This window comes from Zalophus californianus, chromosome 1 (assembly GCF_009762305.2).
Source record: "Zalophus californianus isolate mZalCal1 chromosome 1, mZalCal1.pri.v2, whole genome shotgun sequence".
Classification (NCBI taxonomy): domain Eukaryota; kingdom Metazoa; phylum Chordata; class Mammalia; order Carnivora; family Otariidae; genus Zalophus; species Zalophus californianus.
Genome location: NC_045595.1, coordinates 6,096,517 through 6,378,204, shown reverse-complemented (window position 1 = coordinate 6,378,204; position 281,688 = coordinate 6,096,517). Strand labels below are relative to the sequence as shown.

At 51.5% G+C, this 281,688-nt stretch overlaps 8 protein-coding genes, 1 long non-coding RNA gene and 1 other non-coding gene across 32 annotated transcripts in view; 5 read left to right on the top strand and 5 right to left on the bottom strand.

Annotated features, from left to right (window-relative positions):
• INSR (insulin receptor) overlaps nt 1–82,362 on the bottom strand; it is a 124,224-nt gene extending 41,862 nt beyond the window's left edge. For 2 of the 4 annotated variants that reach the window (XM_027582997.2, XM_027583000.2), the window contains exons 1-3: nt 82,243–82,362; nt 64,078–64,629; nt 3,835–4,156 (exon numbers count right to left, since the gene is read on the bottom strand). In XM_027582997.2, coding sequence (XP_027438798.1) covers nt 3,835–4,156; nt 64,078–64,629; nt 82,243–82,342 — 974 coding nt within the window. In that variant the 5' untranslated portion in view covers nt 82,343–82,362. The remainder of the gene's footprint in view (nt 1–3,834; nt 4,157–64,077; nt 64,630–82,242) is intronic. The other 2 variants (XM_027582996.2, XM_027582998.2) reach the window with 1 other exon arrangement.
• On the bottom strand, nt 16,230–17,351 carry LOC118356727 (heterogeneous nuclear ribonucleoprotein A1-like). Its single transcript, XM_035726233.1, is given in 1 exon segment — nt 16,230–17,351. A coding segment is annotated over 1 exon segment (1,122 nt).
• A 40,565-nt stretch (nt 82,363–122,927) lies between the features above and the next one.
• ARHGEF18 (Rho/Rac guanine nucleotide exchange factor 18) lies at nt 122,928–208,925 on the top strand. Of its 3 annotated transcripts, XM_027582993.2 has the most exons (30): nt 134,128–134,218; nt 140,849–140,970; nt 146,649–146,908; nt 147,217–147,367; nt 147,964–148,078; nt 149,006–149,063; nt 149,373–149,417; nt 149,843–149,920; nt 151,268–151,370; nt 151,506–151,647; nt 189,534–189,672; nt 190,501–190,613; nt 190,771–190,911; nt 192,434–192,684; nt 193,619–193,744; nt 195,025–195,142; nt 195,821–196,069; nt 197,840–197,916; nt 198,450–198,628; nt 199,390–199,481; nt 201,433–201,615; nt 202,757–202,894; nt 203,267–203,388; nt 204,077–204,133; nt 204,227–204,274; nt 204,398–204,868; nt 205,156–205,489; nt 206,309–206,434; nt 206,528–206,693; nt 208,051–208,925. In XM_027582993.2, the coding sequence occupies exons 1-29, from the start codon at nt 134,143–134,145 to the stop codon at nt 206,674–206,676; spliced, it is 4,263 nt and encodes a 1,420-aa protein (XP_027438794.1). In that variant the 5' UTR covers nt 134,128–134,142; the 3' UTR covers nt 206,677–206,693; nt 208,051–208,925. The 3 variants fall into 3 exon arrangements, with proteins under 3 accessions (XP_027438795.1, XP_027438794.1, XP_027438796.1); XM_027582994.2 differs by lacking the exons at nt 134,128–134,218; nt 208,051–208,925 and adding an exon at nt 122,928–123,199 and having other exon boundaries at nt 206,528–206,792; XM_027582995.2 differs by lacking the exons at nt 134,128–134,218; nt 140,849–140,970; nt 146,649–146,908; ... (6 more) ...; nt 151,506–151,647; nt 208,051–208,925 and adding an exon at nt 155,521–155,617 and having other exon boundaries at nt 206,528–206,792.
• LOC113916546 (ATP synthase F(0) complex subunit C2, mitochondrial-like) lies at nt 170,914–171,526 on the top strand. Its single transcript, XM_035726282.1, has one exon. The coding sequence runs from the start codon at nt 170,938–170,940 to the stop codon at nt 171,373–171,375; it is 438 nt and encodes a 145-aa protein (XP_035582175.1). The 5' UTR covers nt 170,914–170,937; the 3' UTR covers nt 171,376–171,526.
• A 1,828-nt stretch (nt 208,926–210,753) lies between the features above and the next one.
• PEX11G (peroxisomal biogenesis factor 11 gamma) lies at nt 210,754–217,325 on the bottom strand. 2 transcript variants are annotated; one of them, XM_027583024.2, is made up of 5 exons: nt 217,244–217,325; nt 215,733–215,921; nt 213,507–213,685; nt 211,449–211,511; nt 210,754–211,009 (listed from the first exon to the last, which is right to left on the bottom strand). In XM_027583024.2, the coding sequence occupies exons 1-5, from the start codon at nt 217,301–217,303 to the stop codon at nt 210,787–210,789; spliced, it is 714 nt and encodes a 237-aa protein (XP_027438825.1). In that variant the 5' UTR covers nt 217,304–217,325; the 3' UTR covers nt 210,754–210,786. The 2 variants fall into 2 exon arrangements, with proteins under 2 accessions (XP_027438825.1, XP_027438824.2); XM_027583023.2 differs by having other exon boundaries at nt 210,870–211,511.
• A 6,375-nt stretch (nt 217,326–223,700) lies between these two features.
• ZNF358 (zinc finger protein 358) lies at nt 223,701–240,807 on the top strand. 8 transcript variants are annotated; one of them, XM_027583001.1, is made up of 10 exons: nt 223,701–223,822; nt 225,021–225,600; nt 226,979–227,085; nt 227,172–227,272; nt 227,501–227,613; nt 227,718–227,827; nt 228,170–228,374; nt 228,907–228,992; nt 238,614–238,719; nt 238,979–240,807. In XM_027583001.1, exons 1-10 carry the CDS (start codon nt 223,808–223,810, stop codon nt 240,727–240,729), a joined length of 3,174 nt encoding a protein of 1,057 aa, XP_027438802.1. In that variant the 5' UTR covers nt 223,701–223,807; the 3' UTR covers nt 240,730–240,807. The 8 variants fall into 8 exon arrangements, with proteins under 8 accessions (XP_027438802.1, XP_027438809.1, XP_027438803.1 ...); XM_027583008.1 differs by lacking the exons at nt 238,614–238,719; nt 238,979–240,807 and adding an exon at nt 229,486–229,723; XM_027583002.2 differs by lacking the exon at nt 225,021–225,600 and having other exon boundaries at nt 223,717–223,822.
• Nucleotides 225,835–228,630, bottom strand: LOC113916547. 2 transcript variants are annotated; one of them, XR_003517967.1, is made up of 3 exons: nt 228,524–228,630; nt 228,212–228,343; nt 225,835–225,893 (listed from the first exon to the last, which is right to left on the bottom strand). It is a non-coding gene; the product is annotated as an uncharacterized LOC113916547 (long non-coding RNA). The 2 variants fall into 2 exon arrangements; XR_003517966.1 differs by having other exon boundaries at nt 228,212–228,355; nt 228,524–228,578.
• Nucleotides 240,808–241,620: 813 nt separating the features above from the next.
• Nucleotides 241,621–241,722, bottom strand: LOC113919127. The gene has a single exon (XR_003518854.1). It is a non-coding gene; the product is annotated as a small nucleolar RNA U13 (small nucleolar RNA).
• A 1,293-nt stretch (nt 241,723–243,015) lies between these two features.
• MCOLN1 (mucolipin 1) lies at nt 243,016–252,228 on the top strand. Of its 2 annotated transcripts, none has more exons than XM_027583012.2 (14): nt 243,016–243,169; nt 245,709–245,905; nt 246,592–246,759; nt 246,854–247,019; nt 247,629–247,737; nt 247,975–248,071; nt 248,285–248,384; nt 248,612–248,718; nt 248,846–248,995; nt 249,142–249,243; nt 249,614–249,736; nt 250,160–250,226; nt 251,769–251,899; nt 252,001–252,228. In XM_027583012.2, exons 1-14 carry the CDS (start codon nt 243,139–243,141, stop codon nt 252,103–252,105), a joined length of 1,653 nt encoding a protein of 550 aa, XP_027438813.1. In that variant the 5' UTR covers nt 243,016–243,138; the 3' UTR covers nt 252,106–252,228. The 2 variants fall into 2 exon arrangements, with proteins under 2 accessions (XP_027438813.1, XP_027438812.1); XM_027583011.2 differs by having other exon boundaries at nt 250,011–250,226; nt 252,001–252,184.
• Nucleotides 252,229–252,349: 121 nt separating this feature from the next.
• PNPLA6 (patatin like phospholipase domain containing 6) lies at nt 252,350–273,262 on the top strand. Of its 8 annotated transcripts, none has more exons than XM_027585737.1 (34): nt 252,350–252,438; nt 253,473–253,678; nt 254,004–254,091; nt 254,264–254,346; nt 254,516–254,613; nt 256,537–256,677; nt 256,770–256,929; nt 257,266–257,346; nt 257,563–257,691; nt 258,046–258,126; nt 258,225–258,387; nt 258,616–258,699; nt 258,990–259,099; nt 259,225–259,392; nt 259,480–259,557; nt 262,984–263,189; nt 263,418–263,549; nt 263,631–263,754; nt 264,163–264,276; nt 264,535–264,610; nt 266,373–266,516; nt 266,691–266,754; nt 267,010–267,178; nt 267,375–267,557; nt 267,745–267,863; nt 268,025–268,181; nt 268,467–268,583; nt 268,671–268,740; nt 269,179–269,295; nt 271,082–271,383; nt 272,190–272,306; nt 272,532–272,628; nt 272,746–272,855; nt 272,971–273,262. In XM_027585737.1, the coding sequence occupies exons 2-34, from the start codon at nt 253,652–253,654 to the stop codon at nt 273,043–273,045; spliced, it is 3,984 nt and encodes a 1,327-aa protein (XP_027441538.1). In that variant the 5' UTR covers nt 252,350–252,438; nt 253,473–253,651; the 3' UTR covers nt 273,046–273,262. The 8 variants fall into 8 exon arrangements, with proteins under 8 accessions (XP_027441538.1, XP_027441537.1, XP_027441536.1 ...); XM_027585736.1 differs by lacking the exon at nt 252,350–252,438 and adding an exon at nt 252,449–252,648; XM_027585735.1 differs by lacking the exon at nt 252,350–252,438 and having other exon boundaries at nt 253,324–253,678.
• The last annotated feature ends 8,426 nt before the right edge of the window (nt 273,263–281,688 follow it).

Below are 281,688 nucleotides of genomic sequence, written 5' to 3'. Positions count from 1 at the left end.
CGAGTGACCCCACTTCTCCCTCCCCACCCCAATTCCTCTTCTTATGCTTTAAATTCACCAGTGAAGGGGCACCTGGGGGGCTCAGTCGGTGAAGCATCTCCCTTCGGCTCAGGTCGTGGTCCCAGGGTCCTGGGATCGAGCCCCACATCGGGCTCCCTGCTCAGAGGGGGGGAGTCTGCTTCTGCCTCTGCCTCTGCCTCTCCCCCACCCCGCTCCTGCTCTCTCTCAAATAAATAAATAAAATCTTTAAAAAAATAAATTCACCAGTAAAGAGTGAACCCACGAAACCCTGGACACCCCACCATCGGACCCTAACGAAGGCAGAGCCCCAGGTCCACACTGTCTCTCTCTCTCTCTCTTTGCCAGTGATCTCGCTGTGTGGCCCGCGAGGGTGCCGTGTGCCCTCTTGTGAGGACTTGTGAGTCATCACCCTCATTCCTCAAAGTTCCCAAATAGTCTTTGCTGAAGTGCGTCCAGCGATCCTAAGAACCACAAGGGCCGGCCCAGCCATAAATAGGGGCCCTGACGGGGAAACGTCTGGACTGGCCACAGCTGACATGTGCCTCTCGGGTGAGCCCTGCCGGAGTCCCTAACCAAGGGCGCTACCATTAACAGGCTCGGGACTAATGGAACAGTATGGCTTTTTTTTTTTTAGTACTGTGACCTGTTCTAGCAAATTATTGAACCTAAAATGGATACGTGAGAACCCCTACATGCATATCCAACCGATGAGAAGTATGGGTGGCCTGGGTACCCCAAAGCGTGGCTGGCACCTGGAGTGAGGGCAGCGTGGTGGAGGACAGAGTCCGATGCTCACTCCAGGTGGCTAGGGTCAGAACTGCCCCACGGACACGGGTTGGTATCAGAACAGCTGGGGTGGAAATGGAATAGGGACCAAATGTTTGGGTTCTTTTGTTGATTCTGCAAATACTCCCAGAGCACCTATTATGTGACAGGTGATACTCTAAGCCAGGGGCCAGCCAACGACGGCCCGCGGGCCAGATCCAGCTGACCACCTGTCTCTGTAAATAACATTAGGCTGCAGCGCGGCCGCACCCGCTGGTTCACGTATCATCTATGGTGCTGTTCTTGTGCTATAGGGGCTGAGTTGCGTAGCTGCCAACAGAGGCCATATGGCCCGCAGAGCTGAAAATATTTACAATCTGGCCCTTTGCCATCGCCCGTTCTAAGCTGCAGGCACACATGAGTGAACGAAAGAGGCAATCTACTTTCCCCGTGGGAGATTACAAAGGCCCCAAGTTGTTTGCCGCCCATCCCACCAAGAAGTGCCCTGTAGGTCCCCATTCAGAGAATCTGGGCTTGGCCACGTGACTTGCTTTGGCCAATGGGACGGTAACAGATGTAATGCAAACACAGGCTTGAGAAGTACTTGCACATGGGAGCAGGTGCTTCCTGGCTACGGGGCTAAGTAACCACATGGAGAGAGGCCTCGGCTGCCCGTCCAAGACATGAGAGGCTACCCTATAGTATGCAGTCGTGGCTGGCTCAGCCCAGGCTGGACAAACCACCCGTCAACCCATGAAATCATTATAAATCATAAATGAGTGTTGTTCCAAGTCACTAAGTGTTGGCTGGTTTGTTACCCAGAAAGAGCTCACCAATACACTTGTGAAACATATGGTCAGGTTGGGCAAAATTAACAAACTGACAATTAAAATATCAACTGGAGGTAAATGCCATGAAAAAAGTGAAAACTGGGGGCGCCTGGGTGGCTCACTTGGTTAAGCGGCTGCCTTGAGCTCAGGTCATGATCCCAGGGTCCTGGGATCCAGCCCTGCGTCGGGCTCCCTGCTCAGCAGGGAGCCTGCTTCTCCTTCCCTCTGCCTGCCTCTCTGCCTACTTGTGCTCTCTATCTCTCTGTCAAATAAATAAATAAAATCTTAAAAAATAAAAAATGAAAACTGTGCTATGTGCCAAGGAGTGGCTGGATGCTAATTCAGCCAGGGCGGTCCAATAGGGAAGGGTTCTCAGAGGAAGTGACTTTTCAGCTGGGAGCTGGCTGACAAGAAGCCAGCCAGGCAAAGATCATTCTAGAGCGAAGGACAGGGATGCCCCATGCCCACGACACTCTTGACATTCACCCCAAATATCAAGCCCTCCTCGTCCCAGGAAAGAGCACCCCAGGACTCCCACCAGGAACCTCAAAGTGACCAAAGATAGTGAGGCTTTTTAATGAATCATGTGGGTTCCCAGACCTCTGTTCTGAAACTATCAGAAACCATTCCCATATAAACCACCAGAATGGAAGAAAACCTATCTGGTCCCATTTGATATTAAACCACATTAGAAAATGGCAGCACTATAGTCTTTCATCAAATAAAAGCTTCAGAAGGAAAGCTAGTATTTTTTTTAAACCAACAAAGTAAAATATTGCTCTGACAAGTTATAATTGGCATCCCTCACTTTGCCTTTCTTCCCTCAGTAAAGGTCCCAGACTTCACAGAACATGCTGCCAATTTCCCAGGGTTTGGGTCCTAGGGGCTGTTGCACCATCAGCAAGCACATCAAAGAAATCTCTCCATCTCAGGTCTCAGTTACAGTCAGGAAAAAAAAAATACCTTTTATTTAAAGCCAGTGTCTTTTAAATAAACATTTCGCCAGAAGACGTTAATATCCATGCTTTATTTCAAATGTGGAAAAAAAAACAAAAAACAGAAATGAATCAAAAGGAATATGGTCATTTTCCCAACCTGAGTGATAAACTGGCCAGGAAAAAAAAAAAGAAAAAAAAAAAGCTCTGTCTGGCATGCAAAGGTGATTTATAGAAGCCTATTTTTGGTCAACAAAGCCACTTGATAGGTTTTATCAAAAACAAGTAAAACAAAACATGTTGTACTTGCAGGTTTCACAAACACTCAAAGAGAGGCTCATAAGACCTGAAATAAAGATTGTTTTCCTTCCCACCCACTCCACCCGGGGAAATAAAATTTCCCACCAGAACACGCTCGCTTGGCTAATTCTCAAGTCTGAAGAGGAAGATTTTTTACGTAAGCAGATCAGCTCAAGGCCCCTTGACGTGCGTCTGTTTCTGATTTGTTTTTTGTTGTTTTGTGGGGGTTTTTTTTTTTTCAAACCCTCAACACAAAAACCAGGAAACAGATTTTTTAAACTTGGTTACAGCCCTGAGACACCGAAATAGCTCATCTAAGAAGCTAACAACATGAACAAAAAGTCTGCGATGTGCGTAGGAAATCTGACTCACCACCAAAGAGAGAAAACCGTATTCCTCACCCGAACATTAGGGAACATTAGGTTTGATGGCCCTGTCCTTCAAAATGCAGCAAAGTCCTGAGAATAGTCTAGAATGGATTCTCTTCCTCCTTGTGCTCCTGGCTAATCTCAGCACGCTGTCTGGCTCCAGCAGGGAGAAAACATAAAAACCTCAGCTCTGCTCTGGGCTGTAACATTTGGGCAGCCGCATCCCTGGGGACAGTCCCGTCCCTGAGAAGGATGCTAGTGGAAACCAAGGACTCCTGTCTTTCTGCCTTCTGTTCACCAAGCTAAGCACAGAAAAACTAAAAAACGGTGCATACAACGGGAAAATATTTACTCTCTCGTCCTTTATGGAAAGTTTGTCGAGTCCAGCTCCAAAGGCCAGGACCAAAACAGGAGGCAACAACGGCATCCGAGAGACCGAGGAATATCACCACGCGGCAGCACCCCCTCACTCGTTGCCAGTTAACTCTAGTTTTTCACACAGTTTTAGCAGATGCCACCCCCCACCACCACCACCACCACCATCAGCCCTGCATTGCTTCCCGTCTTTGCTGCACCACCACCTCCCCACCCCCAGAAGCCACACCCTGGACTCACTTGCTGGAATTCATCGTGTAGCCAGAGGGGCACTCAGGGATACACTTGCTATTGTGAATGGCATACTGGTGGCAGCCCTGTCTCCGGGAGTTCTTGCATCTGTTGTGCAGGTCCTGGCAGAAGCTGAAGTTCACGCAGCGCCAGTCTTGGAAGTGGTAGTACGGGGGCGGGCAGGTCTCCACGCACCTGCCATCCAGGTAGAAGTTGCGACAGGCCACGCACTTGGTGGGGTCGTCGGGCTCGGAGCAATTGCCTAAACACTGGCTGTGGCAGCAGAGACCCTCGGCGGTACAGCCGTGTGACTTGCAGATGGTGGGACAAACTGGGGAGAGAGAGAAAACAGCCGGTCAGCAGCTTTGCTGTCTGCACAGACTGCAAGCCTGGATGAGGGAGGGCAAAAGCCACACAAAATCATAACAGTAACGGTCTCCCTTCTTGACTATTAATTCATATCAGCAGAGAGGCTCTGACTTGCAGCATTTGCAAATCGCCCCAGTGTAAATACCCCTACCTCGGTCCATCTGAAGCTACCAACAAAATGCTGCTGAACATGGAGCAGATGAGAGAGACACACAGTAGCCCAGCCTTATAACAGCATCTCACTATATAGCTATAATAGTAGCGAATAACCTCAAAAGCGTAAGCAATTGAAAAATGTAGTGAGATAATAGGAAGTGGGGAGCTCTGAGTATTTATTACCTTTGTTTTTAACATGATTTGTGTTTTTTTTAAAGATTTTATTTATTTATTTGAGAGAGAGAGAGAAAGCATATGAGAGGGGGGAGGGTCAGAGGGAGAAGCAGACTCCCCGCCGAGCAGGGAGCCCGATGCGGGACTGGATCCAGGGACTCCAGGATCATGACCTGAGCCGAAGGCAGTCGCTTAACCAACTGAGCCCCCCAGGCGCCCTAACGTGATTTGTTAATTGTAAGTCTGTCTCATGTACCTTTTCATAACAGCTTCTTTAATTAGCTAGTTCACAAATTTCCTGAAACCCTGACCGTCGGTTCTAGCAAGCTGCCTCTAGCACGCTTCTGCAATATTGGTATAAACAGATACATTACTATAGGGCCGTTTCCTCCGTGTTACAAATGGGGAAACCAAGGTACAAGAAGGTGAAGCAAGTTACCCAAAGGTCATTTATCACTTCAACCGACATCTGATTGCCCTGATCTAGATGTTGCAACCAAGGAACAAGGAACAAGGTGCAGGAACAACAAGGCGGCCACAGCCCCTCCTTCCGGAGCACGGGGTCCGACGGAGGAGGCAGGTGCTTACTTAAACTCCAGGCTTAGGATGCGCAATCGCATAAGCCAGAAGCATGGGGCTGGAGGGAAGGGGAAGGGGACACGTCTGTTGCAACCTGAAGGAGATAATGAACAGGAAGAAAAAAAGAAGGCCCTGCCGATGGGGAGGCCAGAGGCTTGCCTCTGATTTCATGGCCGGGGGAGTTTCTGGTCCCCTGTAACGGAACTTGTCCACCAAAGGCTGGACTCTGCGCCGGGTTCCTGCAGCAGCTTGTCACCCACCCCCTCTCTCCCCAGGTCTCACTACTCATCACTTCCTAATTACCCCCTTGATTTCAGTGCCTCGGCATCTGGCCTGGTCCTTAATGACCAGACCTCCCTGCCCAGGCTGTTGGCATATCTATCCGTGGACATATGGCTTCCCTGAGGCTGGACAGACCTCGACTGTGGCCTGGCCTGTTCTTGGAGTCGCTTTCTTCACTCAGTCACTCTGCATGGCTTGAAACACAGTCTGGAGGCTGGGGAGTGTTCCTGACCCCAAGCCCTCAGGCTCTTTGTTGCAGCCACTTTAAGGCCCCAGTGGACCCCAAAACCAGCCCCAGGAAACAGAAGGGGTCCCTGAAGCCACATTCACATAGGAGCAGCACTGTCTGATGTAACTTTCTGCGAGGACAGGAATGTTCTCGAGCTGCACTGTCGAACACGGTAGCCGCTCCTCCCCTGTGGCTCTTGTGTGTGGTTAGTGCAATTTTTTTTTTTTTATCGCGGCAAAATACACATAGCATAAAATTGACCATCTTAACCATTTTTAAGGGCACAGCGCAGTGGCACAAAGTATACTCACACTGTCATTAACCATTCCCACCATCCATCTCCAGAACTTTCTCATCTTCCCAGACTGAAACTCTGTCTCTCTTAAAACACCAACTCCCCGTGCCCCTGCCCATCCCCTGGCTCCTACCATCTACTCTCTGTCTCTGTGGATGGGACTCCTCTAGGGACCTCCAGGGAGGAGAATCATATACTACTTGTCTTTTTGTGACTGGCTTGTTTCACGGAGCATAAAGTCTTCAAGATTCATCCATGTTGTAGCAGGTGTCAGAATTTCTTTCCTTTTCAAGCCTGAATAGCATTCCACTGTGTGTACATACACCCTGTTTTATTTATTCATTCATCCATCAATTGGCATTTGGGTTGTTTCCACTGTGAATAATGCTGTTAAGATCATGGATACACAAGTATCTCTTCAAGACTCAGCTTTCAATTCTTCTGCGTATACACCCAGAAGCAGAATTGTTGAATCATATGGTAATTCTATTTTTAATTTTTTGAGGAACCACCATACTGTTTTCCACAGCGGCTGCGCCATTTTGCATTCTCGCCAAGAGTACACAAGGGTTCCGATTTCTCCTGAGGAAGTAAACTTTTCATTGTATTTCATTGTATTTCAGTTTTAATTTTACCAGCCACAGGCAGCTATTGGCTCTTGCACTGGACAGCAGAGGCCTTGAGAATGAAAATAAATTCCTTGCTAAGGCCTACAAGTCTCTTGTGGTCTAGCCTGCTGGCCTCTTGGAGTCCTTCTCCCGGCCCCAGATGGCAGCCATGTGGGTCTCCTTTCTGCTTCCCCCGCCCCCGCCTGCCCCCCCCAACACACACTCCTACCTAAGGACCTTTACATCTGCTGTTCCAGCTAGCTGAAGCACCCTCCCCCATTATCCTCCCACGACCCCACGACTGGCTCATTCTTGTTCTTCAGGTCCCAGCACTTCAGGAAGACCTTCCCTGACCTCCCCACTGGAAGTCACTCCCCTCCACCACCCCCCCCGCCCCCGCTTCTCAACCATGTCCTAACACACGATCTGATTACATTTTTCTTCTAGTATTTATCGCTCTCAAAAACTACACTAGGTGTTTGTTGACCGTCTGTCTAGAGGGAAGGCTGGAGGACAAGCTGTGTCTGCTGCGTTCACAGCACCAGCTCCTAGGATACACACTCCTAAGACGGGGCTTGCACCAACAGGCCTTTAGTAGGCACAGCTCCAATCAGACAGAGAGGCAAAAGGAATGACTTTGGAGCAGTTCCAAGTACCCAATTTTTAGCCACTGGCTCAAGAATGCATCCATGATCCACCCCCCAGTTGCAGGTGCTCCACAAATACCATGAAAATCTACAGGCAAATGCAAGATGTGGAGCATCTACGCATGGTGCATATTCTGACTTTTTACGCCATGGGCCCAGAAAGAAGGAAGAAGCTGTAATAGGAGCAAGGTGGGTGATGGGAGAAGGTCCATGTAGGTTTTTTAGGGATTACATACCACCCATTCGCCCATTTGCTTCTCACTTAATTCTAACAAAGACTCCAGAGGGAGAGGGGTAAGTACGCATCTCCATTTCACAGAAGCAAGACCACAGGCCCTTCTGAGAAGCAGCAAGGCCAAAGCTAAGCTCTTGATCTTTTGGCTCTGAATCTGATATTCCTGGGTCTAAAGAAAGGGTCCACCCAGTCAAGGAAAAAGTGACCTGCATTCAGCTTTGGCAACAGGGCGCCCACCACCCCACAAGCACACCATAAAGATTTCCTTAAAGAAGCAACAGCCTCGGTTTTCTTGTCTGTAAAATGGGGAAAACAGTCCCTTAACTTCTCACAACTAGACAAGATGATGTGGATAAAACACTGGATTCTTTGGCGGGGGTTTTGTTTGTTCTGCTTTTTTATTAAGCAGCCTCCACGGCCAGCATGGAGCCCAACGTGGGGCTCGAACTCACGACCCTGAGATCAAGACCTGAGCTGAGATCAAGAGTCAGATGCTTAACGGACCGAGCCACCCAGGCGCCCCAGCGCTGGATTCTTTGATCAACATGTAGGTTTGATACAAGTTAGCTACCACGGGTCCTATTATTATGACCATCATCATTATTAATGATCTGTCTGCAGGGACCCAAGGGCTGGAGGCCCAATGGCAGGAAGCAATATTTAAGGCAGACCCACAAAGACCCCACCCTCTGGGAAGGCACATGTGAGAACAGGAAGGGCTCTATTTCCTGGGCTGGAGCTGTGTCTGAGGGTCAGCCCTTGAGTTCAAATGCAGCATTAGCAAAGACCCAACAAAAACTTCCCAAACACATAAGCCTTCCGGCCTAGACAATGCCAAGAAAAAATACTCAACACTTGCACACAAGGCCGGAAGCTGACAGCAGGAGTTTCCAATTTTATGCTGGAGCCCACCTGAGAATCATCTATCTCATTCCCCAGCACAGCAGCTGCCGAGCTTTTTCTGCAAAGGGCCACAAAGCACCCGTAGGGAAGGCGCGCGCGTGCACGCGCACACACGGGCATGCTTGTGCCCAATAAAACTTTAACAGAAGCAGGCAAGGGGCTGGATGGTTGGCCAGCCCCCGCTCGGGGAAATATACCTGGGATTGAGCTACTATTCCTACCAGGGTCTGGACTCCAGGGAGTCAGATGTCATCTCACAGATGGATATTCTGCAAATGATTTTTATCCACCAGAAGACACAACCTCCCAGAGATGAGAGCCTTGTGGCCGCGGAGACATTAAACAGCCCTGTATCTAACTTCGCAATCCTATTTCAGTGACGACAAACCCTTTGGCTTTGCCATCCTGCGGGTCCCCTCACCAAAGAGTTAAAAGAAATGTGTTGATGGGTGTTCTTTTGCTTTTTTTTTTTCTTTTTACATAAAAGTTGTGTTTTTAACTTTTGAACACTATGCTTCGATGATGATAAGCCACCTCCGGGTGTCTCCCATTCTGTTTCCAAGTACTTGATCTTATTTAATAGAAATGCCACTGGGCCAGCTGCTGCCCCCACCCCAGGCGGAATTATGAAAACCACAGGTTGTGCAAGATGAAAAACAACCAGATGGAGGACTTTCTTCTCCCCGTGCTCCTCCACCGGCCCCCTCACATAGACACCGACAAAGCCCCAGCCCCAGCCGCAGTCCCAGCAGCTCAGGCTCAGAGGGCCACCGCCCAGGCTGTTTCTGCCAAAAACAATGGCGGCCTCTTTGACAAAATGCCAAGCAGTCCAGGGGCTGCCCACTTTCCCAGGACAGGTGCACGCTATGTGTGTAGGAAACATCCACCCAGACCTTCCAGGGACAGCAAGCACCAGTCCTCCCTCCTCCAAACACACAAGTCCCCTGTCCATCCATCTCCCTCTCCCACATAAGCTGCCCTCCCACTCCTCCCTAAAGGTTCCCCATGCCCCTGGCCTCCAGTTACACTAGCTGAAGCCTTCAAAACTTGACCTCAAGTGGCTCTTCCATGATGCCCTGTTGAGAAGATTGATAACTGAACTCTAAATAAATCCATGGAGTGAGGAGGTAGCTGTGCCAATCCTCTGGTTGGACCCTCTGAAGTATGTGCAATGCTCCCCACCAAATGATGCCTACCCTAGAAGGAGATCTGCAGAAAATTCAACTTATTTAAGAAGAAGTGATTCAAAGCAAAGGAGGCAAGTGCAGTTTGACCCGATATTTCTCCTGCTAGGAATTATCCTGCAGAGGAGAGAGAATCTGTGTACACAGACATTTGGACAAGGGTCGTCTTCACCCTAGAGGACATTACCAGTTGGGTTTATAACAGCAAAAGACTGGAAACAACCTAAAGGTCCATAGCAGGAGACCACGTGAATAAGTTACTGTGGATCAAGGCGTGGAATAGTATGCAGCTGTAAAAAAGAAGGCAGCTCTATGAATCCTGATGTTGGAGTCACTTCCAAGGTAGCAATAAGTGAAACAAGCAAGATGCAGAGCAGTGTCTAAAGAACATAGCTCCTTTGTAGAGAAAGGAAAGAAACAAACATAGCAGGAATACAAAACAGGACAGCTAGTTTAGAAAACAGTTCGGTAGTTTCTTACAAAGTTAAACGTACTCTTCTTATCCTTACCACACAACCTAGGGGTTTACTCAGGTGAAATGGAAAACAAACAAATGGCCCATGTTCACACAAAGACCTGTATTCAAATGTTTATAGTGGCTACATTCGTCATCACCCCAAACCGGAAACAACCCAAATGTCCCTGGACTGGGGAACAGTTAAGTATTATACCTCCATACAACGAACACTACTGAGCAATCTACTAAGAATGATGTGCTAACACCCACAACAATGTGGATGAATTTCAAACACATTTTATCGAGTGCAAGAAGCCAGCCAGTCTTAACGCTATATGCTATATGATTCCATTTACATATCCTGGAAAAGCCACAGTAGGGGACAGTGGTCACATCAGTGGACTGGAACTGAAGAGGAGCTGAAAAAGGGTCCAGGGGAATCTGGTGTGGGGGTGATGGAACCATTCCATATCTTGACTGAGGTGGTGGTTATGTGAATGTATGTTATCAGTCAAAACTCACAGGACTTTACACCAAAAGAGGGCGGATTCTGCTGTATATAAATTATATCTTTAAGTGGGAACGGGGGTAGGGGGAGAGAAGAGGACAAATGAGACGTACGTCCCTATGCAAGGGACACAAGCAATGTGCCCCAAAACCGTGGGGTGGGGAATGAGCTTGGAGTTGGCAGGAGGTAGGACATCCTTACATATCAGCAAATTCGGTGGGGTTTTTTTGCTCTGTATGTGTACTACCCTTTTAAAACTGACATCTATTTGAAAATACATTTTTTAAAAGCCTCTGGTAGACAATTAATAAATACTATTGATCAACCATACAATTCTACCCCCCCAAATACCCCAGTACAACTATGTGAGAATAGCTGCCTGGCATCACTGGGAGCTTATACAAAGGTTCTCTTAAGACCATTTTTGCCTTATTACAAAACCAACAGTCAAAGTAGCTAAATAAGAAGTGTGGTCTTAGATCCAAAAGAGGGCCAGGAAAAAATAGTATTGATGAGGACAACACTGGCAGGAGGGATGAGATTTATACACGAGCTTGTGGATTAAAATACTGCATCAGTGTTAACTTTCTGATTCTGCTCATTGCACTGCAGCTGTGCAAGATAATTTTCTTGTCCTTAGAAAACCATTAAGAATTACGAGTAAAGGGCCCAGTACGCCTGCAACTGACTCTCAAAAGGCTCAGGAAAAAAAAACCAAATATATGTATATAACACATGTACATAAATGCTTTAGAGATAAAACAAATAGAGTAAGATGTAAACAACACTGAATCTGGATACAATTCTTGCAACTCTTCTGTAAACCTGAAAACTACATCAAAATAAAAAGGTTAAAATAAATCCAAAGGAAGGTTTAAAGGCTGCAAGAGTGGGAAAGACTAGCACAGCGCCGCGCTGTAAACGACATGCTTAGAAAAAGCCACCTTTTTTTCTCTTTGCCTTTTTTTTTAAGTTCAAATCGGTTTAGTGTTCCTTAAGCTGTATGGTTAAAAAGCAAAACAAAGCCAAAGGAAAAAAGCCACTATGTTTCCATAGCACGACATATGTTAATAACATTTTGTTACATTTCTTTCCAAAGCCTGTAGTTCGGGAAAAACAAAACAAAACAAAACAAAAAAACTCAAGATTTATTATTCTCAAAATTACTGCTTTCCAGAAATTTCCAAACGGAACAGTTGCGTCATGGGCCTGCAGACACATTCCCCGCAGGGCCCCGTGGCTCTCCCCGAAAGTGTGAATTTTATAAACTCTGTAGAGTCATTTACTCGGTTTCCATTCACAGACCCTCTTCCCCACACCCGCCCGATAACGGGCGGCGGAGGTTCGAGCCCCCGAGCCCGGACCGCGGGCAGCACAGCCTCGGGGAAATTCCTCCCCTTGGTGATTTAACGGTGGGGTGGGGGCCAGGGGCGAACTTCTGACAGCTGGGTGGTCAACAGACGCCCTTTCCAGTCTGCGATCCACGAGAAGCGACGACCGCAAGGACGCGTGTCCTTGAAACAGGGAAGCTCCCCCTTTGCTTCCCTCACAATGCCGCCCCCACGCGCGCAAACCGATCGAGTTGCGTAGCTCTTAGGAGACATACGGCGCGCGCAGGCCAGGAAGGGGGCGGGTCCGGGGGAGAGGGCGCTCCCCGTTAAAGCAGCCTCAGGATTGGTCGGTGGTAGACATCTGCGTGTGTATAGTTCCTAACGGGCGGGCCGAGGGCGGGCGAGGCCCCGCCCCCTCGAGCCAGCAGCGTCCGCGCGCCGCACAAAGCCCGAGGCGCGGTCCGCTCCGTGGAATCCGGGCCGGGCAGTGGCGGTGGCCGCAGCGCCGCCCTCGCGCTCAGCCAATAGACAGGCGTGTTGCCGGAGCTCTGGCCCCGCCCCCAGGCGCGCGGGGCTCGGTCGGCCCGACTGGTGTTCGGGCGGTGACCACCGCCAGGCGGTCCGCGCTGGAGGAGGGGTGGGGGGGCGCCCCGGGAGGGCCTCCTGAGGATGCAGACCCTGCAGGACGGGCCTGCAAAGAATGGAACTTTGGGAAAAGTTAAAAGATGAAACCGAGTGTGCAGGCCACCCCAAGCAGCCACCGCGCGACTTGGGCCGCTCGCGAGCTGGGCGTGTGCCCGGGAGGAGATCGGGTCACCGCGTGGCAGCGCCTGGGATGGCCGAGGGGCGCCCCGGCCCCAGGCCTCACTCGCTAGAGGCCCAGAGAGGGGCAGCGGCTCTCCAGGGTCACACAGCAAAATCCCCCAAATTGGAGGCCAGGGGGGAGTGGCAAGGGAAGAATCCGCACAACGGGGACAGCGCTCTCTCGGACCCTACCCCCAGTATTTCCACCCATCACTCACCCAGAAAACCAAGGACCATACTCATAAATTACACTTTTAAGAAAATCTACAGGCTATTTTTGGGGTGCCCTCCAGCCAATGTTCCCTGCAGATTTGAAGACGTCAAACCTGTGTGCTCCGTGTGTATTTGCAATTCCAGTAAACTGAGGCAGCCAATGGGCATTATCTCTAACCAGCTCCCACCAAGAATACAGTTTAAAATGTGTATTCTGTTTGCAGAATACAACGTTCAACCCACATCGGTTAGTAACGTACTAATCCTATTACTCAAACAACCATTTCCTTCTGAGGCACAGAAGGGCTGCTTTGCTGATGCCAACTCAGCTAGCAAGCAGCAGGGCTAAAACTCGAACCCACGTCCCCCAAGGAGAACGGGGCTGGGTGTGGTATCATGGAGTTCTGTGGGTTTTATTCACCTGTTCCCCACCCTGGCCCACCGGCATCTGGCCCCTTCCAGGCACTGATAGGCAGAAATGAATGGAGACACTGTCCTTTCTCTCCCAATAAGCCCTGTGAAAGGGAGGACCTCGCCTGTCATACTGGGTCCCAGAGCAATGCACACAGTAGGTACACAATAAAGCTCATAGGAAAAAAAAGAAAAAGGTGGGGGATCAGGTGACTGGCTTTATCCCATGCGGGAGGGACAGTGCGTGCAAATGCATGAATCATCAGGGCTGCCTTTAGGCAACTATAAACAGTTCAGAGTTGGTGAAGGGCAAAGTACAGGGGTAGAGGCATGGGACAACAGGGCACACAGGGAAGTCAGGGAGCCGAGGGGCTTGGACTTTGCACCTCCGGAGGAACCAAAGAAGGGCTTCAACCAGAAAAGACACCATCAGATCCACGTGTGGGGCAATTTTCTAGCTCTCTGGTGGACGGCTGAGGAAGGCAAGGGCAGAAGGGACAGGAAAGAAGAAGCTGGCTTCTGAAACCACCGGGGAGGTGGAGCCTTCAGGACTTATCTCCCACATGGCTCCCAAGTTTCCACCTTGGATGGCTGGACACGATTCATAAGACAAATGACAGACAAGGAAGCAGGGTGCTCAGACTTCCCTGACCTGGGTTTACCGTGTGGAGTCCGGAACATCCGCTAAGTCACTCCTCAATCCCACCCCAGCCTGATCCTAAAAACCACTCTTGCAAGGTGCAAGGACCCCCGTTTGTTGTGGACATTTTAAAAGTTTTCTTCAATTTTGTATGTAATACGTACACGTGTTTGACAGTGACCCTAAGAGTCGCTTTTTAAAAGCTGCTTCCACCTACTCAGGTTTTTGGCTTCTTGAGCCAAGGTAAACTTTAAAGGCTATTTGGAATTTAACAATGACACAGCTTATGAGATTCAGGCATAGCCGCTCTTGGGGGCAAAATCACAGCCTAAATTTCTTCTGTAAGGTACTGATCAATCTAATAAAATAAGCACTTAAAACACTAAGTGAAGTTATTTCAATAATACTCCCAAAAGTGGGGCCCAAAAGTCATTACTTGTCTGCCTTCGGCTCAGGTCATGATCTCAGGGTCCTGCGATCGAGCCCTACATCGGGAAGCCTGCTTCTCCCTCTCCCACTCCCCCTGCTTGTGCTCCTGCTCTCGCTGTCTCTCTCTCTCTCTCTCTCTCTCTCTCTGTCAAATAAATAAAATCTTTAAAAAAAATAACATAATAGGGCGCCTGGGTGGCTCAGTTGGTTAAGCGACTGCCTTCAGCTGAGGTCATGATCCTGGAGTCCCGGGATCGAGTCCCGCATCGGGCTCCCTGCTCAGCAGGGAGTCTGCTTCTCCCTCTGACCCTCTTCCCTCTCGTGCTCTCTATCTCTCATTCTCTCTCTCTCAAATAAATAAATAAAATCTTTAAAAAAATAACAATAATAATAATACTCCCAAAAGTATTACCAGAGCTGTCTAAAATTTTTTACTGGGTTTTAAATTACATTTCTCTTTTCACTCTTAATTTTATGGTATTTGTCCTTCCCCCCTCTTTTTTTTTTCCTTAGTCACATTACTTCATAAATTCTTTGGAAAACAGCACTGCCCTATAAACTTTCTGCATTGATAGAAAAGTTCTGTATCTGTGCTGTCCAAATTCACTAGCCACCTGTAGCCACTGAGAGCTGAAAATCTGGCTAATGTGCCGGCAAAACAATTAATTTTCATATGGCCAGTGGCTACCTTATTAGGCACTGCAGCTCTGAAAGACCCAGCTCTTGAATTTGTCAGTTCTATTTGTTTTCTAAATCAGTTAGTCCCTGTGAATTTATTATTTCCTTCTTCCTGGGAAGATTTGTTCTAAGGTGATCGCTTACGGCCCTGCATTTGTCTCTGCATCCACTCCACTGCTTTCTAAAGAGTCTATCCTTACAGTATTGAGCTCCTCCCTAACCAAAGTTAAGAGTTGTGTTTTGTTTTTCATTATCACATGGTAGGAGTTTGTCTTGCATGCTTGTTCAGTTAAGTTCTTAAAAATTAATTTCCACTTAACGTTTACTTGCAGCAAGAGATTAGGGCCAGTGCAATGTCTGTTTTTTGGACTCTGCTGGGGCTCCTTTTTTTTTTTTTTTGAGATTTAACGGATGATTAATTTTTCTAAATATTCCAAGAGCACTTTAAGATGTTTATCATTTGTAGAGTATGAAGTTCAGTCTATATCTGTTACCACGATCTTATTAACCGTATTACCCAAACTCCTTGTTGCCTCATTGAGGTTTTTTTTTTCCAAGAGAATATTAAATCGTTTATTGATTACACATGATAATGGATGATACACAAGCTTTAATCCCATCTATAATTTTATCTGATACCATAATTCAATTTAGATATATTGCATAGGATGTGCCAACAATCATATTAATAACCAAATAAACTCCAGGACTTTGCTTGGGTGACCCTTTTAATGGTGAGCTCCAGGTCACAACACATTAACTGTCAGTTCAACTACAGCAAGGTTTGTGGAGACAATGGCTTCTGTGCCCAAGCAGGTTGCAAATCAATTTCGAATGGAACCTGGCATCACCCTGAAGGAATTCTAACTTCACACAGTTGGGGTAGTATACCAAGATGGCTTCAGAGTAGACTAACTTTACACAGCACGTTTTAAAAAAGACACATTTATTCAGCGTCATGATCAGACTATTACATTTAGCAATCAACAGCATGGGTGCAAAAAAAAAAATCTACGTTAAAACCCTTTGTTGGAATGCTTTACACTTTCCACAGAACAGAAACTAAAATAACCTGTTATACAATTAGTCACAAATACAGTCCTCGAGTTTTTTGCCCATACACATGAGTGTTGTCTAAAACATGTCTTCTTTGTAGCAGCTAGGCCCTGCCACCCCTGTGCTTGGCCGAGTTCACAAATCTGTTGTAACCTGTAGCTTCCCTGTCCCTTCTCTGGCTCTCCTCTCCTGCTTAGCTTTGTTTCCTGGCCGTAATTAAAACCTTCTGCCACTGCCGTAGCTACTGCTGCTGCTGGAACCACCACAGCCACCTTGGTTTCGTGGTTTGGCAAAGTATTGGCCTCCACCACCCTAGGGGCCAGAGCTTCTGCCTCCAAAATTTCCTCCTTCCATGGGTCCAGAATTTGAGGGTTGATTGTTGTAACTGCCAAAATCATTAGAGCTTCCGCCACCTCCAAAGTTGCTTCCACTACCACCGCCACAGCCGCCTCCGCCTCCTCCGTTGTTATAGCTGTCACAGCTGCCACTCCCGCCGCAGCCACTGCCCTGGTTTCCATAACCCTGTCCACCACTTCCGTAGCCTCTGCTTCCTCCAGAGTAACCAGCGCCGCCTCCTCCATAACCACCATCATTACCAAATCCGTTATGGCCATCCCCACTGGCACCAAATCCACCACCACCTCAACCGCCACCAAAGCCACCTCGACCACGGAAGTTCCCTCCACGACCAGAGTTGTCATTCCCACCAAAACCACCTCCACGACCACCCCCAAAGTTTCCAGAACCACTTCGACCTCTTTGGCTGGATGAAGCACTAGCCATCTCTTGCTTAGATAGGGCTTCCCTTACTTCACAGTTGTGGCCATTCACAGTATGGTATTTTTGAATGACAATCTTGTCTACAGAGTCATGGTCATCAAATGTTACAAAAGCAAAACCTCTCTTTTTGCCACTGCCTCGGTCAGTCATGATCTCGATCACTTCAATTTTCCCATACTGTTCAAAATAATCTCTTAGGTGATGTTCTTCAGTGTCTTCCTTAATGCCACCAACAAAAATCTTTTTCACAGTCAAGTGGGCACCAGGTCTTTGAGAATCTTCTCTTGAGACAGCCCTCTTTGGTTCCACAGCTCTTCCATCCACCTTGTGTGGCCTTGCGTTCATGGCTGCATCCACCTCCTCCACAGTGGCATACGTGACAAACCCAAAGCCTCTGGAGCGCTTGGTGTTTGGATCTCTCATTACCACACAGTCCGTAAGCGTTCCCCATTGCTCAGAATGGCTCCTCAGACTCTCATCGGTTGTTTCAAAGCTCAAACCTCCGATGAAGAGCTTCCGCAGCTGTTCAGGCTCTTTGGGAGACTCTGACTTAGACATGACGTTGGTGGGAGGGGAGACTTTAACGATGCTTACTCTGCGGCGTCCATGGGCAGAAAACCTAATTGAGGTTTATCTACATGATCAAGACTGTGTTTGAGGATCCCCAAAGGTTTCTCAATTCTTCTTGTACTTCCTTCAATTTCCTCTCTGAAGTTTGATACTGTGCTAGTGGACCCTCATTAAGGATTTTCCCTTCACACAATGCAAAACCTCTCCTTTACTCCCTAAAAATGCCTTTTGCCTCGAGTTCTTTGCATATTTTTCTCTGTTGCTATTTACACACATGGTCAAGTGTTCTGTATCATTTTGGGAATTAGGTATAACCATTTTCTAGTGGTGGGGCTGGGGAGACAGAACTGCAGCCTCCATGGGAACAAGGAAGTAGAAATGGGGAATGTCAGAGTTTGAAATCTGTCACTGGAAGGTCTGAATTGCAAGGAGGGTTTCCCTGGGGACAATCTCAACCATAAAAAGGTCTGCTCGCTCACATGACTGATGGCTTTTCAATAACAAAGTACACGGTGGTCTTAAAAGTACACAGGTCAACAGAAGCCAGTCTCCTGGGAGCTGCTACACACATGAGCTAGCAGGGTTTAGACACAGTGACACAGAATGGAGAAAATCTCCTCAACTTCTCAAGGACAAAAGTAAACAGCAGAATGTACTGCATTTGTGCACAGACACACCATGAAGTAGGATCGAGTTTACTTTAAAAAAAGAAAAGACACCTATTTCAAATTCCATTGTGACCAAAGGGAGAAAACTTTTGGCTTATTTCCTTATTGAGTTGGTTCCTAAAGCCAGTCTTGGCTGCTTTAATTTCTGTCTAGAAAAGACCAGAAGCTCTGTCTGTCATCTACATGCCGAGAGCCCCATGGCTGTTCTTGGGATACTAAAGCGTGTATACCTCAGACCCTGCTATTCTATTATTTTAAAAAATGGAGTTCTCTGATTTGGGGGAAAACCCATTTCCTCTCCATGTTTATTTCAGCCAGAGAAAAGAACAAGTTTGCCCCTTTGCCACTGGATCCTCAGACCTCACTAACTCTTCAGATCCACCTTGTAACCCTCCGTCTACCTGAGCAAACAGCTCATGCACCTGCCACTTCCCGGCTCCACCTCTGTTTACGCTGCCAAGTCCGGGCACACACTTAGGGAAAGTGCATGAAGGAAAACAGGGCTCTAGAAATGCTTTCCCATCAGGTCTGGACGCCAGGGATCATCTAAAAAAGATGAGTAATTTATCAACACCCAAACGAAGTCACCTTCTCTCGATGGAGAGAAAGCTTATCGGGGCTCCTTTACCCGCACGCTATGACCACGGAGGAATTGCGCTTCCCTCCCCCTCAACAACGTCCATGCCCTCGCTCTACGGCCCGTATTTATTCACGGGTGGATTGTTTTCTGCACCATGGAGATGCCCTGGAAACCCCTTCGACCTTTACAGATGGGCTGCCTGACTGAACTCTTAGTTTCTTAATTAAAAAGTTCCCTAAGTAGCAAAACACATCCCACTGCCCGTACCCCCCACCATCTTCCTTTCGGTCCCCTTCGTCCACAGATCTGAGCTCCTACTGAGCCACAGGCACCATCCGAGGCTCTGGACGCAAGCTGGTGAACAGACACAGTTCCACACATCTCTCGGGGAGACAGACAGAATGGCTCAGGAGCAAGGGAACATTTAGTTACATATCGAGAACATTTAGTTACCCATGGTGCTGATACTCCAGGCAGTTCACAGGGGCCTGTTAATTTCCTCAGATGGTTATTCTGTGAAAGCTCAAGTGTTTCCTTCTTGCATGCAACAGCCAGAGAGCTAAATGCCATCTTCTGGCTGAACCCTCTGCCTTGCCTTAGTCCCCACAGCTTCCCTGTCTTCACCATGCAGTCAAGCTGCTGTACAGAGTCACCCACGCATCCCAGTCCCTCGGCCGCCAGGACTGGAATGGGGGCCGTATAATGAACGGGCTGGGGGAAATTCTGCGTTGTCCAAATCTGCTCTCTGGAGGCTTCCTCGTCAGACCTGGGATCCACAGCTTCAAAGCACCCCAGCGTGCAACACGAAGAATTATGACTTCAGGCAGACCTGGGTTTTTGAGTGGATGCGTGCTACTTCCTGGTCACGTGACTCAGCTTTCCGTGCCTCAGTTTCCCCGTGCGTATACACGGGGATAGTAACAACAGCTTGGGCTAGCTTGAGGATCAGATGGGATGATGCATGAAACGTGCTCTGCACAGCATCCGCCCCTTGCAGAGCCCAAGAAAGGGGTTTCAGGGGCGTCCTTAGCAGCACCAGCAACAGTGTCAGGCATCTCATCTGTCAGCCTTGATTCCTCCACAAAATAGTGGACCTCCTACAACCCACTGGCAGGGAGGCACTGGATGGATTAAATGACCAAATCTAAAATATGCCCCCAAGAAACATTCATTTCCCTCCCCCAACGTATTCTTGGAGAAAGTGTGTTCATCCGCACTTTTGTATGTTAGTTCTCAATCTGCTAAGTATGCGGCGGGGGGGGGGGGGGGGGGGGGGGGTGAGGGGAGGCAGACTGACCCTGGACTGATGGCTGACCCTGGAAACCCAGCCTGTCACTGCACTCCATTCGGTTCCCTAAACACAAATATTTCCGTGGTCTGTGCTAGGCAGCCCGAGGCCAGGCAGCCACCTGAGGCAGAAAGCACTGGGGCTATCCATGCTCCCCAGGAACCCCACTGTCCAGCAGGTTCCTGCCAGACACTTCTACGTGTCCATTCGGATCCAAATCCAGTCTCCCCACGTTCCCGTGAACCCCACACTCACCTCTTCCCCCCAAGGAAACAGCCAACATTATTGTCCAGGGATCTCAATAAAACACACGGCATGCTCTTTCTATAGCCCAACAACGTCGTAAAATAACCACACCTCCCGATGGTACCTAAACGGCCTTTGAAACCACTTGGAAGTTTCTAGAAGAGCTCACCCACAGTAGCAGAACACTGGAGACTGAAAGGGAAAACACAGAATGCCCAATTTTCCTCTCAGAAATCAAGATTTAATAGCCTCCTAAGGAAACCATAATTGGAGGGCTTTGGGACACATTCCACCCCGAGCCCTGTGATTATGGAATTCTGGGAAAGGTTGGGAATTTGGGCCTTGAGTGACTTTGGGCTCGAACTTGAAATGAGTAAGACCCAAAGCAAGAGGTACAACTGTGTCCCTTCACACACACACAGAGACTGAAAGAAAGGTTGGGAAGAAGGAAATCCTGCAGAGAAACAAACCTGCAGTCTCAATGGAGACAGAGCTCCACTTCGTTAGGTCTCCCTGGCCTGGCTGAGATGGGGCGGGGGGGGAGGTGCACAGAAAGGATGACTTGCAAGGGGATTTATGGTGAAGACCTGCCCTTCGCACCCCCAGGAAAACACCTCATATTTGGCTCACAGACCTCCACTTCTTGGAACTGCTCTCAGGCAATGAGAGTCACCCCTCTGAGATGTCACTGAACCCCCCGTGCAGCCACCAGCCAGACCTGCGTGCGGGCTTGGCCTTCCTGGGCACGCCCCTCGCCCTCACTCCCAGCTCACCTGGAGTTTCCCTCCGTGGCATCTGAAGATCAAAGGTGCACCTTGGTTTGCAAACAGACATCCCCCCCACCACCCGCCGAATTTCCTTCCTAATCTGTTCCTTGGCAGCCCTCACCCCCGGCTGCCCATTATTCACAAAAAATTCCACAGGATGCAAAGATAAAAATTAATGCACTTTTCCTTAGCAACCGAAAAAAAAAACCCACCTTGGAAAATTAAACAGCAGGTACCCAAATAGAAACTTTGCATTAGAAAAACGGGGTCTCACACACACACACACACACACACACACACACACCATAACCTTGAGTAGCTTCATAGAACAATCGTCACATGTGTGAGAAACCAACAGCCAGAGCTCCTGGGAAACAGGGTTGGAAGTGGCCAAGATAAGCACCAGCAGACCCCTCCTGGGAGACTTGGGAGAGGCAGCTACTGAGCTGGCGGAGGTGGTCTCATGGAGGGATGGGAGGCGGGGCTGTCCTTACACCCCACAGGGTAATCGATTCAGGGTAGGCCTGCCAGTGGCTAGAAGCTCAGGGCAGAGAACTGGGTCCAAGGTGGAATCTGCCACTGCCTGATTCTGGGCTCCCAGGCAAGGGTCTTGGCCTCTCTGAGCCCATTTCCCCTTTTGTAAAATGTAAGATCATCTGACCACCTGCTTTGCAGAGTTGCTCTGAGGTTCATTCTGTGCCCCGGTTGTGGCACTGAAGGACCAGGCAATAAAAATCGATTCCTAAAAAAAAAAAAACAAAAACAAAACAAAAACAGGCCACCCCAGGGCCTTTGCACATGCAAGTTCCATCCCCCTAGAGGCCACTCTGCTCCCCAGTGCCTCCCATAGCAGCTTCCCCTCATGACCTCTCTACCTCATGGAGCCCCCACTCACCCTGGCCTCTCTAGTCCCCGACATCATTCTTTCCTAGGACTTATCAGCAACCTGAAATTAGCTTGTCCACCTGTTTGTGGACGTGTTTCCTGAACATCAGGCCCACTGAGTATGGGCTGCATGAGAGCAGGGCCCTGTGTTTTTTACCCACTTCCCACATCAGCACCCAGCAAAGAGTAAGAGCTATAAAACAGTGACTCCTGCTTTTAAGAACATCCTCATGTCTGCCCAGCCATAGTGAGTTTGGGGCCGGCCCTAAGCCTGGTGGTGACAAGACTGAGACCTCGCAGGTGACTGGCTGGGCAGAAACAGGACTGCGCCGAAGCAAACATAACACGTGCATCCAGCTCACATGGTTCTACTGTTCGCCACCACATCTTTGTTGGAATCTGCCATAGAGCATGAGAGCAAGGCTGAGAGTACAACCTCAGGGACAGGTGAGACCAGGCGGAGCGCTGCGGGTAATGGCCCGCATATCCACCCGAGCCTGGACGTCACCTTAATAATTAAGACTTAGTTCTCCCAAGTACACTGGGCAGGGAACAATGAATATATAACTCACATCTCACCCCCAACAGCCTGAATAAACCAGACATTTATTTGAAACCTCTAGCTTCTGCTCTTCAATGTATGCAAATGTCAAGATCAACTCTGTAAAAGTTGTGTATTTTACCCCATAAAAGATCCATGTGGGTTTGAGGATAAAAATAACGTGTGAACAAGCTGAAATACAGAATGTTCTGCATCGCCCCATCTTTGAATACCACTTCACCCACCCTACTCCAATTCAAGAGCAAGGGCTAGGATGCTCTAGGCACTCAGGACGGCACCTCCTCAAGACAAATTCTGTGCTGGGCGCCTGGGTGGCTCAGATGGTTAAGCGTCTGCCTTCGGCTCAGGTCATGATCCCAGGGTCCTGGGATCGAGTCCCGCATTGGGCTCCCTGCTCCCTGGGAGCCTGCTTCTCCCTCTGCCTCTCATGAATAAATAAATAAAATCTTTAAAAAAAAAAAAAGAAAAATTCTGTGCATTTCAAGTACAAGGACAGCCAACCATAAACAGCTTCACTGTTTATAATAACAAAGGGCTGGAAACGTCCATTGATTGCCGACTGGACAAGTCCATTACAAATGACGAGGCCACAAAAGAAAAAGATGCAGATGACTTCCAAGAAATGTTGTTAAGGGAGAAAGCCAAGGCACAGAGCAGTGAGGAGAGTGTATTTGTGCAAAAACGGGGGCAGGCAGATGTGAGTGGCATCCACACACATGTGTGCATACAATTCCTCTTTGGGGTGAATAAGAAACTCAGAGGAGTGATTGCTTCTGGGGAGAGGGCAGACGCGGAAGGACCTTACTTTTCCCGGTACGCCTCTTTAAGGTGGTTGACCATTGCATGTATAATACTCTTTTTTAAAAAATTCGTTGAATAGATAAACAAAATGTGACTAGACAGATATAAATATAAATGAATAGGTAGACACACACAAAACATACACACACTGGAACATCATTCAACCTTAAAAAGGAAGGACATTCTGACACCTGGACGAATCTTAGGGACATTATGCTTAGTGACAGAAGCCAGACCCAGAAGGACACATCCCACATGAACCCACTCCCAGGAGGTCCCCAGGGGAGTCCCATCCACAGAGGCAGAAGGTAGGTGGTAGGAGCCAGGGGTGGGCGAGGGGGTGGGGAGTCAGTGCTTCATGGGGTCAGCATCTCAGTTTGGGGAGATGGAAAGTTCTGGAGACAGAGGGTGGGGGTGGCTGCAGGACAATGCGAGTGTGCTTCACGCCACTGAGCTGTGCACTTAACAATGGTTAAGATGGAAAATTTAGGTTATATACATTTCACCATGATAAAAAATTTTTAAGTAAAAAAAAAAAAAAAGACACAGGTAGAAATCTGATGGTTTGAGCACATAAGTGACAAGGTTCTGCATAATCCATGTTGCCATGATTTAATTCAAGGTAAAAGCCAAAAAGAAACGGGTGTCTCCTCCCTGTAAACAAGCAAAGAGAAACTCTGGCCTCCCGAAACACACAAAGTTAAGAAGTCAACAAGAAGGTAAAAGCCAGAGAAGTTTGGATTCTGGAGTCCGACTGCTCAGGCTCAAGTCCCTGCCCCATGTTGCTGGCCGTGACCCCAGGACAGAAACCCAGCCTCCGTGGGCCTCAGTTTCCCCATCTGTAGAATGATCTGAGAAAACGACCCAGACTCCCAGGGCTGGGACTGGGGCAGGGCGAATGAGGCACTCACCTCAGGCACAAATGGAAGGGGGTGCCAAAGCACACAGTCATCAGGACAAACAATATTTTTAAGAATCAAACTTAAGGCCAAAAACTCCATGGTGCACCCAAAATCAAAATTTTCATTAAAACCAGGATTCAACAGGACCAAGACTAGGGTAAGGTAAGTAGGGTCAGATCCCATTTTTATTTAAAATTTTGAAATTTGGGGGCACCTGGGTGGCTCAGTCAGTTAAGCATTGGACTCTTGATGTCGGCTCAGGTTGTGATCTCAGGGTCATGAGATCAAGCCCCACATCGAGCCTGCTTCGGATTCTCTCTCTCTCTCTCTCCCTCTCCCTCTGCCCCTCCCCCCCCAGCTCATGCACATGTGTGCACACACTCCCTAAAAAAAAAAAAAAAATTTAAATTTTGAAATTTTATTCATCGTAAATATATTGTCCTTAAATTTGATATTTTTTAAATACAGCATTAAAGTACTGAATATTTTTGGTGCCACCTTAAATTTTGTGCCCTCATCCAGAAACCTCAGTCTGTCCTTGATACAACCAGGTAATTCTAGAAAAACTGACCCCCTGGGATCCAGTGGTTGGTTAGTCAGCAAGAAGGTAAATTCAGTTCTCAGGAAATGTTCCAGGGGACAATTTTACTCCACCCTCTGCTTTTTCCGAAGCCAGCCTTTGAAAAGGACGTGCATGCCACCAAGCTTTCTCAATGACCCAGGGCTTCAGGGCCAGGTAAGTTCCGGATTTTATTATTAGTAACAAATTAAATTGACTAACAACAAAAGGAAAGCACACAATCCAGTGACCCTCTGAGCCAAAGCATACACAAGCACATTACGAGCCGAGACCTGAGCTGGGCAGCTACCTCCTCTCCCACCGACAGAGTGCTACGGGGCCAGTCAGTAGCCAGAGAGGAGGAAGCTGCCCCCCCATCCGCGCAATCCAGAACAATCCACAAAGCTTATCAAGAGAGACACCATGGGCAAGGGGCAACAAACACATCTTCTGCCAAACAGAGCTTTGCAGGGAGCACTGGTTTGTCTGAGGCAGGACAGAACCACCTGCCAGCTTCACCTTCCTTGCCAAATGCACACCTGGGAACTCTGGGGCGCTTTCCCAAGTCACAGATCTGGGAGCTCTGGGACCAATCTGGGACTGAGAATTCCACCATCACTGTTGTCTTGGACCAGGGTTTCTCGACCTCAGCACAGTGGACATCGGGAGCCGGATCATTCTCTGTCGTGGGCCGGGGGGGGGGGGGGGGGGGTGTCCCGTGCGAGGGAGGATGTTGAGCCACACCCCTGGCCTCCACCCTCTAGATGCCAGTAGCACCCGCCCTCCTCCAATCATGACAACCACAAATGTCCCCAGATATCGCTAGAGTCGCCCTCCAGTGCGAACCACTGCCTTAGAGCGTGACCCGTGGCAAAGACAGAAGGAAATCACAAAAGTGAATGGGGCTGAGATCGTGAAGATTGTCTGTCTGTCCGTCCAGCCCTGAGGTACAGCTGCAGAGGCTCCAGCCCCCCACGCTACCCCCATCACACCTCAGTTTCCAGAGTCCCCACAACCCACGGCTCGTATCTCCAGCTCAGCTCTCAAGCCGCACACGCCATCCACTGTAGCACCCTCCCGTACGAGTTTTGCCGAGGATCTGCCATGAGGCCATGTCCTGTTGCCACTGCCCTCACCACCCTACCAGCCTGTGGGCAGGCAGAGCCAGAGAGAAGCTTCCATTTGCTTCATGCCCCTCTCTGCCAGCCCCCACCAGCCCTGGTCCCTCCAAGAATTCCTGAAGCACAGGGGCGCCCCAGGCCAGCAGTGCGGCTCCTTTCCCAGCTCCATTTAAAATGTGAAGTTTGGAATGACGCTGAGGATTCCTTAAACCACTACAGGGCACTGCAAGAACCCACCCTCCGTGAATCGTGCAAAAAGGTAGTATTAAACGTCCGTTTGCCTTTTTGCTTCTCTCACCAGGGAATGCTCAGGGTCAGTCCTCCTTTATGGGGTCTTAATGTATCAATCAAGACAAGAGAAAATGGATTTTCTCATTTCTCATAGACACACTTGACTGAAGACACGCACAGCCCGGAGATGGAAAACCAGGCTTTCTACGGTACATGCGTGTGATGGGAAACTATTCACTGTCCATGACCTGGGCACACATGTGCAAGATGTCAGTGTGAGGGTGGCTTTTAAGACCCAGGATCTGGGGCGCCTGGGGGGCTCTCAGTTGAGCATCCGACTCTTGGTTACAGCTCAGGTCGTGACCTCAGGGTCAGGGGATGGAGCCCTCTGTCCGACTCCACACTCCTCGAGGGGTCTGCTTGAGATTCTCTCCCCCTCTCTGCCCCTCCCACTTGTGCTCTCTCTATTTTAATAAATAAATAAATCTTAAAAAAAAAAAAAGGAAAGAAAGAAAAAAAACCCAAGACTCACCATTGATGGATGAATGGATAAACAGAATGCCGTCCATCCACACACTGGAATATTATTCAGCCTTAAAAAGGAAGGCAATCTGACACCTACTACAACGTGGAGGGACCCTGAGGACACTGCTCAAAGGAGCTGGACCCAGAAGGACACATCCCGCAGGACCCCATTCCCAGGAGGTCCCCAGAGGAGTCCCGTCCACAGTCACAGAGAGGAGAGGGTGGGAGCCGGGGCTGGGGCAGGGGCTGGGGAGTCCATGCTTCACAAGGCGACAGAGTCTCAGTTTGGGGAGATGGAAAGTTCTGGAAACGGATGGTGGGGGTGATTGCAGGACCCTGCTGCATCCTCTGGCCAACCACATCAGGTCCAAAACTATCCTTATTTTGTAAAGAAGGAAAACAGAAGTTTCAGTAATTTGCTCAGGGCATGGTGGATGGAGCCTGGATTTGAACCCAGGCAGTCTGGCTCCAGAGTCGGACCTTTTAATGCTCGCGTTGTAGAGTCTTCAAATTCAGGATTCCTAATTCTGACTTTCTGCCAATACCCCCTGCCTTCCAGTAAATTCCTTCTACTTCCCTGAGTGAATCTGCAAATGCTGCCTTTCTGCTCATGATCACCAAGACGACAGGTGGGAACTGTGATGATCACAAGACCCCCAGCCAAGCCACACACACTCTGGTTGGCCTTGGGCTGAACCCTGGGGACACAAGGGAGCTCACGCATCTCCCAACCCATGGGGAGCAGGACAGAACGGATATCAACTAGAGCTCAGAGCTCAGACTGTGAGGTCGGACAGACCCAAGGTCAATGACCAACTCTGCCCTTATGTAAAATCAGGCAAGTGAGCCAACATCCTTGGGCCTCAGTTTCCCCATCTGTAAACAGGGGTTAATGAGTAACAATCCCTACATAACAGCTGGTTAGAAAATTAAACATGCTGACGCACACAAAGTGACTAACACTGGTCCTAGAAAATCAGAAGCCCTCGAAAAACAGAAGATGCTACTGTCATGTATCCTATTACAAAAGTTAAAGTCTCCAACAGTCTTAGTTACAGGAGAAACCTATGAGCTAAAATGGGACCAAAACAGAGACAGAATTCTGTAAGCCTGTGAAGTCATTCTCGGAGAGGAGCCTGTGAATGTGGGTTTTTTAAGGAACAATGGCTGATACATAGGACGTAGGCTCTTGAACTTTCTAGAACCCAGGCTGGTCAGCTAGTAACAGCCTGGCCAAACATTATATAAATCAGCTCTTTCAAGGATATCAACACGATGAAGGTGTTTTCTCTTTGCAATCAAACTAAGTATGCATCCAAAGGGGGGAAATTCAGTGTAAGAAGCAAACCAGGTAGGAGAGGAAACACTCCCCCACCCCTGAGAAGGGAGGCAGGCAGTGACCTCCTTCCCTCTGCTGGCCCTGAACCCCTTTCTTCCAACGACCTTTCATTTAAGTCCACTGCAGCACCTGAGACAACAGGGTCTGGGTCATGTTTCGCCTGTGCCCGCCCTCCATGAACGTTCAGCGAACAAATGAACCAATGGGTTGGAGGCAATGGAAACCTCAAGATGCCTGGGCCACCAGCTGCCCGACCGGAGGGAACTAGTCTTCAGCACTCAAGTTAAAAAAGTTAAAAGCCTCCCCAAGGTCACGGAACCAGGTGTCTCTAACCTGGCTAGAGGTCTTCGTTCCTCGCTACCGAGCCTACCCACGATAAAAAAAAAAAAAAAATGACCTTCTCTACAGATGGGCCAAAGTTTGGGGGTTTTCAACCCACCACTACTAGAGCCCAAGTTGAAATAACAGAGGTCAGCTCCATGTCAGGCCCTTGTGTTAGGGGATCTGTGGACACTGTCCTGTGTAATCCACTCAACAACCGATCATTTCCCCCAATTTTATAGAAGACAAAACAGAGATGTTAAGTAAATCCCAAGGTCACACAGCAAGGAAGTAAGAGAACCAGAATTCGAACCCACGACTACGGGCTCCAGGCCATGCATGTTAATGTGAACACCAGGGAGCTCAGGCATGCCCAGGCCTCTCAGGCAGTGTCAGATGCTTCCAACGAGGACACGGGGAAGGTCATGGCTCCTCGTATTTGTCCTCTGTGTCACTGTCTAAATCTGGGGGAAAGAATCACAACCGAAACACCACAATAATCTCCCAGATTCTCGATCCAGGCAGAGCAGACAGCTGTCACCACCACCCACATCTGCTCGCACAATCCCCCTTTCTCCATTCCACTTCGTCAGGACTCCAAAGACTCACAGCCTTGGTGAGTCCCAGAAAATACCGAGCCTCCTTTCCCGACAACGTTCCCCATTTCTGCTTCCCTGTCTTCCTTCTAGGACGTGTTCAGACCACAAGGCCCAGCCTGGTTGGGAATTTGGACGAAAACAGGTACAGGTTCCTGCAGCCCATGGCCGCGTTTTAAGGGAAAGTGGCGGAGGATGCTTAGCCCTGGACTGGCACATCCTCAGCGCCCCATGAATATTCATGGCTATCATTTTTCTGCAGAAGGCCTGGTCGGAAAGGCCGCATCAGAGTCCAGGGTGGGCTGGTGTCTGGGCCGGTGTCCTCAACAGATGAGCAGGGGTGGGGCGTCTGGGTGGCTCAGTCGACTGAGAGTCTGACTCTTGATTTCGGTTCAGGTCGTGATCTCAGGGTCGTGAGATCGGGGCCCCGCGTCAGGTTCCGCGCTCAGTGGGGAGTCTGCTTGAGATTCGCTCTCTCCTGCTGCCCCTCCCCCCGCTCCCACTCTCCCTCTAAAATAAATAAATAAAATCTTTAAAAATAAGTAAATAAAAATAAACGAGCAGGGGTGACCGGAGCTCAGCGGACAGCAGCAGGATAACAGAAAGATGGTAGCAGCCGTTGGAAGGAGAAGGGGCTCGACTAACATCTGGCCCAGCCTGGCCTCTGATGACCTTCAGTTGCCTTGGCCCTGAATCCTAACCCTGAACCTGTTTCCTACTTACTCCGCTAAGACCTGATACTCGACACTTCCACGCTGCCCCAGACCTCGGCACGCATGTGGCTCCCCTAACTGATGGGCACTATGCCCACCCCTGGCTCTTGGGGGAAAACAGCCATGTCCTTGGGGCGGGGGGGAGGCTGGAGTGATCATGTTCCCTCAGAAGAGGGTACAAGGAAGCCCGCTGGCTTCAGGGACAGGAGTGCCCACTCCAATGCAGACAAAGAGAGCAAAGAGAACTAACACTGCAACAGTTCAAACCAAAGGGGCTCCCGTGTGCCCGGGACTTTGCTTAGCGCATCGCAAGCATTAATAACCTCATTTCATTCTCACCCAAACTAAGAAATGGAAGGGTCGAGGGAAAGAACCTCAGCAGGAAGAAATAAGGGAGCATTCTGAGAGATGAGCATTGTTGGGGATGTGTCAAAGGGAATTCAGTGGGTCTCCAGGCTCTGGTGTAAAATTCTGCTGCTGGGTGAAACCTAGGGAGACCAACAGTTCTGGTTTGCCTGGGACTGGTGGGTTTCCCAGGAAGCAGGGCTTCCTAAAGCTAAGAAAGTCCTGGGAAAGTCAGGGCAAGTTGGTCACCCTAGTCACCTAATTATGGCCTCCAAGGTACTCGCCTCTGGCCAATTCTAGGAGGAACAGGAGGCCAAAGTCAGTACAGAATGTTTCTTCTTCATTGAACTCCTATTCAACCTTCAAAGCCCAGTACAAAAGGTCCCTTCCTCTGTAAGGCAGAGTAGGGCAACAAAGGCTGGGTTTCTGGAGCCAGACTTTTAGGCTCAAATCCTGCCTCTTTTGACGGTTAGAATGATCATGTAGTCAGTGGATGGTGCCTAATAAATAATGGCTTGTGGGTGTTCCCAAGTGCTCCAGAGCCCTTAATCTGCTCTGTTATCTGTCCTTGTCCCTCCTTAGACCCAGAGTTCCCTATTTCCCTTCTCTAAACCACCAGAACAGACTGACACACAATTAAAAAAAAAAAAAAAAAAGATAAAATCTTGAAACATGTGCAAACCAGTTCATGCAAATCTCCATTTCGGTCTCTCTCCATCACGCTCAAGCCCTGACACCAAGCAGGGCTGTTTTCCACTTGGCTTTTCCTCTCCCGATGATTTCACAAGAGCCCACAGAGAGGCGTGCAGTGAAGTAAACAAGAGAAGCTCTAAAACCCATTCATGGGCAGCTCAAAGGTGCCGGGCAGCCAGGGTGTGCAGCCAAGTCTTCTGCCGTGGGGACAAGGAGCCTCCGTGAAGCCGAGGAGACTTGCCGACGGCCCCACTCCAGGCGATCAAGCCACATCTCGACCAGAGGAGCAAGAATGCACAAAGAAAGACCCTGTGGCCACCGGAGGACCAAGGTCTCAGCCAGTAGCCTGCAAGGGGCAAGGAAGCCGAAAGAGGGAAGCACACCATGGTTAAATATAGCGGAGGGTGTCTGGATGAGGCTCATGTCTGAAAGTGGCAATGGTCCTGGTTAACCAGCCGCAGGTGGGCTTTTGCACAAATACATCCAGGGCACACAGATGCACAGGGGCTACACAGAAAGAAGACTCCAGACTCCGTTAAATAGCCAGGTTGCCCTTGTCTCTAAGATGGCCGGCTGACAAAGAGAAGGCGAAGCCGCAGGGGTCGGGGGTGGTGTGGGGAGGTCACAGCTGACGTGGGGAGAGGCGAGTGCCCCACCAACGTAGCAGGGGAAAGGAGAATCTGTCCCCACATGCTGCCTAACGCCTAGACGGGGCTTTCTTGCACGCCAAGCACCTTTCCATCGATCAATCAGCTACTCCTCCCAACAACCTTAGGCAGTACTGTTATCCCTATTTCACAGATGAGAAAACCAAGGCACAGAGAGGTCAAGCAACCTGCCTATGGTAACACAGCGAGCGAGTGGCCAAGCCACAGCGAGACAATGTTGCTGTGGGCCAGTCGCCATCATAGGCATAAGATGATTCCTTTCTATTCTGCCCCACTGTGTGTGACGAAGCATCCGGGGGGTAGACGCTGAACATCCCTTTCCCTGGCTCTTCTTCCAGATTAGTTTGGGGCTACCCGAGTCACTGCTGGACCCCACCCCAAACCAAACAAACTTGCATTGCACCCTGTGCTTTTCTAGTCTACGATGTCACTAATCAGGCGTTTAACAGATGGCATCCAAGAGGGTGGTCACCTGTCTGTGTTGCTCCCTATTGCCTGGTCCTCTCCTCCTAAGCACGGCACCTGGGAAATCCATAAACCCACCCGCCGTGGACTGTAATCACACTTCCTCGGATTCTTTGGTCCCCCTGGGGTGGAGATGTGGTTTTTGTCAGCAGGCAGCTCTGCGATGCCAAACCACTGATTCTACACACACGTGGCTGACAGCTGCTGGCTCCCAGTTTCCATTTTGCCATGAAAAGGAGAAAACTCTGGAGTGCCCTTCTTCCGCTGGATTCCACGGTCCCGGTCCAGTGGTTCTCAAACAGGGGATGGTTCTGCCCGTCCCCCCGCTTCCGTCCCCCGGGGGGACACTGGCCGTGTCTGGAGACATCTGTGGTTGTCACAACTCTGGGGAGGGACAGTGGAGGCCAGGGATGCAGCTCAGCACCCCACAGGGTGCGGTACAGGCCGCCACCACACAGAGCATGGGCAGGCCTTGAATGCCCGAAGTGCCGGGACAGAGAAACTCTGTCCCAGCGTGAGAAGATCCCCCTCTCAACTGCATCAAAGCCAAGATCAAAACGTCTCTAACTTTAACACAAAGTCAGGGGGAAAGTCTTGCCGGGCAATGACATTTAAAAAAATAAATAAATAAATACAATTTTTAAAAAACAAAACAAAACAATTTTGGGGCACCTGGGTGGCTCAGTCGGTTAAGCGGCTGCCTTCGGCTCGGGTCATGATCCCGGGGTCCTGGAATCAAGCCCGGCATCGGGCTCTTTGCTCGGCGGGGAGTCTGCTTCTCCCTCTCCCACTCCCCCTGCTTATGTTCCTTCCCTAGCTGTCTCTCTCTCTGTGTCAAATAAATAAATAAAATCTTTAAAACTTAAAAAGAAAAAAAAAATAATTTTAAATGCCCAAAGAAGAGATAAATCTTAGAAACCAGCCCAGTTCCCCACCCCCATACACCCACATTCCAAACAGGTTTCCATATTGCAAAAACGTGGATAAAAACCCCTCAGGCTGGTGTGACGCATGTCCCCCCCCCCCCCTTCTGCTACTCTTGAGCAACATCTCAGCAGCTCCACTTGGACACTGGAAATATATGCCAGAGGAGACTTATTTCACTAATTTCCTTCAGTAAACAGTTCAAGTCTTACCTTGGAAGCCAATGAAACAAGGAGAGCTATCCACACGGCCCCATGAATCCTTTCCTCTCAACACCAGCCATCAGGCGTTCTGTGACCTTGACACTTGAAGGGGTTAACATGCGTGCCATGAGAATGGCTTGGGTTTTCCAGCGTATACGTTTCCCATTTATGTTCAGCAGGCTTGGGGTGAAAGATCAGATGGCCAGGGAACAAGAAGCAACAGAGAAGATCGGAAAATCAAAGAACGCACAGCCCGTCTGGGACCAAGGGAGCGGCGCTGTGAAGGGGCTGAGTTGTCATCGGGCGAGCACTTGCGTGTTTGCCTAAAGCTGACGTGCGTTTCTCCAAAGTATGTTAGAGTTCTGTATCGATTCTAGCTGGCTCAGAACCTAATTCGGGATGTCGAGCTCCCCGTGCACCAAGAGGACCCTCAGTTACCGCACATGCTCTGGCCAGTTACACAACAGTGTCTGCACTGAGCCCCACATGGTCGCGGACTGGAAGGGTAGCCCACCTCCACGAAGACCCCAGCAGCCATTCAATCATTTCAGTTGGGGTTTTGAGTTTTCTTCCTGAAAACCGACATGTGCCGCCAAGTGTTAACACTGTGTTCTGGAATATGTTTTTATCTGTTTCTTATCGTACCTGGAACAAGGTAGTCTGAGACCCACACCTTCACTCACCCACAGGAATGTGGGTGGCATCACCTGGAAAAAAAACTCTGGCAAACCTGGACCAGACTGTCCCAAACCTGGAGCCTCTCTTGTGGGTTCCCCAGTGGGTCCTGCTCATAAAGTCAGCCTCTCTCTGGTTACCATGATATGCGGCAGTTCTGAGACCTACCCTAACCCCAGTGAAGGCACAAGGGACCCAAGAGTTCTCAGGTCTGAAGCCCACTGTGGGCACGAAGACCCTCCAGGGAAAAGCTGCTCCAGAATGAAGGTGGCCATCTGGCAGGAGGTGACAAACCGACACTCCACCCTACTTGAAAACTGGGTCGGGGGCTTCAGGACGATTTTAATAGCTTAACGGCTTAACACACTGAATCTGCCGTCCTTATGAACAGACAAAATGCCAGCTGTATCTCTTGGATATATGAGACAGTCAAGAGTTCATGATCACACCCCATTTACTAAAGGAGGCTAAAAACAGGAAGGTCAAGAGTCTTAACAATTATATAATTATTCTCTGCAGTAAAACAATTGAAGCATTCCAGTCCAATGAGGAGTGAGCCCGGCTCACCACGTTCAACTCTGTCATTTAACGCTATTCTGAAAGTTCCTGCCGTAACAAGGTTAACAGCAATAACTGGCATAATTGTTGGTAAAGGGCAGCAAATCATCATTATCTGCAGGTGCTATGATTATAGAGTTGGAAAATTGAAGGAAGTCAACTCCATGGCTTTTAGAATTAGTATACATTTAGTGACATTTAGTGAAGGAGCAGAGAACAAAGAAAACACAATCCCTGTCCTGTATTCTGGAAAATTACCTCATTTCATGCTTTCCAGAAATCTCTCCCACATTAGACAGAAGGTTCATAGATAAATAGGTGGATGAAAAGGTATGTAGATGGATGGGTAGATGAGACAGGCAGATAGATGGATGCGTGAATGGATGGACAGATAAATAGGTAGATGGAGGGACAGATGGACAGTTAGATGGATGATTAATGGAGAGATGGAGGGACAGACAGAAAGCCAGTCAACCTAAGAACAGTGCTCACAAGACTCATGCTGTCTGAAGAAAAATCGTTAAGACACGTCTAAGAATACAAAGGAACCCTTGGAAAAGTAGAAGGGTTCAAGGAAATATTATCAAGATTCCACTTTTCTCCAAAGCAGTTTATAGACTCATCATCCCACAATAAAACCCACACAGAGCTTCCAAGTCTTTTTTTTTTTTTCTTTCTCTTCCCCTCCTTTTTCTTTCCTGAAACTTTGTTACATTGTCTACATTATAAGAAGAACAAACAAAGCTGGGGTGCTTTCAAAAGCTAGGAAGGAAGAATTACGTGGAAGATACTTTATGACCATTTTACAATCATTTTAGTTGGGACATGAAGGCAAGAAGAAATGCAAAGATTGATGGTTTAGAATAAGGGGTTCTAACATCAGACCCCCTGGAGACCGAGGAAATACATACGACCTCCCGTCCATGACATGGACCATTCAACACCCGATGCGCTGACAAATTTGATTACTTGTCATAATCTCACCTCTCAGCAAAGGTAAACCCCAGATGTATGTGAAAAGCATAGAACTATTTAAAAAAACACAAAAACACACAACAACTACCATATGGATAGCTGTTTCCCACATATGGGAGGAGAAAAACTTTCCAGAATAAGGCAATAAGGGAATCACAAATTGGAGGGTGGGTGGGAGCACAAATCCAAATTTAAAAGCCTGAAGGGCTCTGAGTATAAACCCCAAACCCCCCTCACGTCAACCTTTCTGAGGCTTTCCATCCGCTTCTGTCCAGAGATGGGCCTCGTACCGGGGTCCTGGGGCTGCTGTAACAAAGGACCACACACCACCTGGCGACGACATCAGAAATGTCTCCCGGTTCTGGAAGCCGGAAGTCCAAAATCAAGGTATCCGCAGAGCCGGCTCCTGTGGGCTGGAGGGAAGGGTCTGTTCCAGGCATGTCCCCTTCGCTGATGGCTGATCATCTTCCCTCCCGTAGGTACTTGTCTCTGTGTCCGACTTTCCTCTTCTTTTAAGGACACCACTCATTCAAATTAGGGCCCACCCTAATGACCTCATTTTGACTTGATGACCTCCCTAAACAATCCATTTCCAAATAAGGTCACACTCTGAGGTCCTGGGGGTTATGACTCCAGCATCCCTTTTTTTGGGGGCGGGGGGGACACAGAATCTAACCCAGAACAGAGCCCACTGGGGCCACAGTGGCAGGTAGGGTCCCAGAATGTGGCAGACGCCACCTCTGGGCCACAGCAAGCCCACGGGTGCTGGGACACAAGAACCCACCTCCCTTCTCCACTTCCCTGACAGCGGGCTCCCTTGCCCTGAGTACGCTCACCAGCACCCACCTCTTTCCCCCAACAGACCCAAACTTCTCACTCTTTCATGCACTGAATGTCACTGCGGCCTGCCACGTTGCAGCCACCAAGCAGCTACTGAAGACACAAAAGATGAAAAAGCCACATAGCTCTCCAAGTGGGACAAGACACTTCCCAGCCTGAAAAAAAAAAAAAAAAAAGACACTTCCCAGCCTGCCAAGGACTTTACAACACACTGGAATGAAACCCCTATGTCGAACCACAACTCATCTTCTTGTCTTCTCTTTTTCTTTTTTAAATTGTGATAAAATATATATAACATTTACCATTTTAGTCATTTTTAAGGACAGGTCAGGGACATTAAGCACATTCACTGCGGTGCAACCACCCCTACCATCCGTCTCCAGAACTTTCTCATCTTCCCAAAATGAACCTCTGTCCCCAAGAAGCACTGACCCCCACCCCCACCCCCTGTCCCCAGCCCCTGGGCTCCCGCCGTCTCCTCTCTGTCTCTGTGGACGGAACTCCTCTGGGGACTTCCTGGGAGTGAGATAATACAGTGTTTGTCCTTTTGTGTCTGGCTTCTTTCACTGAGCACAGTGTCCTCAAGGGTCATCCATGTTGGAGCAGGTGTCAGTATGTCCTTCCTTTTCAAGGCTGAATCACAGTCCATTGTAGGGATATATTCCACATCTTGTTTACCCATTCAGCTGTTGACGGACATTTAGGTGGCTTCCATCTTTCGGCCACTGTGGATAATGCTGCTGTGCACGTGGCTATGTAAACATCTCTCCGAGCCTCTGCTTTCAATTCTTTGGAGTATGTACTCAGAAGCGGTGTTTCTTTGTTTCGTCTTTTGAGGAACCGCCATACTGTTTTCCACAGCGGCCGCGCCATTTTACGTTCCCACCAACAGCGCCCAAGGGTTCTGATCTCCCCACATCCTCACCAGCACTGGGGTTTGGTTTTTTTTGTTTTTTTTTTTTTTTTTCCGGTAGTACTTTTTTGATAGTAGTCGTCCTGGTGGATGGGAGGTGGTATCCCAGCGGCCTCCAACTTATTACTGGGATCTGTCCTTTCCCTGAAGGAATGTCAGCCTCCCAAGGTCAGGAACTCATCTCTACTGTCCTGGGCCACGTCCTCAGAGTCTAGAACAGTACACGGCACTTAGCAGGGGGACTGGGAAGCAAAAGCCAACTGATGAGCAGCTTGGACAGGGAAGAGGGACTTGAGGCCATTTAAGGGGTTCGAGCGACAGCCCTCAAAACTGCGTGGAGAGATGAGGGGAGAAAGGGCCCCGCTCCAGGCCCCGTCAGGCTGTGAGCAGGGGTAAAGCTGCAAGCCAACTTGGCAGGAGCTGGGTCCCCTTGGGTGTGGTACCAATTTCTGTCCAAGCCTCAATTTCTTCCTCCGTGAGATGGAAGTGATAATGGTGTCCACCTCCTGAAGTCACCGAGGCATCGGGAAGAGAATTCACAAGGCACGCCAGGTCCCACAAATGTCAGCTTACGGCCTCCCCGAGGAGAGACTCAATCAGGTTGCTCTTCACCCAGCAAGGCCCTCCAGCATGCCCAAGAGCCCCAGAGGTCTGTGCAGAAGAGAAACTATCTAGGGAATGTGTTTTCAACAAAGTGAAAGCCAAAGGAACACGTGTCTACAGCCGGAGCTATGGCCTTTAAAAGCCTCCAGCTTCCCCGCCTGGCTCGGGACGCGGGAAGCTCACTGCCTTGGCTGGCCCGAGACCTTGGGCGGCCTCTGCAGCGAGAGCCAGGAGCCGAGAGCCGCACCGGCCTGCTGAATCCCAGACACTCGGAATTGTTCACAGAATCTGCGCAGCCTGGAAAGCAAGGGAAGAATGGGGGGAAAGTTCCTGATCCTGAAACTTGCTTCTGCGAATGCTGTTTTGGTTAAAAGGCTCCACGCTGTCTTGATAAAGTTCCAAGTCAGCGGGTGTCTGGGGTGTATTTCTGCCACCGCGCGCGATCGACCACACATCCCTCTCCTGCCTCCACCCAGTTCTTGGTCGTTGAATCCTAACAGCTCATGGCAGTGGATCTCACCTACCACAACCTGCCTACACCTCTTAAACTTCTCCAAACTTTTCTTAGGCCTCGTCTGGGGCTCGGTCTTGCACTTCTGCATGAAAGGCCTGACAAGCCCAGAGTGACAAGTTCTCGCTGGGCCGCCCCCACCCTTCTCCCAGCGCCCCCTCCCCACCGTTCTCGAATTTCTTTCTCCACTCTCCTCTCTCTCCTCCAAAGAAAAAAACGAACGACAGCAATCAGTGATGCTGGTGATGGTCGTAATAAAACAGCAACACCCAGAGACGGGAGGAACTCATCGGGAAGGGGCACAGAGGACTTCTGGGGGTGATGGAGGTGGGCTCCACCTTGGTTTTGGCGGCAGTCGCACAAGCTGCACATTTTTCGAGATCCACTGGACCGACCACTTAAGCTCTGTGCATGTGGCAGCACGGTCAGTGTGAACACATTCGTAACTATGATATAGCACCAAAAACAGCAGCAGTGTGACTGATTATAGTGTCTACCATTCCTGCCTTAACCTTATTTCAGCTTTACAACTTTATGGTATGTTTCTATTCCCATTTTACAGATGAGGAAACTGAGGGAGTCTGGAGAATTCCAGTAACTTGCCCGGCCTCCCATAAGTAGGAAGCGGCAGGGCCAGGTTACAGATCCCAGGAGCTCCCTGTGTGCCCCAGGGATGTGTTTTACTTGATCACAGCTTTTCAACAAACTTCCATACACTCAGGCTGTCCACTGAACCAACCTGCCACCTGGACCTCCAACACTTTCAAACCAACGATAGCAAGTCCCTGCAACTTTGAACAGCTCGGGAAAGTGAAACATCTTTTTTTTTCTCTTCTCCTAACTACTGAAAGATCTATTTATTCTGGCTCTTAACAAAGTTCTTTAGTAACCCAAAGCTAGAGAGTATACGTATGTGTGTGTGATTTTTTATTCTTAACCAAACAAATATAGACAACTGGGGTTTTTTTTTTCCACATGCTTGACGTTCGACTGCCTCCCCCTCAGTCCAAACTGTGATGTCCTAGCTCTAAATGACTTCCTACTCCGTGCTCGATGTTTTAGGTGCATTATCTCTCGAGGACTCCATGAAGAAGCTCAGACTGTATTTTACCTTTTACAGGTGAGGCTTTTTTTTTGTTTAATCCCAAAAGAATAAACCACCTGTCCAGAGCTGTTGTCAGTTAACCGCGGGTTTAGATTTCAACTCGTCTGAGCCCTTAATCACAGTGACAAAGTGTTTCCTCAAACATGACTTCCAAGCTGTTTGGCTTTGAATCTTTTATTTTGATAATTTGGTATCTGTGGACACAACCCTGTTGATGGAAACTCCTGAACAACCTTTACAAAATAGAGCCTTGTATTCTCACCAGCTCCTATCAGGGATTCCTACTTTACACCTTTGCTCAGCATGTCCCTGGGCCCCAGAACAGTGTACCTTTCTGATACATACACACGTTCTGTGTTTGAAATGTGACTGACGTCACTGTTAATGTGGGACCCTCGTAGAGATCCAGGACCTGGTATACAAAAAGAACAAACAGGAAAATCCACCTGCAAACTTTTGTATAGGGAGTAAAATGCTGTTGATCCATTTAAATGTATGCAGCGCTGTGTTGGCTCAACATTTAGTTAAAAATACAGTCTTGGCAGTCATTAAAAAAGAAAAGTTACCTCTGGAATGAGGAAGGCAGTTATGATTGGAAAAGGACATGGGGAACATGCAGGGAGCCTGGGCTGTTCCGCTACTCGACCTCAGTCCGACTCCCTTTATAATGACTTGCTAAACTGTGCAGATTCTATTTTCCCGGGGCAGGGTCCGTGGTACAATATAGTCAGGAGGAAAAGATACTGAGAAAATTGACAATTCAGAGTATCAGGACCTAAGGATAAGATTTCAAAATATGGGTGGTGCCTGGGTGGCTCAGTCGTTGAACGTCTGCCTTCGGCTCAGGTCCTGGTCCCAGGGTCCTGGGATCGAGCCCCGCATCGGGCTCCCTGCCCCGCGGGAAGCCTGCTTCTCCCTCTCCCACTCCCCCTGCTTGTGTTCCCTCTCTCATTATGTCTCTGTCAAATAAATAAACAAAATATTAAAAAAAAAAGATTTCAAAATATGTTTTCATATGTTCAAATCATGGAAATGAGGGTTTGTTGGGGGTGGGAGAGGAAGGAGGGTTCTCCTCCCCTCTTTAAAATATTTCTGGAAATAAGATTTTTCACAAATGGTCCTGAGAGCAAATGCCAGAATCAGATCATCACTCCTGACCAGTCAGCCCTAACTTGGGCTGCAGCCCTCCGTTGCCGAACTTTAAACCTGGTCCACAGTCTAAAAACAAGGCAAGGTTCAACCTCCAGCTTTTCTCCCCTTGGAAGATCCTGAGAAGGTCATTAGACCACGATTATGCTTCCCCTTCTCCGAAGAGAGTCTTTAACTTCTTAAATTCTGACTCCTTGTACTTACAGATGGAAAACCATCCTAACATCTTTGCTCCAAACTCACATGAAACAGAAGTTCTCGTAGCCTCTAGAATAATGTTCCGGGAAGGAGGGAGGGAGGGATGAACATGGGGCACGGGGAACATACAGGGAATGAAACCACTGTGTTTGACATTGTAATGGCAGACACATGCCATTATACATTATGTCACAACCCAGAGGATGTCACACAACATGTGAACTTGAACGTAAACCGGGGACTTTGGTTAATAATTCTGTATCAATATTGGCTCATCAATTACAACAAATGTACAGTAGTCCCCCCCACACACACACAGCTAACCACGGTTTCAGTTACCCACGGTCAACCACATGGTCAACCACATAACTTTTATTACGTTATATTGTTATAATTGTTCTATTTTGTTGTTAATCTCCTACGGTGCTTGATTTATAGATTACACTTTCCCAAAGGTATGTGTGTACGGGAAAAACCATAGTAGAGCCGGGGTTCGGTACTACGCGCAGTTTCAGGCAGCTGCTGGGGTCTTGGAACAAATCCCCCGTGGATAAAGAGGGGGTACTGCTCTACCACCTTAATGCAAGATGTGAATAATAGGGAAAGCTGTGTTGGGGAGGGTGAGGGACTCCATGAGAATTTTTTATTTTTTACTTTCTGCTCAATTTTTCTGCAAGCCTCAAACTGGCCTTAAAAATAAATGCTATTCATAAACAAACAAACAAACAAAAGAATAAAATTCTGCAGGGGCACCTGGGTGGCTCAGTCGTTAAGCGTCTGCCTTCGGCTCAGGTCATGATCCTGGGATCCTGGGATCGAGCCCCGTATTGGGGTCCCTCCTCTGCAGGAAGCTTGCTTCTCCCTCTCCCACTCCCCCTGCTGTGTTCCCTCTCTCGCTGTGTCTCTCTCTGTCAAATAAATAAATAAAATCTTTAAAAAAAAATAAAAATAATGTAACCATTGAATTGTACAGATGGGTGAATGTTATGGGTTGCAAATTATATCTCAACGAAGCTGTTCTGGGAGATGTCATCAGTGACTGACAGCTTGTGCTACTGGGCAGAGCTGGGTAAAGCTGCCAGAGCGGGGTGCGGCTACTGGAGGCTGGCCTTGAATGATCGCGAGGAGTGGAGTGCAGAATTACGTGTTGGCGCCAAAACTTCTGGAAGGAGAACCAACAGATAGACCCTCCTGGAGATAGCCCGAGGCAGGAGTGGGAAGGGGGCTGAAACTTGACCATTTGCTACTTTTGTCTCAGGGCTTGGTGGCCACACACAAAAGGTTAATACTTAGAAATGTAATTAAAATGAATATAGTCTATGCTTTTCAGTACAGGCCCTGGGTTTATGGCAGCCCCTCCTAGGAGCCAGGAGGTCCTTGGCAGTGACCTTGAAGAGCACAGATTTAGGGGGATGGCGGATCCCACCCATGTTGAACCCAAGATATTTTTTTCCCTAGAAACAGAATGAAAAACGCCACTGTGCTGGAATGCTGCAAAGATCAGGGGGGAAAAAACCACCATAAAACAAAAGAAAGACACTGGGGCGCCTGGGTGGCTCAGTGGGTCAAGCATGTGCCTTGGGCTCAGGTCATGATCTCAAGGTCCCGCTCGGGGGGGGGGGGGGGCTGCTCTCCCTCTCCCTCCCCCACCCCACTCATGCTCTCTCCCTTTCTCTCTCTCTCTCTCGCAAGTAAATAAGTAAAATCTTAAAAAAGAAAGAAAGAAAGAAGGAAAAAAAACGAAACCAAAACCAAACACAAAATCCCAGAGTAAAAGGGTGAGGGGTAACTGCAGGGGGAGACAGAACTCCTTCCCAAAGGACAGGACAGAGAGAGTCCAAGGTCAGGAACCCTGAAGGGCTCTGGGGTGTCGCTGGAGGCCAGGGCTCTAGAGTCCAAGGTCAGGAAGCCTGAAGGGCTCTGGGGTGTCGCTGGAGGCCAGGGCTCTGGGGGCTCTCCGCCTGTGCTCGGGCACCTAAATCGGAGCTTCCCACGCCCCACTCCACCTTGGGCCCACCTGGACCCAGAAAGACCCCAGGAGGGCAGGCACGAGGCCTTGACCAGGGGGCACCCACTGCATTGTGGGAGGGGGGAAATTTGCCCCAAGAGGCCTTACCTGGGGAGGGGCGGCGTGCAGGGGGTAGCCAGCAGTTGACTGGAAGTTTAGGACCAAGGCACGTGTTTCTCAGGTGTGGATTAGACCATACCATTGGACCTGTCGCTACTGCGCGGCTCAGCCCAACCCCCACACCCGCCATCAGGTGACCCAGGTGTCCACTCCCAGGACCTAAGCCATCACCAAAAAAAATCTACCTGTGGGGGGGCGCCTGGGTGGCTCAGTCATTAAGCATCTGCTTTCTGCTCAGGTCATGATCCCAACGTCCTGGGATCAAGCCCCGCATCGGGCTCCCTGCTCTGCAGGAAGCTTGCTTCTCCCTCTCCCACTCCCTCTGCTTGTGTTCCCTCTCTCGCTGTGTCTCTCTCTATCAAATAAATAAATAAAATCTTTAAAAAAAATTCTGCTAATGTCCTATATCTGGGGCTAGAGTTTCAGGAACATTCTCAAAGCCACAACCTGGAGCTAATTAAATTAATAACATCACCCTGTTAAAAACTGGCTGCTCTTCAAAAGACACTGTTTAAAAAAAAAATGAAAGGGTTAAGGCAGTAAATGGGAGAAAATATTCACAACACCTCTCTCTGACATCATTCTTGATTGCAAACTGTATAAATAATGAAACAAACCACCCCCCCAAGGGAAAGAAAGGGGGGGGCAAAGGATTTTAACAATCATTCCACAAAGCATATACAGATGCCCAATAGGTCTGTGAAAAGATGTGCAACACCATCGGTCATCAGACAAACGCAATGAGATGTCAGTGCACATGCACTAATATTAAAGAGACTGACAGTACCCAGTTCTGGTGAGGACACAAGAGCCACTGGAAACTCTCTCTTGCATCTCTGATGGAATCATAATGTGGCACAAGCAGTTAGGAAAACAGTCTGGCAGTTTCTCAAAGTTACCCAGATCAATGCATGCCTGCCACTCCCAGGTATGAATCCAGGAGAAAGGAAAGCATATATTCACACAAAGGCTCATGCACAAATGTTTGCGGCAGGCTTACGCATAATAGCCAAAAATGGAAAACAACCCAAATGTTCTTGAACAGGTGGATGTCCCAAACAATGGAATACTCCTCCACGATCTTAAAAAGGGATACGCTGTTGATAAATGCAAGAACATGCGGGAATGTCAAAACACGGGCTCTCTGTCCAGAGCACACCCCAAGGAAAGGCCAGGCAAGACATAGTGAGAAGGCAGCCCATGTACAAGCCACGAAGCAGGCAGGCTCTCGCCACAAACAGAATCCACTGGTGCCTTGATCTGGAACTTACCAGCCTCCAGAGCTGGAAGAAATAAATGTTTACTGTTTAAGCCACCCAACCTATGGTGTTTTGTTATAGCAGCCCGAGCTGATGGAGACACCTACCCAAGGCAGTATTTGTTCTGTCCACGTGGGCAATCCTGACTTGCCTTACCCAAAATGCCAGGGTCAAATGCCAGGGAATGCCACAATTCCAGCCGCCCACCCAAGGGCAGTGCTGCTGCCCCCCTCCTGGCTCTGTCCGCCTTGAATTTTCTCAACAGGGACCCCAGGGCATGGGGAGAGCAAGGCAGGCACGTGCTGGCTCACCGTGCCCAGCTGAGAACTCAGAAGAATCCATCTGAGAGAGCCCCAGGAGTCGGTAACTAGAGTAAGAGGTCCACGCCTTCCTGCGACATCCCAAACCGGAGTGACGAAGGCACCTGCGGATCAGAGACCTGCCCGGTCCACCCCTTTGCAGCGCACACACACCTAACATGCCACAGGGCACGCTTGGTCTCCCGCAGAGATCCAGAGGCCTTGAGACCCACTCTCAGATCCTATCACCTCTGCCTCAGAGAGGAGTTACGCAAACCGTACTTTGTTCTATTAAAAAGAAAAACAATATAAAGTGAGGGGACAAGAGCCTGCTGGGTTTCAGCTCGCTTTTGTACAGGATGGCATCGAGCTGACAAACCAGCTCCGTGCTCCACATCCCGACCGATTCCAGTGTCGGCGCTGTTAAGTCGGGCAGGGACTCAGCCGGCAGTGGGGGGCCATCCACGTGGGAACACCAGGGGAAGGGCTCACTGGAACTCAAGGTGGGCCAAGGCTGCCACCAGGCACGGCTCGTGATCGCTCCACACCGCACTGCGCAGAGTGGGTCCAGAAGCTGCCACGTTGGTCAGGCCACCCTCTGATGCCTCAGTTTCCCCTTCTGTAAAATGCTAAATTGAAAACAACCTTAAAACGTCCACCAATACAGGAATTAAAAGTCTGATATAGATTCATATTTACAAAGAATTAAAAGTATGATACAGATTCATATTTACACAGAGAGTATTAATAGATCCAAGAGGGGAAAAAAAGCAGATCGCAACAAAGGCATCGGATGGCATCATATAACCTCATTTTCTCGAACACACTAATAGGATTTCAATCGACACACATATGCTTGCAGAGGCAATTATGAAAGATTTCTCATCAAAATTAAGAAGCCACGCTTGGGGGTAGGGGCGGATTTCAGAGTGACATGATACTTCTCCTTTTACCTATATTTCTCAAAAATAAGCACGGATAACTTAAGAAATAAAAAATATACATTTCTTGAAAAGACCTACTAAATGCTTTTTTTTTTTTAACATGGGCAAGATTAAACCGCAGAATCCAGGGATTTGCAATGCAATTGACAGCGGCCCCCCCTCTTACCCATGGGGGATACATTCCGAGATCCCCGCAGGATGAAGGCACGGATTGTACCAAACCCGACATATTTTATGTTTCTCCTATATGCACGTATTAAATCGGGCACAGCAAGAGATGAATAACAGCCAATAATGAAGTAGAACATTACAATAGCAGACCGTAATAAAAGTCACATGAATGTGCCCCCTCGCTCTTTCAAAATATCTAACTGTGCCGTCTTCATCCTTCTCGTTCCTGTGATGGGATGAGATGATAAAATGCCTACGTGATAGGACGCAGGCGACTCGTGACCCTCTGACATTCACCAGGAGGATCATCTGCTTGCTGCCAACAGCTAACCACAGGTAACTAAAACCACAGGAAGCGAAACCGTAGATAAGGGGGGGGACTACTGTATACAGCAACACAAGGGAGTGATTAATCCAGATCAGGAGGGTGGGGGCCGGGTATGAAAGAGACTGGGTCCCTCGGCCCATCAAGGGGCTTAAGTAGGAACCGGCAAGGTGCTGTTTCTTGAGCTGAACGAAGGTAACGAGCGTACTCATACCAGAGCGCTAGTTCTCGGCCGGGGAGCATGGGACAGCAATGTCTGCAGACGATTCTGGTTGTCACGACCCAGGACAATGCTGCTGGCACCCCACCACGCACAGGATGACCCCCACAACACAAAATTATTCGGTGCAAAATGTCAGCAGGGTTCAGACTGAGAAACGCCCGCCTAAACCCCTAGCGTTTAAAAGAGAAAAAATAGAAGAGACAAGCATTCGTGATCAAGAGACATATTAAGAGAGGACCAACTTTATAAGTGATCCAGAAAAATGCATGTTAAGACCCCAGTGATATACCCTCCCACGCCCTCCACCTGACCCCAAACGAAAAAGGCTGACATTATTAATTTGGGGAAAAGATGTGGGGGAAAAAACAGTGATTTTTATTCCCTATCAATGTGAGTAAAAATTTAAAATGTTTTCGGGGCACCTGTGTGGCTCAGTCGATTAAGCACCCAACTTTTTTTTTTAAGATTTATTTATTTATTGGGGGGGAGGGGCAGAGGGAGAGGGAGAATCTCCAACAGACTCCCTGCCCAGCTGGGAGCCAGATGCAGGACTCGATCTTAGGACCGAGATCATGACCTGAGCCGAAATCAAGGGTCCAACGCTTAAGAGACTGAGCCACCCAGGCGCCCCAAGTGTCTGACTCTTGATCTCAGCTCAGATCTCAATCTCAGGGTTGTGAGCCCAAACCTGAGGTTGGGCTCCGTGCTGGGCATGGAGCCTACTTAAAAAAAAAAAAAAAAAAAAAAATTTAATGTTTTCATTGTTAATTGCTTTAGAAAACAAATAGCCCTTATCCTTTGTGTTCAATAAGTAATTTAAAAATTTTTTTAAACCTGTTGATGATGCTATGTTAAATAAAATTGATGATGTAAAATTGTGACACTAAAAGTATTTTCATGTTACGTATCTAACAAGCTATTAAAAATAAAAGGTTTCGGTCAAAAAAGAAAAAAAAGAAAAGAAAAGAACTCCTCCAAAGAAGGACTCTTTAGGGTCAGCACTTGGCTCTCAGCCTCCGCCTGCAACCAAGACAGAGAAAATGAGGTTTTGGATGATGGACCCGATCCTCCCATGGGATGTGAGCCACCATCGCCAGCGCCCCCCCCCCGCCACCACCACCACCAACCCCAACACCACTCTTAGTCATGAACCATAAAAAAAAGTGTAAGGAACACAGACTCCAGATGGCCGATTAAAACCTTTATTAGATTTCAAACGAAAACTCCTACTGTAATACTTCTAACATGATACAGCCCCGTAAAAATAAAGATGAATCACAGACCGTTTTTAAAGGAAAGGTTTGACCACGTGACGTCACAACAAGTCACACTGATTGGTAGCATCCTCACGCTGAGAGCAAGACCCAGAAATAGGAACCAGGGCCAAACAGCAGGGCAGCCCACAGGTCAAGTTCAGCGCTGGCCCAGCCCGCGCTCCTCCAGGCCAGCATCACAAAACCATAAGCACATGATGAGGGAAGGAGAAAGTGCCTTTGCAAAAACTAGTTCCAGCTGTCTCAGGAGGCTGGAATAACAAGAGCGAGCAAGGAAGAAGAAGGCTTCCCAGCTCTGGTAGGGCAGAGATATTTTGCCATCGAGGTGAAGCCTTTATTTCCACACCCCCACGTGCACGTCTGTCCCAGGGGGGTACGTTTTTCTGGTGGAACAGCAGATGGTGAGCTCTGACTCTAAATTTGCCTACTCCGGCAGCTTCCAAGCAGCCTTTGTAGAAGCCCATCGAACAGTCACTTGGCTACCAAGAGACCGCACGCAGTTATAAAAATGCAGAAACTCGACGGGTCATGACAAGTTAAATTTTTAATCCCGTCAACTGGAGATTGAGACAACCCATTAAAGTGAACGGTTAATTTTTTTTTTAATCCCTAGCAACCAGCGGTTAAAACTCACTCAACTGGAGAAGCCCGGTAGCAGAGTCACAAAGGCGCGTGGTTTAGAATCAAAACAGACCGTGGGCTAGATGCCAGTCCTGGCCCCGCCCCCATCCCATCACCCGTGCGACCTTGGGCAAGTCACTTTCCCTCCCGTGGCGCTCAGTTTCATGGGCTGTTAAACTAGGCTGTAAAGCAAGGATAATTCCTAGGGTGCCTATGAAGATTAAGTCAGAGCATTCATATAAAGTGACTACTGAAAGCGAGTCAGCCCTCAGGAGCAGCTTTCCCGACACTGATTATCAAAAATAACAAATCAAAATTATATTCACAAACTCTTTCGAAAACAAGAATGCTAGATAGCCAAAACTTTGGAGGGCAGCCAAAGCCAAATTTAGGGGCTGAATTCATGGCCTTAAAAGCTTTAATTGTATTCAGATGACATTATCAAATTCTTCATTCATTCATTCATTCCTTCATTCCTTCATTCATTCCCCAGTTTATTCCAAAAAGGATTTCAGTGTCTGGTGAGTCATCCAAACATTGAACACCAGCGGGGGAGGGACGAAGGCAAAGGCATGGCTCAGAATAATCTAAAAATGAAAAAAATTAAGATTCCTCTAAGTAATAAATTGCAGAGAAAGAATTGATAAATAAATCCAACAACAGCTTTCCTGGGGGGAAAAAAAACTGGCAAATCCAAATGGATATAAGGAGAATATACAAACAAGATTATAGCAAGCATAACAGCATGCTATTAAATCCAAAAATCTCAATAAAATGATAACTAAGAAAATACAGATCACAAAAGCTGACTCAAAAAGATCTTACCAGAGGTTAAAAAAAAAATTTAAGCTGAATTCTCTAACAACCTAGTATGAAATTTTTCAAAGGTTATCGAAGAATTACTTCCCCAGAAGGTTATATACCACCATATGATTTTTCCAACAAATAATTGGTTCTTCAAGTAAGTGTTAGTCCTGATGCCATAATTCCAAGATATTTAAAATGGAAACTTGCCTAGTTCATATTATGTGGCTAGAATATCAGATAATAAAACCTAATGAAGAGATTACAAAATCAAACAGACCAAAAACATAGCACAATTTCACTCATGAACACAGATGGCAAAAATCCCCCCAAAATAATAAAAACCAACCAGAACAAAGCAAACCTAGCAAATCAAATTCAACACTATGCTAAGAGAATAATTCATCACAACCAAGTAAGGTTTACCACAGGAAAGCAAAGATGATTTTATCTGAGGATATCTGTTAATCATGTATGTCAGGTAAAACCACTGTTAAATATTTAATATTAGTCGTGAAGCCCAAGTCAATAGAAGAAGATTTAAAACTGAAGTGAGAGGTACAAAATTTAAGACAAGATTAAAAAAAAATGACCAAGGGGCGCCTCGGTGGCTCAGTCGTTAAGCGTCTGCCTTCGGCTCAGGTCATGATGCCAGGGTCCTGGGATTGAGCCCCGCATCGGGCTCCCTGCTCAGCGGGAAGCCTGCTTCTCCCTCTCCCACTCCCCCTGCTTGTGTTCCCTCTCTCGCTGTGTCGCTCTCTGTCAAATGAATAAAATCTTTAAAACAAAAAAAATGACCAAAATTTGTAGAGGATAAAACTGCACACAATGAACAAAAAAATTTACAACTGACTCATCAATGCCACTAAAGGATCTGGATTCGGGATAAATATGCCCATTCACAGTAGCAACAATGAACAACAAAAACTCTACACACAGGGGTGCCTGGATCATGCAGTTGGTTAAGCATCCGAGTCTTGATTTTGGTTCAGGTCGTGATCTCACTGTTTTGAGATCAAGCCCCACGTGGGTTTCCTGCTTAGCAACGAATCTACAGAGATTCTCTCCTTCTCCCCCTTCCCCTCCCCCCAGCTTGCACTCTCTTTCTCGAATAAATAAATGAATCTTTAAAAAAAAAAAAACAACTCAGGGCACCTGGGTGGCTCAGTTAGGCGTCTGCCTTCAGCTCGGGTCATGATCCCAGGGTGCTGGGATCGAGTCCCGCATAAGGCTCCCTGCTCAGCAGGAAGCCTGCTTCTCCCTCTGCCTCCCGCTCCCCCTGCTTGTGCTCTCTCTCTCTCTTTCTGCTAAATAAATAAATAAATAAATAAATAAATAAATAAATAAATAACTCTATGTCACAGGAATCATCATAGCAAGAAATATACAGAATAAGTATTTTTAAGAGAACAACATAAAAAGATTTGAACAAATGGAGCAACTGATTACATACCTGCATGGGAAGGAAACTTACTAAAATATTAAGGTGTATCTTCTCAAATTAATTTACAGATTTAATACAATTTTTTAATCAAAATTTCAATGGGTTTTATGTGTGCTGGAGGAGGTAGATTTTGAGATTCTTAGGTTCAACCAGAAAAAATAAACACTTTGAAAAAGTGCAAAAGGAAATGCTAGATTTGCCATTAATAAAACATGTTCGAAATCTATGGAAATTAAATCAGTATGGTACTGTGTCCGTAAGAATAGACACAAATGAATGAGACAGACCTGGCATCCCAGAAGCCGGCCATGGTGTTTGGTTGAATTTAATAAATGATAAAGAAAACATCAAGAGTCCTTTTGGGAAAGGAACTTATTATTCAATCATTGGAATTCAGGAAATTAAATAACTGCTCAGGAAAATCATTTTAAGTTCTCAGTTACACCACACACAGTCTTGGGTGTTTGATCAAGCTCTAAGTCCCGGCTAAAATGTCTCAAGAGTGCCCCAGCATTTCCCGCCCTGGGGTTCTGTGGTAGATGGCAAAAACCACCACAAATTCCTCCCCTCCGATCAAGAGGTGGAGTCTATCTTCCCTCCAGCTTCCCGCATCCCTTAGCCATGTGACTTGCTTTGACCAATAGGAAATCAGCACACATGAAGCAAAGAGAGACTTGGAAAACAGTTGTGGCTCTAGGGATTAATCTCTTGCTACTTTTGGAACCTCCAGACCATCTTGTGATCCAAGTATAAGCTAGCCTACTGCGGGATGAGCAGCCACAGGGCGGAAAACCAGAGCATCCCAGTTGATAGCCCAGTACCCACTGCCAGCCATGTGACTGAGGCCATGCCGGATCACCCAGCCACCAGCCATCCCACCAGCTGATCCCGGACTCAGGAGAGAGCCAAGACTGTGTCTGTGGTCAGCTGATGGATCCAGCCCAGAAAACCCGACCCCCTGCTAACCCACAGAATCGTGAGCAAAATAAATGACAGCCGTGTAAAGCCATTTTGTTTCAGGGCGGTCTGTTACACAGTGAAAGCTAGCTGATGTAAGTTCCAAGAGAAGGCCTTACGTCCTCCCAAAAAACCACAACCCCAATGCAGTTTAGGTTGGTCTGAGTCGATTCCCATCACTAACAATCACGAGTTGACTGAGACGCTCAATGCTGCCTCAGGAAGACAAAATCAGACTGGGGTTCCCTCCCTCAGTCCCTTCCCCATCTGGAGGCTACTTCCTCTCTGCTACCCCCTTCTATTCGGCTTACACTGAAAAGGAGTCTGTTCCCTCTTCCCCCGAGAGAGAAGAGAAGCCGGGAAGGAGTTGACATATTCCTCATTCTTGATGACACTCTCATGCCCCACTCAACACACCTACCCCTTCCTTGTTCCTCTTCTCGCTCACATGTACCTAGAATAGCCTCTTTGTTGTGTGTGTGTGCAACTTTCCCACGGTCTCTCCTTCCTCTATTCTACGGATTCTCAAGGAGGTACAAAGGTTGAAAAACAATTCAATGTTTTATTTCAGAGTTAAGAGGGGGAAAAATCAAGATCAAAAAAGAGCAGAGGAATGAGATTTTTATTTTTATCAAAAGAGGGGAATATCAGGTAAAACTTGGGGAAAAATGATGAGATGGGGTCATTTACCATTTTCTCATTTCAGATGAAGAAACTGAGGCTCAGAAGAGCCAGACAACTTGTCTAAGGTCACATGACAGACACAGGTCTCAAATCCAGGTCTGTCTGACCCTAGAGCTATCTTTAACCATGGAATGAAATGCTCCAGAATGATGAAGATGCTCTAGAGCAACGCTGCCTGACAGAACTTTCCGGAATGATGAAAATGCTCTACATCTGCATGGTCTGAATGTGGTGAGTGTAACTGAGGAACAAGTGTTTCATTCCGTTTACTTTTAATCCACTTAAACTTTGCCACCTGTGACCAGTAGGGGTACCTTAGGGAGAGCCCAGCTCTGGAGTTTGCCATGTTGGTTCTCCACTGCCTTCAAAGGTGGGATCCTCAACATCCTTACCCTCGCTGAAGCCCACCCACCCATCCAGGAGGAGCGGCAACTGAACAACGTAAGCCATTCAGGGGAGAACAGTGTGAGCGAAACGGGGTTACCACCTAACTAACCTAGCCTTCTAGAATACTCTAATGTCCTCTAAAATAAAACAGACAGCCCGTGCCACTTTATACTCACTGAGCAAGAACAGACCCTGAAGAACGGATTCCCACTGACCATTCCTGGCTGGCTAGAACCTTTTCAAGACCTCCTTCACCAAGTTGGGGAAAAACAGAAACGTGTTTGCCTCTGTGTAGGCAATATTCGCACTGTGGGTCAAGGGGGAATCAATGTCATTCTCTGACTTCTTTGATTCAGAATTTGTAACTTTTATAACCTGGGTCCACCTTAGCTTCCTTCATCCCTCCTCCCAAGACCTCAAGGCCAATGTGCCACTGTGTCCTTCACTCTCTCGCGTCCCCAACTCCTGTTTTTCATCCTACAGATGCCCACTGCTGTTATCTGCCATCCCCAACACGAGACATTTGTAAACTCCCAATGGCCAGAAGTCCCAAAATCAAGTCAAGCAGTGCACCAGGCTTGTGGCTGTCTTTCAAAGGCATCCTTTCAAAACTGTGAAAAAGTCTCTGAAGAATTATGCCCTCCTCTGAACCACATGGGCATCTTTTTTCTTTTTTAGAGAGAGAGAGAGAGGGAGAGAGAGAAAGCATGCAGGAATGTGGGGAGGGGAGGGACAGAGGGAGAAAGAATTTTTTTAAAGATTTTATTTATTTATTTACTTGAGAGAGAGAGAGCACAAGCAGGGGGAGAGATAGGCAGAGGGAAGGAGAAGCCGGCTCCCCACTGAGCAGGGCGCCTGATGCGGGGCTCGATCCCAGGACCCCGGGATCATGACCTGAGCTGAAGGCAGACGCTTAACCGACTGAACAACCCAGGCGCCCTGAGAATTTTTTTTTTAAGATTCATTTGTTCATTTGAGAGAGAGAACACGCACAAGCCGGGGGCGGGGGGGGCGGGGGAGGACAGAGGGAGGAGCAGGGTCCCTAATGAGCAGGGAGTCCAACGCAGTGATCAATCCCAGAACCCTGGGATCATAACCCGAGCCAAAGGCAGATGCTCAACTGACCAAGCCTCCCAGGCGCCCCGGGAGAGAGAGAATCTTGAGGAGGCTCGATCCCACTACCCTGAGATCATGACCTATGCCAAAATCAAGAGTCAAACGCTTAACTGAGCCACCCAGGTGCACCCATGCGGGCATCTTTAAGACAACTCTCCAACTTTTTTTCTTCAAATTCATCCACATTTGGAACATCTCTCCTTTCTTGGATTCATCTGTTGTTTTCCCTCTGGAACGTGTCTCAAGGTCTTGTCCACTCTGTCTTCTGCAGAACCGCAAGCCCTAAGATCAACTTCTTGGGTGGTTGTTGTTTTTTTTTTTTCCTTGCCCTTGTAAAAGTCCTTTAAATAACCCTCATACCTCGCTGACTTATAAAAATAATTTTCTTAGCAAAAGTTGCCTTCATAAAGAACACAAAGTTTCGTTACGAAGTTCAGTCTGTGCCTTGTTTATTATACACTAAAAACAGGGAGACCAATGAGTACCATTATACTACATGACAGAATTTTCAAATTTTAAAAAAGAAATAATAATCAAAGAGCCACAGCCTTGCCCGTATGGAAGGAGCAGCCATTGGGCTACACATTCATTTTGTGTGGTTTTCCGAATCTGTATCTTCTTTGAAAATACAATAATTTTTTTAAAAAATAAGACCAAAGGCAAAAAACAAAGAAGAAGAAGAAGAAGAAAAGAACAAGATAGGAGGAAATCTCGACTCAATTTATTAAACAGAATTACTAAATGATCCAGCAATCCCACTCCCAGATGTATCCCCTGAGATAATGGAAACTAAGTATTCAAACAAAAGCTTGTACAGGAATGTTTTAGCAGCATCACTCACAAGAGCCAACAGGTGGAAACAACTCAAATGTTCATCTACTGGGAAATGGATCCACAAGACTGATATATCCATACGATGGAATATTATTCAGCAAGAGAGAGGAATAGGGTCCTGATATATGCTACAACATGGGTGAACCATGAAACCATGTCTGGGGAAAGAAGTAAGACATAAAAAGCCACATATCACATGATTCCATTTATACTGAAACATCCAGAATAGGTAAACCAACAGAGCAGAAAGCAGACGAGTGGGGGCCAGGGCGGGGGGGCGGGTGTTGCGGGGAGGAAGGGCGGGGGACGGGGAGTGAATGCCAATGGGCACGGCTCCTTCGTGCAATGATGAAAAGTATATAGTGGTGATGGTCACACAGCACTGTGAATGTACCTAATGTCACTAAGAGTAAATCTTACGTGCATCTTACCACAATAAAAAACACTGGGGTTTTTTGGTGTTTTTTGCTTTATTTTGTTTATTTATTTTTTTAGCTTTTTTTTTTTATTATGCTCAGTTAGCCACTGTATAGTACATCATTAGTTTTTGATGTAGTGTTCAATGATTCATTCCCAGTTTGTTTTTTTTTTAAGATTTTATTTATTTATTTGACAGAGAGAGACAGCGAGAGAGGGAACACAAGCACGGAGAGTGGGAGAGGGAGAAGCAGGCTTCCCACGGAGTGGGGAGCCCAATGCGGGGCTCGATCCCAGGACCCTGGGATCATGACCTGAGCCAACGACTGAGCCACCCAGGCGCCCCTCATTCCCAGTTTTAAAGAAGAGAAATCTCGAATGCTTCCGATGAAGCCTGTCTTGCTTTTGCATACCTCCTGCTGTGATAGCCCGCAGTTTCTTTGCAAAGGTGAAAACCTTTAGCTCCCACACCACTAAGAAGATAGCCTATGGCAGCAATAGCCAAACTGTGGAAAGAGCCAAGATGTCCATCGACAGATGAATGGATAAAGAAGAAGTGGTATATATACACAATGGAACATTATGCAGCCATCAAAAGGAATGAGATCTTGCCATTTGCAACGACGTGGATGGAACTGGAGGGTGTTATGCTGAGTGAAATAAGTCAATCAGAGAAAGACATGTATCATATGACCTCACTGATATGAGGAATTCTTAATCTCAGGAAACAAACTGAGGGTTGCTGGAGTGGTGGGGGGTGGGAGGGATGGGGTGGCTGGGTGACAGACATTGGGGAGGGTATGTGCTATGGTGAGCGCTGTGAATTGTGCAAGACTGTTGAATCACAGATCTGTACCTCTGAAACAAATAATGCAATATATGTTAAGAAAAAAAAAAAAGAAGAAGATAGCAGGAGGGGAAGAATGAAGGGGAGTAAGTCGGAGGGGGAGACGAACCATGAGAGATGATGGACTCTGAAAAACAAACTGAAGGTTCTAGAGGGGAGGAGGGTGGGGGGATGGGTTAGCCTGGTGATGGGTATTAAAGAGGGCACATTCTGCGTGGAGCACTGGGTGTTATGCACAAACAATGAATCATGGAACACTACATCAAAAACTAATGATGTAATATATGGTGATTAACATAACACTAAAAAAATTTTTTTTAAAAAGATAGCCTGTGACAGGAATCCCATCTGCCCATGGATCACGGCTGCAGGTGGTCGATCAGCAACACTGGTGCCATGCACACTCATGCCCGTGTGACTAGATGTCGGCACTTGAAACCCTGTCCTTATCAGATCTTCCAAAGAGAACAGCTTCTCCTAGGCAAAGCACTTGGAAACACTCTAGAAAAAGCCCATCAAGGAACCTCCCTCTCTAGACAGCAGCCAGCAAGCCTGGGGTCATTAAAGACCCAAGACCCTCCTTGATGAAACAAAAAAAGCAAAGAAACTTCTATAATGAAAAGGTCAAAGGACCCTCTACCCAAAACCCTCCAGGCACTAGACGATTGTGGGCTTTTATCTACCAGATGCCCCCCAGCACCGACTGATCCATGCTCCATCCCGTGCCTCTGTGTCCCGTGGCTTGAGGCTGGGTTGGGAGATCTTGGGTCACTTCCCAAACCTAGAATTGGAGGAAATTAGCCCAATTGCTGCTACCCATATGGCCCCACCCATGACAGACAATGGGGCCCCAGAGGAAAGCAATGGGTTTTTCTTTTTTTTGTATCCTATTTAACATTATTTATCTCTAAGCCTGAGCTAGCACAGACGCCCTCCAAGCCTGAGAGACAGACAGACGGGAAGAACAGGGAGCAGGAGAAGAGAGAAGATACAATTTTGAAACTCTTCGCTGGGAAAGGGAACATTCTATCGGGCACAGGTGTGTGTAGAGAGGAGGACAACCACACGGTGCCGGCTTCCAAGCCCAAAAGGACCTGAGGTCCCTGGGACCTCCCCGGGGCATTTCAGGTGTTCAGTCACAAAGAACAGATTTTAATTCTGACAAAAGGTCTGGTGACACGGTGGGAAATAACTGGTCAATGAACTTCGTCAAGGAGGAGGGAATAAAAGAAAAACTTGTCAGACCAGTTACCAAGTTACCAGACAGCCACCTCTCCATAATTAAGTATTTAACTCTACACCACCTTCTTCCAAAGAATTGGGCCAATTTACTTCTCTAGGCGAAAAAATAGTTAATTGGAATCCCTTAAGCCCTCTCCAGGAAGCCGGGCACTTGTCCAAACTTAAGTCTGAATCTTCACTACTGAAGATTTGAACAGTACCGTCCCCAAGATGCCAGGGAACCATGCGGTCAACTGGTCTACCTTCTTCCCTCAGCATCCTGGAGCCTACCCCAACACTTTCTGCCTACCTAGTTTATAACCCTGGAGTGAATGTCTTTCACTTTTTCTCCAACTCAGCAAGGACTTTGGGGTCCCAGCCACATGCCTAGCTCGGCACAGCTGTTCACTCATTATCAGTGCAACGGGCCACCCGGAATACAGCCCCAAAGTAACCTTTATGACCTCTCCCTTGGGCCACAGGAAAACATCTGGCAGCCAAAGCACATGATGATCTGAGGCTCTGCACAGCATGAGGCAGCCCTCCTTACTCTTGCCCACAAAAGGCATCTATGTTTTTCATCATTGCCATCCCACCCATCTGGAACACCCTTCCTTCTTCCCCTCTTTCTAAGCGTCATTGGCCAGCCGAACCAAACCACTCCAGTCTGGAACCACCACTCTCCTTCCACAAATGCCAATGGCAACTTGTCATCCATCAAGCCTGGGGAGGACCGGGAGCACCTGCTCTTTCCTGCTACACAACATCCAGTCATCTCCAACACCAGAGGTTCCTTTTAAAAAACTCCAATCATCTCCATGATAAGGAAATTACCATGACCCTGGACTGTTGCTTCCCCCTCCCCTCCAGTTTGGTGCTTTTAGTCCTCTCCTTGATTTTTTTTAAAAGATTGTTGGCAAAGGGGCGCCTGGGTGGCTCCGTTGGTTGGGCGACTGCCTTCGGCTCAGGTCATGATCTCAGGGTTCTGGGATCGAGCCCCACATCGGGCTCCCTGCTCGGCGGGAAGCCTGCTTCTCCCTTTCCCACTCCCCCTGCTTGTGTTCCCTCTCTCGCTGTCTCTCTCGCTGTCAAATAAATAAATAAAATCTTTAAAAAAAAAAAAAGATCGTTGGCAAAAACAAAAAGGAATATGGGTGACAAAATCAAATGGCCCATCGTGCTACATGATCCACCATCTTTTATTATTATTATTCAATACCCGTGTGCATGTGTTAGACTTCCCTGCTTTCTGCAGGGACCATAGTGACCCAGCCACAAAGGAATTTAATTTATCAATATTCTGCAGCGATATTATCTAGAGAACATCATGATTTCCAGGTGCTCTGGCTCACAGACATGTCTAGAACCACCAATCTGATGACTCACTTGGAGGGGAACAGGAAAGGGGGGGCGCCTACCTGCCTTGTGACATCTCCTGCCAGCTGGGCTGCCCTGAATGGTTAATTCACTCCTGCCTTTTGACTCCCCAACCAAACAAGAGCTCCTGATGTAAGGTAAGGTAAGGATGGCACGACATATCTTGCAGTGCCCCTCGGTGCCAGCAAGGGGCAAGGTGACCACATTGGCCGGATGCTAGGATGCTCCCGGTTTCCAACGAAACCAGCCTTCACCCCCCAACACGCCCCCTCATCTTTATAAGGTGCATAGCCAAGACCAAAGTTCGGCACAGTTTTTTCTGCGAAGAGCCATACAGTCTCTGTTGCAACTATTCACGGCACCAACGACAGCCACGGGCGTTATGGAAATGCACATATGAGCGCGCTTGGCTGTGTTCCAAGGAAACTTTATTTTGGGACACTGAAATGTTAATTTCATAGCATTTTCACCTCTCATAAAATATTATCCTTTAGATTTACACACACACACACACCCAACTTTTTTAAAATATAAAATGCATTCTCAGCTCTTGGGCCACACAAAAATGACCTGATGGGTCGGATTTGCCCCACGGGTCAGTTTGCTGACCTCTGGTCAAGGGCACGAAACAAGCCTGAGGTCAAGCCATTTCCCAGCAAGGTCTCCAAGAGTAAGTTTCTGAATTACTCCTCTGGCCTCAGCGTTTCCCCTTCTGTAAAATGGGAATTGTATCCTTCCCTGGGCTGTCACTGTCAAATGCTTAACACTTAGTAGGTGATCAATAAACACTGGCTAGGCCTGAGTGGTCAAAGACGCCATTGCTTTTCTACGTGACAGGTACGGGCGCCACAGCAATAAATACCACAGTCCCTGTCTTCAAGAAATCCCAGCCTGATGGAGGAGGCAGCTACTGTAAGAGGGAACGAAAAGAGCCTTAAGAAAAGGCAGCCAGAATGTTGGCAAGGCTAGAATTCCAGGGATTTCCCCCTCCCCTCCATTTTTTTTGTCTTCCGTACTTCCCCAGCTCTCCACCTGGAGTGCAGGAGAGCACAATGCTTAATAGCTCAAATTCTGGGCTCCGACACCTGGGTCCGCAGCTGGAATCTCATCTCCAATGTTCGCTCTAGCCGTGTGATCCGGGGCAAGTGGCTTACTCTCTGGGTGGGCCTCCGTGGCCTCGTCCGTGAGAAGGAATTGCGGAGGGGCTCAACGCAGCATCATCAGCCAAGCGCTTAGAACAGTGCACGGGCTACCAAGAAGGTTCTGATCATTAAAATGCCAAAGGCAGAATTAAATAGTTAATATTTAATCTACAGAGAGCACCCCAACGTTGAAAGGACCTGAAACAAAGATGGAAGGAAGTCCAAACCCGGGGAGGAGAGACCGGCCTCCCTCGGCCTCCTGCACCTACTTTCTCGCCGATGTCCTATGTGGCGTTGCAGTCAGTTTCCTGGCACCCTGTGTGCCCCGGCCTCACCCACCCCTCTGACTGGCAGCAAGCAGCTGGGGTGGCCGCCCAGAAAAAAAAAATGCCAGTGGGTTTGGCTAGAGCAGCTGGTCAAGCAAGCTCCGTGGTTTCCAATGCCCCCAAAAAGCCCAGAGCTGGGGGTCTCCAGAGCATCTCAAGGCCCCAGGTGAGCAGAATGGTCTTCCCTCCGGTGCTGTGGGTCCGACACCCTGCCCCCCTCATCAGCGGGTCGGGCAGTGGGCTCTCCTCTGCCTGCCCCAAGCCCAAAATCAGAGCCAGAGCCAAACCCTGGCAGGCATTCACCTAGCAGCGGGTCTGCTCAGAAGCAGAGTGCAGCCATGGTGCTCCCAGGAAGCTTCCAGAACACTCACGGAGTGCCAGGCACAGCGCTAAATGCACCCCCTACACCACCTCACCTCCTCCCAACCTGCAACTCTGACAAGCAGGTCCCATCATTGTCCCCATCTTTTGGATCAGGAGACAGAGGCTTGATCCAGCTCATGACCAGTGCAGAGCAAAACAGGACTCCAAGCAGTTCTTGTAACCACCTGGGAAAGGGTCAGTGAGGCTGACCTTCGGGGTCTTAGTGACACACCGGTTTGGGGGAGGGGAGATATCCTCGGACCCTGAAGGCAAGTTTGGGGCTTCGACCCGTGCTCCCACCCACAGAGCCCTCTCCTGTAACTCTCCCAGCAGGAGTGTGTCTTCACATATTCAAGGTCAGTATTTGCCACCAGAAGGTCCTCTCCTCTCCGAGGAGGCCGGGGCTGGTCCCCACCCTGCGGCCCCAAGGACCCCAATGCCTGGCACATACTAGGCTCTCAATAAAGGTGATTCGTGACCCAGCTTGCATAGACTCCAACTCCACTCTGCCCATCCAAGGCCCCCTCGCATTTGGCCTCTCCTGGTATTTGCACCCCAAATCCATGGGCAGGCTGACAGAGGAATCACCTCCAGCCACACACCACAGTGATTTTTTTTTCCTTTTAATTACCTTGACCTTCCTTTAACCTTCCTTTGCTTTCTCTGCTTAAAACATCATTGTTTTGAGAACAGGCAGAAGAGGGCACACTGTAGAGAATGCATAAACTGGGTCCAGGGAACAATCCAACACTTTCATCCCAAACGCTGGCCAGACCCCAAAAGCTTCCAGAGCCTGACAATCATGCAAGAAAAAGACAATGGCTCTGGCCCCTCCAGGAAGTGTTTGGGAAGATTCTAGAGAACTAAACGAGTTGACAGACAGTTTTTCACAGGCCAGTGTCCGTCACCTAAAACAGGGGAGCATCCCCTATAAAGGTTCATTTGTGTCTGTTTTTGTGTTCGAGTCTCACAGCACATTAAATAAGCCTTCAAAAGCCAGGGTAACAAGGTAACATAAGCATTTAAAAAGCCACGTCCACAGCAGCTTTATTCACAGTAGCTAAAGTGTGGTAGGAACCCACATGCTCATCCATGGATGATGATAAATATATGTGGTCCGTCCACACAATGGAATACCAGTCAGCCTGAAGAAGGGAGAGTTCTAACACACACAACACAGATGAACCTTGAAGACATCAGACTCAGCGAAATAAGCCAGTGACAGAAGTCCAAATACTGTAGGATTCTACTTCTACGAGGAGAGTCCCATCCACAGACAGGAGGTAGATGGTGGGAGGCAGGGGGCAGGGAGTCCGTGCTTCATGGGGACAGAGTCTCAGTTTGGGGAGATGGAAAGTTCTGGAGACGGAGGATGGGGGTGGCTGCAGGACAGTGAGTGTGCTTCATGCCGCTGAGCTGTGTACTTAAATATATCTAAGATGGCGGGGCACCTGGCTGGCTGACATGGTAGAGCATGCATGTGACTCTTGATCTCGGGGTCGTGAGCTGGAGCCCCGTGCTGGGCATCAAACTTACTTTTAAAAATAATAATAAGTAAAAATATCAAATCTTTAAAAAAAAAAAAAAACTTACGATGGTAAGTTTTATATTATGTGTATTTTCCCACAATAAAAGAAACTGAGGGGAAAAGAAAAGGCCAGAGCAGAGGGGTACTCAGCAGACAGGGGCGCTGCTTCAAAGAACAATCACTTCACCAGCTACTCCTAGGACAGGGCAATGCTTCTCCTAGGGGACCTCGGCACTGATCACACACCAGGAGCAGGTGACGTCCAAGCCAGATGCCAGGAATCAGGTACCTCAGCAGGTGTCGGTCACAGCAATATGTACAGAGGCACACCTTCCCCTCTGACAAAACCCCCCAGCGCTGAAAAAACAAGTCTGTTCTCAAAAGCAAAAGATTAGGGAAAAAAAACAAAAAACAAACAAACAAACAAAACACAAAAAACTGCTCACACCAGGGACATTCCTGCAGATAATACCGTTCTGGATATTTTGACTAAAATGTGTACAGAAATAAATCCACAGAGGAATGTCTTAAATTATATCACAAGACACAAGAGCCCGGAGCATTTCCAACAAGCACCTAAATTTGGAGACCTCGGCACAGGAATAATAAAAGCATGTTCCCTGTTTCCCTGGTGCCCCAACTACAAGTGGCTTAACCGTTCCTAAACAGAGGGGACAACCCCCCCAAAAAAAATATGCCTTTTGTGTGTCTCAGACTTGGCACGAACCCCAGCTGTCTTTCATTAGCTGTGTGGCCTTAGGTAAGTTAAGTAACTTCTCTGGTCCCCAACATGAGAATGACAGTGCTCCCTCTGTAGCCGTGTGGCCTCTAACATCGATCCTAGACATCCTCTTCTGGCCTCGCCACCGTGGATGCCAACCTCCCCTCAAAGTCACTGCTCCCAGCTTATTCACCCTTACTTGCTGCCCACCCCCACCTCAGAAACTTCCCTGTTCTCCAAAATTCCAAAACCACAGGCAGTCGTTCTACTTCTGCTGAGACTTTGCCCAACTTTGTGATTTAGCTTCTCTCTCTGTCCCTGACCTGCCGACATCCCCAAGATTGCTCCACAATATAATAATCATCATACCCTCCCCCATTCTCAAACAACGAGGCTCTTTCCCCCCTTCACTGCCCAACCTCTCAGAAGACGTGTGGCCTCCACTCTCACCTTCTGCTATGCTACAACCCGACACCTGTGCCTCGGAAGGGCCCCTCCCCAGGGCTCCGATGGCTTCTCTAGGACAATTCCATGGATTCTACTCAGGACTCACCTTGTGTGGCTTCCCGACAGCTTTGGGCTCAGGCGAGAAGACCCTCCTTTCTCCCTTCCCTTGTATCTTTTGTGATACAACCATTAAGCAACCCGCCCCCACCTCCACTCACTTTCTCCCACCTCGATCTCATGCTCACTAACTTCTCCCAGGGAATTTCACGGTGTATGAAAGAGTCGAAACAATAAAGTAATGGATGTGCGTTTGGAACATGCCTTCCTGGTTACGAAAACATTATAAAACTATAGTGATTAGAACAGTAGCAGGCCTGGTACAAGAACATATTGATGGCTATTCAGAAACAGACCCCAAATCAAAGCCAAAGGAGGAAATTTCTGCAATAAACAGCAGTGAGACCCCAGCGAGTTACTAGGGGGCGGGGGAGGGACACCCCTTTGAATCACGCACACCGATAGATCCCAAATGTCCCGGATGAATCTTTTTTAATGATAATTAAAATAGGGAATTTGGGGAAAAAATCATTTTATGGATGGAAAAGGACTTTCTAAACATAAAGTAACAACATGAGAGGCATGCAAAGATCCCACTCTGGACTCCATAAACATCTGAAGCTTCTCTGGCAACAGCCGGCGATCCAGAGCATTTTCACCACTGAACAAAAAGGTCTGAAAACCCATTTGGCAGGGATGCCTGGGTGGCTCAGTCGTTAAGCGTCTGCCTTCGGCTCAGGTCATGATCTCAGGGCCCTGGGATGAGCCCCGCATCGGGCTCCCTGCTCAGCCGGAAGCCTGCTTCTCCCTCTCCCACTCCCCCTGCTTGTGTTCCCTCTCTCGCTGTCTCTCTCTCTGTCGAATAAATAAATAAAATCTTTAAAAAAAACGAAAACAAAAACATTTGGCCAAAGGGTCAATAGCCTTCATCTATGAAAACCTCACGTAGACTAGTATTTCGAAAACCACTAAAGTACTAAAAGATAAATGGACAGAGGATATGAACAGGAAGAGAAAACCCAAATGATAAATAAACATGTTCTAAAAGGCTCAACCCCCATAGCAATCAAAGAAATGCAAATACAGTTACAACACCTCGGCTCCTCCCTGCAGTAAATTATGAACAATGTTTCGAGCAACACTCAAAGCTGGCCAAGGTGTTCCCTCTCAGCCAGTGCTAGGAGGAGTGCCCATCAGTACAACATTTCCAGAAAGTCATCTGGCAACCGGTATCAAGAGCCTTTGGCCCAGAAATTTCACTTCTGGAAAAGCAAGGCCCAAAGAAACAGATGCTTGATAAAGCTCTGACCCCAAAATGTTCATCCTTCTCTTTAGAATAACTGGAAATCACCTAAGTGCTCAAAGACAGGGAAAGGTAAGTAAATAAAGATACAACAGAACCATGATTAGGAAGTACTCCCACTAACTGTGGGATAAGGGCTGCTGTTGTGTTTCCTTCATCCATTTCTTTCCCCCAAACGTCTACCCTGAGCAATCTTACTTCTATAATCAGACGAGATAAACTTTTTTTTTCCCCCACAATGAAGTCCACACTCATCCGCCTCTACCCCGTCCCAAGCAAGAGGAACATTCAACTGTATAGCACAGGAGTTGGCAAAACCCGGCCCACAACTTGTCTTGTCAATAAAGTTTTATTGAAACACAGCCATGCCCATGTGTTGGATGTGTTGCCATGGCCACGCTGCAGGGCTGTAACAGGAGACCACACAAACTGCAAAGTTGAAAGTATTTACTACCAGAGCCTCTGCAGAAAAAATGTGCCACCCCCTGGTCTAGGGAAGGCCTCCAGCTTCTCACCAACGAACGAGGCGTGAGAAGCAGCCGAAAGCCCTGCGTACCCCAGCATACCTTTCTGGCAGTGGCTGTGTGTCCAACACCGCTCGACAAACTGCCCGTTGATGACAGTGGCGGGGCAGCTGGTCTTGCCCTTTGCAGTGCCTGGACAAATGTCCCCACACTCCTCGTTGTCGTCTTTGTTCAGCACAATGTAATTATCCTCCACAGAATCCAGGATGCGCGACCAGTCAATGGTGGCCAGGTAGCAGAGCTCATTGTTCTTCTCAATGCGGACGGAGCCCCGGGTAATGTTCATCAAGCTGTAGAGGCCAAGCTCCTTCAGGTGAACCATCTCGAAGATGACCAGCGCATAGTTGAAGAACAGACGCGAGCCCCGGATGACCGTGAGGTTGGGGAACAGGTCCTTCAGGCTCTCCAGCCCATAGACCCGGAAGAGCAGCAAGTAATCAGTGATCATGATGAGTTTGGGGAAACTGAGGTCCCGGAAATCCTCGGGCCTCGTTTTGAACATCAACAGTATTTGCAAATGTCCTTCAATGACCGAGCAGTTGGCCAGCTCATGCAACCTCGTGAGGTTGTTCCGGATATCCATGCCAGGGCACACTAGAAGTGAAAACAAGCAGAAAGCAAGACAGGTGAGCAAACATGCCATGGATGGGTTGTAAGAATTAGTGGCAGGCCCAGCTTCGCAGGTGTGCAACCCGAGTCGTGGGACTCATTCAGGAGGGCCCAACCCTTGGCTCAATGCTCTTCCATCCATCTTGAAATCCTTAATCATTTTTGAGCAAGGGGCCCCACGTTTTCACTCTGCCTGGGTCCCTGCAAATTAGCGAGCCCTGATGATGAGTGGTGTTCTCTACAGTGTCTGTGCCTAAGTCATCACTTCCAGAAGGCAAAGAACATAACTCCTTTGGTGGGACCTGTGAGCAGCCTGAGAACCATCGCATCGATTATCATGCAGTGGAGACCTCGGGACTACACGGGATTGAGTAAGGCGGCAGGTGCAGAAGGGAAAGGGGAGCTGTGCCTGGTGAGTCAACACTGGAGACTTGGCTTTAGGAGGATAAAGGTGCCCGCATCAAAATGGGGCAGGGAGAGCTGAATTTGTTTTGTCGATTCTCCTACCTCGAGGTCTCTCCTTCCCAACCTGCCTTCCTTGTTCCCTGTTACCTGATCTCCCCCGCACAAACAGTCTGCATGCCCATCTCCCAAAGGTGGTCCTTCCCGGGCTCCAGCACCCTCCCTGGCTCCCCATGACCCTGCACTTCTCCCTCCCAGCCCTCAGGGCTCCCCCCTCGCTCACTCCCCTGCACCATGCTGAAGAGGCTGCCCACCACTCACACACCTCCAAGGCTCGGTGTCCTCCCCTTGTAACATGACCTATGGGAAGCAGTGAGTGGGCTAACAGGCATGCAAGCAGTGCCCAGCACACAGTAGGTGCTCAATTAACGCCAGCTATCTTGCTGTGGTTTATTTCTCCTGAACATATCACAATCATCCCGGGGCTCTGTGCCTTCACTTCCCTAGCTCAGACAGTAAATATGTTCGGCTTCGTGGTCAGACGGTCTGGGTAGAAACTACTCCACTCTGCCATCGTGGCTCCAAAGCAGGCGGAGACAGTATGTGAATGAGTGGATGTGGCTGTGTTCCAATAAAACTTTATTTACAAAAACTGGTGGTGGCCTGGAGTTTCATTCCTGGGGCTGCGGTGTGGTAACCCTTGTCTTCGTCCAATGCTGTCCAACAGAACTTTCAGCACTGATACCAATGTTCTATATCTGCTCTGAGTTTCAATAAAAGCAAAAACGGGTCATTTAAACTGAACACAGAGTGGGCGCCTGGGTGGCTCAGTTGGTTAAGCGTCTGCTTTCAGCTCAGGTCATGATCCCGGGGTCCTGGGATCGAGCCCCGCATCGGGCTCCCTGCTTCTCCCTCTCCCGCTCCCCCTGCTTGTGTTCCCTCTCTCGCTGTGTCTCTCTCTGTCAAATAAATAAATAAAATCTTAAAAAAAAAAAAAGACTGAGGAACTGAATTTTTAATTTTACTTTAGTTAATTTAAGTGAAAATGGACACGTGCAGCCAGGTGCTACTGTACTGGACGGGCAGCCCTAGCTCTGTTGGCTCTCAAAGCCCCTTTATGCCTTAGCTCCCTGTTTCTAAATCCAGCCCATCACCCTTCAAGATCCAGCTCAAACATCACCTCTTCCAGGCAGCCTTCTCTGATTTCCTTTCTCCCATATATCTATTAGAAGCTTTTCCTTCTCCTTGTGCCCCTTAAACTCGAGTTAACATTCACCAGAATCAAACTCTTGAGACAGCTTCTCCTTGCCAACACACACACACACACACACACACACACACACACACACACACACACACACACCTCAACACCTGGAATATAAGGCTCGGTATACAATCTCTACTTACTATATTCTAAGACACTAACCCGTCCCCCAGTATCTTTGAGGCAAACAGATTATCCTAAAGAATAGTAGAAAATCCTCTTAAAAATCTACCCGGAGAACAACTCGCAAAAGCAGCACAAATCAGGAAGAAAGAAACACACACACACACACACACACACACACACACACACACACACATACACACCCCAAAGCAAAGCAAACAATTGGGGGAGTAAAGTTGCAATGTTCCTTAGTCAAGTTCTGTGCAGATTAGGCTAAATCAAGGGAAAATACACGCACACATTCATCTACTCACTAGGAAGTTGGGACGAAGACACCTGTTCGAGCTCCACACACAGCCCCCAGCTGCAGTCACATCCAAACATCCACATACAGAGGTCGCCCCAGGTACGGCGCCACTGACGTCTCCCACAAGCCCTGTCCCCCCCCCCCCCGACCAGCAGCAGGCAAGAGTGCCAGATCTGATGAATAAAAATGCAGGATGCCCAGTTTAATTTCAATTTCAGATAAGCAACAAGTATTTCCTTAGGATAACTACATCCCCTGCAATGTTTGGAGCATACTTATCCTTAAAAACTGTTGTTTATAGGAAATTCAAATTTAGCCGGGTGTTCTGCCTTTTCTCTGGCAACTTATGGTGTAGGTTTGGCCACAGTTCTGGGCTCCTCAAACCTGAACCTCATCCGGTGTTTTACATGCACGCCCTAAAATTTTACGGTGCAGGAGCAAAAAACACCTGCCCGCCATCCTCCCCAGGCTGTGGCAGGACCAAAACCAGGGATGAACGTTCATTCAACTGTTGAACACCAGGGAAATGCAAATCCAAGCCACAATGAGACACCACTTCACTCCCACGAGGATGGCTAAAATCAGAAATGGACAATAACAAGTGTTGTCAAGGATGCAGAGCAATTGGAACCCTCGTACTTCACCGGTAGGAACATAAAATGATGCAGCTGCTGTGGAAAAGTCTGGCGATTCTTCAAACCATTAAGCAAAGAGTTACCACGTGACCCAGCAATTCCACTCCTAGGTAGATACCCAAGAGAAATGAAAACACAACCACAGAGAAACTTGTACAGGCACACCTGGGAGATGCTGCGGGTTCGGTTCCAGACCACCGCAATAAAGCAAATATCTCAAAAAAATGCATCAAATGAATTTCTTGGTTTCCCCAGTGCATAAAAAAGTTATATTTGGGGGCGCCTGGGTGGCTCAGTCGTCAAGCCTCTGCCTTTGGCTCAGGTCATGATCCCAGGGTCCTGGGATCGAGCCCCTCGTCGGGCTCCCTGCTCAGTGCAGAGCCTGCTTCTCCCTCTCCCCGCTCCCCCTGTTTGTGTTCCCTCTCTCGCTGTCTTGCTGTCAAATAAATAAATAAAATCTTTAAAAAAAAAGTTATATTTGGGGAAGCTGGGTGACTCGGTCGGTTAAGCATCCAACTCTTGATTTCGGCTGGGGTCATGACTCAGGCTCATAAGATCGAGTCCCATGTCAGGCTCATGCTGGGCATGGAGGCTGCTTAAGATTCTCTTTCTCCCGTGGGGCGCCTGGGTGGTTCAGTTAGTTGAGCGTCTGCCTTCAGCTCAAGTCATGATCCCAGGATGCTGGGACTGAGTCCCACGTCAGGCACCCTCCTCGTTGGGGAGCCTGCTTCTCCCTCTCCCTCTGCCTGGTGCTCCCCCTGCTTGTGTGTGCTCGCTTGCTCGCTCGCTCTCTCAAATAAATAAAACCTTTAAAAAATAAAATAAACTCATCTGATTTTGGAACTTGACCAAAAAAAAAGATTCTCTCTCACTCTCCCTCTGCCCCTCCCTCCCCCTCTAAAAAAAAAAAAAAGTTATATACCCATTACACTATAGTCTACAAAGTGTGCAATAGCATTATGACTAAAAAAAAGTATGCCCCTTAATTAAAAAATAATTCACTGCTAAAAAATGCTAATGATCATCTGAGCTTTTGGTGAGTCATAATCACCGATCACCGATCACCAAACCAATATAATGAAAAAGGCTGAAATATTGTGAGAATTACCAAAAATGACACGGACACACGAAGTGAGCAAATGCTTTGGAAAAATGGGGCAGATAGACTTGCTCGATGCAGGCTTGCCACAAACCTTCAACTTGTAAAAAGCGCAGTACCTGCAAAGCACGATCAAGTGGAGTGCAATAAAACAACATATGCGTGTATACAAATGTCCCCGGGAGCACTATTCATAATAGCCAAGAAGTGGAGACAGCCCAATGTCCAACAGCCAATGAATGGATAAACAAGATGTGGCATATCCATACAATGAAATACGATTCAGCCATAAGAAGGGATGAAGCCCTGATATGAGCAACAACACGGATGTAGCCTGAAAACCTGATGCTCAGTGAAAGAAGCCAGTCACAAAAGACCACATGTGCTATGATTCCATTTGCACGGAATGTCCAGAAGAGGCCAACCTATAGAGACAGAAAGTAGATTAGTGGTTCCCAGGGGCTGGGGAGGAAGGAATGAGGAGGGACAGCTAACGAGGATGGGGTTTCTCTTTGGAGCACCAAAAATGTTCTAAAATGGACTGTAGTGATGGTTGCACAACTCGGTGAATGAAGTAAGAGCCACTGAATTGTAAACTTTAAATAGGTGAATTGCACGGTATTGAATCATAGCTCAATAAAGTTGTTATAAAAAATTAAATAACTATAATAGTAGGGAACAATAAAGAACTGCTTTTTTAAAGTCTCCAACGAATCTCACTCAACTCATTAAAGCTGTGTGTGTACCTATTAGTCCAAACAATAGAGCAATTTACTGTTGGGACAGAAAATATCCCGAGGATGTTCGAAATGGTGCCAGAAATAAATGTAGGGCCTTCTGCTGGCTTTTAATACCTCTGGGTGGGTACCGAAGAACGCTTCAGGTTCTTAATAAGTGGTACGTGGCTAGCCAGCCCTCTACACACGGGGAGAGCTGGGAGAGAAGAGCAATGAGGAGCAGGGGCATTGGGGGATCCAGCGACTGCTAATATAGTAGCCCCCTGTTATCCGTAGGTTCGGTTACCCATGGTCAACTGCAGTCAGAAAACATTAAATGGAAAATTCCTGAAATAAACAATTCGTAAGTTTCGAATTGCGGACGATTCTGAGGAGCATGATGAAATCTCACGCCATCCTGTTTCGCCCCGTATGTGAATCATCCCTTTGTCCAGCCCATCCAAGCTGCGTGCGCTACACACCCGTTAGTCACCTAACATAGGTATGTGGGTATAGAAAATAAACATAGCATCTGTGGGGCTCGGGACTATCATGGTTTCACGCATCCACTGAGGGTCTTGGAACACATCCCCGGCAGATAAGGGGGGGGCTACTGTGTTTTCTGAGCACTTACTATATAAAGTACCTGGGCCACTCTCTGGCTCACTGAATTCTAAAAATAATCCCCAGAGGAGGTGCATTTTCACGCCCATTTGTGTGACAAGCAAATCGAGACTCACCCAGGCTTGAGTTTTAAGTGGTGGCACAAAGTTTGCAACCTTGCAATTACATGCAAAGTCTATGCTGTAACTCTGTTACAGTTTTACCAACTTTGTTCCTTCAAAAACATGCCTAATGAAGAAGCGGCTAGATGTGACAAATATCAGGAAACAGTGAAACAGTTTTGCTGCTGTGACAACCCAGGGAAATCTTGTTAAAGATCATTTCCTTTGTTCACTCCTTCAGCAAATATTTGAGGAGGACCTGCTCCATGCCCAACATTGTTCCAAGGATGGAAGTGCCACAGGGATTAGGACCTGATCTGGATCTCTCAGACTAGTTAGTCGCTATCAACTACCTAAGTCAACTTAAAATATAACCAAGAGGATGCCTTCAAGGAGAGCTTCAGGGGCCAGAAGAGATCACAGAAACGAGCTATTTGACTTGGTCTGGGACAATGAAGGAAGGCTTCCTGAAGGAGGTGGCCCTAGGACCAACACCTACACAAATGGTGCATTAAGAATTATTTAGTTCTGCCTACTTCACTGGAAGGTCAAGGGCAATGGCAAGCTACAGCTCATTGCCATGGGTGGCCAGGCTGTATAGCATCTAGAGCACTACCATCCAACAGAAATATGATATGAGCCACATATGGCATTTTAAATTTTCTCTAAAAAGGTAAAAAGAAACAGATGAAATGAGGGTCACCTGGGTAGCTCAGTCGGTTAAGGTTCTGCCTTCAGCTCAGGTCATGATCTCAGGGTCTTGGGATCGAGCCCCGCATCGGGCTCCCTGCTCGGCGGGAAGCCTGCTTTTCCCTCTCCCACTCCCCCTGCTTGTGTTCCCTCTCTTGCTTTGTCTCTCTCTGTCAAATAAATAAATAAAATCTTTAAAAAAAAAAAACAGATGAAATTAAATACATTTTAATTAATGCAATGTATTCAAAAATTTCACTTCAACATGTAAGCTATACTTAAAAAATTATTAATGAGATACTCCACAGGATTTTTTTTTCACAGTAAGCCTTCAAAATGCCATACAGCAGGTCTCAATTCAGATGCTAACTCTGCAGCAGAAATACTAGATCTGTATATGTAGATTTCATACAACGTAGCATTGAAAATATAGGCGCATTTCCCCAGCTTGTCCCAAACGTCCCAGAGGGTTTTCCAGCAACAGAATCCAACATTGACTTTTTTAATATTTAAATGAACTAAAGTAAAATAAAAGTAAAGATTCGGTCAGCCTGGCCACAGCTTCGAGAGCCCCATGTGGACAATGGCCACCATATTGAACAGCCCACACACGGAACATCTCCCTCAGAGCAACACGTTCTTTTGGACGGCCCTGGTCTAGAACTTCCTGCCCAGCCGGAGGGATCTGAGGATTTTCCAAGCAAGAAGACTTAACACGAGAGCCATCTTGGAAAGTGTCCCTTCTCCCTGATTGTCTCTCCACCATGAAAGCAGGCAAGAGGTGTGCAGGGGCCGGGAAGGGGGTATCTAGAAGGTTCTGAGAGTGCTTTCCAATGCTGAGAGTTTCAGACATTCTGCGTTCGATCATGAATGTACTCCACATTCTTCAAATGCTCCCTGGTGACCTAGTCTGGGGCCACGTGTTCTCTGCATTCCTACCAGTCTTAACACCCCGAAATTCAGGAGTCCTGTGCCAACGAGCCTTGGGTTTAGGTGTCCGGCCACCACCCATGCCAGTTCCGGGCCACACTAGAAACCCAGCAGATCTGGCTTCCTACCGCAGCACCTGCCAGTTATGGTCATCCTGAGCCACCTCCTCCATCTCTGCCTCCGTTTCCTCGCTGTGAACAATGGCAGCAGCGTGATAAAGAAGCTATGAAGAACCGATGAGAACTGGAATGTGGCCATGCACCCATGTCAGTGCCCTGCGCTGAGCTCACGGAACCAATTCCTAGATGTATTATCACATTCGGAAAGGAGAACTGGGGGCACACTGCGGTATCAGACATCCTGAAGATTCTCCGCCTGCCCGAAAAACTAGCTCTTAAAACTGGCTTCCTCCAAGAAGGAGAAATGGGGGAGCTGGGGCACGTGGCAGGGAGAATCAAGACCCCAGGATTCTAATGTGGGTTCCAGGACCAGCAAGTCAGCCACATGGGAATCACTCCTTTATTCATTCATCCAACGTCTGCTGAGCATCCCGGTGAGCCGGGCATCATGCCGGGCACAGGGACTATCAAGATGGGTAAGGTGGAAGGCTTCCAGCTCGTAGACACCAAACTAACTGCAATAAGCTGCCGTCAGAATGCGCTAAAGCAACGCGTCCAACAGACCAGAGGCCTGATGGCCCCAGGTGCGAATCTCAGCTTTGCCGACCAGCAGCTGTGTGACCTCAGGTGAGTAATTTAACCTCTCTAGGCTTCCATTTTCCTGGCCCCACGGGGAGTGGGGTGGGAGCAGGTGCACAGAGGCAGAGAGGCAGAGGAGGCTGGAGTTAACAGGGAACCAAATAAATATCCCAGAGAAGCCAGCTCAGACAAGATCTAAGGGACCTCAAGAGGCCTGGGGGACCTATCCTGACCACGTGGGCTTGAAGGGGTAGTGATGAAACCACCACGGCTCAGGGGCAATTTTATAAACACAGATGCCTCTGGACCCAGAGATTCTTGTTCTGGAAGTCTGCTGCAGATAGGTTCATACGTGCAACTCAGGGAGGTTTATGGGTGGACCAGAGGTGGGGGGGACTAAGGCATTGTAGTATTTTCCTGCAAATTCCTGGTGAAAATCCCAGTGAGAGAAGCAGCAGCCCAGAGAGGAGACCTGAGGAAGGCAGTTTTGGGTTTTTTTTTTTTTAAGATTTTATTTATTTATTTGACAGAGACGGGGGTGGCTGGAGGGAGAGAGAGCGTGCACAAGCAGCGGGAGCGGCAGGCAGAGGGAGAGGAAGAAGCAGGCTCCTCGTGGAACAGGGAGCCCAACATGGGGCTCGATCCCAGGACCCTGAGATCATGACCTGAGCCAAAGGCAGACACTTAACTGACTGAGCCACCCAGGCGCCCCAGGAAGGTGGTTCTTGAGCGCAGCTAGAAGGAGGAGTAGACGGGAGGGCCCCTCTGCCTCCACAGTGGCCAGCCACAGGGGTCAGGGGCCCCGAGGTGGGTGCTTGGGGGCTCGGATACTCGGGAACAGAAGATGCAGGTAACAACAGTGGCCCATCATCAAACATGCAGGATAGAGAAGAACATTGTGTAAGCAGAGGACCAGAGGGGAAACGGGGCCCTGATGGGACATTTGCCATCCAGACCACCATCCTTCTAGAAACTTCTCACAGTCTTGGAGGATTCACCAAGGAGATCTCCTGAACAAGCCAAGAGCCAGTGAGGGGCTGTGGGAGATGTGGAAGTCGAAGAAAGCCCCAGGAAAGATAGAACTGAAATCCCTACAGGTTCTCCCTCCCCGGGAGAAGGCAGATGCCTGACCTGTGATGTCCACAAGGCAGGGACATCAAAAGGCCGGGGAGAGACCTGTGAATTCCTCAGACCGGGGAAGATAAGCTCTCAAAAACAGGCTTTCCGAGGGTGACTACAGAAAGCCACATCAGCCATGAGCACGTGAGTCGGGCTCCACCGGAAATTGCTGGACACAGAGGGGTGGCAAACGCCCTGAGGGGTGGGTGTGCGCAAGGCTGGGACACAGACAAAACACTGCGCACGTGCTGCCCAGACAGATTTTCTAGAAAAGGAATGTGACGGAAGCTCAGAGAGGACTGTATCCTCCTCAAGGCCACACAGCAAAGATGAGAGAGCCAGGACCTGAGCCCCGTATACTAGTTTGCTCGGGCTGCCATAACGCAGACCCGCCGGCCAGGAGGCTTACCCACCACACATTAATTTCTCACGGTCCTGGCATCCAGGAGTCCAAGCGCAAGGTGTCAGCAGGGCTGGTTTCTTCTGAGGCCTCTCTTCGTCTTATAAACAACCAGCTTCTCCCTATGTCTTCACAAGGTAGACCCTCTGTTCGCGCACAGGTCTGTGTCCTGACCTCCTCTTCTCATGAGGACACCAGGCATACTGGATTAGCACCCACTGTGAGGCCCTCATCCTAAACCTTGATCACCTCTTTCAAGACCCGATCTCCAAATACAGTCACACTCTGCGGAGCTGCGGGGGTAGGGCCTCAACCCATGAATTTGGGGGAGAGGGACATAATCCAGCCCATCGTGCACAGGTGCCTAGGACACCAGTACCAGTACCTGTGCCCTTACCCATCACAGAGGGTTCCCCACAGCGTGCTCTGTGCAAGGCCAGCACTGGAATCACGGACGGGGAGAAGGCAGATTCCCAGGCCCGGCTCTAGACCAAATAAATCAATATGTCCAGGAGCCAGACCCAAGAATCTGCATTTTACACAAGGTTCCCCAAGGGATGTGGTGGGGACTCAAGTCGGACAGACATACCATCTACCCACCCTGGCCCCCACCTCTCCAGCCGGGGACCCCCCACCTGTCTGTCTCCTTTCTGCTGTCCCACCTGCTCCACTGAGCACTTCGCCCCAGGATCAATACCATCAGACGTGTTCTCTGGAGACTGTTGATTGTTGCTAGAGAGAACCCCGTAAACATGGTGGGCCGCCCCTCCCCGCCAGCAATTTCAAAGAAAGCTGGATCCACACCCATTTTATCTGCCAGTGTCCCTCTCGGCTAGGTTTCAGAGCCGATTCTGATCCCGGTTCTCACCTTAGTCAGCTAGGGCTGCCCTAAGAAAATACCACCGTATTTTGGGCAACGTAAGCCACAGAAACTTATTTCTCACAGTTCTGGAGGCTGGGAGTCTGAGATCAAGGTAGCCAGCTCGGTCCCTTGGTGGGGAGGGCTCTCTTCCTAGCCTGCACACTCTGCCTTCTCCCTGTCCGCACGTGGTCTTTCCTTGGGGCGCCCAAGCAGGAAGAAAGGGACCTCTCTCCTCCTGTCCTGAGAAGGCCACCAACCCTATCAAATTAGGGCTCTACTCTTCTGACCTCATTTAACCTTAATGACCTCCCCCAAAAGCTCTATCTCCCACGTGGCTCCCACGTATGAACTGGCAGGGGTGGGGGCTACGGGACGTTGCTTCTTGCTTTGGACAAACACGTATCAAGCCCTTCTCCAGCCTACACTGAGAGCATGATCTCATGTGCCAGGGGAAGGGGTCTGGCTGGCAGCTGTGGAAGGACCCAAGTAGGAAGTAGAAAAATCCCTATGGCAGCAGAGGAGAGAAAGTACTGAACAGGGCACACACTGGCTAAGAAGAAAGGGGGCCTATTGTGGGAGCGGGGACAAGGAGAGAGGTGAGGCCACAGAGACACTAGGGAATTACCATCAATGGGACGTGGGACCCAGGGAGGTGGAGAAGGGGAGGGAGAAGTGAGGGGCAGTCACTAATGAACATGGAGAGGACCAAAGGTCCATGCCCATCCTGATTACCACCTTCTACAAGCCTGAAGGCTCCAGAGCATCTAGGCTAATTCCTCCACTCATAGCTGTGCAATCCTATGGGCATCATACATCAAACCACAGGATCATAAGAAGCTTTCATGCCCCTTGGGGATTCTACCTCCTCACTTTTCTAGATGCGGACGGATAGTGCCACAGAAGACACAGGAAAGAAAACCAAAAGAAGTCTTACAAAACCAAAGGCACTTTGTTTAAAAAATAATAATAATAATAATAAAGTAGCAGGTGGCTTTGATACAATGCAACCACATGTAATTAGAAAGGAACATCTCAGAACTCCTCCCCTTTCTGATCTTCTGCAAGGAAACAGGATACATCTTTGGAAACAGATTGGCAACAAGAAATCATAGAAGGGCTGCAGGAAAACAGGGGTAGCTCTACTCTCTCTATCCCTCTGTGTCCAAGCACTGCCTTTTTGCGCATGGTTAGCAAACACAGTTTTTGGAAAGTACCTATGTTTTCCACATTCCCACAAAGGCACAGGAGAGAAGCGAGAATCTCCCACTAACGGGCCGCTGTTCCTGAACACACAACAGAAGCTACCATACAGACCCGAAGTGACACCATACCCTTCTGGAATTGGAAGAAAAACCCAGATGGGAACTCAAATTTTAATCCTCATGAGTCTGCCTTGAACTCCAACTGGAAGGCATATCCAGTCTGCATTTGGCAACACGGCACAGCAAATCTTGCTGTGCTGGAAACACAGTCTCTTTCTAAAACCCCCAAGGCCACTGGAGCACCCCCCTACACCAGGATCAACAGAACACAGGAGACCCCTCCTTGAAACAAGGGCCAGCGGCCTCGTGCCATCTCATGAACTTTCCAAGACGTAACCAAGGCTTCCTGCACAGATAAAAACAGGACCAGAGGGGCAGATGTGTTCCACAAGATTCAACACAGGCCCTGGTAACCCCAAATGCACAAACTATAAAGCACAGTGACAGGACACCACGTCCAGCCCATTCTCATTAGTTTGACCGTCTGTGGACTCCCCTTGGAACGCAGGGTTAGCAAACACTGCGCCGTTGTCCCTAGGGAAATACAAGGTTAGGTTCCTGCAAGCCTCTGGCCACAATGTTTTTGTCAACTGATTAATCCATAACCTTGTTTTATGTGCATTTCTGTTTAAATACACCTTATTTAATAGACAGTGTTGATTCATTAACTTTGAATCACAGCCAACAGCACCAGACACTAGAGCTCGGGCCTGAGCAAAGCTTATCCCCCCACGTATTCTGTGAGGCACATCACAACTCTCCTGCATTTATTCTTTCCACTTACACGAACAGCCCATCAACACGATGGGCGAGGCCTTTTCAAGCAGCAAAATCACCAGCGAAAAGCACGAAAATGTGGGAAACGCAGCACTACGTACATCATCGAAGGAGACACTTGTTTTCATCTTTGGGGCTTGCGTGAATCCACCGTCCCAGAGATAAAACACAGAACTCCGCCACGCCTGACCTCAGCTGGGAACGGGCCGATTCGGCGACCCAGATGGTCTGATGCTCTAAGCAGGTCCGGAAGAACCACCAAAGTGCACTGAATACTGGTTTTAGAAGTACAAATTAATTTTAGCCACGAGGCAAATTCACAAATAGGAAATCCCTGAGCAAATCTTATGAGGGCTTAAATTTAAAATGTCAAATGTTAAGAATATTAATTCAATTGGGACACCTGGGTGGCTCAGTCAGTTAAGCGATTGACTTCAGCTCAGGTCATGATCTCAGCCCCGCCTTGGGCTCTATGCTCAGTGGGGAACCTGCTTCTCCCTCTCCCTCTGCCCTTCCCCCCACTCACGCTTTCTCTCTCTCTCCCTCAAATAAATAAAATCTTTTTAAAAAAGAATATTAATTCAATTATAAGATAAGTTTTAAAGTCTACAGAGAAAACAATGAAGAATAGATCAGTGTTGCTAGGGTTGGGGATGGAGAGAGCATAACCATAAAGGGATGCCTGGAGGGAACTGGGGTGATGGCACTGTTCCGCATCCCAGTTATGGGGACAGTCACACAACTCTATGCATGGGTTAAAATTCATATAACTGCGCACGCACCCACATACAATTAAGATGCAAACTGATAGCACAGTCACCTCCCAGGATAGAAATGGGATGATTTTAGGGATAGAGTGTAGCAAGGGGACTTCTGTTTTTCCTCTCCAGGGTTTTGCAAATTTTTTGCAATGAGCGTGCATTACTTGTTATTTCAATTAAAAAAACATAAATAGGGTCCTGTTGTAAAACATAAGCCAATGTATGTATTCTTTTTTTTTAGAAGATTTATTTATTTTAGAGACAGAAAGCAGGTGCGCACATGTGGCGGGGAAGGGGCTGAAGGAGAAGGAAAGGCTCTCAAGAAGACTCCAGGCTGAGCGGGGAGCCCCAACCAGGGCTCGATCTCACGACCCTGAGATCATGACCTGAGCCCAAATCAAGAGTCTGCCGCTCAACTGACTGAGCCACCCAGGCGCCCCTAATGTGTATATTCTTTTAAAGATCTTTTTTAAAAGATTTTATTTATTTATTTGAGAGAGAGCGAGAATGAGAGATAGAAAGCACAAGAGGGAAGAGGGTCAGAGGGAGAAGCAGACTCCCTGCTGAGCAGGAAGCCCGACGTGGGACTTGATCCCGGGACTCCAGGATCATGACCTGAGCCGAAGGCAGTCACTTAACCAACTGAGCCACCCAGGCGCCCTAATGTGTGTATTCTTAATAAAAATTAACACAAGGGGGGGCACCTGGGTGGCTCAGTCGTTAAGCATCTGCCTCTAGCTCAGGTCATGATCCCAGGGTCCTGGGATCAAGCCCCACATCGGGCTCCCTGCTGGGCGGAAAGCCTGCTTCTCCCTCTCCCACTCCCCCTGCTTGTGTTCTCTCTCTCGCTGTCTCTGTCAAATAAATAAATAAAATCTTTAAAAAAATAAAAATTAACACAAGGGATCTTGAAAGAAAATCTCGTAGCAGACACCACTTTCGAGTTCCAGACACAAAGCCGACAGCGAGGAATCCTCATTCAACACCACGATGACTGTTCAAATAAATAAATCTTGCGACCATGCACACAGCTACTGAGGGGACATCATGGTATTTTTCTACCATTGGAACCCATATATTCAGGGGGCATAAATTTCTTTAATACAGCTTTCTCTGTAAAGGGGAAAATGCAGCATCCCGGAACATTCGTGATGCCTTCGTGTTGTACCGGGGACCACACAAGCAATCAGACAGGTCATCATGATCCTCAAGGGCTCTGTTGTAAATTAGGAGTCCGCAAACTCTCTCTGTGAAGGGCCAAAGTATAAATATTTTTGTGGGCCATGCAATTCCAACTATTCAACTCTGTCTTTAGGACACAAAAGCAACCATAGAGGAGGCCAATAAAACTTTATTTATAAAACCTGCACGGGCAGGCAGGAGTCGGCCTATGGGCTATAGTTTGCTGGCCCCTCTTCTAGATGAAGGAGTTTGACTATGTAAATTCAAAACTGGGCTGAGAGTGGATGGCAGTAGGGATTGGCCCTCGATGAAGAGAGAGCTAACATCTGAGCCCAGGAAGGGAGCAGAGAAGGTGGAGAGGGAACAAGGTGCAGGTGAAAACTCTGCAAGAGACTGTGCGTTCCTGCTTCCCCGGAGCGGGGGGCCGGGGGGGAAGACAGTAGCAGACCCAGAGAGGTCAGCTAGGGTGAGGGGACAGGAGACGCACCCAGGAGGTGAAGGATTACCTTCACAAGAGCCATCGGCAAAGCAAAGCAATGGAGACACGAGCCAGATGCTGTGGGAAGTGCAGTGGGTGTGAGGGGAGAAGGAGGGTGGTTAGGGTCCACCGGGGAGGCTGGGCAGGGGAAGGCTGGAGATGGGTGGTGGGCAATGGGGTTCAGGGAGTACTGAATGTTTGTAGGCTGGAAAGGGAAAGGCTCCGGGGCAGATGGAGACCCGAGTACAGAGAAGAGAGCAGGAAGACCCAGGTGGGGAAGTGCCCCAGACGAGGGAAAGGTTTTCTCCCTCAATGCAGTTGTTCTCAACTAGGGACAGCTAGCAATGTCCAGAGACATTTTGATTGTCATGACTTGGAGAGAGGCGGTGCTACAGCACGTTGTTGGGGGGAGAGACCGGGGATGCGGCTCAACTTCTCACAATACACAGGATAGCCCCCCCCAACCAAGACCTATCTAACCCCAAATATTAAGAGCACTGAAGTTGAGAGGTTCTACTCTAACGAGGTTAAGAATGGAAGTCAATGATGGAGTGGGGTGCAGTGGGGACCCCCAGGAGCTCACCCCCATGACCTCTATGAGTGAGTGGGGCAGGGATGACAGGCAGGGCTCAAGGAGAGAAGCAAAGGTTAAGAATAACCTCAGGGAGGTTACAGAGCAGGCAGAAGTCCTGCTCTGGGGGCCCCAAAGCACACAAGATAACCCACAAGAGAAATATCTGGGGCCGCCCTTGAGAAATGAGGGGCACCTGAGAAACAAGGGGGCTCTGGAAGCAAGCCTCTCACGCCTCAATTGGCCGACTGCTGGACTCCCCCAAAGCCCTGTGGGTTTTTATTTTAATTAATCCCACATTGCCTTCATTCTTTGACTTTGCAATGCCCCCGAGTAATCTCAGGCCCCAGCCAGCCAGTCGGAGGAGAAATGGAGGGGGAGAGCCACTGCCCAGTTGAGCGGAGCAGCAGGGACTCCACGGGAGAGTGAGCATCTCCAAGGAAGTCCTGCATTTCGGAAAAAAAATCACACCACCACCCCCTCCCAACCCCCAGCCAAAATGCCCTACCGGTTGACATTAGAGATTAATGATCTGTAAAGTTTCTCGAAGTTTCCAAACCTCCGAGGGGCATCACATCTCATTTAGTTGATAGGATTTTGTTAACCATTACCACGGGCCAGGGGTAGGGAAGCTCAAGCCCAAGAGAGCAACCTTCTATTAAGAAACCAGGGCTCTGCAGCTTAGTCAAATCGCCTCACCTGCGAAAAGGGAAAATAAACCCTACGTCATAGGGCCGTAGTGAGGATTAACTGAGAATTATATATTCAAAGCATATGGAGCAGCACCCGCCAAGAGTTTGCTCTTATTAGTACGTGTTAGTTAGGCATTATCTGAAGAATAAAAGAGTCACGGCTTGGAGTACTGGTGAGAACCCGAAGAATATGAACTGACTCAAGAACAAATATCTTAACCAAACACCTTCTATGCGCCAGGCACTGTTCTAGGCTCTGGAAACGTAGCTGTGAACTAAAGAAGCATAAGCCTCTGCTCTTGTGGGAACTGTAAATATGTAAAGAAGTGGTAAACCCATCTACTGGCCCCTGGAAGCCCAGGCACAAATCCACAATTAATTACCAAAGCTACAAGGAACAGAAGAGCAGGGAACCACACACACACACACACACACACACGCACACGCACACGCACACGTACATACATACACTCCTAATGAGAACCCAAGCCAACTGCCACCTTTATTGTGCCCACTGTACACCGAGCACTCGGGCCTTGGACCCACTGTGTAACACAGAGGAGCTCAGCAAAAGTGGGGTGTCAACTTTAGAGCCCGTGTGGGCTTTCTCATGGACCTTATTCACCATCAGGGAGCTCAGGAGCTGCAGCTCCTTCCCTCCCCGACCCCTTCCTCACCATGACTGATTTCCTTTTATGGAGAATTCTGAAAAAGTAACCCAACGGATATTTTTAAAAGCAGGGCCTCAGACACCAGTGGGAAACTCCAGCCATGTTCTCGTAACGGGTTCTTCATTTCTTGCCCCACAACCAGAAAGGCCTGCTACCAAGCCCAAGGAGGATGCTGGAGTTGCAGTTTGCCTCCATCTGCTGCCAGCACAGGGAGGCCCAGGAGGGAAGTCCGTGGGGTTAGGGGGTATGAGAGGCTCACCTGAGGTTGGAGACCTCCCTGAGCTGACAGGTAAAGAGCCCTTCATGAAGGGCAGAGCTGGAGAGGGGCTGTGGGGGTTATGGGGGGACATGGGACATCCAGCAGCAACAGTCCAGAGCCCCCCAAGGGCACCACACAGAAAGGTTCAAGTTCTTACTCCCTCTGGCACTGACTTTAGAGCAAGTCGAATTGTCTCCTACCAGAGCCTCAGTTTACTCCTCTATGAAATGGGCAAACAGTATCAACGGGGGGGGGGGGGGGGGGCGCCACGGTGAAGGTGCAAAGAGATAAGCCCGTGGCATTTGGTGACACTATAATAATCATGATAAAGACACCACTGCTTCTGCTACAACAAAAGCCCTGTTGCCAAGGCGCTAGAGTTTGCCTCCGGACATCTGGAAACAGAACCCAAAAGTGTAAACATGGTTATGAAGTCCGCGTAGCCACGGGCCTAGATTCAGGGAGGGGGGCAGGATTCTACCATTCTCCCCCTGGAGCACCTATCAGCAGGGACCCCAAGGGACCCTCAGTCCAGTCACCCTCGACTCTCGCTCCAAAACCCGTGCGCCCCCGGCATTTAACTGTCCAAGGCCGCCTGGACCCAGGGACCCCACTTCACAGGGGATCTGGAGAGGACGCGTGTCGCGTCCCCGGAGCGAGCTGGGCTCGGAGAGGGCTAGGCACGGGTCCGAGGCGCGCTTGGGAGACGCACCCGCGGCGGGGCGGGCACTGGGGCAAGGTTCCTCCGGCCCGGGGCCCGCACACGGGGCGCGGAACCGCGAGCCCAGGCGGGCAAAGGCCAAGGTCAGCGGCTTCCCGCCCCGCGCGGGGCCGAGGCTACCGTCCCGGCCACCCGCATCCCCACACGCACCGATGAGGGCTCTGGGTCCACGGCGGTGGGCTCCATCTTGGCAAGGAGTCCTCCCCCCCCGCCACCGCGCTGCTCCCCGCCCACTCCCGGACCCCCAGACTCACCTTCTCCGGGGTACAGGTGGCCCGTGGCACCCAGCAGCAGCGCGGCCACCGCCAGCAGCAGCGGCGCGGACGCCGCCCCCCGCCCAGCCCCGGCGCCCATGGCTGCTGGAGCGCGGGGTCCCGGCGGATCAGAGCGCGCGGCGCCGGCCCGCGGGGGTCATGCTCTGAGGCGGCCGCCCGAGCGGCGCTGGGGGACGCGCGTCCTTCTCTTCCACGCCGGCGGCCCGCGGGCCGCAGCCCCCGCCCGGGAGGGCCCTTGAGACAGCCCCAGGAAGGGGCGCGGGGCCTCGGCCGCTACAAATCCCGCGGCCCGGCGGCGGAGGCGGCCCCGACCCCGGACCACTGCGGCCCGGGCCCCGTCCCGCGATCTTCCGGCCCGGAGCCCCTCGCTGAGCCCCGGCCGCCCGGCTCTCGGCCCGGAGCGCTCTGGGCCACGATCTGCGAACGCTGAGATAGACGGACGCGCGGACAGACAGACGCGCGGACGGCCGGGCGGGCACCTGGGCAGGCGAGTGGCGGGCGGGCGGGCGGGCGGGCGGCGGGAGCGAGGGCTGCTCGGCCCGTAAACAACGCGGCCCGTCAGCTGGGCCCCGTGCGGGTCGCGGGAAAAGGCGGCGCGGATCGAGACTCGGAAGGGACTCGGCGCCCAGGAGAGGCCCCGGGAGGGGTGGAGGGAGGACCGCGAGAGGGAGGCGCCGCCCCGCCCCGCCCGCCAGCCTCCCTACCCTGGGCCCGGTGCTGGAGGCCCCCGGCGCGCCCTGGCCGAGGGGGCGCCCCCGACACCCCGCGACTCGCGTCTCAGAGTTTGGGGGCGCCCCAGATGCCCGACCTATCGAGACGGATCCCTTCCTTAACGTTTTTGCTATTTCGTTCCCTTGGACTCTGGCAGGCTCATTTTGATTTTCTTAAAAATATTTCATTAAAATACTATTTCTCTTGGTCACTGGGTTTTTTGGTACTCCCTTAAATGTTGCGCTCGCGTCACCCTCGTCCCAGTACTGCCAGCGCGTCTCGTAGTAGACGCGCGGGCGCCCCCGCCCAGCGCCAGGGCCCCGGGGACAGCCACGTGCACGCGCGCCCAGTGCGCTCAGTGTGCTCCGTGGCAGGGCTACCGGAGGGAGGGTGCCTTAGGCGCGGCCTGTGGTTCAAGTTGGAGAAAAGACACCTGGGAGAATGTGCAGAACCTCGCAGAAGAGCAAACCAGGCCCCAGAGAGCCCGGTTACCGCACAGGTAGACACACCCGATTTCCAATACACAGACCCAGAGTCCGTGTGTGTCTGAGTGTCTAGCAAATGGCATTCACGAATAGGGCACGATAGCGGCCAACCCACCTTGGGCGGTGGTTGGGGGTGGGGGGGGGGAAGGAGCCTTTTAAGTCTAGAAAGCCACGACCGAGTGGAATCTGGCTTCCCCTCCCCTCACTTCCTGTGTGGCCTTGGACGTGGGACTTTCTCTCTCTCTGTGTGTGTCTCTGGGTTGGCCTCAGCTCTGTAATGGATGTAACAATACCAGCAGGTCAGATCTGAGGAGGTGCAAGAGCAATAAAGCATGAGAAAGCACCTAGCACAATTCTAGGCCGAGGGCGCTCATTCTTCCTCTGGTCTATTAAACAAATATTAGTTTGCCAGGAGCTGAGCCCACGGTTTCTCTAACCCACCAGACCTACTCCGGCCTCTGGCTGTTCCCTGGGCCTGTCCGTCCAGTGGCTGGCTCCACCTGAGTGCTCCAGTGAGCCTTCCCCGACCACATTTTGCAAATCCACACCCCCAATCCCTTTGTTCCCTTACCTGTTATTTACATCATTCCAGTACCTCCTGAAATTCTTTGGGTTTCCTGTGTGTCTTCTCCCTTCTCCGGGAAGCAGAAAGTGTGTCAATCTTCTTCACTATTTTACACCCGGTGCCTGATCTATCCGTTGCTTAACAAATATTTGTTGAACGGAAGAATCAATATGCAATAAGTAATGAGGATTTACAATGAGCAAAATAAACACACTCCATTTCCTTGTAGACCTCGCAGTCTGGCGGGGCAGAAGGCCATTAATTAAATAATCCTGGGGGCATAAAGTGGGGTGGGGGTAGGGGGAATAGGAAAGGAAGACCTTTTGGGCTGAAATCTGAAGGTGAGGAGGAGTCAGCAAAGGAAAGCATGGAAGTGTTCTAGGTGGGGAGACCAGCATGAGCAGGGGCCCAGAGGAAGTCAGGCAGGTGTTCTCCCAACGGACCTAGGCACAGAGAGAGGAGAAGGGAAGGTGGACTCAAAGTCAGGGCTAGAAGGGGAAGAGCCTTGGATATACCACGTTAAGTCCCCTCCCAAACCATCTTTATCCTAAAAGCAATGGGGAGCCACTAGAGGGTTTACACAAAAGGGCTGACATAATCTGATTTTCTTTCCAATAATCTCTCACCATGTGCCATGGGGCAAGCATGGACCCAGGGAGAACAAAGAGAAGGTAGCTGCAGTCCCAGGATATCAAGAATTGTAGGTTCGATAAATGTCCCCCTTCTTCCTTGTGCAAACCTGTCCAGAGCTGTGGGCTTCCCTCGGATCCACGGGAGCCCCAAAAGCCACCACAGTTCCAAGTAGGAAGTATGTGCTGAAATACACGTGGAAGGAAACACGCTGTCCTCTGGAAATCCTTCAGGACACAGGACTTGTGTGTTGGATATAAGTCGAAAGAATCATTTCAGTTTTGACTTGGAAATGAAGACCCACCACTTCCTGAAACTGCTCACTGTTTCTTTCATAAAAAACCCCCAGCACCACCCCCCCCAAAAAAACAAGCTTCTAAAAATTGAAAGTCAACCTCTGCCTTTTAAAAATCATTGGGACAGAAGCAGAAAAACCACCCTTTGGCAATCTCCAAATAATTGATTAGGGCAATAACCATCTGGGAATGCCAAAACTAATGGTTGGAGTTTTGAGAAGTAAAGGAGTATTTCCATGGTCTCCAAGTATCTCTCTGCAAGATACTTGTCAATGATAAAGGAAAGGAAAAACAGTAACTTCATAGAGGAGAAAGCTGGCAGACTTAATCACCTTAATTAAGTGATCAAAATTGCTTCTGGATTTTCTGTTGTCATTTGAGACATTACCAGGACAATTGGGGAAGACTAAAAAAGGTCCATCAATTATATAATAGTATTGAATCAATATTAATTTGATCGTTGTATGGAGGCGATGTGAGAGAATGTCTTTGGTTTTAGGAAATACATACTGAGGGGTACCTGGGTGGCTCAGTCAGTTAAGTGTCTGCCTTCATTTGTCTCATGATCCCAGGGTCCTGGGATCAAGCCCCATATTGGGCTTCCTGCTCAGCGGGGAGCCTGCTTCTCCCTCCCCTGCTCCCCCTTCTTGTGCTCGAGCTCTCTCTTTCTCTCTAATAAATAAATTAAAAATCTTTAAAAAAAAAGGAAATACATACTGAATGAAGTATGTAGGGATAAAAGGGCAGACTGTCTGCAACCAACTTTCAAATCATTTCAAAAAAAAAACAGAAAAGAGAGAACAAAGCAGAAGTGATAAAGTGTGACAAAATTTGTAAATCTGGTGAAGAGGGTGGACATAGAGATTTGCTGTACTATTCAAACAGCTTTGCATGGAGTCTAGCGTCATATCAAAATCAAAAGTTTTAAATTTTGAAAAACTATTTGGGGTGGGACGCCTGGCTGGTTTAGTTGGTAGAGCCTGTGACTCTTGATCTCAGGGTTGAGAATTCAAGCCCCACATTGGGTCTGGAACCTACTTTTAAAAAAAAGAAAACTATTTGGGGCTTTTTTTTTTTTTTTTAAAGATTTTATTTATTTATTTGAGACAGAGAGAATGAGAGAGAGAGAGCACATGAGAGGGGGGAGGGTCAGAGGGAGAAGCAGACTCCCCGCTGAGCGGGGAGCCCGATGCGGGACTCGATCCAGGGACTCCAGGACCATGACCTGAGCCGAAGGCAGTCGCTTAACCAACTGAGCCACCCAGGCGCCCTATTTGGGGCTTTTTATTTCACTTTGTTTTTGTTAGACTGGCTTTGGTTTGACATTTAAACACATTGTACTCGGAACGCATGATCTAAAGAGAAAGCAAGCTTGGTTCATAGTTCATGAATATAGGCAATAAACACTTTTGTTGCCCATCACAGAGGGCTTGGGGAGACCCTCACCATCAACCTGCTGGGGGCCTTCTCTTAGCAGGTCCCTCCAGTGCAATCATCCTCAATCTAGCTGTTTTCCATTTCACTGAAGCAGGAAACCAAATGTAAATCCAGACTCCCACGCTGTCATGGAAACCTGCTTTAATACATTACACTTAGGAGTCAGGAGGCAAAAAAAAAAAGTAGAGACTGAGTTCACTTGTGAATAACAGTGCAAAAACCCCACATGGAGAATTTACTAAAAGAATCAGGCAAATTAAACACACACACAGCACCAACACCAATAGCAGAATAACTAGAACCAGGAGGGCAAGGATGGTTCAATGCTAGGAAGTCTAGCCATCAAGATCATTGTTTTAATAGATCCAAGGAGGGAAGGCTCATGAGCCCCTATCATGAAACTACAAATGTATTTGATGAAATCCGCAGCCATTCAAAAATGAAACCGTAAGATGCTACAGTGTGGAAATATTGTTTCATAATTTCAAAGTAGGGAATATTTCGTTAAGCAAGGCACAAGTCCCAAATCCAAAATCCAAAAATAACAAATTTGGCAACGTAAAAACAGATTATATGAATTGCAAAAAAAAAATTCATACATAAAGTCAAAAATCAGATTTTTAAAAGTGAGAAAAAATTTTAAGTGAGAAAAGATTAAATGACAGATAAAGGTCATGCATTCTACTATATTATAAAATATACAAAACATAGTACTTTTTTTTCAGTGAGATAAAACCCCAAACTCTTGTTTGCCAAAATTTAAATGGCAAAGGACATGAATAGGCAGCTCACAGAAACAGACTGCTAAAAAGAAAAAAAGAAAAATACAAAAGGGATTTCTACATATAAGAGGATGTTCAGCTTTCTTCATAGTTAGAGATATGCCCACATCATTTTCACTGAATTTGCCAACAACCAGAAAAACGGGCAACACAATATGAACATCTGTGAGAAAGCAGACACTCTCGTAATCACTGGTATAAATCAGGTCAATCAATGGGAGGTGATTTGGCAATGACTTTCAACAAGTAAATTGCACTGCCCCTTTCTACCTCTCATCTCATTTCCAGGAATTTATATGCTGCACAGGTATACTCCTGTGAGTGTAGTATATATATATATATATATATATATATATATAGTGTAATATATATATATATATACTCACAAGGATATATATATATATATATATTCACAAGGATATTCACTGTAACAAAACCTAGAATCAACTTAAATAACTCTTTCCCCCAAGAAACAGAGAGACCTATACATTCTCCTCAAAATACTAATCAATTCAAATATTTAAAATTTTTCTTGTTCTCTTTCTTTTTCATCTCTTAAACCATTCACATAGGGTTTGCATCAACAAGTTATGGTAATTTCCAATCTTCTCATGGGTTTTCATTTTTCTTTCTTTTTTTTTTTTAGTTTTGAGGTTATAAAGGCAGGATGTGACATTGGTAGAAGAAAACAATCATCTTGGGGGCACCTGGGTAGCACAGTCATTAAGCGTCTGCCTTTGGCTCAGGTCATGCTCCCAGGGTCCTGGGATCGAGCCCCGCATCGGGCTCCCTGCTCCGCGGGAAGCCTGCCTCTCCCTCTCCCACTCCTCCTGCTTGTGTTCCCTCTCTCGTTGTACCTCTCTCTGTCAAATAAATAAAATCTTTTAAAATAAATAAAATAAAAATCTAAAAAGGAAAAAAAGAGAGAACGGACATGCTCAGGCAGCTTGATGTCTGTCAGTCATGCTCCCCTCAGGGGTACGTTCTCCACTTGCATGGAGCTCTGTGATTATTACCTCCATTTCTGACCCGCATTCAAATACACTCGGTTCCTGTTTTGGTTACTTTTTTTTCTTTTTATGGTGGCAAAGTGCACATAACTTAGAATTTACCATTTTAACCATTTTAACATGTATAATTCAGGAATATTTAGTAGATTCATAATATTGTGCAACCATCACACTAGCTCCAAATTTTTTTTCAGTGCCCCAAATGGAAACCCCATACCCATTAAGCAACCACTTCTCGTTTCCCCTCCCCTCAGCCCCTGGCAACCACTAATCTACTTTCTGTCTCTTTGGATTTGCCTATTCTAGACATTCCATATAAATGGGATCATGTAACACATGACCTTTTGTGACTGGCTACTTTCACTACTTAGATAATGCTTTCAAGTTGCATCCATATTGTAGCCTGGATTAGCCCTTCATTCCTTTTTATGGCTGAATGATATTCCATCATCCATTGGATTTTGAATCGTCAGACCCACCCCCACGCTCCCATCTTGAACCTACCCTTGAACCCACACTTTCTGAAGTCTGCAGCCCCCCGGTTGGATTTCTGAGTAAAGGGCTCCTCCCGGCTTCTGAGGCTTCTGACGGCACAGCTGTTGTCAAGATTTTGGCTTCGTTTCGTTTCAGAGAATTTCGATAGCAACTGGGCTGAACAAATAAAATGCTTAGAAGATGGGAAAGCTTCTATGGGGAACTATTTGTATCTGAGTAAGACCAGAAAAAAATATTAAGGGAGCGCTGCCAACTTATTTGTAAGTATGGGCACAGAAGTGTTTGCTTCTCCTGCCTACTTGCCTCTTTCCAGTGCGGTTTTCAAGAAAGAGAAAAGGCATGATGGAGTGCACATGGAATATTTCTATTTCTCAAAAGCATTTCTTTTCATGCTGCAATGTACAGGACTGTTTCCTACTGGCTGAGAGTGAGTTACCTGACCCTGGGTAGAAACATGGTACATAAAACATTATAATTCAAAGAAAACTTTCTTTTTTTTTTTAATTTTTATTTATTTGACACACACACACACAGAGAGAGAGAGAGAGAGAGAGAGAAAGGGAACATGAGCAGGGGGAATGGGAGAGGGAGAAGCAGGCTTCCCGGGGAGCAGGGAGCCCAATGGGGGGGCTCGATCCCAGGATCCTGGGATCATGAGCTGAGCCTAAGGCAGATGCTTAACGACTGAGCCACCCAGGCGCCCCTCAAAGAAAACTTTCTAACCTAAACAAATAACAGGAAAATAGCCAGCAGGACACCAGGACCTTTTTAACAAAAGGATGAGTTAATCTACATGTACTAAGATGAGGAAATCTGCAAGATATATACTATTTTTATACAAAAAGTTAAATGAAGAATAACGTAAGGGAGGGTGGGTGATTGGGTTAGCCTGGTGATGGGTATTAAAGAGGGCACATTCTGCATGGAGCACTGGGTGTTATACGCAAACAATGAATCATGGAACACTACATCAAAAACTAATGATGTAATGTATGGTGATTAACATAACATAATAATAAAAATAAATAAATAAATAAATTTTTAAAAAAAGAATAACGTAAGAGAAATACAACCATTTGTGTTTTAAAAGACAGCGTGAGCTTCAGCAGCATGAGTTAACATATACCTACCCCCAGATATTTCTAGATGCATGAAATTTCTCTCAAAGAATACACAGGAAACTGGTTAACCTTTTTTATCTGCTTGGATTGTTTAAACGGTGTATGTTAATTCCCTTTTCAAAAATCAGCATAAGACAGAGACATTTTTTCAGAATAGCATCACCATATCTACCACATGAAATAAAATAAATACAGAGGAAAAATTTTAACAGTCTCTGACCCATTGAAAGAAAACTATAGTACTTTATGGGGGACATAAAATAGAACTTAAAAAACAAATGTACAGGGGCACTCCCCCGTCCCCCAAAATATATATAAATCCAATTCAATATCAAAATTTATATCTAAAAGAGGGACTCCTGGGTGGCTTAATCGTTGGGCATCTGCCTTTGGCTCAGGTCATTATCCCAGGGTCCTGGGATCGAGCCCCGCATCGGGCTCCCTGCTCAGTGGGAAGCCTGCTTCTCCCTCCCCCACTCCCCCTGCTTGTGTTCCCTCTCTCGCTGTGTCTCCGTCAAATAAATAAATTAAATCTTTAAAAAAAATTTATATCTAAAAGAATATATGAAAATTATTCTGAAGTTCATCTAGGGGAGGGTTTCTCAACCTTGGGACGATGGACATGTAGAGCCAGATAATTCTTTGTCGTGGGGGCTGTCCTACACACTGTAGGGTGTTTAGCGGCATCCCTGGTCTCTATGAGAGCAGACAGCCCCAGGTATGACAACCAAAATTACCTGCAGACATTGCCAAGTATGCCCTGGACCACAAACTCCTGGCTGGGAACCACTGATTGAAAAAATAATTAACTCAGCACCGAGAAGAAGATCTGGAAAAGAAGGGTAATCAGGATGGCAATAACACTTTTGGATATTAAAATATTAAAAAGCTGAAATAAATTCAAATGGGCACAAGTATACGCAGGCAGTTGAATCAATATATCAGAAGGACTAACCTGGAAATACACCCCATTTTTAAATAATTTATCTTAAAGGTGCCTCCCAAGCAGTTGGAGTTGGAAAGAGAAAAATTTTCTCCAATACCATCATTCAATAAATGGGGCTGAGATAATTGTTTGGTAATTTGAGAAAGAAATCTATAAAGTCTTTTTTTTTAAAGATTTTATTTATTTATTCGTGAGAGAGAGAGAGAGGCAGAGGGAGAAGCAGGCTCCCAAGGAGCAGGGAGCCCGATGCGGGACTCGATCCCAGGACTCTGGGATCATGACCTGAGCCGAAGGCAGACGCTTAACCATCTGAGCCACCCAGGCACCTGAAATCTATATGTAAAGTCTTTAATGAGTGTAAAGGCTAGATCTAGGGGCACCTGGGTGGCTCAGTCGGTTGAGTATCCAATTCTTGATTTTTGGCTTAGGTCATGAGCTCAGGGTCCTGGGATCAAGACCGTCATGGGGCTCTGTGCTCAGCAGTGAGTGGGCTTGAGGATTCTCTCCCTCCCTCTCTTTCTGCCCCTCCCCTCTTTCGTGTGCACTCTCTTTCAGATAAATAAATCTTTTTAAAAAATAATAAATAAAAGCTAGATCTAAAAAAGAGTTTAAATCTAATGTGCCACCCTAAAAATTTGCTAAACTTCAGATCGTTCTATCCTTTAGAACAAACTAGATGAATGTAGAATTGGGTGTGTATCAGTCTTCCAAGAGAAAGCACTTGTTAAGCATAATATCACGAAAAACATAACAACATCAAGATTTCACTTCATGAAAATAAAAATGTCTACATATCCAAAAAGAAATGACCGTAATGAAAATATAAGCAACAGAATGGGGAGATATATTCCACAAGCAAGATACAAAAGAGGTCCATATCTATATATGGACCCTATACATATAAAGGGTGTTCTCAAGTTGATAAGGGTTCCACCTTCCAGATAAAAAGCAAATGGTATTAAGAGACTGTTTCCAAGAGAAAACAAAACTGCCAAGGAACCAAATGTTGTACTATATGTTGGCTAATTGAACATAATAAAAAAAAAATATTCAGTTTTACTTCGAACCAAAGAAACATGAGTGAAAATAACAGGTCGTTGCCATTGTCCACCTAGTAAATTTACCAGTTTAAATATAGGATACAAAAAGATATGAAGATTACTGTATGATTCAGTAATCCCATTCTAAGATGTCCACCCAAAAAGAATTGAAAGCAAGAACTCGAACAGATGGTTTTAACCAATGTTCACAGCAGCATTATTCACAGTAGCCAAAAGGTGGAAGTAACCCAGTGTCCACTAATGGATGAATGGATAAGACACAGTGGCCCATCCATAAGTGTAGTATTATTCGGCCTTAGAAAGGAATGCGGGCGCCTGGGTGGCTCAGTCAGGTAAGCGTCTGCCTTCGGCTCAGGTCATGGTCCTGGGCTCCTGGGATCGAGCCCTGCGTCAGGCTCCCTGCTGAGCAGGGAGCCTGCTTCTCCCTCTGCCGCTGCCTCTCTCTCTCTTTCTCTCTCTCTCTGTGTCTCTCATGAATAAATAAATAAAATCTTAAAAAAAAAAAAAGGAATGGCATTCTGGCACCTGCTACAACCCGGATGAACCTTGAATATATTATGTCGAATGAAATAAGCCAGGCACAAAAGGACAAATAGTGTATGATTCCACTTGTACAAAGTATCTACAGTAGTCAAATTAACGGACAGGAAGTATATTAAAAGTTACCAGGGGCTGAAGGCAGAAGGGGGATAATGGGTAGTTGTTAAAGAGTTTCAGTTTGGGATGATTAAAAAAAAAAAAAGTTCTGGGCTTTTGCTAAAAGAGTAACATGGAAGCTTTCTCACCACCAAAAAACAGAACAAAACAAAAAAATGTAACTATGTGAGGTGATGGCCGCGTTAATTAACCGGGTTGTGGCAATCATTTCACAAAGTATACATATGTCAAATCATCACATTGTATACTTTAAATGTATATAATTTTACTTGTCAGTTATACATCAGTAAAGCTGGGGGGAAAAAGTTCTGGAAATGGATGGTGGTGATGGTTGCACAAATATTGTGATGTATTTAGTGCCATTGAACTGTACGTTTAAAATTGGTTAAAATGACAAGTTTTATATTTTACCATGATTTTTTATTTTTTATTTTTTTACCATGATTTTTTAAAGCAAAAAACAAAACAAACAAAAACCCTAAAAGGAGGGACCTTAAATGCATATTTCTAAGTGAAAAAAAAAACATTCTGCAAAAGCTACATGCTGTATAATCCCAACTGTATGACATTCTGAAAAAAAAATGAAATTACGGAGAGAGTAAAAAGATCAGTGGTTGCGGAGGGCTCAGGGCAAGGGAGAATGGAATAAACAGGTGGACAGGGGCTTGGGGGACAGTGAAACTAGTCTGTATAACACTGTAATGGTAAATTCATGTCTTTACACAGTTGTCAAAACCCAAAGAAGAGGGGTGCCTGGGTGGCTCAGTTGGTTAAGCCTCTGCCTTTGGCTCAGGTCCTGGGATTGAGCCCCGCATTGGGCTCCCTGCTCAGCGGGGAGTCTGCTTCTCTCTCTGCCCCTCCCCCCGCAGGCTGCTTCTCCCTCTCCCTCTGCCCGCCTCCCCCCCCCCCCCCCCCCCCGCTCGTGTGTGTGTGTGTGTGTGTGTGTGTGTGTGTGTGTGTGCTCTCTCTCAAATAAATAAATAAAATCTTAAAAAAAAAAACAAAGAAGATACAACATCAAGAGTGAACCTAACATAAACTATGGACTTTTTAAAATAATAATGCATCAGTGTTGGCTCATTCGTTGTGACGAAGGTACCACCCTAAAGCAAGATGTTCATAATATGGGAAATTGAGGGGAGAGGGGGAAAAAAGAGGTACAGGAATTCTCTGTATTTTCTGCTCAATTGTTCTGTAAACCTCAAACTACTCAAAATTTTTACAATAAAATTATTTTAAGTTTTAAGGTAATTTTTTTAAGATTTTATTTATTTATTTATTTATTTATTTGACAGAGATTTTATTTCTTTGACACTTTATTTATTTATTTATTTATTTATTTATTTATTGACAGCAAGAGAGGGAACACAAGCAAAGGGAGTGGGAGAGGGAGAAGCAGGCTTCCTGTGAAGCAGGGAGCCCGAAGTGGGGCTCGACCCCGGGACCCTGGGACCATGACCTGAGCCAAAGGCAGACGCTTAATGACTGAGCCACCCAGGCGCCCCTAAGGTAATTTTTTAAAAAAGGAAATAGAAGAGCATGGTTCGGACACCTCAGCCGTCCAGCGTCACTGGGATGCAGTGAAAACAGTAATTTGGGGGTGGGGGTTATCAAGAAACGCCTTTTCTGTTTCTGAACTGTTCCCAGGGAGGGCAGCTCTGACCTTGAACTCCACACCCCCTCCCGCCCAGGGCTGACCCAGAGGTGAACCCCATTGACTCCAGGACCCCCACCCCACTCCTGGCTGCCCAACAACAGCCCCTTTAACTTAAGGTTTAATGTACCATCTGCAGTTCTGGGTCCTGAAGTCACCTCCTGATCATTCATTTAACAAATGCTAATTGAGGGGCACCTGGGTGGCTCAGTTGGTTAAGCATCCGACCCTTGAATTTCGGCTCAGGTCCTGGGATGGAGCCCCATGTTGGGCTTAGCGCTGGGCATGGAGCCGGCTTAAGATTCTCTTTCTCCCTCTCCCTCTGCCCCTCCCTCCTGCTCGTGCTCTCTCTCTCTAAAAAAAAAAAAAAATTAATTGAGCATTACTGGGTGCCAAGCTAAGTGTATCCATCCCCTGTTGCTACTGTAACAAATTACCACAACCTTGGTAGCTTAAAACAACACATTTATTATCTCACAGTTCTGGAGGTCATAAATCCAAAACCATCTGGCGAAAGCAAAAATCAAGGTGTCTGAAAGTTCTTCTTCCTTCTGGAGGTTCTAGAAGAAAATCCATTTCTTTGCCTTTCCCGGCCTCTAGAGGCCTCCTTCATGCCTTGGCTCATCGGTCATTCGTCCATCTTCAAAGCTGGCAATGTCAGGCCAAGTCCTTCTCATGCCGCTATGTCTCTGGTTTTCTCTCTGCTGCCCCCCTCCTTCACATTTAAGGATGCTCGTGATTAACACTGGGATCCCACAGATAATCCAGGGTCATCTCCCCACCTCCGGGTCAGCTGATTAACAACCTTGATGCCCCTTGCGAGGCAGCCTCACAGATTCCTAGGTTCTAGGGATTAGGAAGTAAACATTTTTGGAGGTGCCATCATTCCGCTAACCACACTGCGGTTGTGGCCTTAGGTAAAACAAACAAGATCTCTGCCCTTGTTTGTAGAGGTGACAGTCTAGTGGTAGAAAACAAGCAATAAACATGCTGGGGGTGGGGGGTGGCTGGGCGCAATAATAAAGATAATGGCAGATAGCAGGGAGTGCTGTGAACAAAATAAAACAGCAGAAAATCTGATAAGAATCAAAACACTATGCGCTGGAGGGTCAACGAAGAGCCCTTGGGCATACCACTCCAGACCATCTTGCAGTGTGACCACGCACTGAGAAGTCAAATGTGGTGTCCTCCTGGATGCTGCTTGCTTCTACATGAATGCCACCACCACTAGTTTGGAGAAAAAAAACATCAACACTCCTAAAAGCATATCATCTTTGATAAAAGTAATTCTGCCACCATCTCTAATTACAAAGGAGGTCAAGAAGGATCCTGAAGAAATAAGCCACTCAGATCCAGGCAGAGGGGGGCGTAAATAGTAAGGAACAGGTCCACAGGCCTCCAAGGTGGAGGTCGAGAGGAAACGCATGGGTTCTAGGTGCCAGACTCAAAGGGGAGACTGGGAAAAGAGGCTGCAGGGAGGGAGGGGGACCCCCACATAGATGAGGGGATGGAGGAGTGATCTCAGCCTGCTAAGTCAGGGAGGGAGGATGGGACCAAGTCCTGAGTGTGAATGGAAGCCAGCCAGGGGAGCGCTTGAGACAGGAACGGAGTGCGATTCTGCCACACTCAGTCTGATCCCTCATCCTCTTTCCCATCTTGGCCAGGGGAGGCTCCTCCTTTCCCATTGCACTGGCCGAAATAACCATTACAGTCACTTTGTCACTCCCGCAATCCTTCAGAAGATGCTGTCGGTTCTTCCGGCAACATCCATCCAGAAACCGAACGCTTCTCACCAACTCCTCAGTCCCCAACCTAGTTCACTCCATCACCGCTCACCCAGCCCCCGCTTCTTGAACCCCACAGGTTGTCCTCCCTGGAGAAACCACCAGAGGGCGCCTGTGAGCACCCAAGTCAGGTCCCGCCCTTCTCTGCTCACAGCCTTCCAGGGCTCCCACCTTGGGGGGCAGGAGTTCTGAGTCCTCTCTCAGCCCACAAGACCCTGCAGGACGTGCCCTTGTCCCCTGCCTGCCCTCCCCTCCTCCCTCGCTCACTCTGCTCCAGCCACACCACCTCCTCCCTGTTCCTGGAACACACCAGACCCAGGGCTGCCCCAGGACCTTTGCACGGGGCTGTGCCCTCTGCCTAGAACACTCTTCCCACAGATACCCACATGGCTCCCTCCCTCATTCTGATCTCTGCCCTAATGTTAATCTCAGCAAGGACTTCTCTGACCACCCTATTTGAAAATCTGCATCATACCCTCACCCCCAGTGATTTTTGTCACCCTCTCTCTACCTCTGTCTCTTGTAGTTATTGCCATCTGAGTATGCTATCGGTTGTGTGTATTTTTATCATTTGTTGCCTGGCTCCCTCCTCTCAACCATAAGCTACAGGAAGGTCAGTGTCCCCGTACTGCGCACCAGCAATCCCAGAGCGTAGTAGGTGAGTGAGAAGTATTCGTGGATGGGGGGATGGATGATTTCTGTTCTGAGCTCACACGGGCTATGGGTGGAGAATGCACTATGGGGCAAGAGTGGAATCTTGGGTAGAATGGTGTAGCCACTGTGGAAAACAGTTTGGCGGCTCCTCAAAAAGTGAAACCAAGCTGTAACATATAATGCAGCGATCCCTCTTCCGGGCAACTACTCAAAAGCATTGAAACCAGGGCGTCAAGGAGGTCTCTGCACACCCACCACGTTCATGTGGGCATCAAACGCCTTTCAAAAGATGAACGGATAAACCAAATGTGGCTCATTCATACAACGGAATATTAATCAGCCCTAAAAAGGAAAGACATTCTGACACCTGCTACAATAGGGTGAACCTGCAGGCGACTGTGCTCCATGAAGCAAGCCAGACACAGAAGGACAGACACTGTAGAGGAGTCCCGTCCACAGAGACAGAGAGTAGACTGCAGGAGCGAAGGGCGGCGGGGGGGAGCGGAGGGGAGTCCGTGTTTCATGGGCACAGAGGTTCAGTTTGGGGAAATGGAAAGTTCTGGAGATGGATGGTGGGGACGGTTGCACAACCATGTGAACAAGCTTAACACCACAGAACTATACAGCTAAAATGGTTTAAATGGTAAATGTTATGTTATGCATATTTTACTACAATAGGAAGAGAGAAATAAATTTAAGTAACTCAAGCGAAGAAAAAAGTACAAGTAATAAGAGTATGGTGGCAGCCGAGGAGGTGAGACTCCCTAACAAACACGCTCATAGAGTTGATAATGCTGAGGTGCTGTTCACAGTGCATGCTGTGATGATCCTGTTGTTCCTATCCTACAGACAGGAAAACTGAGGCACAGTGGTGAAGTTCACACGGGGGCAAGTGAGCAAGTGCAAAGGCTAGATTCTAGCATCTTTAACCACATGCCCTGGTCCTCCCTCCCATTCTCTTCTCATGCTGTACACTCATTCTACGTGCCATGCATTGAGCCAAATCCCTTGCATGCATTAATATATATAATCCTGCCAATATTCCTATGTGGCAGATAATATTATTATCCCCATCCTGCAGATGAGTAAATCGAGGTTATGCCCTCCTCCACAGGGGCTCTGACCTCATCACTCCCCCGCTGGAAACCTCCTGTGGCTCTCCACCCCTCTCAGGCAAAAATCTAAGATTACCTTAGCACGACCTTCAAGGCTCCTAGCAAGCTCAGAATCTTATTTTCACCTCTCCCCCCAGCAACGCCTCCTTTGCTCTGGCCAATCTTGACTCTCTGCAGAGGTGAACAGAACAAACCATTTTCCAGCCTCAGAGCCTTTGCAGGTGCTCTTTCTCCTGCCTACAAAGTTCTCCCTTTCAGCCCAACTAACTCTTCTTTGCCTGTTAATGCTAACCTCTGAGGAGATCCCCCCTCCCCCGCCCCGACTCACAGCTGGGTTAGGCGAGCTGTGTATCTCCATTCCTGCAATGCCTGGTGCCCACCTCGGTCCCAAGTAACATTGTCGCAGCTCCTTCATTTGCATATCCACTGACCTTGAAAGCTGAGAGCAGAGGCATGTAGCAGTTCTGAATCTATCAGCTAAAAGTGTTAGAAACCCCAACTAGAAGCGGCTTAAATCTTAAGAAACAAGTATTCTATGATCTCAGTTATGTGGAATCTAAAAAAGCTGAAATCAGAAAAACAGAGTAGAATGGTGATTACCAGGGGCTGGGCGGGGGAGTTGGGGAGATGATGTTTTCAGGGTACAAACTTGCAACTAGCAGATAAATAAGTTCCGAAGATCTAATCCAAGACATAGTGATGATAGTCAACAATATGTGTTACAAACTTCAAGGCTGCTAAGAGATTAGATCTTAATTGTTCTCACCACAAAAAAGAAATTATAGTTGTGTAACATGACGCTACCGGTGGTAATCATACTGCATTACATAAATGTATCAAATCACCATGTTGTACACCTTAAATTTACACAATTATAGTTTATTAAAAAGAAAAACCTTAAGGGGACATATGTCTTAGAAGGAAGAGTTTTGATGTTGGGTGGCTCCCAGGCTCCTAAATTCAGCCGAGTCAGAAGTCAGATTCTTTCCATGTTTCTGCCCATCCATCAGCAGCATGTTGAGTGAATGGAAATATTAAGTTCAGTTTGGAGATACACTGAGCTAGCGGGGAATACCCAGGAGGAACATCCAGGAGGCGGCTAGATTTCAGTGCCCAGTGTGAGACAGGAGACAGAGGATCAGACCCTGGGAGGGTGTGTGGAGTGAGAAACTGGCTTTGCCCAGCATTTATGAAGCACCTACTGCATACCAGCACTAGCTGGGCTCTGGGGATTCAGGGATTTCGTGGGGTGGGTTCTCTCAGAAGCAGACCCTAAACCAAGAATTTGGATGCAAGGATTTATTAAAGAGGAGCCGGCATCCTGTGGGGAGCTCTGGCATGTGAATTACGTGTCAGAGTCTGTTCTGCTTCCACAAGAGGGAGGGAGCTTTGTACTTCTGCACCAGTCAGTCAAGAAGGTAAGGACACAGGGAGGCTTCCAGGAACTTCTGGGTCACCTCTGGGAGAGCCACTCCAGAGCTGAGGACAGCACTGAAGGCCACAGGTGTGAGTTCTTAATAGAAAAGCATGAAGGGGGGACGAGCCCACAGAGCTGGGAGAGAGACCTGGGTGGGCACCAGCAAGTTCATGTCCAAGTCCACTGTGCCACTTATCACAGTATGATCTCAGACAAGTCCCTTCACTTCCCTGGACCCCGTGATGCAATAACCTCATCTTTAAAATGGCACCTACCTTGTACATTCATTCTGCAAATATTATTGAGCGCCTACCCTGTGCCAAGACTAGGGATCCAGAGGTGAACGGAGCAGTTAAAACTTCCTTTTCCCATGCATCAGGGGAAGGAAATACACAATAAACAAAATGAGTAACTGACCTATAAAAAGTCCATCGGGCTGGGATGTACGCCATGGAGAAAAATAAAACAGGGGTATAAAAGTTGCCAGCCAGTGGTTTAGAGAGTGAAACTTTAAATAGGGAGATCCAGAGGGCCTCTCTGATGTGGCAACATCTGAGCAGAGATCAGAAAGGAGTGAAGAAGGGCATTTGAGGAAGAAGGAACAGCCAGTGCAAAGGTCCTGAGGCAGGACGGTGCTGGCTTGTTGGAGGAACACAGGAGGCTGGTGTAGCTGAAGCAGAGTGAGAGGCGGTAAGTTCAGGTGGGTAAGAGGTGATACTCACACATCACAGGGTCTCAGCCCATCATAAGAACTTCAGATCTGACTCCTAGGTCTGTGGATTATTTAATTTGGATTAAATGAGATAAGGCAGTCTCTGCAGTTAATACAGAGCCTGGCATAGAGCAAATGTTCAGGAAACACCAGCCAAAGATTATTTCTCAAGACCATCAACAGAAAAGAGTATGGAACTTTCTGTAAATCGCATTGAAAAAAGGGAACATCATAAACTGCCCTAGTAATAAAATAATTATCTCCCATCATCACCATCTGCCTATGGACAGCCACAAAACCCCTAGGACTCAGCCCCCAGCCTTACGGTTCTCCAGTGTGGCCTGACCTCTGGTCCAAGGAATGGGTCTGTCTGAGATCTCAGTGCATGTTCCCAGCCCAGGAGAACCCAAAGGGCAGTTTTGAAGTCACATCTGCTGTCCACCATCAGGCACGTCCAAAACAAGCAGTAGCTGATAAACCGACTCTATTCTGAGTAGGTTCCCACACCCCACCTGCCCTGCCCTAAATGGAAAGACACTCCTCTCTCCTTGGCTGAGAAATGTGAAGATGCTCAATACCACAGGAGAAAAAAGGAATAAATTGATTCCAAGTGAGGAATTCAGCCAGTTAGGACAGTCAGTTATGATAAACCCCAATGTTTTAGTCCTGTCTTGCTCCCTTATGTAGCTATTTCTTGACCTCAGTTTCCACATCTGTAAAATGGGCACTCTGGGTTGATGAATGATGATTCCGAGATAGTCCCTTCCATCTTGTGCCTCTGCCATCCCGGGGATCTCTGCACACGTTTGTTGCAGCATTCCTTGAAGAGGGAGAGGGAAATAACCCAACTATCCATCTGCAGGGGACTAAGTAAATACATACTAAAGAATTCATGTTGTAGAACAAGGGTTGGTTTTTGTAAATAAAGTTTTATTGGCCCAAAGCCACACCCATTTGTTTCTATATCGCCTGTGACTACCTTTGCGCTATGACAGCAGAGGTGAGTGATGGCCACAGAGACCGTTTGGATCTAGGAAGCCTCAATATTTACTCTCTGGCCCTTGAAGAAAGTTTGCCAAGTCCTGCTACAGAATATTATACCACCCTTAAAAGTAGCATGCCAAGTCTTGTTTTTCCAGATAATGACATGGGAGGATGAACGTGATCTATGATTACAGAAAAAAAAAAGGTGCAGAAAATTATGCATAGTACAATTCCATGTTGGCAAAATATATGGGTATAATTTATTTATTTTAGTATAGACAGAGAACATAAGAAAACACATATACAGGTGTGTATGTGGGTTTATAGCATTTCTGGGATGATATACAAATGGTAATTATTGTAGTTAGAATCACCTCGAGGGACTTCCACATTCTCTATTTTGGTGTCGTTGGTTTTTGTTTGGTTTATTTTTTTTACAATATGTACTCCTTTTTTTTCAATTAAGCAATTAAAAACTGTTTCATTGTGAAAAAAAGTTTAATTGTGGCAAAATACATGTAACAAAAATTGACCGTTTTATTTATTTATTTACTTATTTATTTTTTATTTTATTTACTTATTTGACAGAGAGAGACACAGCGAGGGAGGGAACACAAGCAGGGGGGAGGGGGAGAGGGAGAAGCAGGCTTCACACTAAGCAGGGAGCCCGATGCGGGGCTCAATCCCAGGACCCTAGGATCATGACCCGAGCCGAAGGCAGACGCTTAATGACGGAGCCACCCAGGCGCCCCTATTTTTTTAAAGATTTTATTTATTCATTTGAGACACAGAGAGAGAGCATGAGCAGTGGGAGAGGCAGAGGGAGAGGGAGAAGAAGACTCCCCTCTGAGCCAGGAACCCGATGTGGGGCTCGATCCCAGGACCCCGGGATCATGACCTGAGCCAAAGGCAGACGCTTAACCATCTGAGCCACCCAGGCGCCCCCAAAATTGACCACTTTAACCATGGTTAAATGTACAGCTCAGTGGCGTGACATACACTCACATTATTGTGCAACCATCCCCACCCTCCGTCTCCAGAACTTGTTCATCTTGCAAAACTGAAACTCTGTCCCCACGAAACACTGAGTCCCCATCCCCTTCCCCCAGCCCCCAACTCCCACCATCTACTTCCTGTCTCTATGAATTGGATGACTCTCAGGACCTCATATAAGTGGAATCCTAGAGTATCTGTCCTTTAGTGACTGACTTGTTTCACCGGAATAAGGTCTTCAAGTTTCATCCATGTTGTAGCAGGTGTCAGAACATCCTTCCATTTTTGCTAGATAATATTCCGTTGTACGGATACAGCACATTTGGTTTATCCATTTGTCCATCCATACACATTTGGGTTGCTTCCACCTTTCGGCTATTGTGAATAATGCTGCTGTGAACATGGGTGTGCAAATATCTCTTAAGCCCCTGCCTTCAATTTCTTTGGGTGTGTACCCATAAGTGGAAATGCTAGATCACATTGGCCATTCTATTTTTAATTTTTTGAGGGACAGCCATACTGTTTGCCACAGTGTCTGCAGTATTTGACATTCCTATGAGCAATACACAGCTTTTAAAATGAAACCCAGGGACGCCTGGATGGCTCAGTCGGTTAAGCACCTGCCTTCAGTTCAGGTCATGATCCCAGGGTCCTGGGATCAAGCCCCATATCGAGCTCCCTGCTCAGCGGGGAGTCTGCTTCTCCCTCTCCCGCTCCCCCTACTTGTGTTCCCTCTCTCGCTGTTTCTCCCTCTGTCAAATAAATAAATAAAATCTTTTTCAAAAATAAAATAAATAAATAAAAGCAAGGGCATTACCAAGTGCTATCAAAGAGGTGAAGGAACTGGAATGCCATACACTGCTGATGAGGGGGGTATAAAATGATACACACGCTTTGGACCAGTTTGGTGGCTTCCACTCCTGAGTCTTTACCCAGAAGAGGTGAAAACACATGTCCACATGCGGATTTGTACATGAAATATCATAGCTCTATCTGTAATTGCCAGGAAGCCAAAGCAAACCTAATGTCCATTCTCGGGAGAGTGAATAACGAAATTATGGTATCCGTCTGCTGGATGTGATTCAGGAATGAAACAGAGATCAAACTATGGACACGCAGAACAATGTGGACAAATCTCGGAATCATTATGCCGAGTGAGATCACATGCTCACACCAAAACAAAAACAAAAACACATACGGTTTGTTTCCATTTACATGAAGTACTAGAAAATGTACACTAGTCTCCAGTGGCAGAAAATACATCAGGGTTTTTATTGGTGATTTGGGGGTGGGGGTGAGACAGAATGGAACGGTGATGAAGAGACAGTAGGCAATGTAGGGGGTTGACCAAACATTCATGATCTTAATTGTGATGATGGTTTTACACGTGTACAAATAGATCAGAACTCATCCAATTTGTTACTTTAAATATGTGCAACTTACCGTGTGTCAGTTTGGGTTCTAGGTACTTTTGCCATAAACATCTTTGCCGTAGACAGTTTCACTGCAAACACTTTGGCCATGTAACTCACGGGCCACAAGCCAATTTTACCATACAAGATTAAAAATAATAATAATAACTGGTTGACAGTTTGGTTTGGCAGTTTGGCTTCATCAAAATGGCTAAGAGTTTGGTTTCTCCCATTTTCATATTGTATAAATCTTAGCCCTCACAATGGTCTATACAGTGTCTCAGAATTTTGAGCCCATGTGTCCCATAGAACTTTGGAACATCTATCAATGGATGTGTGACAATATGTCAAAAACAAACAACAGGGCAGAAGGCTCTCACGACGCAATACAAAGCTGAGTTACAAATATGCAGCCTAGGGGCACCTGGGTGGCTCGGTTGGTTAAGCGTCTGCCTTCAGCTCAGGTAGTGATCTCGGGGTCCTGGAATCAAGCCCCCATGGTGCTCCCTGCTCAGGGGGAGTCTGCTTCTCCCTCTCTCCCTGCTCCCCCTGCTTGTGCTCTCTCTCTCTCACTCGCTCTCTTGCTCTCTGTCAAATAAATAAATAAAATCTTAAAAAAAAACAAATATGCAGCCTACTATTTGGAAATAGATACATTTGGGGGGGCGGGGAGAAGAGGGAGGGAATCTTTAGCAGCTTGCCCCATGCACAGCTGGATCTCACAACCCTGAGCTCACGACCTGAGCTGAAATCAAGAATTGGATGCCTAACAGACTGAACCATCCAGGGGCCCCTCTTTATTTTTCAATAATCTCTACACCCAACGTGGGGCTTGAACTCCAGATCCCAAGATCAAGGGTCAAATGCTCTACCACCAGAGCCAGCCAGGTGCCCCCGGATACCTTTCTTAATGAAGGAAGAAATTTTAGTGAAAAAAGAGAAAGTGGGTTACCAAATGAGGAGAAGAATCAACAAACAAATACATGTACAATACTGTGAACGGAAGACTTCGAAGACGAGTCCTTAGGTACCACCCACAAAATAAAAATCAGTTATTTGCACAACATTGCTATGAATCTACACTATACATGTGGAATGTATTCAAATATTTCATATTTCGCAATAAAGTCTTTTTAATTTTGTTCATTTTTCATGTTTCATTATGTCCTTTTTAAATGTCCCTCTTTTATTTTTTGTGATTTTAACTTTTACAGCAAAACTGCCTTAAGGTCCATTAGGTAAGTGGCAAAAATCTTTGCAGCAAAGATGCTTACAACAAAAATACCGGACCTGTTCCCTTACGCCTCAACAAAGCCACTGAAAAGAAAAGCAATGTGGTCCCTTTTAGTCCAAAGCAGTCCTACTGCACACGCAGCTGCCTGGTAGGCTCCCGACTCTGCAGACCCTTCACCCCACACTTGTACTGCCCTGCTCTGCACCGCCTCCCCGACCTCCCAGCTTCCACTCCTGCCCCCTAGAGTCCATTCGCAGCACTGCAGCCCCGGGGCTTTTCTTTATCTTCGATACAATGTAGTCCGCGTGGTGCCCAGGGCTCAAGCGGACTGGCAAAGCCCCTCATGACTTCCCACTACACTCTCTCTGGCTCCCTATATTGCAGCCAAGTGAAATCTTTCAGCACCACCCATCAGAAAGGCTCTGTTCGTTACTGTGTCCCCCGGTGCCTGGAACAAGGCTTGGCACGTTGCAGGCATCCTGGGAAATCCTTTCCTCAATAACCTTCTTTGGGCTGGGTCCTGGAATTGACACTAGAAAACAGTGGTCTCTGTAAGCCCTCATGGAGCTTACAGTTGCATCAAATAATCCCACAAATGTATTAATATATTATAAATATATTAGATTATTATAGTTTATAAATATAATAGATAAATATATTATTACAAATGCCATTCATTTGCTCATTCAACTGCACCTTGCCAGTAATCATCTCTAGCATGCAATGGGTCTTTCATCCCTCTGTGACTGGCATCTCAACTGGAAAGAACTTCTCCATCTAGAAAACTTCTATCCATCCGTCAAAACACAGCTTCAAGTTTACTTCCCCTGACTCTCCTCCCTCCTATACTTCATAAAAGGAACCCCTCTCTCTACTGAGCTACCATAGAAATACATAAACTGGAGCATTCAACTCAAGAAGTCAGTAAGAGAGTAACAAAAGTCAAGAAAGGAATTTGTAATGAGTTTCAAAGATCTTTCATCAATTAGAACACACACACACAAACACACAAAAGGAATTTGGAAACTGAATAGCCACACCTCCAGCCAGTTTATCCAAGAAACAGAAAGAAAACAAATGCTATTCTCTAAAACTAAATAAACAGAGGCTTTTTTTTTTAAATAAAAGAATATGACATACAGCACTATGCTGAAAATTTTGAAAATCTCAGTGGAATTGAGCTTTCTACAAATGTATACATTACCAATATTAACTCAAGAAGAAGTAGAACACCGGGGCGCCTGGCTGGCTCAGTGGGAAGCACATGCAGATCTCGATCTCAGGGTTGTGAGTTCGAGCCCCACTTTGGGAGAAGAAAAAATAAGGAAAAAAAGCATTAAGAGAAAAGGAAATCAAATAATATTTCTCTGCAGAGATTACTTAAAAGATTTACTTAAAAATAAAACCTTAAAAAAAAGAAAGAAGTAGAACACCTGAAGGAATCAATAAATACTGATGAAAAAACTAAAGATATTATCAAAAATAACGTCTCCAAAAAGATCAATCCCAAAAAGTTATGCCATTGTTCCATCTTCAAAAGTTCAAGAAATAGATAAAGATTTCCAAAAGAGATGGAAAACTTCCTAGGCATTCTATAAACAGCCCAACCCTGATACAAAATATGACAACCTAGAAAAAAAAATTTGAAGACCAAGCTCACCAAATATATATACATATATATATATATATATATATAGAGAGAGAGAGAGAGAGCAAAAATACTATGTAAAAACCCAAGTTCAAAGACTCATCCATAATTCTGAAACCAAAAAAGCTCTGACCTTTTGGATAAGTTTGGCACCAAAACTAAGTTGGTAGCCAACTTGACCCAAAGTGGCGGGAGCCTCTTGATAGTATTTATGACACAGAACGTGTGATGCATTTTTGCTGCTAAAATATTGATGTGCTTGATTACAAGGTCCTCCTGCACACCCCGGCAAGGGTGTGTTCAGTGACCACACAGTATATGCCATCTATCATATGTCCGTGTGTGTTAAATTAATAATTTGCCATGACCTTAGAGGTTAGTCCCGGGAATGCAAGTACACATCAATGTTGGCCCGAACAGAGTGCATCTCCTCCTAACTCCTCACTCGGCAATATTGCAGTGGTCGCTTGAAATTATCCACAGCAGGAGTATTTACACCACAGAAACTGGCAAATGCTTCTTTTTCCCCATTTGCCAGCACTCTACGGAGCACTGGAGTCTTTTAAATGAAATGAACTAGGGGTGCCTGGGTGGCTCAGTCGTTAAGCGTCTGTCTTCGGCTCAGGTCATGATCCCAGGGTCCTGGGATCGAGCCCTGCATCAGGCTCCCTGCTCAGCGGGAAGCCTGCTTCTCCCTCTCCCACTCCCCCTGCTTGTGTTTCCTCTCTTACTGTGTCTCTCTCTGTCAAATAAATAAATAAAATCTTAAAAAAAAAATAAATGAAATGAACTATCAGCCAGTGAAAGAAAACATAGGCATGTTCATCTCCAAAGAAGTCAGAAAGTTATTTTTGATAAACTCTTGATCCAGCCCTGATGGTAAAAATGTAGCAAGTCAGTAAAGGGAAGGAGGTTTTTATGGTGAGCATAGCACACAGACACACAGGCTCACAAGTTCTATTACCTGCGTTCAAATCCCGATTCCTCCATTGACTGATTTTCCTTGAATTCTCTGACCCTAAGCTCCTTTCTATGTAATTGAGAATAACAAGAGCACCTTACCTCTGAGGCCTGTTTTTAGGAATTATATTTATATTTGGTTGTGAGGGATCAAAACAATCCCTGTAAAATGCTTAGAAAAGTACCCGGCAAATATTAAGAAACTAGTAAATGGTAACGATTGCTATTCATTGTCAAATATTAAAAAAAAAAACCTTCCTAATGAGAAATTGTTTTATCTCAATGACTCCACCACATTTAACAGGGAAACGCGAACTTTCTTGTTACAATTAAAGGAAAAGAATATGTTGCCATTATTAGAATGTCTGTTGTCATTGTTAGTTAGTATTCGGATGTCCTAACCATCAGTATAAGAAGAAAAAATAAGACAAAAAAAAGCAGTAAGAGAAAAGGAAATCAAATAATATTTCCCTACAGGAAGTAACCCTATTTACCCTAGAAAATCTAGCCAAAAAACTATTACAGTTAATAAGAATTCAGGAAGGCAACAGGATACCAAATAAATACATAAATATGAATAGACCAGTAATTACCAGGAAACATAATGGGGAAATGACTCATTTTATATTATTCACCCAAAATATATACAACCTATGAATATATCTCATAACAATGGTATAGGGGTTCACATGAACAAAATCATTAAAATTTAAGGGATATAAAAAAGCTAAACAAAAAAATATTCCTGGATGGGAAGAATATTATGAAGATGTCACTATGGGCCAGATAACAAAAAAAAAAAAAAAAAAATAGATTTATAGAAAAGAACAGAAAATCCTTAAACAAACCCAAATACAGGTAATTATTTGGTATTTATAAATGAGGAACTTCAAATCCGAATACAAACGGCTATTTATTCAATAAACAGACCTGGGACAACTCAGCCATCATTTGAAAAAAACAAAATTAAGTCTGACATGCCTGCCCATCAACCCTCACAACCAAATAAATTCCAGATGGACAAAAATGTGAAATCTAAAAACACTGCAGTAACCGGCCACTAGAAGAAAATACAAAATGGATATTTACCAAGGTATAAATAATAACGGAAAAGACTGAAATATTTGACTAGATAAAAAAATTTAAACTGCTAGGAGCTAAAAACCACTTTTAAGAAGTTAAAAGAGGGGTGCCCAAGTGGCTCAGTCAGTTAAGCATCCAACTCTTGATCTCAGCTCAGGTCTTGATCTCGGTGTCATGAGTTCAAGCCCCACATTGGGCGTAGAGCTGACCTAAGTAAATAAAGCTTTTTAAAAAAAAAAAGTTTTTTTAAGTTAAAAAAGAAAAGAACGTTTGAAACGTATTTGCCGGGATGCTTGGGTGGCCCTGTCGGTTAGGCATCTGACTTCTCCCAGGGTCCTGGGATAGAGTCCCATATCGGGCTCCCTGCTCAGCAGGGAGTCTGCTTCTCTCTCTGCCCCGCCCCACCCCTGCTCATGCTCACCCGCTCTCTCTCTCTCTCTCTCTCTCTCAAATAAAATAAATAAAATCTTAAAAAAAAAAAAAACCAAAGTCTGTAAAATAAAATGAGCTGTGTTCTTTGCTTATCGGCTTGGTAAAACATAACATCCCGTGCCGGTGAGGATGTGGGGAAGCAGAAACAATGAATAAACTCAAAGAGCATCCTGAATGTAATAAAGAAACTAGTGCCCAGTGATCAGATGGTGAGCGATGGGTGGGGGGTTTCCACTCAAGAGAGCAGATAACATTTGACCCAAGGCCTGGAGAATGAGAAGGGCCCAGCTGTGAAGGTCTGGGAGCAAAGAGAACGTCAGGCAGAAGTAGATGCAAGTGCAAAGACCCTGAGGTCGGGGAGATCTGTTGGAAGAACAGAAAGGCAGCCTGTGTGACTGGAGGGTGGTGAGCAGTGGGAGAGGGGTCCAATTTGTTGGGTTGCATGGATAGCATCTCAGCCCTGGGCCCGGCACACAGCCGAGGCTCGATAAATGTTAACAGTTGTTACAAAGGATCCACCTTTGCTGCCCCAGAGGCTGAACTTCGGGATGTTCCCTGGCCTTCAGATGGGGCCCCAGTACAAGTGCCGGCTGTGGGAACCTCTGCAGGGCGTAGCTCAGGAAGGCCCTGACCCGTCGTCTTCCTCAGGTCCTCGGGCACCGCCCTGCCACCACCCACACCCACCTGCTGGGAACAGGGCTGGAAATTCAGCACCGTCTTGCCAGTCTCCCAAGAAACTTCTGGCAGACATCAGTGACTCCTTTTTTATTTAATAGCCATGCTCCAAGCAGAGTTCTTAAGAAACCAGAGCCATTGACCTTGTAATGGATGATGGTGCCCACCAAGGACAGCAAATCCTGAATCATGGCACTTGAACTGGGCTCCCTCTTCCAGTGGGAAGCCCCATGAGCCCCACGTCCCCTGGTCTTGAGCCTGGAAAGCCATACTCTGCTTGATCAGATCTGGCCTGGAATCCGGGCTGGCCACGTGACTTTCTGCCTTGGTTTGACTGAGGGAACATGGAATGTTAGTGAACTAACATTCACTAGCAATAGTGGGGAGTTCCAAAGGCTCCATAATTTTGCTACCATTTGCTGTTGTTGGAATTTCCCATGTTGGTCACTCTGGTGGGTGTGTGGTGGTATCTCGCTGAGCATCTCTTCATGGACTCCTGGCTATTCATTTGTTCTTATGTTCTGAAGCATCTGTCAAGTTTTTGCACCTGAGACACCTTTTATGTCTCTAAACTCGGCTCACGCTTCAGGATTCTGTCTGCCTCCCATGATGCTCAAAATGCTTTACAAGAGTTTCTCAGCCTCGGCACTTACCGACATTTGGGGCTGTATCATTCTCTGCCGTGGGGAAGGGGGCATCCTGTGTTTTGTAGGAAGTTTAGCAGCATCTCTGGCTTCCATCCACCCACTAGAATACAGAAGCACATCCCCCTGGCTGGTGCATCAACCAAAAATATCTTCAGACACTGACAGATGTCCCCTGGAGGGGGAAATTGCCCCTCATTTGAGAACCACAGGCTTAGAGTCACCCAGGCTTGGGTTACATCCCACCCCTCTGGGTCTCTCTAGCTCTGGAATGGGGACAGATTGATTCTGCCCCTCAGAGTGTGCTGAGAATTTGGTGCCATAACCTTCCGGATGCACCACCCGATACACACCAGCTGTCCAATAGATCACGTTTATCATCCAGGTCTGTGTCTGAATTTGGCAGTGGAGTCGCGGAGCTGGATCCAGCTGGCAGAACCAGCCCCCAAACGTCCCAGCATGCGAGGTCCCGCCTCCCGTCCCTGGGAGCCAGGGGCCCCCTCCAAGAAAACGGTTCCCACTCCAGAAGACTCTGGAGTCCTCCCTGGGAACAGCCCAGAGGCCCGGAAGCTGCCAGGAGGAATTTCCTCCACTTCATCCTGGTTCTTTGAAGGCTCGTTTGGCTTGGGGGGAGGCCAGAGGGGCTGGGGTCAAGGCTAGGAGGAGAAAGGGAGTCTCTGCGGGCCAAGCTCTTCTCTGGGTTTGAAATAAAGCAGTGCTGGGAGGAGGGGGAAGGGGTGGGTCAGGAAATCCCTGGGATCAGGGGCCGGGTCTGAAGGCCTGTGGGCACCATGCATGGACCCTCTCGGACACACCTATGTGGGTACATACACAGGCATGTGGGGGATACACACGTATTCAGGTGGGCACATGCACAGACACGCTTAAGCACACGTTTGCACCTTCATAGGCACACAGGCAAGAATACATTCAGCTATACTCATGCAAATACACGCACGGACAAGCTCGGGTGCACGTGGACACCAGTGTGATCCCACATTCACAAATACGCTCTGACACACCCATGCGGGCACACACACAGGCGTGCTCAGCACAAGAAAGCACACATGTGACTCACACAGAGATGTGTTCAGACACACACACAGAGTGGCCACATGCCTTCTGGCCCCGGCATCCTCTCTTGCTCTCACCTCCATTCCCAGCTCCCAGCTCTGTACACACTTAGATTCGTGTCCACAAATGTCTATGGAGCACCTCATATTTGTGTGGGGCTCTGTGCTTGACTCTGGGGATCCAGGGGCAGCTAATAAAAACCAGCCCGATCTTGCCCCCCAGGAGCACACAGACCAGAGGGGACCCAACACCTCCAACCCAGCCACCCGCTGACACAGACCTGACGCGGGGAGAAGAGCCTAGGGGGACCACAGGTTCAGAGATTTCCAGGGGACTTGGGGGGGGTGCGGGCAAGGGGACTCAAACTCCACTAGGGAGTCAGACAAGGTGGCCTCAGAGTGAGCCTTCCACAGACACAGGCTCGAGTCTCTGTGTGCACCCTCCTCCCCCTTTCTCCCCCCATTTCCCCACAAGGTAGTTACCCCCCAAGTGATGAGAAGCCAGGAGCACTCATGAGGGCTGATGCCTCCCCAGGAGCACCTCCAGGCCCCTCCCTGGAACTCTAGCTTCTGACATTCCCCCCCCACCCCCCCACCCCCACTGCCCCTGCTCCTCTTCTGGGCCTCCACCTTCTCCGACCCTCCCTGGTGCTCAGGCCAAAACCCTCGGAGCGTCCTCACCCCCAAGCTTTCTCGTGCCACATGGTCTGTCCGGTCTTCTCCTGCGCCCGATCTCTAATCTCTCCGCGTGCCCAGGCCGCAAAGCGTACCCGGGATTCTACCCCGTCCCTTCTCCCGCTGCCTCACCTGGTCAGCGCCCATCTCCCCCCTCACCCAGGACCTGCCCCTGGTCCCCCTGCTCCACCCTCAGCCCCACCATCTGTCCTCCCCACAGCAACCTCCAGAGGGGAGTCAGGTCCTCCCCTCCTCTGCCCACAGCCCTCCGGGGCTCCCACCTCCTTGAGGGTAAAAGCCCAAGCCATCCCAAGGCACACAAGATCCTGCAGGACCCGCTCCTGTCCCTTCCCTGCCCTCATCTTCTCCCATTGTCCCCTTCACTCACTCTGCTCCAGTCACAGGGGCCTCCCCTCTGTTCCTCCATCACACTAGGCCAGGGACTACCTCAGGACCTTTGCACTGGCTGTTCCCTTTGTCCAAACTGCTCTTCTCCCTGGTATTCCCACATCTCACTCCCTTACCACCTTCAGGTCTTTATTTTTATTTTCTGTCCCCTGCCACTGGAAAAGGCCGCCCCAAACGGGGTTGTCTGTAGGCTTCATTCTCTGCTGGAATCCCAGTTCCAAAGGGCACAGGTCCACAATAGGCGTTCCGAAAATATTCCTTAAATGTTGAGTAAATGTTAGACATTATTGCTGCTATTGTCCACCTATTATTTGTCTCTCACCCCCCATCGTCTCCCTGGGGGCAGGGGCTTTCTCCTTCTTTCAACAGATGTTTATTGAGCGTCTACTGTGTGCCTAGTGGCAAAGGAAATAGACTAAAATCCCCTTTCCCCCCAAATCGGCATTCGAATGGAGGAGGCAGATCGATGTGTGTAAACCAAGAAATAATTTCAGAGAACACCCAGGAAATACAGACACCAGAGAAAATAAAACAAGAGGCAGATAGTCCCAGGCAAGTGCTGTTTGCTCAGCGGCTGCATTAAGAAGGGGCCAACTGCCCGGGGGGTGGGGGCGGGGTGGGGGGCTTCAAGTCCGGCTCATGCGGTCTTGGCTGTTCCAGCAGTAATGGGCACACACAGACACTGGCACACGGACTCCAGCAGGCAAGACATGCACCCAGGGCACATGCACACGTGTTCAGGTGCCCCATACATGCATGCCCCAGCCCCCCACCTGGACCTGGGATTCCTTGACCCCTGAGTCCATGAGGGCATGGGAAGAGAGGCCCCCATGGCTGAGACACCCTGCCCTTCCTGCAGGGTTCCCAGCCGCCCTGACACAGGCTCCCCTGGAGGAAAAGGAAGAGCGTCAGCCCGGGGCAGCCTCTGTCTTGTGGACCAGCTGCTGGGGTGGGGGAACGTCTTCCCAGCTTTCTTCCTTCCAGGTGACCAGAGGGGCTACTGGAAAATCCCAGGCACAGGAAATGAAACTGGGCAAATGGCGGGAAGCAGGCAGGGAGGTTACACCCATAGATTAGCAGACACGGAGGCCCTCCATCTCAAGGGCTAACCCTGGAGCCTCCCCCAGGGCCTGCCATCTAGGGAACCAGGCTGAGAGCCAGGAGGCGTGCTCACTCCCTACCTCTCATGTCTACACAAAGTCAAGCTCATTCTGCATTCTGAATCCCCTTCAAAGCCACCCACTGCTCTCCCGTGCCTGGGCTAAGCCACCATCCTCTCCCCCAGATAACAGCACGGCCCCCTAACCAGACTTCCAGCCTCCCAGAGTGCACCCTGTATCCATTCTCGCCCCCACCCCACCCCTGCCCAGGCAGAGGGATCTTCCTGAAACAAAGCGTAGCCCTTGCCACCTCCGGCTGCATACGCCTCTCATGGGTCCTCATTGCCCTTGGAGCAAAGCCTAAAGCTCTTTCGAAACCCATGTCTTGGGACCCAGCACACACCGGCCTCCGTCTCTAACTTCCTCATTATGGCCACCCGCCCCCACCCTGCCCATGTCTCTCCTTGCTGCAGGCAGGTGGGATCACTTTTGGTCTCCACGAGAGCCCTGTGCTTGTCACAGGGTCCCCCAGCCTCACCCATCCTTCAGGTGTGTGCTGAGCATCATTTCCTGAAAGCCTTCCTGGACTCCAAATCCAAGTTCACCTGGGCTCCCCCTAGAGCACAGGCCATATCGCTTTCTACTCATCAGGTTGTCTGTCTCCCAGTGGACCTGAGCTCTGCAAGGGCCTCCTACACCTGGCGCAGTGTCTGGTCCCAAACAGATAAGCATGTGATGTCTTGTGCAAGCCTGCTGCTCTCCCAGCCTGTTCCATGTTTGAGGGGGTTGGGCGATTGCCAGGCACTTACTAGAAGCCCTTCATGGCTCACACTGAGGGTGGACATAAGTGAGCCCCTCTTCTGCTCTCTTAGCCAAGACAAGACTCGTGGGCTAAAAAAGAAACCTTCTCAGCGGCGCCCAGGGCAGTATTAGAGTATGAAAGTTATAAGCCTGGGTCTCCCTAGCAGGAGCCTTGGATGACCATGGTGTTGGGTCACTCCCTCTCACTGGTGATGACCCTGATCATTAGAAGGCAGCGTTTGGCACCATCTCTCTCCAGCCTCTGTGTGCCCCACCCAGCAGCTGAACATGACCCCTGCCCCACCCCAGACAAGCCTCCAGAGGGAGCTTTGGCTGGAAGAAGTAGCCACCAGACTGGGGGTCGAGGGTAGTAAGGCACTGGGGAAGGACAACAGTGCCTCAGTGTTTTCCGGGAAGGCTGGAGTCCTAAACTGGAGGAGCCACACGATGAATGCAGTGGTGGCCATAGCCAAACTATGGAGAGAGCCCAGATGTCCATCGACAGATGAATGGGTAAAGGAGAGGTGGTATATTTACACAATGGACTATCCCTCAGTCCTCAAAAAGAATGAAATCTTGCCATTTGCAATGACCTAGATGGGACTACAGGGCATTATGTGAAGCAAAATAAGTGAGTCAGAGAAAGACAGATACCATATGATCTCACTCATATGTGGAATTTAAGAAACAAAACAGATGAACATAGGGGAAGGGAAGGAAAAATAAGATAAGATGAAAATAGAGAAGGAGACAAACCATAAGAGATGCTGAACTCCAGGAAACACTGAGGGCTGCTGGCGGGGAGGTTGGTGGGGGGTGGGGCAACTGGGTAACGGGCATCAAGGAGGGCATGTGTTGTAATGAGCACTGGGTGTCGTATGCAACTGATGAATCACTACATTCTACCCCAGTAACTAGTAATACAGCATATGTTAACTAAACTGAATTTAAATAAAGAAATTAAAAAAAAAAAGAATGCCGTGGTGGGAAGGGAACCGCTGGGGAATGGTGTCTCCCGTGGGTGTGGTGGTGGTCAGAGGCTGTCCCTGGCACCAACCATGCGAGTCTGGGTCACTAGCAGAGACAAGCAGGGCTAACAGTACAGGTGCATGGATGGCCCCCAGCTGCAGTGGCTGACACAGCGGCCCAGACGCCGTCCCTCTCAACACGTCCTTAACCAGGCGGATGTTCTAAAGGTTTCTCCGCACCGCAATCCCTGGGGGGCCGTGTGGCACAGAGCCTCACCTCACCAAGGTTCAGCTTCCTCAGCAGCAGAATGGGGCCAATGGAACCCATTTCCCTGGATGGCCGTGACAATTAAATGAGGGAAATAAGCCATATAGAAAGTTCTCAGAGGGTGGTGACCCTCCTTTGTGATTCATCACCAGCCCTGGGAGCCACTCCAGGAAGCATCTGACAACTGGAAGTACATAAGGACACAATGCTGCGCTTCTGCGGGCATCTCGTTATGAGAACGTTGGTTTCTTGGGTTATATTAAGATGCGGTTTTCCTGTTCAAGCCTCTGAAATCCCTTGTGGGTTCTCTGGGGGTTAAGCAGCAGGGGAAGAGGTAGGTTCTCAACCAGGAGCGGGCAGAAGGAGGCCCAGCCTCCCTGCCCTTTGTGTTGCTGCCTGAACTTGGGGCTTGGGGGCTACCACAAAGGGTCGTCACTAAGCAGGGTCACCACCATCAGCAAATAAAAGCTTAAGAGGTCCAGGGGTGCCTGGCTGGCTCAGTCGGTTGAGCATCCACCTTGTGATTTCGGCTCAGGTCATGATCTCAGGGTCCTGGGATTGAGCCCTGAGTTGGGCTCCACACTCAGCACGGGGTCTGCTTGAGGATGGTCTGTCTCCCTCTCCCTCTGCCCCTCCCCCTGCCCACGCCCTCATGCTCTCTCTCCCTCTCTCTCTCAAATAAGTAAATAAACCTTAAAAAAAAAAAAAAAAGCATGGGGCACCTGGGTGGTTCAGTTGGTTAAGCATCTTTGGCTCAGGTTGTGATCCCAGGGTCCTGGGATCGAGCCCCGAGTTGGGCTCTGGGCTCAGTGGGGAGCCTGCTTCTCTCTCTCCATGCACCCCTGCTTGTGCTCTCTCTCTCTCTCTCTCAAATAAATAAAATCTTTTAAAAAATAATAAAAATTGGGGCACCTGGGTGGTTCAGTTGGTTAAGCATCTGCCTTTGGCTCAGGTGGTGATCCCAGGGTCCTGGGATCGAGCCCCGCATCGGGCTCCCTGCTCAGCAGGAAGCCTGCTTCTCCCTCTCCCACTCCCCCTGCTTGTGTTCCCTCTCTTGCTGTGTCTCTCTGTCAAATAAATAAATAAAAATCTTTTTAAAAAATAAAGTAAAATTTAAAAATAATAAATAATAATTTAAAAAAATTTTTTAAATCAAAAAGACAAAAACAAACAACATAAGAACTCCAGTTGCCTGTATTTTATCTGGCAACAACCTTGACTCTCCGGGTATGCCAGGGACAGAATAAATACCATCCCTGCATGTGTGTAGGTCTATTTTGGTAACGTGGGTAGGTGCTGTTTGGCTTCAAAAATAAAAACTGATTCAAGGCATTAATAAACTCCCCTTAGCTTGTTGCTTATACACACACACACGCTCACGCACATGCACACACAGAGTTCGGCAGCTGAAAGGGGACCAGAAGAGTAAACCAGCAGAGCACGTTACAGGTGCAAAGGCCTGAGGCAGAAAGGGGGTGACGGAAGGAGCTTTGGAAGGTCCGGTTGCTACGTGCGCTGGGCCAGACCCTGTTCCAAGCCTGTCACCGGCATCGTCTCATCAAAGTCCCCATCGTGGGAACGCTGACACATTACAGAGTGCTGAGCTGCAAGTGCAGACAGCTTGCACACTCGGGATGCACAAGTGATGGGCAGAATCAGGAGTTGGACCCAGAACCCCACACTCCTAGCCCTGTCCAACTCTACTGCTCCACTCTCCATGCAGGGATGTTATGAGCCCCAGTGGCAACCACCCCAGTTTTCCGATGTTATCAAGGGGCCCTCACACAATGAGATGCCACCATTCGCCAACTAGAATGGCTAACATGAGTAAAGGGCCCCCCGGAGGGCTCTCAATTGTTGCTGGTGGGAATGCGTTGCTTTTTCGTCCACTAAGACAGCGGAAGAGATGATTTATGGTCCGCATGTTACCTTCAGCCACAAGTGAAAATAGAATTCGTCCTGAAAGTCACAGGTCCAGGACAAAGGACCAAAAGGGACTGTTTTGGTGTGAGCAAGGTGGGTCTCTCAAAGGGTGGTCGTGGTGATCACATGGCAATGGATGATCTGGGTCCTTTGAGTCACAGTCTAGAAAGTAGGCGCGCCGTCCAACAATTTGGCCCCGCGTCCCCAGCCTCCGGCTCTCCATATTTCTGCTCCTCTAGCCTCCGAAGGTGCACAAGCTAGCGGTTCACTGGGACCTCTGCCTCATCTTTCTTCTCTTTCACAAAACGGTGCATTTTTAACAGCATTTTGGAAGACAGTTGAAATGATTCTTGTAAAGTCGAACGTACATTCCCCAGAGGACCCAACAATGCCACTCCTAGATATTTTCCCAAGAGAAATAAAAACTCGTGTTCACACAGAAACCTCAGTACGAATGTTTATAGTGGTGTTATTCATAATCGCCACAGTGGTATACCTTATAACAGTGATAAAAAGAAACACACAGGGGCGCCTGGGTGGCTCAGTCGGTTAAGTGTCTGCCTTCAGCTCAGGTCATTGTCCCAGGGTCCTGGGATCGAGCCCCGCATCGGGCTCCTTGCTCAGCAGGGAGTCTGCTTCTCCCTCTCCCACTCCCCCTGCTTGTGTTCCCTCTCTTGCTGTCTCTCTCTCTGCCAAGTAAATAAATAAAATCGAAAGAAAGAGAGAAAGAAAGAAAAGAAAGAAAGAAAGAAAGAAAGAAAGAAAGAAAGAAAGAAAGAAAGAAAGAAAGAAAGAAAGAAAGAAAGAAAGAAAGAAAGAAAGAAAGAAAGAAAGAGGAAGGAAGGAAGGAAGACATAGCAACATGGGTGAATCTAAAATGCATTATGCTGGGTGGACAACATCAGATTCAAAGGCTAAACATCTGTATGATTCCATCAATATGACATTCTGGAAAAGACAAAACTCCAGGGAGAGAGAAGAATTCAGTGATTTCCAGAGGGAAAGAAAGAGAATGCCTACAAAAAGGCAGGAGGAAATTTGGGGAGGCGATGGAATTGTTCTATATCTTGATCATGGTGTTGGGTGCATGAGAGTAAGGATTAGCCAAAACTCACAGAACTGTACTCTCCAGGGATTGAATTTCACTCTATGTTAATCCTACCTCACTTTTTAAACACTGAAAGAAGAGGGAGGCCCGTACTCAGAAAATGAGACCCTACTGGATATTTTTCCTCCTTGTGTCTTTCATGAAATGTGATGAGAAATGGTAAGCACATCCTAGAGTGTAAGGTCTACTTCGGGAAACAAGAGACCAGAGAGTGGGGGCTGCTAAGGCTGTGACCCTTTATGGTTGTTCACATTAGAGGAAGAGTTTCTAAATACAGACAGTCCCTGACTTGCGTGGTTCAACTTACAAATTTTCAACTTTGCCATGGTGTGAAAGCAATATGCATTCAGTAGAGACTGTACTTCGAATTTTGAAATTTGATCTTTTCCCAGGCTGGCCATATGTGGTATGATCCTGTCATGATGTTGGGCACTGGCCGTGAGTTGCGGCTCCCATAAGATCAGAAATTTAAACCATCGATACACCAACTATTGCACAACACTGTAAATGTATACACTGACAACCATTCCGGTTTTCAGGTTCAGTACAGTATTCAATAAATTACATGAGATATTCAACATCTTATTATAAAAGAGGTTTGTGTTTGATGGTTTTGCCCAGTGTAGGCTAATAAAAGTGTTCTGCGTATGTCTCCAGGAGGCTAAGCCAAGCTATGCTATTTGATAGGTTAGGTATATTAAATACATCTTCACTTCTGATATTTTCAACTTATGATGGGTTTATCTGGATATTACCCTGTTGCAAGTCAAGGAATATCTGTGTATGACAATAAGTGTCACTGCTCTTTTCTCTGCATCTCTGCTGGCAATAAGTGTTATCACTTTTTAATGTTTTTTTATCACATTTTTACGTGTTTTATGATGGAGATTTTAGTTCAATCTTAGAAAATATTGGAAATCATAGATAAATTAAATATATAGAATTTCACAAATTTTCTGATGTCCCCTATAATTTCATCTACAATGAGATGGTAATCAGATATACAGTCTCACTCTTTTCTCTTGTTGATGACACTCTCTTGGGTGTGAAGTGACAGCCATTGTTACCGAAATTCACACTCTCTGGGCTCCTGAGGACCATATTTTCATATGTTCTTTGGCTCTTGGTTTCCAGAAATACCCCTTCATGTGATTTCTCAGTTTTCTATTTATGTTGTTAGTCTTTTTCTTATCAATGTATAGAAATCCTTTCTATATGAAGGTACTAACGCTTCACAGACAACTAATTGAGCTTTACTTATTGGTTTTGTTTATAACACCTCCCTCCTACATTTGTGTTAGTTTATATATATTCAGATATTTCTGTCTTGTCATTCATGCCTTCTGAGTTTCCTCTCAGTTTAAAAAAAAAAAGGAAACAAAAAAGAAAAGAAAAAAGCTTTTCAAACCAAAGTGTAAAAATTGCTGTGTGAATTCCTTCTACAATTTGTATTACTTTGGGGTGTTTTTTACATTTGCCCTTTAACGCATCTGGAAATTTTTTTCCTGCAGCACAGAAAATATTTCACTCAACCACATCTCTATCAAAAGTGAGAAAAGGAAAGGTAGACCTAACGGACACAGGTGTCCATCGCTAACTAAATCATGGCCCCGCCCTTGGGCGGTCCGCGTTGCATTCCCTGCCTGGTTTGGGGTTTTTTTTGGTCTCACCGCGGTCTTGGGTTGGCCAGAGGAGAAACCCTGGTGAAGCACTGTCCTCTAGTGGCCACTTCAGTGTTAGCGGCTACCGTCTGAAGAAAGCCATCTCCTAAAGCTAAAAGCAGGATGGGTCCATTTCCTCTGGAGTTAGAACTCTCCAGCAGTATATACCCAAAGGGGTTCAAATGAGGTAGTCCAACAGACGTTTGCACACGCATGTTCATAGCATCATTATTCACGATGGCCAAAGGTGGAAAACAACCTAAATGTCCATTGACAGATGAATGGATAAACAAAATGCGTCCATCCACACAATGCAATATAACTCAGCCTTAAAAAGGAAGGGCATTCTGACACCTGCTACATCACGGATGAACCTTGAGGGCATTACGCTCAGTGAAATAAGCCAGACACAAAAGGACAGAAATTGACTCCACTCAGAGGAGGTACCCAGACGGCAAATTCAGGGGCACAGGAAGTCCAATAGGAGACACCAGGGATGCGGGTGGGGAGTCAGTGTTTCATGGAGACAGAGTCTCACTTGCAGGGAGATGACAAAGTTCTGGAGAATTTGGATGGTGTGGATGATTGCACAACAGTGTGAATGTGCTTAATGACGCTGAGCTGTGCGCTGAGAAACGGTTAGAAGAGCAAATGTTACGTTATGTACATTTTACCACCAAGGACAGCAGAAAAGGGTAGTTCGGGCAGAGGGGATCTCCCTGGAGGTGAGACAGGGGTACACAGCTGCGCGGTCAGTGTCCAGGAGGCCACTGGGGGCCTCAGCGGTGGGAGGAGGGCAGTGAGCATGGAGTCCAGCGCAGAGGGCCAGGGAAGCCCGTACTGAGAGCGGGGAGAGGATTCTCGAGATCAGACCATGAGAGAGAGCAGGATAGGGAGCCAGGGATGGGGAGAGGCCTGAGAGAATTTAAATTCCAGCAGGGGAGCCCAGAAGAAGAGGCAGAGAGAAAGGGAGGTGGGGAGAGACAGGGACAGAGAGAGCCTCTCCTGCCCGGTCAAGGACTCTAAACTCACTCTCCGTCCCAGCACCAGCCAGTGATGGCATCCGGGTGGGTCTCTGGGGCTTGGCACCCTCTGAGCCACCCTGTTTCCACCTCTGCCCCTTCATTCCCATCTTAACCCCCCCTCACCCCGATGACGCCCTTCGATCATGCTTCCAGTCTGGGCCCCAAGGGCCTGCAGGTCCGAGCACCGCCAGCCTCACTTTCTAGGACTGTCCCCCTCCAAGCCTCACTCCCGCCACGCTGGCGTTCCCCAAACACACCAAGCTCAGTCCTGCCCCCTAGCCTTTGCCCCTGCAGTTCCTGCCGCACCGAATGTCCCAGATCTTCATTTACACACCTGGCTCTTTCTGGGCCTTCCCTGGCACCACCCCCCACCCCGCCGCCCCGCGAATGCAGCCTCCACCCTGACACGCTTTCTGTCACATCACAAGGGTTGCTTCCTTTCACGGCAATTAATTACAGGGTGGGTCTGTTTCCTGCCTCACAGCTTGCCTCCCCCTCTCCAGAGCAGGCGGTTATGTTCACCATAATCCCCTGCCCACAAAAAGACCCAGCATACAGTAGGCGCTCGATAAATGTGTGTTGCATTCAGTAAAGGTCACAGAATGGGTTGTCCATGTGAATCTCTGTGCTTCCCTGTCTCCTTGTGTCCTACGTGTGTCTTGTGTCTGTATGTTTCCGCGGGCACTGATCTGTGGTGTTTGCCGGTTCCCACGGTGTCAGTGTCTCTCACTGTGGCCCATTTCCAGGTACCAGCATGATGTCACCGACCTCGGGGCTGGGAAGAGATGCACAGGAGCACCCCACTGTCCAGTATTGCCCCCAAATGGATTCAGTAGTCGTAAATAACCTTGAGAGCACAGATAAGAGAAAAATGAAGCAAAATCATTGGGAGGGTTGAATTTAATTTTATTACAGTAAAACATACGTGACATAAAATTTACCACTTTAACCATTTCTTTTTTTTTAAGATTTTATTTATTTATTTGACAGTGAGAGACACAACAAGGGGGAACACAAGCAGGGGGAGCGGGAGAGGGAGAAGCAGGCTTCCCACCAAGCAGGGAGCCCGATACGGGGCTTGATCCCAGGACCCTGGGATCATGACCTGAGCTGAAGGCAGATGCTTAACTACTGAGCCACCCAGGCGCCCCCCACTTCAACCATTTCTAAGCATATAGTTCAGTGGCATTAAGTACGTGGTGTTGGATTTAAGGGGCTATTACTTTCGTTCTTGACATGATTTATTTAAGTGTAAGTTTATATAATTGTTTTATGATGGCAGCATTTAACACCCAGCCTGCAAAACTCCTGATCCTATTACAATGGGCGCCGTGAGCCGGGACGAGCTGGCCTCCTGGTGTGTGCTCCCAAGTGCCCGTGTGGTTCCACGTGTCCCCATTCGTAATGTCGCAGGCACACCCCTGTGCGTGTGTATCCGCCTGTCTCTGAGCATAAAGGAGCCTGGGTGGGCCCCGCGTGCACCCGAGGGTCTCTGCGGGTGCACCACTCTGCGCACCCCCACACCTACCTGGACCCACAGGTATCCACGTACCCGTATGGCAGGGGACCCGTGCCTCTGTGCAGGAACCACGTGCCTGAGTACCCACTCCATTGACGTGCTGGAGCCATGTCTGAGTGTTTCCTCCTAACTCCATGCTCAAGGGCATCGGATTGGCTTTGCAATCAGCTATGTGGGACTGTTTACACCACGGGAGTCAGCAAATGTTACATATCAGGGATTTTTTTTTTTTTTTTTTTTTTTGTCAGAGAGGTGGTTGTGGAACATTGACGGCAACACCGTGGGGACCCATGTGTGTACCCTCACACACGCTGGTGCGGGTTCCTGGGGGTCTGAGTGCCTGCGCTTCTGCCGATACACACGGCTTGTGTCTCGTGCATCTCTGTGCACCCGTGTACATGGGTGAGGCCCTGGCACCCCGTTCCTCTTCAGCAGTCGGTTCCACAGGAAGCCGCTGGGGTGGGGGCAAGGGTGCTGAGGCTCCCCGCCCCATTCCCCACCCCACCTCTCAGGACACCCGCGCGCACAGGTCTGAGCAGTGGGTGAGGTTCCCGGCTTCTGGAACCCGACCTGGGCTGTGTCCTCAGGCCCCTGCCTGGGCCCACAGCTGGGGTTGACAGAGGCACCAAGCAGGTGGGCAGGCAGTTGAGGAAGAGGAAGCTGGGGCAGAGTTGGGTCACCCTGCGGTTCCCCGGGGGCCCCGACCCGCTGGTGCTCCCCCCGGGCCTCCTGGAAGCTGTGGGTCTTGGGGACCGTAGGAGCTGGTGGCCGGGCCGGGTACCCACAGCAGCGAGGACAAGCCTCCCTCTGGTGAGTGACCATCACGGGGGCGTGGGGGACAGAGGGACCAACAGAGACAGAGTGGCAATGGGGCGGGGGGGTGAGGGAGTCCAGAGGGCAGCAGATAGACCACCCACAGTTTCTCTCCACCTGGCGGCCAGCCTGCTTCCTGAGGGGGCGGGGAAGGCTCTTTGACCCCGGGTTTGCTCTGCAGAGGTCTGCAGGCCCCAGAGGTCACCCCAGGGGGCTGGGGTCTGTGACACGTGCAGCCCATAAGACAGGAAGATGGGGTCCCTTGTAGCCAAAGCCTGCATAGGGGACCCAGCTAGGGGGTGAATGGAGTGCTCCCTGTGCAGAGTCACCAGGCAGGCTTTGTAAACTGGACCCCGGAGCCCGCCCCCGCCCCGGGCCTTCCTGAAGCAGAATCTGAAGATTGGGGCTCAGGTGTCTGACTTTCAAAACAAACACTGCTTCCTAAGGTTGATGTCTGAGCCAGTCCCGAGGAGGGTGCGCCCGAATCTTCCGAGGTCAGCTGAGGAAGAGGAGGACCCTCCTCCTGGGCCGCCCTCCAGGTCGAGTTCTGGCCACTAGGGAGGCGCCCCCTGGCTCCCACCAAGGCCCACCTTGGGGAGCCTCACACCCGCCTGCCTGGGGTGGGGCGAAGGGGGCGGAAGGCTGTGGTTTGTGCAGGGCACACCCAGGCCTGCTTCCTCCCAGCCCCAGGGCCACACAGCTTGTAGGTGGCTTCATGTCCCGGAGGGTCTGGCAGGCTGGGAGCAGCCGAGAGGGGGGGCAACTGGGAGGGAAGAGCTGGGGCCAGGGAGAGCGGAGCTGGTGAGCATGGAGCATGTGGGGAAAGCCTCGAATGCCACACTCAGGGGGCTGATTCTCCAGTGTTCCTCTGGCCCAGTCACCTGCGGGGAGGGCCCAGGGAGGGCTGACCCACTCTCGGCCCCCTGTGAGTTTTCTAGCCTCCGCTACGAGCCCCTCTGGGAGGGCTTCCTGGCAGAAGCAAGCTTTTCACGGGAATGTCAGCTGCACACAAACATCAGTGTGTCTGTTCTGGGCTGTTCTCCCCATGTCCCCTCAGGCCCCCAGCGCCTGGCGCAGGGCTGGACATGGGCCGGTGCTCGTTACTTTTGCTGCAGATGACGGCAGGGTTGTGTCGGCCAGGTGCGGGTTCAGATCCTGGTTCCCCTGCCTCCGTGTGGCCACGGGCAAGGCACTTCACTACTCTGGCCCTGTTTGCTCCTCTGTGAAAGGGCTGTCCCGGGCCTTGCAGGTGACATCTTAACACGGTGCCTGGCCCACCCCAGGAGCTCGGAAAACACAGTCAGCCTGCCCGACCCCATAGACCATCCCCGTCCCAAAGCCTTGCTTCAGCAGCCACAGAAGCTCTCACAGCTGCCCTCCACGCAGAGGTCCGGGACCTCCAAGAGCCGTCCTGGCCCACCCAGGGACAGGCGTGTGGCGGGAGGTGAGGAATTAAAGCCTGGAGCGCAGCAGAGGGCCGGTGCTGTTAAATCTCCACGGGCGCTTCTATGTAGGAGTCTGGCCGTTTGTGTATGATTGTGTGTGCGCGTGCGCGTGTCCGAGCGTGCGCGTGTGTCCGTGTGCGCGCGCGCTTGCGCATGCACGCTTCCAGGTGTGAACGTGCATCTGACTAGTGTGTGCACGTCTGCGGCTGCCTTTGTGTGCTGGATTGTGTTGGGTGCTGCTGTTTACAGCGTGGGTGTTTTTTTTTTTTTTTTTTTTTTTCCATTTTAATTTTTTATTGTTATGTTAATCACCATATATTACATCATTAGTTTTTGGTGCAGTGCTCCATGATTCATTGTTTGTTCATAACACCCAGTGCTCCATGCAGAACGTGCCCTCCTCAATACCCATCACCAGGCTAACCCATCCCCCTACCCCCCTCCCCTCTAGAACCCTCAGTTTGTTTTTCAGAGTCCATCATCTCTCATGGTTCGTCTCCCCCTCTGACATACTCCCCTTTTCTTCCCCTCCTGCTATCTTCTTCTTTTTCTTTTTTCCTAACATATCTTGCATTATTTGTTTCAGAAGTACAGATCTGTGATTCAACAGTCTTGCACAATTCACAGCGCTCACCGTAGCACATACCCTCCCCAATGTCCATCACCCAGCCACCCCATCCCTCCCACCCCCCAACCACTCCAGTAACACTCAGTTTCTTTCCTGAGATTAAGAATTCCTCATATCAGTGAGGTCATGTGATACATGTCTTTCTCTGATTGACTTATTTCACTCAGCATAACACCCTCCAGTTCCATCCACGTCGTTGCAAATGGCAAGATCTCATTCCTTTTGATGGCTGCATAATATTCCATTGTGTATATATACCACATCTTCTTTATCCATTCATCTGTCGATGGGCATCTTGGCTCTTTCCACAGTTTGGCTATGGTGGACATTGCTGCTATAAACATTGGGGTACATGTACCCCTTCGGGTCCCTACATTTGTATCTTTGTGGTAAATACCCAGTAGTGCAATTGCTGGATCGAACGGTAGCTCTAATTTCAACTGTTTGAGGAACCTCCATACTGTTTTCCAGAGTGGTTGCACCAGCTTGCATTCCCACCAACAGTGTAGGAGGGTTCCCCTTTCTCCACATCCCCGCCAACATCTGTCGTTCCCTGACTTGTTAATTTTAGCCATTCTGACGGGTGTGAGGTGGTATCTCATTGAGGTTTTGATTTGGATTTCCCTGATGCCAAGCGATGTTGAGCACTTTTTCATGTGCCTGTTGGCCATTTGGATGTCTTCTTTGGAGAAATGTCTGTTCATGTCTTCTGCCCATTTCTTGATTGGATTATTTGTTCTTTGAGTGTTGAGTTTGATAAGTTCTTTATAGATTTTGGATACTAGCCCTTTATCTGATACGTCATTTGCAAATATTTTCTCCCATTCTGTCGGTTGTCTTTTGGTTTTGTGGACTGTTTCTTTTGCTGTGCAGAAGCTTTTTATCTTGATGAAATCCCAATAGTTCATTTTTGCCCTGGCTTCCCGTGCCTTTGGCGATGTTTCTAGGAAGAAGTTGCTGCGGCTAAGGTCGAAAAGGTTGCTACCTGTGTTCTCCTTTAGGATTTGGATGGACTCCTGTCTCACGTTTAAGTCTTTCAACCATTTGGAGTCTATTTTTGTGTGTGGTGTAAGGAAATGGTCCAGTTTCATTCTTCTGCATGTGGCTGTCCAATTTTCCCAACACCATTTGTTGAAGAGACTGTCTTTTTGCCATTGGACATTCTTTCCTGCTTTGTCAAAAATAAGTTGACCATAGAGTTGAGGGTCCATTTCTGGGCTCTCGATTCTGTTCCATTGATCTATGTGTCTGTTTTTGTGCCAGTACCATACTGTCTTGATGATGACAGCTTTGTAATAGAGCTGGAAGTCCGGAATTGTGATGCCACCAGCTTTGCTTTTCTTTTTCAGTACTCCTCTGGCTATTCTGGGTCTCTTCTGGTTCCATACAAATTTTAGGATTATTTGTTCCATTTCTTTGAAAAAAGTGGATGGTATTTTGATGGGGATTGCATTGAATGTGTAGATTGCTCTAGGTAGCATTGACATCTTCACAATGTTGATTCTCCCAATCCATGAGCATGGAACGTTTTTCCATTTCTTTGTGTCTTCTTCAATTTCTTTCCTGAGTATTTTATAGTTTTCTGAGTACAGATCCTTTGCCTCTTTGGTTAGATTTATTCCTAGGTATCTAATGGTTTTGGGTGCAATTGTAAATGGGATAGACTCCTTGATTTGTCTCTCTTCTGTCTTGTTGTTGGTGTATAGGAATGCCACTGATTTCTGTGCATTGATTTTATATCCTGCTACTTTACTGAATTCCTGTATGAGTTCTAGCAGTTTTGGGGTGGAGTCTTTTGGGTTTTCCACATACAGTATCATATCATCTGCAAAGAGTGAGAGTTTGACTTCCTCTTTGCCGATTTGGATGCCTTTGATTTCTTTTTGTTGTCTGATTGCTGTGGCTAGGACTTCTAATACTATGTTGAATAGCAGTGGTGAGAGTGGACATCCCTGCCGCGTTCCTGACCTTAGGGGAAAAGCTCTCAGCCTTTCCCCATTGAGAATGATATTCGCTGTAGGTTTTTCGTAGATGGCTTTTATGATATTGAGGTATGTACCCTCTATCCCTATACTCTGAAGAGTTTTGATCAAGAAAGGATGTTGTACTTTGTCAAATGCTTTTTCTGCATCTATTGAGAGGATCATATGATTCTTGTTCTTTCTTTTGTTAATGTATTGTATCACGTTGATTGATTTGCGGATGTTGAACCAGCCTTGCAGCCCAGGAATAAATCCCACTTGGTCGTGGTGAATAATCCTTTTAATGTACTGTTGGATCCTATTGGCTAGTATTTTGGTGAGAATTTTTGCATCCATGTTCATCAAGGATATTGGTCTGTAATTCTCTTTTTTGATGGGGTCTTTGTCTGGTTTTGGGATCAAGGTAATGCTGGCCTCATAAAATGAGTTTGGAAGTTTCCCTTCCATTTCTATTTTTTGGAACAGTTTCAGGAGAATAGGTATTAATTCTTCTTGAAATGTCTGATAGAATTCCCCTGGGAAGCCATCTGGCCCTGGGCTTTTGTTTCTTGGGAGATTTTTGATGACTGTTTCAATTTCCGTAGTGGTTATAGGTCTGTTCAGGTTTTCTATTTCTTCCTGGTTCAATTTTGGTAGTTGATACATCTCTAGGAATGCACCCATTTCTTCCAGGTTATCTAATTTGCTGGCATAGAGTTGCTCATAATATGTTCTTATAATTGTTTGTATTTCTTTGGTGTTGCTTGTGATCTCTCCTCTTTCATTCATGATTTTGTTGATTTGGGTCATTTCTCTTTTCTTTTTGATCAGTCTGGCCAGGGGTTTATCAATCTTGTTAATTCTTTCAAAGAACCAGCTCCTAGTTTCGTTGATCTGTTCTACTGTTCTTTTGGTTTCTAGTTCATTGATTTCTGCTCTGATCTTTATGATTTCTCTTCTCCTGCTGGGTTTAGGCTTTCTTTGCTGTTCTTTCTCCAGCTCCTTTAGATGTAGGGTTAGGTTGTGTATTTGAGACCTTTCTTGTTTCTTGAGAAAGGCTTGTATTGCTATATACTTTCCTCTCAGGACTGCCTTTGCTGTATCCCAAAGATTTTGAACAGTTGTGTTTTCATTTTCATTGGTTTCCATGAATTTTTTTAATTCTTCTTTAATTTCTTGGTTGACCCATTCATTCTTTAGTAGGATGCTCTTTAGCCTCCATGTATTTGAGTTCTTTCCGACTTTCCTCTTGTGGTTGAGTTCTAGTTTCAAAGCATTGTGGTCTGAAAATATGCAGGGAATGATCCCAATCTTTTGGTACCGATTGAGACCTGATTTGTGACCTAGGATGTGATCAATTCTGGAGAATGTTCCATGGGCACTAGAGAAGAATGTGTATTCCGTTGCTTTGGGATGGAATGTTCTGAATATGTCTGTGAAGTCCATTTGGTCCAGTGTGTCATTTAACATCTTTATTTCCTTGTTGATCTTTTGCTTAGATGATCTGTCCATTTCAGTCAGGGGGGTGTTAAAATCCCCCACTATTATTGTATTGTTGTCAATGTGTTTCTTTGCTTTTGTTATTAATTGGCTTATATAATTGGCCGCTCCCATGTTCGGGGCATAGATATTTACAATTGTTAGATCTTCTTGTTGGATAGACCCTTTAAGTAGGATATAGTGTCCTTCCTCATCTCTTATTACAGTCTTTGTTTTAAAATCTAGTTTGTCTGATATAAGGATTGCCACCCCAGCTTTCTTTTGGTGTCCATTAGCATGGTAAATGGTTTTCCACCCCCTCACTTTCAATCTGGGGGTGTCTTTGGGTGTAAAATGAGTCTCTTGCAGACAGCATATTGATGGGTCTTGTTTTTTAATCCAATCTGATAGCCTGTGTCTTTTGATTGGGGCATTTAGCCCATTTACATTCAGGGTAACTATTGAAAGGTATGAATTTACTGCCATTGTATTACCTGTAAGGTGACTGTTAACTGTCTGTTGTCTGTGTTCGTTTCTGCTCTTTGCTGCTTTTAGGTTCTCTCTTTGCTTAGAGGACCCCTCTCAATATTTCTTGGAGGGCTGGTTTCGTGTTTGCAAATTCTTTTAGTTTTTGTTTGTTCTGGAAGCTTTTGATCTCTCCTTCTATTTTCAATGATAGCCTAGCTGGATATAGTATTCTTGGCTGCATATTTTTCTCGTTTAGTGCTCTGAAGATATCTTGCCAGTCCTTTCTGGCCTGCCAGGTCTCTGTGGATAGGTCTGTTGCCAATCTAATGTTTCTACCATTGTAGGTTACATATCTCTTCTCCCGAGCTGCTTTCAGGATTTTCTCTTTGTCTCTGAGACTCGTAAGTTTTACTATTAGATGTCGGGGTGTTGACCTATTTTTATTGATTTTGAGAGGGGTTCTCTGTACCTCCTGGATTTTAATGCCTGTTTCCTTCCTCACATTAGGGAAGTTCTCTGCTATAATTTGCTCCAATATACCTTCTGCCCCTCTCTCTCTCTTCTTCTTCTGGGATCCCAATTATTCTAATGTTGTTTCGTCTTATCGCATCACTTATCTCTCGAATTCTGCCCTCGTGATCCTGTAGTTGTTTCTCTCTCTTTTTCTCAGCCTCTTTATTTTCTATCATTTGGTCTTCTATATCGCTGATTCTCTCTTCTGCCTCATTTATCCTAGCATTTAGTGCCCCCATTTTTGATTGCACCTCATCAATAGCCTTTTTGATTTCGATTTGGTTAGATTTTAGTTCTTTTATTTCTCCAGAAAGGGTTTCTCTAATAACTTCCACGCTTTTTTCAAGCCCAGCTAGTATCTTTAAAGTCATGATTCTGAACTCTAGGTCCGACATCGTACTAATGTCCGTATTGAGTAGGTCCCTGGCTGACGGTACTACCTCTTGTTCTTTTTGCTGAGGTGATTTCTTTCGTCTTGTCATTTTATCCAGAGGAGAATAGATGAATGAGAGAACAAAAGGCTAACAGGTTTACTACGTCCCCAGCAAATATACTGTATACAAATCAGAAAAGACCTGAAACCAGGGGAAAAGAAAGGGAAAGAAAGAAAAAAGAAAGAGAAAAAGAAAAAAAAAAGAAAAAAAAGATAAAAACAAAAACAAAACAATTCAAAAAAGGCAGAATATGATCAAATATGATCAGGCTAGTGCATAGATCAGTGCCACACACTAGATTTTGGGTGTATTTTGGTCTGTTAGAAAAAAGTGCCTCCTAAAATTTTAAAGGAAGAAAGACATATATGTACAAAATAAGGGTTGATACAATGAAGGGATGGAAGATGACTGTAAAGATGAAAATTATAAAAGATTTTATAAAAGGACTTGGTAAGATAAGTTGTTTGAAAAAAGAAAGAAGATTTAAGGAAAAAAAAAAAAAAGGAAAAAGGGAGAGAATGTGATCAGGCAGGAGACTAGAACAAAGCCATACACTAGTGATTTAGGGTATATTTTGATCTGTTAGAAGAAACTGTACCTCAAAATTTTAAAGAGAGAACAACTTATATATATATGCCAAAAACAAGGATAACTACTATGAAGGGATAAAATATGACTCTAAAAATGAAAAAAAAAAATTTTTTTTTTTTAAAAAAAAGGGATTTATAAGATGTTGGTTGAAAAAGGGAAAAAGAAAAATAAAAAAAAGTCAACAAAAATTAACTTTGATGAAATAATGAATCATGGTAAAAAAAAAAAAAAAAAAAAAAAAGAAGCCATGAATCTATGTGCAGTATTCCCCTAGCGCTGGAGTTCTCCTATTCTCCTTGATCGATCAACTTGGTCTTGGCTTGCTGGCTGTTTGTGTTGATCTTCTGGGGGAGGGGCCTGTTGCTGTGGTTTCCAAATGTCTTTGCCGGAGGCGGAATTGCCCCGCCCTTGTCGGTCCGGGCTAAGGAAGCTGCTCCAGTTTGCTCTCAGGAGCTTTTGTTCCCTGCAAGCTCTCGGCACAGCTTTGGAGGACCAGGGCGAAAATGGCGGCCTCCCAGTCTCCGCCCGGAGGAGCCGAGAACCCAGGGCCCCACTCCTCAGTGCGCCCCCAGAGAAAAGCAGTCACTCCCGTGTCCCCGGTCTCCGGCCGCTCTCCATGCTCACCCGGCCTGTGATCGAGCGTTGCTATCTCTGGCACCCGACCCCGCTCGGAGTCTCCAAATCCAGCAGATCCCTGCAGTGCGTTCCCGCACCGCTCCTCCCCGGGAAGGAAGGGGAGTCTCCCCAGATCTGCTGCTTGTTGGGTCCTTGCTGGGGGAGCCGTGCCCCGACTGGGCCGCAGATCACAGTTTATGGCAACCCCGAGCTGAGAGCCCGCGACTCTGCTCCGTATCTGCAGCCGGCTTCCCCGCCCCGACACCTGGGAGCTCTGCCGCACTCAGGCACCCCCGGTCTCTCTGTGACCCCAAGGGTCCTGAGACCACACTGTCCCGGGAGGATTCCACCCCCCGCTTAGCCACTGCAGCGACGTCCCTCCGCCGAGCCAACTTTTAAAAGGTCCGATTTTGTGCTCCGCGGCTCTAGCACTTGCCAGAAGCGGCCGGCGGAGGCCCCTCCCCCGCCGTCTATCCTCCCGAATATCGCCTCGGATTCACTTCTCCGCACGTCCTACCTTCCATTAAGTGGTCGCTTCTCTGTTCAGAGAGTTGTTGCTACTCTCCTGTTCGATCTCCTGTTGAGTTCGTAGGTGTTCAGAATGGTTTGATCCCTATTCAGCTGAATTCCTGAGACCAGACGAAATCTGTCTCCTACTCCTCCGCCATCTTGCTCCATCCCCCTACAGCGTGGGTGTTTTTATGTCTTTCTGTTAGTGACAGATTGGGGGTCACCTACTGGGGAGGTGCAGATGGGGCCGTCAGGGCCGGGAAGGGGGGCATGAAATGGCCAAGGACGGAGTTCAAAGGTCAGACAGAGAAAGAAAGAAGGGCCAAGCAAGGCAGGAAGGGAGACCGAGGACGGTGCAGGAAGGAAAGTCTGTGGCATCATGGGGGGGCGGGGGTGCAAGAAATAAAGGGGTCAGAGGCGTCCAGCAAAGGTGAGGCAGAAAATGTCCATTGGATTTAGGCCCTAGAGAGAGCAAGAAGGCTGGAGGGGATTGAAATAAGATTACAGGGGCTGTGGGATCCATTGGGTGAGTAGGCAAAGGTGGGCCAGCAGATAACCCTTCTGGAAGGGTCGCTGAAGGCCGAAGAGTGACAGCCCGCTCCTCCGAGGCGGCGACGGTGGGCCAGGACGCAAGGAAGAAGAAGCCCTTGACCCTCTCACCAGTGACAGCGGTTTGGGGCTGGGAGGTCAAAGGATTTGGGGAGCAGAGGAGGCGGTCAGCAGAGAACAAAGCCATTTCTCAGCACAGGGAGTGAGGATGCAGTCGGGAGGCTCGGCCACCAGGGGGCAGCCCTGGCATGGCCACGCGCTGACCGGCGCCCGCCCACCCACCCCATGCGCCCGACTCACACGCACACAACCGTGCGGACGTGCAGAAACCCGGGCAGGCGCCCAAACCCCTCACAGATATCAGACACAGATCTCCCCACGTCCCGGGTGAGCCGTGTAGACCCAACCCCACGATACCAACGGGCATTCAGACACACATAGGATGGCAGATATTTTTTTAAAACGCCCAGATAACAATATTCAGCTATAAAGAGGAAGGAAATCCTGCCATTTGTGACAACATAGATGGACTTTGAGGGCATTCAGCTACGTGAAATAAGTCAGACAGAGAGAGACAAATACTGTGTGATCTCACTTAAATGTGGAATCTAGGGTGGGAGGGATGGGGTGGCTGGGTGATGGACATTGGGGAGGGTATGCGCTATGGTGAGCGCTGTGAATTGTGTAAGACTCATGAATCACAGACCTGCACCCCTGAAACAAATAATACATTATATGTTAATTTAAAAATGTGGAATCTAAAAACAGCAACCAAACTCGTGGATAAAGAGATCGGATTTGTGGTTTCCAGAAGCAGGGGGTCGGGGAGGAAGGAGAACGGGAGGAAGGGGACCAAAAGGGACAAACTTCCAGTTACAAGATAAATAAGCCCTGGGGATGTGACACACAGCATGGTGGCTAGTGTTAACTCCGCGGTGTGGTATATGGGAAAAGTTGCTAAGAGAGTAGATCCTAAGAGTTCTCATCACAAGGAAAAAGACTTTTTTTCTTTTTTTTCTGGATAAATCTTTTTTTTCCGTGTCTATAAGAGGTGGTGGGTGTTAAGTAAGCTTGTTGTGCCAATCATTTCGCAGTATAGGTTAGTCAGGTCGTGTTGTATGCCTTAAATTTATATAGTGCTGTGTGTTCATTCTACCTCAATAAAACGGGGGGGACCACCTAGATGTTCATATTCACCCCCACATAGACAAGGTGACACTCAAGATTTGCACTCAAACACACACTCACAGACATGAAAATACACACTCTACGTGCAAACTCACAAACCCAAAAAATCACAAACAATGGCACACACACACACACACACACACACACACACACACACACACACACTCGGACATTCAGGCACATGCAGGCTCACCTTAGGACCCGGTCTAGACTTGCTTCCTGAGGACCCCAGTGTCACCACCACTCACACTGCCATCTTCAGCTCTTCCTGGGAATGTCTTATCTGGCCAGGGTGAGAAGCTCACGGGTCAGGGGAAGGGGAAGGGCGTGGGTTGTACTAAGGGCTTGACTTCCCCCCAGCCTGGAGTCCCTGGGCCCCCCAGCCAGAAACCCCAGCCCCCCTGCCCTAGCCCGAGGCTCCCATCAGCTGATGCATCTGGCAGCCCCTGGTGGCTGTCTCCGCCCCTCTTGCTGGCAGCCCCATCTTGGCAGGGATTCCCAGCCAAACTCCTGCTTCAACCCCTGCTGTTCACCCACATTCTCGCACGCGTGGGACCCCATGGCTAACTCGGCACTCCACCACTCCTGGCCAGCCCTCTCCAAGCTGTGGCTGAAGCAGTGGGCCTTCAAGAGAGGTAAGGGGGCGGGCCGTGACCAGCAGGCAGGGCTCCCTTGGCAGCCTGGAGCCTTTTCTTGGCCTGGGGCACAGACTCTGCCTGATCCAGCCCCGAATTCCACGATCCCCAGCTCCCCCAGCCCCCACAGAACATCACAGACTTCTGGGGTCCCATCTCCCCAGGCTCAGCCAGGATCTTGTCTCAGGAGATAAATTTTCGGAAAGAGAAATCCCTCCGGGCAGCCTGATGACTTCCTGGGGGTTTTTGATGGCTGTTTGCTCCTGGATAGCTGCAGCACAGAGGCTTAGGGAAGCAACAAAAAGGAGGAGGTTGGAGACTCCCAGGGGTTCTGGTAGATGCCTCCCTCAAACACACACACATTGTCTGGTGGCAACCCCCTCCCAGGTCCTGGGGTCTCAGTTTACCTCTATGGGGGCTGGAGAGGCCCTTGTAGTACACCCCCCAAGGTGTGGGTGAATTGCTTTGGCAAAAAGACGCTTCTCCTTAAATCTCGAGGTGAGTTTACCCGGGAAGATAACCAGACAGTGTCCGGGGCCACGGGACAAGGAGCCTCCTGGACGTCCTTGCCCCTCTGTGCCTCCCACCTTTGCACAACCCTCCCCCACCCCATCAGGCCAGCCCATGTTCAGCCTCAAAGAGTCCTAGCCACTGCCACCTGCATGAGTCAAGTACTGGTTCAGGGTGGCAGTGAGTGTTCGTGAAAAGGGGAGGCCAGTGAAAACATTCCTTAGCTCATGCTCGCCACGGACTCTGCGGGCCGAATGTGTAACCAGGCACCCTGCTTGGGTCAGGAAGGAGATGGGAGTATCAGAGGACCCGGAGGCAGGGGTTGGGGAGAAAAAGGGTGGCCTGCTGCCAGGGGTTGAACCTTCGTGATGTCGAGAGAGGTTGAGTGACAGCAAGCACATGCTGGAGGAACCAGGATTTGAAAACAGTTCTGTTCCAAGGCTACCTTTGTGGTGTGTTCTGGCCGGTAAACAGAGCTGCTGGTGTGGGCGGCTGGAGGGCCTGGGGAGGGCTTTTAAATCCACCAGTGGATGGCAATACCAGAGAACTAGTGCACCAGCCAAGGACCACCAAAGTGCCTGTCTCCGACCCAGATCCTTACAAAGTTCCGCCCACTCCTGGCCTCCCTGCCCACCCCATCTTCCGGCCCAGACCGACTGAGACTGATTCACAGGCTGGCAAGTCGGGGAGTGAGCTGAAGGAACCAGCAGTGACTCTTACACCCTTTTGTGGCTGGTGCTGCAGGGGCTGATGGTGGAAGAGGCTGCCTGGGACCTAAATCCGGGCTCCTTAGAGTGAAGCATGGTGTTGGGGAGCAAAGTCTTTCCTAATAACGTCCTTCCAGTCTTTAGCCCTGGGGGGTGGGGAGACACATAGGAAGAGGGCGTTTTGTGCCCCTCTTAAGCTCTGTAACTGGCCATCTGGGCACCTAACGGGACTTCCTGGGAAAATGATGGGGTTGGATCTGGGGAAGCAAACAAGGCTAAGGAGTGGGTGGTTGGGACCTGCAGTGAGGTTCCCTCACTGAATGCATAAGGAGGGCATTCTGTCTTAACTTGGTTTCCTTCTTGCCTGCGTTCTCTGACTCTGTTCTGCCCCTCCTTCCATCTACATGTCTTCTCCCTCATCCCCTCAGAGTGCATTCTCCTGAATTTAATGCCTCACTGCCTCTAAACACTGCCACACCACCTATCCCAACTATCTATCCATCCATCAATGCATGCATGCATTCATCCTTCCATCCATTCATCCATCCACCATTCATCCATCTAATCATCTATCCTTCCAACCATCCACCCATCTAACCATCTGTGCATCCATCCATCCAAATAGCCAGCCAGCCAAGTATCCATTCATTCATCCATCCCAAGCATCCATCCATCCATCCATTTATATAAGCATCTACCCATCTAACCATCCATCCAACCATCCACCCATTCATTCATCCAACCATCCACCCATTCATTCATCCAACCATCCAGCCAGACAACTATCCATTCATCCAGCCAGCCAGCCAATTAGCCAACTATCTAACCACCCATCCATCTATCCATCTATCCAACAATATATTCACTCATTCATCCAACCATCCACTCATCCATCCATCCAATCATTTATTCACCCACCCACCCATTCATCAGCTTACCACAGGATAGCCTGGTGGTTATAAACCCCTGCTTTGGAGTTGGAAACACCTGGGTTCACAACCCAAGTCTTCCTCTTAACAGTATGGTATGACCTTGGGCAAGTCTCTAAGCCTCAGTTTCTTCTTTTGTAAACAGTGGGGACTTGGGGGTTGTTTTAAGGGTAGAAGAATGCAAAGTACATGACAGACTTAACACTAGGCAAAGCATATAGGAACAGATCAATATACATAAGATTTTACTACTTGGGGCTTGGGGATGTAAAAGTGGCACAGACATAGTATCTGCCCTCATGGACCTCGTGGTCTGGAGCAGGGGTCAACAAGCTTTTCTGTAAAGGGCCAGAGAGTAAATATTTTCAGCTTTTTGGGTCACATATCCCTGAAGCAATTACTAAACTCTGCTGTTATCGAATGAAAGCTGTCATAGATAATATGTACACAAATGGGAATGACTTGTGCTAATAAAACTTTATTTATAAAATCAGATGTTGAGCCAGATTTGGCCCATGGGACCCCTGGTCTAGAAGGGAACGAGTAAACCAATCACACTGCAACAAGGGGGTTGAAATTGTGGTTGACGATTGTTTGTGGGGGGAAAACCCCAACGAGAATTGTGGTTGCGTAGGGAGAGAAACAGTGGGGGCTGAAATTCAGACAGTGGCAGAGGAAAGAAGAAGAGAGGATGGAGTGGAAAAATGTCTGGGAGGTCACATTGACAGGGCTTGGTGTCCTGAGGGGTAGTGAGGAGGTAAGACTGGTCTCCAGGTTTCTGGCCAGGTCACTGGGAAGATAGTGCATTCACACTGCTGTAGGGACGTAAGATGAGGAGAGAAAACAATGAGTTTGGTCCTGACAGCTTGAGGTTGGGGTATGGGTGGGAATACTAGGCAGCAGTGACCAGAGGCCACTGGAGACAATGCCTGGAGCCTGGGGGGAGAGAATCTTCCACCAAAACCAGAGTTCATTGTGCAACATCAGAGTCAGAGGTCACTCTGAGAGCAGCGTCAGGGTTCAGCTTGTGGCACTAGGATGGGAACTCAGTCTATGATACCAGGATCAGGACTCAGTCTATGATATTAGGATTGGGGCTCAGTCCATGACACCAGGATGGGGCTCAGTCTATGATATTGGAATTGGAGCTCAGTCTATGACACCAAGACAGGGCTCAGTCTATGACATTGGGATTGGAGCTCAGTCCATGACACCAGGACGGGGCTCAGTCTATGACATTGGGATTGGAGCTCAGTCCATGACACCAGGACGGGGCTCAGTCTATGACATTGGGATTGGAGCTCAGTCCATGACACCAGGACGGGGCTCAGTCTATGACATTGGGATTGGAGCTCAGTCCATGACCCCAGGATGGGGCTCAGTCTATGACACCTGGATCAAAGTTCAATCTATGACCCTGGCCATCAGGGTTTATAGTTGGTGATACAAAGATTGGGGTTCAGCATGGGATACCAGGATGAGAGTTGAGACTGTCATCAAAGTCAAGCCCAGCCAGTTCTTGGGTCAGAAGCTTCCATAGAAAGATTAAACTCATCCCTGGCCTTTCACGTTCAGCCTGCGATCCCAGACCCACAGGGTCTGCAGATGCAAGGTCTGAGGTTCTGCCTTTGGCCTCTACAGGCTCTTGCGGCCTCAGGCCTCCGTGAGGTCCCTGCCCAGTGAAGCAGGCAGACCCTTCAGTCTTTCCTGAGGCCCCCGGGGTGCTTGGCCAAGGGATGGGACTGACCCTGGGACCAGCTCCTCTTCCTCCCCGGCTCGCATCAGCCTCCCAGACCCACCCCCACATCTGGTTTTTCTCCTTCACAGCCTGCTTGTTTTGTTCAGACATTTCTCTGAGTCATAGCTGCCGCCTTGGCTTCAGGGTGGGGAAGACGGGAGATACAAGGCTTAAATGAGGTACAGCAGAGCAGAGCCCCTCAGTCGGCCTGAGAGGGGAGCTGGGAGAGCAGGGATGGTGGAAACAATGACGTTCTCACACACTGTGGCCGGCCCAGACATCAAAGGCTCATCTACCTCGAAGGAAATGGAGCTGCAGCTCATAAGCACCCACACAACCAAAATTCTGCAAGGGGCCCCAGCGATTTTTTTGGCAACAATTTCATTGAGATACAATTCACACACCCTACAATTCACCTGTTTAATGGGTACAATTCAATGACTTCTAGTACATTTGCAAGGTTATGCAACCATCACCACAATCCATTTTAGAATATTTTCATCACCCCAGTAGAAATTCGTATCTTCTACCTGTCACTCCACAACCCCCCATCCCCCCCAACAGCCTTAGGCAACCACGACTTTGCTTTCTGTATCTATAGATTCACCTATTTCAGACATTTTCTATAAATGGACTCGCATAGCATGTGGTCTTTGTCACTGGCTGCTTATAATGTCTTCAAGGTCGATTCCCCCACCGTATAGCAGGTGTCAGAACTTTATTCCTTTTCAGTGGCTGAATACTATTCCACTGTACGCCTACACCACACCTTGTGTGTCTATTCATCCGTTGGTGGATATCTAGGTTGTTTCCACCTTCTGACTATTATAAATAATGCTGCTCATAAGCAGTCACGTATAGGGTTTTGGGTGGACGTACGTTTTTATTTCCCGCGGGGATATACCTGGGCATGGGATGGCGGGGTCACTAGATAGCTCTATGATTTTCTTTTTTAAGGGGCTGCCACACAGTTTTCCGGTGTCCTGGTATTTTTGCACACGTGCATGTGCCCACCTAACCCCTTTGCACTCATTTATTCATGAAACGTGTTTATTTCTGCCTCGGCCGTTTCCTGCTGTCCTGGTTCAGAAGCCCTCGCAATTTTGTATTCATAATTTCATCTTCTTTCCTAAAAGAAGGCTCCTCCAACTGTGTATGTTTCAGGGTCCCAAAACTTGGAGCAGTGTTTGCAGGTCTGCAGCCAGGAAAAGAGGGGGGTGTGAGTAGACAGCCCCGTTGGAATAGAGGGACATCATCGGCCTTCCCCTCTGCTAGACCCTTTGAAGAATGAATGGGGGGTGTTGCTCATAATCACCCTGGCTCAGCATTAAGTAGGACTGTCCCCAGCAAACCAGGATATGGGGTCACCCAGCCATAGGGGACCCAATCTACCTACCTAACTCAGCACTTTCCCAAAGTATCCGACACCCCACTCTCCCACCCCAACTCAGCCCCACCTGAGGCCACCATTGCTCTTATTTAGAACGCGCCGGTCTGGTCAGTCCTTCCATGCATGCCCCCTCCACCGTTCTCTTCTCCTCCAGGCACTCTCCTGTCGCCTCCCCGGTTTCAGCAGAGCCTGGGTTGAGGGGGGATGGAGGAGCGAAGTCCAAACAACAAGGCAATGCAATGAAATGAAACGTACATTAAAGAGGCACCATATAAGTGGGGGGCGGGCAGAGATTTCTGGAAGGAATACGGTGAGGCCTGCAGGCAGGCAGCCTCAGAGCAGGAATGGAGGGGGAGGGTCTCATGCAGCAGGCCCTGCGGGAGCAGAGACAAGACACAGAAGGAATATCCTGGTGGGTATCGGGGGCCAGGCCAAGAGTCTCCATATCCTTCCTGCAGGCAATGAGGAGCCTCCGCAGGGATTTGAATAGGCAAGGGGGACCTCTCCTGCTGCAGTGTAAGGGGCAGGAAGAGAGAAAAGGGGGCACCCACTCCTCCCACAGCAGGCGGCTCAGTCCAACACCAGATATCAAGCCAGGGCACCCTCCTGACCTAGAGAGCAAGCAAGGTGGCCAAGACCGGCCAAGGACCACACATGCTGGGCCCCTTCACCTTCCCCAAAGCTCTAAAAGGCATCGTCACACCCACCTTCCAGGTGAGGAAACTGACCTTCAAGGTGTCTTCCCCAAAGGGGGGGCAACCGTTAACGACAGGTCCGGGCAAGGACACAATCTGCTTGACCCTAAAGCCCCGGTTTTCTCCTCTATCCCGTGGCACCCAGAGGTCCCTAAACTCCAAATACAACATTGGGGCAGAGGTGCCTGAAGTCCCACCATTAGAGACCCTACAAATGTGGGCACTGGGCACTTGCATTTGATCTTAAGGACCCATTCTATTGAATGAGGGCTTTTTTTGCCAGAGCAAGCATGACAAACCGGCATCATCTTAGGAGCCCACTCTGATTAACTTCATCTTAGGAGCCCACTCTGATTAACTCAAGATAGCTGCTGGAAATGGTGCCCTGGGGCAGTGCGGGGTGGGGGGGATCCTAAAGGAATAAATGATCAGCAGGAAAAGAACCTCATGATTGAATACATATGTCCACCAGAGGCACAGGATGGGGAGGTGACAGCATGTAGGCGGGCTTAAAAGTCATGGAGACCATCTTCCTCCACCACCCCACCTTACAGATGAGAAGACTGAGCTCCAGCAGAGCAGCAGCAGATGCAGAACTCAGACTCCCGCTCCTTAGCCCTTCCGCCTTGGCCCTGATGCCTGGTCTCTCCTTTCTGCACAGGTTCTGAGCCCAAGCCATGCGTCCAGCCCTTTGACTCTGGAGCTGCAGCTTCAGGCACTGAGAGCAGCGACGGAGCCTGGAGGTCCGAGCACCCAGACTTCCCCACCATGGAGGATGAGCAGGCAGGTGTCTGATGGCTGAGACAGGCCAGAGCTGATGACACCAGTGGCAGCAAGTACACTTTGTAAAACACGTGCACTTTACCAGGCACATTTGTGCACGTTAGTTCAGAGAACACCCGTTAAAACTTGGCCGAGTAGTTATGATTCCATTTTATAGATGAGGAGACTGGAATCCTTCCTGGAACAAGGGGAGGGAGGGAGGGTGGGAGGGGAGGAGGGAGTAGTAAGTAGAAGGCCGCTGGATGGATGGATGGATGGATGGATGGATGGACGGATGGGAGGAAGGAAAGAAGCTTAGACGGGTGCGTGGACGGAGGAAACACGAAGCAGCTTCCACGGGAGCTCCCAGCTAGGGCAGCCCTGCAGAGTGGTCTCAAGTCAGGCTAAGAGGGGCGAACCATTAGGTCCCCACATCGATCAGCGGTGGCGCGTGGGCTGCCCAGGAAGGGGCATGCCTTCCTGGAAGGGGTCTGACAGCGGACAGCCATCTGCAGACAGCCCCCCTCCCCGCATCTGGGGCAGCATGTCTTCACGGGAGGGGGTTCTGGGTGGCGTTTTGCACCGCCCCCCACACTAAGGAAGGAGGGCCTGTGACAGTTAAAGCCTGTAGGGCATCCTGTGGACCCACCCCGTCATGTTGTAGAAGAGGATCCTAGGGCCCAGCAGGCAGGACCTGGCCCCAAGTGTCAGTGAGGATCCGGGGTGCACGAGGGTAAGACCAGGACTCAGGTTTAGTTCTGGGCTCTGGGCCTTTCAGAGAAAACCGAAGGCTGCAGGCCGTGGGCAGATGAGGTGGTGATGCGGGAACGGTGCCCCGGGGGAGGCAGGGCGCCCTGGGAGGATGCGGCCAGACTCTATCCCCCGCCTCCACCCAGTGAAGCCCTCCACAACTCCTATTTGTTCCTCGAGGCTTCGTTGGCTGTCACCTCCTCCAGGAAGACCCCCTGGTTGGCTTGCTTGCTTGCTTGCTTGCTTGCTTTTTCTTTCTTTCTTCCTTCTTCTTCTTTCTTTCTTTCTTACATTTAGTAGGACTTCTTCTTGAAAGTCTACTGTCTCCTAACTGGTAAGACGTAGATCTCTTCTTTTCTTTCTTTTTATTTTTTAAGTAGACTCCACGCCCAATGTGGTGTTTGAACTCATGACCCTGAGATTAAGAGTCCCATGCTCTACTGACTGAGCCAGCCAGGCACCCCAAGAGGTAGATCTTTTTTTTTAAGTATATGAAACGTGACCAATGCGTGAAACTTGGCCGGTTCAAGGGATCTTTCATGTGTCATGCGGACGCTACTTTATGTGGTCGGAAATAGGTTTTTTGGGGGTTTTGTTGTGGCTCTGGAAGCTGTCTAAAGTTTGCCTAACTTTTCCTAATTGAGTTGTACTTAATAGGTTTTTTACCCCAATGATTACCCTGGGTGTAGTGCTTCAAAATAGAAGGGATTTTCTAAGTAAAATTCCAATCCAGAATTCCCGTCCCTCCAGACAGGGCCTGCTGGCCCCCCTCAGTTCTTTTCTTTAGCCTGCTTCCTGAAACATTCTATCATACTTGATTATGATGGCTGGATTAAACCATCACTCTTCCTGCACCTAGCTCCGGGAGGGCAGGGGACGGACTGTGTGACACAGCCCTCAGCTTCCTCAGAGGGAAAGCCCTGACCCTTGAACCAGAAAAACAGCAAGCGCCATCAGACCTGCTTCTACTGACCAAGGGCTTGCAAAGCGCACACATCATCTCGTTGTACTCACACAGCAAGGAATCCTACAAGAAGGCAGCTTTGCACCCATTTTTCAGAGGAGAAAACAGACCCAGAGAGGGTTTGGGACTTGCCTGAGGTCCCGCCGAGCTAATAAAAGTCATACCAGGGATGCAAACCCTGACTGAGGTTTCCCTACCATTTGAGCTGCTCAAGAATCAGCTGCCCTGTCATTTATTTGCTATTTTGTTCGATACCAACCTCCTTTCTTACCTGATGAAATGGAACCAGAGAAACAATATGCTCGAAGCTGCTTTGGCGTGCCATGGTTTGCTAATATACGATGAAATAAATAACTACTCACGTTTTTAAAAACCAGTTTATCCACGTACTGTCCAAATCTGCACCCAGTAAGCCCTTCTGCAGAGAGCATTCCTGGGACATCTCACCTCTGAGTCTGACTGGGAAGACGCCCACCCCCAAGGCTCCCCAGGGTCCATGCAGTGAGAGCCTGGATTTATTGCATCCTCTCTGGGGTGTCAGGACCAGTATACACTGTTTAGTCAGATGCCTGGAAAGGCCCCCATTGGGCCGGCTCCTGCCTTTTCTCACCCAGGCAATGTTGGAGGAAAGATTGGGGTTCCCAAGCCACGGATGAGGCTCCCCTCCCCCTGCGTCCCTCAGTGTACCTGCTGCCGGGAGCTAGGACGGCCTGTGCCCACAGCTGCCCACCACCCCTGCCACCCCCAGCCCTGGCCAAGTGCCCACTGCTGCCTCTGGTGAGGGAGGCCAGATGCAGGAGAGGGAGAGGGGGCCCAGCCCAGGCCAAGAGGCTGTCCTGACGTGTTTATATTTACAGAAGGATAAAAACCAGAGACACAAGGAAATCTTTCGGGCAGTGGGTCAATAGAGGGAGGTTGTCCAGGCACCAGGGATGGGACTGGAGTGACTTGGGGGAAAGGGGAGACCCACCAGGACGCTGCTGCCCAGGTCACAGGACGGGCAGGCGAGTCTGAGCCAGCCACGACCAGAGACGTGGGTATGCCCACAGAGACCGGAGAAGCGGGACCCTGGTATATAAAGGACAGAGGGAGGACACGGAGCCAGAGAAGGGGCACCTGGGGAAGGTGGGAGGGACAAAGATCAATGGGGGCAAAGGAGAGATTCTAGAGAAAGGGAGGCTGTGCGAACAGCATGGAGCATGTTCCAGAAGTCAAGCCCAGAATCACCTCCCGCTCCAGCAATCCCCCTTCTGGACAGCTACGCACAAAAATTGAAAGCAGGGACTTGCGCAGTTCTCTGTACACCCACGTTCACCGCACGCTTCACAATAGCCAAACATGGAAGCAACCCGTGTCCATCACGGGATGAATGGGTGGGTACAAAGAAGGGGTAAACCTGTGGAGAGCTCCCAGCGGGTAAGACCGGAGGGAAAAGCCAGATCCTGCATAGTTCCTCTTTCCGGGTACTTTCGACTTTGAATTGGAAGCTTTTCCGCAAAACCCCCATGCCAAGCATTAGTAGGGGGTCTCCCTGTTCTCCCTCACCTGCTAAGGACTGGCCCTGCCTGGCCAAATGGTCCAGGGGTAGGGTTGCAAGACTGAGCAAACAAAACTACGGGACACCCAGTTAGATTTGAATGTCAAATAGTGCAATGTGTCGGGATATATTTATACTAAAAAAAATACTTGTTTATCTGAAATTCAAATTTAACTGGGTGTCCTGTATTTTATCTGGCAATCCTATCCTGGGGTATTTTTTTTTTAAGATTTTATTTATTTATTTGACAGAGAGAGAGAGAGAGAGCACAAGCAGGGAAAGTGGCAGGCGGAAAGAGAAACAGGCTCCCCGCTGAGCAGGGAGCCCGATGCGGGGCTCAATCCCAGGACCCTGGGATCAGGACCTGAGCCGAAGGCAGACGTTTAACTGACTGAGCCACCCAGGTGCCCCCTCCAAAGATTTTATTTATTTATTTGAAGGAGGGGGGGGGCGCCTGGGTGGCTCAGTCGTTAAGCATCTGCCTTCAGCTCAGGTCCTGATCCCGGGGTCCTGGGATCGAGCCCCTCATCGGGCTCCCTGCACCGCGGGAAGCCCGCTTCTCCCTCTCCCACTCCCCCTGCTTGTGTTCCTGCTCTCGCTGTCTCTCTGTCAAATAAATGAATAAAATCATTTAAAAAAAAAAAAAGAAAGGAAAGAAGAGAGAGAGCACCAGTAGGGGGAGGAACAGAGGGAGAGGTGCCCCTGGAGGACTTTTTAAAAAATCTCATTTATTAACATCACTACCAATCTTTTTATTTATTTACTTATTTATTTATTTTAAAGTAATCTTTACATCCAACATGGGGCTTGAACTCACTATCCCAAGATCAAGAGTCGCATGCTCAGGGCCCCTGGGTGGCTCAGTCGGTTAAGCATCCAACTCTTGGTTTCAGCTCAGTTCATGATCTCAGGGTCCTGGGATTGAGCCCCGCTTTTTGGCTCCATGCTCAGCAGGGAGTCTGTTTAAGATTCTCTCTCTCTCTCTCTCTCTCTCCCTCTGCCCCTTCCCCTGCACTCACGTGCTTTCTCTCTCTCTCTCTCTCTCTTTCTAAAATAAATAAATAAACCTTAAAAAAAAAAAGTCGCCTGCTCTACCAACTGAGCCAGCCAGGCACCCCTCCTGGGGGACTTCTGTAAAGTCCATGACGGGGGCCATGTCCCCTCAGTGGCCCCTTCAGGCCACCAACTGGGACAGTCCATTGAGGGCTGCCTGAGACCACAGAGATGCCTGGGGCTATGTCTCAGTACTGGCTTTGCAGGGAGCAATGGGAGAGGCCCACCCACCCTCCTACCCACCAAACCCTGTCTGAGGTCAGTCCTAACAAGGTCCTGGACAAGGAAAGTCCCTGGGCTGCAGATCGTGACAGCCCAGAGGAGGGACATCTTACCTACCCTTGAGGAGTCAGGAAAGCAGCCTGGAGGGCATGCCCAAGCTGGCTTTTGAAGGATGAATAGGAGTTCTCCAGGCCAAACTGTAGGTGGGCTGGGAGAAGAGGTTTTCCAAGGAGAAGAAAAGGCAAGTTCCCTGGCTGGGGGCGGGGGGGGAGGCAAATAGAATGATTTGGAGGGAGAGAGAGAAGAGAAAAGGAATAGAAGGAGAGAGTTGGGTGAGAAAGAGCATAGGGCTTGCGTCCAGACAGACCCGAGTTTGAGTCCGGCTCTGCCATTGGTTGGCCCTGATCCAGGGAGAGTCTTCCTCTCATCTGGAGAGTGTAATAACAGTGCCCCCTCGTGGTGGAGCTACTGTGGTACTAGGGATAAGGCCTGTTAGCGGCTTGAGGCTACGGAGGGGCCAGAAGCGGAGGCGGCAGACCCCGTAGCCTTTTGTAATGTGCCCCCTGGGCTTCTACCCGTCCAGGAGGGGAAGGTATTGGCTTAAGCGCTGGTGTTCCAGACTCCGGTAAGAGAGAGCAGGGCCAGGAATAGGGGACGGGAGCCGAGTGAGTGGTACAGCGCAGGGTCCGATACTGTCCTTTTTTAACATTTTGGTAACTCATTCATCACGGATCTCCTTGCATTACTCGACTTGAAAAAAGAAATGCTGAGCTAACGTAACTGCGCTGGGAGCCCCGACACCACGTGAAATTCTGCATTAGCGTCCAGGATAACTTAGGTCCATGCAAGCTGCATTCGAAGACCTTGAACAAGCCGGGTGAGGGGCTAGGGCCAAGGTCATTACGCCGCTTTCCTAAGCCCATCAGAGGGAACGTCAGCGAGTGAGGTGGCATCGGGGCTAGAAGCCCAGACGTCCGGCCCCTTTTTTGGGAATGAGGTCTTGAAGGCCCAGGTTCGACAGAGTGCTGGGGGGACTACCCCCATTCATCCCACCTGCCACGAGAATGGCGCTGAGCCCAGGTTGGACCGGAGGGGGATGGGCAGGGACTCGGTGCCGGGACCTCTGCTCTGCTGCCCTCGGTCAATGCCTTCTCCCCCCACACCGGCCTACAGGAGGATGGTATTCCAGGGCAGCTCAGCGACAGCACGGAGGACCTCAGCCTGGACTTGGGGGCTCTGCAGGGCAGCGAGTATCTCCAGGACCTGGGCCTTGGGGCCTTTTCCCACAGCCAGCCTGGGGGGGCCGGGGACAGTGGCCACCCCAGCGAAGAGGTCGGAGGAGCATCGACCTTCTGCAGCTCAGCAGAGACCCAGGGCCTGCCTCGGAGACGCAGCTGGGAGAGGTCGCGGAGCTGCTCCGGGAGCTGGCAGAGGTCAGCCCGTGCCACCAAGCGGTGCCTTCCCTACCTGCCTCCCTCAACACCCCCGCCCCAAGTCACCGCAAGTAGAAATCCAATCTGCCATGCAAAGACATGCACCTACCTGCAAATTCGCCGGCAAGGCTCCCCTGACGACCCCTCTGATGGAGGGAGAGCGAACACCCCTCCAGATTCTGACCACTCCTCCCCGCCCCAGAAGGATGGCCCCGCAGGTCCCCCCAGGCCCCTGGATGCTGGGGCCGGGGCCACCGCCAGGTGGAAGAGACGCACCAAAGACCTGCCTTCCTCATTTCTTCCACCAGGCTCAGCCTTGAGGCCTCGGCTGTGAAGGAGGGGCCCTGTCTCCCTCGGACACTGGCCAGCCTTACTCTGAACCTACCCGGAGAGGATCTGCAGGCCTGGACCCAAGAGTGTCTGTCTGGGGGTGGGACCCCAGCAGAGCACCCAGGCAAGGTGGGTGCAACCTCCAGCCACCCCTGACAGTGGTACAACTCTGGGCCCAGGGGCCAGCATGGCAGCTGGGAAGGAGCTCCTTACCTGTAGCTGGTAGGACTTACCTGTCACAGCGGGGCTGTCCTTGGGTAGCCCAAGACTGGGGAGTCACCAAGTCCTGAGACTGCAGCCCAAGCCTGAGGGTTCTTCATTGGAGTGGGGTCCACAGTAGGGACCCTCGTTTACAAGTGCAACCCATGATCTGGGAGGCAGAGGAGATGGTCTCTGCATCTTTGCAGCTAGAAGGAAGCCCCGCCTGTGACTGGTAGATCTTGTCTCAGGTCTGGGATTCCAGCCTCAGGGCTGTAGCCTGTGGCTGGGGCATCTTTGCCCTGGACCATGACCTGGGGAGAAACCCCTGATGGGCTGGAATCTGGAGCTCAGAGTTTTGAGGCTCCAGCCCACAGCTACCGCTATGGAGATCCATCCCCGTGCCCTGTGGCTGAGGGGTGCCCCTACCTGCGGCTGGAGGCTGGAGGCTGTGGACCCTCCATCTGGGGAGCTTGCCTGCACCCCGAGCTGCCTCTCTGGCTTAGTGAGATGCTTATTCCCCGCAGGAATGTGACAGCCCTGAGAAAAGAGTAAGGTCACGGTCTGTTCCCGTGTCCTTCAATGAGATCAGCTCCCTGGAAATCTCTCCCGCTTTGGAGGTGCCCACTCCAGCTGTTCAAGGTAGCCCAGCCTGAGGGTTTCCCTCATTTAAACCAAGAAGGGTAGGGGGTTTCTGCTGGAGGGTTCCCTGGATGGAGCCCCAGACAAGCCTGAGAGAGGAAAGGACTACTGATGGGTGGGAGGGAGGCTTCGGGCCCCATGGGCAGGAACTGAGCAGAATTCCTGGGGTGGGGGGGGGCAGGTGGAAGGGGAGAGGCATCCAGCACCTGCCCCTCCCCTCCCCTCCCCTCCCCCCCCCCCCCCCCGGGCCTCCAGTCACGGTGGACTGCAGTCCCCTTGCTCCCCTGGGGCTCTTCTTCTGTCTCTACCTCTGTCCCCTACTTTAGCTCCCTCGTTATCTCTGAATCTCCGTCCTAAGAGCTTGTGTCTCCCTGCTGTCAGAGGGACCTGAAGTCTAAACCCAGATCTACCACTTTCTAGTAAGTCTCTGAGCCTTGCGGCTTTATAAGAATCAGCGGCGCCTGGGTGGCTCAGTCGGTTAAGCCTCCGACTCTTGATTTCCACTCAGGTCCTGATCTCAGGGTCGTGAGATGGAGCCCCATGTTGGCTCCGCGCTCAGCTGGGAGTCTGCTTGAGATTTTCTCTCTCTCTCTCCTTCTGTCCCTCCCCCCCCCACTCTCTCTCTCTAAAATAAATAAAGAATAAAGAAAAAATATGGAACAATAAGTGTATCTCCTTAGGGCTACTTGGAGGGTCCACTGAGTGCACATGCGCAAAGCACTTGGCACATTGTCCGCAGTCTTGAGACCCAGGGGTGCACCCCCAACGCTGGCTCTCTGCCCTCTTGGTGCCTCTCCTCCCCGAAGGGCAAGCCCCATCTGGAAGGTCTCCAGTTGTGCAGGGATGGGTCACAGGGGGCCCAGGTGGGGCTGGTCTGCCCCAGAGCCTCCTCACGCCTGTACCTCCCGGGGTGGGGGCTGCTTCCAGGCATGGAGCCCCCAGTGCTGGAGTGCATGGGAAAGGACCACGTGGAGCCAGACCACGTGTGAGTACCTGCCCAGTGGTGGGGAGGGGTCCCCAGGGGACAGCCACGGGGCAAGGCTGGGGTCCCTCCCCAACCCCCCCATAACCTCGGGCTTCTCTCCCACAACATCCTTCTCCCAGAGGAGACCCAGGCCTCTCCGAAGGGTTCTCAGTATAGCATCAGGGAAGGGGGGGCGGGTCTCCGGGTCAGGGTCTACCTCAGGCCCCGGGGGGCCTGGTTGGGCAATCGCAGCTGGCTGGGGGAGCACGTCTAGGACCTGGGGCAACTGTGAGCTGTTTTTATCCACACTCCCCCTGCCTCCTGCCCTAGGCTGATTGTCCAGCAGGTGCTTCAAGAACTTCGGCAGTACCATGGGTAAGTGAGAAAGGGGACAGGCGTGAGGGGACGGGGTGGGAAGACAGGGAGATAGGGGAGAGAAACATGGACAGGAGAGGTGGGGGAGAAACTAATGTGGGAAAGGGCAGGAGACACGAGCTGCGGAGGAGGGAGCCCGAGGTAACTCAGCTCAAATGAGAAACGGCGCCTCTTTCCCAAGACACCGCCATTTGCTAGAAAATCTTCCTGACGTGCTGGTTTTGTCTGACCAAGATGTGTTACCACGCTCTGCTGGAAAACCAGTCACAGTGATCATGGATAGAGCACGCAGTGGGAGGGATGGTGGCGTCTCGGATGTGGCTCCAGGGCGCACGGAAGCCCTGGGGGGGGGAGGCGGCGGGAGATGGGGCAGCTGGGGAAGGAGGGGCCGCTGACCCAGGGGTCTGTCCCCTCTGATCCTGCAGGGCCCGGCAGAGGTCTTGCTTGTCAACCAGCCCCGGAGGAGCCCACTCAAACCTCACCTGGTTTGAGTTCCTGTCTGAGTAAGTCTGCAGAGCTACTGCAGGGGGGAGCTTTGGGCTGGGGCCTGCACTGGATCTGTACACGCCTTCCAGGAGCCCTCTGTGCAGGACCCTAGGCTGGGGGCAGGAGGTGGAGTCCCCATACTCTCCCTGGAACTGCCAGGGCAACGGTGGTGGGGGGGCCTGGGGAGGCTCCTCATATACCCTGGGAGGGCAGAGGAAGACTTTCTGGAGGAGGTGACAGCTTGAGCTGGTCTCCAGTGGAAGAGTAGGAGTTCACCAACACATGGAGAGGATTGGGGAAATAAAGAGGCGCCTTCCTGAAGAAAGGGCAAGGCCTGAGGAATGGAGTCAGGTGGGGCTGGGAAGAGCGAAGGGGAGGGAAGTCAGCAGATCACCTCGGCGACACTAAGGAGCACAGCTCTTTGGGGACTGATAATGGTGAGCACAGACAGGGCTGGGGGGCAGGCAGGGGCTGCAGCCTGGAGTTGTGGGATCTCCCTCCAGTGAATCGATTCTACGAGGGCTGGGTTTGTTTGCCGCTGACTTAATAAATACAGCTGATCCTGGAACAAGGCGGGTTTGAACTACACGTGTGCGCTGATACATGGATTTTTTTTCAATAAATAGAGTATACGACTGTAAATGTATTTTCTCTCCCTAATGATTTTCTTAATGACATTTTCTTTTCTCTGGCTTACTTTGTCGTTAAAACCCAGTACCTAATACCTATAACACATAGAATATGTGTTCGTTGACTGTTGACTTTACCAGTAAGGCTTCTGATCAAAAGTAGACTATCAGTAGTTACTTTGTGGGGGAGTCGCAAGTTATACATGGAGTTTTGACTGTGCGGGGGGTTGGCGACCCTAACCCCTAAGCTACTCAAGGGTCAACTGTATTTATTACATGAGGTGGTACCAGTAATCCAGTAATCTGGGGCTGGAGTGTTAGGGGGAAGAGGAGAGCGGGATTTGAGAGATATCCCAAAGGACGAATGGGCAGGATTTGTAAGCTGATTAGATATTGGGGTCAGGGGTGAATCAGAGAGAGGAGACAGAAATGGACAGAGCCAGGATTTCCAGCCTCGCCCACTGAGGGACCCCAAGCCTGAGACCACGTCACAGTCCCCTCAGTAAACCCAGCCCCACAGTTCCCGGAACTTTGCAAACATCTGTAAATGTTTGTTGAGTGAATAAGTGAGAGGCAGAAGGAGCGAGTTCAGGGACCACAGAAGAAGTGAAACAGGACTAGGGGGCCATGAGGAGGAGACAAATTCCAGGTGGGGTCCAGGAGCAACTTGCAGGACAGGCTGAAAATGGCCCTCTGGCCCTGCTGCCCCACCTCGTTCATCTTTCCATCCCTTAGGAGCGAGGATGGCGCCAGCAAGATTGAGCGGAGTAACAGGAGCACCAGGGTGAAGCGCAGACTGAGCTCCCTACGTTGTCGGGTCACCAGGCAGAAGGAGAAGGTCAGGGGGCCGGGCCAGCGGGTACCTCCCTCTACCTTCTCTAGCTCCTCAGTATGCCCCCGGCCCTGGAGCCCCGTGATTCGAGGTAGGTCTGAATGCACAAGGCATTCTAAGGTTCACTTCTGTCCTCCACAGGGGAAGAGCCCAGTGCTTCTAAAGGACAAGGCTCAGGATGCTAGAGAGAGAAAGGAATGTGTCAACGGGCACCAGCTGGCGCAAGGAACCTTCCTTGGCCACTCCAGCTGCCCCCTGTGTGGCAAACCCTTTCTGAGCTCTGGTAAGTCCCGTGGCCCGGCCCAGCCCTCTGGATGGCAGCCACTTTCTCTGCTTTATTGCCTCTCATTCTCTCTTGTGGCTTCCTTTGCCTGTTGCATCCTCATCTCATTCACCCTTGCCAAGTGGAGGCTGACCTCACCAGGTCCCTTAAGGGCAGGACCCATGTGGTTACCTGTCTCAGCTTTTGTCACTGCAAAAACCCTCATTTAGGGCTGCCTCACAAAATACCACAATCTGGGTCGTTCGAAGAACAGAATTGTACAGTTCCCCCTTGAACAGTGCAGGGGGTTCGGGACGCTGATGCCCTGCCCTCCATACACACACAGTCGACAATCCACATATAATGCTTAGCACTATCTTGGCGCAACAGACTAACGCCTCCCACCCCTCCCCCAGAGGGGGTAGGTAGCCCCTTTTCTCCCCTCAGCTTTTAATTTAAGAATCACAGAAAAGTGGAGAGAGTAGAAAGGGTCTCCTTCTAACCTCACCTGGGTTCCCGTCACAGTAGAATCTTCTGTGACCACCGTACATTGGTCACAACTCAGGAATCCACATTGGTGCCATATTATTAATCAAACTGCAGCTTTTCCTCAGATGTCGCCAAGGTTTCTTCTTCCGTTCGGGTTCTCTCTGTTTCCAGACGCAATTCAGAATAACGTGTTCTCTTTCATCATCCTGTCTCCTTCGTCTCCCTGGTCCGTGAAGTTTTCTCAGTCTTTCCTTATTGTTCATGACCTTGACAGTCTTGAGAGGTATTAGCCAGGTGTCTAGGACAAGCCCCATCGGGGTTTGCCTGATGTTTTCTCATAATTAGACAGGGTTATGGGTTTGGGAAACTTCTTGCCTCATCAGATCAGGGGGTAAGTGCTGTCGATCTCATATCCCTGAGGATGTTAACCTTCATCCCCTGGTTAAGGCAACCTCTGCCAGGTTACTATCCTTTCCATCTCCCTACTCTAGTCTTTGGAAGCAAGTAACTCAATCCAGCCTACTCTCAGGATGGTGGGAATCAAGCTCCACCTCCTGGAGACAACATTTGATTTTCAGGACAGCCATTTGCGATCACAGATTTGAGCTGGTGTGAAAGAAAATATGTGGGTTGTCCTTAGCATGGTGCCTGGCACATGTGGGCAATGTTAGCATCCATCATCATCATCATCATCATACCCATGTGTTGTTGAGTTAAAGCTAGCAGCTAAATCACAGACCCACAACCGTGGGCTTGGACCACAGCTCCCACAATTGTGTAGGAGGCCCGTGGGGCCAGATCAGCTGTGGCTCACTCCCTACAGGCTGAGAGCAGGCACCTCCCAGGTATAACTAGCCACAAGCCTATCATCACTGGAGGTATTCGAAGCCAGATGTTACTATCTGTCCCTTAGAGGAAACAGCCCCGTAGTAAGTTAAACAGAACAGGGAATGAATGAGTCACACTCCAGGTAATTACAGAAGGTGGGTCTCCAGGGTAAAGCTGAGATGCTTTCCCAGAGACCAGCTCCACTGACAGAACATCATTCCAGATAGTTTTTGTTTTGTTTTGTTTTTTAAGATTTTATTTATTTGAGGGGCGCCTGGGTGGCTCAGTCGTTAAGCGTCTGCCTTCGGCTCGGGTCATGATCCCGGGGTCCTGGGATCGAGCCCCGCGTAGGGCTCCCTGCTCGGCGGGAGGCCCGCCTCCCCCTCTCCCACTCCCCCTGCTTGTGTTCCTGCTCTTGCTCTCTCTCTCTGTCAAATAAACAAATAAAATCTTAAAAAAAAAAAGATTTTATTTATTTGAGTGATAGAGAGAGCGCTCAAGCAGGGGGAGCTGCAGAGGGAGAGGGAGAAGCAGACGATGAGCCAGGACGATGGGATCACGACCTGAGCCAAAGGCGGACGTTTGACCAACTGAGCCACCCACGCACCCCTCCGGACAGTCCTATTACTGGCCTTGACCTCTGAGGTTCTTCGCGGTCTGACCCCGCCTACCTGTCCACTTTTGCCTTCCACTACTCAGCCACCATGAAGTCTCGTGCCTGCCCACACACACCTGGCGCCTTGCTCATTCAGTGCTGTTCCTGGAACTCCTTTGGCCACCTAACTCTTACTCACCCTTTAGAACAAAGCCAGGGCCACCTCCCCCAGGAAGCCTGGATTGTGGATTGGGCAACTGTATCAGCGTCTGACTGTCTCTGAGGCCAGTTGCTGTCAGCCAGAGGACGCTGGCAACATCTTGCATTTTTTGTTGTCAGGACTGGGGTGCTGCTTGCACCTAAGTGGACAGAGGCCAGGGGTGCCGTTCAACATCCTCCAATACACAGAACAGCCCCCAACAACAGGCAACTACCCAGCCCCAATTGACAATAGGGCCAAGACTGAGAAACACTGCCATAGGCTTACATTCCCTGTGTCTCCTTAGCTCTTAGCAGAGTCCCTGGCCTATGAGAAGGACATAATAAATGCACAATGGAAAGATAAAAGAAAGACGAGAGATACCTCTCCTTGTTGCCAGGCTCCTTGAGAAAGTTGGTTTTTACATTTAGGGGAGAACTGTGCCAACCTGAAGGTTTCTATAACCAAGGTAGCTATAACCATAAGGATCATGCCACTTTTCCTGCTTAAAATCTTCAATGGTTCCCCACTGCCTTTGGAATGAAGTCCAAAAGTCATAGGAACTCAGAGAGTGAACATTTACACATCCATTGAGACCTCAAAAGTAACTGTGTCAGGTTTCTGACTTCAGAAGCATGTCCTTGCACTTCTGGAACCTCCAATTTCCTGGACGTGATCCCTCTCTTGACCATGACAAAATGGACTTAAACTGAAGGCAGGTCACTTGGGGACTCCCACTCCGTTTCTGAACTGAGGGCTCTCGGCCACAGATTGTGGGAGTTTTGAAGTGAGTCTGGCTTGTTAAGATCTCGGCCTGGCTGGCCAGCTTGAACCCGGTGAGAGAGGGGCTTGGTTCCTCTCCTGAGTACTGCCCAACTGTCTCACCTGGATTGGAACAAGCAGCCTTAGAGCTGCGAAGTCTGATGGCACCTGAGGGGGTGGCTGCGCTGGGGGAGGCATCTGGCATGTCTTCCAGTGTCTGAGAACACCTGTGTGGGGGGTGGTCTGGCATGTATTTTAGACTCTGAATACCTGTCTGGGGGTATCTGACATTATCTGTATTGGGGGTATCTAGTACGTGTTTTGGGGGAGTATCTAAAGGTTTCTGAGTAGGGTCTCTGAGATGTTTCTATTTGAGGGTATCTGATGGCTCCTGGATGAAGGTATCTGGTACTTTCGGGTATTCTGGCATGTTTTTCAGATTCTGAATACTTTGGGGTAACTGACAGATCGAGGTGGGGTGTCTGACCTATTCGGGGATACCCGAAAGCATGCTCTGGGTTTCTGATGGCACCCGCCTGGGTGCCTAGTATGCGTTAGGGGTATCTGGTCGTACCCATGCTGGGGTGTCTGGGGCCACCTGAGAGGCATTATGGCTCATTTTCCCCAGATCTGTCAAGCTTCCTGTAATCTACGCTGCCCCTGTCTTCTCAGGTGACGGACCTGTTCTCTCCATTGCTCGCACCCTACCCTCAGACTTTTCGCCCCAGGCTCGATCCCCTTAGCCATGCCCAGGCGCCTCCCTCAAGACGCCCCCCACCCCCGCTGACCCGCCCCCAGGGATCGTCCTCACCCCCTTCGCAGAGACCCTCCCGGTTCGGTCCTGGGGTCCCCCACAAGGCCAGGCGAAGGTCCCTCCAACCCCGCTCCAGGTTCAGCCAGAAACAAAGTCTGCAGTTCCGGGGACTCCCGGACTCGCGACCCCCGCCCCGTTCCAGGCCCACGCCCTCTGACCCGCCCTCGGGGCGGGGACACGCGTGCGCAGCTCGCCCGTACGGCTTCCCGCTTCCGGCCCGGGGCTGCGGGTCGCTGTGGATCCGGCGAGGCCGGGCGGCAGCGGTGGTGGCGGCGGCGAGCGGGCTGCGGGGGACCGGGCCGAGGTGAGGGCAGTGGGGCGGGCCCGAGGAGAACGGAGCTCGGGAGGGAGGCCTCGGGCCCCGGGAAGGCGCCGTCGGGCCCCGGGGGCGGCCCCTGGCGCGGGACCCCCGGGGCTGCCTCAGCCTCGGGCCGGGCCCCCGTGGACCCCTCCGAGCCGGCGGGCGGGTCCTGCAGTTCAGGCAGCCCCTTCAGTGCGTTTGGGCTCTGCCTGGCGACTGCAGGGGTGCAGACGATGCCCGCTGGCCCCGTCCGAGCTCCAGCCCTTGGGCGGTGCAGCCTCCCCCCGCTCCGGAGAGGGAGGTCACCGGGCTCGAGGTTCGGGAGCGCCCGGGGCAGGACCGGGGATGTAGTGATAACCATAAACAGTAACCAGCGCCGTGGTGCTTCGGGCCTCTGGGAGAACTCACGTCCTGGAGTGGACGCCTCCGGGCTAGGGAGCTTTGGGGTAACAAAACTATACGAAGTGTGTGTGCTTTGGAGCTTCCTTACTCCGGGTCCTCGTGGAAGAATTTAGATGGTGCGGGGCAGCCTTCGCTGCAGGGAGAAATCAGAGGCCCTTGATCCTTGCATGGTTTGTGGTAGTTTATTTCCCCCTGTCTCTTTTACCTGTTGCTGTGTTGACATGGAAGCCTTAGAAGAGATGGCTGGCACAGAGTGTAAAAAAGTTTTCTTGGGAGGGGAAAAAAAAGTTTTCTTTAAGTTTTACGGTGGGAGTGAAGAACACAACTCCTGCCCCTTCGCCTCATTTGGGGAGAATGGAACTCCATCCAAAAGCCTTAAAGGGCCTTTTTTCTTCTTGTTGGGTAGAGAGAGTTCAGGACAGCATGAACAGCCCCGTGGCCAAGGGCGATTTGGGGATGATTTTGCAGGTATCTGGGTGAATGATTAATCCTAAAGCTGTGTGACTAAGTGTCAAGAGCGCAGGCTTCAGTGTCACATCAGATCTGGGTTCTGGTCCCCATTCCACCACATATTAGCCATGTAACCTTGCTAAGCCTCAGTTCCCCCCCCATCTTTAAAATGGGTATAAGGCTTGATTAGAGAGATTCCATGAGGTAATATGTCTAAAGTGCATAGCAGAGTGCCTGGCATATAGTGAATGCTCAATAAATGTTATTTGTTCTGTGTGTATGCGCATGCCCCCAGACCTGTATTTTTAGGCTGACGTTGCAAATAATAAAGAGTCTGGAAAACTTGAGCATCTCGGTTGTTGTTTGGACTGGGTCAGGGTGTCCACTTTATCAGTAGTTTGCTATCCTGTGGGTCAACCCTTTTGAGAAAAAGGTTGTTCCAAAGCGAGTAAGAGCGTAATGCCAGAAAGCATAATAAATGCAGTTATTGTAAACATAATTTGTTTTGGGTTTATACAGCTTATTTTATTTTTAAATGGCATGCGTAGAGAAATGGAAAAAGCGATTCTTTGATTCTTTTCTTTCTCTCTCTTTTTTTCCTAAATTGACGTGAGAATGCCCCCACTTTGAAAGCTGAAGTGACATGTACATTGTTTCTGGCATAAGCTGTGTTATAATTTTCATTCTTGTCACACAGTAGCAATTACCACCGGCTGCAGGGCCATTACCCTTGTCACCAGCCCCTGGGACTAGGGCTGTGGTCACCAGCTGTGCCTCCCTGGGTGTTTACCTACCACATGTTTAGCATATTTCTGATCCTTGTGTCAAGGTCTCCTTCGTTCTTCCTCATTCACCCTGGGTCCTCTTTCCATTTCTTCAAATTCCCTCTAAGACCTGGAGAACCTTTTCATCTCTGCCCTCTTAAGTAATTTAAAACTCTACCGGAGTCGAAACAATTTGTTTCTTTGTTATTTATTAGTTGAGTTCTACTCCCCCCCCCCCAAAGTGGTGGAGAGCTGCTATGTTTTGAAAACCCTTTCTCCAGGTGCAGCTCCAGAGCTGCCTGTAGGAATTTTCTGGAGGAGGAATGTGATGGTGGGGGAGGGGCGAACTGATGAAAACACTGTCCTCGGTGAAAGGGCCCCTGCTGCGGTGCTTAATTTTTGTTGTTAAAATTGCCCTTGAGTGTAAAATTCAATTTGCTTCCTTCTCCCCTTTTGTTCTGAGATAGTTTTCTACTGAGTATAAAGTTGCATCTGGTTGTGTTCAAAGTAGCAAATACACAAGGTGATTTACATCATATCATATCTTGAAAAAAATGTAAAGATTTAACTAAGTATACATTTAACACATCGTGGGTGGTTACATTTTAAACTCAGGCCACTCCTCTTTTTCCCTTAATATATAGCTCTATTGAGCTATAATTCATGTATCATAAAATTCACCCGTTTAAAGCATGCCATTCAGTGGATTTTTCACAGAGTTATGCAACTGTCACACTATCTAATTCAGAACATTTTATCATCTGGTTATTGTTGTGGGTGAGTTTCAGGAGGTGAGAAAAGCAAAAGAAAGAGGTGGCCTAAGCAGGTGCCCCGTGGCTCCATTGCAGCATGGGACAGAGGGAGGAAGGGACCACAATAAGTACATGGCTGGAATTCCTCGTGTTCCTGTGCACAAGGACATTTATGTACTGCTTATGGATCCCTCTGATTTGCTGAGATTACTTTGCAGAGCGAAATTGACTTGAGAAAGAATAATAAGTCAGGAAGCCATCCACAGTAGTGCGGTGAATGTGCTCACCAGTCCCCTCACAAGACTGAAATGGATAGTGGCTGACCAGACCTAATGTAGAGTAGAAACCAGCATCTGTGGGCATAGGAAGCAGGAAGGGAGGCAGCTCTGTGGTGCTCATAATACCAGGATGTGGTGATCGATGGCCCTTGTGATCTTTTGCCTTGTCCGCTTAGAGGCTCCTAATCAAAGAATTTAAAGAGAAATGGGAAGATGGAAAAACTGAGACCCTCCTATATACTGCTGGTGGGACTGTAGGATGGGGCAGCCACTGTGGAAAAACAGTCTGGCAATTCCTCGAGAAGTTAAACACAGAGTTACCATATGCTCTAGCAATCCCACCCCAGGTATACGCCTGAGAGGGATGAATATAGGTCTGCGCAGAAACTGGTTCACAGGAGTGTTGTTCACAGTATCCAAAAAGTGAAAACAACCCAAATGTCCCATTCAAATGAATGGAAAAATAAAATGTGATCCATCCATACAATAGCATTCAACAATGAAAGGCATGGCATTCTACTAGATGTTACAACATAGATGAGCCTTGAAAACGTCGTGCTAAGTGAAAGAAGCCAATCCCATATGCATCTTCTGATTCCATTTATGTGAAATATCCAGAACAGGCAAGTCCATAGATACAAAAAATAGATTAGTGCTTGCTTGGGGCTGGAAAGAGAGGAACGGGGAGTGACAGCCAAGGGGTGCAAGGTTGCTTTCAGGGGTGATGAAAATGTTCTGAAACTGTGGTGGTAGATGCACAACCTTGAATACACTAAAAGCCATCGAATCATACGCCATAAAAGGGTGAGTTGTACAGTGTGTGAATTCCATCTCCATAAAGCTGTTGAGTAAGAGAGAGAGGCCGACAGAGACACGGGATGAGAACTAGAAGCACAAGTGGAAATGGTTATGGGCATGGGACAGAATTGCAAGAAGTGGTTTGAAACTAGTAAGCTAGAAATCCAAGGGGGAACGATAAGAAAAACTTGAAGAAACAGGGAACCCCTCTCCAGCATAAATGGGTCAAATTCAGGGCACTAAGAGATTCTTATTTTCCTAAAGCTGATTGTAGACAGGTCCCTGCCACGTAGGAGACGGTCACCAAGTCCTGTGTGCCGTCCCTTGTGACAAGGGTCAAGGAAGAGATGTGGGGTCAGAATCTACCCGTGGATGTAGCCCAGGCCGGGACAGGAAAGCTCTCTTTCTCCTGAGGGCTAAGACTCAGCTGTTGACGGGTGTGAAAGTCAAGAGTCAAGAAACGCATGTTGCTAATCAGGTAGCCAGGGAGCACTGGGTCGGGCAGCTTACAGGCTGGCATGTTACCGCCGAGGACTTTATGGCCCCAGCCGTCAGTGGGTGGAGGCTAGCTTGAAAAAGGCAGAGGTTGGAGACAGGGAAGTTCTTTGAGAAATGACCTGGGCCTAAACAGGGACAGTGTGGGAAGAGGTCAGACTTGCATCTGTGCAAAGGGAGGTGTGTCGGGGCTTCGATGGCGGTGTGGGAGAGAGTGAGGTGTCTGACCCGGTAGGCGACAGTCCCCGAGGTCATCCGCTAGTAGGACTCTCCCTTATGCAGCAGGGGCACCCTGAGCTGTGTAGGTACTGTCAGTATGACCGGTTTGGACCTCTCTCGAGTTTCTCTTGCACTGGAAAGGGGGAGCCTGTGTTCCCTGCCCTCGAAACAGGGTCTCTTCCCCTCTCCGCCAAGCACATTCACTCTATCCCAAGGCTTTCAGGGTCTAAGAGCAGTAAAAGTAGCCCTTCCTAGAGCATGGGTGGGGGGGCGCTGAGGTTGGAGTGCTCTGGGGTGGAGTGGGGGCGGGGCAGGACAGCAGTCATTGCCTGCTAGCGGCCGGAGGTAGGAAGGAGAGAGGCCAGAACCAGGCAGCTGAAGTGATGCGGAACCCATCAGAAGTGAAAACGAAGTGAATCTGACAGTAGAGCCCTGATCTGGTTAATGTGCTTATGTAACCAGAGGCGGCAGCCTTGGGAGTCTGACTCCTGTAAGCCCTTGGCAGTTCTGGGGCTTTTCTGTCCGTTCACAGCAGGAATCAGCCACCCTTGTCCTCCCCACTGCACGAGACACATGGAGAGTCATGGCCTGGGAGCCTGGAGGGACATCTGGTCTCTCCTCTGTGATGGGATTTATAGCCCACCATCTCTCCCACCACACTGATGTTGTGAAAATATCATAACCGGTGCGGTGGGAAGGACAACAGCCCCCAGAGATGCTCGCATCCTAACCCCCAAGAATTGCAAACATATGACCTTCGATGGCAAAAGGAACTTGGCAGGTGTGATTCAGGATCCGGAGATGGCAGGGGAGCCTGGATTATCCAGGCGAGCCCAATGTCATCCAAAGGGTCCTTATGAGAGGGAGGAGGGAGGATCTGGGGCCGAGGAGGAGGTGTGATGGTAGAAGCAGAGGTCAGAGGTTAGAAGGTGCTCAGCTGCTGGCTTAGAAGATGGAGGGCGGGGGGCCGGAAATGGAGGGGACACATATTCTCCCCTAGAGCCTCCAGGAGGTGGCAGCCCTCCCAACCCCGCTCAGCCTTCTGCCCTCCAGCCCCAGCCGAGAAGGACCACGGTGTTGTTGTCAGCTTGTGGTAACTTGTGACAGCAGCGGTTGGGAACTCGGGAAGTCCCACACCCACCTTCCATCTCCAGTGCTTGAAAGCTCAAATTCTCATCTGACTTGGGACCCGCCCCGCCCCCCACCATCTCCAGCACTTCCTTCTCCTGTGGAAATTTCTAGCACTCCCGGCTGGCCTCACTCAGGATTCTGTGTGCCTCCAGGCGGGCCACTCCTGTTGCCCCTTCTCTAGACACACATACACACGTGAGCACCGTGAGCAGAAAGATGGTAGCAGGGAGCTCAGGCCTGCTTCTGTGGTATTAGACATGCTACTTCAAGACTCTGATCCTCCGTTTCCTGGCTCTAAAATTAGAAGTCTAATAGCATTCCTCATTTCATAGGGTTGTGATTGCTTGTAAAGGGCTTGGCAGTGTCTGGGTGTGTCCGTGTGTCCATCCATTCCTTCAACACCAGGCTCCTGCCGGGGACCAGGGACCAGGGTTGCCACAGTGAACACAACTTAGCTATTTTTTTTTTTAATCTGAAAAATATAACTTCACTAACAAAGTGCAGAATATATGTACAAATCAATAAAAATAAATTGTTTAAAAAGGAAGTGTCACCGCTGTGCGTTGCTCCAGAAGTCTGGGGATTAATTATAAGTCACATCTTGTAAATTAGTGCTTTTAAGTTTGTCATTAGCTCCACCCGGCTTATTATCAGGAAGCTAAAACCTTCCTTTTGGTGTTTTCTCCCTCTTCTAGAATGTTCCAAAAGCCCCGATCAAAGGGGAAGGCCCTCCAGTTTCCCTGCTGTCGGACACACAGAGTCAGCCATCCTGCTGCTACTTTTTAAAATGGGGATCATTCACATACCGTAATATTCACCCGTTTAAAGTGTACAGTTCAATGGTTTTTAATATATTTATATGTACTCCTCACCCCAAACATTCTCATCATCCCAGAAGGAAACCAAGTAGCCATGAGCAGCCACTCCCCATTTCCCATTCCCAAGCCTCTAGCAACCACGATTCTGCTTACCCCTAAAGATGTTCCAAACTGGGGCAGCTTTCAATTGGTCCAGAAGGTTCACCTTGTAGATGGGCCCAAAGATAGGGGCTTCTGGGACTCTGCAGTGTGTTTGGTTTTGACCATGACCACGAAGAAAAGCAACATTTTACAACGTGATCTTGTAAGCACATACACGCATACACGATGGAATCCAAAGTTATAGCAAAAAATAAGAATACTCTTTATTATTCATGATAGACTCTGGCATTTTCTGTTCTATTTTACTTTGTGGGAAGCTGTTTTCCCCAACTCACAAAGGGGTCATGGTCCTCGATGTCAGAACACTGCCCTGGGATCCCAGTGCACCATGCCTTAAGAAAAAAGTTTAGCAAAGGAGGGAGCATTTGGCAGTACAGTTAATAGCTTTGACTTGTGAGAACTGTTTCTTAGGACTGCTGTAACAAATCGCTACCACTCGAGTCTCTTAAAATAACAGAAATTTATTCTCTCACCATTCTGGAGGCTAAAAGTCTGAAATTGAGGTGTCTGCAAGGCTGCACTCCCTCCGAAGGCTCTAGGGAAGGATCCTGGAAGGCTGCCCTAGGCCTAGGCCGTGGGTCCTTGGCTTGTGGCTGTGTTACGCCAGTCTCTGCCTCTGTATTCACTTGACCTTCACCTCTTGGTGTTTGCCTCTGTATCTCTCTGTGTCCAAATCTCCCTCTTGGCCTTGTAAAGATGCCAGTCATTGGATCACCCTTAATCCAGGATGATGTCATCTTGAGATCCTTAAGTTAATTATATCTGCAAAGACCCTCTTTCCTAATGAGGCTGTGTTCCGTGGACATGAATTTTGAGGGGACTGTATTCACCCAACCACAGGAGCCTTCTATTTTCTAATGACTCATAAATGAGAACAAGTTGACAAGCTATTAGTACTCATTTCTTAGATTCCTTACAACACATAGTAATTTTCACAATATTCTAAATTGAAATTAAGCATTGGACTTCAGCTCACTCTTGGGAACCCAGGAAGTGAAGAGAGGAAAGCGGAGGAAATCTTGAGAACTAGTTTCTTGCTTGAAAAGCTCTAAATCGGATTCCTCTGTATCATTTGCCATACAGTATAAAGAAGTGCCTTACACTACAATATGTTGAATGTTTGCTTGTTTGCCTGTCCCTATATAATCTATTCTTTCCCCCCGTGCATTCAAGACCACCTTCATCAAATATGAAAGTCTTACCAATTTAGAGAGGAAAAAACAGTTCCATCTGCTTGGCCCTGCACCTAGCTTACATAAGTACACGAAATTGCTTTCTTCCTGACCTTGAGATGTGAAATATATTAAAATATATTCAAGCTCACACCTTTGCAGTACTAAAAGGAATACTAATGAAGGTCTTTGCAAGGTTTTGGAATTTTCCTAATAGAGGAGCCGGTTGCCGACTTACATTAATAGTTAAAGCTGGCGTTCTTAGTAGAGTGGGGATCTTGAGATGCTCGGGAAGCAACCTGGTACCTGTTTGCTACCAGCATAGACGATTTCACGGCTCTGGAATTCACTAATGACTTCACACAGTTAATCCACTTCACTGCTTCCTTTATTCCATTCCCTTCCGTGTGCCAGGGATTAAAAATGGGAGCTTCTTGTGCCACATGAGCCCTCCTAGGTGCATTTTGTTTTTTGGAAACGGGCCCTCCCTTCCGGAACGAACCGAGTAGATAAGGTAGACTTTTTCTGTAAAGAGCCCCATAGTAAATATTTTAGACTTTGCAGACCACACAGCCTCTGCTGCAGCTACTCCCCAAAGCAGCCCCAGACAACAGGGAAACAAGTGGGCATGGCTATGTTCCAATAAAGCTTTATTTACAAAAATAGGTGGCTGGCCCTCAGGCTGGAGCTTACCCACTGCTGCAGAAGACTCGTGATTTTTACCATTCTGCGTCTAGGGCTGTGACTCCGATTTTATAATTTTGGTGAGGGACACGGGTGAAGGGGACAGGGGATCCTCTCAGATGTGCGTTTGCCCTGGGAATTCCTTATGGAGGGTCTTTCTGAGCCTCAGCACCCCTGACACCGTCCCAGTTGTCTTTTTTTACAGAAATGCAGTGTCCTTGCATAATTCCCCAGGCCACTGAAAGCAAACAGGTTTTTTCTGGCATTGTATGTGCGTGTTTTTCTTCCTTGCTTTGCACCTTTACAGAATGCTTTTTATCTGGTGAAAGAGAAACCCACTGGACGCCATCAAGTGTTCGATTTCCTCTGCCCTCCTTTAGCCGCCTCTGCTAACATTTGCCCTTGGCCTCAGGCCATGATTTTTGGGTCCTGAGATCGAGCTCCCTGTGTCAGACTCCCTGCTCAGTAGAGAGTCTGCTTCTCCCTCTCCCTCTGCCCCTCCTTCCCATGCTCGCTCGCGCTCTCTCTCGCGCTCTCTCTCTGTCTCAAATGAATAAATAAAATCTTAAAAAATAGGGCCACCTGGGTGGCTCAGTCGGTTAAGCCTCTGCCTTTGGCTCAGGTCATGATCTCGGGGTCCTGGATCCAGTGCCGCATCGGGCTGTCTGGTCAGCAGGGAGTCTGATTCTCCCTCTCCCTCTGTCTACCACTCTGCCTACTTGTGCTCTCTCTCTCTCCTTCTCTCTCTCTCTGTCAAATAAATAAATAAAATCTTTAAATATATATATAGGGGCGCCTGGGTGGCTCAGCCGGTTAAGCATCCAACTCTTGGTTTCAGCTCCCGTCATGATCCCAGGGTCCTGGGACGGAGCCCGGAGTGGGGCTCCCAGCTCAGCAGCAAGTCTGCTTCTCCCTCTCCTTTTGCCCCTTCCCCCAGCTCACGTGCTCTCCCTGTGTCTCTCTCTGGAATAAATAAATAAAGTTTAAAAATAGATAATAATAATAAAGCCAGTTGGGGTTTTCTGGGGATTTCAGATGTGTAGTAGCAACACCTGAATTAATCTTTTCAAAATTACTTGTTTTCCTTAAAATGTTTTTCAGCCACGTCATTTTGATTTCTGTACATTCTGTTGAATTAATGTAATTGTTTTAAAACACCAACGAGGAAAGCAGGGCTGCCCTTCCTGGCGAGGCCCCGGAGAGTGGGTGGCATTGTTTTGCTGGGGACCCTACAGTTCAGCATCTGGCCTCGTACCCAGGTCACAAGAAATACTTATTCACATGGCATATGCTTTTCAGGTCTGAACTGCCCATGCATGATGCCGAAGCCACTTCCCTCCTGACACCAGAAATAACGTGAACTTGAGCAAAGAGGAGTGGGTGATCGCCAGGACAGGCCTGGGCAGTGCAGGGCACCCGCACCCCATCCTTAGCTCTGCACGTGCTCTCTCGGATCTGTAAATAATGAAGTGGAACCCCAAGTTTCTCTTTTTTAGCAGTCCCAGCCCTGAGGTCACACCTCTCTCCCTCTGACCAGGTTCGCCCCTCATTAACCCCACACTGAAAGGCCATTTCCACTGGTGTCAATGTCATCCTTTAGGAGTGATAGTTACTAGTTCTGTCTTGGTAAAATGTTCCCGAGCCACCTGCACCTGGCTGGCCCCTGTGAACTGGTTAAACTTGTTCATCAGAATGAGTCGAAACACACCCGCTGGAGCGGGTTTTTGTTCCCATATTTTCATTAACCATCCTCATTAATTGCTAAGGGCGCTTTGAGGAAAGGGCACTAAAAGGCAGCAGCAGGGCCCTTCCAGACCATTTGGGGAGCCCTGCAGTGTTCCCAGGGTACTGGAGCCAGTCTCTTGATGAGGCTAGTAGATCCTGTCACGCTGAGAGGGGCCGGCAGTGAAAGCAGACAGAAGTTAAGTGGTGCTTTGTGTTTATCTTTTGTCTTGGGGAATGCCAGGTTCCCAGGAGAAAATCTAAATCCACGATGGTTGAGTGGCAGCCCCTCTGACATTCAGGTCCCCGGCAGCACTACTTGTACCTTTAAAAAACAAACTGAAAACATGTTAACCATTTTTTCAGTGTCTAGTTCAGCAGCAGAAATATACTCACATTGTTGTGGTTACCATCCCCACCGTCCGTCTCCAGAATGTGTTCATCTTCCCCAAACGGAGACCCTGTCCCCATGAAACACTGACTCCCCTCCCCCTCCTCCAGCCCCTGGCACCTGCCATCTACTTCCTGTCTCTCTGGATGGGACTCCTCTAGGGACCTCACAGAAGTAGAATCAGACAGTATTTGTCCTTTTGCATCTGGCTTCTTTCACTGAGCACAGTGTCCTCAAGGTTCATCTGTGTTGGAGCGGGTGTCAGAATGGCCTTCCTTTTTAAGGCTGAATAATAGTCCATTGTGTGGGTGGACCACATTGTGTTTATCCATTTCTCTGTTGATGGACACTTGGGTTGTTTGCACCCTGTGGCCATCGTGAATAATAATGCTGTGAACATGGGTGTACAAGGATCTGAGTCTCTGCTTTTATTTTATTTTATTTTTTAAAGATTTTATTTACTTATTTGACAGGGAGACTCAGCCAGAGAGGGAACACAAGCAGGGAGAATGGGAGAGGGAGAAGCAGGCTTCCCGCGGAGCAGGGAGCCCGATGTGGGATTCGATCCCAGGACTCTGGGATCATGACCTGAGCTGAAGGCAGACGCTTAACGACTGAGCCACCCAGGCGCCCCTGAGTCTCTGCTTTTAATTCTTTCGAGTCTACACCCAGAAGTGGGGTTGCTGACACTTATAATTCTGTCCGACTTTTTGAGGAACTGCCAAACCTGTGCACAGCAGCCACACCATTTTACCTTCCTGCCAGCAATACATAAGGGTTCCAGTTTCTCCGCATCCTCATCAACACTGGTTATTTCCCATTTTTAAAAATGATACCATCCCAGTGGGTGTGAAGCGGCTTCTCATTGTGGTTCCCAGTTGCATTTCCCTGATGAGTGCTGCTGAGCATCTTCTCCTGTGACCATTGACCGCCTCTGTATCTTCTTTGGAGCAATGTCTATTCCAGTCCTTTGTCCACTTTTGCATTGGGTTGTTTGTTTTCTTTAAGGGTTCTCTCTACTGGTTGCATCTGACACCATAGGGTCTCGCAAGAACTGAAAAGCAAGTATCGCAAACCTACAACCTTTGACAGAGGTGGTGGTGGTGGTGGTCCCAGGCCTGGGCAGGAAGCAGAATTGGCATGGTGTGGCCTCCCAACCACAGACCAGCCGACTCCTGCCACTGAAGAGTGGGTGTTTAAAGAGGCCACAGTCATGAGCCCAAGAGCAGTGTGAATCATTAGGAAGAAATCATGACCCATCGACCTCGTTTCCTCTTCTAGTGACAACGATCCAGCCCAGTAGACCAGGGAAATGAGGTGGAACGTGTGGAAGTGGGAGGAATCTAATCGAGTCCCCCACGACATTCTTGGGGCAGGATGAGAAGTGCACAGAGGTGTTACGATAATTCTGAGCTAATCATCCTTTAGCCAGGCTCATAACTAGTTGGCTGGAAGTTTCCAAAGGGTGTTAATTAGGGTCCCAGGGTCACCTGAGGGGAAGACCGCCCTTGGGTTCCGTCCTCTGCTCTGTCCTGACTGGCTGTTCACTCTGTAATCTAGAAAGATAAAAGATGTGGAAAGTTTAATTATCAAAGCTGGGGATCATAGCTGGAGGGGCAGCCTTCATCCCAGTGTCCTGGAGTCAGGGCCCAGAAGTCTCAGCGACTGAAACAACCGGCTGAAGCCAGCGAGATACCATGAGTGTGAAGGGTATTTCAGTCTCCGTGCCTGCCTCTAAGTCATCGCTTCCCAGCCTTGGTGCTGTGGACGTTGGGGGCCAGGGAGTTCTCTGTGGTGGGGCCCTCCTGTGCTCATGGGATGTTGAGCAGCATCCCTGGTGGTGACCCACTCCATGCCAGGAGTACCCCCACCATCGTTACAGTCCAAAATATTTCCAGACAATACCAAATATTCCCCAGGACACAGACACACACACCCCCCCCCCGCCCAGTTGAGGACCACCAATCTAAATAAGCGACTGGAAACACAGGCTGGGGAATTAGGCCTGAGTGACGGCCTAGAGGAGCAGCTCAGAGATTCCAGTTCAGAGTAATACTGCTTTGAGCCAGTGTTTCTGATACAGCAGTCCTACCTCTTCTTCCCACCCCCACCCCCAAAGAAACTAACATAACTAAATGAGGTTGTTCTGGTACCAAGCAAACTTGCAACAAAGCCAGGGCCCTAAGGATAGTTAATTCCATCTCTCATCTGGTTCAATCCCAGGAGCTCTAGCCCTGGAATCTCGCCCACTCCTGGCCTTCTGGTCTTATGCAGGTTCCCCTCTCTTGTTCACACCTCTCTTCCCGAGTGCTAGATTCCAGCGTCCGCTGCCACCTGCCATCACCTGGAGTCCTCAGGGGCAGCTTGGGTGACTCCACACGGGAGTCAAACTCACCACCTCTCCCCGCACCCAGCCCCTGGCTCTGCCTTTCCCAGGTCTCCTGTGTCCGGTTCCCGACACCCTCCTTGCCCGCCCACCTGCGTCCACCTGCATCCCCCTGCAGGTTCTACCCCGCCACAGCCTCTGCTTCCAGAGGCAAATGTGATCAAAGAGCCCGTGCATGAACTTTCTCAATGGCTTCAGTTTCAAGGATAAAGTAGAAACTCCAAGGATCCCAAAGGCCCGCAACAGAACCTTCACACACAAGGTGCTCCCTCCACCCTGTCCTGCCTCCTTCATTTCTCCTCATTTCTCCCGTGACCTACCCCAGACCCAGTCTCCCTCTGCCCCGTCCTTCAGCAAATATTTATGGAGCATCCACTCGGCCCCAGGCCTTGTGCCAACAATGAATGACAAACAGAGATCCCCACGCGTGTGGAGTGCCCTCTCTAAGGACACAAATAGAGTTTACTCTTTATTTGTGGATTCCATATTTACGAATTCACCCACCGGCGACAATTTATCTGTTACCCCCAAATCAATACTCCCGGTGCCTTCTTGGTCATTTGACAACACGCAGGGTGGCAGAACATTGGAGTTGCCCCAAGCACCTATCCTCACCTTCGTTTGCCCTTGAGCTCGTTCGGTAAACAAGTGTCCTTCTACGGCGTACTTAGTGCCACGTTTTGTACATTCTTGTGCTTTTTGCCGGCGATTTTGCTGTTGAAAATGGCCCCCAAACACTGGGCCAAAGTGCTGTTTAGTGTCCCTAGGCCCAAGAAGGCTGTGATGAGCCTTGCGGAGAAAATACATGTATGAGACAAACTTCTTTCAGATGGGGGGGGCGGCGGTCAGAGAGCTGTTGGCTGTGTTCCGTGTTTATGATGCAACAATGTAGATTAAATAAGGTCTCTTCCAACCAAAACACAGGGAACACAAGGTTAGGTATTGATGCGCCGTCGGAAATATGACCAGAGTCTCGTGGAACCTGAATCCTCTAGAAGCAGGGGCTCGGCGTTTACTAATTCAGTGTTGACAGAGCCTTTCTAGACCTAACTGTCCCAAATCCTGAGCACCCACTATCTGTAGTGAGAGAGATGACCAGAGGCATGGAGAGGAAGTGGAGACTGTGGGGTGTGGGGAGGGGATTCATAGTTCTTTTGCGTTTCCCTAAAACTTGTTTCCGAGGGGTCTTGCCCAGCTCTAGTGATTGAGAGACCTCCCAGATTGAGCTTCCTGGCGCACCTTTCCCTTCACTTCTGCGCTAAGGGTGTGTCTTCTCTGCAGCCCACATTTGTCCCTGTCTGCGTCCCCCCCCACCAATGCGACTTCACTACAGCCCATGGAGCCCCATCCTCAGTAAAGGAAACGACCCGTCCCCAACCTGTCTTGGGAGCACACCCTTGCCCTTAACCAGAGCGTGCCTTTGGCCTCGGACTGCCATCCCCCAGGCTTCTCTGATCCACCATATTCCAAAGCTCTTTTCGTTAGACTCATCATTCCGTGGAGTGCTCGTCCGTAGGCTCTGGACCAGTCAGCTGGAGGATAGGTTCAGGTAGGGTGCAAACAAGTCACACGGGAAGTCTGAACAGGGCCCTTTTATCTGGGTACAGGCTTTTCAGCCTCCAGCCTGCCCAGGGGGTGATCTGCAGAAGGACTGAGCCCAGTCCCGGGCCCCAGTTGCAGCCTGTGTGCGCTTAGAGGTGATCAACGGATAGAAAAAGGCCAGCAATTATTTTCTATTTCATTTTATTTATTTTTATTTTTATTTTTTGAAAGATTTTATTTATTTGATGGAGCGAGAGAGCACAAGCAGGGGGAGCAGTAGAAGGAGAGGGAGAAGCAGACTTCCCGCTGAGCAGGGAGCCCGAAGCAGGGCTCAGTACCGGGACCCTGGGATCATGACCTGAGCCGAAGGCAGACGCTTAACCATCTGAGCCACCCAGGCGCCCCAGCAGCAATTATTTACTAAAGTTATAAGCCTTAACTAGTTCGTTTAACTTGAAGTAGATAAATGTACTTGTATTTGTCAATCTTTTGGTATCCAATGGCTTTTCCTTTGAAATTGGAAATCCCTGTCATCTTTCTTGCTTTAAACCAGACCTAGAGAGGGGCGCCTGGCTGGCTCAGTTTATAGAGCATGTGACTCTTGATCTCAGGGTTGTAGGTTCAGGCCTCATGTTGGGTGTAGAGATTGCTTAAAAATAAAGTCCTTTTAAAATAAACAAGCCAGGTCTGTAGTATACTCTGCACTGCAATTTCCATTTAACGAGAATTTCAAGAAAACCGGAAGCCTTCTGAATGCTGAACACTTCTAGATTTCTGTGATGGGTTTCCCCTAATTTGGGCGGGTGGTGGGGGGTTGTTAGATCACCTTCTTCTAAGTATTTTGGTATTTTGGTTTGCTTGTTTTTAAGTGACTTGCTTGTAAGTTTTAGAAACACTAACTCTTTCGCATTAGTGGTTCAAGAGTTTAAGTAGCATTTTGTTGTTAAGGAATGTATCTGTAAGGTAAGGCCTTGGGCCCTCGCGCCCACGATGCGCCGCGCAGGCGCGGGCAACACCCCCAATGCGCACGAGTCCTTTGAGGCCCTTACCTTGCATGCTCCCACCCTGAGCCTCACGCCCTCCCTTGTCCCCGACCATCCCGACGACCCTCAAGTAACTAGTTCAGCTCTCCAGCCACAGCCCCTCACCCCGTGAAAATGTACGCCTGTGCAAAGTTCGTCTCCACCCCCTTCTTGGTCAGGAGCACCTCTCAGCTGTTGAGCCAATCGCTGTCTGCAGTGGTGCTAAAACCACCGGAGACACTGACAGATGAGGTACCTTATAAGAGCCTCAGCAGCTTGGCAGCCCCACGTCCCCTGACCGCACGTATTCCTAACCGCAGCTTCCAAACCAGCGCCATTTCAAGGGACATCGACACAGCAGCCAAGTTCACTGGGGCTGGGGCTGCCACGGTAGGGGTGGCTGGCTCTGGGGCTGGAATTGGGACTGTGTTTGGGAGCCTCATCACTGGTTATGCCAGGACTCCCTCTCTGAAGCAGCAGCTCTTCTCCTACGCCATTTTGGGCTTTGCCCTCTTGGAGGCCATGGGGCTCTTTTGCCTGATGGTGGCCTTTCTCATCCCCTTCGCCATGTGAAGGAGCCGTCTCCACCTCCCATAGGTCTTTCTCCCGTGTCTTGTCTGCCCTGTATGTTCCTTTTCCTATACCTCCCCAGGCAGCCTGGGGAAAGTGGTTGGCTCAGGGTTTGACAGAGGGAAGACAAATAAATACTGTATTATTAAGATCAAAAAAAGAAAAAAAAAGGAATGTATCTGTAACACCGGGTATTGCTGGCTACACAGCTCTGGAATCGACTAGAAGTGGCTCTAGTTAAGCAAACGTTTGCAGGCAGACGGCCTCAGAGCATCCTGTCTGCCTCGTTTGCCTCATCCTGATTTGTGCACCTTGATAGAGAAGAGGCTTCAGTTACCGGTGTGGACCTGTTAAATGCAGGTTGCTTAAGAATGTACCTGTTTGGGGCACCTGGGTAGCTCAGTTAGTTAAGCGTCAGACTCTTTTTTTTTTTTTTTTTTTAAGATTTTATGTGTTTGAGAAAGAAAGAGCACGAGTTGGGGGGCGGGGAGAAGCAGACTGTTGAACAGGGAGCCCAACTCAGGGCTCGATCCCGGGACACTGGGATCATGACCTGAGCCAAAGGCAGGCGCTTAACAGACTGAGCCACCCAGGCGCCCCAAGCGTCTGACTCTCGATTTCAGCTCAGGCCATGATCTCAGGGTCATGGGACAAGCCCCACATCCGGCTCCGTGCTCAGCGGGGAATCTGCTTAAGATTCTTTCTCCCTCCCTCTCTGTCTGCCCCTCCCCATCTCTAAAATAAATAAGTAAAATCTTTTTAAAAATGATTGTATCTGTTAACCCAGGATGAAGGGCAGACAGCTCATAGCAAAACCCTGTTTTTACTAAATATCATTCTTCAGAATCACTGTCTTAAACTACTCTCCTCTTATTTCCCTTGAATGTTCTGGCTATTTCTACACGTGGATTGGCCCCACATAGATATTCCCAGGTTCCACTGTTATCTTGTATTTTCAGCTGTACCAGCATCCTGGGGGCATTTTGGCCTGACGGTGTCCACAGCGAGAGCTCCCACGTTCCTCTTGCCCCTGCTCGCTCGCTCTCGCTCTCTCTCTCTCTCTCTCTCTCTCTCTCTCTCTCTCTCTCGCTTCTTCCGGTCCCACCCCCTGAGGGTACCACCCAGTGGCCCAAACCAGATGTCTCAGTCTTCCCAGTTTTCTGCAGCCACCCTACCCTCCCTGCCTGCATTAAGGACATCGTCACTGCCCTGCAGACCACCGAACTGGTTCCCTCCCTCCATCATTCCTCTGCCTTCTTTACTTCTCACCCCTGCCATCACCATTCTCTCTAGGACCGTGGGTCTCATCCTGCATGTCCTTCACTTGAAATCCCCGTGACTCGCCATCAGGAAGTCAAAGTGCCCGAGAATGGCACATGAAACACCACACATTCCCAGCCCAGCCTGCCTTTTGATCCTCATCTCTGGCCACACTCTCCCCCCCGCCCCGACTCCCGTGCCCCCTGCCTGCCCACCGCACGTGGACCCCCACCACCCTCCCCTGGAATAGCTTTTCCCCTTCCTCCTTTTCTCCTAACCACCTCCTGCTCATCCTCCAAGACCCGGTGCAGGTGACCCCATAACCTTCCGCCTCCCCTCCACCAGGAAGAATGACTCATCTTCCTCCCTGGGACACTCCCAGCTCCCAGTGCGAGAAATCCCATAATTATTTGCTGATGCGTCACCTTCTTGATCATCTGGGTTCCTCAGGCCTGGGGATCTGCCTTACTCAGACACCATTAGTCCCATGGAAAGAGGTATTTTATGTTTTCTAAACTAATCCGCAAACTTTTTATCGGTATTATTTTGGGGGAAACCTAGCCCTTTTAGAAGCTGTGACTGCCTAGACAGTGCAGGGCTCCGCGGGAGGAGCTAAGCCCCAGTTTCCCCACTTCCCAGTGTTCTAAGGTCTCATGTATTCTGGTATTGAGCCCCGTCCCACAGTCTTGTCTGTGTTCAGGAAAAAGTTGCCAGTCTTTCTTTAGTGAGGTGCTTGGATATTAGGGGCAGATATGAGGAAGCCACCAGTTGGCCCCTTGCCCTATTCCTACACCTGGGTGTAGATTTATTTCCTCACCGAATCTTCCCCAGAGCCCTGTGAGGTAGGCACCATGTACTGTTCTGCACAGATGACAAAACAGTCTCGGGTAACTAAGTAATCAGCCAAGAACGCAGTGGTAGCAACAGCAGGTGACAGTCAAGGTTCAGACCCCCACTCTTCCTGACCCCTGAACCTACGTATCAGAAGAGAACAGTCATGTACCAGAATGTCCCTAATTCTGCACCCCCATGCTTGGGGAAAGAGACTGAAGTCGTGGAGCTTCTATAACCTACCAGAAACGTTGGGTTCTGCAAAACCCAGCACAGGCTGATTTGGGGTGGCATCAGAAATGGCCACCATCTCCTTTGAGCTTTTTCTCAAACTTGTATTTTGAAATAATTTTAGATTTATGGAAGAGTTCTAAAGAGATTGTGCAGAGAGTTCCTACAAATAGGCCCTGCACCCAGCTTCCTCCTCATGCTAACCTTTTTGTTTTTAATTATCAAAGTCATACCAGCATCACAGAGAATTTGGAAACTAGAGAAACAAAGGGAAACAGCCATGATCCCACCCAGCTACAGTGAGTCTTCCTTCTGTCGTGTCGCCTTCCAGGATTTTCTGTCTTTATCCATATTGTCCTGCACGGGTGTCCTGGGTGGTGCAGTCCTTTGGAAAAGCAGTTTGGTGATAACCAATCTAACATCATAAAACATATCTAACCTTTGCCTCTGGAACGCTGTCTCCTTGAGACTCGGGTCTGAAATTGGAATGAGTCGAATGTCTAACAACAGAGAAGTAATTCAGAGAAGTAATTAAAGTGGAACTTAGAAAAACAGAGCAATGCGAGAACGGGAAACATGTATATGTCCTCTGTCATTAATGAACGTGAACACCCGGGGCGCCCAGGTGACTCAGGTTAAGCGTCTGCCTTCAGTTCAGGTCATGATCTCAGGGTCCTGGGGTCAAGCCCCAGGTCAGGCTCCCTGCTCAGCGGGGAGTCTGCTTCTCCCTCTCCCTCAGCCCCTCCCCCCATTCATGCTCGTGTGCTCGCAAATCGCGCACTCTCTCAAATAAATAAAACCTTTAAACAGAAAAATGAACCCATGCAGATACAGATCGGGGAACAGAGAGAGACCCCTGTGAATGACAGAGAGAATATTGATTAGTTTCGGTTTTAATTTTTCCTTTTTTTTTTTTTTTTTACACTGAAGTTCACTCTTGTTCTGTTAATTAAGAGGGATCACGACCAGGTAACAGTGACATAGGCGACCTTTTCTCACGTGCCTTTGTCAGTGTTTGATGAGGACTGCTTCTCATCAGCCAGGACGAATCTCTGCAGGGGAAGAGTTGGTGCCACATTCTGTACTTACAGATTATAACGTGCAGCTGGCTGGATTTGCGCCCAAGAATGTTCTCCTTTGTTCCCTTTCTTTTCTCCCCTAAGATGACTCACTGTAGCCATTTGCCTTCGTTAGCTCTTATCTTTATTAACCAGAACAACTTAGAGAAATGCCATCTTGGTATTAGAGATGACTTTGGAGAAATGTCTTATTTATCAATAGATAAGCTGGAGCACCCCTCCCCCCCCCGGCCACCCCCAGAAAAAAAAGCCCTTTGAAGTTCAGGTTTACTAAGAATGATAATGATTTACCCCCAGGCAATATAGCAGGTTCTTACTGGACATCTGGTTGTCTGGGTACTAAGACGTAGCCTGCCTGTCCCATCTCAGCCTCATTTTCCCTCTTGTGCAAAATCAGAGCGATGTTTTTCTACACCTGTCTCAGAAGTGATGCGAGGCTGCTTGAGGGAGCACTAGAACAGCATGGACCACTTCGGCCAGGACTAAGGTCTTACATCAGTATTTCCGGGAAGCAACACGCATGTGTTGTACCACAAAGCACCCCTGAGTCTTAGACATTCCAGAAGGAAAAGCAGCTGCAAATGGTTTTCGTGGAGACTCGTGGTTTCTCACCACAGACCCCGCGGTCCTCCTTAGTGTACTGGCACAGCTTTTTTGTTGTGGGTCACCTCGCAGTGTTAGAAGGGTCTGAAGAGCCTTCTGCACCTCACAGAAAGGCAACTCAGAGAATTCTGGGGCTGGAGGAGGCTGAGGGAGCTCCAGTCTTGCTCTTGCGGGTTAGAGATGAGAACACCAGCGGCCCCTCCCCCGTGTTTCCCTTGACAAGCTGGAGGCCACAAGTCCTATAACCCCGACTCCAGACAAATAACGTGGTTCTGTCAGGAAAGCCCACAGGCTGGGGCCAGGGGCAGGCGTGCCTGCGCAGTTCCCAAGGACGGAGGTGCTCTGGGCGCCGGGAGGAGGGCCATCCTCGTGACATAGGCCAGGGTAGCAAGAATCCCATGGAGACTCAAGGAGAAGGGTCGGCTGCAGAGGGTGCAGGCCAGAGGCCAATGCCGTTGGGGCAGGAGCTAGATCAGCAGCCGGCATATCTGAGGGTGAAAGAAGAACATGAAGTTCCGGGGGCAGGGCAGTTCGTGAGGCCACGGGGATTGACGATCGCTCACTTCCTGACCTGACCGTGTCCTTCCCACACCTTCCAGCAGAATCCAGGGGCCACGTAGCCTGTTAGGTGGAGCTTTTTAAAAAATCCCACCAGAGATAATAGCCCTGAAGGCAGCAGGTTGCCTTTACTTTTTTTTTAATAAAGATTTTTATTTATTTGACAGAGGCACAGCGAGAGAGGGAACCACAAGCAGGGGGAGTTGGGGAGGGAGAAGCAGGCCTCCCGCGGAGCAGGGAGCCTGATGCGGGGCTCGATCCCAGGACCCCGGGATCATGACCTGAGCCACCCAGGCGCCCCAGCAGGTTGCCTTTAAAGTGAACTAGGCCTCACCTTTGGGTGCCCTCCCCACCCCTCTCCCCACTCCACCCAGTGCCCTCCCCACCTGGCGGAGACAAGGTCTGTGGACCCGTGCTGGGAGCAGGCTGGCCCAGCACATAGATCAAAGCAATGTTGACATCCAGAGATGAGTGACACCTGAACCTTGCCCTCCAAGAGGTCAGGGTTCGATGAGGCATGAGGCAGTGTGATGAATGCCATAACCAGTAGTATGCACAGAGATAAAGGGCACAGAAAGGCCTAGGGTGTGGGGGTGGGAAAGAGGGAGGGCAACCCAGGGGGACTCTGGCCAGGCCCCAAAGCTCGCCAGGCGAAGGGGTGCCTGGGCCAAGGTACCCAGGGCTGCACGTCAGCATGGTTGGGGTGCAGAGTGCAAATGGTGCGCGACCAGGCCAGGGAGTCAGAGCCAAAGCTGTGGGGATGCTAACCGGGTATGTGGCGAGACCCTCCGGCAGCAGGGCAGGTGGGAGGGGAGGGGACAGGTGGCCCCCCAAGGAGATGGCAGCTTGGGCTAACTTAATCAGGGAACAGGCCCCATGCCCCATGAAGTAGACAAAAAACAGGGCCAGTGATCGATTGGCCCTGAGGGTGCAGGAGAAGCCTGGACTGTGAGGACCACCCACTCAGGAGCTGGTGCAGGGAGGCAAGGTCCTTTGAAGATGAAGGAGGTTCCAGGAGAGCATGTGGAGGGGCCTCAGTGAGAAGGGAGAGAATTATACAGAGAGGGGAGGGCACCTCTACTGGGAAGTGAGCCTCCCAGCCTAGTTCCCTGGTGTAGGGAGGGCCTTGTGTTCCTAAGGCACGAGGAGCGCTCAGAAGAAATCTGTCAGCGCATGCTGAAGGATCTGAGAATCTGCACCCTCCACCCCACTTGCAGAGTGCAACGCAGCATGCTCTCCAGGAAGCTGGAGGTACAGGGCCTGCTCTCAGGAAGCTTGCAGCTGGAGGGGAACACTGACAGTCTGCACTGTGGTGGGGGCAGTTGGACTGAGGAGACTTAGGGCAGGGGACCCAGCTACTAATACGGATTTATCCGAAGAAAGTATCTAACACAGATGAGGTGTTTCATGCATCTGTCTGTTGGAGGGGTTTTGTTTTGTTTTGTTTCGTTTTTTATTTAAATTCAGGTTAGTTGACATACAGTGTGGTATTAGTTTCGGGAGTAGAATTAAGTGATTCACCAGTTGCATATAACACCCAGTGCTCATTACAACAGGTGCCCTCCTTAATGTCCATCACCCAGTAACCCCATCCCCCCACCCCCTCCCCTCCAGCAACCCTCAGTGTTTCCTGGAGTTAGTCTCTCATAGTTTGCCTCTCTGTTTTTATCTTATTTTATTTTTCCTTCCCTTCCCCTGTGTTCATCTGTTTTTGTTTCTTCAATTCCACATATGAGTGAGATCATTTGGTATCTTTCTCTGACTGACTTATTTTGCTTAGCATAATACCCTGTAGTTCCATTGGTTTTATTATAACCATTGGAAGCATCCCAGGAACATGCCGTTGGAGGAATATTCCTGTTTAATAAGCAGTTTCACAGCCATTGCAAAAGATTTCTGCCGGAAAGAAAGTGTAAAAGTTTGCTGAAATACATTTTGCAGTGCGGTAGAATCTTTATGACAAAATCTTAAGCAGAAAGGCAAGATGCAAAATTTGTATATTCAGTGGGAGCTTACCCACGCATTAGGTCGAACCGTGTGAATTTTCGTAGGTTATAAGTGGTTGATTATTAGCAACAGTTCCGCATAAATGGAATTAATAGAAATAAGAATGGAATGGGATGTGCTAAAACAGGAGTAGTGGTTCTTTGTGGTTTGTGAAATACTGGGTGGTTGCTCTTTTATTCTTACTAGAAATTTCTCACATGCACTAACCTCACCACTTGTGCTGTGAGCCTCGGAGGAGAGACTTTTCCATGCCTGCCAGCAGGCCACACCTTCGAGAGGACCATCCCTGGGCTCCTTTCCTCTGGCCAGCATGCCCATTCTGACACTTTTCCTCTCACGTCATGGCTGGGATCCCTCGGTTGTCCCAGCGACCCTCCGGGCGTGCTCCACTTGGCCTGCCTTTGGCCCACATGGGCTTCTCGGCCCACCTGCATCTGACCCTCCATGGTACTGGTCAGAATACAGCTTTCTGGGGGCGCCTGGGTGGCTGAGTCGTTAAGTGTCTGCCTTCAGCTCGGGTCATGATCCCAGGGTCCTGGGATCGAGGCCCGCATCAGGCTCCTTGCTCAGCAGGGAGCCTGCTTCTCCCTCTGCCAGCCATTTCCCCTGCTTGTGCTTGCTCTCTGTCTCTCTCTCTCTTGCTCTCTCTGTGTCAAATAAATGAATAAAAAAATCTTCAAAAAAAAAAAAATACAGCTTTCTGGGTGCCATCCTGGCCGGTGTTACAATGAACCATCTACTCAATGAACTTGGCCTCAGCCTGAGATAAACCCCACAAGCAGCTTGGCCCTCTGGACTCTTGTCATCACACTATACTGATGAGGTCTAAGATGACCCAGCTCTGCATGCACCCCATTGCTGATTTACTGAGCCTGCAGCGGGCACCCAACAACCCCCTGGGTGATCTCACCTAGAGGACGCCCCCCAAATCCCACCCATCTTTGTGGAGTCTCTTGAAAGTTCCTTCATAGTGGCTGTCAAGTTAGTGTTGGGTCAACTCATCTCCCTGTCTTTATTTCCAAACCTGATTTGAAGGAGCCCCTCTATTCCATGTGGATTTGGTAAGCAAGCCGTCTGTGTTCTCATCTCAGGCAAGACTGAGGACGGCCCTTTGGCACCCCACCGGAGATCCCTCCTTCTACCTGAGCTAGGTCCGTGGCCAAGCTCGGGTATGGATGGCCAGTACGTTTTAAAGGCACACAACCTGTACTCCTCCCGTTCTTATTTCCCCCTCAAATTCACCAGGATGCCACATGGGATTGACGATACCCAGGGGCTGGTATGTGCTCCATCTCCCCACTGGGCTCAGAGCCACCCAGGACAAGCCATCCATTCGCTATAATGGCTCTAAATGGCTCTCTGTCTGCTCCACACTTGGGCCGCAAAGCTCAGAGTTTAGTCTCTCTTTGTTCAAGGAAATGGGAAACCAATTCAAGGCCTGTTTCCCATGTTCACAGCTCATAAGCCTTTTTTTTTTTTTTTTTTTTTTTTTTGCCACAGACTAACACTGAGTTTTTAAGATGAATTTGCTTTCTCCTTTTGCGAACCACAATCACTTTGCCCTCCTGCTGCCTTCTGTCACTTCTGTCCCCTCCCCGGCTCCCCAGAGTTGCCACATAGAGGCTCAGACAGGCTCATCTCAAACTGTCCTCCTGGCTGAGGTGAACTTCTGATCTGGCGACTTTAATTTGGGCAGTTTTGCATTCAGCAGCTGCTCTGTACCAAGCACTAAGAATCCAAGGTTAGCTATGCGTTCCTCTCTCCTTTTACCTTCCTTCCTGCCCTTCTAAGCACATTTCTCTGACCCTTCCCCATGAAAGTGCTGGGGGTATATAAAGAACAGAAATTTTTTTCTCACAATTCTGGCGGCCGGCTGTTCAAATTCAAGGTGCCAGCAAATTTGGTTTCTGGTGAGAGCCCTCTTTATGCAGAAAGGTAGGGTGGGAGGAGGGAGGCATCTGGGCTCTCCGGTGTCTTTTTGTTTTTAAGATTATATTTTATTTATTTGAGAGAGAGAGAGAAGCAGACTCCCCGCTGAGCAGGGAGCCAGAAATGGGGCTCGATCCCAGGACCCTGAGATCATGACCTGAGCCGAAGGCAGGTCCTTAACCGACTGAGCCACCCAGGCGTCCTTCTGGTGTCTCCTTTAAGATAAGGACACCGATCCTATCAGATCAGGGCCCCACCTGATGTTCTCATTTAACTTCATGACTTCCTTGGAGACCCCATCTGCAAAGACAGCCACTCTGGGGATTAGGGCCCCAACATGCAAGTTTTGGGGAGACACAAATACAAACATTTAGTCCATAACATGGATGAACCTTGAAAACGTCATGCTAAGTGAAATAAGCCAGGCACAGAAAGACACATAATGTGTGATTCCACTGATGTGACGTACCTCGAAGGGACAAACGTTGTTAGGAAACATGGTTTTATTCATTGTTGGGAGCTATGGGCTGAATTGTGTTCCCCCCAGATGCTCATGTTGAAGCCCTAGCCCCTAGTGTGATATTATTTGGAGGTAGAGCCTTTGGGAAGTAATGAGGTTTAGATGAGGTCATGAGGGTGGGGCACCCATGATGAGGTTAGTGCCCTTACAAGAGGAGCCCCAGAGAGCTTGCTCTCGCTTTGCTCTCTTTCCACCTGTTGAGCACACAGGGAGACCTGGGCTGGCTGGTTGCAAGCCAGAGAGAGGGCCTTCCCCCAGGACCAAGGCTACCTGCACCTTGATCTTGGACTCACCAGCCTCCAGAACTGTGAGAAATTAATGTCTGCTGTTCAAAGTACCAGTCTGTGGTACTTTGTTATGGCAGCCCATGCTGACCAAGACCTTGGTCATGAGTGTTCTTACTAGTTTTTTTGTTGTTGATGGTGGTGGTACTTTTGTTTATGTCAGACTTTTCATTTTGAAATCATTATGGACTCACAGTAAATTGCAAAGGTCACATGTACCCTTCACCCAGCTTCCCCAGTGGTTCCTTTCTGAGTGACTATATAGGATATCAAAACAGAAAATTGCATCGGGACAGTGAGTGCATCTAGTTCTGTGCCATTTGATCATGCATGAAGATTCTCATGACCACCTCTGTTACCGAGTCCAGGGCTGTTCCGCCACCATGAAGATCAACCCCCACACATCCGCTCCACCATCGCCAGCCCCGGCAGCCACTAATCCCTTTCCAACTCTGGAACTCCATCATTTCAAGGATGTGACATAAATGAAATCATCCAGTGTCCTTTTGAGATTGGCTTTTTTCTCTCAGGACCGGTGCCCAGGAGGTCCACCCGGGTTGTTGCATGTTATCAAAAATTCCTTTTCCCGGAGCGTCTGGGTGGCTCAGTCGGTTAAGCATCTGCCTTCGGCTCAGGTCATGATCCCGGGGTCTTGGGATCGAGCCCCACATCAGGCTCCCTGCTCAGCAGGGAGTCTGCTTCTTCCCCTCCCCCTTCCCCTGCTCCTGCTTGCTCGCTCTCTCATAAATAAAATCTTCAAAAAAAAAATTTCTTTTTCGTGGCAGGGTAGGATTCCGTGGTCTAGATGGACCACAGTTTGGCCCTTTGCCCCACAGGACATCTGGGTGGTTTCCAGTTTGGGGCTATTCCTGAATAAAGCTGCCACAGACGGTCACGTACAGGTTTCTGTCTGGCCATATGTTTTGTGTTCCTCTGAAATGAATACCCAGGGGTGCCGTTTCCACATTTTCTCTGCAAACTGCCCCACTGTTTTCCCTCCCCGCCGGCAAATGTGTGAGTGATCCTGCTTCCCTGCACCCTCGCCAGCTTTGGAGCGGTCTCTCTCATCTGAGCCCTGCTGGTAGTCCTGTCTCGTGGTGGCTTTATTTGCATTTCTCTCGTGGCTCATGAGTGGAGCACCTTCTCCTGCGCTTTTTTACCATCTGTGTATTTCCTTTGGGGAAATGCGTCTTCATCTCTTTGGCTGATTTTCAAAATGGGTTGTTTGTGTTTTTACTGTGGAGTTTGGAGAGCTTGTATATATTCTACATGCTAATCCTTTGTCAGATGGGCGGCTTGCAGATATCCCCGCCCCCCTCTGCCCCCATCCTTTTCACGAGCAAAAGTTTCCAATTATGGTGAAGTCAATTTAGAGGTTTTTTGTTGTTGTTGTTGTTGTTGTTGTTTTTATGTTTTGTGGATCAGACTTTCCGTGTCTTACCAAAGAACTCTTCATGAACCAAGCCTTAGTTACTGAAGGTTGTATCCTTTGTTTCCTGTGAGACATTTTATAGTGTTACATTTTTCATTTCAGTCTGGTCCGCTTTGAGTTTCTGTTTGTGAAAAGCATGAAGTTCCGGTTGCAGGTCATTTTTATTCCCCAGGCACATAGGCATTATTGTCCTCTCTATTTTTAGCTTCCAAAATTATCCACAGAATAGTAATACAGAATATTTTGTAGTATTGTAATTCGCAAGTATATTACTCACAGCATGACCCACGTTTCCTGCATGGTATGCATGCAAAAGATACATATGTGCTATTAACATTATTCTTTTGCTGTATGGAAGGGATTTTTTGAACCCAGATCTTATTAAGATCACTCACTATTAAACATTATTTCTCAACTTACAAAACCATTTATACCAGGGGCAATTAACTGTGGGTGGCGGCATTATGGATTCTTTCTACTTTTATGCCTTTTTTGTGATTTTTAGGTTTTTTGCACACATAGTCAAGAAGATGAGCACTTTTTTTTTTTATGGCGTTTGCTGGGTTTGACATAATTTGGGAGTAGAAGGCTCGTGAATGATTTTTATTAGGTAATATCAGGTTTAGGAAGAGTATTCTTTTTGGCTCACACATACCTTCTAAGCCCCAAGATGCTTTTTTTTTCCCCTTTGTCCCCTGAGGCACGGGGTTAAGGTTTTTTGTTGTGTTGTATCTCTTTGTCTTCTATAGTTTTATTCATCTGTATACCATCTTGCTTGTGTAACGTCAAAATGAAGCAGGGCAGAGAAATCAATGAGTCGTCTTGACATCGATTTAGTCTATTCTCAGGTGGCTGGAAAGCCAGGAACTGTGAACTGAAAACTTCATTTTGTCTCAGATTCTCTTAATTGTCTCTCAAACACTTGCCCGAAGCGCGTGCTTGCTAGAACTCTCCAGAGACAGGCGGCAATCTCCGCCTGAAAGAAAAGTCTTCACTGAGACAAAGAATGGGGGCAGGGATGGGGACACAGGACCTCAGTAAATATGAGAAAGTAGCAGTTATTTTAAAACTGTTGTGCAGCTGGGGAAGGCCATTCCCGCCTAAAGCTGCCACTTGGCTGGTCCCTTTGTGTGGTCTTTTGCAGAAAATTGGCGGCGGGGGGGGGGGGGGGACTTCTGTGCCAGGGCCCAGCTGCCATCAAAAGATGTTTCCAGTTGCTTTCCCATTGAGCAGCTGAAGGAATCTGCCACTGAAAATATAAAATTCTTGCTGCAAAGTCGATATTTTTAGAAACAAATGTGCTGGGCGCCTGGGTGGCTCAGTCGGTTAAGCGACTGCCTTCGGCTCAGGTCATGATCCTGGAGTCCCGGGATCGAGTCCCACATCGGGCTCCCTGCTCGGCAGGGAGTCTGCTTCTCCCTCTGACCCTCCCCCCTCTCATGTGCTCTCTCTCCGTCTCTCATTGTCGCTCTCTCAAATAAATAAATAAATAAATAAAATCTTTAAAAAAAAGAAAAAGAAACAAATGTGCTTCTAGATTATAAAGGACAGTTTAAAGCCCATTAAGATGGTCACTGGTATGTTATATCCAGTGCCTCAAAAAAGGACTTTCAACAGGCTTGTAACTATGAAGTCTCATTAATGAATTTTCCTTGTGAGCCCTTATGATTCCTACCAGAGCTAGTGGGTTGTGCTTGTGTATCAGGGAAAAGTCTGTAGCCTAAAGGACCTATGAGAGACCGGGGTCATGCTAGGAGTATAGCTATGCTGGAAATTAGCCCCTCTGAACTTGAGCTTCGCAGTGTGGGGTCTGATGTTCGAGTAAAGTATGGGAATATCTCGTTTTATTGCACTTTGCAGATAACGTGTTTTTTACACATTGAAGATTTGTGGCAAGCCTGCATCAGCAAGCAAGTCTGACCAAGCCATTTTTCTTCACTTTGTGTCTTTGTCACATTTTGGTAATTCTCACACTATTTTAAACTTTTTCTTTACTCTGTCATGGTGATCTGTGATCTGTGATTATGACTCTGAAAGCTCCGGGGATGGTTAGCCCTTTTTAACAATAAAGTATGTGGGTTTGTTGCCTTTTTTTTTTTTTAAAGATTTTATTTATTTGAGAGAGAGAGAGAGAGAGAGCGAGCGCGCACACGAGCATGAGCAGGGGGAGGGGCAGAGGAGTAGGAAGAGAAAGAATCCCTCCAGACTCTGTGCTGAACTCAAAGCCCAATGCAGTGCTCAATCCCACAACTGAAAATCATGACCTGGGCAAAAATCAAGAGTCAGATGCTTAACCAACTGAGCCACCCAGGCGCCCCAACAATAAAGTGTTTCTTTAAGGGGCGCCTGGGTAGCACAGTCAGTTGGGCAGCCGACTCCTAGTTTCAGCTCAGGTTGTGATCTCAGGGTCGTGAGATTGAGCCCCATGTTGGGCTTGGTGCTTAGCACAGTCTCCTTCAGATTCTCCCCATTCCCCTGCCCCTCCCGCTCATGTACTGTCTTTCTGTCTCTCAAATAAATACATAAATTTAAATATATATATATATTAACAATAAAGTGTTTTGGGGGGCACGTGGCTGGCTCAGTCAGTGGAGCACGTGACTCTTGATCTCGGAGTTGTGAGTTTGAACCCCACGTTGGGTGTGGAGATTACTTAAAAAGAAAAATCTTTTTTTAATGTGGTTTTTTTTTTAAGATTTTATTTATTTGTTTGAGAGAGAGAGAGTACATGAGAGGGGGGAAGGTCAGAGGGAGAAGCAGACTCCCTGCCGAGCAGGGACCCCAGCGTGGGACTCGATCCCGGGACTCCAGGATCATGACCTGAGCCGAAGGCAGTCGCTCAACCAACTGAGCCACCCAGGCGCCCTAATGTGTTTTTTAATTAAGGGATAGATGCTGTCTTTTTAGACATAATGCTGTTGCACACTTAATAGCCTACAGCATAGTGTGAACATAACTTTTACAGGCGCTGGGAAACCAGAAAATTCCTATGACCTGCTTTATTGCGAGGCCGAGACATCTCCGGGATACGTAAATGGGATCCTGATACCTGTCACTCAGGCTTAGTCGTCCTTAGTGCTCACAGAGACCACTCTTCAAGACACCAAGACAAAATAGGCTTTAAAGAATAATCATCATGAGAACAGGCGGCTGTCTGTGTTGCTGAGAACAGCGTGTGTCTTTTCCCCCCTCGGGCAAAGAACTTTTTTTCATTTTTTCTGCTTGCTGCTTATTTTTTCTCCCTGCCTCTTCCCTGGGTCCCCTTGCAGAAATGGCTCTGTGGCATATAGTCTCTGCGGCGGGCCCGGTGCGCGCCGATCGATGGCCCCTCTCAGCAGTGGGCAGACGGTGCTAATTAGGCTCTGAAGCCACTTTTCATGGGGGTGCAGACAGCGCTAGGCGGCCACGTGCCGAACCCTGCGCCGTGACCCGGATCCCAGCACCGCGCCACTGCCCATCCATCCCATGGCTGCCGGCGTTCAGAAAACACAACAGCAGGATGAATACATGTTCCTGTCGCTCTCAGAGCCAAGGGCAGAGCGACTGTCTCACGCTGGGTTCTGCTCCTGCAGAAAGATGGCTCTGCCTCGCGGGGTTTATTCATTTGTTTGATAACTTCACTGAGCTGGGACTCACATACCGTATGATTCCCCCAGTTAAGTGTGCCATGCGGTGGCTTTTCGTAGAGCCACAATCCCCATGATTGGCAGTAGCACCCCAAGAGAAACCTTATACCCACTATCCATCACCCCCCATTCCCCCCGCCAGTCCTACACGACTGCCTTCTGTCTCCTTGGATTTGCCTGTTGTGCCCATTTCCTAGAGGCGGGCTCCTACAATCTGTGGTCTTTTGTGTCAGCCCTCTGCCACGCAGCAGATTTTCTAGGTTCGTCCACATGATAGCCTGAATCAGGGCTTCCTTCCTTTTATGGCCGAATAATAGTCTGTTGTATGAACAGACCACATTGTGTTTCTCTGTCCTTCGGTTGGCAGACGTCTGGGGTCGTTCCCATGTTGGGCTGTTGTGAATTATGCTACTGGGACCATGTATGTCCAGGTATTTGTGTGGCAATATCTTATCGCTTCTCTTGGGCATATACCCAGGAGTGGAACCACTGGAGCATAGGGTGACTCTGCTTAACCGTTTGAAGAACCACCAGTTTTCCAGAGTGCTATGCCATTGCCATTGTGCCTTCCCACCAGCCGTCCCACGATTTCCCTGTGTCTAGATGTAGGAAAATTGCCCCCGGAGGATGTTCAAGGCTCCCAGCCCTGGCAGGCAGACCTCTAGACCCCTGGGTGCCTCGTGTTTGAGGGTATCCAGGATTTGCTTTAGCCAGGTATGGTAAAACGTGCCGGTATGCATATGACTGCCAGGAGAGGAAAAGTTTGTACTCACAGTCCCCTCGGAGGGGGAGGCAGGGCACACCACGGAGGGCCACAGGGGGAGGCCCTGCAGTCAGTCAGGAGCCAGAGGGCATGATGGGAAAACGTGGGCAAGAGCCTTTGCTGTGGTTTCTGTGGCGAGGAACGGGTGGGGCAGAGTAAACAGGCTTAGGACTGGCTAGTTTGAAAAATCTCAGTGGGCTCTGGGGCGTAGGGGCTGTCCCTAGTTGCCCAACACCTGCCCCCGGGGGTGATCAGGGCAAGGGGACGGTGGCCCTGAGTGCGAGAGCCCCACAGAGGAGGGGTTCGGAGTGTGGGCTCTGGATTGGTGGGTTTGCATGTGAAAGGCGCTCTTGCAAGTGAATCCTTCCTGAGCTCTAGGAACCCGCCAGCCCTGGGAGGGGCAGGCTTTCCTGGGTCAGCAAGGGCCCAGATGTCAGATCATCAAAAATAGAGAATAGAAAGACATGGTTGAAACGGCTGGACTGTGCCAGAGCCACCAACTTGTGTCCTGATCAGCCAGTTACTTCCGTGGCTGCACAAGTTACAGAAAGACTCGATTAGTGGTTGTCCACCCCTTATTTAAAAAGTCTTAAGTAGTTTGAGAAGAGCAGTGGTGGCTAGACCCTCCAGGGGAAAAAAAACGATTTTTCCCAGCATACGGCTGCCAAATGAACGACATTATGTTTACCTGTAAGAAGCCCCCCCCAGCTCGGATCCTTTGGGGGCATATGTGTGTAATAAGTCATAAAGCAATACAAAGAATATCAGTGCTCTAAAGAAATACCGTATGTATTTGAGCAAACAAGGGCGTTCTAAAACATCATGATAATTTCTCACTTGACACCTTTCTTGTATACAGTGAGTCCTCCTTTATTCGCGGATTCTGTATTTGCAAGCGTACCTACTCACTAAACTTTATCTGTGACCCCAAATCCACATCTGTGGGGCCTTCACAGTCCTGTGCGGGCATGTGCAGTGAAAAACATGAGTCACCCGACATGCATGTTGCCAACTGAGGCCAGACAAGGTCACACCCTGCCTTCTTGTTCCAGCTCGTACTGTAGACAAGTGTCCTGTTTGCAGTGTGGTTAATGCCATGTTCTTCACATTTTTGTGCTCCCCGTGGGTGATTGGGCTGCTTGAAATGGCCCCCAAGCATTGTGCTGAAGGGCCGTCTCTGGCATTACTAAGTGCAAGAAGGCTGTGAAGCCTCGGACAGAGAAAATCCATGTGTTAGATGTGCTCCATTCAGGCCTGTGTTGTAGTCCTAGTGACCGTAAGTTCAATGGTAATAGATCAGTAGTATATATTAAATAAGGGGTCTTTCAAGAGAAACACACATAAAACAAGGTTACGTACGGATGGGTTGATGGAAGGGTAGGCAGAAGCTCCCAGGAGCACAGCTTTGGGTCTCCACTAGGAGCAGTGATTCGGCACTGGCTAATTTCAGTATCCACTGCAACTTTACAGAACATCGTGACAGTGAATACTGAGAATCAGCTGCAGCTTTTCATTTTGAAATTGTTTAAGATTCACAAGAAGTTGGGAGGCCCCGACTGGGGGTGGCTCAGTCAGTGAAGCGTCTGCCTTTGGCTCAGGTCATGATCCAGGGTCCTGGGATCGAGCCCCGCATCAGGCTCCTTGCTCCGAGGGGGAGCCTGCTTCTCCCTCTCCCTCTGCCTGCTGCGCCCCCACTTGTGCTCTCTCTCTCTCTCAAATAAATAAAGAAGATCTTAAAAAACAAAACAAAAAAAAAAAAACGACCTCTCAGAATGTTGAATCCCACTCCCCAGAAAAGCTCTTGAGAGAAGTACATTCATTTTCCTCTAGTGCTGGTTCCTTACCGCCCCTCCAAAGGTGATGGTCTGCATGCTGCTGAGAACCACAGTCCCCGCTACTTTACCTGTGTGACAGAAACCCACGAGTGGGTGCACTGGGGACCCAGGAGCCAGGTCGGAAAGGCTAGTGGACAGATCTCATCCTAACGCTGCTGGTTATCGTTGCCTGGAGGAGCGCTTTCGAGTGTGGTTTTCACCCTGAGAATGAGCGAGCCAAGCAGCCTGTCCCAACCAGACTCAATTTGTCAAATCAGAGAGGGTGACAGTTGGGCTTTCTGAGTTTCATCTTTCCATCAGAGGGGAAGGTGATCAGAGCGTACACACGTCCTACTGTCTCAGGTCCTACCTTAATGAGCGGAGGAGTGTGAAGAACCCTTTGGAGCCCCCGATGTGTGTTAGGTTGGCTTACAATCCTTGTATAAAATAGGATCAGCCCCTCTCGTCCACTGTGGTGCTCAGATTCTATTAGTGTATTTAGGATCGGGGGCGTGTGTGGCTGTACATCATGCCCCTGCGGTCTCTGGGTCTCAGAGTCATCCTAACATCTGATCTCAGGTTAATTACAGTCGTGTGTGTGTGTGTGTGTGTGTGTGTGTGTGTGTGTGTGTGTGTGTGTGTGTGTGTGTGTGGTGTCGGCATGAGCCACACCAAGCGCAGTGCTCCCTATTTAGTGATCTTAGATTATTTACAGTGAATCTAAACTTCTGCTTTCTTACCCCCTGCCAAGATGGACGGGGTGTCGGGATTTTTTCTGTGGTTATTTTACCAAAGAAGATACTGTGCGATTTCCAACTAAATGGTCACAGTGGGGACCAATTTCCTGCCCTCCAGACCCACTGTCTCAGCCAATACAGTAGGAGAAGACGCAGCTTTACATTTCTAGAAGGATCACATGGAGGTATAAAAACGGCACAGCCCGGCCTCACACCGCGCTGGGTCTCAGAGCTGCGATCGTGAACATGGGGAACACGCATTCCAAAAGCAATGACAGAGACGGCACACTCCCTGGCCACCCTGAGCTGTCTTTCTGCAGCTCTTTTCCTCGGAAATGGAGCGAGAATGTCTTTCTAGATAACGAGCTGCTGACCTCCAAGATCTTGTCCGTGCTGCGGCCGCAGTCGGAACGGGGCTTTCGGACCGGCCACCTCCGCTACCCTGCCCACTTTCTCAGCACCAATTCTGTGTTTGCCTCTGTCGCAGCGTCCCTGAAGGAGCACCCGAGGGCCACCCTCTTGTCTGATGGCAGCCCGGCCCTGTCCAGGAATGTCGGCATGATGGTCTCACAGAAGGGGGGGCCGCAGCCAGCACCCAGCCCAGTGGGAACGGGGACACAGCTTGGGTAAGTGGGGGCCTGGCCCTACGCCAGGTGCCCGTGGAGGGAGGGAGGAGCAGGATGTGGCGTTCCACTGGGACCCCGCAGCCGGGCTCCCCGAAGGGAGACCCTCAGGTCCGTGTGAACCTGCTCGTTGGCCCCCAGCCACGCTGTCAAATTCCTATTAACACTTGCTTCGGAGATTCGATCCTCTTCTTTATTGAAACCCCGTGTGTTCTGGGCATACTTGGCCATTGGGAGCCAGTTTGTTTCATACTCTCGAAGGGCCCTTGGACAGGGTTCCTGTCTGTGCTGGAGATGATGCTAGAAGTCCCGCTGAGGTTGCCATGGAGGTAGCATCCCGTTATTTATGCCTTACCCTTGTCCTGTAAGGACTTGGAGGTAGTTCCCTTAATCCTCTACTCAGCAGTGTTCAGGTGGAAACCCTAACGCTAACGAATGTCCTTGTGGTGGTCCTTGTATGGGTTGGTGGGGAAAGGGGCTGGTTATCTTCTTCCACTAAGAAAGGGCTCTCCCTCCACCCTCGACTAAGTGTGGCTGTGTCCACCCAACACTTGCTAGAAAGTAGTCCAGGGGCTCCGGTGGGCTCTGATGGCCGTTAAAGGAAGCATACGGTTTAACGCACCCTTAGAACGTGCCTGGGCATTGGATTGAAGTTAGTTATGATGGAGGAAGTCCTGATGTGATGTGGATGGATAGTCTCCTAATTTTTACAAATGACCTGTGACAGAGTTTATATTAAAATCCAGAAAGTTCTCGGATAGACTTGCCTTCATAGAATGTGTGTCTTTAACTAAGTTTTTTAGAATAATTGTTTTTATGATTCTTATTTAGACCAGTCACAGGAGAGATGGATGAAGCCGACTCTGTATTTTTAAAATCTAAGCAGGCAGCTGATGACTCTCTCTCGCTTACGTCTTCGAATGCCGAGCCCATTTTTGTAGAAGGTACAGTCCCCTCGATTCTTTCACGGATGTCCCTCGGTCTCCACCCACACTGGGAAGGGCTGGGACCCACGTCCATGTGTCCCTGGGATGCTGGCTGGGGCGGCCCAGAGCCTGCAAGGCTCCGGCCCCAAGCAGCAACCTCTTACTCCCCCCTCAGACGCCTGCACAGCCTTGCTGAGGAGTGAGATCGAGGCGGACGCCCGCGATTTTGAGGCTGAGTCCTGGAGCCTTTCCGTGGACGCGGCATACTCAAAGAAACAAAAGAAAGAGGTGGTAAAGAGGCAGGATGTGCTCTATGGTAAGAAGTTCTGTGCCGTCACACTGACCTTCCAGTTGCTTCTTCTCTGCCTTTGTTCTGATGGGTTGCACCTAGGAGTCTGGGCTCCACGGAGACCTCAGGCTCCCCGCTGGGGCTATGGGGCCCACTCTCCCTGCTCCCCAGAGCAGCCCTGCCTTCCCAGTGAGGGAAGAGGTGGCCTGGGAGGGCCTTATGAGGACGAGTGTGGCTGATCGCCCAGTCCTGACTCATCCTGACCCTGCTGGTGACCCGAGAGAGAAGACTATCCTGGGCCCATCCCAGCCATCCGTGGTGACCACAGACAGGCCTGGGGTGGCTGTGACTAGGGGGCTTGGGGGCCATACGACAAAGCACTGGCTCCAGGGTGGACGCCCTGGCCGTGGGCAGCCATTCTCCTCAGATGGGAGGTTACAGGTCATTGTGCCAACCGTAGCTTTCAGACACAGAGCCCATCCCCGGGCCAGGTGCCCTGTTGCAGGGCCCATGTATGTCCCTCCAGGCCTCTGGACCCCCATAAACAGGATGACAAAGGCCCAAGACACCCTCCCTGGAATCTGAGGCCTTTCTCTCCAGAAAGCCCTTACTTGTTCTTATGATTCTCTCTCCGTGGGAATCATTCCCCAAGACCGACAGTGTTGTGTCGCCCAAGGAGATACTTTCTGTCCCTCGTCAGTGCTCCGTGAGAAGGTTCTGGCATATCAGTGTCTTCACTTTCTACTGGGGTCCACTGACCCCTGCGTCCCTCCACGTTTCACACCCTGAGCTTTCTGCCCGGGCTGGAGTAGATTGGGGTGTGGGCAGGAGGAGAGCCCTACGGGATGCTTCGCCTCAGGGCTCCAGACCCAGGGCAGAGATCCTGCAGGGAGGGACGGAGACAACCGGGCTGGCTGCTTTCATCCGGGCAGCCCTTTGCCAGGTTGTCTCACCCTCTGGGCAAACACAGGCCGTGTCCGGCCCCCACGGCTGGCGGCCCCAGGCCAGGCTCTGCTGACCTGTGTCTCTGATCTCTAGCCGTTTCCAGGCCTTGATTTGAACAACAGCGAAACTCCAACACGAAACCTGATCTGTCTTTGCCTTTTACCAGAGAATTAAATTCTTCACTTGAACTCTGCTTTTTCATTGGTTATAGTCCAGGTCTGGTCACTGGCCTGCACAGGTGTGTGTGTTTCACATCCCAAGGAGTGGTGTTCACCAGAACAATCTTCCTGCTTAAAACAGCCTCAAAATGTCTTCAGGCCTGAAATCCTCTTGTGAATGGGAGGGTCCCAGGACACATCCTGAGTCCTCTCTTCCCTGACGTCACTCCGGCCCTTGCTGCTCCCTTACACTGGGGCCCCTGCGGCACTGGGCCCCGGGGGATGGGAGGCCCGCCCCCCAGGCAGTAAGACCACCAGGGGGAGGGCCTCGGTGGGGAACTGGGAGAAGCCAGTGAGGCGCCCGGTGGGCAGGCGGTACGCATGCGTGCCATCACGGGCCGCAGGAGGAGCGGAGCGGGTCAGTCCTTTGGTCCGTGTTCCCACAGAGCTGGTGCAGACGGAGGTACACCACGTCCGGACACTCAAGATCATGCTGAAGGTCTACTCCAGGGCCCTGCAGGATGAGCTTCAGTTCAGCAGTAAGGCCATCGGCCGCCTCTTCCCGTGTGTGGATGAGCTGCTCGACATGCATAGCCACTTCCTCTCTCGGCTGAAGGAGCGCCGCCAGGAGTCCCTGGAGGAGGGCAGTGACCGCAATTACATCATCCAGAAAATCGGGGACCTCTTGGTACAGCAGGTGGGCATGCCGGGACGGGCACAGAGCCTGGGTGAGCCCCTGCCTCGTCTCTGTTCCGTGCAGTGGTGAAAAGAACATGGCCCCTGTTTATTGAGAGCCTACAGCAGACAGCGGTCCTGGGCCTTTTCAGAAACACAGAGGCCTAAGTGCCGAATGCACCTGTGCAGACACTGTCCACCGTCGCATTCTGGGCTTTTCTTTGGTTGCTCGGCTGGGCTCTTTGTTTTTGTTTTTCTGGTTTGACCTCCGTGTTTTTGGCTGTTAGAAGCAGGCCTGTGGTAAAGGGTGCCAACCCTGAATTGACTTCTGAGTCGAAGTCCGAGCCTAGGCCAAGGTTGACAGAGGGGGCCCAGAACTCCTTGTCGGACCTCAGAGTGTTCCAGGCATCCAGAGTCAGCTCATTAGAGTTAATTAAAAGAATGCCCCGTCTGCCTTTTTTTTTTTTTAGATTTTATTTATTTATTTGAGCGAGGGAGAGAGCGCACTACCGGGGAGGGGCAGAGGGAGAGGGAGAAGCAGACTCCCCGCTGAGCAATGAGCCCCATGCGGGGCTCGATCCCAGGACCTGGGATCATGACCTGAGCCGAAGGCAGACGCTTCACCAACTGAGCCACCCAGGGGCCCAGCTTTTAAATGTTTCTGACATTCTTCAGCATAAATGTTCTCCTCCTTCTTGGACTGCAGGAGGTTTTACAGCTACAGCCCATTAGAAAGTTTTCTCCTCTTGCCTTGTTGTACCTCGTGACAAGACCCCCTCCCCCCGCCCACTCACCCAGAACTGAAGCATTCCCCTGCGTGAGTGCTTGTCAGATAAGAAAGTGGGGGCACAAGTTTATTTGAGATGTATTGTAGCAGAGTCAGCTGAGCCAGACGAGCGCACTCCCTGGCGGTTCTCCTGTTCCTTCCCACTAACTTCCCGGTTGTCTTTCTGTAGTTCTCCGGCGAAAATGGGGACAGAATGAAAGAAAAATACGGTGTCTTTTGTAGTGGCCACAATGAGGCCGTCAGCCATTACAAGTTGCTGCTCCAGCAAAACAAGAAATTTCAAAGCCTGATCAAGGTAAAAAAAAAAAAATTTTCTTAATTAAAAAATGTGTCCTCTTTGCTGGAGGTTGTTTGCCACAGGACTGTAGACTCTGGGAGAGCTTAAGATTACAAGGTACCTGTTATAAACCAGCGATTTTCAAGTTTTTGTTTCCTTCTTCCACCACAAACTTGTTCAGAACACATCCGGGAAGTCCAGATGTAGAACAAAGCAAAACACACCTTCGTTCGCGGCCGCACCAGCAGGCCCGAGCATGGAACCTGCGGGCCCTCGTTCCTCAGACTGCCAAGGGGACACAGTTGTCGTTTCAAGGGGCCACCTGCCCTGGGATCTGCCCCTCCCTCGCCTCTTTCCCACTCTGGTCCCCACTTGTCCCCCGACCCCATCCTCCCGGGCCTGCGAAATAACCCACACCTGCCTTCTGCCTAACAGTGTGCAGGTGCTCAAAGCCCAGACCCAAAAACGCAGCATCCAGCCTGAGTCCACCAGGTTGGGCAAGGCCCTGCCTCCGGCATCCTTGAAAGCATACCTGGGTCAAGGCCACTTGGCTGTCGGCATGCATCCTGAAGCCACTCCGTCACCTGCTGCTTGGCCCCCAGGGACTTTAATTTGAAGTGATAGCCAGTAACTAACAGTTTAGAGTTAAGAAGGACAGGTTTTCAAATTCTGCTCCCTTACTATTGCAGTGGATAGACATAAAAGGGAGAGGGTCGGTCTGGGGTTGGCCCTGGAAGCTCGCAAACTCCGCAGTACTCTTCTGGTCCTGCTCAGAAGTGGCTCTCACAATTGTTGGCATTCCTGGAGTGTGTGAGCGCAGGGGGAGCAGGGAAGCGGAATGTGTGGAATGCTCTGGAGGGTACTGGAAACCGCTCTCCGCCCTGCTGAGAGATGGCTTTGGATGACGGCCTTCTGGGTCCTTAGCCAGAGGTGTGCATCGGGAGCCAGCAGGGGGCTGACTCGGGACAGGCTCGTTCCAGAGGGTTCTGACAGCCGTCAGTCAAGGTCTTCGTGTGTGGATAGGCGTGTGTGGGGGTGTGTGCACGCGCCCACGATACACAGCTCTCAGGTGATTCCCTCCCACCTCCCTGGCTGGTTCTGGTCTCTTAACAGGTTTTACGGCGGGGCGGGGGGGTGGGGGCTGCCTTTACTTCTGTGGCCTTTCTACATACAGCAGGCAAGGCCCTACTTCCACTGAATGCTTGAAAAGGTCCTGCTGAGCTGAGAAAGGGAGAAGGCTCTAGCCGAGTTGGCACAAGCTAAGATGCCAACAGGGCATTTTGTTTTCCATGTCATAGAAAATTGGCAACTTCTCCATCGTGAGGCGGCTTGGCGTGCAGGAGTGTATCCTTCTGGTCACTCAGCGCATAACCAAGTACCCCGTGCTGGTGGAGCGCATTATTCAGAACACAGAAGGTAAAGTAGCTTTCCTCGCTGCCTTGCCCGTCGGTTGCTGCTTTGAGGGGCGATCTCTGTCTTTCTGCCCCGTTTTGCCAGTGGATTGGATAAGCGCCTCTCTGTGCTTCGTCCCTGGTTGTCTGGATTCATGCTAAGTGCTGGGGTCTCCGACCCAAGAAAGATGGGGTGCCAGGTCTTATTTGCCCGCTATTACCCCGCAGGCAGGACCGAAGAAGGCCCTGGGTCATTATCGGGCGAGTAGATTAATGTTGATCCAAACACAGAGATGGCCTTTGTGTCGCGTGCCTGGAACCTGGAGGGTGGAGGAAACAGGGCATACAGCCCAGCCTAGAGTTCTCAGAGGCCAGGGCCTGACCACACCTGACCGTACCTCTGCCACCTCCAGGAGATTCAGGCCCTGGGAGGAGGAGGGAGTGTTTTATGGAGAGCAGGGCTATGCAGGCCTCTCATTGCGTTCAGTGGAAGCTCTGTCTTGGCAAAAACCAAAGGCCGGGTTGCCGCATTTCATTTGGAGAAGCATTTACATCTCCGGAGATCTGAGTTGGGAGGTAGATTCTTGAGGGCCCTCTGCGCAGTGGCTTCAGGGAACAGCCCTCCTAGGCCCCGGCGCGTGTCCCCTTGCGCCGGGTTGGTGGAAGGGGCGAAGGAAAGCGCTAAGTCTGCTGTGTGTGGCAGCCGGCACCGAGGACTACAGAGACCTGACCCAGGCCCTGAACCTCATCAAGGACATCATCTCCCAAGTGGACGCCAAGGTCAGCGAGTCCGAGAAGGGCCAGCGCCTCCGGGAGATCGCAGGGAAGATGGACTTAAAGTCCTCCAGCAAGCTCAAGAACGGGCTGACCTTCCGCAAAGAGGACATGCTGCAGCGGCGACTCCACCTGGAGGGCACGCTGTGCTGGAAGACCACGTCGGGGCGCCTGAAAGGTAAAGGCCTGTCCCTCGCCTCTGCTGTGGGGGGGCCCTCCCGGATCAGCGGCACCATTCTGCATGAGCGGGTGCCAGCCTGGCTGCGCCGGGGCCGAAGGCGGGTTGCACGCCGAGTCAGAATGAGACAGGCAGGCAGGGGTGTTGGAAAAATGAGACAGCACCCTCTTTCTCGGGCTTTGAGGTGCTGTGCACCCACCAAGAGGGCCACTAGGTCACACTGATCCCTTGACTCCTGAGCAGAAACCCCAGGCATCGGGACACCCCGGGTTTGTCAGAGGCCCCGGGATGCCAAACAAGCAGCCGCTGAAGGGCCCCCGTGTGGGTAGACGCACCACCCGGACCGCTGATCTCAGTGTCCCCAAACATCCCACTCACTGCGCAGGGTGTCCTTCGAGCCCCACCTCCAAAATCCACGGTGTACTTCCAGACCAGAGAGCACTCGGGACTCAACCCTGAGTTTCCTGGATCATTTCATGAGCTTCTGGAAACATCCTCACCTGTCCGTTAACATCAGCATCTTTTTCTTTTAATAATTTTTTTAAAAGATTTTATTTATTTACTTGAGAGAGAGAGACAGGGTGAGAGCGCACAAGTGGGGTGAGAGCAGAGGGAGAAGCAGACTCCCCGCTGAGCAAGGGAGCCTGATGCAGGAATTGAACCCAGGACCCTGGGATCATGACCGAGCTGAAGGCAGACGCTGCACTGACCGAGCCACCCAGGCGCCCCAACATCCACATCTTTAAAGCTCTTTAGGGGAGTGCTGGAGATGGCCAATGACCAAATATGTTTGTCCGGAATTTGCACAGGCGAGCATCTAGCGGACGATTTAGCTCCTCCTGTGTGCTGGCCCCCGAGGTGGGTGGTAAGAGGCCCCTGTCCTCAGGGTGCTTTAGTCAGTGCCCCAAAAGGGAGAACTAAGGAAACAAACAGAAACAAGTGAAGAGTGCAGTAAATGCTTCAGAGGAAGCCAGCGGGCCACAGTCGAGAGGATTCCGCAGGGAGAGGCCGCCTGCCCTGGAGAGGGCGGTGCTCACGCTTCCCGAGACGCAGAGGGACGTTCACTTTGGGATTTGCACCTGTGTGCCAAAGCTCTGCTGAGAGGTTCCTGCAGGGACAAGGCACCGAGCCTGCTGTTACCAGGGATCTCGCAGCGCGAGGGGCCTGAGGCCGGCTGCGGGCGACCAGAGGCTCGGGGGGCAGCCGACCTGGGAGCGGGAGGAACGGAGGGGCAATTCACATTTGAGAAATCAGCAGAATCTCAAAGAGCAGACCTGCAGGTGCCACGACAGCGGGGATGGGACGGCAGGTGCCAAGGCTGGGCAGCAGCCCAGGAACCTGCAAGAGGGGACTCCAGCCTCTGGCTTGTGTTAAATGTTGAAACCCAGGAGGTGATAGAAAATAGTGAGGTGGGGGCGCCTGGGTGGCTCAGTTGGTTGAGCGACTGCCTTCAGCTCAGGTCATGATCCTGGAGTCCCGGGATCGAGTCCCGCATCGGGCTCCCTGCTCAGCGGGGAGTCTGCTTCTCCCTCTGACCCTCTTCCCTCTCGTGCTCTCTCTCTCTCTTTCTCTCGAATAAAAAATAAAAAAAAAAAAAGTGGGGTGGACGGAAACCCTCAGGCCCCCACAGGAGCCTCCCGGCACCGCGCTGGGTGACCAGGACCCCTCCCCCGGGGCCGAAGCCTCCCCGGGACGCATCCGTGTCTGCCTGGCAGGACCCGTGTGTCCCTGCGACCTCCTGAGACATTTTCTTCTGTGCTTTCTCCTTAGATGTCCTTGCTGTCCTGCTGACGGATGTGCTCTTGCTGCTACAAGAAAAGGATCAAAAATACGTCTTTGCCTCTGTGGTAGGTGTCCTGTCTCTTCGGACGAAGGGTCCTGCCTGCCTTAGGGACCCTTAGGGGCTTGCTGCCCAGGGCCCAGAAGGTTCCGGCAAGGCAGGAGTCGAATTTTCCGAGACCCGGGGGTCCTGTCCGGTTGCCTGGGGAGGCTTCGGGGGCTCGTGCTAACATCCGGTCCAGTCTCAGCCTTTACGTTTCTGTGGCTCTCCCTCTCTCGGGGCTCAGGGTCTTGGGGGCTCCAGCTAAGTCCCTGTCCTGCCTCCTCTCCTGAGTAGGACACTAGTCATGCTGAACTGGGCCCAGTATGGCTAATGACTTCATTTTGCCTTAATCACCTCTGTGAAGGCCCCATCTCTGAATAATCACAAAAGGGTCTTTTCCCCCCTAGATGGCAAATATCTCTGCTCTGAATTATTGGAGAACAAAGGGGGCACACGTGTCCCCTACCACCCCCTTCCCCTCAGACTCTCAGTTCCACAGCTGCTCAGATGCATCCGGGTGAAACGGGTCCTCCCCCACCTCGCCTTCCACCCACACAGGACTCGAAGCGCCCGGTCATCTCGTTACAAAAGCTCATTGTGAGGGAGGTGGCCAACGAGGAGAAAGCCATGTTTCTGATCAGTGCCTCCCTGCAAGGGCCCGAGATGTACGAGATCTATACCAGCTCCAAAGAGGAGAGGAACACTTGGATGGCCCACATCAGAAGGGCCGTCGAGAGGTGAGAAGGGCCCGTGTGGACGTTCCCTCCCCCCAGCTGTTTTGCTCTTGGCTTTGACAGTGGGCAAAGCAGCTGTGACCTTGAAGTACCCAAGAGAGTGCTGGAGGTCACAGGCAGGCAGGACACCCCTCTGCTGTCCTCTCCCTCATTCCGCCTTGGTGCCTTGTCCATCCTGCTCAGCTAGAGGGGCCGCACGGCCCCATTGCGGCTCCTTCCGGCAACAGCCCGACCCTGTCAGATGCTAAAAAGGCCCAGATGTTGCTCGCCAGTGGGCGTGGGGCCAGGCTGTTCTGCGCTTCTGTACTGGGGGGTACAGTGAGGGCCCCCTGAGCCGGGGGCCGGACCTGTTGGAGGAGGTTGTGGCGTCCTGTTCCCCTTCCTCGGGCCGCGGGACCCCCGGGGACCCCAGCCAGCCTGATGCTCCCTCTCTTTATGCCTGGAAGCTTCCTGAACCTGCTCAGGGCTCCCTCGATACTCAGTCCTGCGGGTCCCCAGGAAATGAGCTGTCCTCCGTCCCCTCCCGCACATGGCGGCCAGGCTCGGAACCTGCGGCTGGTGACGGGTGGACACTTGAAGACAGGAAAATGCCCATGGCTGCCTTCCTCTTCCCCCTCGTGTTTCTCCCGTGCCATTAACGAGCTCAGTCGCCCACAGGACGAGACGCTCTGAGCAGCTGCTTCTGCCAACAAAGCTCTCAGTGCCCATCGCCGAGGCCACCTGCCCGTGAAGGGTTGTTGCCCACCTGCCCCCTCTCCCTGCAGCTGTCCGGACGAGGAGGAGGGGCCCTTCAGCGAGGTGGAAGAGGAGAAGAAGGTGTTCGAGGCCCGCGCCCTGAGGCTGAGGGACTTCCAAGGTAAGGGGAGTCCGTCTGGACCTCCGTGCCCACAGCATGTCCCCCGTATGGTGAGAAGGCCCTGGGAGACGGCCAGCGACATTTCTGTCCTGTCCCGTTGGGGTTGGCCATGGAGCAAAGCTCCACCCGAGCACCAGGCGTTTTGCTGTAGGCTGTGTCATGTCCTGCAGCCCTGCGGAACCTTTGCCGTTAGGCTTTGTCATGAGATGGCACGCTCGGGGCCCCTGAGCCATTTCCAGACGCTCTGGCTTCGCCACACACCCTGCCCCCTCCCTCGGTCCCTGTGCAGGAAGGAGCTCGCCGTAGGTGTCCAAGGTCACAAACGTGAAAACCCCGAGGGGACTTGGAATAGCACAGAACCCCACAGTCTCCCCCCAGAGCCTGGCAGACCCAGACCGGCCCTGGCTCTTTGGCTGCGGACCTCAGCTTCCTCCTGCCTGTTTTAGTGTTTTTTAACTACTTTATTTAGCTAGAATTCGGACACGATACAATTCAGCACCGTTGTAAAGTGCACCATTCGGTGGCTTGTAGTCTGTATCACAAGACTGTGCAACTTGTCGCAATCTTAGATCACTTTCATCGCTACAGAAAGAAGCCCCGTCCCCGTTAGCTGTCACTCCCTGTTCCTTCCTCCCTCAGCCCCTCGTAACCTCTGTTCTAGTTTCAGTTTCCGTGAATTTGCCTGTTCTAGGGATCTTGTATAAATGGAGTCTTGCAGCGTCCCTCTCGTGTCTGGCTGATTTCACCGAGCCGGGTGGTTCAAGGTTCAGCCACATTGTAGTGTGTGTGGATTTCCTTCCCTTTTAAGGCCGAATACTGTTGCATTGTAAGATGCACCCCCTGGGCTTACCCGTGCGTTCCCCTCCCCGGTTTAAGAGGTGCCTGTGAGAATCCAGTGAGGTCACTGGCAAGAACAGTCCTGGGGACTCTGTGGTCTCAATCAGCCTCTCCCTCTTCCCCCCCCACTAACCGAGTCATTTATTTTTCAATTAGGGAGCATTTAGGCCATAAGGACATAAAATTAGGAAGTATATATTTTATTTCTCTTTGTGGGGAGAGGTGTATGTTTGAGGTTATTCATTAATAGAAATGTCCAAAAGAAAGGGGGTGGGAGGGACCTCCCACTGACCCCGGAAGCACAGTGCTAATGCAGTGTTCATTCAGACTCTTTATTTTCTGCCCGGTGGCAATAAAACGCGTGCCCTGCATAGTTATGTCTCCGAGGGTGCCACAGTATCTATTCCTCACTCATTCCTGACAGGATTCTTCCTGTTAGAAATAGATACTTTCTCTATGGAGAGAGTCTCTCCCATCTTGGATGAAAAGCTGGTCTCATCCTTCACACTGGACCATCAGGGACGCTCACCAAAATCCGGAGCCAGGCCGGGCCTGCCCCTCCCGCCGTACTCCCTGCACCCTGCAAGCTCCTCCAGGGTGACAAGGGGAGAAACAGGAGTAAGACCGTGTCTGGAAGGGAAGGGACAGAATTGTGTTTTGCGTGTGACATGATTATTTGCCTGAAAAATCTAACAGAATCAACTAGAAAACTATTGTAACCGGTGAGGGCGCCCAGTAGTCCTGCCGAACGTGATGTGTATGCTTGGGCGGCCACCAGGGAGAAAGTTGCTGTCGTTGCAACAACAACAAAAAGCGTAAAACCCAGAGACCTGTAAGGAGTGTGGCCTAAATACCTGAAGGAAGAGTCTCAGGAGAAGAAAACGAAGTCTTGTAAGAGTCTCGCTGAGGCCCAGACTAATCCATCGGCCTGTTCTGGTCCTCGCGCATACCCCATGGTGTTTGGGTTTTGTCATCGGGGTGAACTATCAGAAGACAGGGCCATGCCCTCACCTGCCCCGCAGGATGGTGGACTCAGGGTGGGCTGCGGGTGGGAGCCGGGTCCCCGGGGAAGATGACCCCGGAAGGCCAACCCCTGTCTCCTGTGGCTTCGCAGAGCGATTGAACGTGAAAGACCAGCAGATTGCACAGAGCCTTGGCGAGAAGCAGCAGATCTACCTGGAGATGGCGGAGATGAGCGGGCTCGAAGATGTCCCCCAGTCGCGGCTCCTCTTCCGAGGAGGGGATCCCTCCGAGACCATGCAGGGGGAGCTGATCCTCAAGTCGGCCATGAGTGAGAGTAAGGAGCCACGCCCGGGGGCCCTCGCTGGGCGCTGGCCCACTGCTGCCCCGCAGTTCTGCTAGGGGGTCCTCGGCTGGCGGGGCGGGGAGGTCCCTCCTCCTGGGAGCAGCTGACACCCCCACCCCCGGCATCGGCTAGAGCCAGAAGGTCCTTCAACACCCCCAGCAGACGTACAGCACCCTCTCCCTGTCAACCCGCTACATGCGAGGCAGCACCACACTAGGCCCCCGGGATCTGAAGTCAACCAAGACGGATTCCCCACACTCAGGAGGTTCTCCTTTCTGAGAAGTGGGTCCCCGATGATGTCCCCAGAAACAGGCACACATCCACCTGTGCTGGGTCACTTCAGACGGCTCCTAGACCCAGCAGGCCTCCCGGGGCGGGCTGCCCCCACCTCTAGGCAGAAAGAGGCTTCTGAGCGCAGTGGCCACAGGAGGGCGCTGGCTAGTGTGCGGCCTGCCCCCCTCCACGTGTGGCAGGCCAGGCAGCCCATGCTCGTTGGGTCCAGCAGGACGGTTGGCCCCGCTTTCAGTGGCAAATGGGAGAGACAGCTGCTGCCCTCCAGACCTTTCCTTCAGAGTGAGGGGAGCAGAGACCAGAGGGGTCCCTTGTGGACTCTGCGTCTGCTCAGTCTTATTTCCTCCAGCCACACTGACCTTCTGCACTGACCTTCCTCGCATTTCTTCAGTGGCCATTGTTCTTGGCCCCCTGAGGAACCCCTCATATCCTGTGCCTCAGCCTGGAATGTTCTTCTCCCCACCTCCTCACTTGGCCAAAGCCTGTTTGTCCTAGAGCGTTTTGTGTGACCTGCCCTGCCCCCAGAGACCTCGTCTGTATGACGGCCGACACACAGGCACACGCCCGCATTGTTCACGAGGCCCAGGGCATCCCCATCCCTCCCACATGCTGCCCCCGTGGTCCACCGTCTCCTGTGGACACGGGTTGGCGTGTCCTGGTTGTAGTACCTGAAGTTAGGGAACACACGGGTCAGGGGACTGAAGTCCCGTGTCGGGGGATTCGAAGACCATGACCGACGCCCTGCAGGCTTCTCAGGCCTGAGTGCCCAGACCCTGCCACGCTCGGACACCCACAGCATGGCTCCACAGCGTGACTCGGTGCCTCCCACCTCCTTCCACAGTCGAGGACATCCAGACCCTGATCTGCAGGCAGCTGGGCAGCGCCAACGGCCAGGTGGAAGATGGGGGAGGTTCCGCGGGCCTGCCCCGCAGGGCAGAGACCTTCGGGGGCCACGACACTGTGAGCAGTCCCGGCAAGAGTGAGTGGTGCCGCGTCCACCTGGGGCTTCTCGGGGCCCCTCCGGAAGATCAGCAGCAGCAAGAGGTTGTGCGGGTTCTTGGAACGTTCCCAGCAGCAGAGTCGAGGCATTTGTTGCTGGGCATCTCTGGGGCTGCTTCCCCCGCAAACGAGTATGAAGCTTCTAGTCAGGTTCTGGAACCTTCAGGGTGTTGTCAGTCGTGCTCCGACAGCAGCACCCAGGCAGCCCTTCCCTCTCTTGCCGGTCTCTGCGTCTCAGATACCACCGGGGCAGCCTGGCCACAATTTCCTACCTGGGTCTGGGGGGCGGGGGCCTGGCCCGGACCCCTGTGGGACCTGCAGCGTCCTCATGCGCCTGGATTGGGCTTTTCAGATGGCAGTTTGAAGAAGGCCTACAGCAGCGACCCCGGCCCCCAAGACTGGCAAAGCCCGGTGAGCAGCCCAGACTCGAAGCCCAGCAACACGCCGGGGGCCTCTGAGGACACCCCACCCGCAGTACGTTGCTTCCTTGGGATATTCTTGAGCTAGGCACAGAGTCCGCGCAAGCCCTTTAAATTAGCGTTCACACGTGTGAACGGCTCTGTGTCTGGGGTTGTCTAGTTTTGCCGTCTCAGGACGCGTAGTGACCAGTGCCAGTCCCGTTGTACCAGGAAATCTCAGCCCAGGTGAACCTGCGGGCCGGCGAACCTCCGTGTTCCCTCCCGCATCTCCTGGGAATGGTAACGAGGTGTCCAGGAGGGGGGCGAGGGAGGGGACAGGCGCAGGGCGGGAGCTGTGGCCGCATCAGCAGCCGAGGGGCGCTGCGGGGACCGTGAGCACTGAGTCTACGCGTGTGTCCTGCTGATGCGCCTGGCTCCTCCCTCCCCTTGGACTCCGGAGGCCCACCCTTACCAGGCGTCGGGGCCGGAGCGGGGTCAGGTTGCGGGTCAGGCTCCCCTCTGCCGCCCACGGGCTCCCCTGAGCCCGCGCACAAGCTTCACCCCCGGAGCTGCAGCCGGGGGCGCCTGGCCCCCGAGCCTCCCCACGTGAGCCCGCAACAGCTGCTCTCCGCCTCCAGGGAGGCCGCCTTGTGCGCTCCTTTTCCAGACACCGAGACTGGGGCGGGGGGGGGGGGGGGGGGGGGCGGTCTCGTCAACAGTAGGCAGGTCCTGAGCTGTCTGTGTTTGGCCCATTCTCTCCACAGGTGGCGGTGCCGGGGGCGGAGTCCGGCCGCCCTCTGCCCGCGGCCCTGGAGCTGGAGGTAGGCCCGGGGCTCAGCGGTCTCCCCAGGGGCGGGCATGCACACCGCACGCGGCTGCGCGCAGCGAGCCAGCGTCTCTCTCCCTCTCCGCAGCTTGTCCAGCGGATCCAGACCCTGTCTCAGCTGCTCCTCAGCCTCCAGGTGCGGGGGGCTTCCGGGGGAGGGGGGCGGCGCGACCATGCCCTTCTCCTGCCCCTGCTTGAGGTCGGGGTCTGGGGAGAGGCGGGCCTCGTCCTAAGACCAGTCGCTCCGCCGCCGCCGCAGGCAGTCATTGCCCAGCAGGACAGCTGCGTGGAGATGCAGAGGGCCTCCATCCAGGAGCGCGAGAAGCAGCTGCGGCTGCAGTCCACGCGCGGGAACCTGCTGCTGGAGCAGGAGCGCCAGCGCAACTTCGAGAAGCAGCGCGAGGAGCTGGCCGCCGTGCAGAAGCAGCAGGGCCTCCTGCGGGCGGAGCAGCAGCGCTGGGAGCGCGAGCGGGAGCGCCAGCAGCACGAGCTGGCCCTGGCCTCGGCCCGGCTGCAGCGGTGCCAGAACGAGTCGCTGCAGCTGCAGGAGCGGCTGAGCCAGGAGCGCGAGCAGCTGGAGCAGCGGCGGCGCGCCTACCAGCACGACCTGGCGCGGCTGCGGGAGGCCCAGCGCGCCGTGGAGCGGGAGCGCGAGCAGCTGGAGCAGCAGCGGCGCCTCCGCAAGCAGAACACGGCGCCCGGCGCGCTGCCGCCCGACTTGCCGGCCGAGGTGAGCGCGGGACAGGGCGCCAGGACACCGCGCGGGGGCGGGGCGGGGGGCGCGTGCGCCCCAGCGTCACGGCGGATGTGCGTGTCCAAGCACAAGCTCCCGGCTAGGAGCTTAGGTCACCCGTGGACCCAAAGGAGGACGGGCAAGTGGGAGAGGCTGGCAGGGGGTCGGGGGTGCACCGTGCAGATCTGAGGCCAGTGGCTTGGAGGGGCTTGTGGAGGGGGGGTGCGCCCCCCCCCCGCCCCCGCAGGAACAGCTTCGGGATGCGTCCTCTGCTGCTTTTCCAGGCCCAGCCACTAAGCCACACTCCCAGCTTCAACGGGGAAGGGCCGGAAGGGCCCTCCGCCCTCGCCAAAGCGCCAGGAGCCCGGGTGAGCATGCCGCTGGCGGGCCCGGGGCCTGAGTTCCCAGAGCGCCCCGAGATGGCTCGCCGGGACAGCGCCCCCGCCGAGAGCCGGCCGGCCAAGAGCGACGTGCCCATCCAGCTGCTGAGCGCCACCAACCAGATCCAGAGGCAGGCGGCTGTGCAGCAGCAGATCCCCACCAAGCTGGCTGCCTCCACCAAGGGCGCCAAGGACAAGGGCGGCAAGAGCAGGGGCTCCCAGCGCTGGGACAGCTCAGGTGAGCCGCGGGGGTGGGCGGAGCTGGGGCGAGTGAGTGGAGTGCTGGCCGGGCGCCTGCCCGGTCCGCTATGGCCCTGGACTCGCAGGTCCAGTTGTGGGCTCTTTGTGAAGCCAAAGCGGCTTCTTGTGAACAAACCAAAATGGGGCCCCAGGGCCATCCTCTGGAGGGGGCAGCAGGGGGAACCTGGAGGGCACAGCTGGCAACCCTGGGCTAATGTGGCAGAGGCCAGTCCCCGCCCCACACGGAGGTCTCATCCCAAGAAGGAAAATTAAAACATCAGGCCCCATGTCTTTTTCTCACCTTGGCCCTCAAACGGGGATTGGAGTCAACAGAACATCTTGGCAGTTCAGAAAGAAGAGCCCGGGTCCCTTGGGGACATCAGGGCAACCGGTGCTAATGCTCCCCAGCGAGCCCCTGCCCAGGGACAGTTCTCGTGCCCAGGTCTCTGCCGTGTCCTCATCCCACAGAGGAGACACTGAGGCCCTTGCACAGAGCACCCTGCAGTGAGAGGTCCTTCCTCCGGTAGAGAAAGCCCAGGGACTCCCAGGGGTGCTGCCGGCATGCAAGCTCTGGCTGAGGGGAGCCAGCACTGGAATGTTCCCTGAGGAACAGGGCCTGTGTGCCAGGACTGCTGGGCTCCGGGGTCAGGGGGTCGCTCTCTCGTGCAGAGGCTGAGTTACTCCAAGGGCCCTCTAGTCGGGTGTCACCGTCTCTGGGGCTGAATGAGTGGGTGTGTCCCCGGCCCAAATGGGGGGGGCGCTGCCCACGTGCCCGGAGCGAGGCCAGACACCCCAGGCTGTGCCCGCCCTCCCTCAGCCTCCTTCGACCTGAAGCAGCAGCTGCTCCTCAGCAAGCTCGTGGGCAAGGACGAGAACAGCGCTCGGAACCGCCGCTCGCTGAGCCCGGTTCTGCTCAGCAGCCACAGCTCCGTGTCCCCCGCGGGTGAGCCCAGCCCCCCCCACCCCCGCCCCAGGACAGCAGGGCCACCACGGTGCCTGGCGGCGGCTGACAACCAGCACTCTCCCTCTCTTCCAGACCCTTGCTGCCCGGCCCCGGCTGACGTCCCCACCGAGTGCTGCTCCCTCAAGCCCGGGGGCGCCCCCGTGCCCCCCTCCCCCTTGCCACTGCCCAGCACACCGGGCGGCAAGGAAGACGGCAGCAAGGAAGACGTCATCTTCTTCTAGAGGGGGTGTGGCTCGAGGTGCAGACCCCTCCCCGTCCTGCTCTCTGGGGAACAGCCCAGTCCCTTTCCTCTTCCCGAGCAAACCACCACCAACGGCTGCCTGGCTGGGGCCGGGGTCAGGGTCAGGGCCGGGGCTGGCCCGTCGCCTCGAGGCTCTTCCTGTAGGATTAGCAGTGGTGCCTGGGTAACTTTCTAAACCTCTTTTTTTTTTTTTTAACACAAAAAGGAAAGTTTTTAATCGAAGGTTGAACCAGAGCTAACCCAAGGAGCTGTGTGCAGTCGTAGCACCCCTGTTGGGGAGGGAGAGAGAGGGTGACTCCACGCCGTTTTTCCAAGGTAGTGACAGACAGTGGTGGCTCCGCAAGATTCCTGAGGACAGGCCGGACCCCAGTCGGAGAAGCAGGGGCCGGCCCTGGGGCTGGGTGGTGTCGGCAGGATCCGCTTCCGAAGCAGAGACTTGCCTGTGTTCGCGGTGGGCCTCAAGGCCAGGGCGTGAGTGCAGACGGGGGAGGGGGGCGGCCACACGGCCCCGCCAGGGACAGAAGGCCACAGGGCGGGGCATGTGGAGAGGACCAGCCGGTGGCACAGGTGACAGGAGGGGACGGGCCATAACTAACTTTAATTTGACAGAGGTCTTTAAACTCTGCTGTTGCCAAACTTGGTGCTTTCCAAAGGCACCTGAGCACAGTGGCATGCTTCTGTGGGGTTCGAGGGCCCCAGCCGTTCTCCGAGCTCTCAGCCTGTCCGGGGAAGCCCAGTCGAGAGCGTTAGCCAGGGCCAGCGCGCCCCCGAGGGTCCCAGCGCCCATGAGATGGGCGGGCTTTCCTGCGGCTGCAGGGAGGAAGGCCCCAGGGCGGGTGTCCCTCACCCTTGGGCAGGGGCTGGTACAAGGAATGGAGCGGTGGGGCCGCCACGTCCTCGTGGCCGGGGGCGACATGCCAGAGGGGTCACCTAGGGCCTGGAAGACGTCAGATGGGCAGGGGGCTCAGGTGCCTCGTGTCCAGCGAGCTGAGCTAGCCTACTGTCAGCTCCCCTGGAGGACAAGGGCCACCCATCCCGCTGCACAGCTCTAGATGCTGGGGAGCACGCTGGGTGTCCAGGAGCACTCCGGGCCTGGCCAGTGGGTCAGATGCACACTTCAGCTGCGGAGGAACTCAAGCCTGGGTGCAGGGTGGGGGAATGGGGGTACTCCGGCCTTTTGGTCCCTGGCCTCCCCCACTGAGCCCAGAGCCCCGACCCTCCCAAAGCGCTGGTGGGAGGACTGGGGCCCCAGCTGAGCAGTTCGAACCTCTCCCGGGCACAGTGAATGGTGTGCCGAGCCCGGCCCCTCTGAGAACCTCTGCCCGCTCCCTTCTCTCCCCCGGTCTCCACTTAGCGCTTGGGGCCTGCAGCATCCGCGCGTCCTCGGGGAGCCAGGAGAAGCGTCCTCCCTCGGTCCTGTGAGGCGTCCGAGCTCACCTGTGCCATGTCTGTGATCGGGGTTTGCGTTTTCGTACTGAGACGTCTCCAAGCACTTTAGCAGAGTTGACTTTTAAGTTCCTGTCCTATGGTGAAGCGAACATCTCTGGGCCCTCGTGCTGGGTGATTCCACCGCCACGCGCCCCTGTCCGCCGGCTCTGGTCTGACCCTCCGAGGCGCCACGATTCCTCAGCCGGTGACAAGTCCAAGGAACCGCCACTTGGCCGTGTGGCAGGGAACTGGGGCATCCCACCGCGGGGCCACACAGCAGGGCAGTGTCGTCATGGGTCCATCCCTCGTCCGGGCAAGGTCACTCCCAGAGAGCCCGATTTTATTTGTACGGTTGGTGGTTGAGCAGATCCTCATGTCCATGGAACCTGTGCACGTCCTCGTTAATTGTGACCATAATCGTAGTCCAGCCGACAATTATTTTTATGATGATTGCAACATTTCCTCACCGTGGGGTCTTTCAGAACCACCTTAGAACTTAAGACCTGATTCCAGCAATAAAAGTATCGGAGATGAGCCGACGGGAGTGTTCGTTTGGGGGTTTGGGGTTTTGTTTTAGGATCCTCGGCCCAAACATCAGTGCTCTACAGGTGGCTCACATCACCGGGCAGGGCGCCCCTCACACCCATGCCCAGGGCCCCACACCCTCCCCTCAGGAAGCTCCAGACGATGACCGCGTGCAGACATTCGGAGTCAGAGGCAGTGGGGGTGCCCGGGAGCCCCCGGGGAGAAGCAGCCCTCCAGACGAGGCTGAGGTGTGGGGATGCGGCCAAGTCCTCTCCGCTCTGGCGGGGTGCCCTTCCTGTTAGGCCTGTCCCCGTGCTCTTGGGACGTCGGCCTCCTAGACAAGGAGGCATTGCCCCAAGTAGGGCCATCCCCAAGGCCCATCTGCCTCCCTGCTCCCCAAAGGAGCTGAGTTTGCTACGGCAGGTGCTCCCTGGGTGCTGGGAGAACGCTTTCAGGCCCTGCTCCCAGGAACTGGCTGGCTCTGCCCCCACCTCAGAGGCTGAAGTTGCCAGGCGGGGAAGAGCACCGGGCAGGGGCTGTGGCCACACTACAGGTGGGGCTCCTCGACCGCCCAGCGGTGTGTCCCAGCATAGCCCCAGCCCTGGCATTTGGCTCTGCCCAGGCCCATGGGGACACCAGCCTGCCGGGGACCTGTGACTGGACAGGTTACGTATGGGGGTGTTCCTGTGGCTTCCCCACAAACACAGTGCTCCGAGTGCCTTACAAGTATCAACTCCCTGAGTCTCCAGGCAGGTAAGCAGGTACTGCTGTGACCCCCACCCCAGCCCCGCTGGTGCCCTGAGTGCTGGGAAGGGGGCCTCTGCTAAGGGCCACGGCGAGCAACATCCCCCCCTTTGCGAGAGGGGAAGGGGAGGCTGACCTGACCCAGCCTGGCCCCCTCCCCTCGTCCAGGGGGATGGGTGGGGCAGGGTGCTCCAGCCAGGGCCAGGTGGGGGGGGTCTTCTGCACCCCATGTTAACCCTGAGGGGCCCTGTATCCCAGCTTTTCCCACCACATAGCTTCCCTGTGGGACAAGAGGTGGAGGGGTGTCACATGAAGCCTCGGGGGCTGCAAACTGCCATTTTTGTTGGCTCTTCCTGGTGCTTGCGGGATGTAAGGGACAGCCTGATCCCCTCCGCTTTCCGGCTAGGACCCAGAGGTGGAGGATCCGAGGCCACGTCGAGACGGGCAGACGTGGGCTGGCCACCATCTGCAGGCGCCTGCCTGAGGCCACACACACGGGGCCTCTCACAGGTCAGTCTGAGACATCCCATCCCGCCATGATCCCCATGAGGTGGGAGACGATCCCGGCCGCAGCCTGGAGCCCGTAAAACACTCAGACCAGCCCTGGGCCCAAGCTGTGGCGGAGTGTGAAATGCTTCGGCCACAACAAGCACCCTGGAGCTGCCCAGGCGGACGAGACACAGACGTGGCCCCCTGTGCCCGAGACGGAGGTGCGGGGAGCTGCTCGCCTGGGCTGAAGCCTGCTCAGGGCCAGCACGTTCCAGAAGGCGGGCTGAGGAGGTGTGGTTTCCAGGCAGCACCTGCACCCCCTCTCAACATGCACAGGGCTGCCGCCGCCGCCGCCGCCGCCGCCGCCGCCACCGCCGGGAAGGAACAGGGCGTGTGAGCAGGAAGGCCTGCAGGTGGGAGGGGCTGGGGGCCAGTGATTTAGAAATAAGCTCTCACACTGGGCCCAGCACCAACAACCTATTTAATCGATCATCATCGCGACTTTCCTAAGGCCCGCGTGGCGCACACCATCCTGGCTCCCCCGCTCGCCTTTACTGGAATGCAGGACACGGGCCGAGCGAGGTGCTGTGAGGCCCACAGCAGCCTTCTCTGCATGTGAGGCCTGGCGACCCCTACTCTGGCCCTGAGAGAAGACCCCCACGGAGCCCCGGCCTAGTTGGAAAGGTCCTGGCTCTCGGCCCCCGGGGGACCTCACCCCTGCCCACATCCTGGCCCACCATGGGCCCGTGCCCGAGGCGGCCCCGCGCGTTCTCTGGGTTACGCGTCCCTACACCTGGCATTGAGTTGCTCAATTACAGACCCAGCCCTCGCCCGACTGATTTCTGCTTTGTGGGAAGGGGCCCTCCGGTGGGGTTCCGGCTGCACCCACACCTCCCAGGCCACGTCAGGGGGTGGTGGCCTCGGCCCGGCCAGCCTGGTACACGCTGAGGAGGGAGGAGATGGTCCCGAGGAGGCCCACAAGCCACGGGGGGAAGCGGCCAGCCCACAGGACACCCGGAGGCAGCCAGTGCACGGCGTTGGCCAGATCGGCCACGTTGCTCAGGAGGGTCAGCACCTCCGACCGGACCTGGGCCTCCATGGCCCTCCTCTTGCTCCGGGGCAGCCGGCTGCGGGAGCAAAGAGAAGCCACTGGGGAAGACCCAGGCACACCCAGGCTCACCCCAACGGGCAGGAAGAGGTGACAGCAGAGCGAGTGAGGAGAACTGGTGGGGCTGCGTCCCCGTCACACCCCCCAGAGGGAGCCCACAGCATGAACAGGGCACAGACGGGTGTGGGAAGTCTCAAACCCACACCTCAGTCCTCTGGGCCCTGGAGACAGGCAGGGAGCTGCGGGGGTCGGGGGGCGCTCGGGGCCTCAAGCCAGCCTCTGTTTCCCCATCTGGGCCAGTCCCTGGAGCTGCTGTAAGGCCCCCGCGCAGGCCCGCACAGGCGCGAGGCTGGAAACGTGGCAGCTCACAGCACCTCCCCGGCGAGGGAAACCCAGCAGCGTCCCCAGCCTGCGGCAGGAAGTCAGCCTTTCTCCCGGGCAAAACCCTGGGGTCGTACCTGGTGAAGGCCACTGCGGGGCCCCTCAGCTTCCGTCTCAGCGTCAGGACCATCCTCAAGGACCTGCAGCAGGCAAAGCAAAGCAGGGTGGGGGCGCAGGGGTTAGCTCCCCATTGCCAGCCCAAGGGGAGGCTGCCGCCCCCCACGACGGCCACAGGTAACTCCAGCGCCCTGCACCCTCCCAGGGCACCAGACTGGCCTGGGCCTCGGAAGCTCCCGGGGACTCCTAATTCGGACCCTGACCTGCCTGCACTGTCCACACAAGATCTGGAAGCATCTAGTGCTTCCGATGCTGGAGCCAGGCATGTGTCCCTGGCCAGGTGACCTGTCCCCGGAGAGCATGGGGACACAAGTCAGCACCTGCAGTGAGGTAAGTGGGTCTGCGTCAGACCACCTGGAAGACTGGAGCAACACGCCGACTCCTGCGCCCCGGGTCCAGACTAGCAGAATCCAAACCTCTCGGCAACTGGGCATCTGCATTTCAGCAAACTCCCTGGTGACTCTCAGGCACCTTGGGGTCCTATGGACACCAGGTCAGGACCCTCATGCTTGCTCACACCAAATAGAGAGACATGATGAAAAAGTATAAGCTCTAAAAATGAACAGGCAGAGCACAATTTGAGGGCAATGCCACCACTCTGTGATGCTGTAACAGTGGGAATGTCTCATTACACACCTGTCCAAGCCCCCAGGACGTGCAACACAGAGTGAATCCAGATGTAAACCACGGACTTGGGGTGCCCGTGACTTGTCGACGTGGATTCATCGACTGCTGGGGGAGTTTGATCGTGGAGGGGCTGTGGGGCGGGTGGGGAATCTATGGAAACTCTCTTCACTTTCAGTTCAATTGTGCTGTGAAGCTAAAACTCTAAAAGTCTATTTTAAAAAAATTAATGGAACCGGGGTGCCTGGCTGGCCTAGCCGGTAGAGTGTGCTTTCTGGGCAGGGAGCTCGGAACAAACCCGCTCAGCGCATTTACAGAGAGGGAAATGTTCGGGAGGAAACCATTATTTGAAAGTTCTAGAAACAGCTGGGACGCCTGGGTGGCTCAGTCAGTTAAGCGGCTGCCTTCGGCCCGGGTCATGATCCCAGGGTCCTGGGATCGAGTCCCACATCAGGCTCCTTGCTCAGCAGGGAGCCTGCTTCTCCCTCTCTCTCCTTCTGCTTGTGCTCTCTCTGTCAAATAAATAAAATCTTTATTTAAAAAAAAAAAAAAGCAGATGCTTTGGGCGCCTGGGTGGCTCAGTTGGTTAAGCGACTGCCTTCAGCTCAGGTCATGATCCTGGAGTCCTGGGATCGAGTCCCACATCGGGCTCCCTGCTCAGCGGGGAGTCTGCTTCTCCCTCTGACCCACTTCCCTCTTGTGCTTTCTATCTTTCTCTCTCTCTCTCAAATAAATAAATAAAATCTTTAAAAAAAAAAAAGAAAGAAAGTTCTAGAAACAGTCTGGGTTTCAGAAGCACACAGCCAGTCAAGAAACTCCTGTTCTCTCTGGGGACATTTGCCGACGACCACGCACACACGCAGAGACCCGGGGAAAGGCATCCCCCTCCAGCTACTTCGGTCCCCGGCCTGGAGTTCTTCCTGCTTCCTGGGGCCAGTGGGCACAATCATGCCCTCCAAAGATGTCCACGTCCTCATCTGCAGGCCCTGTGAGCGTGCTCCCTTACATGGCACAAAGGACTTTGCCGACGGGAGGGAGGTAAGGGTCTTGAGATGGGGGAGGACGTGGGGCTCTCACGGGGCCCTCATGAGGGGGAGGCGGCAGGGTCGGGAGTCGGAGATGTGCCCAAGGAAACGGGCTGTGCTCTGAAGACGGAGGGGAGGGACCACGGGCCAAGGAATGCAGTGGTCTCTAGAAGCCGAAAGAGGCAGGACTGGCTTCTCCCCCGACCTGGAGGTGTAGCACAGTGAGTCCACACTGGACTTCCGACCTCCAGAGCCGTGAGGCAGTGCGCGTGTGCTGTTTCGAGCCACGGGGTTTGGGGGGGTCTGTTACAGCTGCAGGTCTAGGGAGGCACCCCTTACGGCCTGCTGGTGGGTGTTAAGGCCACGTACCTGGCAATGCCCAGGAGCAGGGAGAGGCCCCAGAAGGCTGTGCTCAGTGTCCACCACCGGGCAGGGTCCACGTGGAGGATCTGGGCATCAGCAGCCCAGGCGATGTGCTCACAGGGGTAGTAGAGCTGGTCGGCCAGGTTGCCGAGGACCGACACGCAGCGGACAAAGCTGTCTTCCTCCTGCAGGACCAGGAGAGAGGGGGGCGTGCGCCTGGAGTCAGACCTACCCAGGCCCATCTTAGGGACCCAGGCCAAGCCAGATGGCAGTCACGGGGCAACGTCCAGGCCCAGCAGGCTGGCCCACGGCGGGCCACTGCAGGGGAAGAAAGGCCCGATTTCCGCTTCTCAGAGCAGTGTGGCCGTCATCCCCCCGGTGGAGCAGAAGCTGTCAACTTAGCTGCGCAAGCGATCCCCTGGAGAGCTTCAGAGCACCAGCCCCAGCCCCAGGGATTCTGCCTCACTAGGTCCGGCGTAGGCCCTGGCACCAGGAATGTCTTTTAAGTTCCCGGATGATTCCCAAGTAGGACAATTTGGGATGCCCTGCATCAGGGCCTTCCCACCCTGCAGCCTTCTGGGTCCTGCGCACGGGTCTGCAGGCCAGGCTCCCTGGCACCAGGCTCTAGGAGAGCCGCGGAGGGAGAGCCCTGCAGAGCACCCCGACCCGACAGGGCAGGGTGGTACTGAACACGCTCAGTGCGGACAGTAAGTGGGCACCAGGCTGCAAGGCTTGGGTCACCACTCCAAACCAGAGGGGTCACAAGCCCCGCAAACAGGCCAACTGAGGTACTTAGGGGAAGCTGCCACCTGCCCTCCTCATACAAGGACAGGCCTCGGGCCTTCGAATAGCAGAACCCAAGCCCTCGCCCAAGTTCCACCAAGTTCCGAGCCACGGCCTGTATCCAGTGAGGCAGGACCAGCTGAGGCTCAGGAGCCTGGTGCCCACGCCGCATTCTTGGGGCCCACCCCTCAGGACTCCACCCCTTGGAGGCCTCTAAGCTGGGGGGGGGCCCTGTGTGTCCTTCACTTCCTGCCTTCAGCCTCCTCATCCTCACTGCCTGCCATACCCCTTACCCTCCCCTCCGGAGCCCCCTTCCTTCCTAGTGGCCAGCTGGGATCCTGCCTCCCTCTAGGTTCTGAACCCCCCTCCAGCTCCCCCATCCTGCCTGGGACCCTCTGGTGTGTTTGGCGTATTTCAGTCCTCCCCCGAGAACAGGGCCCTCCCTGCCCGCTCCCCAGTATGCTCCTTCCACTAGGGTCTCCAGAGAAGCAGCGAGGCCAAGGCCCTACACTGGGGAGGAGGAGATGCTCACAGGACAGGGGTGCAGGCACCTAAACACCGGACCCAGCAAAAGGAGTTCTTGTTCTGGCCAAGGGACATACAAGGTGCAGAGGGCCCCCGCCCCTTGTCTAGGGATGCAGAGGAGATGTTGGTTCGGGGAGGGGTCCTCTGAGGATGCATGGGAAGCGTGCCCTAATCGAAGACGAGGATAGGAGACGGGTGTCAAAACAGGAGGAAGGTCCAGAAAGCACTTGAGATTGAGGTGACTGGGCCACTGGGCGCTGGAGTGGAAGGAGGGTGGGTGCACCTGAACGTGGAGTGGCTCAGAGAGGGGACAGGGGCAGGGGGGACGGGCAGGGCAGCCCACGGAGGGGCATAACGGCCAGACAGGCCCAGGGAAGCTTCCGGGCCCATCCTCTGGGGGAAATGGCCCCTGTTCTAACAGCAAAATCGACATGTCCATCGTCAGGGGATCAGTTACATAAATCACCATCCAGCTCTATAGCAGATTACGGTGCGGCCACAAAGAAGGAAGGAGCTCTGTTTGGACTGAGAGGGAGTGACCTCCAAGCCATGCTGTTTAACAGACAAAAGCAAGTCCCAAACAGCGTACCAGGTGCACAACTAATTACGTAAACAGGGTGATTTGCCTCCGCACGGACAGGACACCTCGTGAAGGAATCACGAAAAGCTGACAACAGTATATGCCTCTGAGGCGAAAAACCAAGGGTGAGGGGATCAGGAAGGAGGGAGACTTTTTAATTCCATAACTTTTTGGAATGTATGAATGTATAAGCCATTTTTTCATTTAAATTCAAATGAGAACATCTGACCATCTCACAAAAGCAAGCAAAATTTTTAAAAGTAAGAATCAGCCTACACCGCTGCCTTTGGCCAAGTCCATGAAACGCGGTTGCCCAGAGACTACGGCCCCACACACCCCGTTACCTCTGCCCCCAGGCCATACTGCTTCGTGTAGATAAACATGGCCACATCATCAAAGAGTCGCAGGACAGTCCTACAGTGGCTGAGTTGGGAGGACAGGGTCAGCAGGCGTGTCCCCACTTCTGATCTGGCCGGACAGCGTTCCACCAGGACCCCGCCAACCAGTTGGCAACAGTACCCCAGCGTTCGGATCTGTGGGAAACCAGAGCAGTCAGCAGGGCCCTGCTCTTGGGCCGAGCTGGATCGGCCCCCACGTGGCCGTGGGTCCCCTGGGATCAAGTTGGGGGGCGAGGGGGCTTGTGCAGACTAGATCAACAAACTTCCAATAAAAGCTGAAAGTTTAAAGAGATACTTGCAGGTGGGACAAATGGAGAAACGTGACCTCATTGTCCAAAAGTCACTGGGGAGACTCTTAAGGGAATGCTGGCTCGTGCCACTGAGGGGCACACCCTTTGGAGACAGATGTGACCGAGACAAGAAAATGCAACCATGTCACACCTCAGGGGTCCCCCTTTTCCCAGCAGACAGCAGGACGAGGCAGACATGTATATTTGCATCTACCCAGCTGGACCAATGTCTGTAGCTGGGTTGAGGACTGGAGAAGTTATCGGGCCTCGGCCCAGTGAGCCGAGGGTCATCTGCTTGACTTACCTCAGTGAGAAGGAATCCACTCAATGGGTGGTTTGGGGCATGGGGAACTGTCAGCTTCACCACCCTTACATCTTTATTTCATCTGCTTTCCAGAAATTGCTTTTTCCTGTTGTTTTATATATTTTCACTTATTTCTTTTCAGAATTGTAATAGCAAAACTGTGTCATAGCAAAACTCTGCGTTTTAAATGTACAGCTTGGGAATGTATTAAAACCCGAATGCCCAATCATAAGGTCTTTGGGACCTAATTGCCCACCACTGGTACATTTCCTGGTGCAACCTAAATGCCTACCTATAAGAGAGAAAAGCTTATATAGGAACAAGCTGAGCATCTGCCTTTAAGGGCCTTCCAGCCATATGGGAAAGGCCTAAAAATCCTAAATCCCCCTATGAGATTGTTAGGGACAAAACCAGGGACCAACCAAGTGGCCTAGTCAGATCCTAAATGTTCCAACAGGATTTGGTCGGCCTGTAAATGTCCAGCCAGGGGGAACTGGAACAACCTAAGTGCCCAATTATAGGGGAATCGGTCGCAACCTCAATGTCCAGCCATAGAAGGAGCGCTGCAACACCCTGAGTCCTCATATGAGACTGCCTGGGACAACCCAGTGACCACCTTCAGTGGTCTGGTCGGATCCCAAATGTCCAAACGTGCGGATTTGGCTGGTACTGAGAACACCCCACCATGATGAGTTAGCAGGAGCAATCTGTACGTCCACTGCTAGGGGACAGGGTCGGAGCCCAGCCGGGAGGGCGCCTCGGCGATGGATCCTGAGCGACCCGCCCCGCTCTGGCCTCCGTTTCCAGACACGGAGCTCCAGCCCTGCTCCGGGACCACGGGCCGCGCTCCGCCCCAGCCTCACCAGGCGGTCCCGACCCCTGTACGACTCCAGCGCCGAAGCCAGGCCGCTCAGCGCCGCCATGGCAACTCCGCCGTGGCGCCACCGTGACGTCGGCGCGCAGCGCCAAGGGGGGCGGGGGCACGGCGCGAGGCCTCGCCCCCCCCCCCCCGGGAACGCTCTGCGCAGGCGCGGCCGCGACCCTTTGTCCCCGGCTCGACTCATTGTCCCCGGCCGGGCCCTTTGTCTGCTGCGGGGAGCTGCCCAGTCTGCAGCTTAGTGGCCGCAACGTCCCCGCTCGCCCGGGGCCTCTGCACCCAGACGGCCCTCGGAGCCCACCGCCTTCTGCCCCGCGACGGCTGGTCTTTTCAAGTTAACCATCTACCCACAAAAGTAGTATCCAAGCGAAAGCACCAACCTGTTTGCTCTGGTTCAAGAAGGGATTTTTCTTTCTTTTCTTTTTTTTTTAAAGATTTTATTTATTTATTTGACAGAGACACGGCGAGAGAGGGAACACAAGCAGGGGGAGTGGGAGAGGGAGAAGCAGGCTTCCCGCCGAGCAGCGACCCTATGAGGGGCTCGATTCCAGGACCCAGGACCCTGGGATCGTGACCCGAGCCAAAGGCAGACGCTTAACGACTGAACCACCCAGGCGCCCCAAGAAGGGATTTTTCTTTTTAATTTCTGTGCTGCACCCTTTCTCCCTTGTCTGCTCGTCTACAGTGAGCATGCACAGCTGTTGTAAATTCATAAAAGGCATTTTGAGAAAGTTAAGGAAACTCATAGATTCGTTCTAGAATAGGCGAGGGTCTGGTAACTGGAGTTGCTCTGAAGAGGGTAACTAACTGTGGCTGGGAAGAGGATATTAAATTGTTCACCTTTGGGGCGCCTGGGTGGCTCAGTCGTTGCGCGTCTGCCTTCGGCTCAGGTCATGATCCCAGGGTCCTGGGATCGAGACTGCATCGGGCTCCCTGCTCAGCGGGAAGCCTGCTTCTCCCTCTCCCTCTGCCTGCTGCTCTGCCTACTTGTGTGCTCTCTCTCTCTCTCTCCCTCATTGTCAAATAAATAAATAAAATCTTTAAAAATAAATAAATAGGGAGGAGTAGGAGACCTAGATTTCGTCTGGTCTCAGGAATTCAGCTGAATAGGGATCAAACCATTCTGAACACCTACGAACTCAACAGGAGATCAAAGAGGAGAGTAGCAACAACTATCTGAACAGAGAAGCGACCACTTACTGGAAGATCTGTACTTCTGAAACAAATAACGCAACATATTTTAAGAAAAAAGAAAAAGAAGAAGATAGGAGAGGAAGAATGAAGGGGAGTAAGTCAGAGGGGGAGACGAACCAGGAGAGATGATGGACTCTGAAAAACAAACTGAGGGTTCTAGAGGGAGGAGGGTGGGGGGATGGGTTAGCCTGGTGATGGGTATTAAAGAGGGCACGTTCTGTGTGGAGCACTGGGTGTTATGAACAATGAATCATGGAACACTACACCAAAACAAATTATGTAATATATGGTGATTAACATAACAATAAAAAATTAAAAGATAAAAATAAATAAATAAATTGTTCACCTTTGTACCCATTCAGGTGCACAGGCTAAGGGTTTGACTCACAGACACCCTGACATGATTACAGTAAGTTTAGTTAGCAACCATCATCTGGTATAATTTTGTAGCTTTTGAATTTTGTGCAACATGCATTATTCTCTCATCAAAAAGTCAAATGAGATTTTTCAAAAAGTTAACATGACCTGTTTTTTTTTTAATTGTAACGTTCACATAAGAGTCACCGTGTTAAGATGTAAAATGCAGTGGCATTTACAACACCCGTATGTACAAACATCACCCCTTTTAAGCTTCAAAACATTTTCATCACCCTCAGAGGAGACCCTGTAATTCTGACAAGCAGTTAATCTATCCCTCCCTGCTCCAGCCCATAACCTCCACCATCTGCTTTGTCTTGGTGGGCTTACCCATTCTGGATATTTCATATAAGCGGAATAATGCGATATGTGACCATTTGTGTCTGGCTCATCCACATTGTAGCTTATATCAATACTCCATTCCTTTTGTGGCTGCGTAATAATCCCTTGTATGGATCTATGGCATTTTGTTTATCCATTCATCCACTGATGGACCATTGGGTTGTTTCCACATTTTGGCGACTGTGAATAATGCTGCTGTGAACGTGGGCATGTGTGTATCTGTTCAAGTTCCTGCCTTCAACTTCAGTTCCTTTGGGTAGACACCCAGGAGTGGAATGGCTGGGTCATAGGGTAGCTCTATGTTTGACTTTTCAAGGAACCACCAAACTGTTTTCCACATTGGCTGCACCACTTGACATCCCCACCAGCAATGCACAACACTCTCCACATTCTTGCCAACACTTTTATTTTGCCTCATTACTATTATTATTGCCTTATTATTATGGCCATCCTGCTGGGTGAGACATGGTATCTCACTATAGCTTTGTTTTATATTTCCCTAATGACTCATGATGTCGACTGGTTGCCTTTTGCAAAATATTGCCCCTTGATTTCAACTTTCAGGACTCTTCCTGCCTGCTCCCTTCTTTCCAACCACACTGCCTTCCTCCTGGTCCTTGAAGTTACAGTACGCTCCTGCCCCAGGGCCTTTGCATTGGTTGTGCCCCCTGCCTGGAATGCTCTCCCTCCAGATTCCCACATGGCCCCCTCCCTCACGTCCTCCTCATGTTTACTCGAACATCATTGGACCTCCCCATCACACCCTCCTGGGCACTTCCTACCCACGTTTCTTGCTGTCTTATTTTCCTCCTAAGTTTGGAATACTATCTTTTTTTTTTTTTAAGATTTTATTTATTTATTTGACGGAGATAGAGAGAGCACAAGTAGGCAGAGAGGCAGGCAGAGGGAGAGGGAGAAGCTGACTCCCTGCTGAGCAGGGAGCCCAATGTGGGACTCGATCCCAGAACCCTGGGATCATGACCCGAGCTGAAGGCAGCCGCTTAACCAACTGAGCCACCCAGGTGCCCTGGAATACTATCTAATGTCACTATATTGCTTCTTTATCTAGCTGCCTAGTTATTTGTCTCTCAACAGAATGTGAGGACTTCGATCTGTCTTGGTCATAGCTATGTCCCCACGGCCTGGCACAAAATAGTTTCTCAATAAGTGCCATAACCTTCGGGGCTCAGCTCCCAGCCCAAAGCTCTGTGCTCACACTCCATCCACATGATCCTGGGAAACCTCCTCTACTCCCATGACTTCCCTGGCCCCCTCATCATTGGCCTCTCCCTCATGCCTCTTTAATCCTGACCTGACTCCTGCCCCCACCTGCCCCCTGGACACTTTCCCTGTGCATCCCCCCAACCCCATCCCCACACTCAACATGTCGCAGCATCATCCAGAACGTCTTGCTCTCCTGTGTCCCCATCTCAGGGCTGCCCTGCCAGTCACAGACCTGGCTCAGCTTTTTCTCTCCACACACGCCCCTCCCACATCCCAACAGTCACCAAAATGTCACTTGAATCCATCCACTTGCTCCTGGCCCACAGCCCCCTCCATTGGCAGCCCCCCTCCTCTCTCCAAGCCCTAGACCCCAAGCCCCGCCTCCCCCAAGTCTGCCTCCCTACAACATCTCAAGATGGGGAGTCAAGAGACTCTTTAACCCCCACATCTGACCACAGCCCTCCTTGCTTAAGCCTTGGGCACAGGCATCTGTGTGCCCCCACCCCCCAACTAGGGACACTGTTCCTGCAGAAGAAAAAAAATCCATGCCAAGCCCAAGGCCTACAGAGGGAAGAGGGTCTTGGGCTGTAGACCCTGCTGCTGCCTGAGTGGCTAGGTCCCTTCCCTGGAGCCCATGCTGTCCCTGACAGCTTCGTAATCACACAGTGCATTTCTCTGAGTGACTGCTGAGAGCCAGGCCCTGTGCCAGGCACCAAGCAGACAGCAGTGAGTCTTGCAAGCCCTGCCCAGCCCTCCCAGCATCCTCCACCATCTGGTCAGGGCTGAGCTTGACCTTTGAGAGAGAGACACAGGAGATAGCCTGGCATTCACAGCTGGCCTTGTAGTTGCTAGGAGCTGGCCTGGCGGTCCCGGCTAAGCCCCGGTGTTCTCCTGCGGGACATAAATAATTTTGCAGAATGCCAACAATGGACAAGGCCGCTCTGTGACCATGGTGGAACAAGACAAAACAAGCTCACTCCGTGATCACGTCTGAATGCAGGCAAAACATGAGCATTGTCCAAACCACAGCAGCAACCAGACATTCACTTTTCCTGGGTAGTCTGAATTGCAGTCCTTTGACCACTGACAGCTTTACTCTTGCTTCATTCCTTAGACTTTTTGATAAAAACTAAGACCCTCAATAAGAAAATTACCTCTCCCCTTTGCTTCCCGACAGCATCCAGATCCACCTGCTGGGCCTTCGTTTCCCAGCAGGCAGAAGGACTAGGCTGAAATGTGTATTTGCAACAACCTGACTGGGCCAAAGCTCTCAGCCAGGCCCCAGGCAGGGGAGCAGTGATGGGACCTCATCCCGGTGGACAAAACAACAATTTGCTTGAATTTAGTGAGAAGAAACCCACTCAGTTAAATAAGTCCTGGAGAGGTATTAGCTAATGTTACAATGACAGTTGTATTGCAATAGAAATGCATCAAATCAATATGTTGTGCGGCTCAAACACAGGCAATGTTATGTGTCAATTATAGCTCAATGAGAGAGAAGGAAGGAAGGAAGGAAGGAGGGAAGGAGGGAAGGAAGGAAGGAAGGAAGGAAGGAAGGGAGGAAGGAAGGAAGGAAGGAAGGAGGGAAGGAAGGAAGGAAGGAAGGAAGGAGGGAAGGAAGGAGGGAAGGAGGGAAGGAAGGAGGGAAGGAAGGAAGGAAGGAAGGAAGGAAGGAAGGAAGGAAGGAGGGAAGGAAGGAAGGAAGGAGGGAAGGAAGGAGGGAAGGAGGGAAGGAGGGAAGGAAGGAAGGAAGGAAGGAAGGAGGGAAGGAAGGAAGGAGGGAAGGAAGGAAGGAAGGAAGGAAGGAAGGAGGGAAGGAAGGAGGGAAGGAAGGAAGGAAGGAAGGAAGGAAGGAAGGAAGGAAGGAAGGAAGGAGGGAAGGAAGGAAGGAAGGAAGGAAGGAAGGAGGAAGGAAGGAGGAAGGAAGGAAGGAGGAAGGAAGGAGGAAGGAAGGAAGGAAGGAAGGAAGGAAGGAAGGAAGGAAGGGAAGGAGGGAAGGAAGGGAAGGAAGGAAGGAGGGAAGGAGGGAAGGAAGGAAGGAGGAAGGAGGGAAGGAGGGAAGGAAGGAAGGAGGGAAGGAGGGAAGGAAGGAAGGAAGGAAGGAAGGAAGGAGGGAAGGAAGGAAGGAAGGAAGGAAGGAAGGAAGGAAGGAAGGAAGGAAGGAAGGAAGGAGGGAAGGAAGGAAGGAAGGAAGGAAGGAAGGAAGGAAGGAAGGAGGGAAGGAAGGAAGGAAGGAGGAAGGAAGGAAGGAAGGAAGGGGAAGGAAGGAAGAGGAGGAAGGGAGGAAGGGAGGAAGGAAGGAAAAAGACCCATTTTGTAGCTGATTTGGGGTCATGAACTGGGGCCCTTGTATCTTTAGTTCACTTTTTTTTTAAGAAATTGTTTTTCCATTTAAAAAGTTACTTATTGTGATAAAATATACATAACATAAAATTTACCATGATAACTATTTTTAAACGCACAGCTTAGTGGCACGAAGCCCATTCACATTGCCGTGCAACCATCCCCACCCTCCTTCTCCAGAATTTGTCATCTTCCCAAACCTAAACTCTGTCCCCATGAAAGACTGACTCCCCCTTTCCCCCATTCATATTATTTTATGTATTATTTTCACGTCGGATCATCTCAAAAAGGAAAGTCAAATTTCCCACCAGTAAGACCATGCGAAGCAAAGACCCACTTCCTTGAACCTCCCCGGAAGCACGGAAGACGAGCCGGAGGGAAGACAAGCCTGTCCCACACCCACAGCGCCCCAGGGAGTGGGCTCTCCCTTGCCGTCACAAGTAACAAGCTTGAATTTGCTCAGCCACAAATGTGTTCCTGATGGTCTTTGGGCTGGGAGGGCACTGACGTCCTTAAGTGTACCTTGGAGGTCCGTGAGCCCTGGAATGACATTAAGCATTGCAGTGACCCAAAGACCAAAGACACTGGCTCGTCCTGTGTGGGGAGCGTTCGGAAGCAGACCAGCAGGAAAACTTTGGGAAAAGGCAGTAAATGAATACCAGCAGCCTACTGCCTCAAATCCTCACTGCTGCTTTCTGAAGTGGTTACCATCCTCACAGCCCCATTTCCCAGATGACAAAACTGAGGCTTCGCGAAGTCAAGTCACTTGCCAAGCTCTCTTGAGCTCTCAGAAGGCAGGATCCTCTGGCCTCACTCCTGAGCTTCCTCCCAGCCGCCCTCAGAGTTGCTGGGGGACCATTGTGACAGCACCGTCTGGGGGAAGCTCTTTGGTCACAATGGGCAGAGCTGGACCACACTGGGATGCAGCCTTGGAAGGAACATGTGAGCATCCTCTGGGAGACTGGGGACAGAGGGAGCCTCGAGGGTCAGGCCGGTTGCCAAGCGCATTTTCTAAGACTCATTAGTCCCCATGCCACCCCTTGAGGTAAGTACCATACCCTCATCCCTGATGTGGAAGCTGAAGCTCACAGGAGCCCAATTACTTACTCCGAGGTGACCTAGCTAGTAACTTCAGTTGTCAGATTCTCCATCAACTATTTGAAAGACTTCTCCACTCTCAACTCTTTTCGGTGCCAAAATGATCAAAAAAGCAAACATAGACCCTGACAAACTGTGGTCTTGTTATCATGCTTGCTGCCTGCTTTCTAAAGAGGTCGACATGAGCTAGCTGTGAGCTGATGCGCGGTGAGCCTGCTCCAGGGGGGCTGGTCTCTGAGTGGCTGGGACGAGGGGGAGGGAGACTCCTCCTATCTGAGCAAAGGCAAGAAAGTCCCAGTCAGCTAACTGGGGTGCTGACAGCGCCTCTTGGAGCTGGAGATCAGGGAAGTGGAGTGAGAGGTGTCTGAGCCTCAGAGAGTTTGAGGATAGGAAGAGATCCAAGAGAACAACTGCAGAGGGCAGAAAGCCCTATGAGGAGGTGTGTGGCAGAGATGGGACATTGGCCAGGACTGAGCAGACATTGGAGGGGAGAGCCATGGCCTCGACCACTGACTGAGGGTGAGGAGAGGGGGCTCCTGTATCAGACAAACTGTAGAAAGCAGCGGTTCATTCTGCAGCCCTTCCTGGTGCTCACTCTGCACTGACCCCCTCTGGGAGGGGCCTTGGCACCTGCTGTTCCTTCTGCCTGGGATGCTATTCCCCCAGGTACCCAAAAGCTCCTCTCCCACCCTTTTCAGGTCTTTGTCATCTCAGTGACACCGCCCTATTTAAAACTGCAACCCTCCCATCCCACCTCCCCACCCCCATCCTCCTTCCCCGTGTGACGGTTTTACCCACAGCACTTAGCTCCTTCTCCTAACTCTGCAACTGATAGTAGTACATTTATTCAGTATTGTCTGTCACCTCCTCGCCCCAGCATTAACTCCACAAGGGCACGGCTCTTGGTCTGTTTTGTTATTTGATGTTCCCCCTTCCAAGAACCTAGAACAGTGCCTGGCACACAGTAAGCGTCAAATGAATGATGATATCTCTACTTTCCCTGGGGGTAGGCACAGGTTCTGCGCCTGTTTTTTCACAATGTGTCCAGCCCCGAGGGCCCCGTGCCTGGAACACAGGAAGGGAGTAAAAGGCAGCATTGTCCTCAGGCGTCGCTTGCTCACTCCCGGGTCTCCGCCCCCTCACAGGTGGCGCCTTGTCCCCCGATGGCCGCGGTCGCCCTGCTGCCGTGCCCGCTGTCCAGGCGGGACTTCCTCAAGGCCTCGCACTTTGCACTGGGGCCCGACCCGCGGCTGCACGTGGGCGCCATGCAATCCACGTCGCATCAGGACTTCCGGGCGCACCCGGGAGGCACCCGCGCACCACAGTGCCAGGAGCCGCCCCGCGGGTCCCTCTTCGCCCAGGACACGCGCTCGGCGGGCACGGAGCTCGGGTCGGAGACGCACTGCGCGTACGCGCCCCCGGGGCCGTCGCCGTCCGCGCGGTCGGAGATGCGGGAGCGCACCCTCGCCATGCAGGCCAGCAACCTGCGCGTGCACGCGGGCCCGCGCGTCCGCACCGGCCTCTCCACCGTGCGCGCCGACTTCGGCTGGCCCGAGCCGCCGGCGCGCGCGAGCGAGCAGATCCGCGGCGCACGGCTCATCTTCGACCGCGACTCGGTGCCGCCTGGCGACAGAGCCAAGCTGCGCATCCCGCCCACCACCTACCAGGCGTTTTACCGCCCCCACGACCCGTGCCCGCGGTCCCGCGCGCCCTGCCGCCACCTCGGTGAGCGCGCCGGGGCGGCCCGCGCGACTTGCCAACCGCGTGGTTCTCCAGGCGGGCGGGGATTCCGCGTCCTCTCCCAGGGGACATTTGGCTACGTCTGGAGATCATTTTTTTTTTTAAGATTTTATTTATTTATTGAAGAGAGATAGGGGCGCCTGGGTGGCTCGGTCGTTAAGCGTCTGCCTTCCGCTCAGGTCGTGATCCCAGAGTCCTGGCATCGGGCTCCCTGCTCCATGGGAAGCCTGCTTCTCCTTCTCCCACTCCCTCTGCTTGTGTTCCCTCTCTTGCAGTCTCTGTCAAATAAATAAATAAAATCTTTAAAAAAATAAAATAGAGAGAGAGCGCGCACATGAGCAGGGGGGAGGGGCAGAGGGAGAGGGAGAAGCAGGCTCCCCGCTGAGCAAGGAGCCCGATGCGGGGCTCGATCCCAGGACCCTGGGCTCATGACCTGAGTCGAAGGCAGCTGCTTAACCAACCGAGCCACCCAGGCGCCCCTGGAGACCATTTTGGTTGTCATCACCCACGGAGGGGGTGCTACTAGCAGGGAATGAAGGGAGGCCAGGGATGCTGCTAAACATCCTACCATGCACAGGACAGCTCGCCCCAGTAAAGAATTCTCCAGCCCCAAATGTCAACAGTGCCGGGCTGAGAAAACCAGGAACCTCCCTGAGCCTCAGTTTCTATAAGCATAGAAGGGCATAGCTCCTGAATTTTTTTCAAGGGGCTGTGCCATGGGCAGAAGTCATGAATGGTGGTTTGGAATCAGACAAATCTGCTATGTCGCCACCCCATCCCTGTCACCATAGTAGTTATGTGACTGAGCAAGTTGACCTCCCCAAGCCTGGATTTTCCTCCGTGCAACAATAGAGCCCCACTTCATAGGCGCTGCTGAAGCCAAAGGAGCCCAGAGTGTATGATGCACCTGGCATCCAGTGAGCGCTCAAAAAAGAGAAGCTGTCATTTGTATGATTTTCTAATTCTGTGACTCCAGGGGACCGGCTGGTGGTCACTAGTCAGAGTCCCTCCACGCTGGGCTCCGGGATTGTCAGATCTGGACTTGACTCAGTTCTGGTTTTGAATTTCCGTGACTTCCGGCAAGTCATTTGGCCTCTCTGAGCCTCAGGAAGGCTGTAAGGTGGGGAGAATTATGAACCCTGCAGATGAGGTTCGAAGCACTTAACCTAGATGCCGGGTTCAATACTTGGTAATTATTCTTGTTATCATTCCTTGTGTTATTTTTTGGTGTTTTCCACACAGCCCTCGGGCGAGGCTAGTCAGGACTGCCCAGCTCCCCTTTCCAGGTGAGGACTCGCATCCCAGTGGGCCTGAGGCTGCAGGGGCTCAATGCCCTTCTCTGTCTATTCTTGCTCATCCTCAGGGGGTCTCAGCCCCCTCAGGTGGGACCACAGGAGACAGGATAATGGGACCTCCTACCAGAGACACTTCCAGGCCCTGCTGAGCCCACCGGCCTTGATGTGTAAGAGGGTAAGTCGAGGTGGGGCTGGTGCTGCGGGGGAGGGCAGCGGTAGGGGCTGCGTGGGGTTGTCCATCCCACCTCTGTCCACTCTCAGGCCTTCTCCAGCGTGGAACTGGGAGACTTCAAGATTGGCTATGGGCCCATGTGTTCGGAGCAGAAGCAAGCCTTCAGGCCCCAGGGTCTGCCCCCAGACAGGTACAAAGAGACGGTGGTCTTCCACCAGGGTGGCGGGCTCTCAGCGACTCGTGGAGCGTGCCACCCAAGGCTCTGGGGCCAATACTGTGCCTTTGAGGCCTCCATCACCTACGAGCAAGGCTCTCCCACCATTAGCACCCCACAGCTTGGCCTTTGGGAAGCCTGCCTCTCTCCCATTTCCTGGGAGTTGCAAGGGCCCGGATCAGACGAATCCTCCCTGGTCTGCAGGTATGACAAGGCCCAGGCCGCAGCCCACATCCACTATGTGAATATTGTTCCTGGAGATGGCCTGTTCCATGATAGGACCACCAAAGCTGATCATTTCTATGCCCGAGAGCCCGGTGAGTCTACTGCCGGCCCTGCCCACCCCTCCCCCCTCCCCCCAACCTCCCCCCTTCCCATAGGGACCTCCCGGTCTGCTCAGCCTCTGCTCTGCCACTGGCAGAGCCTTTTGTCCTTCACCATGACCAGACTCCAGCATCGCACATCCTGGAAGGAAATTGGTGCCCTGGTCCAGGCAGCCTCACCACCTCCATGCATTTCTTCCATGGTCAGGTCAGCCGGAAGGGGGAGACCTTCCCCCCGGGGCTCCTCAGGGAAAGGGTTTCCCAGGCAGTACCAATAGCAGGTGCAAAGGCCTTGAGGTGGGAGTGAGTGTGACGTGTGGGGGATCTCCTGGGTCTATCTGCGGCATCTAGGGTTAAGTCCCTTAACCACTGGGAGCCTCGGTGGCTCTGTCTGCAAAATGAGGTACAGTGCCTACTCCCAGCACCAGCAACGTGGGGCCTAGAGAGGGTGTGAGCTCTCCAAGGTCGTAGAGCGCTCGCCTCTTGTCTCCACCCGGGTTTTGGGAGATCCCGGACACGGGAGCTTCCCAGAGGCCATATGGTCTTACAGCCGCCGCCCGTGACCGAACCACCCAGCCGCCACGTGCCTTACGAGAAATTGAAGAGTCACGTGCGCCTAGGGGACTCCTCGCTGCTCGAACAGTTCTTCCAGACCCCTACGGGCACGGACTATTGCCCCCGTGGGACGCCAGAGAAGCCGCAGAAAGCGCCCAGTCTTCACTTGCTGCGTAGCAACCTGCCACGAGGCACCGACGGTGAGCGGGTTGGGGGGAGGGGCAGGGCTCCCTTCCCCGCCGCAGCTCTAACCCCGCCCCGGCCAGTTTCGCCCCGCCCACCGCCCGATTCTGGCTCCGCCTCCTGAAGAGCGAGATCCCACCCCAGGGACCGAGAGCCCAACTCTGACCCTGGACAACCCGCCTCTTCGTGGACTTGACTCCCCACCACCACCACCGTCTCCGCCACGGCACCGCCCCCTGCATGGCCGTAGGCCCGCCCCTCTCCATATCTGCCCTTTCCCGACTCTAACCCCTGCTCTTCTGTCAGACTCTGGCTCCGCCCCCTCACCGACTAGCCCGCCCTGCCTTAGCCCTCACTAATCTGCGCTTGCCACGCCCCTGGCTCCTCCCTCCGCCCCGCCTCCTAATCCATCTTCGCTCCAACTTCAGCGAGGGCTCAGGCTTCGCCCTGAAGTCCTACTCCATCCTTAATCTCGCACGTTCCTGCCCAGGGACCATGCCTCTCCTCCTTCAGCCCCTCAGCTCGACTACCCCCACCCCAAATCTCCAGAAACAGATTTTTTAACCATGAACCAGAAGATGCTGAAGCCTCATAGAACAGCTCCGGCCTCCGTGACTGAGGACATGCTACAGCGGGTGAGGGATGGGGAAGGGTACCTCCCTGACCACTTAACCCCCAAAATCAGTGTAGCTTTATCTCAGGATGATAATGCCGTCAGCTCAGGCCCAGAATTCGTATCAAGTCCTGTCAGGGTCTCTCTAGGGTGACCCCAGGCACAGGGTCATCTTAATGTCACCCCAGCCTCAAGGTCATCCCTAGCTCACCACCAGGGTAGTTAGTGGCAGGGCCAGCTCAAGGACACCTTTATATCACCAGCCACAGTTAAACCCCCAGCCGAGGGTTAGCTCGCAGTTGCCTGCGTCACCACAGTCCTGGGGTCGTTCCAGGGGTCACCGGTTTCTCTCCAGCTCCTGGGTCAGCCCAAGCTGGGGCACCTTTTGCCCACCTCCTCAGAGCCCAGTCATCAGCCTTTGCTGCTCCTAGGGTCGTATGGGGGCCACGGGGTGGGCCAGGTAGGTCCGCCAGCCTCCAGGCTGTCCTGCCAGGCTGCCCACCCTGCCTCCACAGTGCAAGTACAGCCACATTGAGCCCCCGCTGGGCAGACAGCGCTTCTTCTCAACCCAATACGAGCATGAGTTTCCCTCCAAGTACCAGGGCCCAGCAGTGCTGAGATTGGTCAATCTGCAGGACAGCCATGTGCCTCTGGGCTCCCCTCGCCAGTGGGGCTGTGGGGCGGATAAGGTAGACCCTCGGGCCCCCCAGGCCCCCACCTACCCATGCCCTAGACAGCAATAAACAGTGTCTTGGCAGCATCCCACCCCGCCCTCCATCAGTCAGCCATGAAAGAGGATGCTTCATGGGTTGGGGACGGTACAGGAGAGAGTGACTCCATCAAATAACCCTGAACAGACACTTCCACGGGCCCTGAAGATCGCCCCACTCTGGGCAAGGAGGCCATCCCAGCTTGTGCAAAGTCTTGGCTGTTGGACTCAGTGTAAGGTGTTCAGGTGCACCAACAAATCTGAACGATGTGAAGAGAGGAGTCATAGCGTTGAACAGGGCTGTGTGGTGAAGGGCCAAGAACACAGATTCCTAGGGCTGAATGGACAGAGTCCAAATCTTAACTCCTCTGTCCTGGATAGTAGTCTTAGGCAAGGCACTTAACCCCTCTGAGCCTCATCCGTTTGCTCATCTGTAAAGCGGAGATGAATGGTAGCTCTCTCAGAGTGTTATAAATGAGAAATGTACACACTTCAGTGTGTGTGGCTGGGGGTCAAGGAGGGAGAGAGCACTTCCCTTCTGAGCATGAAGGTATGGAGGAAAGAGGAAGATGAGGGTATGGGAAGGGCCTTCAATCACTGAGAGAGGGGGTGGGGTTCGGGGGGGAGACTGAGGGGGTGGAGAGGCTGAGAGTGACCCAGCAATCTCCTCCATTGTGGGTGAAAGCTGGAAGCTCAACCGTGTGCTGGCTGGCTGGGCAACTAGTCAGAGCTGGGTCCAGGGACAAATCAACAAAAGCCATCATGATATGATCAAGTCGAAGGGAATAGGTGTCCAGCCAGGGACGAAATGAAAAGGGTGGAAAGGAGGAGGAGGGGATGGAGCTCCATCACTGATGGGGCTTGACGAGCATGTCAACAAATGGTACCTTGGACAGCGCCCCCATCTTGAAGGTCTGGGTGTGGTGAGATTGGCTCTGTCCAGGATAAAATGGGCCTCAGTGGCCATGCCCAGGGACTGCTTCTGTGGGCTGTTGGGAATCTGGTTTCAGGGAATGAACATGGCTCCCTGACTCCATCCCTGACTCTGTAATCAGACCTTCAAAGACCAAAGCCTCCTGAGCCACCAAGAGCCAAGCTCAAGCCCGGCCAGGAGCCCTTTCCCCCTGGGCAGCAATTCTGTGAGGCCAGGTTGTCATTTCCACAGGAAGAACAGGAGTCCAGCTTTGGGTCCCACAGAATAAGATGGCCCTTTTGGCTGCTCTCCGATTATCTATACAAGGGTCTGCTAGCTGCAAAGCACCTCTTCTGTTTGCTTCCACTAAAAATCTACATGACACACTTCTGAATTACCTCATGATCAATCAGGATTTCTCAATCCCAGTACTATTGACATTTTGGATGGGATCATTCTTTATTGTCAGAGGCCCTCCTGTGCACGTAGGATGTTTAGCATCATCCCTGACCTCTAATCACCATATGCCAATAGCATCCTCCCTTTACCCCAGCCAGCTGTGACAACCAAAAATATCTCCGGGCATTGCCAAATGTCCCCTGGGGGGGCAAGAGTTGCCCTGCTTGAGAACCACTGCAATAAACCCATCCTGCAGTGATCCCCAGGACAAAATCAGACTCTCCTGGTAAAGCTGGTCTGTTTGTTGATCACACTACTACTCTTAACTAAAGGACTTTTCCTTTTTGCCTTGCCTGCCAGGAAGCTCCGAAAGCTTACTTTGGTATTCATTTCCATGTAGCTCTGGTTGCAGGAAAATGTGTGCTCCTGCTTGGTTCTAAGAATGGTTTAAAGCACCCAGACACCAGATGAAAAATAATGGGTAGGAGTTCCAAGGAGGCAGATTTATTTCTGCACAAATTGAAGGATTTTCTTTTCTTTTTTTTTTTAAGATTTTATTTATTTATTTGACAGAGATAGAGAGAGAGCACAAGTAGGCAGAGAGGCAGGCAGAGGGAGAGGAAGAAGCAGGCTCTCCGCTGAGCAGGGAGCCTGATTCAGGACTCGATTCCTGGACCCTGGGATCATGACCTGAGCTGAAGGCAGCCGCTTAATCAACTGAGCCACCCAGGGGCTCAAATTGAAGGATTTTCTAACAGTGGAACTGACAAGCCCCAGGACGGTTGCTAGAAAAGAACAGGAGCTTTACTAGAAATATTTTTAGTGCAGAAAGATACTTCATCATGTTTGGGAGGTATTTTATGGATTTATGTCTCTCCCTCCCTATATTCCACTCACCCTTCCCCACACCAAAAAAGGCATTTCATACCAACTACAAAAACCCAAAAGGCTTATAGACCAAGATGAATAAAGTAGGATTGTACATGGGAGAACAGATTAATTTTTAAAGGAAAACATCATGGAGCAGCAGAATTCAGACTTGCCACTTCCCTGTCTTTCTGTCCTTAGGCAAGTGATGCCATGATCTGCCCCCTCTGTCCTTGTGCATAAAATGGGGCTGGCAACAGTTCTCCCTTCATGAAGTGGGTACAAGCTTTATTTATTATTTATTTATTTATTTATTTAATGATTTTTTATTTATTTGCGAGAGAGAATGAGAGACAGAGAGCACGAGAGGGAGGAGGGTCAGAGGGAGAAGCAGACTCCCTGCTGAGCAGGGAGCCCGATGTGGGACTCGATCCTGGGACTCCAGGATCATGACCTGAGCCGAAGGCAGTTGCTTAACCAACTGAGCCACCCAGGCGCCCTGGGTACAAGGTTTAAAATGCACATGTGCCATTCTTAGAACAGAGCCTAGTATTTGGCTGCAGCTTGGTGACAGGTGCCCCTATTTTTTAATGTCTTAGGTCATTTTTGTTGCAAGTGATGGAAACCTGGCTCGCTCTAGCTCAAGCAGAAAGGGATTTTTTTTTAAAGATTTTATTTATTTATTTGAGAGAGAGAGAATGAGAGATAGAGAGCACGAGAGGGAAGAGGGTCAGAGGGAGAAGCAGACTCCCCTCTGAGCAGGGAGCCCGATGTGGGACTCGATCCTGGGACTCCAGGATCATGACCTGAGCCGAAGGCAGTCGCTTAACCCACTGAGCCACCCAGGCGCCCTAGAAAGGGATTTTTATTGACTTTGTTACAAAGAAAACCACAGACCCCAAATGGTGTTACTTGGGCCAGGATAAGTCACCAAACCAAGGGTTAATACCTAACCTAATTGCAGTTTCAACCTCCCCCAGAAATGTAAGTCTTAATCTACCAATTGGAAATTTTTTTTTTTATAAGCACCAATAAGGTAATCTGTCACATGGGCCTTCTTCATGGACAGAAGATGAGGTAATCCACCTAATAAGATCCCCTACCCTTCCCCTAAGGGAAAGTGACTTTGCCTGGAACAATTCTTTTCTTTTGCCTATAATTTTCTTGCCCTAACCCCCTTCCTATAAAAACCTTCCAATTTGTACAATTCCTCAGGGTGCCCCTCTATGTGTTAGAAGGGATGCTACCTGATTCATAAATCTTTTTAAGATTTTATTTGTTTGAGAGAGAGAGAGAGTGCGCAAGCAGTGAGCACGGGGGTGAGGTGGGTTGGGGTAAGGGCAGAGGGAGAAGGGAGCAGGCTCCCCGCTGAGCAGGGAGCCCAGCGTTGGACTTGATCCCAGGATCATGACCTGAGCTGAAGGCAGATGCTTAACCAACTGAGCCACCCAGGCACCCCCATGAGCCATTCAATAAAGCCAATTAGATCTTCCAATTTATTTGGATGAATTCTGTTATTTTATAACTTAGAAATAAGAAAATCTGGAATCTACCTCACCACCTTGCAATCCTGTGTCCCTCCAAGCGGTGGCCAAAAAAAGAGAATGCTAGCAATCCAAATACTCTTGATTAAAGCCTCAAAGGAAGGAGAGGGTCTTGCCCCAACTCCTCGTCTTGGAACTTAAAGGACACTCTGATTGGCCCGCTTGCGTCTGCCCAGCCATGAACCAGTCATTGTGCCCAGAGGGATAGAATGCTATGATTGGATGGCCCAGCTCACAAGCCCACCCCTGGGTGATTTGGTTCCCCAAACCTCACCAGGATCTTTGATCCTGGAGCCCAACCTTGCTGGACCCTGTCTCCTAGCAACAGATCTGTGCCTGCCCATCCCCTCAGCATCTCTTTTGCCCCCGGTTACAATCTGGAGGGTGGAGAGATAGCTAACAGGCTCTTCCCAATGGAGGGTAATTGTATGTTTATGGACAGGGAGTGTTCAGTGTTACAGAGTAGCCTGGGGCATCAAGTGCCCCCTAGTTCTCCAACAATCCCAGTCTTATCTCTCACCCCATTACTAATTTCCTCCTCTAGCTTGGGGCAGAGAATCCAGCTCCCGCAATCACAAAATCAAGCAGATGCTACTCTCTGCTGCAAGAAGTACATAGGCAGCCTGTGTCTGTCTAGGGAGACCTTGATGAAGGTGCCCAAATATTTCAACATCCTGCTATTTTTCTCCAAAGCCCCTCAAACCACAGTCTCAAGAAACACGTGGTTAGAGTCCCAAGATAAAATAGGCAAGATTTTTTTTTAAGATTTTATTTATTTATTTATTTGACAGAGAGAGAGAGAGAGAGAGAGCGAGCGAGAGAGGGAACACAAGCAGGGCGGGGTGGGAGAGGGAGAAGCAGGCTTCCCGTGGAGCAGGGAGCCCGATGCGGGGCTTGAGACAAGGACCCTGGGATCATGACCTGAGCTGAAGGCAGACGCTTAACGACTGGGCCACCCAGGTGCCCCAGGAAGCAAGATTTTAATCAGCTTATTTTTCTACCGCATAACAGAAATTTCTTGTTTCTTGAGGAAGGCTCTTCTCAGGGCAGACTGTATGCACTGCATAAATCTAGGGAGTCCCATTCACTTTGTAGTGAATATATGTGTCTGTGGTGGCCCTGCCCCTCTACCTCACTTTGCTCTGCCAATTCCACATTTTAGGTTACTTCCCACAATACCCTTCCTTTTCCAGGTACTAATTCTAAATTAGTCAAGACTGTCATCGATTCAAGGGACAGAAACCCGCCCCATGCCCAGGAAATGTGTTGGCTCATGGTATTGGAAAGAATGAGGGCTTTTGGCCTCAGGTATGGCCATATTCAGGAGCTCAGCCAATGTAGACGGAACTTTCTCTTCACCTCTCACTATACATCCTCGTGTAGATTGGCTTCAGTCTGCATGCAGACTGTTCTTCCTGACAAGTGGGGAAGGGGGCTGCAGGTAGGATGGGGGCCTATATACAGCTTATGATCCCAGAGGAAGAATGAGACCGTCCAACGTCATGTCCTCCAACTTAATTATTGTGGCCAGGAGATGGGATTCTCTGATTGGTACGTTTAGGCTGAGTGATACTGGGGGGCTGTGTGAGGTTGGAGTAGCGGAGAAGGATCCACAAAGGGAAAGCAAGGTGCTGATAGAGATACTTAGCAGACAGGGGAGCCTGGGTGGCTCAGTTGGGTAAGCTTCTGACTCTTGATTTCAGCTCAGGTCATGATCTCAAGGTCATGAGATGGAGCCTCACATCGAGCCCCACGTAGGGATCCGTGCTCAGCACGGAATCTGTTTGAGATTCTCTCTCTCCTTCTGACCCCCCTTCTAAAATAATAAATAAATCTTAAAAAAAAAGATACTTAGCAGACAGAAACAACACTGTCATCACAAGCATTATTTGCTATGGGATCCTCCAGGAGGTGGCAGGATGAGGAACCCCCGACATAATCCAATTTCAGTCTCAGATCTCTCAGATCTGCTGAGGGCTTTTCCACAGAAAGGTGGAAAGCCAGTTTCAGACCTTGAGCTCAGCACAGATCTAGAAGGTTCAGGAAAGAAGAGAGAAGACTCCTGGAGGCCTGATTTGCTTGAGGTTATATTCAAGGGTAGGTGGTGTGTCAAAATTCACGCAAAGACCATCAGAAATACAGCTGTAGTCAAAAAAAGTTTTTTTAGCTCGCTAAAAAGGGAAGATCAGACACCAGGAACCATGGGTACCTCCCTAAGAGGGTGTTGGGGGACAGGAGGGCACCTTATAGGACTCAGGCATGTGGGGTGGGGGGTAGTTTTAAAGAGAGTTGAAGAGAGTAGAAGCAATTCTCGGTTGGTGCTGTCAGGAAGCAGGGAGCGGATTGGTGACTGGGTATTTTGGTGATTTTTATCTCCGAAGTGGGAGGATGCACGGGGAGCTGTCGTTGGTAAGAGGCGGTAGCCATCGCGTTAGTCCGGGCGAGGAGGGTGTGTATTCATTTTTGTGGTTGCAGGGTGTCCTTGTCTCTGGCTCGGTTCAGACGTGGTCACAGAGCGGCCTTGTGTGGTCATTGTTTATATTCTGTGACTGTTGTTTATGCTCAGTGAAGAACATCACGGCCCAGCTGGCAGCTGCCAGGGCTGGTTTTCAATCCCTCTTTGCGGGGATCTGTGCCTCCAGGTAAAGTCTGCCCAGAGTCCTTCCCCACTTTGGCCTAGGCTTCTCCAGAGATCATCACTCCAGTGGGCATCAGACACAGGGAGTCCACCAGTGACATCAGTGAGTGACCTATCAGCCGGACAGCAGGAGGAAAACACTCAGGGACAGGGCCCCCAACACTCTTCCTTGGGGAGTCTTACAGGGGGACGCTGGATTGAGCAAAGATTAACAGCTTTGTAAATTGCAGGGCTTCTCGGAGCCTTGGCTTTGCTTATGTGCCCTGCCAGTTGGGCAGAGAAATAGAAGGTTTGGTGCTTTTTGAACAAAGATAGAGTCGGAGACACGGGCACGAGGCAGAGACAGAGACAGAGGAGGCCAGAAACAAGGAGAGACAGACGGGCAGAGGCAGGAAAAGTGACAGGGACAGAGGCAAAGAGACTGAAACAGGGAGGGCCGCAGAAATAGAGGGGCAGAGACAGAAAGGACCAGAGCTAGGCGCCGAGAGGGCAACAGAGATGCAGAGAGAGACCGGGGCAGGGGGAGACCGCGGCAGGGGCCGAAGCACGCGGGGGCCGGGAGGGACAGCGAGGGCCTGAGGCGCCGGGCCGCGGCGGGCCGGGGCAAGGGCAGCGCGGGAGGCCGCGGCGCAAACAAAGGCGCGGCCGCGCGGCCGGGGCGGCCGGGCCGGGACAAAGGCTGGCCCGGGGGGCGGGGGCAGCGATGGCGACGGCCGCGGCGGGCGCGGGCGAACTACAAGTCCCAGCAGCTCCCGCTGCGGCCCTCGGCCGGCCCCTCTCGCTCCCCGGGAGCGCCTGGCGGGGCCGCTGGGCCGAGGGGGCCGCCGGCGGGGCTGGCGGGCGGGGGGCTTCCTGCGGGCCCCGGGGGCGCGGCGGGCCGGGCAGGGGCAAGGGGCGCCGGGTGAGTGTCCCCGCGAGCGGGCCGGGCGGGCGGGGGCCGGGGCCGGGGCCGGGGCGGGGGCGGGTGCGGGGCGCGGCCCGGGGCGACCTCTGTCTGCCGCCCCCCTCCCCGCCCGCGCGCCGCCCGCCCGGCCCGGGAGAGCAGGGTCGCGGGCGTGAGGGGAGGGGGGTCCCCCCGCGGCCCGCGGGCCTAGCGCGCCCTTTCCGCCGCCGCGGCCCCGGGGGGAGGAGGGCCCAGCCCGAGTTGGACGCCTGAAATCGGGGAGGTATGGGGGGGCACCCCTCAGCTGTGGGGTCGGGAGCTCAGAGCGCCTCCTCCCCTGGAGGCGATCCAGACCCTCTCTATCCCAGGAACCCTGGAGGACGCCTAAGTATTGTTCTCCCCACCCTCCAGCCTGAGGTTGGGAGTTCAGGAGGCCCTTCCTCAGGAGGGGGATCGGGGGTACCCTCTGACCCCCTGGAGCCCAGTTATTGTTCCCCTCACTCTCCAGTCTTGGGGTCCAGAGTTCTGGAAACCCCTTCCCAGGAGGTGATCCAGGGGTCCACCTGCCCCCTCCCCCCAGGAACTCAGTTCTCCTCCCCCCTTCCAGCTAAGAGTTGAGAGTTTGGAAGGCCCCTTCCTCCGGAGGCCATCTAAAGGTTCCCCTGCCCCCCCCAGAAACCCAGGAGGGCACCCAAGCATTGTTTCCCCCGCACCCTTCAAATGTGGTGTCTCCGTTGAGGAGGTGATCTAAGAACTCCACCCTCTCCATTTGCTTAGCCACTTGGAGCTGTGGGGTTGTGGTTCTGGATGTCCCTCTCCCCAGGAGAGCCAGAGGCCCCCCCATCCCTCCCTCCAGGAACAGATCTGTTTGTTTGCTCCCCAACCCACAGTCATGGGGTGGATAGCTCAAGACATCACCTCCCCATCAGGTAATCCTGAACTCCCTCTGCTCCCCAGAAGGGCTCCCAGCAATGGTTTCTCCACCCTGCTTCCAACCTCCAGGTATGGGGCTGGAATTCAGGATCTTTTCTCCAGGAGGAGACCAAAAAAGTATCCTGACACTTGACCTCAGCCTTGGGATCAGTTAGTTACTCAGGAATCTCCCTTTCCTAGGAGATGACCCAGGAGCCCCTCAGTAACCCCATAGGGGCCCCAAGGATTATTTTTGCCCCTACCTAGGGATTAGAATTCAGGATCTGCTATACAACTGGGCAAACGGGTACAACACCTGTCCCTACTCACCTGGCTACGGGTCCATGGGTCTCTCTGTGCCCCAGTGGGTCCCACCTTACCCCCCCCCCCCAGCTTTAGGAACTGGCATTTGGATACACAGGTGTTTTGACAGTTATTCCCACCCCTGAACTGTGAGGTCTGGCATTCCAGTCACCTCTTCCCCAGCAAGCAAGCCAGAGGTGCCCCTGCCCTACCTCAATGATGCAAGGGGAGTACCAGATGTTGTCCCCCCCATCCCCCAGATATAAGCTTCAGAGCTCAGGATGCTTCCTCTCTATGAGGCAAGCCAGAGGTTGCCCTTGCTACTAGGAACTCCCAAATATGTCATCCCCGACTATGGGACAGGAATTCAGGCCATGTACTTGGAGCAAGCACAGGAACCCAGGCACTCACCCTCTTCCCCATGAGGGGACCCCAGTCAAGCAGGTAGGAACCCTGGACTCTCTCTCCTCCACAGGACCCAAGCTTCCCACGAGAGGAGGAGCCCAAGATGGAGAGAGGGGCAGAGCCCTGGAGCTGGGTACTGGAGACCTCTAGTGCCGGGTCCCATGACTTCCATCCAGGTGTGGTGCTGAGAAGGGAAGGTTCCCCCCACCCCACCCCACCCTCCATGTCCCACCAGGGTCCCTCTTCTCCCTGCCCTGGCTGGAGCGCATCACAAGTCTCCCTGCGATCTGAGACAAGGGCAGGATCCATGTGTGTATTCAGGAGTGGGTTTTGCGCCATGGCATGGCCCCCTCTCACTTCCCTGCCCAGACTCCAAAAGAGACCCCCTGGCCTCCAGAACCTACCCTCCACTCACCCTCTGTCCTCACCCTGCAGATCCTGCCCCAGAAGCAGCCAGCACTTCCACACCAGGGATGCGGCGCTCGGTCCTGGTCAGGAACCCAGGCCACAAAGGCCCGAGGCCCACTTATGGAGAGCTTGACTCCGACTCAGAGGACCTGGACCCCAACCCTGAAGAGCTGGACCCAGTTTGTGAAGACCCAGAGCCTGACCCAGAAGACCTCAACACTGTCTCTGAGGATGTGGACCCCAGCTATGAAGATCTGGAGCCCGTCTCTGAGGATCTGGGCCCCGACGCCGAAGCTCCGAGCTCCATCTCAGCCACCCGTGACTCGGATCCCCAAGATCTCGACCCCATGTCCTCAAGTTTCGACCTCGATCCAGACGTCATCGGCCCTGTCCCCCTGGTTCTTGACCCTAACAACGACACCCTCAGCCCCACCGAGTCCCCAGACCTGGACCCCCTCTCATCCAGCCTCACTGCCACTCCCGAGGTCCTGGCCCCCAGTCCCGCGGTGCTCCCTGCACCTGCCAGCCCTCCCCGGCCCTTCTCCTGCCCCGACTGCGGGCGAGCCTTCCGCCGCAGCTCGGGGCTGAGCCAGCACCGCCGCACCCACAGCGGCGAGAAGCCGTACCGCTGCCCCGACTGCGGCAAGTCGTTCAGCCACGGCGCCACGCTGGCCCAGCACCGCGGCATCCACACGGGCGCGCGGCCCTACCAGTGTGCCGCCTGCGGCAAAGCCTTCGGCTGGCGCTCCACGCTGCTGAAGCACCGCAGCAGCCACAGCGGCGAGAAGCCGCACCACTGCCCGGTGTGCGGCAAGGCCTTCGGGCACGGCTCGCTGCTGGCGCAGCACCTGCGCACGCACGGCGGCCCGCGGCCGCACAAGTGCCCCGTGTGCGCCAAGGGCTTCGGGCAGGGCTCGGCGCTGCTGAAGCACCTGCGCACGCACACCGGCGAGCGGCCGTACCCGTGCCCGCAGTGTGGCAAGGCCTTCGGCCAGAGCTCGGCGCTGCTGCAGCACCAGCGCACGCACACGGCCGAGCGCCCGTACCGCTGTCCGCACTGCGGGAAGGCCTTCGGCCAGAGCTCCAACTTGCAGCACCACCTGCGCATCCACACGGGCGAGCGGCCCTACGCCTGTCCCCACTGCTCCAAGGCCTTCGGCCAGAGCTCCGCGCTGCTGCAGCACCTGCACGTGCATTCCGGAGAGCGCCCCTACCGCTGCCAGCTCTGCGGCAAGGCCTTTGGCCAAGCCTCCAGCCTCACCAAGCACAAGCGGGTGCACGAGGGCGCGGCTGCGGCCGCCGCCGCCGCGGCCGCCGCCGCCGCCGCTGCCGCGGGCCTCGGCCTCAGTCCTGCCTCCATGTTGAGGCCAGGGCAGGTCTCCCTCCTGGGTCCTGATGCTGTCTCTGTTCTCGGCTCTGGCCTGGGCCTCAGCCCTGGCCCCAGCTCTGGCCTGGGCTCTGACCCTGGCTCCGTGGTGGGCTCCTTCCCTAATCCCAGCCCCAAAGCTGTCTCTGGCTCTGAATCTACCCCCACCCCTGATTCTGTCAAGTCTGACCCTAAGCCTGGTCCCGACGCCAATCCTGACCTCGTGGCCAGCCCTGAGCAAGGATCCGGTCCCAGCCCTGACCAGGATCCCGTGCCCAGCCCCGACCCCAACCCTGAGTCTCACCCTGACCCCTGCTCTCCCACCCATGATACTGTCAGTCCGGCCATCCCTACTGGCGAGAGTCCTGAGTGGGTGCAGGAGCAAGGGGCACTGCTGGGGCCCGATGGCTGAAGTGGACGCCAACACTCATGGGGGGCCTGGGGAAGTTGTGTGTCATGCAGTTTAGTAAAATCCTCCCACTGCCTCCTGGCTCTGTGTTGTGTGGCTTGCCTGTTTCTCTTTCCTCTAATGCACAGCCCCTTCCTCAGGAGATGGGAGGGTGTGGCCGGTGCCAGCAATAGCTGGAACCCCCACGTCCTGGCTCCGCCCTAATCCTCCAGGCTTCCCAGTTCCCCCACAAGGTCTCACACTGGTCCCTCCCAGCAGTTACCACTCTGCTCCCCCAGTCCTGGCCACCCTAGTCATGGGCAGACTTCCCCTGCAGGTGGTCTGAGCAGGATCCCTTCCCTTTGGCTTTTCTATGAGTGGTGGAATTTCTGGCATGTTCACAGTCTAGTGGGCTGATAATGGAGACTGATATGAGACCCTGCAGGCAGCCCTACCCATCTGCTCACATAACCTACCCCTTGTCCTTCACAGCCCAGGTTATAGGCACAGCACTGGACAGAAGAGGTAGTCTTTTTTTTTTTTTAAAGATTTTTTTATTTATTTGAGAGAGAGAGAGAATGAGAGATAGAAAGCGGGAGAGGGAAGAGGGTCAGAGGGAGAAGCAGACTCCCCGCTGAGCAGGGAGCCCGATGTGGGACTCGATCCCGGGGCTCCAGGATCATGACCTGAGCCGAAGGCAGTCGCTTAACCAACTGAGCCACCCAGGCGCCCAGAAGAGGTGGTCATTTATGTGCTGAACAAAAACATGTTGATTGCTGGGGTCTCAGCCGGCGACAAGATAAGCACAGCCTTCACAGAACTCACAGATGCCAAACTCAGGAACATTTATGAAGTAGTTACAGGGTATATAGTTCATTCTAAGAGACGCATAACAAGACTTTTTTTCCCCACACACATCAGACAGGTAATGTGCTGAGGAGGTAACAAGGTTTGGGAGAGACACATCTCACAACAGCATGAATGCTCAGTCATCACGCTCATGGTCCACAAAAGGATCAAGACCTCTGATTTAGGTGGGGGGACTACTTTCCCAAGGAAGGATTCCATAATCCCAATAACCACTACTTTAATCGTCAGTACTGTTTGCCCAGCCTTGTGCAGTGCTCTTGCATTTTGTGCTCTTGCGTTTTCTTAATTCAACAGCTCCAAGAGCCAGATAACTATGACTAAGTATCCCCATTTTGCAAAAGAGTAAACGTGGAGTTTAAGGGACTTTTTTTTTTTTTAAATAAAGACTTTATTTGTGAGAGACAGAGAGAGCACAAGCAGGGGGAGCGGCAGGCAGAGGGAAAAGCAGCCTCCCCATGAAGCAAGGAGCCCGATGGGGGACTCGATCCCAGGACCCTGGGATCATGACCCAAGCCAAAGGCAGACGCTTCACCGACGGAGCCACCCAGGCATCCCTTGAGCCACCCAGGCATCCCTAAGGGACTCTTTGGAAGATGTATAGGTGGCAGTTGGCCGGGCCTAGATTTAATCTAAACTGCCTGTTCTCCAGAGTTTGCGTAATTAAACCAGCATTCTTTTCAAAGCAAGAGTGCAAAGGCCCTGGGGCCCTTGAGCGGTAAGCCAGGGGAGATTGGGGGCCGGAACAGAGGGCTCTGGTAGACTGAGGTCAGAGTTCGCTTGTCATCCCAGAGCAATGGGAAGACAGCAGGTTGTGGCAGAGGGCCGATAGGAACCACTCTTGGAAAATGCTTCTGGCTGCTGCCTGGGGAGTGTAACAGGAGAGGGTCAGGAGTGGGAGCCTCAGGTCAGGGAGGAGGTTGCTGCACAGGTGCGGGCCAGGAATGATGGGGGACTCTGGGCTGAGGGCCACAGGAGTGGGGATGTGAGTTGGTCCTATTTGGGACATACTTAGGAAATGGAGTAGGATTTGCTGACAGTTCAGACGAGAGGAGCAGAAGCGGGAGAGTTGAGAGTAACACGGGGTTTCTGGGAGGATGGAGAGGCAGCCATGAGACAGGCCGTATGGTCATCACCGGACTTTGCGGAGGGTAAGGGGTCAAGCACTGAGTATGGAACTCAGGAATTTGGCACGGGACGCGGGCATGACAGGGAGCCCGGGCCGAGCCGGCCCTACGCCGGCGCTCTCCCAGCCAGCCCATCCCCCAGCACATCGATCGCCCGCGGGCGTTAGGACCTCAGGGCCGTCCTCCGCCCGCAAGGAGCTAGTTGAGGCCCGCATGCGTGCTGCGGCAGCCGGGACTGTCGTGGCGCAGGGGGTGGGCCGGGATCCGGTCACGTGCGCTCCCCGGGGGCGCTCTGGTCACGTGACCGCGGCGGGCGTCAGCTGACGCGAGAGGGTTTGAAGCGGCGCCGCGAGGGAGCGAGGCCGCTGCAGCCGCGGCGGGCGCCCGGACCCCGGCTGCCCGGCCGCGTCCGGCGGCGTCCGGCGCTCCCCGCCCCGGCATGGCGGCCCCCGTGGGCCGGCGGGGCTCAGGTGAGGGCGCGCGCGGCCCCGCGGGACCCCGAACGCGAGCGGCGGGCGGGCGGCCAGCTCCCCGGACCTGGGGCGGCGGAGCTCCCGGTTTCCTTTGCCTAAACTCTGGTGCTGACCTCTCAGCGTCCCGGTGGGGGAGATGGGGACAGATGGCTCCGAGAACCTGGGCGGCAGGTGGGCGCCCGCTCCTCCGACCTTGGAGTTGGCGGGACTCCTGTGTGCTCTTCCTGGACCCAGGTTCTGCTCAGAGTTCCCAAACTCAGGCAGCGGGTGGGCCGCCAGCTTCTCCAACCTAGGTCCTGGAGGTGTCCGGGGTTTGCGTTCTGAGCGTAGTTCCGATTGCTCAGCGTTGCTGGAACTCAGTGGGCACCGGCTTCTCCAACCCTCACGTGCAACTCCCAGGATTCCCTTCCCCAATTCTTTTTTTTTTTTAACTTTTTTTTTTTTAAGATTTTATTTATTTATTTGAGAGAGAGAGAAAGAGAGAGAAAGCACATGGGGGGGGAGGGTCAGAGGGAGAAGCAGACTCCCTGCCAAGCAGGGAGCCCGATGCAGGACTCGATCCCGGGACTCCAGGATCATGACGTGAGCCGAAGGCAGTCGCTTAACCAACTGAGCCACCCAGGCGCCCTTCCCTTCCCCAATTCTTGAGGCAATGCTCAGCTTCTCTAAACTCAGATAGAGGGCTGCGGGGCCGGGGGGAGTTACCTCCTTGAACCCAGGCGCCTAACTTGATCTCATGAGTCCAAACCTGTGGAAGCTCAGTTTTCTTGAACTCAAGCGGTGGAAACCCAGCCTCCAGTCTCTTCAGCCTCTGCTTCTCATGGGGGAGCCTGGAGGAAGACCCTTTGTGTTGGTCTCTCCTTCTTGAGCTAGCTGGAGATACCTGAAACCTGTCCCTGCTGGTGGCATCTGGGGTGGGTTAACTGGGATCCCAGCTAGGGAGGCGGGCCTGCCCTCTGGTTCCCATCCAACTATCTTGTAAACAACCACAACAGCATCCAAGCTCCAGAGGACAGGCCAGGAGCTGACCCTCCCAGCAGGACAGGTTCTGACAGTGCTCACATTCGTCCTGGCAGCTGTGTCAGGCAGGCGCGGGCCAGGCCCTGGAAAGAAGCAGGGTTCTCTGGTGGGGGTGTGTCAGGGACGCTTCTGGGCTGCTGTGACCAGCTGGGACCCCAGCAGTTGATGAAACCTTGGACCTTTCTCTTCGGTGGTTCAGGAGTGAAGAGAATAAGTAGTGTTAAGAATAAACCCTATTTTCTAAAGAATTACCAAGACTTGGAGGCTGAACTGAGGCTTTTATCTGCTTTATCCCGCTTCATTCAGAGAACACCTTTCAGAATTTCAACCTCAGGGTAGATTTTTTTTTTAAGATTTTATTTATTTATTTATTTTTTAAAAAGATTTTATTTATTTATTTGAGAGAGAGAGAATGAGAGCACGAGAGGGAAGAGGGTCAGAGGGAGAAGCAGACTCCCTGCTAAGCAGGGAGCCCGATGCGGGACTCGATCCCGGGACTCCAGGATCATGACCTGAGCCGAAGGCAGTCCATTAACCAACTGAGCCACCCAGGCGCCCCAAGATTTTATTTTTAAGTACTCTCTACACCCAAGGTGGGGCTCAAGATCAAGAGTTGCATGCCTTTCCCACTCAACCAGCCAGGCGCCCCGTCTGGGTAGACTTTTTATTTCCACTTTTCAAATGAGAAGATGGAGGCTTTGAAAGATGACCAGGATCCCCCCAACTGGGAAGGGGAGGGGGGAGGTCTGGGATTTGGGTCTAGGGCTGTGAGAGTTCCAGAAGCTGGTGCCCTTCGTGAAGATGCTATATTAGCTCATGAACTAACATACGGGCAGGGTGGTAATAACACCCATTGGTGTGCAGTGAGTCTTCAGCAAATATGTTCTGTTATTGTTACTGTTGTTGTCGATCTCCCCTTCTCTGGGCCTGGGGCTTGTGAGGGTGTCAACTGGATGGGCCAGGTCATGATGAGTGGAAAAATCCTTCTTCGGGTGTTTGACCAGAAAAAAACTGGAATGTAGCTGAGCTCCATGCTCATACCTGGAGGCTGGAGTTGAGATGAGCTCTCGAGCCTTGAGTGCCCTGTGGGAAGCCAGTGGAAGCAATTCATTCTCTTCCCAAAATCCACAAATGGAACAATGATGGAATGTTCTGACATTCTTAACCACAAACCAGCCCCTGTGATAAATGTTTTGTAAGCATCAAATCCTCAGCTTCCTGGTGAGAGGTGTTTTTGCCCTGTTCTGCAGATGAGAACGCTGAGGCTCAGGGCGGAGTGCCCTGCCCAAGCCAGTGAGAAGCAGGGTCAGGAATCAGCTCAGGCCCTTTTGAGCCCCAAATCCAAATATGTAACCTCTGATAGGACTGCTATATATAATCCACAAAATGTTGCAGATTTTTGGGGGGTTTTCTTAGATCTCTCAGAGTTCTTTGGCTGGTGCCTGGGACCTGTTTCCCCTGAGGGCAGGTGGGTCTGCCTGGGCCTGGTCCCCACCACCCTCCCCCATTCCTGCAGAGACCGAGCGGCTCCTAACCCCCAGTCCTGGGTATGGCACCCAGGCTGGGGCTTCCCCGGTCCCTCCGGAAGAGGAGGACCTCCGCCGCCGGCTCAAGTACTTCTTCATGAGTCCCTGTGACAAATTTCGGGCCAAAGGCCGCAAGCCCTTCAAGCTGATGCTGCAAGTCGTGAAGATCTTAGTGGTCACCGTGCAGGTAAGTCCTGCAGGGGCTCCAGCAGAACACCACCTGTGGCCGCTGCTGTGTCTGGAGTCGGAGCCTAGTCCAAACCCTGCAGCAACATAGGAACAGTGGCAATGGCTGTAATCAGTCAGGAAGCCCTCTAAGATCCGTGGTGGGAACAGCTCCTTGTAACTTCACAGATGCCCTTTGAGGTCCTGGCAACTGCTATTGCCACCATTTTATAGATGAGGCAGCTGAGGCTCAGAGAGGTGAAGGGACTTGTCCAAAGTCAAACAGCAACCAAGCATGGGGAGCTGGCGCTTGAACCCAGGCAGTCTGATGCCATGTTCACCCTCAAAGAGAACTGACCAAGTGGCTGAGCAGACAGTTGCTGCCCCCCCCATCTCAGGCCCTGTGGTGGGCCTTGGGGACCCCAAGATGAATCAGAGCCCGCTCCTGCCCTAAGGAGCCTCTGGTCTCACGCTGTAATTCAGGGTATATTAGGATACTTTGGATTTCCTTTCGGTAAAAGGGCCCAACAGTGGTGCTTACCCTGTAGGTTTGGGTTTAGCACAGAACCTAGCACCTGGTAAACATCTAATGAACACTAGCCTCTGTTGTCATGAGATACATGAGCACCCGCTGTGTGCTGCTCACCGGGGACTTATGGTGGGCATTCCTCGTGCCCCGCATTGTCAACTCTCCCCCCGCCGCCCCAGCTCATCCTGTTTGGGCTCAGCAACCAGCTGGCAGTGACATTCCGGGAGGAGAACACCATTGCCTTCCGGCACCTCTTTCTGCTGGGCTACTCGGATGGGGCAGATGACACCTTCGCGGCCTACACACGGGAACAGCTCTACCAGGCCATCTTCCATGCTGTAGACCAGGTGCGGGCAACCAGGGGCAGGCAGGCAAGTGGGCAGGCGGGCAGGCAGGGGAGAGTGCGCAGGGCTGACGGACCCTCCCCTTCTCTGCCCACAGTACCTGATGCTCCCTGATGTGTCGCTAGGCCGGTATGCCTACGTGCGGGGCGGGGGTGGCCCCTGGGCCAACGGCTCGGCCCTGGCCCTCTGCCAGCAGTACTACCACCGAGGCCACGTGGACCCAGCCAACGACACCTTTGACATTGATCCCATGGTTGTCACTGGTGAGTAGGCAGGGCAGGGCATAACTGTTGGTAGCGCCGGCTGCTGGAATTAAAATCCCAGTTCTGCTTCCCATTCATCTGGCAGATAGGGTTGTCCTGATTGTTAATAATTTGATGTTTGCAGTGTCTTTGGTAGAATGCTTGGTGTGCAGAAAAATGCAAGTGTTTTTTTTTTTTTAAAGATTTTATTTATTTATTTGACAGAGAGAGACAGCACAAGCAGGGGGAGTGGCAGGCAGAGGGAGAGGGAGAAGCAGGCTTCCCACCGAGCAGGGGGCCCGACGCGGGGCTCAATCCCAGGACCCTGGGATCATGACCTGAGCCGAAGGCAGCCGCTTAACGGACTGAGCCACCCAGGCGCCCCAAGTGTTGTGTTTTAATATCATTAATTCACTAAGCATTTGGGGGCCCACTGAGCGCCAGGCCCTCGGGCCTGTGTAGGGAGTAAGACGAACTGGGCCCTCTCCAGGGGAGACAGTGGGGAACAGATGACAAATGTTAAGTTCATAGTAGGACGTGAAGGAGGGAAGGGGGCTGCCGGGGACTCCGGGGAGACCTTCCTGTGCCTCTCCCGCCCCCAGTGTCCCTTCCCTGACTCCCTGTCCTCAGACTGCATCCAGGTGGACCCCCCTGAGAGACCCCTTGTGCCCCCCAGTGATGATCTCTCCCTCTCGGACGGCAGCGCCAGTTACAAGAACCTCACGCTGAAATTCCACAAGTACTGCCTGATGGAGGGGCCTCCAGGGCTGGGCTGAGGGTTGGGGGAGGCAGGATGCCAGGCATCCTTGGCCACCCCCACCGGCGGGGACAGAGAAAGACCATGCTGATGCCTGTGTGTGAGCACTTCCTCTGCAAGCTGCAGAGTTAACGTGGGGCAGGAGCGCTGCGGTGCGGGGCGGGAGGCGGCAGGAGGGCCCAGCAGAGCCCCTCTCCCTCACTGAAGCTTCCCTCCCAGGCTGATCAACGTCACCATCCACTTCCAGCTGAAGACCATCAATCTCCAGAGCCTGATCAACAATGAAATTCCAGACTGCTACACCTTCAGTGTCCTGGTAAGCCCAGTGTCCAGGACAAGGGTGGCAGGTGCTCCAGTGATAAGGGTTGCCCACAGGGCTCCTGAGCTCCGGGGCTGGGGACCCTTGGCCAAGGGCAGCTTAGGGGTGATAAGGGAGTTGGGGCCAGACAGACCATTCATCATGCAGGTCTGGGAGCCTAGGTCTGCCAAGGTTTACTCTGACCTCTCCTGCCCTGCCATACCCTTGCAGATCACTTTTGACAATAAGGCGCACAGTGGGCGTATCCCAATCAGCCTGGAGACCCAGGCCCACATCCAGGAGTGTAAGCACCCCAGCGTCTTCAGGCATGGTGAGCCCCCAACCCCCAGACCCGTGGTAGCAGGGGCCCTGACCTGCCCGGGGATCCCCCAAGCCCCAGACCAGCATGGACGCAGTTCCTGACTCATCCAGGTAACCTGTAAGCCCCCTGAGTAGCCACCACCAGTCCTGCAGCGCCCTAGGCCTGGGCCTAGCTCCATCCCTAGTCTCCCAAGGCCCCAAGCCACCCCTGGCCCTACCCAAGGCCTCTCCCCACAGGAGACAACAGCTTCCGGCTCCTGTTCGATGTGGTCGTGATCCTTACCTGCTCCTTCTCTTTCCTGCTGTGTGCCCGCTCACTGCTGCGTGGCTTTCTGCTGCAGAACGTGAGAGCTGCCTCCAGGGGCGCGCATGCGTGCCTGAGCCAGCCTTGCCTGGCTCGGGGGGGCCATAAGGGCCGGGGAGAGAGGGTCCCTTGCCCGGGCCAGCCCTCACCCCACCTGCCTCCTGCAGGAGTTTGTTGGGTTCATGTGGCGGCAGCGGGGACGGGTCATCAGCCTCTGGGATCGGCTGGAATTTGTCAATGGCTGGTACATCCTGCTGGTCACCAGCGATGTGCTCACCATCTCGGGCACCATCATGAAGATTGGCATTGAAGCCAAGGTGGGTCCTGCCCAGGGCCCTGTTGACTCGTTCCAGGCCCTGGTCCCTTATACCACCCCCCCGGCATACCCCTCCCATACCTGCCTGGGGCCACAGCCCCCGGGAAGAGCCGGGCCAGGTGGGGTTGACACTGTTGCTGTCCCTAGAACCTGGCAAGCTACGACGTCTGCAGCATTCTCCTGGGCACCTCCACGTTGCTCGTCTGGGTCGGCGTCATCCGCTACCTGACCTTCTTCCATAAGTACAATGTAAGTTTCGAATGTGCAGGCTGGACCTTCCAGGTGGTGGCCGTATGCTCCCCACTTCTCACTTTCTTCCCCCGTATAAATTCATACAGCTGTAGCCATCATCAGCCTCTATAGATGGCCTGTCATGAGTCCCTTCCCCATACCTGCCCACCCCAGATGTACCCAGTCTGGCCATGGGGTATCCTCAGGCCCCCTGCCCCCCCCCCAACCCGCCCCCTTCTAAACTACCTCCAGCTTCTGTGGCCACTCTGGTGTGACTTTAGCCAGGCCCTGCCTGCCTAAAGGCCAACCTAGGTTGTGGCCACATTCGCAAGGCCAACCTAGGTTGTGGCCATACCCTCATCGAGGCCTCCCCATCTGCCTGCCACAGATTCTCATTGCCACACTGCGGGTGGCCCTGCCCAGCGTTATGCGTTTCTGCTGTTGTGTGGCTGTCATCTACTTGGGCTATTGCTTCTGTGGCTGGATCGTGTTGGGCCCCTACCATGTGAAGGTAGGGGCTGTCCAGGGCGTGGTGCTCATGACCCACAGTCAAGGGGTTCCTGTCTCCCCTCTCCAAGCCCACTGCTCAACCCTCTGACCCCTGGTCTATTGATTGTTGATCTGGGCACCCTGAACAGCCCACCTTGACCCCTGGTACCTTACCAGGAAGTCTCCAGCAGTTCTGCCCATTGTTCCCTCTGACCCCCCGTGAACCCACCCCATCCCCAGCCCCCAGTTGCACCCACGGTCCTTCTGACCCCACAACCCCACTGCCCTGCTGGCAGTTTCGCTCGCTGTCCATGGTGTCGGAGTGCCTGTTCTCGCTCATCAACGGGGACGACATGTTCGTGACGTTTGCTGCAATGCAGGCTCAGCAGGGCCGAAGCAGCCTCGTCTGGCTGTTCTCCCAGCTCTACCTCTACTCCTTCATCAGCCTCTTCATCTACATGGTGCTGAGCCTGTTCATCGCGCTCATCACTGGAGCCTACGACACCATCAAGGTCAGCGCCGGCCCGCATGCCCTCCCCCAGCCTGTCTCCACGGGGGGCCAACCCTCATGTACACAGAGCCCTGAACCTTGGGCTCCAGGTCCCTTGGAGTTGGCCCCAGCAGGGTCTCAGGGGATGTGGTGCAGGGTGAGGAGGGAAGGACCTGGGGAAAGAAGGTGGGAGACTCTGAGAAGCCGGAAGAGAGGTGGCTGGGGGTGGGGGGAGGTGTGCTGATCACAGCTGCCACATTCTTGGTTTTATCAGGGTGGGGCTCTGGCCCGGTAAGGTTCCTGTGTCTGCTTTTACCAACAGGGAACCAGGCTGTAGAGTTTTAGTGACTTCCCTGAGGTCAGCTACTAAGTGGTAGAACCGGGCTCAGCCCGGGACTGTGTGATTCTGGAAGCCCTGATCCTAACCCTCCCATCCTGTAGGGTGGCCTGGGTGGGAGCTCTTTGGGTCCAGGGAATGGTGGTGGTTCTGCAGGCTGCAGGGGTCAGTGGAGAATGGTTGGAGTAGAATGTGAGAGTGGCCAATTCTTTTAGCAGATGTGTCTGAGGGTCCTGTGCTGGGTAGCTAGGAAACATGGTATATACAGGCTATCCCATAGCAGTAGGCAAGGTGGATGATCCATGAACAGTAGTGGGATGACCAACTGGTGAGAGGGATGAAGGTTACAAAAGGATCCCTTGCTTTAGACTCGTATTGGGGTGAGTCCAGGAAAGTTCCTAGAATGTGCTAATACTGGTCCTAGCCGCATGTACCTACTTAAATTTTGACTTTAGTTGAAATGAAATACAATTCCACATTCAGTTCCTCACTCACACCACCTGTCAAGTGCCCAAAGGCTAATGTGGCTATTGACTACCAGATTGGACAGCACAGATAGCAGACCTCCTTTCCATCGTCTCAGAAACTTCTGGATCGACAAGAGGGGAGTTCAAGAGAGAGCACCAGGGAGAAGGAACAGCCAAAGCAAAGGCCCAGTAGCCAGAAAGGACTTGGGGATGAGATGATGGCTTCTTTACCAGTTTGGGAGGGATGAAGGTTCTGCCGAAAGCCAGAGTTCTGCTGGGGATGGATGCAGGGGCTCATCCCCCACTCCCAAGCATGGATACAGTCATCCCACAGATACACTCCTGTCACTCGGGCCCAAGGAGCCCCCTGGGTCTTGCTCTAGCACCTAGATGTCACACGTGTGTCTCAGCCTTGGATATACAAGCCCAGACCTTGCTCCCGCCGTGTGCACCCACTCAGTAGATGGGCCCATCTGGGCACCCAGCTTGTGTCAGGTATGGCTCCGGGTGCTGGAGCAGCTGCAGAGGGCACCAGCTGACCAAGATGCGGGACGTGCACATACTCAGGGGCCAAGCAGTGTCTCCCGGGGAAACAAACCCCGAGGATTGATAGGTGGAGGGGACCTCAAGTGCAAAGGGGTGGTGGGGCTGGGGAGCTTGGCTGGTCGCTGAGTCACAGGGAGGAGATCGCGCTGGCTGGCTGGCGAGGAGGTGGTGGGGAGGGCAGACCTCAAAGGGGCCACCCCGCATTTCTCCCCAGCACCCAGGCGGTGCTGGCGCAGAGGAGAGCGAGCTCCAGGCCTACATTGCTCAGTGCCGGGACAGCCCCACCTCTGGCAAGTTCCGCCGCGGGAGCGGCTCGGCCTGCAGCCTCCTCTGCTGCTGCGGCAGGTTCGAGCTGGGGACTGGGGGCTGGGGACAGGGAACGTCCCCGAGGGAACTGCTGCCTTCCGCCCCGGCTGACAGGCTGCTTGCTACTGCCTCTCCTCCAGGGACGCCTCGGAGGAGCATTCGCTGCTGGTGAATTGAGTTGGACCCGCCACTGCTACAGGACATTAGCCCTCAGACTGCGGAGACTCACGCTTATTTATTTTTAGGGTTTTTGCTTTTAAGGACCGGTTCCCTGCCGCGCCCTAAGGACCTGGCCCAGTCGGGTCGGACACGGGTGGGACAGGGGTGGGGTGGGTGTTAAATAAACGGGAAAATAAACTTGTTCTCGTTTCTAGCGGGAGGGGCATTCCCTGCGCCAGTCGGTTTCGGCCCCTTTAAGGCGTCGTCCAACAGCGTGGCGGGCGGTGCGAGACCTTACACACGTGGGGGGCGGGGCTGCAGTGCGGCTTGCGCGAATAATTTAAAGGGGCCGCGCCCGCGGCGCTGGGCGGAAAGCTACTGGTGTTGGCGCAGAGTGGACCCCGGCTGCGGCCCGGTGGGTGAGTCCGGGTTTTCGTCGGCCCCGCAGAGGCGTCCCTTCGGGGGTCGTTAGCGAGTCCTCGGCTTTCCCAAGACCTGCCCTCCGATGGCCGGTAGCCCCCGACTCTGTGATGCTCCCATCCCCCCCAGTTCCCGGCAGGTGTTTCCGCGCCGGTAGCCAAGTACGCGCTAGGGAGGAAGAGGACTAGTCCTCCCTATGAATTTTCCAGGTAATACTTCCAGGGCCCAGTGACTCCCCCAAATTTCCGTTAGCACTCTAGCGGTGCCAGAAATACTCTCAGGTTTCAAGAAAAGTCCCAGTAATATTCCAGCATTCATTCCTAGGCCGGCTCTTGCTCAAACGACCCCAGGGACGTGCCCACCCACTTCCCAGTTTTCCCAGGAATAGTGCTGTATTCCTGAGAATCTCTCAGCAACTTTACAGTGATCCCCAGTAATCCCAGCGTCCCTGGTTACGTCTCCCAGTAATGGCGCCAGCATCGTTCGGAGAGTCCCAGTGATGCACCACACTGTCAGAGACCCCCGTAACTTTACTAATGCGTGACGGTAAATCTAGCATCAGCCAGTACCACCTTGCGAACCCGCCCCACGCCGAGCGTCCCGGGATTCCTCCGAGACCTCCGCAATGCCCCAGGATCCCTTGTGTGGGAGTTTACAGCAGCACTCCCGAGCGCCCCCGCCCGTGGGTCTCCCCAGGGGCAGGGCCCGTGGCTTGAAGGCCCCAGTTTCCCTGGGGTTGGGGCGTCCAGTCTTCGCAGAGGGGTGCGGTCTAACGTCTACCGGGTCAGGATTGATCAATCCCTCAGGGCAGAGGCTAGGAGAGGGCCACTTGCGGGAGGAAGGCGGGCTCTTCGGGAACCCGTGCGCAGGCTGCTGACTATGGGTATCCGGCCGGCTGCCCTTTGGCCCCAGGGTGGGGCTGTACCCGTGGGGCGTCTGCTCGGCTCGGCGTGTGGGTGAAGGGAACCAGGGACTTGCCTTACTCCCTAGCCCGGGTGTCGAGGTCACCCTGCACCACCCCTCTCCTCTGCAGCGCCTCACCAGCCGTCCCCAGGCCAGTGAAGCCATCCAGGCGGCGAGTACGAAGGGGGCAAGGCTCGCGGTAGGGGCAGGGGAGAGGCGGGCCCAGAGTGACGACTTGCACCGGTTCCTGCTGCTTCTTATTGCCCAGGACTCCGGGCTACCAGACCTCCGCCCAGTCTGAAGCAACTGATGGAGGCTCCGTTGCAAACGGGAATGGTAAAGATTGCTTTGTGAGGCGATGTGGGGACTACAATTCCCGAAATGCTTAGCGCTCATCGCGGTCCCGCGAGAACTGTCCAGACGGAACTACGTTTCCCGGCGTGCGTCGCGGGCCGCGGAGCCGCCGGAAAGAGTTGCGCCCCCGGGGAGGGAGTAGCGGCGGCCCATTCTGCGGATGGGGACGTCGAGGCACGAGCCGACTGTGACCTCCTCGGGGGCGGCGGACTTGACCGAATGGGATGGGGACGGGGGCGTCCCCGCCTCCGGGGAGGGCTCGGCAGGCCGGGTATGCGATGCGCAGCCAGTGCCTTTCGTCCCGCAGGTGCTGGGCGTGATGATTGGGGCCGGAGTCGCGGTGCTGGTCACGGCCGTGCTCATCCTCCTGCTGGTGCGGAGGCTGCGAGTGCCGAGTGAGGACCCAGAGGGCCCCTCCGGGGAGGCTGCGGAGTGGGGAGCTGAAATGCCCGGGTTCCTGAGGCAGTAGAGATGGGACGTAACGGGAGTCTGCACGCAGTGCTCTCCTCTCTGGCCTTGTGGGGTCTGCGCAGAGCTCAGAGTGTTTGTCTCCCCACTTATCCCCAGAAACGCCAGCACCGGATGGCCCCCGGTATCGATTCCGGAAGAGGGACAAAGTGCTCTTCTATGGTCGGAAGATTATGCGGAAGGTGAGTTTAGGACCCCCGGGGTCCCCGCTGAACACACAGAGGTTCTGCCTTTTCCTTTTTACTCGTCTTAGTAAGTCCGTCCTCCTTGGCTAGGGTCCTCTGGATCTGGCCCCTTCTTCCCTTGGTCTGAACTGGCAGTTCACCCATCCCCCATCCTTACTCTTTCTAGGTATCACAATCTACTTCCTCCCTGGTGGATGCTTCCGTCTGCACCACTTCCCGGCCACGCATGAAGAAGAAACTTAAGATGCTCAACATTGCCAAGAAGTAAGGCTGTGTTGGGTGTACCTGGCACTGGGGGCTATCTCAGGGACCCTTTGAGTAATCAGCCCACACCAAAGGGTGTATCTAAGTGTTCCTTGAGCCGTGCGGACTGTTTGGGGAGTCTTCCCACATCAGAGGGGCTATCTCAGAACTCTCTCACACTAGACAGGCCAGCTCTGAGAACATCTCAGCGAGGTTCCCCCTACCACGGGGTGTCTGTGAGTCAGTCAGCGTCTTAGATACTTTGTAATAATAGGGTCAGGGGTCTCCGTCTGGGCTCTCCGTGTAGGCCAGTTCATGGGTCTCCCCACACAGTAGGTGATTCGTTGGGGTTAACTCAGGTGTTTCTGTAATCTCCTGGAGGGGTTATCTCAGCAATCTCTCTACGTCGGAAAGCACCTCTCTATGTCACCCACCCTGGAGTTCTTCCCACACTAAGGAGGCTATCTTAGGCATTTCTGTTCTCCAGGAGTCATTTCAAGAATCTTCTTGCTCTAAGAAGCATAGGAAGGACATCCCAGGGCTCCATGCCATCAGCAAAGGGATATCCCAGAGTCTCTGAGAAAGGGTCTCCCAGGGATCTTTCTAAGTTGGAAGCTGGCTATGAGGTTGGTCTCTAGACATCACAGAATGTACTTTTTTTTTAATAATGTTTTATTTATTTATTTATGAGAGTCAGAGAGAGAGAGAGAGAGTCAGAGGCAGAGGGAGAAGCAGGCTTCCCGCCTACCAGGGAGCCGGATGCGGGACTCGATCCCAGGACAAACGCTTAACCATCTGAGCCACCCAGGTGCCCTCCCGGAATGTACTTGAAGGTCTGTCTCAAGAGTGTTTTCACACCAAGGGTTATCCCACTGAGGGTGTCATCCTAGGGCTGTCCATGACCAGCAGATGTGTCATCGCATGGCTTTTTGTGACTTCGGTAGAAGGGCTAGCTCTAGGGCCTCTATGATCAGTTGATGGTCTATATCTCTTGTCTGTGTATTTCACGGGGGTTGTGTCAGTGTGTGCATAGCCTCGAGGAGCTCCACTGATGTTGTCATGGCCTTCAGGGGGCTATCTCAGCTCTCTCTGAACTGGGCGAGGGCTAGCCCAAGATCTCTTTGATCAGAAGAGGAGGTATATCTGGATTTGTCTATATCGTGGAATTTAATTCAGGAGTGTTTACACCAGAGGGTCCTATCTCAGCGGGCTTGTGACCGGGAAGGGGCTATCTCAGTAGTACCTGTGACTTGCAGGGAAGGGCTCTTCAGGGTCTGTGAGCAGCAGAGAGCACTATCTGTGCTCTCCACATACAATGAGAGCTGTTTCAGGAGTCTTTGTGACTATCGAAGGGGTCATCTCAGGGTTCTCTGAGATCTGAAAGGAAAGGCCAGCTCAGGGAGCTTTACAGAGATCCGAGCAGCTGACGGGGTCTCCTCGTATGATGGAAGCTACCCCGGAGCTCTGCTTGTGTTGGGGAGGCTATCTCCGGGTCCGGTCTGTGCTAGGAAGGAAGGTCTCAGAGGTCCCGTGATGAATGGAGGTACAGTTTCTGGGGTCAGGCCTCATTTTATGTCAGCGGTGTGCCTAACTACAGGGTCTGTTTCAGGAGCTTATGATTAGCAAAGAGGCGATCTCAGGATTTTACAGCAGAGGACAGCAAATTTTTTTGTAAGGGATCAGGTTAGTAAACATCTTAGGCTTTGTAGGTCATACGACTGTGTTACGGTTTTTCAGCGTTGTCGTTGAGTGAAAGCGGCCACAGGTAACGTGAATGAACGAACACGGCTGTGGGCCAATAAAACTTCATTTACGGAAGTAGGTTGCGGACCAGAGTTTGCTGACCGCTGTTCTTTGTGATTTAGAGGAAGGGCTATGTGGGAGTCTTCAGGTCTGCCCCCTCCCTCTCTCTGCCTGCTCCCTGCATCCTTCTCTTCCCCCCAGGATCCTTCGTATCCAGAAAGAGGCACCAACACTGCAACGGAAGGAGCCCCCACCTGCAGTGCTCGAGGCTGACTTGACGGAAGGTGACCTGGCTAACTCCCACCTGCCCTCCGAGGTGCTCTACATGCTCAAGAATGTCCGGTCAGTGTTGGGGTGCAGGTGGGGGGCGGCTGCAGAGTTTGGGGGCTCACCTGACCTCCTGCATTCCTCCCCCTCTCTCCCCCACCCGACAGGGTGCTGGGCCACTTCGAGAAGCCTCTCTTCCTGGAGCTCTGCCGACACATGGTCTTCCAGCGGCTCAGCCAGGGGGACTACGTCTTCCGGCCAGGCCAGCCGGACGCCAGTATCTACGTGGTGCAGGATGGGCTGCTGGAGCTCTGTCTGCCAGGGCCGGTGAGTGGACCAACCGTGGGGTACCACGGGGGAATGGGGAGTGGGGACTGGGTTGGGCGTTGCTGTCGGTCAGCGGGGTTCGCGGACTTTTGAGATGCGCAGGCAGAAGTTGGGAACAAACACGCAAGGGTGTTGAGTTGGTCTCTGTGGTCAGCAGTTACGGTTAATGACGGCCAGAAAATGGATGCCAGCCAAAGATTTGGTGGGTTTGGGGATCAGGGTGTTAGTGATCACTGGGTGGTGAGGTCCAGAGCCAGTGGCATGCTCAGGGGGTAGAATGCCAGTTGGCAGGGGGGACAGCCCCAGTCAACCTCCCCCCCCCGCCCCGTGTCTCAGGATGGGAAGGAGTGTGTGGTGAAGGAAGTGGTCCCTGGGGACAGTGTCAACAGCCTTCTGAGCATCCTGGATGTCATCACCGTAAGTGATTAGTCTTGGGGGACTAGCAAGCTGGGTATGAGGACCCAGTCGGTGGGCTGGTTTGGAGAGGGTCACCTGGGGGGCCCCAATCTCCCAGAGTCCCCTTGGATGCTGCCAGTGGTCTCACAAGGAACTGGCCTTGGGAAGGCCTTGGGGAGCAGTAAGGGAGCGCACAGCCCCTGATCTTGATTCTGCTTGTTCCCCTCACACCCACAGGGCCACCAGCACCCCCAGCGGACTGTGTCTGCCCGGGCAGCCCGAGACTCCACAGTGCTGCGGCTGCCCGTGGAGGCCTTCTCTGCTGTGTTCACCAAGTACCCCGAGAGCTTGGTGCGGGTGGTGCAGGTCAGCGGGCCTTTGGCCTCCCTCCACCTTCCCCCGCCCATCCCAGGCACCTGCGGGCTGGGGCTCAGCAGCCAGGTGGCGCTCAAGCTGTGCTTATCAGCCCTGAGCAGCCAGACCTCTGGGGGCCCCTGTCCCCTCCCTTTAGCTGCCTCCACCCTTTCTCCCCAGGCTTCTGCCACCTGATTGTGGGTTTCTCCCTGGCTCACCCTCTGCCCACGGCCAGCCCCTTACTGCTCCTGGCCTTGACCTTCCCTACACTTCCACCCCCTTAATGCCTAGTCTGCATTTTCTTCCGCTTCTTGTTATCTGATTTTCGTTACCCGGTGTCTCACCCCACCTTCTCCCTGGCCACAGATCATCATGGTGAGGCTGCAGCGGGTCACCTTTCTGGCCCTTCACAACTACCTGGGTCTGACCAATGAGCTGTTTAGCCATGTGAGTTCTGCAGGGGGCCCAGGGAACATGGAGCCGGGAGGGTGGGGGTGGGATGCATGCCTCCCAGGACCTACCACAAGAGGACTCTCTGTCACCAGGAGATCCAGCCCCTGCGCCTCTTCCCCAGCCCTGGCCTCCCAGCCCGCACCAGCCCTGTGCGTGGCTCCAAGCGGGTGGTCAGCACCTCAGCGACTGAGGAACCTAGGGAGACTCTTGGCCGGCCGCCTGACCCCACTGGGGCCCCACTACCTGGACCTGCAGGTATCAGAGATGACCCCAGCCGTTTCCCAGGGACCCCAGGTCTGACTCCTGTTTGGTCCCCCAGAGACCCCTGGCCTCGGCCCTAGGGGGCCATCAGAATCACTTTCCTAGTCCCCCAGGTCTCAGAGACTGTGAGCTGACCCCTTTCTAGACCCCGCTCAGTTCCCTACCCTGTGATCCTAGCTTTAGGCTCTGAGGGGCAGGAGCCTGACCACGTGTCTCTCCCAGGGGACCCGGTGAAGCCCACATCCCTGGAGGCTCCCTCTGCCCCCCTGCTGAGTCGCTGCATCTCCATGCCAGTGGACATCTCAGGTTTGGGGCACCAGATGGAGGGGGGGAGGCCATCGGGCTTCTGGGTTGCCTGTAGACGTACCAGCCTTGATTTTTCCCATCTGTGAAGTGGGAATACTGGCAGTATTCTTGTGATGTTTTTGTGGGTAATTATTGAGATGGTGTCTTCCTAGCTGTGGTTAAGAAGGATTCTGAGGGCGAGTGCTGTAATGCAGTAGTCACATTTGCGCAGGTAGGGGGTTTGGCACGTAAGTCAACTGGGGTCGTTCTCATCTTTATTGTTTTTATAAAATACCTCCTGCCCACTGCAGGCTTGCAGGGTGGGCCGCGCTCTGACTTCGACATGGCGTATGAGCGTGGCCGGATCTCCGTGTCCCTGCAGGAAGAGGCCTCAGGGGGGCCCCAGGCAGCTCCCGTTCGGGTAAGGCCTTGCCCTTGCCCCCTCCCCTCCCCAGAGACCTCCCACAACCCTGGCCTGGCCCACGGTGGCATCCCCGAGAGAAGGTCAGGTGGGAGCACAGAGGTCACAAGCCCTGTCCCGTGCAGACCCCCACTCAGGAGCCCCGGGAGCAGCCAGCGGGTGCCTGTGAGCACAGCTACTGTGAGGACGAGCTGACCACCGGTGGCTGCCCCTTCGGGCCCTATCAGGGACGCCAGACAAGCAGCATCTTTGAGGCAGCGAAACGAGAGCTGGCGAAACTGATGCGGATTGAGGTGGGTGGCCGCGGGGCTCCAGGAGGGACGTGGGGTGGGGGACGGGGAGGCCCACAGGGGCCCGTCTCAGGCCCCCTTTCTCTCCAGGACCCCGCCCTCCTGAATAGCCGAGTCTTGCTGCATCATGCCAAAGCTGGCACCATCATTGCCCGCCAGGGGGACCAGGTGAGGCTGACCCCTGGTCTCTAATGCAGCTCCCACCCGAGACCTTTTTCCGACCTCTGAACCTCACCCCGACCCTACATGTAGATCTGTCTCAAACGTGTGATTTCCATCCCTGCCCCTAGATGATGTACTCTGATCCCTTTTGCGCTCTGGACCTAGTGACCTTTCCTCTCTAATCCTCGAAACTTTGACCCGAGGACCGCAGCCCCTCGGTCTCTCTCACCTGCTCTGGCCTTTCCTGTGACTTCCGTTTTCTGACCTTTCAGTTCTGCAGTATGCTCTGACGTACTATCTGCTTCTCCTCCTGGGTCCCTGCTGGGATGGGTGTGCGATAAGTGTGTATGCATCAGAATCTGGACCCGGAGGCTGTGCACCAGTCCCTGGAGCTGGATTTCAGTGCTTCCTGGCAGCACCCGGGACTGTAGGAGATTGTATCCCATGAATCCCTCTGTCGTCCACATGGGGAAACTGAGACCTGGTCGTGATTTCACAGTCTGGAAGTATGGAGGAGGAGGGCTCTGGACTTGGTGGGGGGCAGAGTTGTGATCACACTCCACCCTGACTTCCTCTGTGACCTTGGGCAAATCACTGAGAAAGTTCTCAGCGTCCTCATCCATGGAATGGGGTAATAACAGTAACTCTCTGGTAGAATTGTCACTGGGATTGAAGAGTGGCTCTGAACTGCTTAAGGTTTTCAGAGGTGACAGGCTCGGAAGGTGCTGGAGCAGCTCATGGGGAGACTGGGGGGCGACGTGGCATAGGCACTAAGACTGCAGCCCCACCTCAGGGGAGGGGGAGGGAGGTCCTGGGCTTGGGGCGGGGGTGGGGGGAGTGGCCCACCTGCCATCTGGTGGCAAATGATATTGTTGTATCATTTGGTCTGTTGCATGAGCTGTCACCTGGAGCTGCTCATTGCAGGGGTGGGCTCCTTCCTATAGAGGAAGTTGAGTGAGGCTTTTGCCAGCTAATCGTGGTACTTGGGGGGCGGAAGAATCGTCACACCATGGTTCTTGTGGTGGGCCCCTGGGCCCTGCCTGTCTGGGAGACTCTGTTGGCCTCAACCTAGCCCCAGCCTGGCCTGCTAACAGACCAGACTGGTTGGTCTGCAGCTACTCGAGGCTGCTGGGGGGGTCTTCAGAACTTTGTTAGGGACACTGATCTGCTATGCCTCCCTCCAAAATTTCATACCAGTGGTTTTTCATTTGGGGTCCACTCCAGGGACATTTGCTAATGTTAAGACATTTTTTTATTGATTTGGGAGGGTGCTACTGGCATCTAGTGGGTAAAAGCCAGAGATGCAAGAATGCACAGAACAGCCCCCCGCAGCAGAATTATTCAGTCCCAAATGTTAATAGTGCCAAGGTTAAGAAGCTCTGCTTTACAGACATTTCCCAAAGTGTGCTTCATGGAACACCTGTATCACAAACAAAGGATCTGTGCTCAAACAGATTTGGGAAATGTTGGCTATTTAATCCCTTTGTGGAAGCTCTTGGTGAACACCATTAGCATATTCAAGGCTCTGAGAAGTCCTGCTGTGAAGAGACTTGCTTGCCAATCTGATGACAAATGGCAGCTTAATATTAGTAACTCCCATTCATATCCCAAACGGGAGTCTGGAAGTTTTGTCTTAGAAGATTACAGCACGTGTATGTGTCTCCTGGGGCTGCAGAGGCAGGAAGCACCAGCAAGATCCCTGCCCTTGGGAAGCCCACAGTTCTGACCGACATTGCACTCAAAGAATTACTCCAGTTCTTGTAAAACCGTCCGTGCTTCATGCTTACACATAAAAGACGTTCTTGGCTTTACAAAATCTGGCTCAGGCAGGGTAGCAACTCTGAGGAGGTGACTTCCAGCTAAGGAGGAAGGATGGGGAGGAATTAACTAGGTGCAAGGGGGAAAAAAGAGCTTTCTAGGCAGAGGGAAAGCTTGTGCAAATATCCTGTGGTGGGAGTAGGATTATGTGATCTCTAGGAAACAAAAGGAAGTCAACAGGGAGCGGAACAAGGGACCTGGGAAAAAATACAGATGCAGATACACACATAAAATTGTATCTACATAATACCTTCAGTGGTTTTTAGGGCATCCACAGAGTTGTGCAACCATCACCACTATCAATTTTGAATTGAAAGAATACTTTCATCACCTTGAAAAGAAGGCTCATACCCTTTAGCTGTCCCCCTCCTGCCTCCTAACCCGCACCTCAGCGGTGAGTAGCGCCTAATCTTAGGTCTCTGTAGACCTGCCTGTTTGGGACACTTCACATAAACGGAATCACACAGGATGTGGCCCCCGGTGGCTGACGTCTTTCACTTAGCATCATGTTTTCAAGGTTCATCCGCACTGTAGTGTGTGTCGGTGCCACTCCTTTGTGATGAAATAGTCGATGGTGTGGGCCTACTGCATTTTGTGTATCCATTCTTCATCTGATAGACATTTGAGTGATTTCCACCTTTTGGCTATTACACACAGTGCTGCTACGAAGATTTCTGTATGAATTTCTGTGTGGATGTAGATTTCCATTTCTTTTGGGTATATATCTAGGAGTCAAGTTGCTGGGTCAGGGCAATCCTATGTTTAACTTTTTGTGAACTGTTTCTGACTTTTGCCAGACTGCTTTCCAAGGCAGTGGTGCTATTTTATTTTTTATTTTTTTAAAAGATTTTATTTATTTATTTGACAGAGAGACACTGAGAGAGGAAACACAAGCAGGGGGAGCAAGAGAGAGAGAAGCAGGCTTCCCACGGAGCAGGGAGCCCAACATGGGGCTGGATCCCAGGGCCCCGGGATCATGACCCGAGCCGAAGGCAGATGCTTAACAACTGAGCCACCCAGGCGCCCCGGTGCTATTTTATGTTCCCACCAGCAGTGATGAGAGTTTCAATTGCTCTACATCCTAACATGTTTTGATGCTAGTCATCCTAGTGTGTGCAGGAGCATCTCATGGTTTTGATTTGAATTTCCGTAGTAATTGATGATTTTGAGCATCTTTTCTTTATTATAAAATTTATTTGAGAGAGAAAGAGAGAAAGCACGAGCAGGGAGGAGGAAGGAGGGGCAGACGGAGAGGGAGAAGCTGACTCCCTGCTGAGCAGGGAGCTTCATCCCAGGACCCTGAGATCATGACCTGAGCTGAAGGAAGACGCATGTATAGAGTATAGAGGGCATAGAGGTTATGTAAAAGTAAAATAAAACCTTTATTAAAAAATTTCTGGGCCTTAATCTGAGCTCAGATTTTGGTAATCCATTAGTAATGTCCGCTCTGGGTGCCGAATGGGAATTAGATACGTATGCTGTGCAGCTCAGAGCTATCCAAAGCCTTTACTCCCCCCTTCAACTTTTCCTTTCTTAGCCTTTCCTTTGGGTGCCTTGAGCTGGGTGGGGGCTGGGACTGTTGCCCCTGTGCCCATCTCTGCCTCTGCCCCACAGGATGTGAGCCTGCACTTTGTGCTGTGGGGCTGCCTGCATGTCTACCAGCGCATGATTGACAAGGCAGAGGATGTGTGCCTGTTCGTGGCACAACCTGGGGAGCTGGTGGGGCAGCTGGCAGTGCTCACAGGCGAGCCCCTCATCTTCACACTGAGAGCCCAGCGTGATTGCACCTTCCTGAGGATCTCTAAGTCCGACTTCTATGAGTACGGCTGGGCGCCACCCCCCCAGGGGGTGGGAGTGGCACTTGGAGGGCCCCCACTTGACTCCGTTCTGCTGTGGCAGAGGTCATCCCTCTGGATGCCCAGTGTCTCTCCAGGGCAGCTTTGAGCCCTTCTGATCCTACCGCCAGGCTGTCGTCCACCCACTTCACTTCCTAAGGAATGTTCCAGGGCACCCCCCCCAGCTCATGCACCCCTAATTTTCCCCTCCAGGATCATGCGAGCACAGCCCAGTGTAGTGCTGAGTGCCGCACACACCGTGGCCGCGAGGATGTCGCCCTTCGTGCGCCAGATGGACTTTGCCATCGACTGGACGGCTGTGGAGGCAGGACGCGCTTTGTACAGGTGCAGCCTTTGCCCTTTCTTGCAGCTCGAGCCTTGCCCGAGACCCAGCCCTGACCCTGTCTGACCTGCTCCCCACCCCAGGCAGGGCGACCGCTCCGACTGCACCTACATTGTGCTCAATGGGCGGCTGCGCAGCGTCATCCAGCGGGGCAGCGGCAAGAAGGAGCTGGTGGGCGAGTACGGCCGCGGGGACCTCATTGGCGTGGTGAGTGCCGCGCCACCCACTGCCCTCTGATCACTCCCACTACGGGTTCCCCCCACCAATCCTCCCAACAAACACATCGTACCAGGTAATATGATGGGCCAAGCCCAGTCCTTTCCATGGGCAGAAGGGGGCACCCTTCTGTGTGGTGAGTCTTGATCAGACTCCGGCCCCAGACCTCTATTAGAAGAGGAGACAACCCCCCCCCCGCCTCCCGCCGGGCATAGATCCCTAACCCTCTCCCTCTCCCCGAAGACCTAATGAGTAGTGGGGTTTGATTTCCACCCATTATCGGGGGTCTTTCGGGGCAGGGCGGTAGCGCCTCGTCTCTACCCACGGTCGGCTCCCCGTTTCCTGTTGGGGCCTCCCGGCTCAAGCAGCCCTGGTCATGCACTGGGGGGGGCCCCCCAGGTGGAGGCGCTGACACGGCAGCCTCGTGCCACGACGGTGCACGCTGTGCGCGACACGGAACTGGCCAAACTCCCGGAGGGCACCCTGGGCCACATCAAACGTCGATACCCTCAGGTGTGGCTCGGAAGCTGTGTGGGCTGGTCTCCTCATGGGGGGCGGGGCCCGAGGGGGCAGGGCCTAATAGTGGGGACAGAGTGGGGTGGGGGATAGAGCCCCAGGGAGCAGGGAGGAGGCGGAAGCCCCGGAGTTAGAGCAGGGCTCTTGGGAGCGGGACCCAAGTAACGGGGACCCAGGCACCTCGGTAGGAGGAGGGAAAAGTAGAACTCAGACAGTTGCCCCTCTCGTCTCATTGGACGGCCTCCCATGCCCCAGGTCGTAACTCGCCTCATCCACCTGCTAAGCCAGAAGATTTTAGGGAATTTGCAGCAGCTGCAAGGACCCTTCCCAGGTGAGAGCCGGCTGTCCCCGGGGATGCTGGGGGTTGTAGTCCGACGCCTAGAACACGCTGGGAGGGGGAGCCCGAACCCCTGGGCATGCTGGGAAGTGGAGTCCAGCGTATAAACCACGCGCTGGGTGGAGCTTAAAGTAGGCGTGGGACCTGATTTCCGGTGCCTGCTGGCGGGGTTGGGGGGTGGGGTTCGGGGTCCTGGGCACGTCGGGAAGCAGAGCCTTAGACCCAGGCCATGCTTTTAATGGAATCTAAAGTATCAGTTGTTGCCGACAGGCGGAATCTTTAAGGGCGAACTTGGTTCTGGGTGTCAGGGCCTGCGGGCGGGTTGGAGTCCACATCCTGAGCACACTGGGCGAGGGAGTCCCGGAAGAGTATGCTGGGAACTGAAGTCCGTGGGGTGGAAGTTGGGGGCTAGGGGCCAAGTTGGGAAGTGGCTTCTGAAGTTACTGACTAGCAGGAAGGTGTAGCTTGCTGAGTTAGGGCACATTGGGAATGGAGTCGGACTTCAGGTGCGTGGAAATATGGACCAGAGGTTCTACGTAAGGGAGAACCGACCCTGAATCAGCCCAGCTGCTCCTCCTTCCCTTTAGGGCCTTCTGCCCCTTTGGCCTTGACACCTGGATGGTGGGGGGCAGTGGTGAGCCTGGGCTAAGGACCGCCCCCATGCTCAGGGTCTTCTCTGACAGATTCCCCCCCCCCCCCCCCCGCCCCAGTCTTGGCCCATGTGTACAAATGCCCATTCATTTTCCATCAGGCCATTGGTCCACCCTTGTCACAATTGTGGGGCAGTCTTGCTGGCAGAAACGTTAAGATCTCGGACCCCTGAGTGCCTCTCTGTTGATGAGATACAGAAAAATTTTCTGGGGAGCACCTAATATGTACTAGGCCCTGTGCTGGGCGCCAGTGTTGGGGGGCTGGGGAGAGTGCACAAGACGGGAGGCTCCTAGAAGAGTTTACAGCTTGGCAAGCAAGACATTGAAAAATACGAAGAAAAAGTGTGACGTCACAACCTGACACATACAGCGAAGAAAACAAAAGAAGGTCTTGATGGAGTGTGATGGAGGGAGGGAGGGAGGTTTTTCTGGGGACAATGAGCTGGGACTTGACATGCCCAGAGACAGAAATGAGATAGGGCGTGGCACTGAAGAGAACTAGGAAGGCCTCACACACAGGGTTTTGTGGTTTTGAAGCCCTTCAAGGAGGAAAGTGAGTAAGGGGGAGAAATGGGGGGAAGGAGTCAGGTCACATAGGGGCTGGGAGCCCCAGAAAGACATTTAAGCTTAATTCAGACTGTTATGGGAAGCAGCTGGAGGGGAGGAGCCAGTGGGAGGTCCAGGCAAGAGAGGTGGGTGAAGGCTTGGTCTAGAATGTTAGTAGAGAAGCTGGGAAGCAACAGATGGGCCAAAAATATATTTGTTTCTGTGTAGTTTCGTGTTCAAGTTCCTTCAGTGGCTAGAAGCACCAAGGCCATAATGGGGTAGGGGCACAGATCTGTCCACACAGGCACAGTGGAGTGCTTATAGAGTTATGTAATGGATCCCGTTGAGATGAGGCCCCAAACTGAAGGTCAGATGGCTAGGTCTTACCAAGACAGGGGATGGGGTGAGGCTGTGGGTCCAGGACTGAGGCCACAACCTCTTCCGTGGCTTCACTAAGCCTCAGTTAGATGATGAAGGGTGGGGATTTCTGAGGAGGAGGAGGCAGGTCTACCTCTCCAGACGCAGGATTGCACAGCAAATCTCCTTCATTGGGGTCTCAGCAGGCTCGGGACTAGGTGTCCCCCCTCACTCGGAGCTTACCAACCCAGCCAGCAACCTGGCAACGGTGGCAGTCCTGCCAGTGTGTGCCGAGGTGCCCATGGTGGCCTTTACTCTGGAGCTGCAGCATGCTCTGCAAGCCATCGGTAAGTCGGGGGCTTGGGGGGGGTGCGTGGTGAGAACAGGCCATTGGTCTAAGTGTGGGTGGGGCACGTGCAGGCAGGGCTGTGGTCAGTGGGGGTGGGGTGGGGGGTATTACGGGACAGGCCCCCAGGTCTCTGGGCCTGGGTGTCTGACTCTCCATCCTCACCCATCCCCAGGGCCCACACTCCTTCTCAACAGTGACATCATCCGGGCCCGCCTGGGGGCTTCTGCTCTCGATAGGTATGTGTTCGGAGTTTGAGGAGGTGGGGGATAGATTTGAAGCCCAGAATGCCTTCAGATCTGGTTGAGTCCTGGGCTGGGAACCAAGGAGCATGTGCCCCATCTGTTCAGTCAGTGGGAGACCATGGGGCATGGACATGTGGGGGCCTGGGTGTCTAAGTTCCCCTCCTCCCAGTAATGGAACTACATGGTTTCTGGGAGGTGTGGGACCCCTGCCCAGCCCCCTGGGATGACTCACCCCCACCCCTGTCCCAGCATCCAAGAGTTCCGGCTGTCAGGATGGCTGGCCCAGCAGGAGGACGCGCACCGCATCGTGCTCTACCAGACTGACGCATCGCTGACTCCCTGGACCGTCCGCTGCCTGCGCCAGGCCGACTGCATCCTCATCGTGGGCCTGGGCGACCAGGAGCCCACTCTCGGCCAGGTCCGGAGACCGTGCACAGTGACCCCTCCCCCCACCCCCGGACCTCGCCCTCTGCCCTCCGGTGCCTGCAGCAGGCCCCGTGCACCCTCACCGTGGGGCTAGGCAAGCAGAAACCCAAGCTCAGCTGGGGGGGTGGGGGGGTGGCGGCGAGGTCATGACCGAGGATTAGTGACTTCCACTCTCTGTTCCCCCCCAGCTGGAGCAGATGCTGGAGAATACAGCCGTGCGCGCGCTCAAGCAGCTGGTCCTGCTGCACCGGGAGGAGGGCTCAGGCCCCACGCGCACCGTGGAGTGGCTCAACATGCGCAGCTGGTGCTCGGGGCACTTGCATCTGCGCTGTCCACGCCGCCTCTTCTCCCGCCGCAGCCCTGCCAAGTTGGTGAGCGCCGCGCCTGGAGAGGAGCCCTCCCAGGGACCACCAGCCTCTAGGACCGTTCGGGAGCAGGGCCGCTGTAGCCGTGGGCTTAGAGACGCGTGGGGGCAGGAGCGGTGGTGTGGAGGTCCAGACGTTGGCTCTTGCACCCCCATCCTCATGCGTCACCTCTCTGTCCCCCCCTGCATCCCAGCACGAGCTCTACGAGAAGGTTTTCTCCAGGCGCGCTGACCGGCACAGCGATTTCTCCCGCCTGGCGCGTGTGCTCACTGGCAACACCATCGCCCTGGTGCTGGGCGGGGGCGGGGCCAGGTGAGGGGCGGGGCCAGGGTGCCGGAGGGGTGGGGCTTATTTCCCGGAGCCGCCCTGGAGGGGTGGGGCTGGCACTCCGTTCCTTGCCTGTGGGGGTGGGGGGGAGGGGCGGGGCCTGGGGGGGGTCTCCAGTCGGTCCCTGGGTTTTGTCTCCCTTGCAGGGGTTGCTCACACATCGGCGTGCTGAAGGCATTGGAGGAGGCAGGTGTCCCTGTCGACCTGGTGGGCGGCACGTCCATCGGCTCCTTCATCGGGGCCCTGTACGCGGAGGAGCGGAGCGCCAGTCGCACGAAGCAGCGGGCCCGGGAGTGGGCCAAGGTGTGTATGGTGGGGAGGGCACCTACCGCAGGAGCACCCTGAAACCTGATCCCCGAGGGGCTCCTGGGCTTTTTCTGCCTTGTTCCTGATTTTATCTGTGAACCCCTCCTGGACTCTCATGGCAATACCTCCAGGACCTTGCCGGCCTCTTGTGACCTCCTGGTTAGTGACCCTAGTCCCCAACCCCGTGCCCTCCTGGCTGGAGCAGTCAGGACTCTCAGTGACCACCTCGTTAGTGACCCCAAGTGACTCCCGTTCGACCCCAGCCGGTCTCCTCGCTCCTAGGGCATGACCTCAGTGATGGAGCCGGTGTTGGACCTCACATACCCCGTCACCTCCATGTTCACCGGGTCGGCCTTCAACCGCAGCATCCACCGGGTCTTCCAGGACAAGCAGATTGAGGTGTGCCCTCCGCCCTCGCCTGCCCTGTCCCCGCCGCTCCCCGCGGGAGTCCCCACTTCTCTCCCAGCTTGGTCCCTGTCCCCACAGGACCTGTGGCTGCCATACTTCAACGTGACCACGGACATCACCGCCTCGGCCATGCGTGTCCACAAAGATGGTAGGTGCCCCCAGCCAGCCCCGCAGCGACCTCTGCGGCTGTGGGGGGAGGGGGTGCAGGGAGGGCAGCCAAGCATCTGGGACATTGTTAACATGAGTGACCGTCCACCCTGGCCCGATTGCCGAGCACTAACCATCACCCACTAATGCCCCAGAGGCCCCAGGTATGTCTCTTCTCAGGGGTGGGGGGCTGGGGGAGGAGTCAGGCGCCTCACCCCCTCACGCCGTCCCCGCAGGCTGCATGTGGCGTTACGTCCGGGCCAGTGCCTCCTACTGCCCTTACCTGCCCCCGCTCTGCGACCCCAAGGACGGGCACCTGCTGGTGGACGGGTGCTATGTCAACAACGTGCCAGGTCAGCGAGCCCACCGGGCTGGCCGGGCCTCCGAGCTTGTCTGAGCGTGTCTGTGCGTGTCTGTGTCTGTGTGTCCCGCCGGGCAGGCTCCCTGTGGCGGTACGTCCGCGCCAGCATGACGCTCTCGGGCTACCTGCCGCCGCTGTGCGACCCGAAGGACGGGCACCTCCTCATGGACGGCGGCTACATCAACAACCTGCCAGGCAAGTGGCTGCCCGCTCGCCCGCACGCGCGCACACGCGCAGGCGCACGCCCGGATAGGCGCCCGGGAGGACGCGCGCGCACGCTCACGCAGCGGCAGATACGTGGGAGCGCCCGAGGACAGAAGTGTGTGGAGCTGGAAGGCGCATCCACGTAGACGCACGTGCGCACAGGAGCACGTACGAAAGGAGCACGCAGGGGACCGTGGGACACCCGTCTGGGCTCACGCGTTCTCGCGGCTGCTCACAGTGCGGGTAGCGTACTCCCACACGTGCACGTGGCCAGACCCCTGTGCCCACGAAATCGGGCGCGTGTCCTTGCCCACCAGCCTGTGCACGTGCACACCGCGTGCTGCCTCAGGTGCGCACAGGCGTGTGCACACACACGGCGGGTACCTCTCTGTCCATGGAGAGCTTTCCTATCTGCTGACCTCACGTGTGCAGGCGATAGGGGGGCCGGCTGTGCCACTGAAAATTTCGCGCGTGCCCGGAGGCGAGCACAGACAAGTAGACGTGTGTGCTAGCTGAACACACACTCTCGGTCCTGGAGGCCGGAGATCAGCCAACTCCAGCCAATCCAGCCCCCTGCCTGGTTTTGTAAAGAAAGTTTTATTGACACGCAGCCAAACCCAGTCGTTTACATCTCATCTGTGGCCGCCTTTGTGCCACACGGGCAAAGTTGAGTAGTTGCGGGGGGAGGCCACTCGGCTGCCAAGCCAAAGTTATCTCTTGGGCCCCTTGCAGAAAAAGTTTGCAGGCTCCTGCCTTGCAGGTTCTGTACGGATGCACATGCTAACAGCCGCACACACGTGAGCAGGTGTATGCAGATCCGCAGGTTGATCTAGACATGTGTTGACGGAAGTGTACTCAGGCCCTGGTGTGTGTATAGAGCTATAGACACGCAGAGGTGTGCATGTTCACACGCAGGCAGGAGACACACACAGACAACAGAGATGTGGGCAGGCACACAGATGTGGGAACATGTTCCTAGACACACAGATTAGCTCGAGGGACTCGTGCAAAGTCTCCTGGAGACTCGGGTATCTTCCTGTGCTGGGCCTGGCTATAGGACCCTGTCCCCATCCCCCCAGGCTCTCCCAGACCCACTCAGGGACCCTCCGTGGGGCACACGGACGGACATGCAAACACAAACCCACAGACACACCACCCACCTCACGGGGCCATCACCTGCCCTTCACGCCTCTGTCCTGTTTCCCTGAATGTCTTTGTTCTTGGTCATCATTCTCTGTCCCTGTCTCAGCCCCAAATGTCCCCCCAGACTCTCTCTCCTTCCGGATCTCTGATATCTTTCTCCCCCGAAAATCTCTGTTGCTGTCTCTGTTTCCCTGCATTTCTCTCCCTTGTGGCTTGACTTCCACGCCTCTGCTGCTTGGGCTCCCTGCCTCTCTGACTTCCTGTGTCTCTGGTTCCTGGTGCCCTTACCGCCCTTTATCTCTTCACAGCACTCCCCTTCCTCCACCCCGCTGTCCCCCCATGTGTCTGACCTGGTGTCTTCTTCTCCCAGCAACTTTGTCCCTTTGCCTCCATCGGCCCCATCCCTCTGGCCCCAGTCCCCCAGACCTAAAAGCTCCACCGTCGGACCCCACCTCCTTAACATCACAGGCCTGGAAGTCCGTGCCCTTTGCATACCGGCATGTTGTTTGCATGGTTTTTTTGTGTGTGACCATTTGCATGATGGTGTTTGTGGGACTGGGTTGAACGTTCTCTGCCCTGAGCCCTGGTGGGGAGCTGCCTGCTGACCCTCCCCCCTCCACCCCCCGCCCCACAGCGGACATCGCCCGCAGTATGGGTGCCAAGACAGTCATCGCCATCGATGTGGGAAGCCAGGATGAGACAGACCTCAGCACCTATGGGGACAGCCTGTCTGGCTGGTGGCTGCTGTGGAAGCGGCTAAACCCCTGGGCAGACAAGATCAAGGTTCCAGACATGGCCGAGATCCAGTCCCGCCTGGCCTATGTGTCCTGCGTGCGGCAGCTGGAGGTCGTCAAGTCCAGCTCCTACTGCGAGTACCTGCGCCCGCCCATCGACTGCTTCAAGACCATGGACTTCGGGAAGTTCGACCAGATCTATGTGAGCGGGTGGGAGTGGCACGGTGCCGGTGTGGTGGGCTGGCAAAGCTTTACTACTTAAAGCCCAGAGCGACCCAAGGGGAGAGATTGTAGGGCTCCATTCCCAAATGGGCTCCGGGAGGAGCAGAATGGTAATTGATTTGTGATGCCTGCGGTGAGTGTGGCAGGGGAACGTGGCTGTGCGTGTGCTGTGTAAGCACTAAGTTTCCTGCTAGGTGCTGGCTGCACTGCCCGAAGCACATGAGAGGTTTCTAACACCGTTTGCGCACGCACGGGTGGGAATGTGAACAGGCGATCCGTTAGTCATGTCTGCCACAAGCATGGCCAGTGTGGAGCCATGCGCGGGCCGCGCCACTCATCTGAAAAATGCGTCCCAGCCCACGGCAGCTGAAACTGATCAGGAGCTGAAGTGTGCCGTGGTGGATTAGTGATGTCTGTCACGGGCTGGGGAGATGGTGATGGCTGCGCGGTATTGTGTATTTGCAGACCTTGAAATAAGCTGACGCACTGTGGTCTCATGCCAGTTGGCACTTAGCACACTGCATGGGGCTGAGGGGGAAAGAATGTGGAGAGGTTGATGGGTCAGGCCTGGCAGGGGCACAGGATGAGGAATTCGGGGACAGGTGTGCTACACGTGGCTGGCTCGGAAATAAGTTGAGCCTCAGATGCCAGCTCCCTCCAGAGCATCAGGCTCTTGAGGGGCCAAGGAAGGGTTAGCAGAATGGAATAAGCAGAAAAGGGGAGGCAGAGAAAACATGAGGGGAGGGGCGTTTGCAGGCCTGGCTCCAGCCCCCTCCCTTCCCGCAGGATGTGGGCTACCAGTACGGGAAGGCTGTGTTTGGGGGCTGGAGCCGGGGCGACATCATTGAAAAGATGCTCACGGACCGGCGATCTGCCGACCTCAACGAGAGCCGCCGCGCGGATGTAAGCCTGGGACCTACCCCAGTGAGGCCACTCAACAACAGAGCTTTCCCCCAGCCTGGCTGAGGCACCCCCAAAACTCAGATGACCCCAGACCTCTTTGGATTTAGCAGAGCCCCTCAGACCAGAGAGCTGCCCCTCGGATCTCGGGGCCCCCAAGACACCACAGCCCCTGACACTCCGGGACCCCACAGCACCTCCGAGATCCTCACCCGCGCCGCTCCACAGGTGCTGGCCTTCCCCAGCTCTGGCTTCACCGACTTGGCGGAGATCGTGTCCCGGATTGAGCCCCCCACGAGCTACGTTTCTGACGGCTGTGCTGATGGTGAGGGGCCAAGGGCAGCTTCGAGGGGGGTGGGGATGGAGCTGGGATCTGCGGGATGTGGCTGGAGATGTCGGGCCAGCCCGCGCCCCCTCACTTCGCCCTGCTCCCGGACTCCAGGGGAGGAATCGGACTGCCTGACCGAGTATGAGGAGGACGTAGGCCCTGACTGCTCGCGGGACGAGGGGGGCTCTCCCGAGGGTGCGAGCCCCAGCACTGCCTCCGAGATGGTGAGAGTGGGTGGCCCTGGCCCTCCCCGGGGTGGGGGTGACTCGGCGGAGACGTGCACAAGTACCAGTGTCCCATGCTGTGTGACGTGTGCGTGCGGCGCTCCTGTCCCTGCAGGAGGAGGAGAAGTCCCTTCTCCGGCACCGGCACTGTCTGCCCCTGGACCCTCCCAGCTCAGCTGCAGAGGCCTGAGGACCTCGAGAGGGGTCCCCCTGGGGCTGGGCCGGGGCTGAGCCCTGTAAGGGTGGCTCACTCCTCTGCCTGCTGCTATGCCTGCGACCCTCCTGGGTCCCCCTGGGACCCCAGCCCCCGGGGCCCACACACTGGACTGCCCTGCCCCCGGGGGGAGGGGCCGCACTGCACTGATGACCATGATCAGTCACTCCCAATAAACCTTTCCCTCTTGGAAGCGGCCTCGTGTCATCTTTGGGTTCGGAGGGTCACCTCGCCCCCCTTTCCGTGACTAGGATGGCTGAAGCTGAGGCCCAAATGGCCTTGAGCTTGTCACAGTACCCACATGCTGTGCCCAGCCTCAGGCCCAGCTAGCTTCCGCCACTGTGAGTGTTCTCTCAGAATTGCCCCATAGCCCCACTCAGTGCTGGCTTCAGACCACAGGATTTCTGGAGATCACAGATATTCTTGGATGCCCACCCTGGCACCCCTCATTTTCCTTACTAGGTTTCCACAGCCTCTGTGCTCGACTGGTCCTACTGTGTGCAGGTGCTTTGTGTTTCCTATACGTTCCTACTGTGTGCACCACAGAGCCTGGTTCCCAGAGGACACTGTGTGCCTCTGCACAGGCTTAAGGACTTTCAGAAGCTCCCAGGCATTGGTCCTACTGTGTGGTAGGCTGTGGTCACACAGAATGAGCCAGTCCCTATGGCACGCTGAGACCTGTCCCCAAGGGTTCTCATTCACTGTCTTGGTGTTAGACTTTGGAGCCAGACTGCCTGGTGTGAAGCCCCGGCCTTGCCTCTTACTGCTGGCCTCGGGCTTGTTACTGAAACTCTGAGCACCCTTGCTTCACCTGGGGAGTGGGGATGTGGGTGCTCCGTGACTCCCCGGATGTTACTACTCCAGCCTGGGCCCGGCTCCTGGCCAGAGCCCCTGCTATGTGCTGCAGGCCTCCTGGGGCTCCCGCTCACTGCCTTCACCACATGCTGTTCTGTGTGAAGTTCACTGGCACTAAATTCACACACATTGTTGTGTGGCCATCCATCTCCAGAACTTTCTCATCTGAAACTGAAACTCTGCCCCAATTAAACAAGGACCCCCCCAGCCCCGGGCTCCCACCCTCTGCTCTCTGTCTCTGTGGATCGGACTCCTCTAGGGACCTCCTAGAAGTGGAATCCTACAGTATTTGACGTTTTGTGACTGGTTAGTTCACTACGTATGACGCCCTCAAGGTTCATCCATGTTGTAGCAGGTGTCAGAACGTCCTTCCTTTTTAGGACTACATGAGATTCCGCGATATGGACGGACCACGTTGTGTTGCTCCATTCGTCCGTCAGTGGACCGTGGGGTAGCTTCCGTGTCTGGGGCACTGTGGATGATGACTGCTGTGAACACGGATGTGTACATACCCAGTTCTGAGTCCCTGCTTTCACTTCCTCTGGGAGTGGACCCAGCTGTGGAATTGCCGGGTCATAGGTCATTCTAAGTTTAACTTTTTGAGGAATGATCACTTTTCCTCACAGTGGCTGCACCACTTCACCTGCCCACCAGCAACGCACCAGCTTTGGAAGGTCTTTGAGTGGCGAATCGTCAGAGCTGTGTTTCCAGAAGGGGACAGATGGCAGGGTACTGAGGAGAGACGATGAGGCCCAGGTTGGGGCAGGGGATGCCGGGGAGGATGGAGGGCACCTTGGTTGGCAGAGGTGCCCAGGGAGGGGCATCTTCCCCGAGATGGGGTGCGGGGAAAGGAATAGGAGCAGGGGACGATGCTCGGCTCTGTTTTTGCCATGTTCAGTCTGAGGAGCTTCAGGGACCATTTGAGGGGAGATGGCAGGCGCTCTGGACGTTTGGGGTGGGAACTTAAAGAGAGATTTGTACCGGGAACCAGTCTGGAGGCCCCAGGACGGCAGTGGAGATTGATGCCACGGGGATGATGACATTGTCCAGAGAGGCCGTGCTGGGCAAGAACAGCCCTGGGGCTCATGTACATCCTGTCCCTAGATGCTTACCTGCAGCCCCACTCCTCGCCTTGCAATAGCCCAGAACCAGTTGAGATGGGTTGAGCACCCTAACTGTGATTCTACGGGCTTGCAGGGTGCTGCTCTTCAAGGCGGACTCAGGTAAAGCTGGAGCTGGGCTGGAGCTTCCCACAGTCCCCAGATAATATTGCTTTGCTGTGGCCGCCATAACCAAGTACCACAGGCTGCAGGGGCTTCCACAGCAGACCTCAGTTTCTCAGTTCTGGAGTCTTGGAAGTCAAAGATCAAGGTGGCGTCAGGCTTGGTTCCTCCTAAAACCTCTCCCCTTGGCTTGCAGGTGGTCATCTTCTACCCATGGCCTCACACAGTCTTCCCTCTGTGCCTGTGTTCTAATCCCCTCACCTTCTAAGGACGTCAGACATAGTGGATCAGGGCCCACCCTACCGACCTCATTTTAACTTAATTACCTCTGTAGAGACGCTGTCTCCAAATACAGTCACATTCAGAGGCCCTAGGGTTCTTAGTACAAGCTGCTATAACAAAGTACCAGAGACCGAACGGCTTGTACACAACAGAAATTTATTTCTCGCGCGGGTGCAAGCTGGATGTCTGAGATCAAGGTGCCAACATGGCGGGCTTGTGGGGAAGAGCTCTTCTGGGTTCCAGAGTGCCGACTTCTTGTACCCTCACTTGGCAGAGAGAGGATGAGAGATGTCTCTGGGGTTTCTCTTATAAGGGCACTCGCTAATCCCACTCGTGAGGACTCCACCCTCATGACGTAATTACCTCCCAGAGGCCCCATCGGATACCATTACACTGGGAGTTAGGATTTCAACATGTGAATTGAGGCAGGGGACACAAACCTTCAGTCCTTTGCACGGGGATTAGAATGTCAGTGTATGAATTGGGATGGCAGGGACACAGCCCAGTCCATAAGAGCAGGGAAGATATTTCCAGCGTGCTGAGGCAGTGTAGAGCACAGGCCTGGGGTCAGACCACCTGATTCAAATGCCCAGTTTTCCAGTTCCTGGAATCTGTAAAGGAAAGACCCGTCTTTTCTGGACTTTGGGTCCCGTATGATTTTCCTACTGCTTCTGTAACTAATCATCACAACCTTGATGCTTCAAACAACACACATTTATCATTTTACAGTTCTGGAGGCCAGAAGTTGGAAATGGGTCTCTCTGAGCTAAAATCCAGGTGTCTGCAGGGCTGCATTCCTTCTGGAGGCCCTAGAGGAGAATCTGTTATCTTGCCTTTCCAGCTTCTAGAGACACCGGCAGTCCTTGGCATGTGGCCCCATTCCCCACCTTTGAAGCCAGCGGTGGCCGGCTGTATCTTTCTCACACTGCATCGCTCTGACCTCTGCTTCCATCAACCTCTCCTTCCGTGATGCTGACCCTCCTGCCCCCTTCCTGCAGGGACCCTTTAGATAACATTGGGTCCACGTAGGTAATCCAAGATTATCTCAAGATCCTCAATGTAATCACTTCTGCAAAGTCCCTTTGGCCATGCAAGGGGACATAGTCACAGGTTCTGGAGACTAGGATGTGGGCATGTTTGGAGGGGGCGGGCATTATTTTGCCCAAGTACATGGGCTGAGCCAACAGGAGACCCTCAATAATTAGTCATTTTTAAAAAAATATACATGTATTTATTTTATTTTTTTAAGATTTTATTTATTTGTTTGAGAGAGAAACAGGGGTAGAGAGCATGAGCAGGGGGAGGGGCAGAAGGAGAGGGAGAAACAGACTCCCCGTTGAGCAGGGACCTCGACATGGGGCTCCATCCCAGGACCCTGAGATCATGACCTGAGCTGAAGGCAGACGATCAACCGACTGAGCCACCCAGACACCCCTTTATTTATTTACTTGAGAGAGAGAGAGAGAGAGAGAGAGAGAGAGAGAGAGAGAGAATGAGCATGAGGAGCAGAGGGAGAGGGAGAGAGAATCTCAACCAGACTCCCCACTGAGCACAGAGCCCAACCCGGGGCTTGAGCTCATCACCCTGAGATCAGGACCTGATCCAAAACCAAAAGTAGGATGCTTAACCGACTGCGCCACCCAGGCACCTCTAATTAGCCATTTTTGACATTCTGACTATTCCTATCTGCAACACCAGCGCCTCGAGGCTAGGAAACTTCATCTCTTGTACCCCATTGTTGAATCGGTGGTTTCTCCCTTCTGGGAACTGGGTCTCAGGTGTCAGCACCATGGACAGCGAGAGAGCTGTCCCGGGTGCTGCCAAGGCCCCCTCGCTGGCTTCCCCTCGTAGCCCGCCCCCCAGGAGATCTCTAGGTTATGAGGGGCACATTAAGCTGAAAATTCAGTCCCAGCTTGCCTCTTGTCGACATCTCCACCCTAGTGGCCTCATACCACTCATGCTCTTCCAAATACACCACTCATGCTGTTTCAAATACACCAGATTCTTTTTCCCCTACGCTCCACAGATTCCTGCCTTGAATCCTTTATTCTTTACTCTTTACTCTTTGTGTAGCTGAATAACTCTATCTTTAAATACCACCTCTTCAGACTGTCCGAAGCTACTGTCTAAAGTAGCTTCCCCACCCCCACCTGCCCCATTTCCTTGCTTTTAAATCATGATCTCTAGGCACAGTTGTTTTACTTGTTTATTTAGTTGTTTATATCCGTCTGCATGAGACGTGCTTGAATGTTAGTTCCATCACCGGAGAAACCTTGCAGAGAAGAGCTCCTGGTTCGTAGTAGCTGCTCAATAAATGTTTGTTGAATTAATTCAAGCTCTGAAGACCAATCAAAGATGCTTGAGATGTCTCCCACTCTCTAGGAATCTTGGAAACCCACCCTGAAACCACATCGTTTCCCCTTTCCTTTAAGCACAGATGGACACCATCAGCAGCAATGACAATAATGAATTTATGGAGAAATTGCTGTATATCAGGACTTGTGTTGATGCAGGTGTGTTCTCTCTGAATTCTCACAGCTCTGTGGAGTACATATTATCATCCCATTTTATAGGAGAGAAAACCAAGGCTCATGAGGGGGTTAAGTTACACAGTTGTTAAGAGATGGAGCCAGGATTCATATTCATAAGCTTACTCACTACCCAGTGCTATTTCCCCGAGGAAATTTCCATTATAGGCTGTAGTCCTGGGGGCAGCACTTAATCCTCAAGATAGAAGTCCTCCATGGACCTAGAAGGAGCCCTCTGATCACTAGAGACTACCTCTAAGGTGCCCCAAGTCTTGACAACTTATAGTGGCATTAACATTTCCTACCTTCTCTCACTGATCCTGGGCGGGATGGGACCCTGGGCACCTTGAAGCTGGAATGGAGCCTGTTATGGGCTAGATTGTGCCCCTCTCCCAAATTTATATGTTGAAGTCCTGAATACCGGGACCACAGGATGTGACTCTATTTGGAAATAAGTGTTTTAAAGAGGAAATTAAGCCAGAATTAATCTAACTGGTGTCCTTATAAAAGGGGAAATTTGGACACTAAGATACATGGAGGGAAGACAATGAAGACACAGGGAGAACATCATTTGCAAGGCTAAGGAATGCCTGAGGCCCCCAGAAGCTAGGAAAAAGGCATAAAACAGATTCTTCCTCACAACACTCAGAAGAATCAACCCTGTTAACACCTTGATCTCTGACTTCCAGCCTCCAGGACTGTGAGACAAGAAATTTCTCTTCTTTAAGGCACCTTGTCTGTGGTCTTTTGTTATGGAAGCCCTACCAAACTAATATAAAGCCCTTGGCTGGACCCAGGTACCAAGATGTGGTTCGGTTGGTGTATCAGTCAAGATAAATCAGATTATGCGGCTGTAACAAGTGACTCCAAAGTCTTGGGGGCCTAAAACTATACAAAATTAATTTTTTGCTCTCAAGATGTATCTGTCACAGATCATCTAGGGATTCTTTCCCATGTGCCCCACTCCTCACCCCAGGTGATGAAGCAACCACTATCTGGAATGTTTCAGATCACTGTAGCAGGGGGAAGAAATCTCTGGGGGGCCCTGTGCAGCAATTACATACTCTGACCCAGAAATGACACATTTCTGCTCACTTCCCATGGCCAGAACAAGTCACATGGACCTACTCAAACATGAGAGGGCAGGAAAGAGCAGCCCTACCCTGCGCCAAAAAAAAAAAAAAAAAAAAAAAGAGAGCATTGGAAATATTTGGTGAATGTCACTCATCATTTAACAGAATTAGTTGGGCTCCCACTGGAGCTTCTTGGGCTGTCCAGGCTACTTCTCCCTGGTCCTAGAGCTTAAGGCTCAGCTAATGCTAAAAATCTTGGGGTTCCAGTGAAGGCCTGGGTTTTGGGTCAGGGGGCCTGCCCTGCAGCTCACAGGAGCTGACCAAGAGGAGTGGGATCAGAGGAGACTGATGGAGCCAGACTTACAAGGAACTTTGCTTCACATGTTTCTGGCCAGGTCTCTGAAAACAACCATATAGAGGTCAGACCCCAGGACGTCTGGACAGCTGGTGAAAGGGTCTCTCTTATATAGAACGGTCTCCTAGTTATCTCTCCCTCTCCCAAATGAAAACAGATGTCCACCAAAATCTTGTACACAGAAGTTTATAGTATCATACTCATAATAGCCAATCAAATACCCTTCAGCTGATGAATGAATGAACAGACTGTTATAGCCACACAATGGAATACTATTTGGCCACAAAAGAGAAGTGAAGTATTGCCACATGATACAATGTGGATGAAACTTGAAAGCATTATGCTGAATGAAAGAATGTATTAATGTGATGACTTGATATATATATATATACACACACACACATCATGAAAGGATCCCCATTGAGTTATTTAACATGTCCCTCACCTCATATATTTATCCCCCCTCTTTTTTTGTGAGTACATTTAAGTTTTACTCTTGGCAAATGTCAATAATACAATACAGTGTTATCAACTATAGTCATCATGTTGTAGATCAGATCCCTAGACCTTATTCATCTTTTTTTTTAAAGATTTTTTATTTGTTTATTTGACAGAGAGAGAGATAGCGAGAGCAGGAACACAAGCAGGGGGAGTGGGAGAGGGAGAAGCAGGCCTCCCGCCGAGCAGGGAGCCCGAGGCGGGGCTCGATCCCAGGACCCTGGGATCATGACCTGAGCCGAAGGCAGACGCTTAACGACTGAGCCACCCAGGCGCCCCGACCTTATTCATCTTATAACTGAAAGTTTGTGCCCTTTTACCAACCTTTCCCTATTTTTCCATCTCCCAGCCCCTGGCAACCACTTTTCTATTCTCTGTTTCTATGAAGTCAACTTCCCCCCCACCGCCCGATTCCACATGTAAGTGATGCCTTACAGTGTTTGTCTTTCTCTGTCTGACTTATTTTGCTTAGAATAATGCCCTGCAGTTTCATTCATGTTGTTGCAAATGACAGGATTTCTTTCTTTTTACTTTAGTTTTTTAAAGGTTTTATTTATTTATTTGTCAGAGAGAGAGATCACAAGCAGGGGGAACAGCCAGCAGAGGGAGAAACAGACTCCCTGCTGAGCAAGGAGCCCAATGCAGGACTTGATCCCAGGAGCCACTCAGGTGCCCCCCATCTCAGAAATTCAGAAATTCTTTCTTTTTAAAGGCCAAATAAGGGATGCCTGGGTGGTGCAGTCAGTTAAGCAGCTGCCTTCAGCTCAGGTCATGATACCAGAGTCTTGAGATTGAATACACTGAAGCCCACTGAACTGTACACTTTCCATGGGTGAATTGCATGGTAGGTGAGTTAGATCCACAGACTTGAATGGGAACCTTTGGGAGTGAAAGATTTAGGGTAATTCAAAACGGGGACCTGGATTTTCTCAGAGTTGGGGGAGATTTTGCCCCTCTCCAGCCAGGTAACTTCCTTTTCTCACCTGGGTCTTTTACATAATTTTAGTCCCTGACTCAAAGGGTTGCTTTGTGATTAAAATATGATGAAACAAAACTCCTTACAAGAGGACACACACAGGGGCGCCTGGGTGGCTCAGTCGTTAAGCGTTCGGCTCAGGTCTTGATCCCAGGGTCTTGGGATCGCGCCCCACATCGGGCTCCCTGCTCGGCGGGAAGTCTGCTTCTCCCTCTCCCACTCCCCCTGCTTGTGTTCCCTCTCTCGCTGTGTCTCTCTCTGTCAAATAAATAAATAAAATCTTTAAAAAAAAAAAAAAAAACAAGAGGACACACACACACACACACACACACACACACACACACACACACACACACCGCTTTCCTGGATCAGCTTCTTATTTCTCTGCCACCAGGGGGCGATCCTGCTGTGATATTTGGGTGTCTGGCGCCAGTCGTGAAGATTTCAGGGGTGGAGCTTTCTACTGTGGACTGAGGGAGCCTTAAGTGTGGGCAGCAGTTCGCTAACTCTTTGCTTTCTTTTGTCCTTTATGGTTAAACAACGTGCACTGGGGAGGGGGTGCTTTTTCTCATTATAAAATGATTACTGGTGTGTTTAAAAGGCGAAAGATTTATGCGATCTGAAGAGAAACCAGAGTGTTACTGGTGTGTTTAAAATAAATAAAGCACAGGGGCGCCTGGGTGGCTCAGTCGTTAGGCGTCTGCTTTCGGCTCAGGTCATGATCCCGGGGTCCTGGGACCGAGCCCCGCATCGGGCTCCCCGCTCCGCGGGAAGTCTGCTTCTCCCTCTCCTACTCCCCCTGCTCGTGTTTCCTCTCTCTCTGTCAAAT

Excerpts from the sequence above, each read along its gene's own strand:
- ZNF358 (XM_027583001.1), top strand. Across the intron at positions 227,086-227,171 it reads CGGCCTTGATGTGTAAGAGG|GCCTTCTCCAGCGTGGAACT; the intron begins GTAAGTCGAGGT and ends GTCCACTCTCAG. Across the intron at positions 228,993-238,613 it reads CTGAGGACATGCTACAGCGG|GACCCAAGCTTCCCACGAGA; the intron begins GTGAGGGATGGG and ends TCTCCTCCACAG.
- MCOLN1 (XM_027583011.2), top strand. The coding sequence starts at position 243,139 with ATGGCGGCCCCCGTGGGCCGGCGGGGCTCAG. Across the intron at positions 248,719-248,845 it reads GTGGCTTTCTGCTGCAGAAC|GAGTTTGTTGGGTTCATGTG; the intron begins GTGAGAGCTGCC and ends TGCCTCCTGCAG. Across the intron at positions 248,996-249,141 it reads AGATTGGCATTGAAGCCAAG|AACCTGGCAAGCTACGACGT; the intron begins GTGGGTCCTGCC and ends TGCTGTCCCTAG.
- ARHGEF18 (XM_027582993.2), top strand. The coding sequence starts at position 134,143 with ATGGCTAACTCGGCACTCCACCACTCCTGGCCAGCCCTCTCCAAGCTG. Across the intron at positions 196,070-197,839 it reads CACGTCGGGGCGCCTGAAAG|ATGTCCTTGCTGTCCTGCTG; the intron begins GTAAAGGCCTGT and ends CTTTCTCCTTAG. Across the intron at positions 203,389-204,076 it reads CTGAGGACACCCCACCCGCA|GTGGCGGTGCCGGGGGCGGA; the intron begins GTACGTTGCTTC and ends TTCTCTCCACAG.
- PNPLA6 (XM_027585731.1), top strand. The coding sequence starts at position 253,724 with ATGCTTAGCGCTCATCGCGGTCCCGCGAGAACTGTCCAGACGGAACTA. Across the intron at positions 258,127-258,224 it reads CCAATGAGCTGTTTAGCCAT|GAGATCCAGCCCCTGCGCCT; the intron begins GTGAGTTCTGCA and ends CTCTGTCACCAG. Across the intron at positions 269,296-271,081 it reads CTACATCAACAACCTGCCAG|CGGACATCGCCCGCAGTATG; the intron begins GCAAGTGGCTGC and ends CCCGCCCCACAG.
- LOC113916546 (XM_035726282.1), top strand. The coding sequence starts at position 170,938 with ATGTACGCCTGTGCAAAGTTCGTCTCCACCCCCTTCTTGGTCAGGAGC.
- PEX11G (XM_027583023.2), bottom strand. The coding sequence starts at position 217,303 with ATGGCGGCGCTGAGCGGCCTGGCTTCGGCGCTGGAGTCGTACAGGGGT. Across the intron at positions 215,922-217,243 it reads ACAGGGGTCGGGACCGCCTG|ATCCGAACGCTGGGGTACTG; the intron begins GTGAGGCTGGGG and ends GGTTTCCCACAG. Across the intron at positions 213,686-215,732 it reads AGTATGGCCTGGGGGCAGAG|GAGGAAGACAGCTTTGTCCG; the intron begins GTAACGGGGTGT and ends CTGGTCCTGCAG.